At 40.8% G+C, this 288,358-nt stretch overlaps 1 protein-coding gene across 3 annotated transcripts; it reads left to right on the top strand.

Moving 5' to 3' along the window:
• The first annotated feature begins 81,768 nt into the window (after positions 1-81,768).
• On the top strand, positions 81,769-281,804 carry SLC44A1 (solute carrier family 44 member 1). 3 transcript variants are annotated; one of them, XM_066256608.1, is made up of 16 exons: positions 81,773-82,077; positions 138,361-138,450; positions 148,735-148,877; positions 177,366-177,502; positions 193,022-193,112; positions 200,479-200,648; positions 202,581-202,670; positions 208,018-208,157; positions 209,713-209,899; positions 211,259-211,424; positions 212,145-212,301; positions 213,153-213,236; positions 219,526-219,663; positions 227,326-227,562; positions 229,334-229,414; positions 280,669-281,804. In XM_066256608.1, the coding sequence occupies exons 1-16, from the start codon at positions 82,042-82,044 to the stop codon at positions 280,681-280,683; spliced, it is 1,962 nt and encodes a 653-aa protein (XP_066112705.1). In that variant the 5' UTR covers positions 81,773-82,041; the 3' UTR covers positions 280,684-281,804. The 3 variants fall into 3 exon arrangements, with proteins under 3 accessions (XP_066112703.1, XP_066112705.1, XP_066112704.1); XM_066256607.1 differs by lacking the exon at positions 280,669-281,804 and adding an exon at positions 232,328-240,940 and having other exon boundaries at positions 81,774-82,077; XM_066256606.1 differs by lacking the exon at positions 280,669-281,804 and having other exon boundaries at positions 81,769-82,077; positions 229,334-232,319.
• Positions 281,805-288,358: the final 6,554 nt, after the last annotated feature.

Here is a 288,358-nt window from a genome sequence, read left to right as displayed (position 1 = left end):
TACTAATTTTTTTATTGTTATATTAATATGGCTCTTCTCTCTTAGCAATATATTTTCCATTGGTTGCTTTGAGTGGTAAATTCCTCTATCATCTTTTAAATATCATATCATTTACAAAATAGTAAATTTACACGTACCTTTTTAAGAACTTTATTCCATAGCTCAGACCATCATTTTCCTTGATTTTTTCTACAAAACAGAGATACAAGAATATTGTACCCCAAATAAAGGGGTTCTGTTTAGAAGAGGCCACATCCTTATAAAAATTAAAGGTCCTTAGATATCTCACAATGAAAGGATCAAAGCTAAATGAATTTTCTCCAAGAAATAAATACCTTCTCAATGAAAATTTATCAATATAGGTGTAATTCTAATTGAAACTAATATATTCAGAAACAGAGAGTTTCAAACAGAATCCTGGTCAAACTATTGTACACCTAAGAAAATCAGCGACTGAAGCCCCAGTTTCAGGGACAGTGGGAACTGCGCCCATCACCAGATAAGGCCAGCAGAGGCCAGCAGTGGCCAGATGGCCACTCACAAAGACATAGAGACCAGAGTTCAAGCACCTGCTCGAATATGGATAAGAAACTGTTAAGATTCCATGAACTTTAATTGAGGGCATTAAGAACCCTGCTTTGTGGTCCAATCGCTCACTTGCCAGCCTCAAGCAAGCCATTTCCCCTCTCCCAAGCCTCAGTTTCTCTGTCCATGAAATAAAGCGTCTTTCAGATTTGGGGCCACAATCTCTGAACTCCCTCGGGGTCCCTTCCAGCGGAGACATGCTCACACCCTCCTGGTCTCTTGGCCTCCTAACTTCCACAGCATCTCTGAGGACCTCTAGCCTTCCTCTTTGTGGAGGAAGCAACCGTACAAACAAACAAAATCATCAAGAGTTTCTCTGGTGTGCACACAAAGCAGGAAAACACAGAAAGTGGGTGAAAGGTGAAGCTGTTTCTCTGAATTGGTGTCAGAGGTCAGAGCCCTCGTCCACAGGGGGGTGAGAGCTCCACCAGGGCTAACACTTGCTGTACACTCTGCTCACAGCCCCTCCATCCAGCAGCCCAGCCCCCCAGCCCCCAGCTGGTTTCTTCTGGAAGGCCTACAGGCAAGGAAACTCTTGCTTTGTTTGCCTTTTTTCTCTTCTTTCAGAAAAACAAATGGAAGTGTTTTTTATTTTTACTTATTTATTTAAACTGAGGGTCATCAGAAAAAGATCGTCTTTCCTCCTTGGAAATAAAAGCTTCAGCTGTTCCAATGCTGCCCCTGAACCCCACAAGGTCTGGCTTCTCTGAAGCCCAGCAGGGGTCTTGTTTCGTGCGCTCCTCAGAGCACAAGGACAGTAATTCCGTGCCCCTTTCTTCCCGGCGTTGAACAAAAACAAGGGGAAGCTGTAGGGGAGACTGTATCTGGAATACTTTGCAATTTGGAATAAGATGTCTTTGAGTGCTGGTCACTTCTCGAGGTGGCCTCCCACTCATCCTGTAAGCAAAATACCACAAAGACCAATAGAAGCTGAATCTAATTAAGTCTGAGCAAGGCACAGAGCTGATTTCCTGGCTGACGCTGAGGCCAGGCCCTCTGCTCTGAAACCCACAGGGCTCCTCTCCGGCTGCAGAACCACCACCCACCCACACCAGCACTTGAAGGAGGCAGACAGCTCAGCAGTCTAATACTTTTGGTGCAGTGCCTGAGGCCTGGTGTTTCCTTGGTCCTATTTCTGCCTCCATAGAGGATGTTACCTGAACCTACGGCAAGGTTAGCTGGTTCTGTGTCCGTAATATCCTTAGTCTACTTCAGAGGGGACCTATCACACTACTGCTACTTGTAGTGCCTAAGGCAGAGAATGAGTCTTCCCCAAAGCCTAAGGAACCGGTGGAAGGACTGTTCTTGTATCTGCTAGCTAGTACACTTTGGTAGCTTTAACAGAATTTTGTCTGTGACCTCATCTCACCTGCTGTGGAGGTTGTAAGGAAGGGGATATATAGCCCCTATCCAGCTGTCAGCATCAGAGGTGGGGACACCAGCTCAGCCTGGCATTTCCTGGTTTTAGCACTAAAAGTCCTGTGTCCTAGGAAACCCCAAAGTGCCAGGCAAACCAGGAAAACGGTCACCCTACATATCTACCAAAATAATTTACCAATTGCTGAGTACCAAATTGGCTTGAGTTGGTATAAAAGATCTTTTCCCTTAAAATAACTTCTCCAGGCTTAAGTTTCCAAAAGGACTAGAGGAAAAATGAGATCTAGAGTCTTACTACTCGAAGTGTGGTTCATAGATCAGCAGCATTTGTATCCCCCCAATAACGGGTTATAAATGCAGAGTCGCAGGCCCTACCTCAGACATACTAAACTAAAATCTGCAATTGAGTGAGGCCTCTGAGTGAGAACCTGCACAGGACTCCGTACACCTTCCAACCTGAGCTGCACTAGCCCAGAGGAACATCTCTCAGAGGGTGAGCTAACTCCGTGCACCTTCCAGCCTGAGCTGCACTAGCCCAGAGGAACATCTCTCAGAGGGTGAGCTAACTCCGTGCACCTTCCAGCCTGAGCTGCACTAGCCCAGAGGAACATCTCTCAGAGGGTGAGCTAACTCCACGCACCTTCCAGCCTGAGCTGCACTAGCCCAGAGGAACATCTCTCAGAGGGTGAGCTAACTCCGTGCACCTTCCAGCCTGAGTCGCACTAGCCCAGAGGAACATCTCTCAGAGGGTGAGCTAACTCCATGCACCTTCCAGCCTGAGCTGCACTAGCCCAGAGGAACATCTCTCAGAGGGTGAGCTAACTCCATGCACCTTACACCTGAGCTGCACTAGCCCAGAGGAACATCTCTCAGAGGGTGAGCTAACTCCGTGCACCTTCCAGCCTGAGCTGCACTAGCCTAGAGGAACATCTCTCAGAGGGTGAGCTAACTCCACGCACCTTCCAGCCTGAGCTGCACTAGCCCAGAGGAACATCTCTCAGAGGGTGAGCTAACTCTGTGCACCTTCCAGCCTGAGCTGCACTAGCCTAGAGGAACACCTCTCAGAGGGTGAGCTAACTCCGTGCACCTTCCAGCCTGAGCTGCACTAGCCTAGAGGAACATCTCTCAGAGGGTGAGCTAACTCCACACACCTTCCAGGCTGAGCTGCACTAGCCCAGAGGAACATCTCTCAGAGGGTGAGCTAACTCCATGCACCTTACACCTGAGCTGCACTAGCCCAGAGGAACATCTCTCAGAGGGTGAGCTAACTCCACACACCTTCCAGGCTGAGCTGCACTAGCCTAGAGGAACATCTCTCAGAGGGTGACCTAACTCCACGCACCTTCCAGCCCGAGTTGCACTAGCCTAGAGGAACATCTCTCAGAGGGTGAGCTAACTCCGTGCACCTTCCAGCCTGAGCTGCACTAGCCCAGAGGAACATCTCTCAGAGGGTGAGCTAACTCCATGCACCTTCCAGCCTGAGCTGCACTAGCCCAGAGGAACATCTCTCAGAGGGTGAGCTAACTCCATGCACCTTACACCTGAGCTGCACTAGCCTAGAGGAACATCTCTCAGAGGGTGAGCTAACTCCATGCACCTTACACCTGAGCTGCACTAGCCCAGAGGAACATCTCTCAGAGGGTGAGCTAACTCCACGCACCTTCCAGCCTGAGTCGCACTAGCCCAGAGGAACATCTCTCAGAGGGTGAGCTAACTCCATGCACCTTCCAGCCTGAGCTGCACTAGCCCAGAGGAACATCTCTCAGAGGGTGAGCTAACTCCATGCACCTTCCAGCCTGAGCTGCACTAGCCCAGAGGAACATCTCTCAGAGGGTGAGCTAACTCCATGCACCTTCCAGCCTGAGCTGCACTAGCCCAGAGGAACATCTCTCAGAGGGTGAGCTAACTCCATGCACCTTCCAGCCTGAGCTGCACTAGCCTAGAGGAACATCTCTCAGAGGGTGAGCTAACTCCGTGCACCTTCCAGCCTGAGCTGCACTAGCCTAGAGGAACATCTCTCAGAGGGTGAGCTAACTCCGTGCACCTTCCAGCCTGAGCTGCACTAGCCCAGAGGAACATCTCTCAGAGGGTGAGCTAACTCCATGCACCTTCCAGCCTGAGCTGCACTAGCCTAGAGGAACATCTCTCAGAGGGTGAGCTAACTCCGTGCACCTTCCAGCCTGAGCTGCACTAGCCCAGAGGAACATCTCTCAGAGGGTGAGCTAACTCCACGCACCTTCCAGCCCGAGTTGCACTAGCCTAGAGGAACATCTCTCAGAGGGTGAGCTAACTCCATGCACCTTACACCTGAGCTGCACTAGCCTAGAGGAACATCTCTCAGAGGGTGAGCTAACTCCGTGCACCTTCCAGCCTGAGCTGCACTAGCCCAGAGGAACATCTCTCAGAGGGTGAGCTAACTCCATGCACCTTACACCTGAGCTGCACTAGCCTAGAGGAACATCTCTCAGAGGGTGAGCTAACTCCGTGCACCTTCCAGCCTGAGTCGCACTAGCCCAGAGGAACATCTCTCAGAGGGTGACCTGTAGCTGGGTTTTCTAGTCATGACGAGTGAGTTGGCAGAGTGAGGGAGTGGAAGGCATCGAGGCATAGAAGGCGGCAATGTGTCCATTCACAGGAGTCTCGTTTCTGGGTGTGAGGGGTGAGGTAAAGCGTGGGCAGAGACATTGGGGAGTGACTGGAAGCCTTGAGCATCAGATGGCAATGCTAGCCCTGTGTCCTCCCTGTTCTCTCTCTTCTCAAGGTTCAGTCAGCTCCTAAACTGTTCTATTTTCTGTTCTATTTTCTGAAAGCTAGCTCCTCACCTTTCCCCTGGCTTAGTCTGGCAACAGCCAGACTCCCACGGTGCTAGCTGAGAGGGGGGCACAGGGCCCAGGAAATCCCTCCCCCGGGACCGCATTCAGGTTTCTAGCTCTTCTCCCCAGGGAACCCTGAAGGTTCAAAGCCCTGAGTCTCTGGCTTAGAGAACTCAGTCTTTGATGGGAAAGGCACACAAGACAGCCAGCAGTTAAAGGGATGCATATCAAGTATCTCTATTTCAAAACAAAAAGCTAGAAAAATGAAGGGAAACGAGAAGTCTGGACCAGTTATCTTTCATTCTGAGACATAACATGGAGTTCTGGTAACTTAACCAGGGCTTTGGTTTCCTAAACCACACCATAGGGATAACTCTTGGACCAACTTCATAGGTTGTAAGGGATCGGTGAACTAAGACATGCACAGCTCTCAGATCGATGCCTAGATCATACATACCAGGAGCTCCTAGAAGGTACTGCCTTGAATTGAACAATTGCCTTTGTCATAATACGGACGTTGGAGACATGACTTGCCAAGTGGGGAGCTGGGGTGTGGCAGCCAGTCTCCCAGTTGGCCCGAAGGGCTGTCTCAGAGATGTTGGCATTTGTAAGTCCATTATGCTTTGCTATTTAACATCATCATCACAGGTTGAACTGAGACTGTGTGCAGTGGTCAGGGGACAGGGAATCAGAGAATCATGGGGAGTGATAAAGAATAAAGGATTTACTATAGCAGTTAAACCGAAAGCTAAATTGGCATAGTACAAAGCCACCACACTGTATATTCCTCGAGTGGCTGGTCAATTTTGAGAACTTCATCAAAAAACTCTTATTCCATAGACTGAAGCCCAGGAGTCCTTTATGGGAGGCCTTTCCTTCAGCCCCTCCCTCCTGGGGCTGTAACACATGCTGCCTGCCCCTGGTACATATCTGTAATAGATCTCCTATAACTTGTGTTCCAACTGTCTGTGTGCATCTCCTCCCTGGACTCTGTAAGACCCTTCAGGCCAGATGCTATGTCTCATCGCTTTGCATCTCCATCCAGCTCCTGGCCATGGCTCCTATCATACGTTAAGTCAGATCATGTGAAACCACTATTTTAACATCATTGATCCACAAAATAAAAAAATAAAAAAGGTGTGAGTCCATAAATTCCAGAGTATTAGGAAGCATTGGTCAGATGTTTACAAAATAGATGAACATGGGACAACCACCCACAAATTCTGGTTAAGTGTCAAAGAAAGAAAGTACTTCAGGTTTTTGTGAGAACTCAGGTTCCTTATTACACACTTCAATGATCTTTGCACCCCCGGATGTGGAGGTGCCAAGGCGTGATCGTCAACAGGTCGCTCGCACAGTATTTGTACCGTTTTCATGTTTCTGGAGGCTAGCAGTGTCTCCACACAGAAGATGAGTGATTCTCCAAGGGGTCAGGTGACAGTTTTCTGCACCATTTTAGTGTTCTCGGAGGCTGGCAGTATCTCCAAATAGCTGATAAGTGGCCAACTGCGAAATGGGTGACATTAACTTTCTAGATGGCAAGTGTCCAAGCTAGCTCAGAAAGCAGCTGCCAGACTCCCCTGGACTTGCAGTCCCACCAGCACAGAATGGCAAGGAGCCTCGGAGGTCACGGGTCTCAACCATAGATCACTTGGAACTGAAAATTTAGCAGATGCAAAATAAGTTTTTGTTTTTTAAAATCAAGACAGGCGCTGTTGAAAGGGAATTTTAAAAAGTAAACGGAAAGCAAGCAAGGAAGCTGGTCCACTCTTTAGCACTAGGCAAGTGCACCCCAAACACAGCCTTGGCTTCACTTGATCCAGCTGTAAGAGGTCTGACCGTGGGAGGTTGTCAGGCTCTCCCATCCAAATAAGCTGCAGTGACCGCCATTTGGAGTTGCAGAGAGGCCTTCGTGGGTGGGTCAGGGAAAGGTTGTTCTGAACCTTCAGGAAGAACAAAGCTCCAGAGCAATGTTAGCCAGGCGGATGTGCTCCTGCCTGGGGCAGGCCCAGCGATTCCGTGGGTTTGGGCCCTCCTTTCCTTCTCCCTTCCTGCTACTTGGTCCTCAGCCCCTCCTGACCATCCCTGCCCTCTGACCTTATTACCTGATGACCCGACTCTGGACCTCCATCCTGGGTCCTGCCTCTCAGGCCTGCCCTGGTTACAGGGACAGAGGAAGTGAGCTAAGAGGAGCTAGTGCCGTATATAGGCTACGTCACATCCAATTCTCAACACAATGCTGGGAGGTAAGGGTTATTAGCCTTTTCTTAAAGACCAAGAGAAGTAATCTTCCTAAAGTCACAGAGCTGCTGAAGCATGAAAGAGAATCAAAACTCAGGTGTATCACACTCCAACGCAATGTCCTTTCCCATATGCTGCATTGCCTCTCTTCCGGGCTTCCATCCACCTTTCCCAGAGCCTCGTTTGCATGTTCCCCACCCCGATTTCATTCTAACTTCTTCTTCAACCTAAAAGTTATTTCTTTTCATTTTAATTAAATTTAACAGGGTGACATTGATCAACAAGAATACACAGATTTGGCCCTGGCCAGTTGGCTCAGTGGTAGAGCATCAGCCTGGCGTGCAGGAGTCCCGGGTTCGATTCCCAGCCAGGGCACACAGGAGAAGCACCCATCTGCTTCTCCACTCCTCCTCCTCTCCTTCCTCTCTGTCTCTCTCTTCCCCTCCCACAGCTGAGGCTCCACTGGAGCAAAGTTGGCCCAGGCACTGAGGATGGCTCCATGGCCTCTGCCTCAAGCGCTAGAATGGCTCTGGTTGCAACAGAGCAATGCCCCAGATGGGCAGAGCATCGCCCCCTGGTGGGCATGCCGGGTGGATCCCGGTCGGGCGCATGTGGGAGTCTGTCTGACTGCCTCCCTGTTTCCAACTTCAGAAAGAAAAAAAAAAGAATACACAGATTTGGGGTAAACATCTCCATATCATTTGGACAGTCGATTATGTTGTATACCTGTCCCCGAAAGTGAAATCATCCTCCATCACCTTATATTTGTTCCTTTTTTACCCTCTAACCCCCTCCCCACAACCCCCTTCCCCTTATTAACCACTCACTCTTATTTATGTCCATGAGTCTCAATTCAGTATGCCATCTATATGTGGAATCATAGTTTTTAGCTTTCTCTGATTTACTCATTTCACTCAGTATAATGTTATCAAGGTCCATCCATGTTGTTGTAAATGATACTACATGATTGTTTCTTTTGGCCAAGTTGTATCCCATTGTATATATATGTACTAAATCTTCTTTATCCAATCCTCTATTGAAGGGCATTTTAGCTGTTTCCATGTCTTGGCCACCGTGAACAATGCTGTGATGAACATGGTGGTGCATGTGTCTTTATGTACCAATGTTTTCAAGTTTGGGGGGTATATACCCAGTAGAGGGATTGCTAGATCACATGGTAGTTCTATTCTTAATTTTTTGAGGAACCACCATACTTTCCTCCATAGTGGTTGTACTAATTTACATCCCCACCAACAGTGAATGAGGGTTCCTTTTTCTCCACAGCCTCTCCAACACTTGTTATTACCTGTCTTGTTGATAATAGCTAATCTAACAGGAGTGAGATGATATCTCATTGTAATTTTTATTTGCATTTCTCTAACAGCTAGCAAAAATAAGCATTTTTTCATATATCTGTTGGCTATTTGTATTTCTTCTTGGGAGAAGTGTCTGTTCATGTCCTTTCCCCATTTTTTAATTGAATTGTTTGCTTATTTGTTGCTGGGTTTTGTGAGTCCTTTATGTATTTCTTCATCTCCAGCAACTTTCCCCACTCAAACTATGGCCAACTCATAATATTTTGTAATAGAATATATGCCCACCATTTGTTATCCACAAATAAAGTAAAAACATACCTTATCACACCTCACCTGCCTTCCATGAGTCCCCACTCCCCACTAGAAGGGTTCAAATATCTCATCATGGCATAAATGCAATTCACAATTTGGCCCCTACTGGTCTATCTGATCTTAACTCTCACCAGACCCTTCTGTCTTTTCCTTTTTTAACCAAATTTCAACTACACTAAACCTCTTCCTTAAACAAGCTTACTTTAAGACCAGATAACCGACAGTACTCGGTTGGCCCATAGTACTTATTGTAATAAGATGGAGAGCTTTTCATTATCTTGGCATCTGATACTAGAATTTCTCTTTGAGTAGAACCACCTTTACTGAAAGAAGTTCTTGGTAACCCTTATGGGTGCAGAAATTGAGGTCCTAGGGTTCTAAGTGTGGATAGTTTTCAGGTTGGGCTCTCAAGAAGTAGATGCTGAGAGCCCTAACTGGGTAAGTAGGTTAGTTCAGTGGTCAGCAAACTCATTAGTCAACAGAGCCAAATATCAACAGTACAATTGAAATTTCTTTTGAGAGCCAAATTTTTAAACTGAAACTATATAGGTAGATACATTCCTTATCGAGGTAGATATTTTGTGGAAGAGCCATGCTCAAGGGGCCAAAGAGCCACATGTGGCTCGCGAGCCACAGTTTGGTGACCAGAGGGTTAATTGGTTGGAGTGTCATCCAGATATGGCAAGGTTACAGGTTTGATCCCCGGTCAGGGCTCATACAAGCATCAACCAATGAATGCACAAATAAATTTGAACAACAAATTGATGTTTCTCTCTTTCTCTCTCCCTTCCTCTCTCTTTAAAATAATAATAATAATAATAATAATTTTTAAAAGATTTTAAAAAAAACAAGTAGATGCTGAGATGGAGTTTGGGGTACAAGATGTTTATCAGAACAATCCAAAGGCACATCAACTGATGACTGGATAAACAAGATATATCTATACACTATATTCTGGAATATGATTCATCCATAAAAGGGAATAAAGTACTGATACATGCTACAGCATGGCTAAAATTATACTATGAAACTATTATACTATGAAAAAGAAGCCAATCCCAAAAGGCCACATATTATATTATCAATTTATATGAGACTTCCAGAATAGTCAAGTCTGCAGAGATAGAAAGTACATGAATGATCCCAGAGGTTTGGGGAGGGATTAATGGGGGTCCCTCTTTTTTTTTTCTTTTGGGGGTCATGCAGATGTCCTAGAACTAGATAGTGGTGATGGTTGCACAACTTTCTGAATATACTAAAAACCACTGTGCTGCATATTTTAAAGGGGTGAATTTTATGGAATGTAAATTATATCTCAGTAAAGTTTTTTTGAAAGCATTTTTAAAGGGGTGTTTATTGGAGATTGATACCTGTGTAAAGAAAGAGGAGGAAGCAGGAGGAACCACTATACTTTCTTTCATAATGGTGGTACTAGTTTACAGAGGGACAGCTTCATGTGTGATGCAAGCCCAACAAAGCCTCAGCCAACCGTGCTGGGAGCTCACGAGCGAGCAGTGCCCATCACAGTGTGTCACAGGGGCTGAAATGGCCCAGCCTTCACACCTCCACCTCACTCAGTCACTGGGCGTGGGTCACCCCGGGAACCGTGTGACCTGGGGTGGGCGAGGTGGCAGCCTGCTGCTGAAGCAGGCTCTGGAAGGACTCTGTCTGCTAGCCCACTCCCTGGAGCTGCGCAACAAGCTCTCCTTCCAAGGGGGTCTGGGCGCAAACACCCTGCAGGCCAGTGGGGGAAGAATGTGCCAGTTGTTCCAGAAAGGAAAGCGAAGTTGGCAAAAGTAAAAAGAGCAAGTGAGCCAGTGACGTGGCAGGAAGCTGTGCAGTGTGCAAGGGGATCCCACTTTATAACTGCTCACGTCTTCATTAAGTTAAGACACAAAGTACAGCCCCTTCACGTTCTGCCAGATAAGACGTTGTATTCTGACACGACCATTTTTGCCCTCAGGCTCTCACTTCTCCCAGCGCCTCAGCTAGCTGAAGCATTCATTCAACTGCGTTTCTTTAAAAGGTTTTGTAGAAGATGAGAGTATCTCTCTTTCCTTCTCTTCACAGACTTGTTAAAATACATTAACATTCAGGTATAATTTATGGATTAGGGTCACTAAGCTTAAAAATCTATGAACAATGATGAACAAAAGGAATGGTCAAAGAAAAAAAACCAGAAGAAGTCAACCACCAAACCAAGTGGGACCTAGCATCAGGTGTTTGGTCTACTAGCTTTTCATAAAAAGCACATCTGGAAAAGCTGCATTTCATATATTGCTTCCAGTTTTGACATGAGCGATGAAAAAACGAGCAGGGACAAATGTAAACCCAGACATCTAATAATAAAAACATGGTTTTGCAAAGGTGCTTTCCACTCACTTTCTAACTTTTATCATCTCATTTAGCCCCCTCAAACACTCCCTAAAGTGGGGAGATCAGAAATATTGTTATAATCGTCATTTTATCGTTGAGTTAACTAATGTTCAGAGCTTAAGTGATTGGCTCAAGTTCACATAGCAACCAAGTGACATTACTAAGACTTGCACCCAGAGGTTGTGATCCCAAATGCAATAAATACTCTTTCCATGACCACACCATGCTTAGCACAACTGTCACCACGTCCCTATGCTCCATGGCCAGAGAGGTAACCATGAGTAATCAAAGAGAAACCTGCTCAGCAGTGCAAATTATTTCCCATGAGGTGACAGCCATTTGAGAATTAACTTCTTAGAGGAAGTTTTTCATTAATTAGCCTGGCTTTCAACCAACAAACACAATGAACACAACTACCTTATAATATACCCAAGAGATACAAGAACTCACTTGTGTATGTTCTTGAAAAAGTTAATCAGTAAAACTTCAGACAGGCAACCAGTGACCATTTTCAACTCCCACTGTGGCAGCAAGAGGGATTTTAGATAGCAAGATGGAGGAAGAAATGAATAAATAACAGGCTTCCACAGAACAGAGCAGCATTCAGCCCAGGAGATTCTCTTCCCGACAAAAGTCACTCTAACAACACTAAGAAATCAAAGGGACTCCTGGGCAGTGAGAACCGGGGCAAAATGACACCTCCAGCATTGGGATGGATTGCGTAATTAACAATGATAAACAGACAAGATTCCTTGGACAAAACATATGTTTAAGAAACTGCATCTCAACCAAGTTAAATGGATTTCTTTACTCCAAGACTTCTCAGGTGAAGAACTTATCAGCAATTTAAGAGATGGTAAATTTGAGCCATAAAATACAGTTGTATCATTTATTACAATTGCAGAGAGAAACTGATCTTTCTGGACAAGTAGTTCAGGTATGAAAAGTGCATGGCTTGTTTGCCTTCGTTTCTCACTCCCATCCCCATGGCAGGCATGGCACTCTCTGCCACCGATTCCAAATATGGCATCATACTCTCCAAAACAACACTCCAAGAAGCTGTCATTAATTCATTATCGGCTTCAGAATGAAAATTTGGGTATAAAGTAGCATGGCATGAAGAAATAGACCAGATAGTCCTCAGGTTGCCACAGGTGAAAAGTATCCAGACCAGGAAGACCTGCTTATGAATTTGCACAAGAGGAGTTAGGGCTGGGGACCAGATCCCATCTGTCATTACCTAACCTGACTCTGGATACGTTTGGTGAATTAACGAGTTAACACCAAAATGACACAGTAGTGGTGATTTTATCCCTAGTCCATATTTACTATACATATATGTATATTAGCTACTAGGAAAATATATATGTAATTGTTCCCTGCAATGGGTTCAGTTTCTTTCTGAGCTATTCTTTCTGCTGTAAGTACCCCAATAAATAACCTCAACCATATGATTTCAAGAAGCACCAGGAATCCTCAATGGATCTTGGTTTGAATTCCAAATCTATACTTATTTTCTATATAACTTTAAGAAAATCACTTGAACTTGCCAACATTTAATGTCTTGAGTAAAAAGAGAACAATGTTATGTACCATGTAAGGTTGTTCTAAGAATTAGGGACTTATTATGCAAAGCACCTAATATAGTTGCTGGTTCTTTTTAATTTACTCCTCTCCTTGTTTCCAAAAAGATTTAAAGTGACTTAAAAGGTGACCTACAATGAATAAATAAATCTAAAATCAAGAGGTAAAGAGCTAAAAGTTTCAGAACAAAGGGAAAACAAATATAATAAAAAAAAGAGTAAACAAGGAGTTAGAGGATCTTACACACAGTAGCATAAAATAAAATGGTGATGGTGCCACATGGTGTAATAGTTTATACTAATAACATTGGTTGTCATTGCTGCTGTCATCGTCTCTGCCTAGGAGTCCATTTGTCCTTCAAATCCCCATCTGGGGACTAGCCTCACCAGACAGAAAACGTAATGTAAAACCTCAAAAAATAAAAGTATGGTAATTGTACATGAATTAACAGACCACTGGAAACGAATAGACTGTCCATAAGAGATTTTAGTATATGATAAAGTTGCAAGATATGAATACCTCCGATACGATGTAGAAACTAAAGCAAGCAGAAGTTAAATTACTTTCCAAGCTCACACATTTAGCAAATTCTACTACTGGGATTTGAATGCAGGCATTCTGATTCAAGTCCATTTTTATTAACCACTAAATGATCATGTTGAGTTAAAAAAAAAAAGCAAAGTGCAGACCAATACGTGTAATATGCTACCTTTGGGGTAAAAAAAGGTGGTGTGGGGAGAAAAGGACTTATGTTTGCTCATGTATGTATATAGAAATTATGGAAGAACATACAAAAAACTAAAAGTAGTAGTTACCTTTGGAGAACATGAGGATGGACTGGGAGAGGTATATAGTATATTTATAAAATTATTTAAAGTATATGCATATACATTTGGACAATATGAATGTATAACCTGATCCAGAATTAAATACAAAAACAGACAGAGAATGCTCTCCCTGGGCAAGCCCTTTCTGACTCCCCTCCCAAGCACAGTAAGCCACCTCTTTTCTGTGTTCCCTTATCAAAGACCTGTGCCTATATTTTTTTCTGGTACATATTATGTTGCACTGCCCTCATTTATGCTCCACTCCCCTGCTCACCTCGCCCCCAGCCAAGCTGTGAGCCCTTCGAAGGCACGGTTCTGTTTCCGTCATCCTGTATCCCCAGCACGCAGTGCAGTCCCTGAGGTGTGGGGAACAGCTGTGGGGTACATAGGGAAGTGGAAGTGGGAAGTGGAGCAGATGAGCCACGTTTGTGATATTAGCACTGTGGAAAGGGGAGTCAGCTGGGGCCTTCATGTAACAATGGGATTTGTAGAAGTGAGGAGAGAGGAAAATCCAGCTATCCTTGCAGAAAATGTGTACCCGGCCCAGCGAAGGCCAAGGGTTACATAACAGGGGCACTGTGGGCCAGCGCTAATCAGGGGAAATGAGGAAGGACAACCCTAGCTGGAGAAGAGGGGAGAATTGAGACTGACGCTGGAAGGTCAGGAAATGGAACACAGCAAGACTGTACTACTCCAGAAGTGAGGACTCCCAGCCAACAGAGAGTCAGCTCTGAACTCTCTCCCTTCTGATAACTGAAAATAGGGCGGAGGACACATGAAAGATCGGCACTGGAGGAAACTCTCAACTTGTATGTGTCAACCACACCTTTGTTCTATTGCTTTCTGTTCATTTAGTCTCTGCATACACTCATCTGTGAGCTGAAGGGAGACCCACATTGGGGCAGGGATGTATTTTCCCCAGCATTATGAATCCCAGTTTCCACAGGTAGGGAAACAGGGCTAATCCAGCAAGATCACACATCACCACCACCTCCCTCCCCCTGCAAAGAACTGGGCTTCTGTGGATAACAGTGTATATCCTATTATGACCCACAGAAATTATTTTGTTATTTGATTGTGTTAATCATCAAGTCTGCACAAATTCAATAGTTCTTATTTTAGAGATATACATTGAAATAGGTATAAGTGAAGTGAACTTATATTTGGGATTTGTTTCAAAAGAATAACAAAATGATATATAAAAATAAGAAACCTGATTTGTCCAAATAGTAGCTCTTAAGAAGAAAATGTGATTTATGTTAAGGGTGGGTGCTTCCCCGTAAGAGGCAAGCCACTTAAAGGAAAGAAGTAAAATCACGGCTAAGTATAGGACGTATTAGCAGAAGGAAATATTATTTCACTGCTTCCACCCTAAGTGACATTAGCAAACATTGCAAAGTAATGAAAGAGGTCATTAGGAAGGAACTAGAAACACCTTCCAATAGTAAGGGGGGAAAATCTGACATCTTAATTATCTTCTGCCACCTAGTGACAAAAGAAATTTAACATACATGCCTAGCCAGGCTCCAAGAGCCCAGAGGGCTGCCCTCGGCCACCTGAACACTGCACTGTGGCCTGACCACTTGGGACCGACTTGGGGCACCGCGCCCTCTCTTTGCTTCCGTCCACAGCCTGAGGAAATACTACAAACGTGGTCATCAGTCACAAAAGCTGTTCTGTCCACCGCTGACAGGCTTCACCCGCAGCCAGAAGGTCCACCTCGGCCACTCAGCACAGCCCACTGGCCCCTTTCCCATCGCCGGCCCATTGCTGAGGGCTCCCAGGAGAAACAAACAGCAAGCGGACAAGGCATGCTGACCCTGGGCGCTGTAATCTTGGAGTCCCACGTGAGAAGGAACAGTAACAATTGCTCTCTCCTTCGGTGAGACAGGGTAACTTTTACTCACAAGCCTTTGAGATCACACAAGGTGATGGGCACAAAAATTTTTATGGAGTCCCAAGTACAAATTGAAGGAGTAGATGCTTTTAAAACTGATTTCAGGTCCAATCGCACACGGCCTCCCAGGCATTTCTTGCCTAGGGAGTGACTCTGACTGAAGGGTTGTCCCACAATGCACTGCGAGGCAGGTAGGTGGGGGTTGGGAGGCAGGAGCCAGGGCCAGAAGTAGGGCCGTGGCTTCTCTGGCACTCGGGATCCTCGAGTTTCTAGGTAAGGAGCTGAATTGCAGCGATTCCTCAGAGGTCTTCGGGTTCTCCTTGGCCATTCCACCAGCTGTCTCAGCTCATTTGTGGGAAACCGTTGGTGTTGCCACTGTGGCATTTCAATAAACTTGATTCTATGCAGAAACTCTTCATGGACGAGATTAGAGAATGTAAATTTAAGCAACTGCCATCTTGAGAGTCTTTTTATATTGGCCCAGAGGATCAGCAAGAGCTGGAAAAAGTTTTTAAACTTGAACAGATGTACATTAAGCCAGACAAAAATCAACTCCCTAACTTCAAATTTGAGGATCCCAAATTTGAAAGCATTAAAAACCCCAATCCAGAGAAATAACATAAAATCAATCTGGTTGTTTTGTCTAAATTAGTTGTATAACTAATTAGTACCAAACTAAACTTATATTTCACAATTGACCAAAAAAAGTGGATTCAAAGTTATTCCTCTCAGATTTACTTCTTTCTCCCCTCTCCCCCCTCCAATGAATGGATTAAAGGGACTTAGAATAAGAACATACATAATAAAATTTCAAATTAAAAGCAGAAACCAAAGCCATGAAAGAGAAGAACACATAATAGCTATAAGGAAAAACAACTGAGATACAGTGTAGTGATAAGAATCATCTTAGGAGAATTTGTTCCCAAAATATTGATAATCTAGGACCTTGCAGTTCAATATTTTGGTTCCAAGACTAACAGCATCAGCATCAGCTGAGAGCTTTTCAGAAATGCAGAATTTCAGGCCCTACCCTGGACCTACTAGATCAGAATCTGCCTTTTAACAAGATTCCCAGTTGACTTGAATGTACATAAAGTTTGAGAACATTCATTAGTCCCCCTCCCCCCCATCTTAGCCCAATAAAGACAGAGATTCAGGAGTTCTGGGGTGGAGCTCAGGAGCCCATAGTTTTTAAGCACCCACAGCTGATTCTTATTAGGCAAGTTAGGAAATACTACTGTAGGTGAATATCAATTATAGTTTTGTGCCTTCTAGTATTCAAAGTAAAATCAGAGAAAAGTAAGCACATTAGTTCCCCAGTGGGAAGGCAAGCATTTGAAGAAATTTTTCCTGTGGGGCCTTACAAATGAAGCATATAATGACCCCGTGGAAAATGTCCTGACTTTATTTTTGTACCAAATGTTGCAGCAAACATAATTTAGTAAATTTCTTATATCTTGAATAAAAGCTAAAAGTTTAACATAATGAAGTCTTGGAGAAGGCTATTATGAGATGGGGCTGAGCTAACAGTCTAAGTCAGGGGTCAGCAAATTACCACCCTGCTTTGTAAATAAAGTTTTACAGGAGAACAGCCATGCTCATTCATTTACATATCGTCTATGGATGCTTTTATACTACAATGGCAGACCATATGGTCTGCAAAGCCTAAAATATATCTGCCCTTCACAGAAAAAGTTTGCCAAACCATGCTCTGTATGAATTACCCAGGGGACAGCATGGCTTTCAGTTTTCCATGAACATCACTTCTTCTAGTGAGCTTCTGGAGGAATTAGAGATTTTACAGTGATGAAGGTATAAAAATTCATTTTTTGGGTTAGTGGTTTGGTAAACTGGCACTGAAAAAAATTTCCTCACTTGTAATGTTTGCCAAATTACATGGTATAAACAGGGTTTTTCATCCTCAGCTGGTGTGGGCTGGGTAATTCTTTGTTACGGGTCGCTGTCCTTTGCAGTATAGCATATTGAGCAGCATCTCTGGCTTCTACCCACTAGATGTCAGTAGCAAAACCCCAATTGTGACAAAGTATATCTCTAGAGATTGTCAAATGTCTCCTAGGGAGGCAAAATCATCCTCATTGAGAACTGCTGGGGCAAATACTCCTGCTATGACCAATTTCAAGCTACCAGCTTGGCATCACTGACCATGGATGTGGGAAGAGATATACACAGTCTCACAAGCCAGAGAAACTGTCACCAGCATATCACTGTGTTAGAACATAATTGCACAGGTATTAATATTGTTGCCTTATTTTAAAAACTTAAGTACCTAGCCAGGATCTCCACCTGAATCAAAAGTTACCCCTTCTCCAGAGATGAACCCACTGGGGATTTTTTTTTTTTTTTTTTGTCTTCAGGAAGCAGCTTGGATCCCTCCACACAAAGTTATGTCCCACAAAGCATGGTTGAAATTACTCTAAACTAAAAAATATCCAAAGCAGATGTTACCAGTCACCCAATGGTTATTATAAACTCTCAACAATATAGCAGTAAACCACATGACTTCCTAATGGATTTGGCAGGATGAATTAGCCTCAAGCAAGCTGAAAGGCTGGACTTGTTATATGGATTTTGGTTCTGTTTTATTGTGATTGGTGTTTTTGTTTTGCCTTGTTATTTATTTAAATCAATTGACTTTTGGGAAATGTCTGCCATTGATAGTGACATTAGCTTTGGAACTCTTTGCATCAAAAGCACTGATAGTGGTTAATTACTCAGACAATTATTGAGGTCACCCTTAGTGACATTAAAATCGTATCATCAGCACCCAAGAGGACTGTTACCCTCCAGTTCTAGGAGGGCAGGCATCCATTTTATCTACAGTTTCAGATCATTAGGAATGAGACGATTTCTGTCAATCCTGAATTCTTGAGGTGTATTAAATAAATGCAGATTTTGTAGAATCATCAATAATGTAGTGTCTATATTGAGCTCGTGATAGAGTGGCAAACCAATGAAAGGTCAATGAAGGGTGCCGCTACATTATTCTTGCCAGATTTCTGTACAAGTATCATTCTGCACAATGATCAATGTTACACTTCTGGGATTCCCTTTTCCCTTCCTGGCTGTGGCCTCCCCAGCCCCCCTAGATGATTAAAGAGACCAAAGGCAGTTTGGCTCACAGAATCATAAGAATTTTATCAACTTTGTGATAGCCCCTGGTATCATGTGATTGACAAGGTAGCTGAACAAACCCATCTCTAAATTCAAAATGCATGCATCTGCTCACATATGCACAAACCCACACATGTACACACACTCTGAACTATCTACAAATTTGAATTTGACATATTGTTAACACCTGATCACAAGCATGGTAAATGTATCTAGGCGGATCTAGGTGCTGCCAACATTTTGGAATCAAGGTATCACTTAAATATACTTGTCTTCTCCTCTAGCAAACAACAATAAATATATAGCAAAATCTATATATCAAATTTGGGAAAACTGAAGAATTTCAACTTGAATTAAATAGTATAACTGCCAAAGAGAGAGAGAGAGAGAGAGAAAGAGAGAATTCCTAATTATCATAAGGTGACCTTATACAGTGATTTTACATACACACCTAGAATATAAGAGCTATAAATGCACTGTAGATTAGGATAGATTGCAACCTCTGCCCCTTAAACTGGGTGAGTGCAACCTACCCCAGATCCATTAAAAACCACCTATATACAGCTTACCTCCAAGAAATAATGTAGTAAATATGCCTAAAACCCATTCACTCTACATATAAAATTCTGTCCTGGAAGCCAAAACAAGCAGTTTCTTAAGAATGGGACTGGTGCAAAGACTGAAGGAAAAGACAGCAAACCACCATAAATAAAATGTAATCTTAAAGGCTAAAAGCCTTCCTTTTGTAAAAACTGAGTGACTTCTGTTCTGAGTGTATTCAAATTGAATTGTACCTGAGAAACTAATAATTAAAAAAAAAGTTTAATAAAGATCAGAAATCACCAACAATAGCAGATTGAAAAAATATAGCAAAATAAAATCTTTAGGGCTTTAATATGGCTTTGAGAGAAGTAATTAGCAGACCCTCCCAAAAAAGTAACATAAGGTCTCAAAATCTGAGGGAGTTGCGAGAAATAATTCTTCTAGACATCAGTTGAAATCTTTACTTCCCTGTTTCCATAATTATTTTCATTATAGATACTCAAGTTCAAATTCAACGTCTCCTAGAATTTATAACACTCAATTTTTTTTTAATGGTTGTATCAATCTGAACAGAATAGGTTGTATGGTGGTAACAGCCTCAAAATTTCAGGGACTTAAGAAACATTTATTTCTCAGCCATATGACCAAAGTGGGTTGGCAGCGGGGCGGGGGGGAGGGGGCTGTTCAGCCATCATCATCATCACTCAGATGATGGAAGTTTCATTTCAACCTGTGCTTCTACCATCTCCAGAGTAACAGAAAGGGAACATGCAAATTACATACAATATATTGAAGATTCTTTCCAGAAGTGTCCTATGTCATTTCATTTGCATTTCACTTGTCAAAGCAAATCAAATGATCACATTCAATGTCAAGGAGAGTGATGTCAGAAAGGGGAACTGAAATAACGGTAAACGGTCCTAATAACTACCACAGTGACAGGGTGTATATTAAGACATAAACGTACTAACTCCACGAGTCACCTCCCACTACTTCCCCCTTGCAGCTATGTGGAATTCTTTGTATGTATAAAGCAGACCGAGAGACTTTAGATACCATAAATCCTCATAAACCTCTCCAGAAGAACAATTCAAATGTGCTGCCAACAGATAAAATTTGAGTCCAAGTTAAATGGTCTAAGGAATCCAGCACTGAAGGGGAATTTATTACTCAGGATTCTTTGGGCTCCAAAAGATAGAAATCCAACTCAAACTAGCATGGGCAAAAATGTTATAACTAAATTCAAAAGGATCTATGGCATACCAGGCCCCAACGTGAGACTGGGTTTAAGGGCTTCAGTACAGTGGTTAGCTCTCCTTCTCTGTTTTTCGTCTCCACTGCTCTCTGCTTTGTCAGCACCTTTTCTTAACCTGGCTTCTCCAAGCAGGGGAAGGGAGGGGATATCTGACCCCAGGGATCTCTAGGTTTATAACCAGAAAGGAACTGAGCTCTTTCTCACCAGCTCTACTTAGAAAGATCCTAGGAAATCCACTGAAGTTGCAGCACAACCAGGTTTGTGCTTTACAGAGATTGCTTGGGCTGCTGTTGGGAGAATAAATTGCATAGAAGCAAAAATGGAAGCACCACTTGACCCTGTTGGTCAGTTCCTTAATGAAATTCTCTCTTCCCTTGTTTTCTCTGACACAGAAACATTATGGGTCTCTCCGATAGTGGTTAAGAAGCCCTTTAGGTTCATTTCTGTTGTTACCACAAATCACCTCTTGGGTTCTTCATTAACTGCAAACACAGGGGACAATAACCCAGGGTATCACTCTTCTGATCCTGAGGCTGGAACTCAGAAAATGTTTGCCTCTGATCCTGGATATCTCTCCTTTCCATACTTTAATCAGCCTTATAGCTTCAACTTCTCTCCTGAGCCTGCTGCTACTACTCTGTCAACGACAACTACAGCTCCTTAGAATCGCTGATTTAAACACGAACTTCTCAGGTCCCCACAATAGTGTCTCACTATACTTCTCCAAGCAGTTTTTCCCATTTTTGTTATCCAAATATATAGTCTTTTTATAAAAGACTAAAAGTATTCAGAAATGTACAGAGAAGCATGCAGTAGTCCCTCTTCCCCAGAGTTGAGGACTCACACCATTTTGGCAGGTGTCCTTCTAGTCCCCTGTCAGTGCATGGATCATAGCTATGGATGACAATGTGGAAGCCTGTTTGTATAAATGCAACAGGAATCATATAACATGCATTGTTTGAGCAGTTGCCAAATACTATAACAGGTATGGTATTCTTACTTAACAATATGCCTTAGCTCTCCACTTCAATATGTAGAGTTCTGCCTCATCCTTTTCAAAGGCAAACTAGTATTCATAAGGCAAATGTATTATAGTACAAGTCTATAATTCTTTACATTCAATTCCAGACTCCAAAACATTCTGAAAACTCAAAGAGTTTGGAAAGTTTGCAGCAAATTCATTTGGTGGTAAAACTTGACCTGAACTTCCCAAGCTCATCAATCATATAAATTACCCCTCCTCTCTTAAGAAGAAGAAGAAGAAAAAAAAAAACAGAGAGAAATATTCCACCTTGGTGGTGGAGTAGAAATTTCTTCCCCACTATAGAAACATGGGGAGAGAACAATAAGTTGGTTCCATTTCCCAATTGGATCGTAAATTTCTTCAAGTCAAGGAACTGACATTATAAACTTACGCATCTATCACAGTTGAAAAGAGAGAGCTGGACATATAATGGGCAGTGAACAAACACACATTGACTTGACCATTCTGCATTTGATACGTGTGTGTGTGTTTTGAAAACTCAACATAATTTTAATATATTTTAATTTTATCCAATATTTGAATAGTGACCTATAGTTTATAACACATTCCCATATACATTATCTCATTCTGTCTTCACAGCAACCTGGATTTCAAATGAGGAAAATGAGTCTCAGAGGGGTGACATAACTTGCTCAAAGTCACACAGCTACTAAGAACCGGAGTTGAGATGCAAATCCCCGTGATCTCAGAGCCAGTTCTGTCTCTGTCCTCGTATCTGTCCTCATACCATGACACCTTCACTGTTGCTATGTATTTGTTAAGCATTTTGACCTCCTTAAAGAAGAGAAGGATGTTGCCCACGAAGTCTGAGGCAGCAGCTGTATCTCCGGCTGTCGGAAAGGCCTCCACCAGGTTTGGCAACAGCTGTCTCAGCTTGACATCTCACTGGGTTCCTGTCAGAGCCCCACCTTGGGGAATGACAAGTTAAGTGAAGAAAAATCCAACCTTCCACCTGAACTCCTAGCTTTGCAAATGCAACTGACATCTGACAGGCTTGGAGGCCCCTCGCTGCAGGAAAGGGGGTGACCCCAGCCTCTCAGCTCCAAGCTTCTACATTTGGCAGCCTTCTCTGCAGTTGGCTGGCAACATGTGCGCCCTCTCCAGATCTCACTTCCTGGTCCCAATGCTAATTTAGATGCAATTCCAACAAACGCTTTCTGAATGTTTCCTACATGCCAGGCACTGGGATTATATAAAAAGATGAGTAACACACCATTCCTGCCTTGGGGGCACTCAAAGTCCTACAGAAGAATCAGAAACTTTACCCCGCCAGTATTTCTATGGAGACAATACCCATTGCAATAGCAAATGGGTCCCTTTTGAAAAGAAGAACTCTAATGAGATGCCTCGAAAAATTAAATACCATGTTTATTTCCTTTGGCAAGCACAACCAATTTAAATGCCAGCAAGAATCTCAAAAGGGCAAAGGGGATTCCAGAGCTGTGGAAGGGGCACTTTGAAGTTGGGTGTCTGAGAACCAGAACCTCATTTTATTTCATCTTAAAAAAACAACAACAATAAAAACACTGATCAGTCTGAGCAAAGGCCACATGAAAGCATGTGGTGTCTTGGGGGGAAAACAAGCAGGGTCATATCTTTGGATTAGAAAGAAAGGCGGTGAAGAGGCTTCCATAATAGACCAATAATGTTTAGAGGATATTTCAAATGGAGCCATGGACGATTTACAAATTGGACTTGGGTTAGCATGATTAGGCATGTGATTCAGAAAATGATACTAGCACTTACAAGAGGAACAAGACTGGGAAGTAGTCAGAGGGAATATAGAATGTCCTGTGTGAGAGGTGATGAGGGCCTGAACCAAGGAGGTAGAGATGGAAACCGGAAGAATTGGAAAGACTGTTCAGAGGTGGAATAGTCAGGTCAGGCCAAAGAGCGGTGTAAGGTATTTTGTTATGTGACTGAGCACTGGGGAATGGTCTGAACTGAGATCAGGAGCCCAGAAGAGGAGGTGGAGAAGGTTCAAAGAGAAGTTGCCGAGTTTGGTGCAGGCCAGATGTGCTCCATGGGAATACATGCAACATCTCAGCGGGCAGACAGGAAGGACAGCCCAGAGATGAGGGGCAGGCTCACAGGTTAAGACTTGGGACTAGGTGAGACCATCCAGGAAGAGAGCAAAGAGGAAAGGAAAACAGGTGAAGGGCAAGGTCTCAGAAGCACTGACATTTAGGAGCCAGGTCAGGAATCAAAACCAGGGAACAAAAAACAGCAAACGTAAAAGGAGACCCAGGAGACAGCCAGGGCAAAGAGCAAAGGGTGAGCAATGTTAGCAGTGCTGCAGAGAGATCACAGAAGATGAGAGGCAAGGTAGGACCTCTGGGTCCCCTCTGGCATTGAAAGGTCATTAAGCTTAGAAGAGGAAAAAAGAAAAAAAAACAGAAAAGGAATCGATGAAATAAGGTTGACAAATGCTGATCATTGTTAAAGCTGAGCCACGGATACAACGTGTTTATTATAATATCTCTACTTGTGTTTATGTTTGAAAACCTTTTCCAAATAAAAAGTTGAAAAATTAATACCAAATTAACACACAAAAAAGAATAAAAATCAGATGTTATTATTGGCTTCTAAGATTAGAGTTGCAGTTGAGTATGGAGTAGCAAACAGGCAAGAAGAGGGGGCAGCTGGTATCAAATGTCATATTCTGAGTTTTGCTGGCAATGTGATGAAGTGGGGGAGGAAGTGGGCCCTGTCCTCTGTCATTCATTCAGTGTCACTACAGGAAATAGATGACACTTAAATGAGGATGATTCCCTAAGGGTTTAATAGAAGGTTTGATGGTGTAAGAGCAGGGTGTGGGGAGAGCACAGGAATACAGCAGGCCCTGGCCGGTTGGCTCAGCTGTGGAGCTTTGGCCAGGAATGTGGATGTCCCAGGTTCGATTCCCAGCCAGGGCACACAAGAGAAGCACCCATCTGCTTCTCCACCCTTCCCCCTCTCCTTCCTCTCTGTCTCTCTTCCCCTCCCGCAGCCAAGGCTCCATTGGAGCAAAGTTGGCCCGGGAGCTGAGGATGGCTCCATGGCCTCTGCCTCAGGTGCTGGAATGGCTCCGGCTGCTACAGAGCAATGCCCCAGATGGGCGAGCATCGCCCCCTGGTGGGCATGCCGGGTGGATCCCAGTGGGGCGCATGCAAGAGTCTGTCTGCCTCCCTGCTTCTAACTTCAGAAAAATACATTAAAAAAAAATAAATAATTTTAAAAAGGAATACAGCAGTGACCCCGGTGCACCACCCTTTATCTCAGTCCTGGGACGTAGCAGTGAGCATGTATTTCCCACAGGCATGTGAGTTGACTAGAGCTCTTCTGGCTCAGCTTCAAGCTGGTGTACAGCTGCGCTCAGCTCCTCTCTGCAGATCAAGCTCTGGTCTACTCCAGATGGGCTCCTCCTGGGGCCAGACTGAAGAGCGGGCAGTGCCCAGGGAAAGCTTTCCTCATGGAAGTGGCAGACACACAAAAAAGGCACATGGAAGCACCCGATGCTTCCAAAGGCCTGGCCTGGAAACTGACATACACAACTGGTTTCCCCTACATTCCACCAACCAAAGCCAGCCAGAGAGCCAAGCCCTGGGCAGGGGATATACACCCCTCCTCTTATGGGAGCAACTCTAAAAAGTCACATCCTGGCAAAGAGCACGGCTAGCAGGAGGGACAAAGAATGGAGGCCAATAGCCAATCAATTGCCCATTCAAGGGTCAAGGGGAGAAGCGCTTAGCAGCACTCAGAAAGGGCCTGAGAATAGGCTCCCCCCTTGAGAGCAGCTCTGACCTGCCCTCAGAGAACCTAAGTAGATCCCACAGGAAGGGCTCCAGGGGAATAACTGTCCCAGACATCTCACCTGCTAGACCCAGCTGGAAGCCAGAAAGCAAAGAAGCCCCTCTGATGGGGTCCAAACAGGTCCACCTCCCAGGGCAGGTAGGAGTGTGGGGAAGAGCGACAGTGAGTCGGGAAGACAAAAAGAGGATATGGGCACAGCACTGACCAACTAGGAGACGCTCGGCCCACAGACAAACCCTCGTCTTCCTCCAGGACAGCCCCGGAAAATGGGGAACCCGAGAGCTAAGAAGTTGTAGGAGATTCTCTAAGTGGCCTGCACTGCCGCCCTGGGCATTCGATCCAGGGATCCAGGGGGGTTAGGCAGGCTCCAAGGCTTAAAAGACAGGTTGATTTGTTTTGGGTTTTTTTTTTTCCACTCCGACAAGGAAGAGACACAGCTGGAGGTGGAAATGGGCAATTAAAACTGATTGTCTGACTCAGCAATAAAATTAGGCTGCAACAGCTAATGATCGTCAAGGGGAGGCGCGTTGCGGTTGGAGCCCAGAGCAGGCAATCAGTGCGGAGAAGGATGCTCGCGAGGACTAGAAAGGTTCCGAGTCCAACAGTGCAAGGGGGCCACCTCCCCAAAGGGCGCCTTTTACTCAAGGCCCCTGCCAGGCTAGAAAGGAGCTTTTGATGTTGGTGCTGGTTGTGTTTCTGGAGACAAATTAATGTAGAATGGAGCCAAAGTAATATTAACAACTGACAGTGCTTTCTAAGTACATGTGTTGTAAGCAAAGAACCCTTCCTGTTGGAAGGTGGGATCATATAAGCCCCTCAAACTAAGCTCTGGGTTTTGTGTGTCCGGAGTCCCAAATCAGGGCTTACTTGCTTCATTAGGCCACAAAATAATGGAAGTAGTGCCCCGAGCAGTCGTGACAATGGCAGATGTTAGATTACAGTTATCCAGAGCGGGGACTTCGGAGCAAACTGCCTGGATTCCCCAATCCCAGCTTGGTGGCTTGCTCAGACGGTGAACCCTGCCTGGCAAGTCAGTTACCCTGTGCCTGGGTCTCTGCATCTGTGCAATTGAGGTGACAGTAATCCAGCCTGCAGTCCTTGTGAATACAATGAGTGTGGATGTGAGCACTTTCTGCAGTAAGATCCAGACAGCATCCCCACCTTCTGCCACTTCGCCCTGTGTCACAGGTGGGAGACTGGGGACAGAGCAGTCCAGCCTCTCTCTGGAGCTTCGCTTTCTCCTTGACTCCAGCCCAGCACCGAGCCCTTCTGAGTCGGGACTGCTCTATCACCTAAGGCTGGAAGCCAAGGGAAATTTATTTTCTCGTTGAGTGCTCTGACCACCCTAGCCAGCGCTGACTCAAGGGTGATGAGAACAGTTAAAGGAGTGTGCGAGAGTCACTAGCAGCTAAAGCAACTCAGCGTTTTTATGAAAGCATAACAAACCTACCAGGTGTCTTTAGTCCAAGGAAAGGGTGGGGTCTGACAGTGGCAGTTAGCGCCCTGCGGCCCAGCACTTCCTCAGTTGTTGGGTCTCCCTGTGCTTTCACGGGGTGGGGGTCTCTCTCCTCTGTGTCTCCCCCTCTTCTTCTCACTGACTTCTTTCTTTCTCCTTCTTCACCTTTCCTCCACCCCTTCTGCCTCAGCTCCCATTCCCCCTCCTCTTTTTAAAAACTTGCTTCCCGGACCTGGCCGGTTGGCTCAGCAGTAGAGCATCAGCCTGGCATGTGGGGGACCCAGGTTCGATTCCCGGCCAGGGCACACAGGAGAAGCGCCCATTTGCTTCTCCACCCCTCCCCCTCTCCTTCCTCTCTGTCTCTCTCTTCCCCTCCCGCAGCCAAGGCTCCATTGGAGCAAAGATGGCCCCGGCGCTGGGGATGGCTCCTTGGCCTCTGCCCCAGGAGCTAGAGTAGCTCTGGCCGCTGCAGAGCATCGCCCCCTGGTGGGCACAGCGTCGCCCCTGGTGGGCGTGCTGGGTGGATCCCGGTCGGGCGCATGCGGGAGTCTGTCTGACTGACTGTCTCTCCCCGTTTCCAGCTTCAGAAAAATAAAAAAAATAAAAATAAAAATAAAAACTTGCTTCCCTAATCCAATGGGTCCTCCTAAGAGTAGGGCCCACCAAAGCCTATGTGCACAGGGGAACTGCCAGGGAGGAGGCGAGTCTGAAGGTCAGGAAGAAAGGTCTCGCCAGAAACCAACCCTGATCTTGGCCATCCAGCCTCCAGAGAACTGTGAGAAAATAAATATGTGTTGTTAACCCCAAAACAAAACAAAACCTGTGTTACCTTGGTTTTGACATGTGTGTTGGTCCTTGGTTGTCTGCGGAGCCATAGTTCTCAGTACGCGCACATTTTTTTTCCTTTCAATTACAACACCTGGGACCTATTTCGGCTGCGTCACTAACACATTGTGTGATGTTCAGCAATGATATTAATAGGAAACACGTATGCTTAGTGTGTGTCACTCTTCTGAATGTGTTGTGTATAAAATTAACTCATCTAGTTGTCAGGGCAACCTAGGCAGCGGGGACTTTTATTATCGTTATCTTTGTCTCTGGTAAACAAGCTTACTGTTCATCAAATATTTTGGTTTCCCTCCCTGCAGTGCTCCTGCCTGTAGCAGATTTAAACATCCCCACCCTGCTGGCCTGAGGGACCATATGATTTTCTTTAGCCTATAAAATAAGGGCGGATGTGTCACATGTCATTTCTGGGAAGAAACTTTAAAAGCCACTGCCTGTGCTGCTGTTCCCCTTTCACTGTGTGGTGATGGCTGGTGGTGTGCCCACTGGTGGCTGCTCACAGCCTGGGGCTGAGGACAAAGATGACAGGGAGCAGAGCCATAGCCGACACATGAAGGACATGCCGGCTGAACAAGAAAGAAACATTTGTCGTTGAGATTTTCGGAGTTGTTTGTTACTGCAGCGTAACAATCTCTCTTGACTGACAATACTCATTTTCAGGGAAGGAAAGTGAACCCACTTAGAGTGTGTCAGAGAGTCTGGCTCAGCTGGAGTGAGCCCTCAACCACTACATACTATCGCTTTTTCTTTTCTTTTTCTTCTTTTTCCAAGTGAGAGGAGGGGAGATAGAGACTCCCACATGTGCCCTGACCAGGATCCATTCAACAACTCCCATCTGGGGCCATGCTCCCAAACAAGCTATTTCTAGTGCCTAAGGCAGAGGTTCCATGGAGTCATGGAGTCATCCTCAGCACTGGGCCTATGCACTCGAACCAATTGAGCCACAGCTGTGGGAAGGAAAGGGAGAGAGAAAGAAGGAAAGAGGAGGGGGTAGAGAAGCAGATGGTCGCTTCTCCCGTGTGTTCTGACTGGGAATCAAACCTAGGACATCCACACATCAGGCTGACACTCTACCACTGAGCCAATTGGCCAGGGCCCATACTATCTCAGTAAGCCTCCATTCTCGGTTTATGAACTCGGGTCATCTGCACCCTACTTGTAGGCAGTAAATCCTGTTTCTTTCAGTCTCGTCCATCTGGTTTTCACTCATTCCATTGCCTGCTTTCTTTTCAGCTTTGAACATGTTAGGCATATTTATTTTACAGCTGATGCTGGTTAAACTCAAGGAGACTGAGGAGTTCACAGCTGCCTACGACGTTTCCTTCATGGCTACAACTAGAGGTCTTTATTATCCACGTTCCCAGCTCAGGACACCCTGAAGGAAAGAATTCCTAAACGTCCACTTCTCACCACCAAGCTTCCTACCCTTGGTGTTTGGGGAAGGATAATAATAATTGCTATTCTTTGTGAAGTATCTGTCCCATTCCAACAGCCATACAAATATGATTTTTAACTTTTAAAGTCACACTACAAATGGAATTACTCCCATTCTCCTTGACAAGGAAATTGAGGTCCACTGACACTAAATAAGGTGTCTAAGGTCACACATCGTATGTTTTAGGCTCCTGAGTCCCCTTCAGAGCCAGCTGACACGGAGGCCTATGCTGTGCTATTTCCACCAGGCTCAGTGTTGCAGCAAGCACCGCTCCAGCTAACATTCTCTTACCATCTGTGACCTTGAAGGTATCCGAGACTTTCAGTATAGTCTATGCTAAATAATATTGTAAATGCTTCTGGAGAAGAAAGTGAAGAGGCGGCGAGCTGAATCTAGGCGAAGTCCTAGGAAAGCCTTGATGGAACAAAAAGAGAGGCTTGAAAAACAAGTCAAACAGCCTAAGCAGTTTGAGGTTTGTATTTTGATAACAAGGCCGAGCACAGTGCCGAGGAGTCTTTGATTCAACCTTTCTGAGCTCTCCACTAAACCTTAATGAAGCAAACCTCCGAGGGAGGCATCCCAATTAGCCCTATTTTCCAGATGATCTGACCAGGACCCCAAAGTCCGATTTCCTGTCACCGGTGCTCATCTCGGAACAAAATTATCCCTATTGTGGAGCTATGCACAACATACCCCATGTACAAATTACTGCCTCCTTTTTACAACAGGCTAACGATGAACCATTGATCATTGCTGTGTTTCAATAAATATTTTTTTCCCTGATAATGAGCCAATTTATAAGCTAAAGTGAGACATTGTCAGGCCTGGGCTCTTTTTTTTAAAAAAAAAATATGTGTTAACTGTAATTATTATTTGGTGTTGCCATCTGGGTCACATTTTAACAAATAAAAGGCTTCCTTGTGCTTCTGAAAGCTACTTCTTCCAGAATAGTGTGTCCTCAAGACACCCCTTCCCAGCACAGCCTCACAAATAGCAAGCATTACTGTAGCCTTCTCAGCAACACTTTCCCCCGCCTGCTCCCATTTCTCAACACCAACCCCCCCGAATCATAACACCTCCTTCTTCACACAGCTGCCATTTATACAGAATGCCTACAATATGCCAGGCCTAAGGCCAGAAGCTATGAAGAATGCAAAGCTATGCAAGACACAGCCCTGCCCTCGCTACTCAGTCTAACTGGCATTAAATAAAAATCAGTACTATTATGTGACGTGAACAATTGGAAACCAGGCAGGGTCTTCTGCTTTCTAGAGAGAAATCGAGGTTTCACGCACTCTGGCGAGCCTCATTCTATCCCCACAGTCAAGGAAATGGTGCTGATATGAATTGATTGGGTTTAATATTTCTTGGACCACAGTGGCCAGGAAGTGGTGTCTTTAATGTGAGAAGGGAAGAAAGTCAAGGGCTAGGGCCCCCTAGGGCTCTTTCTGGCCTCTCTGCAACCTTCTCTCTCCCTCAACTTGAGGAGTAAGAGAGAACTGGGGATACACACCCCCCTGGAAGGACCTTCTGTTTCCTGGAGTGGAACCACAGTGGAGCCCAGGGGGAGGCCACTGGGTATCTTGGCTGGCAAAATTCTTTCCTGCAGTTCCACAGGGCATGGCATTAGGGCATGAGCTGTTAACAGAAATTATCCAAAACTTGATAAATTCCTGTCACTGTCACACTGTACCATCATTTAACTGGCCTATCAAAGAATTATTTGATTTCTCATGAGACAGTTCCATTCTGTGTCTATGTTCTTTACTGTTAAATAAGGCTCAGACTCAGTGACATTGCATGTTAACTTGTAGATTTATGACTAGTAGAGACACAAAAGATTTCTGACTAGTAGATAAGATAGCCTTAAAGGTTGTAGTTTTATTGCCCCATAGGGCATTAAACCAGTTTTGTTTCTAAACTAGTGATCTGATTCTGATGGTTTGTTGTTTTTTTAATTTCCTATAAGAATCCTGTTCCTCAAATATGCTTTGAACCAGCTTTACCATCTCTGATTCCCATGCTAATTAAAGAGTTAAGTAAAATCTTCAACCCGTGTTTATTCTATATATTTAAGAAAGTCACATTTTCAACTTTTGGAACTTATACTTTGACAGAAACCCAATATCCATCTAGAGACAGGGAGATGCCTGGCCTTGTCCTCTGGCATTTATGTCCTTTGGGACCCCAGAGGGGAGTGGCCGTGGCAGGAAAGGATCCAGTGTGTGGGATTTTAGGTTCTGGTCAGGTACCACCTCCACGTCATGGAACCAAGACCACAAGCAACATATTGTAAAAAGCAGAAGCTTAATCTCAAATTATGTACAACAAAATAAAGTAGTATTGGATAATGATCCAAAATATAAAATAAATATTCATGAGTTTAGACTGATATAAATAAATGATTGAATAAAAAAATGGGGGAGCAGAGAAAAATCTGTGCAGAAAAATTCCAAAACATTGATGTAGATTCTCTGTTCTTAAGGTGGAGGAAGTTATCCTCATTAAGTCTCTTAGTTGTGACAAATGTACCAAACTCATTTAGAATATTAATAATAGGAAAAACTGAATGTGGGCTCTATGGGGACTGTGCAGTAGGTTCATAATGTTTCTGTAAAACTAAAATTGAAAATTTAATTTAAATAAATTACAATATCACATAGAGATATTTTAAAAAAACCGATTGAAGCCCAAGTCCTCAATTTATTGCCTGTGACCTTAGCTAAGTCATTTAACCTTTCTAAGTCTCATCCATAAAATGATAATAATCATATCTACCTCGCAAGATTGTCATGAGGCTGACATGCAAAAGCACCTGGTTTCCTCCACCCTGACTTTAGGGCTATTAAAATGCACTTGAGCCCTGGTCAGATAGCTCAGTTGGTTACAGCATTGTCCTGAAGCATAGAGGCTGCCAGTTCGATCCCCGATCAGGGCACATACAGAAGCAGACCAATTTTCCTATCTCTCTCTCCCTCTCTCCCTTCCTCTCTCTCTCTCTAAAATCGATACAATAAACATTACTTTTTAGAATGCACTTGAATGAACCTGGAGGTGTGGGGTGGCAATGTACTCAAACTTGCCTGGAAACGTATTTCTTCGGCATCTTCTTGAAACACTCTTTAGCAGTGCCATGTGATGGGTCTACCCAGAACAAAGCTAATAAATGTAATCTCAGCAATTCTCAATATATAACTTTAGTGCCCTCGCTGTCTCTGAGGTCAGTCTACTAAGAAGGAAGGATGGTGTGCAAAACGTGGTTGAGCTTGCCTGGGTTTAAAAAGAACAAAGCCTGAGTGGGGTATGTATGGAAGGATGTGTATTCACTTAGAATACACCTGATGTTAGACACAAACGACAGTATGATGGTTACCAGTGAAAATGAGGTGACGCAGGGGAATTAAAGGGGTAACAAAAAGGGGCAACTATATGGTGACAGAAGAAGATTTGACTTGGGGTGGTGATCACTCAATGCAATCAATATACAGATGACAGAGCATAGAATTGTACGCGTGAAATCTATGCAATTTTATTAACCAGTGTCACCCCAATACATTTAATTTCTTTAAAAAGAGAAAGAATATGCCTGACAGGACTCAGAAGGTGATCAGAGCCTAGGAGCTTCTGTTTAGATGGGAGGAGTCAAACAGCACACGTGAGAACTGGGGTTTGTGGGGACAGGCTGCTGGGCAGAGCTGGGGTGCTCCCTGGCATGCCTCTCTGGATCATGAACTAGAACTGTGATGGCAAACCTATGACACGTGTGTCAGAAGTGACATGCGTAACCATTTTTTATGACACCCGGCCGCATGCAGCCGCATACCAGAGAAGTATGGGGCCGCATGCCAAGAAGGACGTTTCTTCCTTGGCTCCTGCACGGCCAGGTGCAGGACCCGAGGATAAAACATTTGCTGTAGTGTAGACACTCTGTGCTGGAGGTCTGTAGGCCAAAACAACAGAAGTCTGGCACAGAGCGTCTAGTTCTGGGACTTCCGGTTAGGCCGTTAGGGGATCTTTGACCTCACTTCCAGCTGGTGGAGCAGGGAGCAGCAGAATGCCGAGGAGGACGCATCTCTGGGGGCCCTGTGATCACCATTACCAGCAACCACATAACCAGAGCAACCATCATCCAATCTACTGTTCTGGGGTGTCGTGGATTTCTAATTGACCGTCATTACTGAGATAAGTGAGGGGGAGGCTGGAAGAGGCGAGGGCCTGTGCTATGGGTGCCGTTTCCCGCCATTAGAAATAGCGGCAGCCATCTTAATTTACATAAGATGCAACTTACAGGATTTCAAGACAGCATCTGGGCTCAGGTGTTTGTCAACTTGAAGTCAAAGCTTGAGAATCTGGAAAGGTGCCGCTTGGAGAATCAAGAGGAGTGCCACTACAAACAGGAAATTTGGAGTGCCTGGAACCGATTACCAGATACTTTTAGCACCCTGAAAAATATAGCAATGACTTTACTCACAATTTTTCCCTCTACGTACTTTTGTGAGACCTTAGGCTCAGCGTTAAATAATATCAAAACCAACAAAAGAAACAGATTGACAGATAAAGTTAGTAGCGCTTGCTTGGGCTTGAAGTGTACAAAATACCAACCTTCAACTGAAGATCTAGCCAATGAAATTCAACAACAAAAAAGTCACTAATTAAAAAAAAAAAGGCACTAATAGGCAGGTTAGTTAAAGAATTCCCCCTTCCCCTGACTTATCTTAGTTCATGGCATCCCACACAAGTTAAATAATATCAAGACCAACAAAAGAAATCAACTGACAGATGAACAAAGAAGTCACTAAGCAGGTAAGTTAAATAATTAGTTTTTGGTTTATTAAATACAGTTATATATTACAATTATACATTTTTGTTATTTAAACTATAAAATAGCGAAATTATAGTTTTTTTCTCAAAGTGACACACCACCCAAGTTATGCTCGATTTTTTGGCAAATTTTGACACACGAAGCTCAAAAGATTGCCCATCACTGATCTAGGACTTGGGAGGATGTGAGTCTTTGATTAGCTGCCCCTTCTAAGCTGTCCCTTTTTCCTGTCTTGTTATTGTTTTTCTTTTTCTTTTTTTTTTTCAGAAAAAACATCTCAAGGTTATTTTGACATTTGATTATGTTGCATACCCATCACCCAAAGTCAAATTGTCTTCCATCACCTTCTATCTGGTTGTCTTTGTGCCCCTCCCTCCCCCCATCTCCTCCTTCTCCTTCCCCCCTTCCCCCCCATAACCATCACACTCTTGTCCATGTCTTTGAGTCTCATTTTTATGTCCCATCTATGTATGGAATCATATAGTTCTTAGTTTTTTCTGATTTACTTATTTCACTCATTATAATGTTATCAAGGTCCATCCATGTTTTTGTAAATTATCCGATGTCATAATTTCTTATAGCTGAGTAGTATTCCATAGTATATATGTACCAAAGCTTTTTAATCCACTCATCCACTAATGGACACTTGGGCTGTTTTCAGATCTTCACTATTGTGAACAACACTGCCATAAACATGGGGTGCATTTCTCCTTTTGGAATGGTGCTATGGTGTTCTTAGGGTATATTCTTAAAAGTGGGGTAGCTGGGTCAGAAGGCAGTTCAATTTTTAATTTTTTTGAGGAATCTGCATACTGTTCTCCACAGTGGTTGCACCAGTCTGCATTTCCACCAGCAGTGCAGGAGGGTTCCCTTTTCTCCACATCCTCACCAGCACTTATTCTGTGTTGTTTTGTTGATGAACACCATTCTGATTGGTGTGAGGTGACATCTCATAGTGGTTTTAATTTGCATTTCTCTAATGATTAGTGATGTTGAACATTTTTTCAAATGTCTATTAGCCATCTGTATGTCCTCTTTGGAGAAGTATCTATTCATTTCTTTTGCCCATTTTTTTTTTTTAATAAATTTTTATTAATGGTAATGGGATGACATTAATAAATCAGGGTACATATATTCAAAGAAAACATGTCTAGGTTATTTTGTCATCAAATTATGTTGCAAAGCCCTCGCCCAAAGTCAGATTGTCCTCCGTCACCCTCCATCTAGTTCTCTGTGCCCCTCCCCCTCCCCCTAACTCTCTCCCTCCATCCCTCCCATGTCCTCCCTCCCCCCCCCCACCCTTGGTAACTTTTGCCCATTTTTTTATTGGATTGTTTGTCTTTCTGGTGTTGAGTTTTACAAGTTCTTTATAAATTTTGGTTATTAACCCCTTATCAGATGTATTATCGAATATATTCTCCCATTGTGTAGTTTGTCTTTTTATTCCATTCTTATTGTCTTTAGTTGTGCAAAAGCTTTTTAATTTGATATAGTCCCATTTGTTTATCCTGTCTTTTATTTCATTTGCCTGTAGAGATAAATCAACAAATATATTACTGCGAGAGATGTCGAAGAGCTTACTGCCTATGTTTTCTTCTAAGATGCTTATGGTTTCACGGCTTACATTTAAGTCTTTTATCCATTTTGAGTTTATTTTTGTGAATGATGTAAGTTGGTGGTCTAGTTTCATTTTTTTGCAGGTAGATGTCCAATTTTCCCAACACCATTTATTAAAGAGGCTGTCTTTACTCCATTGTATGCTCTTACCTCCTTTGTCAAATATCAGTTGTCCATAAAGCTGTGGGTTTATTTCTGGGTTCTCTGTTCTGTTCCATTGATCTGTATGCCTGTTCTTATGCCAGTACCAGGCTGTTTTGAGTACAATGGCCTTGTAGTATAACTTGATATCCGGGAGTGTGGTACCTCTCGCTTTATTCTTCCTTTTCAAGATTGCTGAGGCTATTTGTGGGGTTTTTTGGTTCCATAGAAATTTTTGGAATATGTGTTCTATATCTTTGAAGTATGTCATTGGTATTTTAATTGGTATTGCATTGAATTTATCAATTTCTTTGGGTAATATAGACATTTTTATGATGTTTATTATTCCTAACTATGAGCACAATATATGCTTCCACTTGTTTGTATCTTCCTTGATTTCTTTTATCAATGTTTTATAATTTTCCGAGTACAAGTCTTTAATCTCCCTGGTTAAATTTATTCCTAGGTGCTTTATTTTTTTGGTTGCAATAGTGAAGGGGATTGTTTCCTTAATTTCTCTTTCTGACAGTTCATTGTTGGTATATAAAAATGCCTCTGATTTCTGAGTATTAATTTTATATCCTGCCACCTTGCTGAATTCATTTATCAGGTCCAGTAGTTTTTTGACTGAGACTTTAGGGTTTTCTATATACAATATCATATCATCTGCAAATAATGATAGTTTTACTTCTTCTTTTCCAATTTGGATACCTTTTATTTCTTTTTCTTGTCTGATTGCTGTGGCTAGGACTTCCAGAACTATGTTGAATAAGAGTGGTGAAAGGTGGCAACCCTGCCTTGTTCCTGATCTTAAAGGGACTGCTTTTAATTTTTGCCCATTGAGTATGATGTTGGAGGTGGGTTTGTGATAGATGACCTTTATCATGTTGAGGTATGTTCCCTGTATTCCCACTTTGCTGAGAGTTTTGATCATGAATGGGTGCTGGATTTTATCAAATGCTTTTTCTGCATCTGTTGAAATTATCATGTAGTTTTTCTCTTGTTTTTTGTTTATGTAATGAATCACATTGATTGATTTGCGAATATTGTACCAGCCTTGCCTCCCCAGAATAAATCCCACTTGATCATGGTATATGATTTTTTTCATATATTGCTGGATCCAGTTGGCTAATATTTTGTTGAGGATTTTAGCATCTATATTTATCAGGGATATTGGCCTATGATTTTTGTTCTTTGTGTTGTCTTTGCCTGGTTTTGGAATCAGAATTATGCTCGCCTCATAAAAGGAACTTGGAAGTCTTCCTTCCTCTTGAATTTTTTGAAATAGCTTGAGAAGGATAGAAGTTAGTTCTTCTTTGAATATTTGGTAGAATTCACTTGTGAAGACATCAGGCCCAGGACTTTTCTTTGTTGGGAGGTTTTTGATAACTGTTTAGATCTCATTGTTGTAATCAGTCTATTTAGGTTTTCTGATTCTTCCTGATTGATTTTTGGAAGATTGTATGTTTTAAGGAATTTGTCCATTTCATCTAGGTTGTCTAGTTTTTTGGCATACGTTCTTCATAGTATTTTCTTACAATATTTTGTATTTCTGTTGTGTCAGTTGTTATTTCTCCACTCATTTCTAATTTTATTTATTTGAGTCCTCTTTTTTTCTTGGTGAGTCTAGTTAAAGGTTCATTGATCTTGTTTACCTTTTCAGAGAACCAGCTCCTGGTTTTATTGATCCTCTGTATTGTTTCTTTAGCCTCTATGTCATTTATTTCTGATTTGATCTTTATTATTTCCTTCCTTCTACTACGTCTGGGCTTTACTTGCTGTTCTTTTTTTTTTATTATTTTTATTTTATTTTATTTATTCATTTTAGAAAGGAGAGAGAGAGAGAGAAGACAGAGAGAGAGAAGGGGGAGGAGCAGGAAGCATCAACTCCCATATGTGCCTTGACCAGGCAAGCCCAGGGTTTCAAGCCGGCAACCTCAGCATTTCCAGGTCGACGCTTTATCTACTGCGCCACCACAGGTCAGGCACTTGCTGTTCTTTTTTCAGTTCTTTTAGATGCAGGGTTAAATTGTTTATTTGAGCTTTTTCTAGCTTCTTAAAGTATGCCTGTAGTGCTATGAACTTCCCTCTCAGTACTGTTTTTGCTGTGTCCCATAAATTGTGATTTGTTATATGCTCATTATCATTCGTTTCTAGGAATTTTTTTATTTCTTCATTGATCTCATTGTTAATCCATTCGATATTTAACAACCATGTGTTTGAGAATTTTTGAGTTTTTCTGTTGTGGTTGATTTTTAGCTTCATGCCATTGTGATCAGAGAAAATGCTTGATATGATTTCAATCTTCTTAAATTTGTTGAGACCTCTTTTGTGCCCTAACATGTGGTCTATCCTAGAGAATGTACCATGAGCACTTGAATAGAATGTATATTCTGCTGCTTTAGGATGAAAGGTTCTGAAGATATCTATTAAATCCAGTTGATCTAGTGTGTCCTTAAAGTCTGCTGTTTCTTTGTTAATTTTCTTTCTTGAGGATCTATCTAGTGATGTTAGTGGAGTATTGAAATCTCCTACTATTATAGTATTGCTGTTGATCTCACCCTTTATATCCATCAAAGTCTGCTTTATATATTTAGGTGCTCCTATATTAGGTGCATAGATATTTATAATGGTTATATCTTCCTATTGAATTGCTCCCTTTATCTCTTACTATTTATAACCTTTGGTTTAAAATCCATTTTGTCTGATAAAAGTATTGCTACCCTAGCTTTTTTTAATTTCCATTTGCATGAAATATATTTTTCCATCCTTTTACCTTCAGTCTATGTGCATCTTTTGTTTTAAGGTGTGTTTCTTGTAGACAGCATATGTACGGGTCCTGTTTTCTTATCCATGCAGCTACCCTGTCTTTTGATTGGATCATTTAATCCATTTATATTTAAGGTTATTATTGATATATAATTGTTTATTGCCATTTTATTCTTTAAAGCTGTATTCCTCTTTTGCTATTTTTTTTTCCCACTTTGATCGGTTTACAACAGGCCCCCTAACATTTCCCGCAGCATCGGTTTGGTTGTAATGAATTCCTTGAGTTGTTTTTTGTCTGGGAAGCTTTTTATTTCTCCTTCAATTTTAAATGATAGCCTTGCTGGATAAAGTAGTTTTGGTTGTAGGTTCTTGTTTTGCATTATTTGAATATTTCTTGCCATTCCCTTCTGGCCTCAAGTGTTTCTGTTGAGAAGTCAGATGTCATCCTTATGGGGGCTCCTTTGTAGGTGGTAGCCTTTTTTTCTCTAGCAGCTTTTAATATTTCTCTTTATCACTTAGCTTTGGTATTTGAATTATGGTGTGTCTTGGTGTAGATTTCTTTGGGTTTCTCTTTAATGGAGTTCTCTGTGCTTCTTGAAGTTGTGAGAGTTTTTCCTGCATTAATTTAGGGAAGTTTTCAGCTATGATATGATTGAACAAAGTCTCTATCCCTTATTCTTTCTCTTCTTCTTCAGGAACCCCTATGGTGTGGATGTTATTTCTCTTCATGTCACAGAGCTAAGAGTTTCCTCAGACTTTTTGAGTCTCTTTTCTTTTTTCTGCTCTGCTTCCATGCCTTAGTTCAACTTGTCCTCCAACTCACTGATTCGATTCTCAGCTTCATCCATTCTGTTTTTAATTCCTTCCATGTGGTCTTCATTTCTGATATTGTATTTGTCATCTCTGACTGATTCTTTTTTAATATTTCAATGTCCTTTTTTGTACTTGCTATTTCTTTATTTAGGTGTTCATAATGAGCATCCATTGTAGTTCTAAGATCCCTAAGCATCTAACAATTATTATTTTAAACTCTGCATCCAGAAGTTTGGTTATTTCCATATCACTCAATTCATTTCCTGGAGGTTTCTCTTGTGGTTTCATTTGGATTACACTTCTCTGTCTTCTCATTATGTCTGTGTGTTTGGGTGTGTTTTTTGTAGAGCTGGTTGAGTCGAGGCTTGGTGTTGTCTGCCTCCAGCTATCAGTTGTGTTATTTCTAGGTCTTCTTGGGTTGGCATCAGCTGTCATTTGTCTTGTAATTGTTAATGTGGTTTTAGTGTGTGCAATAGGTTTCTCACTGCACATTTTAGAGAACTTTGGATGTGGTGAAACTGTTCAGCTGGATCTGTTTTACTGTAAACAGAAGAGATTCCTGTGCTAGGTTGGCATCAATATTCCCACAGCTTTATGAATCAGAATTCAGACAACCAGATGCTTTCTCGGAAAGGGAGTTGTACTTGTACATATTTGTTTTACCAGTGTGCTACACCAGAGGGCAGTATGGGTGCTCTGTTCTGGGCACGCATTTTTTTCCTAGAGTGTGAGCTGAGTAATGGGTCTTCTTGTGGTATTTTACTGAGTAATTAAAGAGGAAGGCCAGTGTATTCATTTTCTATTGCTGTGTAACACATTACCATAAACCTAGTAGCTTAGAACAACACCCATTTGTTAGTGCTCAGCTTGGTAAGTCAGAAGTTGATTGCTTTCACAATCACAGATAGGAGGTGTAGGAGTAATCAAATCCTTTTTACATTCCAGCCATGAACTTGGCTAGTAAACTCTCCAATACTACCGCCACTTAATCAAGGGGAAAAAAGACAGGATTTAGAGTGTGTGCAAAGAGCGCCAGAGAGCAGCTACATAGGGATTTTGCTAGGTTTATAAACTTTCCTGGGTGGTTCCTGAAATTTGACTTCAGATCAAAGTTTTATCTCCTGTGACAGGAGAGGTAGGGTTGTGTTCAAGTCATCAAAACACTGAAATTTCTCTAAGTTTCAAAAAACAAAACAAATAAACAAAAACAACCTCCTGCCTCTAGAACTCTTCTCCTGTGGTTTAGACCCCCTTGAGACTGCTTTTTAACTGTTCTCTCTTCCAAGTTCCCTGGAAGAAAATGAACCTCTCAGGGCTTCAGAATGAAAAAATAGCCAATTATCAATAAAGCCACAAACAACAAGTGCTAACGAGGATGTGGAGAAAAGGAAATCCTCGTACACGTATTGTTGGTAGCAATGCAGACTGGTGCAGCCACTGTGGAAAACAGTATAGAGGTTCCTCAAAAATTAAAAACCAAACTGCCACATGACCAAGCGATTCCACCTCTAGGCATATAGTTGAAGAAACCCAAACACTAATTCAAAATAATATATGCATCCCACTGTTCAATGAGGCATTATTTATAACAGCTAAGATTTGGAAGCAACCCAAGTGCACATCAACAGATAAGTGGAGAGAAAAAAGTGGTGGAGATATATATATATCAGAATATTACTAGGCCATAAAACAGAATGAAATCTTACCATTTGCAACAGCAAGGATGGACCTAGAAGGTATTATGCTAAGTGAAATAAGTCAGTCAGAGAAAGACAAATACCATATGATTTCACTTATATGTGGAATGTAAAGAACAAAACAAATGAACAAACAAAATAAAACAGACTTATAGACACAGAGAAGAGACGGATGATTGCCCAAAAGGGAAGAGGTTTTGAGGCAGGCATGGCCAACAGTTTTTGCCCCCAGACCAGATCAGAAAGAAAACATTTTTCACAGACCAGAAGAAATATTAAAATTAAAAGATGTTAAATACAAAAATGATTCGTTTAAGTAAACAAAATTTCATTAGTAATTTGTTTATGAATAAATGTGAGTGAAAAAAATTTTAATATACAATATTATTTTAATAAAAATATACTTTAACAAAAATATAATTATATACCGTATAAATGTCCAAATTGTATCGCAATCAATCAAAACAATATTTAATTGATAGAATGAGCTTGAAGGGGTTATATTGCAAATAAAACAATTATTTCATTTTACAAACAGCCTAGACACGTTTTCAGTTATCAACTGCAGCTATTGTCTATGCTACAGTGCCCCTTGATTCAGCACACTTGACCACAAAAATAACGAATTGTTTGACCTTGGGTGCGCACTGGCAAACTCCGCCTAAAAGAATGTGGGTTTCACATCACCGCTAAACACCAAACAGTTCATATAGAGTACAGACGAATACAAAAGTTGTAAATCTTTATAATGGAATTTTTTTAAAAAAGAAAGAAGTATCGCGAATCCATTCGACCAATTATTGGCAGTTAACCCTAGTCACATGCAGAATTCTTCTGCGTATCACTGTCTTCTTAAATATCTCGAATTCCAATAATCAAAGACGCTTCCGCTTCTGAGTAGCTGAAATTTTTAAAGTAGCGGAGAATATTAAAAATTTAATCGTGGGCTGCATAACGGCCCGCGGGCCATTTGTTGGCCATGCCTGATTTGGGGGATTGGTGGAAAAGGTGAAAGGATTAAGAAGTACAAAGTGGTAGTTACAAAGTAGTCACAGGAATGTAAAGTATAAGGAATAGAGTTCATAATACAGGGGTAGGCAAAAGGAGGCTTACAGTTGTTCATATGGAAAAAGACTGCAGGTTATGATTATTATAATAGCTTTATTTAACTCTGTTTCATGTACTCACAACTATAAACCTACTTTTGCCCTTCCCTGTATTGTAATAACTAATGTGCATTGCCAGGTGGGCACTGGAAATATTAGGGGAATACTTTGTAAGTTATATAAATATCTAATCACTATGCTGTACATCTGAGACAAATATAATATTGTATGTCAACTGTAACTTAAAAACTTGAAAAAGGCCTGACCGGGCAGTGGTACAGTGGATAGAATGTCGGACTAGGGTGCAGAGGACACAGGTTCAGGACCCTGAGGTTGCCAGCTTGAGCACAGGCTCATCTAGTTTGAGCAAAGCTCACCAGCTTGGACCCAAGGTTGCTGGCTTGAGCAAGGGGTTACTTGGTCTGCTGTAGCCCCATGGTCAAGGCACATATGAGAAAGCAATCAATGAATAACTAAGGTGTCGCAACAAAAAACTAATGATTAATGCTTCTCATTTCTCTCCATTCCTGTCTCTCTGTCCCTATCTATCCTTCTCTCTGACTCTCTCGCCGTCTCTGTAAAAAAAAAAAATTTTTTTTGAAAAAAGAAAAATAAATGTTAAATAAAGAATAGAAAAAGCAACCAAATCCTCCTTCCACGTTTTATTGCTATAAATTAATTTTATTTAGGCTAAAGGAGAACACCCAAGCAGAACTGGGTTTATGTAGTTGTACTTCCCCAGCCTACAAGACAGAGAATGTGAAGCCTGACTTTCCTTACTTTCTCAGACATGCTGCATTTTCCATTTTAAAGAGTTGTGGCATCTGAAGGCAGGCTTGCGTTCTCTAGTAGATAGAGACATTATTTTACAAAATTGTGTTAACCAGTTAGGAAGCTTTACTTCTTTCTCTCTCTCTCTCTCTCTCTCTCTCTCTCTCTCTCTCTCTTTAACGTGTGGGGTTCTGCTGTTCGAATTTAGTAAAGACTCATGTGCATTTAAGTAGTAACTTTGGTGCCAAGGTATCAGGAGGGGCCGGATCCAAGTTACCAAGCAGTCACAAGAGAAAAAGCGTGTAAATGGGCTCTTCAAAGAGAAACAGAAAATACTCCTCTTTCTGCCTCTCTCAATTAGAGTCCCACTTATAGGACACGGTTGTTAATCTACCACAGGAACGGGATGCTAAATTTGGTGGAGAGTGGAGAAGATATTACAAGGAGGGAAAAGGAATTAACCTATAAAAACTTTGTGGGGAAAGGCTTATTACTTTGAGTTGGCTTTGAGACATTTCATTGCCTACTTCGACATTGCCAGCTGGCTTCACATGGACCATAAAGTCTCCAAAAATACTGCATGTGTAGGACTGTTGTTTGTCTTCATTAATTTACCCTGGTGACTTCAGGTGGGACATCACTCCGTAAGGAGAAACGAAGTCCCAGCACAGCCATTGAGCCTCATTGAATTACCAACGCCCACACTGTCACAAATACCCATTTACCCACTACTTCCTCTCTGGCAGCCTTCCCTATGCTTGAGGCTGCACACTACTTCCTTATCGAAGCTGATTCTGTACTTCTCACTTATATCAGTGCGTCTTCGTTCAGCAGCCAGGCTGTCCCGGACTGATGGTACTGTCTAGTCAATATGCCTGGCACATAGCCTGCACTTAAAATTCATGAACAGAATCCAACATTTCCTCCTTTACTTCCAAATTAACATCTTTCTCTCAGCTGGATAGGACTTGTTCCTTCTTTAATCGAGATGCGGTTTTCTCTGACTCTATACCAGGACTTGCCATCTGAGTCAGGAAGACCAACTGTCCCCACGTTTGAAGACAGTACCCCACCTAGGCGTCATCTAGATGTAAAGATCCCAGGCATTTGCTTTAGTAAAACCCATGCTGAGAACAGTAATACATGAAGCTGTTGCCCCTTGGTTCCCAATGGTGAATGGGCTTATTCATTAGGGCCTTTCTGACAAGTAAATTGTCACAACATATGACTGTTTCCTTGTTGATACCACAACCTGAAGGTTGACACCAGAGAAAACACGTTAAACCTCTAGACACATGAGAGCCCTGAGGAGGAGCATGAGGGAGGCAAAGAAAAGGCCAAAAGGGAAGTAGAGGATACTAGAAAAAAATGAGAGCATGCTGAGAAGTCATCCCAAAGCTGAACAACACCAGGTATAAAAACACATTCTTGGCATTCTTGCCTTTTAAAATTAGAATGACTTAAACGTCCAATATTAGAGTAATGACTAGGTAAATTATAATCTATTCAGGCAATGGACTCTTGTGCAGCCATTAAATGTTTATTTTGACAAATGTGTCACAGCAAAGGAAAAATGTTTATGTAATGAGAAAGTGAAAAAAAAAAACCCAGAAAATGATAGTGTGCCGAAATCTACTTATCAATTTGTGTGTCTGAGGAAAGTGTACAGAGGTCCCGTCAAGGGTGGAGCCCTGAGGAACGCTGCCATCTATGGAGTGTGTGGGAAGGGTGCCTTCAAAGAAACAGGAAAGAGAAAGCAAAGACACCAAGAGGAGGAGTGAGCCAAGAGAGCACGAGGTCACAGAAGCTGGGCAAAGATGGTGTGTTCAAGGCCTCAGGCACTTTATATACATTACTACATTTAGTCCTCACAGAAAATGGGAGATCCTATTATGGCCTTTTGCAATGAGTAAATTTTGAGCAGTTTCGAGTGGAAGTTAGAAAGTTGGACAACATCCCCAGGTAAGGGAGAGATGGGATTTGAGCTGTGGTCTGCTCTAAGCAAGGTCTACATGCTTGGCTTTATTTACCCTGGGCTACTACCCTGCCATGTTAGAAACACCTTCTTCTTTTTCATTTTTTTTTTTTCCAAGTGAAAGGAGGGGAGAAAGAGAGACAGATTCCCGCATGTGCTCCAACGGGAATCCACCCAGCAACCTCCATCTGGGGCTGATGCTGTGCCCATCTGGGGTCATGCTGACAACCGAACTATTTTTAGCACCTGAGGTGGAGGCTCCATGTAGCCATCCTCAGTGCCCTGGCCGATGCACTCAACCCAATCAAGCCATGGCTGCAGGAGGGGAAGAGAGAGAGAGCAGGGGCGGGAGGTGGGGATAAAGAAGCAGATGGTCACTTCTCCTGTGTGCCCTGACTGAGAACTGAACCCAGGACATCCCCAACAGGCCAACACTCTACTACTGAGCCAACCAACCAGGACCAGAAATGCCTTCTAAATGTGGATGGAGTCATGGGTTTTAAGAGGGATCAGTCAGCCATATTTTCAATTCAGTAAATCCACCTCTGATGCAAGAACAGAAGAGGGAGTGAAGGGTGAGGGAACAGACCCCAGAACGATGGATTAGCATAGGATTGCAAACTGCATTGCTTAAGGGGCGAGTACTGTAGAAGGGGAAGCAGTGTGGCACATTGGAGCGTGCACACAGTCTAAAGAGGGTAGGAAGGCAGAACTCTCACTCGCTGTTGTCAGATATTCTAATTTGTTTAGAGACACCAGAAATCTGGATGTGATAATTCTCTGTGCAATTTTCCATTTTTAAATATTGGGAACCAAATAAAAACATTTGACACACTATGCAGACAAAGCAATCCTGTGGAGAAGATCAGGCCCGGGTTTAGTCCACTGTCTTAGTGTCTCTCTGAAGGGAGTTCTGCACCTTCAGCTGAGCTGAGTCTATGCAAGGCCAGTCATCAAGCAAAGAGGAAATTCGCAGGTCTTGGGTGGCGGTGCTTCTTCCATCTTTCTTTCCCACCTTATCTCATTTGGCCCATCACTCAATTTTCTGTGATGAATGCTTTGTTGGGTTCTGTTCCATGGAGTTAAAGGAGCATGGAGTGTCTCTCATCACAGCCCTTCTTTGCTAGGAAAATAAATGGCTAGCTCCCTGGAGTTGGGGATTTTTTTTTATGCAATGACTTTCCTCTACGAGATTTATTGCAGCAGCTTTGTGAGAGATTTGTAGTAAGTAGTGTTCCGGCTGTAGGTCTTAAATCCTCAATGCCACCGCCATAACTCTCCAGGAAGGAAATGATAGAAGATCACAGTGGCTAATATTGCATGATGAGGAGACTGTCTCGGCTGAAATGATTGCCATCTTCCTGCTGCTGTCTTCACTTAGGAAATGGAGCTCTTCACCTGTGCCTGAGCTACCTGCAAGGTGGGGCCAAAGTCGCTTTACAGTTGTGAGTATGCGGAACACAGAATTTACTCTTGTATTATTGTTTATTAACTACTGTATAATTTTCCATACAAACAGCCGTAAATTGACCTCGGCCCCACCCTGTACCCCAGAGCTGCTCTGTGAGATCCAGGGGAACCTACAGGCCAGGCAAAGGGAGCAAACATTTATCGACTGTCTTCCACTCCTCTTTTCACTGAGGCTCAAAGACATTAAATAATGTTCCCAAGGTCTCCAGCGGCAAAGCCTTTCTGATTCCAAAGCAGATCTTGTCTACCATGACAAATGGAACATATTTTTATATATCAGTGAATGTCTAATGAATCAAAGTTGATAGGAGTGAATGGTGAAATATGTTTATCATTTTAGGCTTAACCCGAATCTATTTCACTTTTAGGCTGAATGGATAGCATATGGCAAACCCAGGAGATAAACAGTCTAAATGACACCATGAGGAAACAATCAGACAAACCCAGACGGTGGAATGAAGACCAGCATCCCGGTCACTGCAAAATGTCATTGTAAAGGTGGAAAATGTCAGGGTACGCTTCTGGATTAAAATAGATTGGAAAGACAAGTGAACAAATGCAATAAATAAACCTTGAATCCTGGTTCCAAATGACACTCATTATATGATATTTTGGGGGAGCAACAGAGAAAATGTGAATATGGACTAGATGTTAGATGATCTTAAAGATTATGATTAGCTGTCTTAGATTGTGATAATGGTTTTACAGGAAAACAGCCTTATTCTTAAGAAATATGTGCTGAAGTATTTAAGTAAAGTATTGTGATATCTGCCCTTTAATTTCAAATGACCAAGAAAAAATTAGGTATAAAAATATTATCAATTGCTGAATCTAGATAGTGAGCACTTAGCTATTCATTAGACTATTCTTTTAACTTTTCTGTGCATTTACATTTTTTCAGAGTGTAAAGTGAAAACATACAAATAAAAAACTTGATTGGATTAAGCTGTCTCAGAGTGATGGAGAGATGGCTATTATGAATGAGGTAAAAGTATTTTGAAATTTCTTTAGGAGATCAAAACCATGGACATACTTACATAGTTTAGAATATGTGTTTATCATAGTAAATATAAAAATAATTTTAAAGGATAGATGTACATTTCTATAGCCATGTTAAAATACTTTGTAGGTGGACAAAAACTAGAAATGTATCTATTAGGTTACTAGAATTAGACATGATTTTCCCCCCCAAATTACCCTTGTTGTATTATCTTTTTCATTAACATAATCTCAAAAAGTAAAGTCATAAACCAAGACAGAAATATGTCATAATTTATGCTCTGGTGTTGGGTTACAGTTGAATGTTTTTCTTTGAAGAGCCATCCTTGAAGCCTATTGAAAAAAATATTCTGTATTTTTATAATCAGTAAATTCATTGAATTGATTGTATTCCTAATGACAAATCACCATGGTAACTTCAGCTTCATAATTTTAGGATGAGTAAAAAGATTCTGGGAAAATAATAAGTGATACTGAATAATTAAAATTTTAAAACAGCACCAGAAAGTTAGAAGTTTAGTTCATGAATGGCCAAATAGTTTCATCTAAATTATAATGACAATTGTCAAAAACACAGGCTGGCCATGACCACCTATTTTTGTAAATAAAGTTTTATTGAAACACAGCCATGTTCATTCATTTATGTATTGTCTATGACTGCTTTCATGCTACAATACCTGAGATAAGTGGTTTCAGCAAAGACTGTGTGTCATGTGAATCCTAAATGATCACTCTCTGGTTCAAAAAGAATAGTTTACCCAGCCTTAGTCTAAAAATATACATGTATATGGAAAAGGATTAAATGAGAATATGAGGGAAAGTTGACTTATTATGGTGGAGGTATTGTGATATTTTATTCATATTTTTGAAATCTACATTATTTGTTACCGTGTAGTTTGTTCATTAACTAAGTATTTTTTAAGAAAAAAAGTAGTTGGATGAGACCTATTACTGTTTTTACAATACATAAAATTGTGATGGGGAAGCAAATAGCAAATACATGTTATAGTTACTAAAGTCTGCATGGAAATTCTAATCGTTAGAATTGAGCCAAAGAAAATAAATAGTAAAAATCACAGAGGGAAATTACCAAGGTAATTCTTATAGGATTGTTCATAATAACAAAATAGTGGAAATAACAGGGTAACTGTTAAATAAATGATGGTGTCTATGTGATGGAATATTACATAATCATAAAAATGATACTTTAAAACATTTATTACTTTTGTAATCAGTAAAAAATAATATTTTTAAAGGATGAGGGAGTCAGTGACAATGAAAAATGTTCATAACAGTGATATTTAAGTAAAATAAATTATAGAACACTTAAAATATCTACATTATCTACATGACTTATAAACATATAGAAAAATGTCTGAAAATATAAACTTTACCATCAACAGTGGTTTAGAAAGTGGTATTTAAGAAGGCTTTTCTTTCTCCTTAATCCCAGAGTGTTTAATTTTTAAATGAGTGTGTATAACAGGAGAAGTATATATATCCATATTTTAAAATAGCACTCATTAAAAAATTTTAATGACCTTGTTAAATGTCTATGAAAAGCTAAATACAAAACACAAAGAGAATATTATCTCAAGTTCAAGAATAAAATGTACATAAGAAAAGGACCAAAAAATGTCAAAATACTGTATTGCTTCTGGGTGACACCATTGTGGGTGATTTTTTTTTTTGCCTTATCTTTTTACACCTACCTCTACCTCCCTGACCTTTTCACAATGAATATATATTACTGGGATAATCAGGAAAAACTTTTAAAGTAATAACTTGTTAAAACTAACTTTTTAAAGGAAAGTATTATTGTAGCTACTACCAATCCATATTTCCATATTACCTGACTTCTGAATGCCTTTCTCTCTCTAGCTCGCCTCTTTTTTTATATACACACATGCATGCTCAGCAATTCCTGACAATAATGACTTTGACTTCTTTTTTTTTTTTTAGATTTTATTTATTTATTTTTTAAGAGAGAGAGAGTAGAGAGAAAGAGAGAGAAAGAAGAGAGGGAGAAGCAGGAAGCATCAACTCTCGTATGTGCCTTGACCAGGCAAGCCTAGGGTTTTGAACTGGCAACCTCAGCGTTCCAGGTCAATGCTTTATCCACTGCGCCACCGCAGGTCAGGTTGACTTCTGCTATTAAACTCTACCAGGTCCTCCACTCTGTCTCATACTTCCTGGTCTCCTTCCCCAACAACTTTCCAAAATCATAAATGTCATTTGAACTCTACACGTGAGAGAGAGAGAAAAAGAGAGAGAGAGAGAGAGAGAGAGAGAGAGAGAGAGGGAGAGGGAGGGAGAGAGGAAGAGAGGGAGAGAGAGGAAGAAGACAAAAGTGCTCGGGCACATATTTCCTGCAAGGCTCTTGATATTATGGAAAGAATAAAATATCCAAGTCCTTACAATGGCCAACAGGACACACATGATCTATATTCCCACACCCCTTTGCCCTGACACACACTGCTCTGACCTCAGCCCTCACCAATCCCTCCATCACGCCTACATTTCTTCAGGTCCCAATATAAACTGCATCTTCTTAGGGACCTAACTTTGGCTTTCACCGATCTGCCAACTTGGTTTTAAGGTATAATTAAAATATGCCTGCCTGATCAGGCAGTGGCGCAGTGGATAGAGCATTGGACTGGGATGCAGAGGACCCAGGTTTGAGACCCCGAGCTCGCCAGCTTGAGCACAGGCTCATCTGGTTTGAGCAAAAGCTTACCAGCTTGGACCCAAGGTCGCTGGCTTGAGCAAGCGGTTACTCGGTCTGCTGAAGGCCCACGGTCAAGGCACGTGTGAGAAAGCAATCAATGAACAACTAAGTTGTCACAACAAAAAACTGATGATTGATGCTTCTCATCTCTCTCTGTTCCTGTCTCTCTGTCCCTATCTATCCCTCTCTCTGACTCTCTCTCTCTCTCTCTGTCTCTGTAAGAAAAAAAAAATGCCTTATTAAACCTGAATTAAACCATCAAAAAAGTAAAAAATTACTGATAGTTCCGAACATGGTCTTCTGATATTTATACCCTTGATAGTCCCCTCCCACCCTGAATACAGCGGGCTTGCATAACCAATAGGTGGTTGCAGACTATAGTTACCAAGGTATATTATCAAAGATACTGAGATTTCTTCGTTCTCTTGGATCATCTGCTCTGGGGGAAGCTCACCACCATGCCATGTAGTCACTCAAGGACCCTACAGAGAGACCCGTGTGTGGGGCACGGGGGCCTCCTGCCATGCCAACAGCCAGCACCAGCTTGCCATTTGTGTGTGTAAGACAACTTGGAAGAAAATTCCAGCCCCAGTAAAGCCTTCGTATGACTGCAGTTCTGGCCAAAATCTTGACATTAATTTCATGAGTGAGCTTGAACCAGAACTACCCAGCTAAGCTACTCCCCAATTCCTGACCAACAGGTACCATGAAGGTTAAAAAAAAAACAAAAACCCTTATTGTTGTTTAATCCACTCAGTTTTGGGGTAACTTGCTACATAGCAATAGATAATTAATACACTCAATAACCTAACTCTTAAGTCCTTTTAATCAGCATATCTCTAATTCCTTTAAGTGACCAACTATCCACACAACTCCACACAAATTCAGGCAAAGAAGTAAATCATTGTCCCTGAGTGTCCAAAGTGCCATTCTATACTTCTGGTCCACTTGTTTTTGCTTTTCCTACTTTCCTATGTATCAAAGGCCCATCTGTCTCTGCAACTCAGTGAATGATACTCATGTCAGGCCTATTATGCTCTTATAACAGGTTTGGGGCAGATTGCAGCTGCCGCCCTCTCCCATGATTCTGTTAATATCTATCCAGAACTTTACCCTAAAGTCTCAGGGAGGAGACAGTTCTCATTTTCGGCCCATCCTCACCTCAGGATCCAGACGGTCTAGGCTGGTCATGCTCCCCTCCCTGCATGGGGAGCGGGGAATGAACAGTTTACACAGGAATAGGAAGTTTATCTGAACCAATCTCCCTCAACCTGTTGAGTAGGGCAGATTTTGCAACCCTAACTATTGCATTGGTAGACAGCAGCCCCGATTTCCACAAGGAAATATCAATTTCCAGGAAGAGAGGGTGAATTGTACTCACTTGCTTTAATTGTTTCATCTCCACTATTCTTTTGTTCTCTCTCAACACCTTTCTACCTCCATCAACTGGATCAAGTTCCATCAAGAAACATTCTCACAGCCTGGCTGGGTAGCTTAATTGGTTAGAGCATCATCCCAATCTGCCAAGGTTGTGGGTTTGATCCCTGGTCAGGACACATACAAGAATCAACCAATGAAAGCATAAATAAACTGGAACAACAAATCAATGTTTTTCTTTCTCTCCCTTCCTTTTGCCCTAAAATCATTAATAAAAAATATATTATTTTAATTAAAAATTTTAGCCCTGGCCGGTTAGCTCAGTTAAAGCATCGTCCAGAAATGACAAGGTTGTGGGTTTGATCCTCAGTCAGGGCACATATAGGAACATCTTGATGTTCCTGTCTCTCTGTCTCTCTCTCCCTTCCTTTCTCTAAAAAAGAGAGAGAGAATCAAAAAGTTAAAGAAAATAAGCATTCTCAGTATGTATAGTATGAGCCTCTACTTTTAGGAGACAGCATGTGTATATATCTGTGTGTATGGTGTAGTATCTGTACATCTCTGTGTGTATGTATTTGTGTATATGCATGCATGTATGCTTTGTGTGTTGTGTATATCTATATCTCTATGTATGTTTTGTGTATTGTACATGTTTTATGTTGTGTGTATGCATATATATGCATATATGTGTGTGTGTGCTTGTGCACACATCCAGCTTCACCAGCCTGGAATTTCTAAAATTTCCCTCCACAAGGACACCTAAAATACAACAGATTACTAATTTTGATGAGTGTATCATATTATGTAAGATGTTGGCATTAAAGCTGGATAAAGGGTGTACAGAGTATATAGTAACTCTTCTGTAAATTGTAAACATTTCAAAAACCTGTTTTGCAGAGCTATTACCCAGAGTAACAAGAAGTCCAACATTCCCCTCTTCTAAAATTTCCCAGAGGTACTTAACTTGGGCTCAAAGAAACCATCCTGGTTGTGATGTCCTCACCAGTGGATTCAGGGTCAGGTCTTATGCCTACACCACTACAGCCTGAATGGACAACTCTCTAACTTGCAGAACTGGCATTTCAGTTTGCTAACCCTACAGTGCAGTCACCAACTATCCAGCTCCCATTCCAGGCTTGTCTACTGAAACATTTTAAAGAGGAAAAAAATAAAAGAGAATTCTTAGAAAAAAAACAAAGAGATGAAGCACAAATTGAAGGGCCAGTAGCTATCTATGGGCAGAACTTCATTTTTAAGGAACCATTTTAAAGGAGGAGATGGGTCTTCCGCCTGACTTGGATTGTGTAGATCTAGGCTGGGCTAAGGGGTGGGCTCAGAGGAGGAGGAGCAGAAAGCTGTTTTCTCAGGGGGCTTGGGCCTTCAGTATTCAAATCCTGGGTTGCCATGCGCTTGACATTTTACAGATGGCTACCTTGGGTTTAAATATTCTCCCCTCTACCCCCACCCCACAAGTCAATTAAGACTTCTTTGGAGAAGAGTGAGTCTGCCCAGCCCTGCAGGCATGAAACAAAGGGCTCAGCTCCTTGAGGGACAGGTGGCCTGGCCTCTCTCTCAGCTCACTAAGCAACCTGTTGACAAGCTTATAATTACCAGAACTGTGTGCTCCACAATGAATGTTCTTGGGAATTTTAATGATCGAAGTGAATGAATATGCTTCAACATTTGGAAACGTGCTTGAGAAGAAGAATTGCTTTAAAGTGTTTCATAAATTGTTGCTAGGAGACCACATCAAGATGGGCCTTTTTACTTACAACTTGAAGTTCAACTGGCAGGAAACTCTTCCATTCAACATACAGATAAGCAAACAGAACAGTTCAGGAATCTACTGGCTGCTAGAGAAAACCTTTCACCTGTAAGAAAATGGAGAACAAGAGGCAAGACAATGTTGATGGCAGTTATGCCCTTGCGTCTCAGTTCTACTAGTTATATGACCTTAAGCAATTCTTTTACTGTCTTTTACTCTCAGTTTTATCATCTGAAAAATGAGGCTATCAACTCATAGGATCAGAGATAACATATGAATGTACTCAGCATTTAATATTTAATTTGTTTAATTATTTACACCCACTTGTTCTGACAGAAACTAAGAGAGAATTCTGTAAGCTCCCTCAAAACCTTTCCAGCTTTCTTGGTGGGCCAATCGCAGTGCTGTTTGGTTGCTCTGCTACTGCCCACCATGAAAGCTGAACCGCCCACTAGTGGGAGGTAGGGACTAGGTTGACCAGCACTGCAAAAGTGGGCGGTTTTTATAAAAAGTTTGACGACCCCTGAAAGCAGTCTGGTCATTTCTTGTAGAACAGGAAAAACCCCTCAGAAAGAGAAACAGAATTACCGGCATGTGAGGTAGGGACCTGCCAGGTTGCCCCCCAGACCTATCCTACACCAGCTGCAAGTGAACTCAGAGAGGCCATAGGGGTATGCATAAAGCATCGATAGATTCTGCTTTACTTAGGATCCAATGAGGTAAAATTAGTTGATAAAGAAACTGGAGTCAAATAAAAATAGGTACTCTATAAATGTTGCTGAATCTAACAAAAGGGTATTTTGTAGAAAGTCTGACTGTGATGACTGATAACATTTTCCCCCCTTTTTCTAAATTTCTAATCAACAAACTAGCCTAGAATTTGGGCAAGGGTTCCATATTCGTGTGGGCAATAAACGGTTGAATAAACCCTTTCTATATGGCAGTCCCTTGTTGACCATGGTCTAGGAGCAGGCGTCCCCAAACTACGGCCCGCGGGCTGCAATGCGGCCCCCTGAGGCCATTTATCCAGCCCCCACTGCACTTCTGGAAGGGGCACCTCTTTCACTGGTGGTCAGTGAGAGGACCACTGTATTTGGCAGCCCTCCAATGGTCTGAGGGACAGTGAACTGGCCCCCTGTGTAAAAAGTTTGGAGACCCCTGGTCTAGGGGATCTAAAACATTATTATGGAATTCAACTATAGATGAACTTCAGGCTTCAAGCTTTAAATTTGAACCTTGGGCACCAAAGTGTATTTGGAAGTTACATTCTGTTCTGCATGGACCAGGAAGAAAGAACTTTAGCTGTTTCCTGTCTAATGGTCCCTCCCCTACCTGACAGCTGTTTGTCACCTAAATCACTAAAAAACCAGACAGGGCTCAAACTTAGTGCTCCTCAGTATGGAAGAGCAAAAGCAGTTAAATGTTATCCTCCAAGGTTTTCTCTGCCTGTCTATTCCCCACCCATCTCTGAGAAGAGATTTAGCAGCCCTATGAGGTCCCTAAAGGAATAAAAAGCTATGTTGACAGCATAAACAGGAAGCAAGGGGATAAGGCAAGCCCAGAGGAGGCAGAAAGGCTGCAGTTCCTCACCCTATACCCCCAAACTCTGGCCCCCCTGCCAGGAAACAGAAAGGTGACATATGGACAGGAAAGAAGAAAGGACGTAAAGAGGGAAGGAAAAACAAGCAGGAGACAGACAACCATTTTACGCCTCCTGATGGAAGAAGACAATACCAGTTTGGAAGTAGTCTGGCTAAAGAACCGAACTCGAGTTTGATCAAGACTCTAGTTTTATCTACTCATGTGCAAGATATGCAGAAGGCAGAGTAAATGTCACCACAGGGATAAAGAAAAAATTCAGATTGTGGGAAATGCTACAGAATAAACAAGCAGATTTCTTCAACAAATAAAGAGAGCCCTATAGATTAAAAGAGTCCTAAAAGACATATTAACTAATTGCAATGTGTGGATCTTATTTAACTAATGAGGACAATTTCTATCTTTTCCCCCCAAAACTATAAAAGAAAGTTTATTTAGAAAGTCACAGGCACTGGCTGGTTGGCTCAGTAGTAGAGCATTGGCCCAGCATGTGGATATCTCAGGTTCGATTCCTGGTCAGGGCACACAGAAGAAGTGACCATCTGCTTCTCTTCTCTCTCTCTCTCTCTCTCTCTCTTTCTCTCTCTCTCTCTCTCTCTCTTTCCCTCCTGCAGCCATGGCTCCATTAATTCAAGTGCATTGGCTGGGCGCTGAGGATGGCTCCGTGGAACATCTGCCTCAGGTGCTGAAAACAGCTCGGTTGTAAGCATGACCCCAAATGGGCAAAAGCATCGGCCCCAGATGGAGATTGCCAGATGGATCCCGGTCAGGGACCATGCAGGAGCCTGTCTCTCTATCTCCTCTCCTCTCGCTTGAAAAAGAAGAAAAAAAAGTCACTGAGGTAGAAGTGAGCAATAGAAGAAATGGGTTCAGGAAACAAGTTACAGAGGCAAAAGAAGGGCCCTTGGTGCTTAGGAGAGAAAAAGGTGAAGGTAACTGCTTGGGGAGAAAGAGTAGGGGGCAGGAAAGGCCCAGGTGGGACCCTGAGGGAGGAGTGCACTCAATCTTGATTTACACAAATGATTTAAAACTTATGAGTTTATCAGAAAGAAAATTTGAATATTGACTGAATATTATAATGATATGAAGAATATCAGAATGAGATGGTTAATTATGTGGGTTATGTGATCATAGTAAAAAGAGCCTGTATCTTTTAAAGATGCATAATTAAATATTAGTGGTGAAATGATATAATTTCTGGAATATTCTTTAAAAACAACACAGGAGGTAGAGGTATACAGGCTTTGATCAGGACTTGGTGACAGCCACCCAGGACTCAAACTATTTTGTCTACTTTTGTGTATATTTGAGATTGTCCACAACAAAAAGGTAAAAATACAAAACAAAATAACAGTAAAACCCATTGGAGAAGGGCACTACCTTTAGGACATGACCATGAGGCATATGGAGCCTGTTTCAGCAGGAGATGTATTTTGGATCTGAGGACATGTTTTGTTTGTGAAAAAGCTTTATTTCCTAGCTCTAAAAAGAAGCAGGGAGAGGTCCAGAGTGGAGGGAGGATGCAACAAGATTGACCTTTGATATCAGGGATCCAGCTTCCTGCCCTATGGCCCATTACAATCTAGCTCATAATACCTACGCCTGATCCCAGAATCCACGCTTTTTACCCTTTTCACCAATAGGCTAAATTGCCTACCACTGAGGGGACATGGTCCTGAGTAAAATCACAGGTACACTTTACAACTTTGTAAGTTGTTGGTTTCCATTGTCTTATCATCCTCTGGCTTATGGCTGCCCAAGCCCCGGGCACCATGCCATTTCCCCAAGCCCACTGGTACCTTCAGCCTGTAATGTCACAGTGTGATGGAGTCATCCTCCTTTTCCCTGCCTCCACCCAGTGCTCCCTGTCTATCTCAGTGTGTGTGTGTGTGTGTGTGTGTGTGTGTGTGTGTGTGTGTGTGTGTGTGAGAGAGAGAGAGAGAGAGAGAGAAACTAGACTGCCTTAAGCCAAAAAAGGGAAGTAGTGTTCAACTTCAGTACAGATACCAAAGTCAACCTCTTCACCAAGCTCCACAAGGTAAACATGCAAACTAAGCATCCTATTCATTCAGTACCTTTACCAAAGATGTGTGTATCACTACAAAGGGTTACATCATGAAGCAGACATCCATTCGGTGTTGCATTGTGCTTGTCCTCTCTTCCCTCCACCTCCCTGCTCTCCCCTTTTCTTCCCTCTCTTAGGAGCAATACTATTCCTCTCCTTGTCTCATGCAAAGTAGTTTAGCAAACGTTTTTCTCGATGGAGAAGGCTCTTGGGACTTCACCTTCCACTCCAAATGTCATTTCAAAGTATTTCTTCTAATCAAATAGAGAGCTCTCCCTAAGAGAGTTCTGGTGGTCAACATTTTCTCCACTTCATCGCTTGTCGGTCCTCAATTCTGCCATTGGCTGTAAATAAAACTGCACCTTGAGCTCAAACCAGAAGAGTGAAGGTTAATAGAGCACAGGCCTAACGGGCCTGTAAATTCATCCCACTGAGTCACCACACTGCCCAGAACAGTGTCTGGCCCACATAATGGCTATCGTATACTGTCTGTTCAGTACAGAGTAGTTTGACTGATTAACCAGCATCTCTTAAGAGGCAGGGAAAAGATCATACACAGCATTTGGAGAGAGGCAGAGCCTAGGTGGGCCAAGGAGATCCAGACACCAAGCAAGGGGCAGTGAAGGGAGTCACTGACATTTCCTGTTTGGATGGAAGGTGTTTTCCTATCCATAGAAAATGTGTCCACATCTCTGCATTTAGTGCCTCCTAGAACTACATCTTTGCTTTATGCCCTTGTTTTTTATTATTATTATTTATACTAAAACTACATATATCCTTGTTTCTTATTTCATTTGTTTTGGAAATATAAGCTTGAGCTATTTAAAGAGAAACCAAGATGTTCTGAACTGACTCAAGCTAATTTGGTCACTCAACAACTGCCAGGCTCTTTGGGTAGATATCAGTCGCCTTTGGTGCTTACATGTGGGTGGTGGCATACACCCTCTATATTACATCCTCTACACCAGTGAGGTCTTAGACCTAATTCTGCCAAAGCTATAAATGTTTGCTAGCCCAGAAAGTACAAAAACAATCCTACAATTGGTTCTTGAGGCTTTGTGGACCCTTAGGCACTACAAGTAATGTAAGCATCATAGTTCTAGGGTGAACACAAGATGGTGACAGGACCAGCCAGCCTTTTTTGAGTCAAGTCACATCCTTCATGAAGGAGATATCCACAGGACTGAAGGAACAGTAGACCCCAATCACTGTACGAAAGTCTGACTACTGAAGCTGCTGGAGCTGTATACTCATCCATGGGAAAGTAATGAGGCTTCTAGCTTTCTACCCAACCATATGTCTTGGACCATCACTTATTTTTACCAATACAAAAATATCAGTAACTTTCCTTATATGAGTTAAAAACCTTCAAGTGAGATATTGATAAGACTATTTGAATTATGTGGCCATCTTTGAGGTGTTAATTCCTGATGAGGGAACTTTAAAACTAACCACTCTAATTATTAATATATATAAGATTCACTTATATACATATATACTATACCATGTGTAAGGTATTTTTCCCCACCGAGAAGGAAGGAATGGGGCTGGAGCCGCAAAGTGTGGAATAAGGAAACGGCTTTATTGAGTACAGAGCGCACACCCCGCCCGGCAAGGTTCCCTGGCCTCGAGGAAAGAAACATGGAGGCTAGGGAAGTTGCAAAGATTAAACCGCGTGGCAGATATTTAAAGGGTCCCTCTAGGGAAGTGGAGCTACTATGACGTGGTAAAATTTCACTGGCTGGCAGACGATCGCTTCTTTCCAAATGGTTCCTGGGAAGCCTCCTTTGGCGGGCTTGATTGTGGGCAGTCCTAGCCAAAGTGGGCGGGTCTGAGTTCCTACGTCACCATCCCTCCATCAACCGACCTTACACCATGTGTAATATATATTTGTAAACTAAATAACCATGCAGACAATATAACATTTTTAAATGTATCACCTGACCAGGTGGTGATGCAGTGAATAGAGTGTTGCCTGGGACGCTGAGGACCCAGGTTGGAAGACACGAGGCTCACCAGCTTGAGCACAGGGTTGCTGGCTTGAGCATGGGATTGTAGACATGACCCCATGGTTGCTGGCTCAAGCCCAAAGCTCACTGGCTTGAAGCCCAAGGTCACTGGCTCAGATGGAGACCCCCACCCCTGGTCAAGACACATATGAGAAAGAGATCAATGAATAACTAGTGTCAGAGCTATGAGTTGATGCTTCTCATCTCTATTCCTTCCTGTCTGTCTGTCCCTGTCTGTCTCTCCATCTCCAACTCTATTTCCCTCTCTCTCTCTCTCTTTCAAAAAAATAAAGTAAAATAAATAGTACCTATTCCATGATTGGACAGGAGTTGTAAATTTGTAAGGAGAAAGTAAAAGGCCCCTTTTAGTAAGGGTGGTAGGAGGAATCTAAGTGGGAAAGCCTCATGGAAAAGGGGAAGATGCCCAGATGGGGCTGCACCCTGCCCAAAGGTCAGCTGGCAAGCAGAACTTTCCTCTGCTTAAATTTTACATGACTTGTATTTGTTTTCCTGTTTGAGGCTGTTCCATCCTCTCTGGACCTGAAAGAACTAATTTCAGTTCTCCTATTATAACTCCCCTTTTCAGAAGGGGCGGTTTACTCCCCTGCTGTCAGCACAAATGTAAAAATTAGGAACACATCTGATTGCACCTGTAGTTACCCACTTGCAGCCACAATTAGCCATAAGCACTCTCCAAAAATGGCAAAAGCAGTTAAGCATGCCGCAATTAAGTAATTGTGGGCATCATTAGTTGCATCGTTAGTCACATGAGTAACTTTTATGGTCGCCATGGCTACCTTCTGATACCAAATTACCCATCCAAAGAGGAAGCACTGGGGCTGAAAACTGACCCCTCCTCCTCCAATGTTGTGAAAATTGTGTGTGTGTTTCTAATTATTTCACGTAAGTAAATGGGCAATGTTTGCAAATACAAACTACTTATGACAAACCAAAAAGAAATGGTCATCCTGGGTCCTGTGTATTATCCATTCATCATTATTTTTTTCATTTAACATACAGCAAATCAAAGCTAGCTTTTTATTTCTTTTTCTTTTTTCCTGAATAACTCACTGTGGTATCTAGGTGACAATGTATTCTTTCATTTGTATATTCTGCCCAATAAAGGTTTATTTTATACCATAGTTATCATTTCCCGATATGAACATCTGCTACAAATTTTCAATTGGAGAGCTTTATTTCCTGTTTGAATTTAAATGATTAGATCTTTTTAACCAGATAGTTTTAATCTGAAAGAGAAATGGGACCAGACCTAGCAAGATAGTTCCTGCTTAGAGAATGACGATCTGTGAAAATGTCATTAAGAAATATAATCTTAATGAATCACCAGCCTAAGAAGGAAACATCATATTCTTCAAAATCCCAAGAAATCTATATTTATATAGTAGAACAGAATAAAGTAGGGAGATGCATGTTTTAATCAACATTTATTTATATAATAATTTCAAGATGCTTGATATAACAACAGATTAATCATCCTTCACTAAGCAGCATGTTTCAGATTTATGCTTCCCAGAGATAAGTAGCTAGGACCTATCACTCACAAATAAGTGTTTAGAAAGTATGGAATAAATAATCAAATGGCTCATAGTCCACCTATTGGCCATCCATCTATTGACTTCATTTGTCATTTCAAGAGAGAAAAGATTCTATCAGGTTTTCTGGCCCTAATGACTTTGGACAAAGAAGAAAATCTATCTCTAGAGCAATGCTGTTCATCAGAAGTCCCTGTGATAATGAAAATGTTCTACATCTGCACTGTCCAAGATGGCAGTCACTACCCATGTGTGGCTAGTGTGTTCTTAGATTGGGACTAGAATGGCTGAAGACCTGATTTTAAATTTTATTTTATTTAAATTTAAGCAGCTACATGAGACTAGCAGCTAGTGTATTGTACAGTATACTTCTAAAGCACATGGCTACAGCAAGAAAAGAAGGTCAACAGTGGCTGCAAATATGATAAAAATAAAAAAGACAGTAAAGTATTTGAATCTAAAATCTCAGGCCATTGCTTTAACTTCAGCACGTCTTAGCTACATGACCCTGGATAAAGCAGTTGTTTCTTAGGCCAAGTTACATTTTAAAAGCATCATGCTGATGATGGTAGGGTGGAGATTGGAGAGAAATCAAGGAAGATCACAGTGAACTGGCTTATCTTCCTATTACCTGGATGTTTATTGTCTATACAGTAGAAAGCTGCTCAGGAGATAACACCAAAAGAGAAGTGAGATGGAAAATGTTCTTACACAAATTAGGACCCCCATGGCTACAAGTGGCAGAAAAACCCAACCTAAACCTGCCTTAAGCTAAAAAGGATAGTATGGGTTCGTACCTCAACCCTTAAACCTAGTTTTGGCTTCAGGCAAGTGGATTCAGCTTCAATGGAAGTTATCTGGATCTTGTTTCCTCCAATCTCTTGGCTCTCCCTTCTCTTATGCTGGTGTATGTGGTAGCAATATGGCGGCACTGTTGCATATGGTAGCGATATGCCAAGTCCTTATAAACTCTCAAGTCTACATTTGGGGTAGAGTGAGAATCTCTGTTGCATGTGTCTTACAAAGATCCTTCATTGTGGCTCATTTCTGGAACAACTAATTAGCCATGAGTGAAGTCCAGGTCTCTTCTGTTGGCTCAGCCTTGCCCAAGTCACAGAGGTGGAGAATGAAGGAGGGATTTTTCCAGAGGTAAAGCAGAGTACTACCAGAGGGTGGGTCAATGTTTGCACTACAACAGAAAACAATAGATGTCCTCTCGAGTCTTGCTTCCAGGATTTGGAAGAGTAAAGTTCTGACCCCTTGAGAAATCCCAGCAGCAATGAATCCAATTCAGGTATTAACTTTCAACAAACACACCCTAACACTACCTGGGAGCCCTTCTGTTTCTAAGTAGATACATTTAATAGGCATGAAAATAAACCATTATCTTATTTTGGAAATGTATCTGAACTTCCACCTTCATATATGATATTGCTTATACAATGGATCAGATTTAGTCTTTTCTGCCAGCTGGATTCCAGGATTTTGTATCTTTTAGGATTTAGGAATTGTGCTAAGAATGGACAGTAGTTCCTCAGAGATTCAGTTTCCATTTGAATGAATTAATTGAGTGGCAGAGATCCCAAAGGTCATTCATTCATGCTTATAATACTGCCTGAAAAACCCAGACCACATTCTGTTTCCTTTCTTTAGTTTCTACTAGTCTAGGGGGGAAAGGAAGAATTGGGCAGTGGAGTAGTTGTTATTTGTTTATTCATTCAACAACAGTTATGCCACTACTATGTGCCAGGAATGGTGGTTGGTGCTGGAAGAGCGACAAAGACAGCCAGATACTACATGAGAGTTATGGGTAGAAAAAGCACTGGGCTTCAAGTCAGAGACCTGAGTTAAAGTTCTGACTTTGACAGTAATTATCACTGTGCTTTGGAGACAAAGACCTTATTGGGAAGGTTTCAGGAAAAAAAAAAAAATCCCTTGAGCTGGTAAACTCTCTGACTCCATGAAAGGTTAGATCTCCATTAGCATGACTAAGGCTTGCTGCCTGACCTTTGAGAACTAAGAGAAAAAACACTCCCTCACCCTCAGAATTCAACACACAAACCTCTGGGATTCGAGTGGAGAGGATCAAATTAAAGTAGGAGACACAAAAGGAGCTTTTCATTAACTCTTAGAAATTGTTTTCTCCTTGGGGCCGGCTCATTACAAAAGAATCGCTAGGAGTAGAGACACACTTCTGTTGGAGGGGGTGTCTCAGAGAATGGAAGAGTCTTGCATAATTCACCAGCTGAATGGGCATGGGGAAGAACATTCCAGACCTTTGATGGGGGGGGGGAGGCAAAACTGGAGCTAGGAAGCTGACAGGCACAGTTGGATCATTTGATCCTCTGGAACTTCAGTCCTGGGAGTGAAGAAGGGGTGGTTTTCCAGAAGTATTGTAACTGTGCAGGACCTTATTTTCCTTTTTCTGGCCTTTTATTTATATTTTTTTCCTCTTTGATTCAAACTGGCCTCACCCAGCACCCTGACTCTCCCTCCTCCCTCTCTATCTTGCTTAATCATTAAACACTCAAAACAATGAGGTTCTGGTCAGCATACAGTAGCCTTAGGAGCAAAGTCCTGGGTCTACTGACTACAGAGACAGAGTTTTCAATCAAACCAAAGATAATATCATGGCCTCATTTGTGTTTTAGCTCCAGACCCAGGAAAGTGAAATGATCCCACCAAACAAATTCTTGAGACATCAGAAAGGACCCCATGGCTGATATCAAGACCAGATGCAATGATCAATTACCCCCTATCCTAGCACCAACCAATCAGTAAAGACCATGACTTTAACTTCTTTAGTCACCATGATTAATGATTTTCTTCCCCTATATAATCTATCCTCTAGAAGCCGTCTGGGAGTCTGGTCTTTGAGCATTAGCTCACCTATGACTCTGGGCATGGTGCCATCTCCTTAATTAATAAATCCTTTAATTTCTTGGCTGCCAACTCCTGTCCATGTGTCATTGGGCTTTGATGCACGCAGGCAAACAAAACCCTTCAGTCCACCAACAGCAACCACACTTTCCCCCAGGTTGGCTTTGCATATCTGCACCTCCAAGTTAAAGAGCTTGAGAGTCAGAATCCTGTATCCTATGCTTATCTAAAACCTCTGAAACCACCCAGTAAGCTAACTGGAGCAAGAGTTATCTGGTCCCTAAAGTTCTTTGCCTACCATGCCTTGGACAGCCTCCACCTATATGTGGAACGTGGGTAGAAGAAGGGAGTCCCTGACCTCTCAGCCACAGTCACCAGAACCGGAGGATGAGAAATGCTGGTGGCCTCTGTGTAGGTTTAGAATGAGCCACCCCAAAGTGTGCCTCAATGGTATGCAGATTATTCTAAGCTAAAGGCAAATCTAGCTTCAGGCTCAAGAGAAACTTCTGCCCTTCCATTTAGCTACCTAGAACTTGAATTAGGGGCCTTGCCCATTATCTCTGATAATCTCATCTATATGACTCACCTATATGGCAGAGCAAACTTCTCTTTACTAAACATCTGTTCTTCTTATCCTGCAATGACCCTTTGAAATCCCCAAGGTGCATTACCTCATCCCTAGCTCAAACTGTCTTATGTTCCTCAGCTCCCTTTCTCTCTCTGAAAATGCTTGTGCGGTCTTGTGTATGTGGGATTTCCATGCACATGAGATTAAATTTGATTTTCTCTTGTCAATCTTTTTCTTATTGATTTGTTTGGTCAACCAAATGAACCAGAGGAAGGAAAGGAGAATTTTTCCCCTTCCCTGGAACTATTTCTCCATATCCCTTGACTGGGAGCTAAGAAGAGACAGAGCTCCATTTTCTTGGCAATAACTTCTAAGATCAGAGTTTGTCATCAAGCTGAGATGGGACATAGCGAGAGAGTGGATTGTGCCACAGAGTCTTGCTGTTCTTATCAAAATCTAATAGATTTTCTTTAAAAAATCTTTCTTCATTTGTAATATGCCCCTAGGACTATTTCCAGAGATTTTAATGGTTGAAATTATTGCAAAAATTCCCAAACAGGTGCAGTGAAAGGAAAAACTTAATTCAGGTGAATAGTTTGCAAAATAGAAAACTGCAAAACCAAAAGAGTACTCCACTGAGACAAAGGGAATGCTACCTTTTATAGATAAAGTACCCACCCACATTGCCAACTGGTCCAATTTTATGCAAATGGAGTTTCCAAGTTCTTACAGTTCTAATTGGTCAGAATGCAGTTCTGATGATTATCATGCATTCTGATCGGGCATTATAGTGCAATTCTGGTTGGTTGGTATATATGCAAATGAGGATATATTGTACAGTTTTGATTGGTTGGGGTACATCTCAGTCCATTGGTTGAAAGAGAAACCAGGGCTTCCTGCAGTGGCTGACTCAGCATAAATATGCAGGGCATAGTGCAGCAAGCCAAAAGTTCAGTCTGAGTTTCTTACCAGTATACAGAGTACATGAGGAACACCTGTCAGCACATGGCTGCTAGACGCTTATGATTTATAAAATTTGGGTCCTTGGTCAACCATGGGAAGTCTTTCCCAGCAGATGAATTCCTTCTTGGAATTTCATATCAAATAAATCTTTCTTCACAGGGTCCTCTCTGAGGAATGGGTTCACAGAGCTCCTCATACTACTGTTCTGAAAGTGAAACTTCTGAGGACTTTAAAGAGGGATTTTAAACATGATCAAAAGATTCTTCAGGCTTTTGGGTAAAGAATGGATCAAAGGGAGATCAGAGTATAAGCAGGGGCTAAATGGAGTTGGAAGGTAGATGGAGCTGCCCAAATGGGACATGATGGTGACTAAAGTGATGGTGTGGAGATGGTGAAATGGACAGGGACCATATACGTCTTTTGTTCATTATTGTTTGTTCATTATTGCAATCTCAGCACCTAGCACATTAGAAGACAGTAAATATTTGCTGAATGAAAGAATAAATGACTGCCAACTTTCAGCTGAGGAATTAAATTTACACATTTTCAAACTTTCCATCATTGACTTCTCTCTGACTCAAATTCTGGAAAGACTTGCTTTTTGTAAAAAAAAAAAAGGATGAAAAGTTATAGTAGGAATTCTGGTATATCAAGAAGTCTTTGTGTATACTCATCTGAGGCAGGAAAGGATCACAGAAGAGAAGATATGTAATCAGGGCCTCGAAGACTAACGCTAGCAATGCTAGAGGAAAGGTGGAGTGGGGCATGTCAGAGTCTGCTGACTACTATTTATTTTAGGGTAAAGAAACATTTTAATTAGGAGAAAGCCTCTGAAATATTGGCTGCATTTATTATCCTAATAAATTTATCTTTGTCCTTTACTCAGTGTCCTTCAATGTAAATTAGGGCAGTGAGTGATATGATCTGTGCAGATCCAGCCAGCTTTAACATTCTAAGAGCCTGCCTACGCATGAATAGAAACCTGCAAGGAATAAATTATAAAAGGAACAGAATGCTCTTCCTACCAGATGCTAAACTTGAACTAGGACCAATGCATTTATTGGAAATATAAGTATTTTTTTTTCTCCCTTACCCTTGAACTTCATCCATGTGGAAGTACAGTTTAGAAGAAAACAGAAAGAAAGATATGATTTCATTGAGCGGAGAATCATTATTTTGGTCATTGGCAGACATTTTGAAAATTCAGCAACATCTAAATGAATAAATACCAGCAAAATTTACTGCCCTTTTCTTGTACTTGTTTGATTTCTAATCATTTCTATTTTTAATTGCATTTTAAAGATATTTTAGAAGTCACTGGATCCTTTGAAGATCTTATGAAATATATGGACACAACATAGTAAAATACACATATCCTCCAAGTAATGCATGCAACTCAAGTAAGTTCTATAAACCTTAAAGGGCCAGGGTTCCAAGGTAAGTTTATATTGTGATTTACAATTTAAAAGGGCATTTTAAATCTTGTATAGCACTTGTAATTCTGAGTGAAAGAATATCAGCTCCATCTTATATATGAAGAATTTGGACCTAGGTTATTACTCATCTCTTTCCAGGAAAGTAAGCTGCTTAACTCACCTCCCAGTGTTGTTGGTCTCACAAGGTAAGGAAAAGGTAAATCAAAGCCCAGTCCTGCCAAAGCTTGATTCCCTAAGAAGAATCCCCTTCATTTCAAGGAAGCGAGGCACCAAAAGGTTGTACCTCTCCGCCACTTCAGGGGCTTCAAGAAAACTGTTTTGTTGCTGAGCCCTAGGTCCAGGAGGAAAAGACTGAAAGTTACAAGAAGTTACACTCAAATTTGTAGTCATGGTTCACATCATTGAATTTGGTTGATCCAAAAAACTGACTCTTCTAAATTTATTTTAAAATGGTCTATAGTTGGCGATGCCTTTGAGTACCGGGCAGAATCAAATGTATGTCCTCTCTAGAGGAAAACATGTTTGTCCTAGACCATGAAGAATCCTATGTATAATTTCTCAAATGTATGAGCAGCATCCAGTAAAAAATAACCAAGCACAAAAGCAAGGTACCATTAGCAAGAACCTTTACAAATAGAACAGGGCCTGGTCCCCTGGTCGGTTGGCTCAGCAGTAGAGCGTCAGCTGGTGTGTGGAAGTCCCAGGTTCAATTCCCAATCAGGGCACACAGGAGAAGTGACCATCTGCTTCTCCAACCCTTTCCCTCCCCCTTCTCTCTCTTGCGCTCTCTCTTCCTATCCTGCAGCATGGCTAGAATGGTAGAGCAAGTTGGCTCTGGGTGCTGAGGATGGCTCCATGGCCTCACCTCAGGCACTATAATAGCTCAGTTGCCGAGCAACAGAGCAGTACCCCAAAAGTTCAGAGTATTGCCCAGTAGAAGGCTTGCCAGTTGGATCCTGGTTGGGGCACATGTAGGAATCTGTTTCTCTGTCTCCCTGCCTCTCACTTAAAAAAAAAAACAAAAACAAAAAACAAAAAAACTTCTGAAGAAAGTAACTTAACATATTTGAAAAAGATAAAAACAAGAATGTCTATACATAAAAATTATAATAACCAAAATTAATCATTCAGTAACAAATGAAATATAATTGCATACAGGACAGAATAAATTTCCCAGAATTTCACATGAGAGATAAATATATGAAATATATGAGCATTAAGATATATAAAGGATAGACTTAGAAGGTTTGATGTGTACTTTATTGAAGATCTAGGAGAAAGAGAGAGAATGGTTGTTTTGTGTCTTATATCTTTTTATTTTTTATTATAAAATTATTTGAACATACATAAAAGAAAAAAGTAGAGAGTATAGTACTATAAACCCCATATGCCTGTGACCCAAATTCCATGATTATCAAGATTTAGCTGCATTTTGAAATTTTCTCTTTCTTTTTATGTCTTTGTTGATGTATTTTGAAGCCATTCCCAGACTTTATATCATTTTGCCCATGGTCATATTTGAATATTTGAATTTTCCAAAACCAATGAAAGATACCATCCACATCAATTCAAAAATTTCAGCCATTCCTAAGCAGGATAAACAAAAAGAAATCCACATCTGGATACCTTGTTCAGAAACCATAGAATATCAAGACAATGAGAAAATCTGAAAAGCAACCAAGAGCTTACATAACGTGCTCAAGGCCATGTAACTAATAAATTACAATTGAGCCTTCTTTTGGGGTCATTTAGTTCTAAATTCAGCATCTTTCTTCAATACTACACTCTAAGCCCCTTGCTCAGGTACTTTTCAGAGAACTGATCTTTTTAGGTGCATCTTCCTTCACCATTGAGACTAGAAGAATGAATACCCAGTCCTTTACGGCAGTGGTCCCCAACCTTTTTTGGGCCACGGACCGGTTTAATGTCAGAAAATATTTTCCTGGACCGGCCTTTAGGATGGGACGGATAAATGTATCACGTGACAGAGACAAGCATCAAGAGTGAGTCTTAGACGGATGTAACAGAGGGAATCTGGTCATTTTTAAAAAATAAAACATCGTTCAGACTTAAATATAAATAAAACGGAAATAATGTAAGTTGTTTATTCTTTCTCTGCAGACTGGTACCAAATGTCCCAAGGACCGGTACCGGTCCGTGGCCCGGGGGTTGGGGACCACTGCTTTACGGTACTGTTTTTACCAGAGGGTATATTCTAGGCAAGGGCTTTAGAGCTCAATAACTTTGTGTCTTCATTTATAGATGAGAAAAGTGAGTCCCATGTAATGAGACCTGCTGAGGATCCCACAGCTAACATATCATTGCTCAGATATCCAGGAAGCTTATGCCTGTGATAAAAGCTGCTAACCATGTCCAACATTTCTGGGAAGAACTAGTTACAGGGGGGGGGGGGGATTTAAGATGAGAAAAAAAATATATTACTTCTGATTGGAGAAGTTGGGCTGTGTAAATATTCCTTTCTTTAACTTCCTAATGAGACAAAAGAATTGGATGTCCTTTACAAAAAGCAGTCAAAAAAGTTAATGAATGCCTTCTCACTGGAAAGTTGAGGAACAATCAGAGAATTGGTAAAATTAAAGCCACTAACCAGTTGCATGTTAAAGGAGACATGAAGAAAAGACAAATACAGTGACACTTAATTGCAGCCTAGTCCAGATATTGTTGGAAAATGTGAGCTATACAGAACATTTAAATCAAACTGTATATGAAAGATCAGGTTTCATTGATTGATGAGTTGACGAGTCACTAAAAATTTACCAACATTTAAAAAAATACATTAAAAGTTTTTAGAAGATTTCATATAGAAATTTCACATTCTTATCATAGAAATTTCAGGAAATATTGAAAAATATATATAATAAAATAAATCAATAATTCAGGAACTAAGAGTTAACCATTGGTAATGTCCTATTGTTTCCTTCTCATATTTCTTATATGTACATAAATATAGTTTTTACAACTATTTCTATAATAAATATCCTCATTTATAAATCTCTGAAAACAATTTGGTTTATTTCCTTTGAATATATTCCTAGAAGTAAGGTTATAAAGATATAAAATAGCGGAGCTGTTAAGGGGTTGGCTTTTAGTTAAACAGAATTTGCCTACCAGCTTGCCACTTATGAGCTCAGGCTTATAACCATGGGCTACTTACATAACTTTTCTAGGTCTCAGTTATCCTTTCTCTGAAAAAAAAAAAAAGGCAGTAAAATAAATGAACCTACTTCATAGGTTTATAATAAAAGTTAAAATAATAAAATGAACGTGCAGCTCCTAGGATACATACAGTAAGGGATCAATAAGTTCTTATCGTTGTCTTTGGATAACATGACTCCAGAGACTTTTATTGCTTTTTGTATACTTTTTAATAATACTGTATATTTTTTAAATTAAAAAGCATTTATTGCTATTATTACAGAAAAACATTACTGTTTTTAAAAGATTATGATGCTTTTTTATTAGGAAATTAAGTCATATTTCCAATGTCTCTGTTTCTTTTTTTTCTTCTTTGCAACACAAAAGACCCTAGGACTCTCTCTGGTTTTAAAAGACTTGTAGAGAAATATTAATAGTTTGATGCATGTCAGGTGCTTGCTGTATGCCAAGGGCAGGGCAGTAGGAGTGGCTGGCTCTGGTACAACAATAGAGGGTACACTGTCTATAAAGAATTTAAAAAAACTAGCCTAGTCTGTCTGCTTTTCATTATTACCATATGCCCACAATTTTAAATAATGTCAATGATAACATGCTCTTCACTATAACATCTTTGGTTGATCTACCTTCAAAATCATTGAGTTTTCATAATATTATATAGTACATATCTATATATAAACTTATAGATGTATAAGATTATTATATAATATGTATATATAATATTTATTATATAATATTTCCAAATAGAAAATATTTATTACTTAGCTCTTAATAAACATTGTGCTCTAAATGGAAGTTAATGCAGAGAACCCCTGGTTTCAGTCAACCCTGACACCTATGGACACAGCCTCAGAGGTTTGCTTCAGTAGTAAGCTGGTAATGTTTAGGAGCTGTTCAAGCTCACTGAGGCATTGTGTCACCAACCTATCCTTACATTTAAACAGTAAATATAAATAAACCAGGATAGTACAGTGGTTCTAAAGATGAAGAAACAAACCTGGATTAATTTAATTCAATCATTCTCTGTGACAATTTTTTTTAAAATTAAAGTTTAAAACCTACAACAGTAAAACGGCAAGGTGTAATTGTTGAGTATGTGTATAATTTGGTTCAAGCTTTGGAGAAGGAAAAGTAACGTTCCCTCTACCATTCTAGGTTCTCAGCTGAGACACATGGAACACAAAGACAGATTAACAAGAGAAAAACAAGTTTAATGACATGTATACCTCCTGTGAAGGTGGGAGATAACCAGGAAACGTGAGTAACTCTCTGTAATGGACGAAGCTACCACTTCAAATGCCATCTGCAGCTAGAGACAAAGAAAGAGGTGGTGGAGTGGGGGAACCACTTTTGGGGGATACTGGGAAAGCACAGTCAACACGGGTATGGTTTTCATGCAGATTTGCCTGTACCTCCTCCATTGATACGGGTTTAGAGAAACGTGGCCATCTCCTCTTCTTAGTACAGTGAGGGAGACACCCTTACAAATGAAGATTTCCCTTATACAAGAGTCTTGGCCCTGGCGGGTTGGCTCAGTGGTAGAGCATCTGCCTGGCGTGCAGTAGTCCCGGGTTCGATTCCCGGCCAGGGCACACAGGAGAGGTGCCCATCTGCTTCTCCACCCCTCCCCCTCTCCTTCCTCTCTGTCTCTCTCTTCCCCTCCCACAGCCGAGGCTCCATTGGAGCAAAGTTGGCCCGGGCGCTGAGGATGGCTCTGTGGCCTCTGCCTCAGGCGCTAGAACGGCTCTGGTTGCAACAGAGTGATGCCCCAGATGGGCAGAGCATCGCCCCCTGGTGGGCGTGCTGGGTGGATCCCAGTCGGGCGCATGCGGGAGTCTGTCTGACTGCCTCCCCGATTCCAACTTCAGAAAAATAAAAATAAAAAAAATTAAAAAAAGAGTCTTTTACACCAGAGTAGCATCTACGTGGTTTTCAGACTTGTCCTGTGCCTGCTGTTTCTTTAAAAATAATTAGACTAAAATGATCAATATGACAAAGAGGCATATTTTGGGGTAACAAATTCTGCTACCCTTCAGTTTAGATCTTAAAAATTAAATTTATTCTTTTAAACTATGAATTATTTTGAAACTAAAGGCTAAATTCAGAAAATGATTATTACTGAAAATAATTTTATTATCTAGAGGAGTGAGTTTAAAAATGATCTGTTCCAGGTGTCAAACATGTCAGATACACCATCTGTAACCTTGCCAAGTGCTATCCTTCATTTACTAATCACAATGCAATGTCACAGAGGAGGACACAGGTGCTCAGCGGCTGACATGACTTGCACCAAGTCCCACAGCTAGTCATTTGCTGAGCTGGTTATCAAACCCACATTTGTCTAATGCCAGTCCAAAACTGCAACCAATGTGTCAGTATGCTTGTGATGCTAACAAGAAAGGCAAAGTAAGAAATAAAAGTGGTGGCGCTTCAGGCTCCTCTTGATAAAGGAGCCCTGCTTCAGGGAAGCTCATTACTTTTGCCATGAACCTTGACTCCTAAGATTGTAAATGATCTCTACTGATACTCTCCGAAACAATTACCCGGGGGCCTTCTGAGTTTATGCACCTTCCCACAGGAATCCATTTGTTTTCCTTTCCCTGGCAAATAGCCCATTATTCTTCTAAGTAAGACTTTATCCCCCTATTACCTAGTAGCTTTAATAGATGTTTAATTTTTTTTCTAAATAACATTAAAACAATATAGAGCAGAGGTCCCCAAACTTTTTTGGGCCACGGACCGGTTTAATGTCAGAAAATATTTTCATGGACCGGCCTTTAGGGTGGGACGGATAAATGCACAAAATAAAATTATGCGACTGGTGTAAAAACTGTGGTATTTTAAAATATAATTGTCAAACTTACGAGACAAGCGTCAAGAGTGAGTCTTAGATGGATGTAACAGAGGGAATCTGGTCATTTTTAAAAAATAAAACATTGTTCAGACTTAAATATAAATAAAACGGAAATAACGTAAGTTATTTATTCTTTCTCTGTGGACCGGTACCAAATGGCCCACACACTGGTACTGGTCCGCGGCCCGGGGGTTGGGGACCACTGATATAGAGGACCTATTTTCAGCGTTTAGAAGAGGATACAATTATAAACCAAACATTCTTTCTCAATAAATTGATACAGGAAGGCATTGGCATTCACTCCATATTAATGTGCCTTGACATTTACTTTCTAGAGAGGTGCCAACACTTACAGTGTTTTTAAATGTAAAACTGCTCTTAAGACACAACTTTTAATTCCACTCTGACATTATCCTTTCCTTTTACCTGAAGTCATGAATGAGTTGTGCTTAGCAACATATGAAAAAAATTACTGATATCAGGAAAAGGACTGGTGACAGAATCAGAACTTTCTTTTCAATTTTTTTTTTTTTTACTTGAGAGAGAGAAACACGTTGATTTGTTGTTCCACTTATTTATGCACTCATTGGTTGATTTTTGTATGCGGCCTGACCAGGGACTGAACTCTCAACCTTGCCGTAGCTGAACGATGCTCTGACTGAGCTACCCAGGCCAGGGCCAGAGTCAGAACTTCAATGCTAGGAGTGTTGGGATCAGGTTACTGAAGTCTTTTCTCTGGCCAAATTTCAACAAGAACTCTGAGTGAAAGTTCGCACTATGTAAGTACTTACACCCTAGGAAGGCACTTGCATAGAAGAAAAAGGGGAAGGAAGAAGAAATAATCAGAATTCAGATTTAAACAGCTAAGGAGGTGTTATAAGTCATGATGGTTCTCATGTTCTCTTCTTTATAATGATCCAAATGAGTTTTATTCATCCCTACTTTATATATGGTAAAACTGTCCTTAGCAGAGAGGCTAAGGGCCTTAGCCAAGGTCTCACAACAAGTAAGTGGCAAAATGAATAAGCAAAGCCACCTGTCTCAAGTCCAGGGATGTTCCTTTTATACCACAGCTGCCTCCCACACCATGGCCACCTCTGTCCCCCAAATGGCATGATGAAGTTATGAAAAGTAAATGCAATGCTTAAGGGCCTGGGCTCTATTGTAAGACCACTTGGGTCTAGATGCCGATCTTGCCACTTAATAGCTATGTGATTGATGGTGGGCAAATTCTCATAGAGCAGTCATAGTAATGCTTACCATATATTCCATTTCTTCTACAGTTCTTCCCCCTTACTGCTATGTGAGGACACATGGCTAGCACTAATTAATGAAATGCAACTGAAAGAGTGTGTGTCATTTCTGGGATGAAACAGTGTAAAATCCATGGGTAATCGTCCATCTTTTTTTTAGATCTCAAGTTACACAGGACGCAGCTGAAATATCTTTGCGCTTCCATAAGCCTGGGTACCTGGATGACTACATGGAGCAGATACTACCATCCCACCTCTCCCCAACCAGGTCAACTGCTGTGTCATACATACTGTGAAGGAGAAATAAACTCTTGTTCTATTAGACAACTTAGAGTTGAGGGTAAATGTGTTGTAGCAGCATTATCCAGTCTATCAAGATGATTTTGTTATACCTCATTTCCCTAATCTTTAACATAGTGATAAATTTTTTTTTTACTTAATAGAATTATTGAGGATAAAGTGAGATTTTTTTTATAAGGCTACACCTGAGTATACTGTCAAACTAGCAAAACACAGAAGAAAGGAGTTGAATATATGGCAATCTTGGTGAATTGTTGTCCCTTTGTTTTTTCCAAAAGTAAAGAAAAATGGAGTACCATCTTCAAAGGCTCCTTGCCACCAACTGCAATGTTCTGTGACGTCTCACCTCTGAATTTCTCTTTGACCTCTAACTTTGGTTATTCAATTCGTTTGATCCAAACTTATTGGTGACTACTTCTGTGTCAAACACTGTATTCAGAACTGACCTCAAATAGGCATAAGAAGGCGAAATCTGGATTTCCTCTATATCCAAGCTGGAAATAGGGTATACATTTCCTGGGAATGCAGAGAAGATGGTCTGAAGAAACTTGGCATAGTGTCCTTCCTACTTTTGCAGAAGCCATAAGTGAAACTCTATAGGAGGGAGTCTAGGGAGGCTGGTGATAGCCATGAGATGGCCCTTAGGGAGGGAAACAGCATGTCATTTTTACTTTAGTACTCTTTTAAAATGTCTTTCTACATCCCTGCAACTAGCTGAGGGGGAGTAAGAGAGCAAAGCTGTCAGACCAGCAGCTTCTTAATTATGGAGATTAAAAATATTTTATGCAATTGACACAGCCTCTACTAAATTACATGGTATTAGGGAAAATGACTCTGTCTTGTGCCAATGAGAAAGGAGTTCTGAGAAAAAGAGCAGGTGGATTTTGACAGTTTGTCCAATAAAATAATAATAGCTGGGGGGGGGGGTGAACTTTAAAAACCGGGCTAAATGCTACCATTTTCATAGCCTGACACAAACCTCTTAACAGGACTTGAGGGAAGCTGGGAATGACTGCAGCTAAGCTTCAAATTGCTAGTCCAGGCGGCCCCCACAGCCTCCCCCCTTCTTTTCATTTTGCTCTGCAGCACTGCAGGCTACCAGAGTGCTTGGGAAGTGAGCGAGTTGGCGGTCAAGTCAGGTTTGATTCCCAGGTAACCTAGCCTTCGCTCAGTCGGAGAAATGTCAGTAACCCTGTAGAGGTACCTTGGTATTCTCAAAAATTTCAATTACCTCCCATGGTCCAGTAATTTCCTGCCAGGCATAGAAGCATCTGGTCCTATAAGGCTTGAGGCCCATTGAGAGCATCTTGAAGACTGAATGCTTTGGGCAGAACATGGGGGACTCTTGTCAATCCAACGTGGGCATCATTCTGAACTGAGCAGCGGAGTTGATAAGTGAGGGCTACAGCTTCAGCACCTACTGTTTTTATTATTTAATCTCTCCTTTCTCTAGGCTTCCCTATAAGATAGCATCGCAGTGATCTTCTTTTTTTTTAATTAATTTATTTATTTTATTTATTTTTAGATTTTTATTTATTCATTATAGAGAGGGGAGAGAGAGAGAGAGAGAGAAGGGGGGAGGAGCAGGAAGCATCAACTCCCATATGTGCCTTGACCAGGCAAGCCCAGGGTTTTGAACCAGCGACCTTAGTGTTTCCAGGTTGACACTTTATCCTCTGCGCCACCACAGGTCAGGCTCACAGTGATCTTTTCAAAGCAAAAAACTCCTTCTATTATCTATTTGCTCCAAATCCTCTGCTTTTCTCGTGTGTGGGAGGTGCAAACCCCAAGGCTGATGGATGCAGGGGTAATGCAGATGGGCAACGGTGGCTCCTGTGTGGAGAGACTTACTCCAAGGCTGATGGATGCAGGGGTAATGCAGATGGGCAACGGTGGCTCCTGTGTGGAGAGACTTCAGTGTGGAAACGGTGGCAAACCGGAGAGCTCATGGCAAGATCTCCCATCCTACATGTTCTTCTTACAATGTGACATTGGCATTTCTTCCATGGGGGTAGGGGGTGGCATCTATGGTCTCTTTTCTTGAAACTGAATGGGGCTGTGACTCTAGCCAACGTCATGCTGTCTGCTTTCTGAGGCTGGGTAATAAAGGGTAATGCAGTGTCAGCCTGGTCCTGTTGGAACCCAGCCACCATGTTGCCAGGAAGCCCAGGTCTCAATGGCAAGACTTCATGTAAGTATTCTGGCTGATAGCCAACAGCCAGCATCAACCAGCGGTCAGGGAAGTGAGAAAATTTTGAGATGACTCCTGCTCCATCCACTAACTTCAACCACATGAAACCCAACAAGAGAACTGCTGACATATCTGAGCCTACTCAGTCCCCAGAACTGGGAGAGATGACAATATATCACCACAGTTTTAAGTCATCAAGTTTTACTTTGATTTGTGACACAACAACAGATAATTGGAATATCCAAGAGATCTTATTTATTTCCAAGACTACACCTTTGCTGATGTCATTTTAAGCCTGAATGCCTCCCATCCCCCATCTTCACTTATTGACAAATCTGCCTGTTGTTCAAGGACTAGATCAATGTTGCTTCCTTTTCATGAAGCTTTTCAGAATCATTACATTTTATGGTAATCTGTTCTTTCTCTGTACTCGACACTGCATAAAATCTCCATGATTAATAAATCATTTAGGCCAGACTGGTGGTGGTGCAGTGGATAGAGTGTTGACCTGGGAGGGTGAGGTCCCTGGTTCAAAACCCCAAGGTTGCTGGCTTGAGCACAGCCTCAACAACTTGAGTGAGGTCGCTGGCTTGAGCCCGAGGTTGTTGGTTTGAGCAAGGGGTCACTGGTTTGGCTTGAGCACTCCCCCCAACCCTTGTCAAGGCATGGCATGTATGAGAAGCAATCAATTAACAACTAGAGTGATGCAACTATGAGTTGATGCTTCTCATCTCTCTTTCTTCCTGTCTCTGTCTCTCAAAAAAAATAAATAAATAAAGCCAGCCTTAAAAAAATGTAAGTATTGATAACTTGGGAGGACTCCCTTCCTCTTAAAGTCATTGTATAAAGCTATTTTAAGATAGTTTAAAAAAACAGTACATGCTTTTTTCAAAACCATGAATAATACAGAAGTCTATAATTCAGAAAGTTTCTCTCGTTTGTCTTGCTCTATCTCACCCCAATTTACTTTACCCCCACCTCCTCTCCAAAAGTAACTACTGTAATGAAGTGCTATATATTCCTCATAACCTTGTAACACACACACACACACACACTCACATAAACAGGATTCTATCACACACAATACTGTTATGTTAAGTGCTTTTTCCATTCAAGGATGTGTTGCAGTTACCTTTGTGTGTTGGTTAATACCAATAGATCTCACACTTGGTTTTTTGTTTTGTTTTGTTTTTTGTTTGTTTGTTTTTTTGTGACAGAGAGAAACAGAGAGAAAGACAGATAGGGACAGACAGACTGGAAGAGAGAGAGATGAGAAGCATCAATTCTTCATAGCGGCACCTTAGTTTCTCATTGATTGCTTTCTCATATGTGCCTTGACCGGAGGGCTAGAGAGACCAATTACCTCTTGCTCAAGCCAGCGACCTTAGGCTCAAGCTGGTGAGCCTTGCTGAAACCAGATGAGCCCGCACTCAAACTGGTGACCTCGGGGTTTCGAACCTGGGTCCTCCGCGTCCCAGACCAACGCTCTATCCACTGTACCACTGCCCGGTCAGGCAATTCATTTATTTCTTGAAGAAATGTTTATGACACATTCCTGGATAATTTCTAGGTTTTTTTACACAGTGAGACTTGTCTAGTAAAGGAAAAAAAAAAGTCACATAGCATTTTTATAAACAAATCAATCTCTGTACACCTCCTCTGCACCTATATAGTTTATGGACGCATTACATTGAATCTTTGCCCTGTATTTTAATTTATTAGTTAGTTAGTTACTTTAGAAAGAGGGAGAGGTAGAGAGAGACATTAATTTGTTGTTCCATTTATTTATCCATTCATTGTATTCATTGGTTGAATCTTGTATGTGCTGGCCTGGGGATTGAACCTACCAACTTTGGTGTACCAGAATTATGCTCTAAGTTATACACCCAGCTAGGGCTCTTTGCTCTAATTCTTTTTTTTTTTTTTTTTTTTAGAAGGGGGAGAGAGATAGGAAGGGAGATGAGATAAGAAGCAACAGTGCGTAGTTGTGTAGTTGTGGCACTTAAGTTGTTTATTGATTGCTTCTCACACGTGCCTTGACCAGAAGACTCCAGCCAAGCCAGTGACCCCTTGTTCATGCCAGCAACCTTGGGTTTCAAATCAATGACCTTTGGGCTCAAGCCAGTCACCCTGAGCTCAAGTTGGTGAGCCTGTGTGCAAGCCAGATAAGTCTGCACTCAAGCAGGCAACCTTGAGGTTTCAATTCTGTGTCCTCAGCTTACCAGGCCGATGCTCTATCCATTGCACTACCGCCTGGTCAGGCTCTTTGCTCTAAATCTTGATTTAAATATCTTACCACCTCACTAAAATGTGAATGACTTAAGGACAAGAAAGGTACCTCACTCATCTTTGAATTTCCCATATATAGGTAGGTATCTGACTTATTACAATGGCTCAAGAACTATATTGTGAAATAAATGAATTTCCCTACTTTATAAAAGGTCTCTTTCCTTCTCAAATGAATATAATCCTGTCTCCTTTTACCACCTTCCTTACCCAAAAAATAAAAATAAACACTAGTTTTATGTTGAAAACAGCTCAAATCCCCAAAGACTGTTCGCATATGTGATACTTTATCAAACACACTTAGGTCATAAGAGTCAATAAAAAAAATTGAATAACTACAGACAAAAAAGGTCATTCAGAAAAGTAATAGGGGTACGCTATACCTCTTTAACACAAGTTCACAGCAAGCATTTTTAGAGAACTTACGAGTTTTCTGATCTTTCAACAAAAATCCAAGTGAAACCATAAATAAAAGCCAGAGTTATTAATTAACACTGGAGGAATATCAACTTACAAGTGTGGGCAGAAACAAAGTTGCAGAGCTAAGGATTTATGATTCTCGCCAGAGTCTTGCTGGGAACACTGTTGTCTTGTTCTATTACATGCCTGAGTTCAGGGAAGCTCTTTTCAGGGGCTTTCTAACTTCAGGGCTTAGCTGGGAGGCTGAGATACAGTTCCATCTTCTGGAATAGAGACCTGTTCTTGCTTCTCGGGAAATGAATGAACAGTTACAGCCCTTGGTTACAATTAGTTTTCGCTTTTGGAGCATTTCCCAGGGGTGATATGTGAATGCTTCAAGGTGGAAGTTGTGAGACAGATCTGGAAGCTGGGGCTCTGCGGAGGCAAATGTGCTCTTTTGGGATGCAGCTGTGAGCACAGTATGTGCTAAAATGTAAATAACACAGCTGAAGCACCAAATGCCCCGCCCCCCCTTTTAAAATTAGAGCTCTATTCTGAGCAGTTATAGACATACATGTATATAGATGCATTTATATTTTTGTTATGCAAAAACCTGAAATCATGGGAACAATGAGTCAGGCTTTAAGACTATTGTGGAAAAGACCATTAGGGCAGTGTCCCCCCACCCCCACCCCACTGTGAGTGACCAATACCAAGCCCTCCGTCCGAAGCTAGAAATCCTGGAATTCACATGGCCAATTATGCAATATTAGACTATTGGGAAGCATTTCTGGCTGGCTCAGCTGGTGATCTGCTTTTACCGTGCAGCACCAAGATTGATAGACCTTATAATTTTATCCTGGTTAGTGCAGATGCTGTTCTTACATAAGTTTTTATTTTTAAAAAAGTCTCTTTTTCTCAAAAGAAAAACAAACCTAAGCCCTTCTTGGTGATGAGATCAGTACCCTGATCACTGGCTAGGGAAAAATAATCACTTTCGACATTTCTGAATTTGCCATAGTTTAATTTCAATAAATGCTGTGTGTGCTTGTTTATGAGAACGAATGAAAAGGACCAGTAATTTGGCCACCTCTAAATCACTCCTTTTATGAGGCTTCTTTGGGTGTGAGGGGGATGGGAAAGAGACTTGTTCTTAGAAGGTACAGAATATAAATTCAAGAGTGTTAGTTTCTCTCATGCTAATGATGAGGTAAATTTTAAAACATCACATTCACATGCATATATGGTGCATACATATGTAATTAGTATATTTACAAAGCACCTTGCAGAACCTTAGAACCTGGTAGTTCCATTAACCCTTAAATGGAAAGCTGGAGTTTAGATCAGTTAAGCACAAAGGAATGCCATCCCGTTCAACTACCTTCACCCAGCATCCATGTCTTGGAAAGAGGCTTTCAAAAAAGTGAAAATACATTTTTTTTCCCTTAAGAACTGCTACAGTTTGTCCCATATTTATCTACTTCTGCAGTTTTAATTACAAAATAAGTACTAGCTACTACAAGGAATAACTACACTAGCCAAAACGATTTTTATAATCTGAGAGAAATGCTCCCATATTGACTCTGCTTAGAGAAACAACTCCCCTTTCCTTGATTATAAAGAAGGAAGACAGATGGCTTCTTGTTTAAGACTGTAATTTTACTTTCAGCCTCCTCCTTCAGTTAAAAACAAGATGTACTTTGAGGCTTTGAGAGAAAATCTCCAGGGAAGGTTTTTTTCATTCCTGGCTACATTGAATAATTTAACAAACACATGAGACAGCTGGGGGAAAATGTTTTCCCTTGTTCTCAGGGAGTTTGCAATCTAATTGTGGAGAACTGGGACCAGAGCTATTCAAGTTTTATTTTTTCACTTCTATTTAATGACTGGTAACATAATTAAGACTCATCACCCCAGCAGTATGATGGACCTTCTGATCAAATTGAAAGAGTACAGAGGGAGAATGCAGAGGAAGAATTAATGGTCTCAAGCAGGACTTGTTGAGTGCCTGCTGATATTATTTAATCTTGATAGCCTTTTGAGGTCATCCCTATTATCTGTTTCACAGAGGAGAATGAAGTTTCGAAAGTGATTCATCGTCACACCTAGGAAATGATACTGGAACACACCAGCGAGGAATTCTATGGCCTTCTCTTCGGCTGTCTCCCGGTACCCATCTTTATTTGCTTAGATTCCCTTTCCAAAACACATTAAAGTCAACTTACTTCTGTGCTATCCCCCCCCCCCCTTAGAGTTTGGGTAATCCTAAAACTCACTTTTATTTGATCAGGCCTTCTAGAGTCTCACTCCCTTGAATCTTTGTAAATAAAAATATATATATATTTTTAAACTGATTCTGTCTTTGAGACATTATTTGATAGGATGAAACACAGTGCCTGATACTGTGGTTGTCTTAGTATTAACGATAATCTTTAGTTTTGTTTTTTTCCCCCCGTTCTGATCTCACACTATTTCCTAAGGACTCTTTTGGCACCGCAAATTTCTTGAAGGTACTGACCATGCCCACTCTAACTTGTTGCCACCGTACATTAACAACGGACTTGTAAGAGAGCAGAAACTTCTTTGTTCACTTCTTCATTCCCAGTGCTTTCAAGTCACGGTAATTTCGTATGTCTTCAGTAAATTTTAAAAATAAGAATGAATTAATACCCGATTATTGTGGATTAACCTCTGTATAAGAAAGGTTAGTTCAAGTCTAATATGGCTTTGAGTTGAGAGACCTTGAGAACTGTCTTTAGAACAATTTTGACCTTGGGTGCATTTCATTAGACTCTTGGTCATCTTCAAGTCTCAGTTTCCGTATCAGCAAAATGGGGTCAGTAGCAACAGATGCTTGTTTCTCCTTGTCTCCTAGCACCCCTTCTCCAGAGGTTTATTGTGCACGCTTTCCTCTGGATAAAAAGCAGCCGTCGGAATAGTAAGAAGCCACTGGGGACTTCGGATTGCACTTCCAGTGGGAACAGCGAGCAACTCCTACCTCGCCCACGTCTCCCGGGTCCGGAAGCAACCCGGCCACATTTATTCTGCGAGCCTGCCCAGCCCTCGGGTGTCTCAGCCCCGGGAGCCCTCTCGACCCGAGGCAGCGCTCTGCCTCGGTGCCACCGCTAAATGGGCTCGGCATCGCGCAGGCTCTGACGCGCGTCAAAGGGCCCGGCCTCGTTTTGGCCGCCGCCGCTCGGCCGCCCGCGCGGCGCTGCACTGGGGGCGGGGAGTCTGATGGGAGACGCGCGCGGCGCTGAGGAGGCGGCGGCCCGGGAGAGGGAGCGGGAGAGGACTGGGCGCGGGAGGCGGGAGGCGGGGGACAAGGGGAGGCGCCGCCGCCGCCGCCGCCCGCCCCTTTCCGCTGGGAAGCAGCTGCAGTAGCAGGAGCGGAGCAGGAGCCGCGCAGCCGCCGCCGCCGCCGTCGCCGTGGGATGTGGCCGATGCCCGCCCCGAGCCGCGCCGCCTCCTGAGTGTCCGCCGCCGTCCGAGCCGCCGCCGCCGCCACCGCCACCGAGCCGTGCGGGGCCAGGCCGCGCCCTCCCCGGGCGCCCGCCGGCTCGCATGCCGAGGGGCTCCGGGGCGTAGCTGCGCGCCCGGCGCCGCCTCCGGGCTCCTCCGGCCCCGCCATGGGCTGCTGCAGCTCCGCCTCCTCCGCCGCGCAGGTGAGGGGCTCCCGCCTCCCGGCCGCCCGCCCGGATGCCTCCCCCGCGCCGCACCGCACCGCGCCGCACCGCGGGCGCCCGCCTCCCGAAGCCTCTCGCTGTCCGCGTTCCTCTCTTCATCCCGCCCGCACTCCAGAGCCCCCCGCCCCCGCCTGTCCCGCAGGTGCCCCGCACTGTCTCCGCGGCTGCCGACCCGCGGGCGCCTCTGCGCGACCCCCAGTGCGCCCTCCGCTCATTGCCCTTCCTGCCCGACTTGGCCTCCACCTCCCTGTCACACCTGAGCGTCCCGCCCGCCTGCAGGTAGAGGCAGCACGGGCGCCTCCTCTCCGCCCCAGGTGGCACCCCCTTCCCTCGTCTTGCGGGCCTTGGCCGTCTCTTCCCAGCTTGGTGGAGTCCCCCGCTCCCTCTCCACCGACTATTTTCTGAGCTCCCAGCAGGAGTACACCCAGCGTGGGCTCTTCACCCCTTTCCCACCTCGTTCCAGTTTCTGCTCTATTAGATGCCCCTCTTCCCTTGCCCACCGCCCCCCGAACGGGTTCGGGTGTTTAAGCGGGCCCGGGAGCCCTTCCACGGCCCACTTCCCGGTTTCCACCCGCTCGCCTCACACCCCATCCCCCTGTTGTGCCTTGACCCCGAGCACCGCGGCCTCTTTTTACACCCAGGCCCCTGCGGGAGCGCCGGGACTGGGCTGGGAAGGAGATTGGGCACCTGGTGGGTGACGGGAGCGTTACGGAAACTCCCTCTTTGTTGCCAGTGTAACAGGAGGAAGAGGTGCCGAATTTAGTTTTTCGGTGGGCACTGGCTGAATGTTGTCGCCCAGGGCTGAGATGCAGAGATTTCATCTAGCTTCTACCCTGCCCCCATCCAAATTTCGCTAACCTCCCTCTCTCTTGCGGATCTGAGCCCTTAACCTAGATGGAAATGTTTAGACAACTGTATAAGGATCAAATGTAATAGGACTTGACTGCTGGCCACTAATAACTGAGAGGACCTGTTTGTAAATTACCTAATTTAGTGGATTAGTGAGTGTATTTACAAATACGATAAAAAGCAATCAGGAATACTGCATCAAAGTGTCTGGTGCTGGTGTATGAAAAATAGGCTCTGACAATGCCTGGGATGGAATCTCACAGTTTCATTAGCGCAGAATTTCACTGTGGTCTTTGATTTGTTTGTTTTGGGGCTCTTGTCTTTAAAAATAAAGGCTGTCTGGTTCTTGGTGAAGAAAAATTCTAGTTTTTTTGGGGGGGGGGAATTCCTCCAGATATCTAGCATGTGGGATAATGCCAGAAGTGTTTTTGCTGCTGCTAAATTACTATATATAACTCAGTTTTAAATAACCTGCATACTTGTTCTGAAAATCTGAGATCTGTTAGAAAATGTCTAGAATTGCAAATGAATGGAGGACATTCATGTTTTATCAAGTATCCTATTTGTCCTGCATTTTTTTTCCTGAGTGTTTGCTTACCTGTGGTTTATTATTATTTTTCCTACTAGGATCATAGGTTGATTGATTTAGTTAAACCTTCCTAATTAGCTAGAATAGCAAAGAAAAACTATTATGTGATGGTGTTATGACAAGGTCTATGGAACAAGGTTTTCATATTAACAACTAAAGGTAGATAATTACACAATACCTTTTAATTGGTTGGGGATTTTGGAGTGGAGGGGGAATCAAGTTGGATGTTATTTGTCTGCTATTTACTTAAATGTCATTTTCACCAAAAAAGGCATCTTTTCTATTGCCTTTATTTTAAGAACTGGGTAACTTTGCAGCCTCTTTTGATGGTGGAAAGAATACCTTTAAGACAGGAAAGTACTGATAGTTTATGAATGGCTTGTTCAGTGCCTGAACAATTAAATTTGGGAGGGACGGATTCTGCACCAAAACTCTGCTGTAATCTCAAGTAGTGAGTGAGCCTTGGCATTTGTCTAAGTCCCTATCATACTTTCCAGAATGCTATTACATACATTTTCGTTGCTTTTTCCTCTTCTTGGAGCCACTATTTCTTTTTGTGCCATGTTCTACAGACGAGATACATGTCATGCACCCCAAGGGGTGCGTTTTTTCCCTTCTGAATCCCGATAACCAATCAGCAGCTGTCACATGCCTTCAAGTTCAGCTTTAGGGACTTGTAGTGTTCAGTGGAGCATTGAGGAGCAGGTTTTGTGCCGAAGAACTCATCATATTTTTTTTCCTTATTTGAGATTTTGTCATCGTTACCAGTTTGCTAATATTTTCCAGCTTAAGAATAATAGTGTATCTATATGTGTTGTGTTGAAACAAAATGGGAATGCAAGATGAGATCTCCATTCAAGAACCTCTATACCACTTTGAACCTCACATAGAAGCCTCAATTATATTTTCAGGCAGAAAATGTTTATTCTCTTCTGTTGGATTGTAAGCATCTTGAGTACAGGAACTACTTTTGTTTTCCCCATCTTTGTATCCACTGCAGTGCCCTCTATATCTTGTAAGTAACAGTTGCTCAGCAGTAGTCACTTATACACAGATTTGAACATCTGGCTGCTGAGTAACATTGAATGGGAATCCAGCCCTGATCCGTGTTGCTTCACTTTCACGGGCTGGTTGACTGATTCCACCAAGCACCCTCTTCTACGCTCAAGGTTGAACTGTTTAAGTTCAAGTTCTCACATTCCTTCCTGTTTTGTCAGTGGTAGTGTCAGTCTGCAAAATTGAGCAGGTTTTCCCTTTTCTCCTGGGTCTTTTACTCAATGCTTGTATTTCAGTTGGAACAGTGGCTATAACATCTTAAAAGAGCTTGTCTGCAAACTCTCATGATAACCTGCAAGGCACATGAAAATACTGCTTTGGGGTAATCTGCATTTCACCTTAGCTTTTCTCAGTGGTATTGTCAGCAGTGTTAAAGCCCTGGCAGACTTTATCAATGTAAATACAGTCTGTGTTCTTTTTCTGTTAGAGATTCGATTTTGAAATACACTTTATTTTCCGCTCATAGCCTCTTGCTTTGTTGTAGACTCTCATGAGAGAGTGTATGGTCTTTCGAACTGTTTTATCTCTTATAGTCTCTCCTTCTATTGTTTTCATTTTTTTTGGAAGTACCTAGATATCATAATTTGCTACCAAAATAATTATCCTGTTTTAGGATTTAGATGAAAGTGTCACATTCTATATTAACTTGGATTTCCTTGCTAAAGGAGCAAATTATTGGCAAAATAATTTGCTGTATTGGGTATGTACATTTAAGAATCTTAAGCATGTCTAATGAGTCAGGGCTCTTATAGGACTCTTATGGTTCATGTTTTTTTTTCTTAGTGACCACTGTACGTTGTTTACTAATATTAGTACTTGCTCAAAACAAGCCAACACATGATAGCCTTTGACTAAAAATCTCTTTGAAGGGAACATTAAAATGAGATAGTTTCCTTGAGTTTTGGGGGTTTTTTTTGTTTTGTATTTTTCTGAAGTTGGAAATGGGAAGGCAGTCAGACAGACTTCCGCATGCCCCCGACCGGGATCCACCCGGCATGCCCAGCAGGGGGCGATGTTCTGCCCATCTGGGCGTCTCTCTGCTGTGACCAGAGCCATTCTAGCGCCTGAGGCAGAGGCCACGAAGCCATCCTCAGCGCCCGGGCCAACCTTGCTCCAATGGAGCCTCTGCTGTGGGAGGGGAAGAGAGAGACAGAGAGGAAGGAGAGGGGGAGGGGTGGAGAAGCAGATGGGCACCTCTCCTGTGTGCCCTGGCCAGGAATCGAACTCGGGACTCCTGCACGCCAGGCCGATGCTCTACCACTGAGCCAACCGGCCAGGGCCAGGTTTTTTTTTTTTTTTTTTTAGCACTAATCCTCCCTGAGACTCTTAAAATTTATTCCCAGCCCTTCGTAATTCTTTTGTTCTATTATAACCTGACATAATTTCTACTCTTATAATGTTAAACTTCAAAGTTCAATTGTAAATCTTCAGATTTATTAAATGTTCTTTCCCATTGACAAACCAGGTTGAGTGAAGGAGGCTTTTGAAAGATTACTTAGCAAATTGCCCAAGTCTTTGTCGTTAATGGCTAGATCATTATTTCTCACAGCAGTGCTTTGGAGACCAGAAGATTTTACTAGTGCTCTGAAGTTCTCTGTCCTTCGGTTCTAACCTTAGACACTGTGAGAGGAATGGAGGACAATCTTTCCGATTGAACAGACTGCCCCTGTCTGTCTGAGTTTAGGAGACGTTGTACTTGTCTGCTGTCTTGCCCCATGGTCTTCAAATGGCGAGCTACACATTTAACTTATTCTAGCTTTTATATCTTGTCTTGGGAATAATGAAAAAACAATCAAGTGATTCACAAATACTGGTTACCTTTTGAGTATGTTAACTGTTCCTTAACAGATTTTTTAAATAATACTGTAGTTTCTATCTGCTGTGGGAATTGAAAGTCAGATAATAAAAATGAAATTTGAACAGTGTATTGGGAATTACCAGCAGGGACTAAGTTCCATTAAACTATGTCCAGCCAAGTAGATTTGCTCTTAACTGGAACAACAGCATGAAGACATTTTTTCCCCCTTCTTCAGAACACTGTGGTGAGAGCAGAGATCAACTCCTCAAAATATGTAAATGAAAGTTAGTGTTAAAATTGCCTGGAAATAATATAAAAATGTGTTAATGTTTTTCGGAGCCATTTTCATGTTTTAATTTCTACTCTAACTCTGAAGTTGATTTTACTTCTATTTTACAAGCAAGGATATTGAGACTTGGAGATTGGGAAACTCAGCTCAAGTCACAGAGCTTCTCTATGTGATCCAGACTTTCAGGTGTTCCGAGTCGGAGCTCTGTGCTGCTCTTTCTGTGTTTGCACGTGTGCTTCCCAACCTTAAACTGCAGCTCACTTTATCTTTAGAAAAGGTCCACTCAGTGAAATTTTGAATGAAGGAGTTTCTAGTTAAATTCATGCCACCATTTTAACCTTCCTGCAGTTACTAGCTGGGGAGCAACATAGTATAATGTAGCAAAACTTGTCCAGTTAGAATGTTCCCAGGCTTAGCAAATATTATCATATACTCTGATAATGTGTTAAGTCTGTCACTAAGGATGTTATTGATTAGAATAGATAATTATTTATAAAAATTATTCCATATTCTACTACTGGTAATTGGTTAATAGCTGTTTTATTGCCCCCCATTAAGAAAAAAAAGAAAATATTTTAATTTTATACCTTTGGCTCACATTTTTGGGACCCTGGAGGATATAAGAGGAAAGCTAGTCCTACTGTCTCACTTTTCTGTCGAGTTAAACTAGAATTTAGAGATCTGAGGTAGTCTGAGACAGAGAGAGACACCTTATGTGGTAGCTGGGACTGGAAACTAGTGCAGTCTCTTACTCTTGCTCTTTCAGTAGGACTGTTCATGCCTGATGTCTTGAATCCTCTTATCTTTCAATATTGGCTGCACATTGGAAACACTTGAGAACTCTTAAAAACCCTCATGCTGGGGGTCCCACTCCCAGAGGTTCTGATTTCATTTGTCCAGGGGTACTGCCTGGGCATTGGAATTTTTCAGTTTCCCTGGTGATTCTCATGGGCTGCCAAGGTTGAAATCTGCTGTTTTATTATACCTTTTCTTTAGGTACTTTCATCTCCTCTTATGGGTTCCATTACAAGTCTATATACTGGAAATTCCCAAACTGAATTACTGAATTAGTAAATTGAAACACTATGCTAGCCTCTGATCCTTACATCCAACTAATTCCTTAGCACTATCACTGGAATATATGTACGCAGCTCAAACTGGGCATGTCTAAAACAACTCGGTTTATGTAACACACACACACACACACACACACACACACACACACACACACACACTTTTTCAGTATCTCTGGTTCACTGAATGATACCAGTGTCCTGGTGTGGAAACTGGTAAGGAATGTGCCTTTCATTAGTTCATAGCGAGTCATGATAACTTGCCCCTTTAACCTTCTAAACGCCACTGCCAGCACCTAGTCCAAGCCTCTGTCATGTCTGGCCATATCCTCGCATATAGATCTCCCTCTATTCCTTCATGCTACCTTCTAATTTTTCTCCGTCTTTTAGTGTTAGTGATCTTTAAAAAAATATGAAGCTCATTGTGTTCCTCTGCTAGTTGAAACCCTTTAGTGGTTTCTGATTGCTCTTAGGACAAAGACCAGAATTCCAGACCTGAGCCAGCAAGTCCCTGTGTGTGCTGTTCTCTGCGTCTCTCCAGCGTCATCTCATGCCCTGCTTCTTACTCTTTGTGCTCCAACCTCACAGGTTCTTCTGTCAATTGCATTTCTTCTTTTAGGACTCCCCCCCTCCCCCTTTTTTGTATTTTTCTGAAGCTGGAAACGGGAGGCAGTCAGACTCCCGCATGCGCCCAACTGGGATCCACCCGGCATGCCCACCAGGGGGCGATGCTCTGCCCATCCGGGACGTCTCTCTGCTGCAACCAGAGCCATTCTAGCGCCTGAGGCAGAGGCCACAGAGCCATCCCCAGCGGGCCAACTTTGCTCCAATGGAGCCTTGGCTGTGGGAGGGGAAGAGAGAGACAGAGAGGAAGGAGAGGGGGAGGAGTGGAGAAGCAGATGGACGCTTCTCCTGTGTGCCCTGGCTGGGAATCGAACCCAGGACTCCTGCATACCAGGCCGATTCTTTTAGGGGTTTTGCACATGCTGTTCACTTGTCTGGAAGGCTCTTTGCTTTTCCCCCTGCCGTTGGCTGGCTACTCCTCATCCTTTAAGTGTCAGCCTGAAAGTTACTTTTTCGGAAAGGCTTCCTTGATCATTCAAACCAGGCCATGTCTCCTCATTAAACTGTCCCAGCCTTGTTACATTCAGCCTTGTTACCCTTGAGTACTTAAAGCAAGAAACAAATTATTTCACAGTTAATATTAATGTCTGACCTAGGAGTTTGCAAAACTATAGTCCGCGGGCCAAATCTGGTCAGCTACCTGTTTTTATATGGCTTGCAAGCTAAAAATGCTAAAAATGGTATCTATTCTTTTAAATGGTTGAAAGAAATCAAAAGAACAATATTATTGCATGAAAAATTGATTTCATTAAAATTGTATGAAATTTGAATTTCATTGTCCACAAATAAAGTTTTATTGGGACTATAAATACCCTCATTTATTTACATATTATCTATAGCTGCTTTTATGCTACAAAGGCAGAGTTGAGTAGTTATTTGTGAAAGAGACCTTACGACTTACAAGCATAACTATTTACTTTACAGAAAATGTTTGCTGACCCCTGGTCTGGACTCAGCTGATAAAAAACACAGGGACTACATCTGCTTTGTTGATTGCTGTTAATCTCAGTGCTTAGCTGGTACCTGGTATATTATAAGTGCTCATGCAGTATTTGAACAAATTAACATCTCCTACCTTAGCAATTCTGATGTTTTAAAATACAATACGAATTTTTTTTTAGCCAGACCTGTGGTGGCACAGTGGATAGGTGTCAACCTGGAATGCTGAGGTAGCCAGTTTGAGACCCGGGCTTGCTGCGTCAAGGCACATAGGAGAAGCAACTGCGAGCTGATGTTTCCCATCCCTCCCTCCTCCCTGCTTTTCTAAAATCAGTAAATAAAATCTTATAAAAATGTTTTTAAAGGACAAATAAATCCTTCAGAAGATTCTGAACAGAACTTTTAGTAGCTGTCTTAAACAGCTTGTATGTTTGTATGTTGCAGGGATACCTTTCATGGATGAAGCAAATGTATCAATATTAATGGAGGTGGTAGTTACCAGGTCAAGGTGGGTGGGAAATGACCAGTCCACTCCAATAATGGGCCATTTGGATTTACAATGCTGTTCTTTTTTTTTTTTTTTGTATTTTTCTGAAGCTAGAAACCGGGAGAGACAGTCAGACAGACTCCTGCATGCGCCCAACCGGGATCCACCCGGCACGCCCACCAGGGGGCGATGCTCTGCCCCTCTGGGGCGTCGCTGTGCCGTGACCAGAGCCACTCTAGCGCCTGGGGCAGAGGCCAAGGAGCCATCCCCAGTGCCCGGGCCATCTTTGCTCCAGTGGAGCCTTGGCTGCAGGAGGGGAAGAGAGAGACAGAGAGGAAGGAGAGGGGGAGGAGTGGAGAAGCAAATGGGAGCTTCTCCTGTGTGCCCTGGCCGGGAATCGAACCCGGGACTTCCACACGCCAGGCTGACGCTCTACCACTGAGCCAACTGGCCAGGGCCAATGCTGCTGTTCTTATAGCAGGTGCTGATGGATGGGAGTTTATGTGTAGAGTTATAAAGAAAAAGTCTTTGAGCTGGGAAAGAGCTTCCTCATTAAAGAGGCATTGTTATCTCTACCGTAGGAATTCACTCTGTGAATGTGTTTAAAGTTTCTGGCACAGTGATATTTCTTCCCTTTTAGTACTTTCTGTTTTCTCATTTATTTGGAATATAGCATAGCATAATGTTCCAAGTTTGAATTGATGCATTGTTTCAAACTTAGTACTTTTTTTTAAGAGGTGGTATTTGAAAGAGATTTGCATTTTTCAGTAAGTTTTAATATACTCAATAGGGGGTGTTAGTTTTTCTTTTCCCCTTGGTGGACGTTGTGATTTCTTATCAGTTGTATAAAAAGATTTACTTAACAAATATTTGACTGATAAACTGCTGTAATTTTGTTTTGGTGAAAATAATGTGCCTGACCTGTGGTGGCGCAGTGGATGAAGTGTTGACCAGGAACGCTGAGGTGGCCAGTTCCAAACCCTGGCCTTGCCTGGTTAAGGCACACCCGAGAAGCAGTTACTGCAAGTGGATGCTTCTGCTCCCCTATGTCCCTTCTCTCTACTCTCTAAAATTAATAAATTAATAAAATAAACAGTAAAATAAAAAGAAAATAATATATTACTCTTTTTAGCTGCTCTTTACAACATCTCACAGTCAACTACTAGACATTTCTTTAGTAAGGAAACTCTTGAAAGTTATTTTTATTCTAATTTTTAAGTTTGCCAGACAGTTATTCTAACCGTTGTTAAACAAAAGTGTTTGATTTATGGATCATTTTTATAATGTAAAATAAGAACAATAGCAAAAAGATGGAAAAATTTTGAAAATCGGTGTTTACTTCAAGACATTTCAATAGCGATGAAGTTGTTAAAGCCTGCTCTTTTTTTTTTTTCTGAACACTTTTTATTTTTTATTTATTCATTTTTTTTTTTTTAGAGAGGAGAGAGGGAGAGAGACAGAGAGAGAGAAGGGGGGAGGAGCTAGAAGCATCAACTCCCATATGTGCCTTGACCAGGCAAGCCCAGGGTTTCGAACTGGCGACCTCAGCATTTCCAGGTCAACGCTTTATCCACTGCGCCACCACAGGTCAGGCACCTGCTCTTTTTTTGATAGAACTGTAATCTTAGAAGATTTTTATTTATCATGAACCACTTAGGATAAATTCAGCTATAAGAAAGAAAAGAGGGGGGAAAAAACTCCCTTACATCTCAATAGCTAAAACCTTAAGGAAAATGTATTACCTCGTGTGTGTTGAAAGGTAGGATGGGCCTGACCTGTGGTGGCGCAATGGATCAAGCATGGACCTAGAACGAAAGGTAGGATGGCTTCCAGGTTGGTGACTTCAGTGGCTTGGTGATGTCAGCAAGGCCCTGAGTTCTCTTTTTGTCACTCTCAGGAAGGTATTGCTTTTCCTCCCTTCGTGCCCCTCAGGGTCCCAAGATCCATGTGGTTCTTCCGACCTGTCTTGCTGAGCTGAAGGACCTCAGTAGTTTTCCATTAATTGGTGTTAAGGAGGTCTGCATACTCCTCCCTAAACAATCTCTAGCTAGGGGGAGGCAAAGGACCTCGTACTTGGCTTAGAGTAACCAGGATTTATTTCTCTTTGGGTCAAGTGGAGGGCAGGGCAACATGGGAACAAAAACAGGACCCTGTCAGCCAGGCAGCGGTGTGTGTGGGAGGGACGGACGGTGACTCCGTAGGCAGCCAGTATTATCCTGTGCGTGGTTTTGCCATTTTCTTCTGCCTGTAAATCACACTTCTAGAGTGTTTTCTAACATTTCTCTGGTAGCTCTATTATAGGACTTGTCACAGTTCATAGTTGAAAGTTGCACAATTATCTTTCTGTTCCCCCAGTGGTACTGCTCCAGCCACTGCTGAGCTCCTTCTGTTTTCCCCACCCCCACGGCCTCTTCCATTCTGAGGCAAGGATAGCTTCAGGATAAAGAGCATTTAAAGCTGGAATAATGGTTACATAGCTAATTAGTATTCCCATAATACAGTGGGCCCCAAGAGACTCTTGAGGAGGTAGGTCCCTATAACCTTTTCCCTCTAATTCCTTCAATTTCCTTTTTTTTTCCTTTTCTGACTTTTCACTTCTGTGTGTATTTATCTTTGTGTGATTGGTACTCAATTTTTTCTAATTTTTTTTTCCTTTTCTTCTTACCTCTATGCGATACATTTAAGAAGCCATAAATTACTGAGTGGAAGGTACTAGAATAGAGAAAGAAGAATGATTTCTTTCCCCTTCCTATTTAATTTTGTTTTCATGTAAGCAGTAATAAAACTGAAAATTCACGTCGTTACTTAGAATATCTATTACATAAAGAGCTCTCACAGTATAAAAACTGGATCTCTGCAACAAATAGCTAATTTACCAATGGGGAAATAGTAAACTAATATTTAAATATGTTGACTCTTGCTGATAATCAAATTAACCCAATTTAAAGCACAAAGACAGTCTTTTACATCTCTAACTTGGGTGGAAGTTAACAGAGTGATATTAATTGCTCATGTGGTTTTGACTCACTGTATACTTTATTGATTTCTGAATAAATTGGAATGACCCTGTTTGAACACTGTTTGACAACATGCATTGAAGTCCATAAAAAAAAAGCTGACACCCTTTAGTAATCCAAAAGTATGGTTATTCTATGTGCAAGAATCTTTCTCTGTGGATTCGTAATAGCAAAAGAGTTTAATTTTAAACATAACTGTCTCGGGTGTAAAATTTCTTTTCTTAAAATAAAATTCAATTGAATTTAGTCTATTATATGTGTCTCATTTCGCCATCATCCCCAACTAAATGATTCTCCCTTAATGGGCAGCTGACCTTCTGCTGTCCTTAGAAGTCCTTTCCCTACTGCTATTCTAACGGGCTCCTAGAATTCAGAGAATTGAACACCATCTTGTACTGGCAGGACTATGGGCTGTAGAACCAGACTGTAAAGTTTTTAATCTCAGCTCTGCCACCAGCTGGGTTATATATGTATAGGTGGAATCCTTTAACCTTTGGTGCCTCAGTTTCCTCAGCTATAAAATGGGAACAGTGATAAAACCTACCTCATAGGCTTGTACCAAAGTGTATAACCCTTGAAAATATATCAGGCATTACCATATCAATATAAACCTCTTGGAGATCCTCATCCAGTAATACCCCTCACAAAAGAAATCCTGTGTTTGGGATCTAGAAAAGAGACTTTAACTTCCAAAAATTTTAAATTGTGTCAGGAAGAGGAGTCCTATGGGTGAAATAGATAGCAATAATAAGGACAAGCTAAATCAGGGAATGGGGAGGCCAAGAAGTATGGACCAGTTGGAGAGTCAGCTTCTTGGAAATGACCCTTGATCTGGCCTTAGAGGATAAAGTTTAGAAAGTAAGAGGATGGAGAGGTTTTAGTAGGAAGCAGGCATAAGGGGAATGCTACCTGGGCAGTTCACTAAGTGGAACCAAATAGTGTAAATGGGAAACACAAGAGACATTATGGGGTTGAAATAGGACAGACTCCCCTGACTGAATCTGGACATGTGGAATGAAGGGGGCGGATAAAACTGGTTTAGAATGCCATATGCTCGGAGAAAGGTACTGTCATTGGTGGACATGGGAGTTGAGGTGGAGACTAGTATCTGGAGAAGAGAAGATGAATTCAGTTTTATATAGACTGAGTCTGAGTTGATACTGACATTAATACCTTCGTGCAGCAATGTCCCATAGGCAATTGACCCAATACTAGATTTTAGAAAACGCTCACGTGCATAGAGGAGATGCTTTTTTAAGGACAGGGTTTAGAAAGATTAGGAGGAAAGAGGGCGGAGGAAAGGGCATGAAATAGAGCAGGGAAATGAGTGCGAGGAATAGTGGTGACCAGCCTAGGGTTTTCCCTGCACTCATTTCCTTACTTGTCTGTCCTCATTTCATTTCATTTTGTTCTGGAGACCCAGTGGATATCAGTGTTAGCCCCATTTTGCAGATTAGGAGTCAGAGGCTCGGAAAGGTTGGATAGCTTGCCCAAAGTCCGGCATCGTGGAAAGCCAGAGTGGTGGAAAGCCCGGCGTTTCCTGCTGCAATGCAATTTCCTTCCCTTTGCCGTACTGAGAACTGCTACATTCAAGTAGCATATTAATGGGCCTTGGCTGTCACTTCTGGCACTTGAATTCAGAGACTGTGTGTACTATGTACTCTTACTTTAAAGAGTGTGCGTGTGTGTGTGGGGGGGTGCTGGTTTTAAATCACTGCACCTCAAACTAGAGGTCAAGGTGCGAAATTCTGGAGCAGAGTCTATGTAAATGGTGTTTATAAACTTCAGAGTCTGGGGACCCTTGACCACTGTGCATTTTCTCCTGGGCCTTTCTGCATTTTCTTCTAAGAACTTCAGTCTGAACAAGTCTATCATGACAGTGCGTTTACCCAGTATGACTATTGTTTGTCCTTTCCCCTTTAACCCAGATTCTTGAGAAGACAGTTTTGAATAAAGAATAAATATGTGTATATTTAATCAGTCTTTCAAAATCTATGGGCTCTGAAAGGATTAATATAATTGATGCTAACATTATTTAATAATAAGTACCAACAAGGCTCTGGAAATCTGTTAGGAAAGGAAAGGGTAAAGAAAATGGCCACAGAGAAGTTGACTGTAGCACAAATGGTTAGCATGCTGATTAGACTCGAATACGAAGGCAGAGATTTTTCACCACCAGGTCAAAAGCTGGATTTCTTTCTTTCTCTTTCTTTTTCTTTTTTAACTAAACTGCACTGGAAAAATTCGGCCTATTTATGAGAGTTTTATCCCTTGCTTGTTAGGCTTTGAAGTTTTTTCACATCTCTTTTGCATGTGATTTTGTATTTTCATGACAGTTCTAAAAATATCAAGTGCTATAAAAACAATTGTAAAAACATCAACTTTTAAGTCTAGCATATTAAATATATTTTGAAATTAGCCATACATTTACATCAAGGAAAACATTTTGGATTTCAGTTATGAAGATTTGGAAATAATACTTTTTAATAAGACACTTCATTTTAAAATTGAATGCAATTCTAGTTTTGATAATTAAGAAAAAAAGTTTATAGTTTGATCTGAGAAAGTAAGCCAAGACCAAGTGGAAACGGTTCTGTCGTAGGGACCTGCAGACAGCAGGCAGCCTCCTGGGGTAAGCAACATTGTTTGCAGTACCTGCTGCTTACCAGGCGCTATCCTCTGTGGGTGGTCTACAAGCCTTCCCATGTAAGGATACAGATGTTCTTATGTAGGATACCATAATCAGTGTTTCCCCAAGGAGGTGCTCCCCAAGCACCAGGATGCTCCTCCAAGGTGGTCCTTTAAGAAAGGTTCTGTCATCAAGAAAAATTTCAGAAGTTCATCCTCCTTCAATAAACTGTCCCAACACCTCCCACTCCCTTCCTCATCTCTCCCCTTTTGTCGAGTTACCGTGCATATTAGCATATTAAAGACTCTTTGCTCCTTATCTTAACCTCCAGGAAACCAATTTAACTTTGCTTAACTGGCCTTCCTTGAACTTAATTTGTCCTGAAAATTTTTTTTCATATATCTTGAACTATTCTGCTACAGAACACCTTTTGAGAAACAGTGCTTGAAATATTCCTTCTCAATTTCATTCTTTTAAGTGACAACAAAAGTAAGTGCAGTTGCAACAAGAATGTTGTTGGATCCGGTAACCTATCCGTAGGAAGCATCCGCGACCTGAGACAGAACTACCAACACGTTCTTTTAATTATCGGCAAAAAGGATGTAAATACATTTCAAGTCACCCAGGTATATTATGACAATTTAAAAGCTTCTCATGTGAATTGTTTCTCAGTCAGCTGTTTGAGATCTCAGAAACTTCAGAATCTGAACTGCTGTGAGGCCAGCTGGGTCAGCTTGTGCTGGGGTTTTCTTTCCTCCAGGTGGGGTCTGCGGCAGAGACACGAGGGACACTTGTATTATTGCTTAGCTCTCCAAATGGCCCTTCAGAGATGGGACCTGCTACTGATTGAATGCTGTCTTTTGTTGGAGAAAGAATTGAAGACAGAGATGATGTTATATGGGCTAAACAAATAACAGACTCTCCATAAATGTTTATTGAATAAAAGTGTCGGGGAGGAATGGGGTATTCAGAGATCACAATTTTAGTTTAGGGTGCTAAGGATGCTTGTCAAAATTACTATTTTTAAAACAAAACATGTCAGTGGAGAGAAACAGGAGTAAACCTGAAAATTAAAATTAGCCACTGTTTGAAATGTTTCAAGTTAATTATGCTGCTTTTGAACCTGACCTTGCTAGCATGCCTTCCGACATTACAGTGACATCTTGGTAAAGATGTTAATACTAGCCAGCCAGGAAAAAAAATAAAAATTAAAAGAGCACATCATAAGTTAGAGACATCTGGGCCTTGTCAACACCTAATATGCTAGGTAATCAGCACTGGTAGATTTATAAGAATGAGGGCTTCCCTTCCAGCAAATCCCCGCCCCTCCCTTGTATTTTATTGGCCCACCATGCAGAAGACCACCGTGAACGTTGTTTGGGCCTCAGTGCCTTTCTGGGAGCAGGGTATGTGGACCTACAGATTCTACTGTTTTCAAAGTCTGATCTGAATGGTGGAGAGCCCTTCTACAGAAATGACCCCGCTTGTGACCAGTGCAGGAGTGAGGAAGCTCTGAGAGAGGTGGGAAGGCACTGAAAAGAAAAAGAATGTTGATAGAATAAAGAGAAATGTCTTGGCCTGAGGAGGGAGGGGCAGGCCCCCTCTGCCCTGAGACAGAAGAAATGAAAGGAATACAAGGGAAAGGAGCCAGCAGGGGTAACTGAGTCAGCCAGTGATAAATTATCTATATCTCATAGTTACAATACAAAGCAAGAGTAGCAGGGTCTGTATGTAACTATGGCCAGTGATCTGGAAACTTCCCCCCTGCTGACCCCACGGAAAGTTTCCCTCCCCTCTCCTTGAGTCCTGGGAAACCTTAAATAAAGAAATCACATGCCCATTGCTTAGATACTGTAAAGGTATATAACCTGTAAGAAAGTCAACTTAGGGGAGCTCGTGTTTTGAAGCTACAAACCCCACGTGCTCTGCCGGCTTTAATAAATTCTCCTTCCTTCATTGATTAGTTATCTGAGTGTCTCTCCTCCATCGGGTCACTTCCTGCTACTGGCCCACCATCATATGTTTTGGTTCAGTTCAACATTTATGGACTAGTGTGCTGTTCAGGTGGCTAAGTACCAGATTCCACCAAGAATGAGACCTTCCCTCTAGATGTCTGCAGTCTGTGAAGGGAGACAGTTCAGAGGAGTGGAGGGGCTGCCACAGAGTGTCAGAGCACACCAGAATCTCCTTTGTAAGTAGTCAGAAGTTATACTGACTTGCAGTATATAAAACACTGGTAATCTCTTGGTAGCTGCTAAACTAATTTTTAAAATTAAGAGCTAAAAATACAAAAGCGCCCTAAAGGAACATAGACATTATTTTTGAGGTATGGTCTGTGTTTATATTTAATTGGTGAGGATAGAGTTCAGTAAACTTGAGGATGAATATATTGTATCTGTAGGCATGACAGTATTTTATTATACCGAGTGAAAGATCAAATACTGTCCTTGAATAAAAAAATAACAAAGCTGGCCCTGGCCGGTTGGCTCAGCGGTAGAGCATCGGCCTGGCGTGCGGGGGACCCGGGTTCGATTTCCGGCCAGGGCACATAGGAGAAGCGCCCATTTGCTTCTCCACCAGCCTCTCTGTCTCTCTCTTCCCCTCCTGCAGCCAAGGCTCCATTGGAGCAAAGATGGCCCGGGCGCTGGGGATGGCTCCTTGGCCTCTGCCCCAGGCGCTAGAGTCGCTCTGGTCGCAGCAGAGCGACGCTCCGGAGGGGCAGAGCATCGCCCCTGGTGGGCGTGCCGGGTGGATCCCGGTCGGGCGCATGCGGGAGTCTGTCTGACTGTCTCTCCCCGTTCTCAGCTTCAGAAAAATACAAAATACAAAAAAAAAATAATAATAATAACAAAGCTGCAGGAGCCTATAGACAAGTCATATTGACTCTTGAGGCAGTCCCTTAGAAAAAGTACCTTATAATATGTTTCATATTTTTATTTCTGTGTTGAAATGACCAACATTTAAGCTAAGGTGTAATTTTCGTTCTTTGATAATGCAAAATTCTAGAGACTTTATTTGAATTTGAACAACTCAAAAGTATTCTTTTGTCATTCACTAATCTCTGGTACCTCTCTCTCTCTTTTTAATTGAGTTTGTTGAGGTGACATTGGTTCACAAAACCATACAGGTTTCAAGTGTACAATTCAACAAAACATGGTCTGCACACTGCATCATGGGCCCATCACCCAGAGTGAAACCTTTCCTGTGTATCCCCTTTGCCCTCTCCACCTTCCCCACCCCTCTTTCTCTCTGGCCATCACCACGCGGCTGTGTCTATTTGTTTTCCCTTGCAATTCCTTCATCTTTTTTCTCACCCAGCTCCCCAAACCCTCTCCCCTCCGACGGCTGTCAGACTGTTCTTTGTATCTGTGCTTCTGCTTCTACTTTTTTCCCCTTTTATTGACTTTATTGGGGGTGACACTGCTTAACAAAATATAGGTTTCAGGTACACAATTTTACAACACAGTAACTGTACACTGTATTATGTGTTCACAACTTCTGTTTCTATTTTGTTTGTTAGTTTATGTTGTTCCTTAGATTTCACATATAAGTGACATCATATGGTATTTGTATTTTTTTGACTGGCTTATTTCACTTAGCGTAATACTATCCAGCTCCATCCATGCTGCTGCAAAAGGTAAGGGTTCCTTCCCTTTTTTTTTGCCACCTAGTAGTATTCCATTGTGTAAGTGTACCACAGCTTTTTTATCTACTCATCTACTAATGCACACTTGGGCTGTTTCCAACTCTTAGCTATTGTAAATAACGCTTCAGTGAACATAGCAGTGCATATATTCTTTCAAATTAGTGTTGCAGATTTCTCCAGCTGTATTGCCAGAAGTGGCATCAGTGGGCCAAAAGGCAGTTCCAGCTTTAATTTTTTGAGGAACTTCTGTACTGTGTTTCGCAGTGGCTGCACTAGCCTGCACTCCTACTAACAGTGCATGAGGGTTCCCTTTCTCCACATTCTTACCAGCACTTGTTGATTTAGATCAGTGGTAGTCAGCCTGGTCCCTACCGCCCACTAGTAGGTGTTCCAGCTTTCATGGTGGGCGGTAGGGAAGCCACCAAAGTATAAATTAAAAAATAGATTTAACTAAAAAAAGAAAAGATTTAACTATAGTAAGTTGTTTTATAAAGATTTATTCTGCCAAACTTAGCGAAAATCCGACATAAAGTACGTGGTAGGTAATTTATTATATGTTTTAACTTGCTGTAACTCTGCTTTATAAATTTTATAAAGTAAAGTTACTTCCCTACTTTACAAATCACCATTACTGTGGAACCGGTAGGCGGTTAGAAAATTTTACTACTAACAGAGATACAAAAGTGGGCGGTAGGTATAAAAAGGTTGACTACCCCTGATTTAGATGATAGCCTTTCTGACAGGTGATAGCTCATTGTAGTTTTAATTTGCATTTCTCTGATGATTAGTGATGTTGAGCATAGTTTATATGTCTATGCCATCTGAATGTCCTTTTTGAAGAAGTGTCTATTTAGATTCTTTGCCCATTTTTTAAACTTTGGATATGAACCCCTTATCAGAAACACTATTGACATGCATGTTCTCCCAGTCAGTGGGTAGTCTTTTCATTTTGTTGGTTTCTTTTGCTGTGCGAAAGCATTTTATTTTGGTGTAGTCCTATTTGTTTATTTTTTCCTTTGTTTCCCTTGCCCAAGGAGATATAGCAGCAAAAATATTGCTACAAGAAATGTCTGAGATTTTACTGCCTATGTTTTCTTGTAGGATTTTTATGGTTTTGTGACTTATGTTTAAGTCTTTAATCCATGTTGAGTTTATTCAGGTGTGTCTTGTTTCATTTTTTTTGCATAAATCTATCTAGTTTTCCCAACACAATTTATTGAATAAACTGTCTTAATCCCATTGTATATTCTGCCTCCTTTGTCAAATATTAATTGACGATAAAGTCATGGGTTTATTTCTGTGCTCTCTATTCTGTTCCAATTATCTGTATGCCTGTTTTTATTCTAGTACCATACTGTTTGATTATTATGGCCTTGTCATATAGTTTGATGCCAGGTAGTGTGGTATGTTTTGGTGTGATTCCCAGAATCTCATACCTGACTGGGTATTGTGACCTGTTTAATGTCCTATGGTCACTGAACCACAGGGTCCAGAGCGATTATTCAAAGCATCTCTCATTACTACATCAGACCATCTTCTTGTTTCTCTTTAAGCTTTCTCCCACTCACACATTCATTTTTCTCTTCTACTCTTTAAGTATTTACACCTCATTTACTTCCAAAAATATTTTAGGTGATGTATAATCAAATGTAAATATATTTAAAACTTTTGGAATGAAAAATCAAAAGCTAGAAGGAGATGGAGGTGGGTAGAAGGAAGAAGCACACATGTTCTAAAATGCCTCAGCTTGTTTACTGACAAGTATTTCCAGTCCTCCTTTAGAAAGTGCTAATTCACAGGAGATTATTACATGCAATCCTTTTACAGAATCCCAAACTGGCAAGGATTTAAGAAGTCTGCTGTTCGACCCACCAATAAGGTATCACGTCCACTAAGTGGATTTGTCTATGCTCTGCTTAAACACCTCCATCAGCAGAGAATTCACTGTTTGCTGAGACAGTTAATTCTATTTTCAGGCAGTTATTAGAATTTTTTTTTTCACGGCTGAGCACTGTGTCCATGTAACTTTATTGATGGTTCTTATTATTCTCTACCCATTAGCCAGATAGAAAAACTGAATGACTGAATATAGAACAACTGAAATCGGCCTTTAATGTGTGCCGAGTTGTGTGTGTGTGTGTGTGTGTGTGTTTTAAACTTAAAAACTCTTAGTTTATATAGCCACTTCTAAATGTCATGATTCCAGGTCCTGTACTATTCTGAACATCCCCCTTTTTTCTTCTTCTGCTTTGATTTTATTTATTTATTTAATTTTTAGTTTTATCAAAGCTATACATGCATATCTTTTAAATAGTACACCATTTCTATCAGGATTGCTATTCTCTTTTTAAAAAATGTCTCTCCCCCTTTTTTCACTGCCCCGAGGCCATGTCTTTTAAATCTTTGAACTGAACCTTTTGCTTTTCCCATCAATGCCTAAACATGCTGCCTCCTGATTCTTTAGTTTTCAGCATTAATTTTGGCCTCCACTGTGGAAGGTGAAGACTGAGCTCTCTTCTGACACTAGTCTTTGTCCCTGTCTCCTGTATATACCTTCAGTCCCCCTTATTCTTCTGCTGTGGATATGGCGTAATCTTACTTGGATCAGTGTTCAGTCTTTATGACTATGGAAATGTTCTTCACAGCTGAATCATGTAATAGATCATCATTCCTACATAATCTTTTGCTGCTGTAGAGATAATAGTCATCTCATTTTGTTGTTTACCTATTTTTTTGTATACTTGTGACTCACTGACCTCTAAATTCTTGCCTAGTTGTGTGAATTTCTTTGGGTCAGCTCAGATACCTTAAATACACTTTCAATTTCAATTGTGTATGTGTGTGTTGGTGCAACATCAATATTTTTTTTTTTTTTTTGGTGACAGAGACAGAGAGACAGACAGACAGGAAGGGAGATGAGAAGCATCAGTTCTTTGTTGTGGCACCTTAGTTGTTCACTGATTGCTTTCTCTATGTGCCTTGACTGGGGGGCTACAGCAAACCGAGTGACCCCTTGCTCAAGCCTGCAACCTTGGAGTTTTGAACATGGGTCCTCTGCCTCCCAGGCCAATGCTCTATCCACTGCGCCACCACCTGGTCAGGCCAATTTCAGTTTCTTGTTGAGATCTCTCCCATAGCTCCATTCTGGCCTGGCCCATTTCTGACCTGTTGCAAAGCTGTCAATTTGAGATCTCCCTTCACATCATATGGGGGATTCCCTTAGTCTTTCTCGTGTTGGATTCCTGATTATCTAGATCTCATGTACTTTATAAAAAACTATTTTAAAAAAATTTTAGTGGCTGTGTGGCTTCTTTATTTTACAAATCTGTATAAGGAAAACTAAGGAGGAAATGGAGGGAAGAAATGGTGAAGTAGAGTTAGAAGATGAAAACTTCTATTCTGCCTTCAAGCTAAGAGGTCTGATCATCTGTATTTTTGGAGTGAGACTAATGAGTCTGGTCAACAAGATGCATTGAACACCGGCACTTATCTCTGCTCCTTCCCCTAACTCCTTAGGGAAAGCATAAATACAGATGCAGATCACAGGAAACCAAGGCCCTGGGATTGCTGAGAGCACAGGTAAGAAGGAAAGCTGAGAGACATCAGAACTGGCGATAGTCTGTATCAGTAGGTAGAGCCTCAGATCATTTCCCCTACCAAGCAGCTTAGGTAACTTAACACCACCCTACAGTTTTTTCTTTTTATAATTTACACATAGGTCTATGGTCCATTTTGAATTCATTTTTGTATAAGGTTTGGGGTATAGGTTGGATTTTCTTGTTGTTTTTTTTTTGTTTGTTTGGCATATGGGTGTTTAATTATCCCTTGTTGAAAGGTTGTACTTTTTCCAAAGAATTGCCTTTGTACCGTTAAAAAATATCAACCATATGTGGATATTTAGATCTATTTATGAACTTCCTATTCTGTTTCATTGACCCGTTTGTCTTACCACTTATACCACATGGTACTTGATTGTGGTAGCTTTATCTATATTGAAATCAGGTCATGTGAGTTCTCTAACCTTTTTCTTCTTTTTGAAAAATGATTTTGGCTATTCCAGTTTCTTTGCCTTTCCTTATATATTATAGAATCAGCTTGCCAGTATCTACAGAAGTTCAGCTGGGGTGATTTGGCTTGTGCTGAAACTATAGATCAATTAGGGAGGGATTTTCAAAAACTATTGAGTCTTCCAGTCTGTGAATATGGTATAGTTCTTCATTATTTAAGCTTTTGATTTCTTTCATCAGTGTTTCTATCCTGGTGTTTTCTTTCTTGGTTTATTGCCTTGGTTTGGTAAAATTGCTTCTTTCATAGCCTCCTGAGAAAGGATACTTGAAGTAATTGTTTTGCTACCTTGAATGCTTTTATTCTTATCTCATACATATTTAATACATATTTGGCTGGATGTAGAATTCTGGGTTGGAAATTATTTTCCCTCAGAATTTAAAATGTGTTGTTCCTTTGTCTTCGTGCTTCTAGGGAGGCAGCTGCAATCTGATGCCTTTCTGGTTCTTGATTTTTTTTCTTTTTCTTTTTTTTCTTTCTTTTTTTTTTTTTTTGGTATTAAACTTGTTTTATTCTCTCAGGAACCTTTTAGGATCTTCCTTGTAACCCATGCGCTGATATAGTTTAGTGATGTGCCTTTTGTGAATCTGTTTTCATCCATTATGCTGGGCCTTGGGTTATTTTAGTCTGGAAATTTGTGTTGTGCAGTTGAAAAAAATTTCCTAAATTATTTATTTGATTCCTTCTCATCTGTTCCCCTTCTTCTTAATTTCCTATCTTTTTTTCCTCAACTTCTTATCTTTTACTCCATATTCTGACAGATTTCTTCCATTTTTTTCTTTGAATATTTCTTTTGCATTCTAGTTCTGCTATGAGTTCCTAATTTTCTAGGGTATTTTATTTTGTTCTTTTCCATTTTTTTTCATTTTTGCATCATGTGTTCTTATCTCTCTGCATGTGTATGTGCATTTTAAGTTCACTTCTCTATCTGCATTATCTGTTTCTTGCAATTTTCTTCTGTCACTGCACTCTTTTTTAAAATTTATTTCTTTCTGCATTTGTTGGAGTGGCATTGGTTAATAAAATTATATATGTTTCAGATATATAATTGTACAGTACATCATCTGTATATTGTATTATATAGTCTTTACCACCCCAAGTCAAGTCTCCTTCCCTCACCATTTATCCCTTCTTTACCCTCTTCTGTGCATTCTTGTTAATGGTTTCCTTAAATGTCTGGTGGTCCTTAGCTATCTGCTCATTATTTAAGTACAAGGCTCTAAAAGGTTTCTTCAAAAGGATTATATTCATTTCAAGAAGAGATTGTTGAAGGTGGGGTACACAGGCTGACCTGGCTGGCCTATTTCGTTGGGCAATGCCTAGTGTCGGTATCTCATGGTCTTTTCTCTAGGACTGGTCAGATTTTCATAACAATGTCTGTTCCGGTCTCCTGGAGGGCACTGGTCTGTCTGACTGCAGAGTTCTGGGATCCCAGCAAGGAAAGAGGTCGGAGTGGGAGCAGCTGTCAGTACTAACATGTAAATTTCCACTTCTGTTTTCCGTGGTGTAGCCCTGCCCACATCTCCCCTAGGTAGAAATGGGGCAGTTAGCTGCCCAGCTGCACAGAGGGTGCAACTGCTCTTAAGTAGCTTTTCACTAATCCTCCCATTTTTAGCCCCACCACTTCCAGTTCCAGGGATATCTTAGACCACTAATTTCTGAGGTATGGGAGAGTTCGCTTCCTGGCTTTTCCCACTGTTGACCCAGAATTTAGCTAGGTCATCTTTCTCCCAAATCTTTTAAATCCTTTTACTGTCATTTTAGTGGCATTTGGGAAGGGAGCAGAGTTAAATACATGCATTCAGGGAGCATTTACCGGAAATACTATCCAAGTCTCTTTCTTCTGTATGAGGTATAGTGTTAACGGTTTTTTTAAAGTGGGGTACACAGAAAGAAACTCACTGAACTAGATGTACGTAGTCAGTTCTTTCTTCTTCTTCTTTTTTTTATACAGACAGAGAGAGAGTCAGAGAGGGGACAGGGACAGACAGGAACGGAGAGATGAGAAGCATCAATCATTAGTTTTTCGTTGCACATTGCAACACCTTAGTTGTTCATTGATTGCTTTCTCATATGTGCCTTGACCGCGGGCCTTCAGCAGACCGAGTAACCCCTTGCTCGAGCCAGCGACCTTGGGTCCAAGCTGGTGAGCTCTGCTCAAACCAGATGACCCCACACTCAAGCTGGCGACCTCGGGGTCTCAAACCTGTATCTTCCACATCCAAGTCCGATGCTCTATCCACTGCGCCACCGCCTGGTCAGGCCAGTCTTTTCTTCTGATCGTAATGTTCTTTATGGTAGAATTAGTCTTTTCAACAACTTCACTTACGTTAGCTTGCAGTCCACCAAAAGCCCTCAATCATTTTTTTTTCTTTTTTGTCCTAATGTTCCTGTAATGTTGGACAGTGGTCCCCAACCCCCGTGCCGCAGACCGGTACCAGTCCGTGGGGCATTTGGTACCGATCCGCAGAGAAAGACTAAATAACTTGCATTATTTCCATTTTATTTATATTTAAGTCTGAACGATGTTTTATTTTTTAAAAATGACCAGATTCGCTCTGTTACATCGGTCTAAGACTCACTCTTGACTCTTGTCTCGGTCACGTGATACATTTATCTGTCCCACCCTAAAGGCCAGTCCATGAAAATATTTTCTGACATTAAACTGGTCCATGGCCCAAAAAAGGTTGGGGACCACTGATGTTGGATTTTTAGAAGTGTGAAACTTGAATTTCCCTGGAAAATTTAAAACTTGATTTTTAAAATTTTTTTGGTCTAGTTTTTTAGACTTTCATGAGCTTTTGGAATTTGGACATTGTTATCCAGTACATTTGCTCTTTCTTTCTCAAGTTCTTATTATCCAATAATATGATCAGAAAGCCAGTTATATACTCATTCATTTGGAGAAGAGCTCGTTGATTGTGGGATTCACTGTAGTGTGGTCTGTCTGGCCTGTTGCCTTTGCAAACCCCCCTTATTGTTATAGTTTGCCCTTGATATTATTTATCTTTTTACTTACTGTTAAAAGTATCTTTATTACTTTTAGGACCCTTCTTTTCTCAAGACCACTCGAACAATTCCAATATACTTGACCTTTATTTTAGTCTATTTCCCCCTGTCTTATCCCCAGAGATAGTTTTAGAGGTGGGAATCAATATGTTTTAATAAAATTCAGCTATATCATTCTACATTCTCCTGACTATCATACGATAATGTGACATTAACCAGGTATGGCTACATGTGCCGACTCTTACTGTTCGCTTCTTCCTTTCTAAGTGCCCACAAACCCTCCTGCAACAATCTGTTCTAAAATTTTACTCAGAGCGCAATATGCTCAAATGCAAAGTTTATGACATTCTCTTTCTTCCTCTTTCTAAAAATTGGGGTGTCAGTGTCTTTCCATGTTGCATTCCTCTCATTCTCTGCTGTTGCCCAAAGGTTACTGATGCCTGATCAGGCCACACAAGTCCTCTTGCGCTCAGACATAGAACTTGTTTGGACGCCCAGGGTGTGACTCTTCCTTGAGAAACAGGAGAGGCAGTGTCTTACCCATGTGTTTTCAGAATACCGACTGGACTGGTCTAACATGTAAAAGACACTCTGGAAGTGTCTGCACGAGCTTGTTGATTTGATACAGTGCAGGGTACTTTCTGAATCCCCTCACCTATTCACCCATTAGGGCTTCAGTGTTTACACAGTATTGAGTCTCATCGTAATAAATTTTGGTGATACCTGTAACTGCATGCTTTCTTACGTGTGTAGAAAGTGTCAAGATTTATTGAAGAAACATCTTTTAACAGTATGTGCTGGTGTTTGCAAGCATTATGCTGGGTTTTGGAGAAATAGCAACAAATAAGACAGCTCCTGGTCTCATGGAGCTCACCACCCACTGAGGAGGAGTGGATTAAAGAAGTGCTAACAGTGAAGTTTTGTGCATGAGCCATCGTGTGCACGTGTTCTAGTGACATTGAAGCTCCTCTATGAGATGCTTTCCTTTTCCCAAAAATATTTCCCTGGGACTGCCTCTCGTCTTTCTTTGTGTATCATTTGCGACACATGCCAATTTTACTGCCACCACCCTAGTTCAAGTCGCTATTGTCTGGTGTTTAGGTGTTTGCAGTCTTTTCTCCAACCAGCAGTCTGACTGACCAAAAAACTAACATGTGTCTTAACATGTATAAGACGCACCTTTATTCAAAAAATTTGGGGTCTAAAAACTGGGTGCGTCTTATACAGTGGTTGTAGATTGTTTTACTTGCATTTCCCGCTTTTTCGCACTTGTTTTTGCACTTATTGTTGAAGACAGTGATTCGTCATCAGACACAGATGAGGACAAGCTAATGAGTGGGAGTTTTGACAGTGATGAGGAGTTGTATGTATTTTATGATGAATAAAACTTAAGTTCAATAACTTTATGTAATACATTTTTTTTTCAAATTTCGGGCCCCAAAATTAAGTTGCATCTTATACGTGGGAGCGTCTTGTATGTGGGGAAATACAGTATATCCCATCTCCCCTGAGCTTAGAGCCAGTCAGTCACTTTCATCACACTTAAACATAATACCCAGAATTTCTCTCTGCCTTAATCCGTGTTTACCTCTTCACCTCCCCTCCTGCTACTGCCTTTACTCATTACATTCTGGCTGACTTCACTGTTTTCAAACTTGTGGAGATTCTTCCTCATCAGGCCCCTCCCCTATCTGCCTGGCTCTGCCCTCAGATCTGTCAGACTTGCTTTCCCCATTCTGAAACAGCCCTTCTGCTCCAGCCCTGTCAGTTTCTATTTCTTTACCTGGCTGTAGTTTTCTTTGAGCTGATCATCACCTGAAATTATTTATGTATTTTTATAGGCTTGCTTTCTTCATCAGCTCCATGAGCACACGGGTTTGTCTCTTGTTGATGGCTGTATCCTCACTGTTGGACCAGTGCCCGGCACCCTGGCACCCAGGAGATGCCCAGCTGATGTCTGTTGAATGAATGATGCATTAGAAAATCAGTTCACATAGTTTCTTCTGCCTCTCCCTTTTTAGTTCAGAGCCCTTCCGTTGAGAGGGGCCAGTTTCTCGGCAAAGACATTCTTCCAGACTTAATAAGGCACCCTCTGTAAAGTTAAGTGCTTAATCTTTGCAGTGCCTTAAACCAGTAAAAAACTAAATTCTGTGTTTTTATGCCATCTGTGTAACCAGTAAGCTTTCCACATGCTTCTTAGTCCTGTTGGAATAATAAATAAGAAAGACCTACTGTGGCTCTTAAGTCCTATGGTTTCATAATTTCTGAATGTGTATCTCAGATTTCTGCTGCCATTTTCTTTTTTGTCGTTTTGTTTTTTGTTATTCCACAATCTTGACAGGCTTTCTTTTGCCTCTTGGATTCTTCCTGTCGGACCTTGTTAGGCTTCTTAATTTTCTATGTAGCATGGCCTGATGGCTTTCTAGAAATTCCTGACAAATCCTTGGTCCCATATTTATCTTTTAGCTCCTCTGGTACAGATTTTCATCCCTTTATTTTTCTTCTGTATTTCCTGGTATCATGAAAAAAAATCTCTCTTTATTTTCAGCTGGGCATGGAAAAGGTTTTGTGAAGGAAAAGGAATGGAATTTGGTCTTGAATGATGAATAACTTCAGTGAGACTCGGTAAAGGAACTCCATCCTGCAGGAGCGGCAGGAGCAAAGGCATAGAGTGTAGAATGCATCATGCATTTGGCAGAGTGTTTTGGGATGACTAGAGTATGTTTTTCTCTGGCTGAAAAGGGAGATTGTGACCTTAAATGCTCACCTCAGGATTATGGAGGTTCTATTCTCAGAAGGTTTTTGTGTACTAGTGTAAGAGTCGTGCTGTTCTTTTTATACATTGGCTAGTTGAAGGTGAGGGACTTTTAATTTTTTCCCCATCTTTAACATCACCAATACAGTAGCTTGCACATAACAGGTGTTAAATGTGAGTTGAATAAGAGGATTTAATCTTCCCAAGGATATAGAAGGCCAGATTTCTTTTACTGTTGAATTAATCTCAAGATGGATGTTTATGTATGTTTGTGTACATGTGGACACATGCACAGACATACACAACAAACACACACACATAAATCGCTTACCTAATGAGTTTGCACTGTGGATATTCATCTTTTTGTCTTCTTTGTATCTCCCAAGCATCGCTTTTCCCACCTACAATGTGTAATCCCCACAGCAAGCAGCACTGGCATCAAGGAGAAGGGTCTAGGTGAGCTTCCTCAATAGCTCCAACCAGTCCTCATTCTTTGACGGGAAAGTTAACATTTACACAACCTTCAGTGCAGTGCTGTGCAGAGGCGTCTTCATGTACCTCCTTCCAATCAGAACTACCTCTGTGTCCCTCAAAGAAGAAAATCTAGGGCCACCATTCAGAACAACCTTATATGTTAGGTACATCTGTCCTTTTTACAGATGGGAAAACCAATTCATGCAGTTTAAGGATCTAAGATGATTTTGCTGGTAAGCAAATGAGCTAGAATTGGAACAAAGGTCTTAATGTTATTTCTTTCCTGTATTTTTTAGGTATCCCAAATTCCACTTAAGGTTAATGAATGGCTGACTGGCCAATTGGGGGGGGGGAGCAATTTGAGCAGCATCGGCTAGTGCATATGCATAGACATCCCCATCTGCTGAGGGATGGAGGCAAATTCAAAGCTTCCGGTCTTTCTTTATGACACATGCAGGAAAAAGATAATGAAAAGAGAAAGATATTTTATACCACATTAAATATTATGTTAAATAGATTCGCTCAACATGTTTAATTTTTAATTTTCTTGCCTGTATTTTCAACAATGATGTTATTCTAAAAAGGGCTTTCTCCATTTGGCATAGACTATTGCTATTGACTGATAATTTTAATTAGAATTAATCAAAATGTATTTTTGGGACATAGAGGTAGGGGGTTATTCCTTATTGTCAGCATGGTTAATATGAACTGTGGAGATGAGTAGACTACATTTGTTTTCATTAATACTTGCAGCTAGATTTTTCCTTTTTTGTTTTTCAAGTTCTGATTGAACAAGTACCCACTGATTTGAAAAATCTATATGTTAAACTCAGGATGCTGGGCTCTTATACCAAATCATGGTGGATGATTTGTGTAAAATTGCAACTGAATGAATTTCATTCCATCCACAGGAGTCTAGAGGATATGAGTCCATTGCTTACCAGTGTTATGTTTTGTGTATATTGTCTCGTTCTTTATCTGCAGTCACAGAAAAGTGATAGTGCATAATATTTGTGCCTATCAGTGCCATAATTCATTAACTAGTTTGGTCTTACTCTAAAATTTCCATTTTTGGTTTTTCCTCAACAGAATGTGCGTCTTTTTTTTTGTCCTTGGTAATATTAATAATAAGCTACTTTTCCTGTTCCTGATGGTCTTTAGAGACCAAACAGCATTTTTGAGTTGTAAGGAACCCTTAGCCCTGTTGTCTCCTACGTTTTATCCACACCCACAGTCACATGTGAATGAATATGATAGTTCTCTAAGATACTATTTCTTTATGCGTACAAATATGTTTCACAATGCTAAAAGACAGGGTTGCAGTAGGAATTCTGACATAGATGTTAGAGACAAAAACAATAAATAAAGCTCAGAAAAGATATTGAGCGTATCAGTAGGATTTTTCTTATGTTCATTATAGCCAACTCTTATTCATATATTAATTAAATAAACCACTAATTGTCATTTAACTGGATGTTTCCCCATAAGCAATACAGAGCTTCTCCTTTCCCACTTTTATTCTTTTTAGCAGTATAGCCTTTATACCAGCATTAGATTCAGAATTCCCTCTGGAGTCTACACTCAGTTTCTTCATCTGGCCTTTGCCCACTAGCGAGAATTATACTGCTGGCATACTTTTTGAATAAGCATCTCTACCCCTGCCTCACTGCTTTTTCTCATTCTCCTTGTTCGGGATTTTCTCCCTTCTGTCCAAATACTGTTCTGATGAGCCAGCTCACATCCTTTCCTTTTAAGAAGCCTTTCTCTTTAGTCCACACTGATCATTCCCTTCTCTGAACACTTAGCATTTAATTATACACTTGCCTGGGTATTGTTATCTGTTTCATGTTATCTACCTATGGAAACAATCCCCTTTTGAAAGCATAGAGATGATGCCCTGCTATTTTGGGCATGAAACCAGTCTTCATGGCCAGAATGTAATAACAGCAACACTTCACTTTTTATCAAGTGTCCAGTCTGCTAAATGTAGTGCTATGCATTTTACACTTATTATCATTAGTCTCACAACATTACAGATGAGGAATTAAGGGCACATTGGTTGAGTGAGTAGCCCCAAGATCAGATAGCTTCTTTGTAGCAGAGCCAGGATTTGTAAACAGGTTTGCCCAGCTTCAAAACCTGTGTTCTTTGTACCTCTAATTCAAACATTTGTGTTGGGTTCTGTGAGCAACTGAAAGAAATAAATAGAAGTCTTTGTTTCTCTGAACATGACCTTCTCTGACAGACACTGGGTACTGCCACCTCCATGGCACTATCATGGGTCCAGATTGTGAAGGATAATAATTTAGCTGTTTCTGTCTTCCAAGCTCTTGAATCTAATGGGTACTACAGACATGTACTTGTTGTTACTTACATACAGGGCAGGGTGAAATCAGATCTATAAAATGAAAATAAATAATTATGTGAGTCCTTGGAGGAGATGATCGTTTCTCACTGGAGGAATTAAGGATGTTACTAGAAGTTAGCGTTTGCTCTGGGTCCTGATGGAAGGATAGACATTGGAAATCAGATCATATTCAGAGTTTGAACTTTGGAACTTAGAGGTTGGCGTTTATGTTCTTACCCTATCACTTACTAGCCAGGTAACGTTGGGAAGATTAGCTGATAGCTCTGACTTTTTCTCATTTAGTAGCACTTACCCCTTGGGGTTGGTGAGAAGACTATAGGGGGAAAAATCATGTAAATCTCTTAGCATTGTACCTAGTGCATAATAAGCACTTAGCAAATGTTAGCCAAAGAAAGTAACTTTATTAATGAGGTTTGAAGGGAGGCTAAGTGGAAGCTCGATAATGGGTGTTGAGTTTGTAGACAGGTTTAGTCTCTTTGGGACCAAATACGACAGGACACAGTGAGAGCCTTGAAAGGTAGATTGGAAATTATGGCTTCAGTGAATCATTTCACCCTTTGAATATTATTTCCTCCTCCTTAGACAATAGGTAGAGCCATTAGAGTTTTTGTTTTGACAGAGAAGCGATGTGTTATAACATGAATTTTAGGGAAATAACTTAAAAGAATGGGAAAAGTAGTCTAAAGGTGAGTGGAGGGGTACAGGGAGACTGGCTGGCAATGTTGCCGACGAGAGGAGAATTGGTCAGTGCAGGTTGGTGGGCACAGAGGGGGAGCAAGAGTGTGAGAGCTCACAGGAGCAGAAATAACCTCTTCTTATTTTAGCTCAAGGTCACACGCACTCATACCAAAATGTATGCTTATTGGTCCAATTATAAACTCTTTATGTGCTCATTGTAAAATTTAAAGAATAAAATGATTATTTATAAATCCAGCATGTAGAAACAACCACTATATGCTCTAAGTTCTTTCCAAATTTAGAATGTCCTTCATACCCAGTATTCGTTGAAATAATGTGAATGTGATCATTGTTATTATCTTGAGGTGGTTTTCCTTTATTTGTATGTGGGTATTTGTGTTTTGTTGTGATAGATCAATGGAAAATTTTGTTTTTGGTTCAGGTTAACTATTTTTTATAATTTTCATATTGAGAAGAGCTAAATTTCCAGGTTTCTGTAACCTTTCTGTATTAATAACTAAATGAAACCAACTTTGTGGAACTGGCTTCTTTATAGATCATCATAAATGGCTAGAATTATTGTTGTGTTTCTAGAATTAGCCGTCTCTTTTTAATTTTTATTTTGAAATAATTGTGGATTTACAGAAGAGTTACAAAGAGTATAGAATGTTCCTGTGTTGCCTTAATTCAGCTTCATCTAATGTTAGCATCTTGCATGACCATGGTACATTTATCAAAACTAAGAAATTAACATTGGTAAATACCATTAGTTCGACTATATAGTGTCACAAGCTTCCCCAGTTTTTCCACTGCCATCCTTTTCTTCTCCTAGCATCTAGTCCAAGACCCCACATTGCATGTAGCTATCGTATCACCTTAGTTAATTCCTCCCATCTGTGGTAGTTTCTCAGGCATCCTTGTAGTTTATTATCTTGTCCCTTCAGTAGGGACGGGTGAGCATCTAGGCTTTTAAAGTCATGAATTATATAATTTGAAACCCATACATGTGTGGGCCAATGTGAAGTTTCAATTCTTCTTTTATTTTTTTTTAGAGACAGAGAGTCAGAGAGAGGGATAGATAGGGACAGACAGACAGGAACGGAGAGAGATGAGAAGCATCAATCATCCATTTTTCGTTGCGACACCTTAGTTGTTCATTGATTGCTTTCTCATATGTGCCTTGACCTTGGCCTTCAGCAGACCGAGCAACCCCTTGCTCGAGCCAGCAACTTTGGGTCCAAGCTGGTGAGCTTTGCTCAAACCAGATGAGCCCACGTTCAAGCTGGCGACCTCGGGGTCTCAAACCTGGGTCCTTGGCATCCCAGTCCGACGCTCTATCCACTGCGCCACCGCCTGGTCAGGCTTGAAGTTTCAATTCTTAACAATAATGGTAATAAACAGATCTATAATATTAAAATTTCAAAATTCAAAAATCTGTTTGAAAGTAATAAACTTGTTAACCCACATACAGAGTCGTTGGCCTGGAGCTGTCCATAAGCATTCCTGATGCAATGACAGGAAAGTGACATTTATGAAGCAACCATGCTCTACAGCAGGGGTCCCCAAACTACGGCCCCCACCGCACTTCCAGAAGGGGCACCTCTTTCATTGGTGGTCAGTGAGAGGAGCACTGTTGTGGCAGCGCTGCAAAGCACGACATCACTCACGTACAGTACTACTTCCGGTGACGCAGGACGCACGCATCACGGCTCCGGAAGTGCGTCATATCACTTGTTATGGCTAGCAGTGACAAATATGGAACCAGACATTGACCATCTCATTAGCCAAAAGCAGGCCCATAGTTCCCATTGAAATACTGGTCAGTTTGTTGATTTAAATTTATTTGTTCTTTATTTTAAATATATTTGTTCCTGTTTTGTTTTTTTACTTTAAAATATGTGCATTGTGCATAGAGATTTGTTCATAGTTTTTTTTTTTATAGCCCGGCCCTCCAACGGTCTGAGGGACAGTGAACTGGCCCCCTGTGTAAAAAGTTTGAGACCCCTGCTCTACAGCTATGGGTATATACTTAGGATATTGTAGTTCGCGGACTCTAGGCTTCCATCATACATGATGCCTCAAGTGTAGATTTCAGCCCTTTCATGTAAAAGAATGTTTTTACCGTGTCAGGGATAGTAAGCATGTTCAAGAGCTGAGCACATGTCAGAGTTTTAAGATGGCTTTAAGCTTTGTAAATTCATCTTCAGAATGTCATGAATATTGACTTCTTTGTTGGTCAAATTTTGGTTTTAGCTCTTATATTTTGTGGAAATATGATCCATGCCCATGGGTCTAATGCTTGATGATTCATTCAGGCCTGTAAGGACGGACTTCAGAGGCAACCACAAACACTGGCAGTGTCCTTCTTTCTTTCAAAAAAAAAAAAAAGTGTGACTTCCTTTTGGAATTGATTGATAAGATTCTCTCATTTTTAAGCTCAGTTATTCCATTGAGTGTGGGCGCTGGTCTGCTGTGGGAGGTGAGCGCAGTCTCCAGCTGCTTGGTTCACGGTCCAGTTTGAGTCGGAACACCTGTATTTCTGTGGTTAGATCAGCAGTGCCCCTTTCCCCCCTGTGGTTTCCGTGTAGTGTGTTCAGATGTCTTGTCACATCTTGGGAGAACAATCTCGTGAGTCGCCAGGGGGCCTGACAAGTCGAGCTACTCGAAGCCCTTTAATTCCAAGTGTCCTTGATCTGCGGAAGCTGCTCAGTAAATCTCTTGAATGAGTTTTCACAACTTCGCCGTATAACTGCATTAAAATGAGCTTGTGTGCGCTGCTTCTCCTTCTTCCAAGGGTCCCTGGAATTTGTGATGATGCAGGCTGTAACCTTCATAACAACAGAGTCATAGTTTGTTGTTCCTTCTTCACATCCCACAGTGAGTCTGATTCATTCGTTCAGTAAGTAGTTACTGGGCATTTCTCGTTGCCAGGAACTATTGTAGGTATTGTAGGTACTGAGTGAGCACCATCCTCTTCTAGTACTCAGCCAGGCACATAAATAAGTAAAATACACAGGTTAGCAGATTAAGGTGCATGCTGCTATGGGGAAAAGTATGCTTGGAAAAATGGCATGTGAGCCAGTGTGACTGCTTTATTGCACTGCATCATTCATCTATTTGCCAGTTGTGGGTGAGGTCATGTGTTTCAAAGGAGCATATTGTAGCAGAGCAGACTAAATTGCTGGCTTAGGACTCCTTAGAACAAACACGTACCCCAGGCCCAAACTTCGATCTGTCTCCTTGGATAGTCTAGAATTTTTTCTATTTAAAATAGAGGTTTCAGTGGAAAAACCCTACAGTTATCTCAATAGCATTTTCAAAAGATATTTGGGAAAAAAATTCAACATCTATTTCTTTAAAAAGCTATTTAAAAAGTAGGAACTAGCCTGACCAGTGGTGGTGCAGTGGATAAAGCATTGACCTGGGACGCTGAGGACCCAGTTTCAAACCCCAAGGTCACTGGCTTGAGTGCAGGCTCACCAGTTTGAGTGCGAGGTTGCTGGCTTGAGCCCAAAGGTCACTAACTTGTTCCCAAGTTTTCTGACTTGAGCAGGGGGTCCCTGGTTTGACTGGAGACCCTGGTCAATGCACATATGAGAAAGCAATCAATGAACAATTAAGGTGCCACAACAAAGAATTGGTGCTTCTCATCCCTCTCCCTTCCTGTATGTCTGTCTCACTCTTTCTCACTAAAATAATAGTAATAATAATAATAATAAAATAGGAACTAAAAACTGTATCTTTATAAGATCTACTGCCTTGAACCAATAGCTAATATCACATACTTGACTAGGACATGGTAAACAATTTTCTGTTTATTTAAGGAACATATAAGCAGGTCTTCTATCATCGTCAACATTATTGTAGAAGTTCTGAATACTGCAATAAACCATAAAACAAAAATAAGTATAATGATCAAAAAGGAGACAAAATACAAAGATCAAGAAAATCAACTAAAAATTATTAATAAGGGCTGTTATTAATTAGACCAAAGTATAAGTAAGAATTTACGTATTATATATTAAGGGGGCCATTACAAATCTACAGGCAACTAATTAGGGTGTTTTTTTTTATAATTCATATTATACATTAGCATAAATTCCATGAAATCATAAACAAGTAGAAGGAAAAACAATAAAGAAGTTAAAGAGTTTTTAAAAGCAATGAGAAAAAGTCCAAAGTCAAATTCATCTGATTGTACAAAAATTTATTTCTGTTTAGCCCTGCTGGATAGCCCATTTGGTTAGTGCGTCATCCAGATGTGCAGAGGTTGCCAGTTCGAACCCTGGTCAGGGCACATACAGAAACAGATTGATGTTCCTCTCTCTCTTTCCCTTTCTCTCTCTTTCTAAAATCAATACATAAAATATATATATATTTCTGTTTAAAGAAGGATTCACCAATTGGATGACAAACTGAGGCACAAGTAGTGGTATATTTGGTAAATGAACAATTAGCTCTGCGAGGAAAGAAAGAAATACCCAGATTTGCAGATTTCCATGGTATACCTACTTCAGGCTTCCAGGGTGAAGTGGTGAGCAGGAGTTGGGAAGAGAGCTGCGCTGTTGGTTCCCATGAGCTGGTGCCAGCAGGCTGGGCCCGCCGTTTGCATAGACATGGCAGAGCATGCTGAAAACTGCCTGGAGGGCCCAGGCCAGACCACATTCCTGCTTGAAGCTGTCTTCCCTGGGGAGCATAAAGTAGAGGTAGTTGAGAGGACACATCCACTGTGTTTTATCATGGAGGGTACCTTGAGCTGGAGCTGCACAAGGTTGCTGGACCTAGGAAGGGTCTCTGGGGTATAAAGAGCCCTCCTTGTAAGGTGATGGGGCCGGGTCCTGCCCTGGGAGCAGCTTCTTTGAGGCCAAATCATTCAATGACTGAGGACAAAGGAGAGCAGTGTTGCTAGGCAAACACTTAACAAACGACCAGCTAGACCAGAACAGAGGCTATTTCTCCTTTCGTTTCTTCTGAAGCCCCATGCCACTCTGGCAGTGGGGTTGTGTTTTGCTGTTTTCCTCTGTTTATGCATATTTATATGGTGGTACCTTGACACACAAGCACTTTAAATCACGAGCAATTTGAGAGGCGAGCAGTCACTCGCGGGACTTTTTGCTTTAAGTCACGAGCAGATATTTGAATCACGAGCTTCGGTCACCCTCCACTGGATAGCCTGCCGAACATTCAGCTTCACAGGTTACATTAGTAAATTGCTAAAATGTACATAGAGTATCATACGTAGTGTAAGGTCAGTTTTGCAATTAAATGTAGCATTAAGTGTGTAGAGCAGGCATCCCCAAACTACAGCCCGCGGGCCACATGCGGCCCCCTGAGGCCCTCTGAGGCCATTTATCCGGCCCCCCCTCCCTGCACTTCCAGAAGGGGCACCTCTTTCATTGGTGGTCAGTGAGAGGAGCACTGTATGTGGCGGCCCTCCAACGGTCTGAGGGACAGTGAACTGGCCCCCTGTGTAAAAAGTTCGGGGACCCCTGGAAAGAGTTATGTTATGTTAAGCAATAGCGCACAAAATGAAAACCTCCTTGGCCAGTCTCCTCCCCCTCCACCAGCATCTTTGTCTGACCTTGAAGGTAAATACACTTCATAAACCAGCTTATTTCTTTACATTCTCTCTTATTATATATATATATATGTATATGTGTGTATATATATATGTATATATATGTATATGTATTTCTTTATAAAGTAGATTTTCTTATTTAAAAGCATATAAAACAAAAAATTCGTGTGTTTTTGGGGGCCAGAATGGATTAATTGCATTCCCTTAATGTAAGTGGGGAAATTTGATTTGGCACACAAGCAAATTGAGTCACGAGCTCGGCCATGAAACGAATTAAATGTGTGTCAAAGACGACTGTATTCTCATCTCTATTTTTTAATTTTCCTTTTGGTACTGTTAAATGTACTATCTATAATCATTTTCATAAATATGGTCACCAGAAAGCTCTATCATGGGGGGATGATGTGCAAAAATATGAATGCTTGTGTCTAGACAATGATAAGGTGATCCAAGTGATATTTTGTAATAGCTCAGGAAGCCAGACCTGTGTCTCATCGTGCCCAGGAACGAGATGTTTCATGGTATTGGCAGGAAGGGGAGCTTCAGGGTATGTAGCCTTGGGGTCCTATGTCGTGTTTGTTGGACAAGGGGAATCCGCTAGGGGCATGCACTGTTATTCCACATGGACTACTAGCTGGTCGTCTGGTAAGCCACTCTTATACGTACCATCTTAGAATGGGTTGTGTTTTTTTGTGATCATATCTATAGTTCTAATAGAAGATTGGTTTATTATAAGGTCAACTTTGTACAAACTAAAGAGATATTTAATTGTATTGCAGAGAAGTGGAGACTTTCTGAATATTGGAGCAATATTGTTAGACGTTGTTCTGTTGTTTGAAGCCTGTGATTGGGAATCATTACTTTGGGCAGTACAGAAAGAACCAATTGATATGGGGTGGGGCAGGGATATAGTTACTTTTAAGGCATTAATGTTATATGAGAAAAGTAGTTTTCATGGATACATAGAGGACTGCTTGGTGGGAAAGATAGGTGGACAGGATTGGATACAGACCAGTCAAAATAAACAAGGTCTGCATGAGCTTGAGACTCGGCTTTGGAGATAGACAAAAATGGTCTTGTGAGTGAGACGGTTTAATGAGTCACTGGGCATGGAAATTTACAGATGCTCATGTTTTGAGAGCATTTATTCAAGGATGGTCCGTTAACAATCATTTTTCTTGGTTGAATTTTTTTTTTAAGAACAAATTTAGTATCTGTCATTTGCAGGGCTATTAATCTGATGATTCACTGTTCTTTCTCACTTATTTGGGTGTTTCTTTTCTCTTTGTGTGAGTTTTCTCCAATCATTTTAGAACTTTAGCTGGTTTCATTAATTTAGCTTCTCCTCAAAATTTTCAGTGATTGTGGGACTATTGTATCTCAGGGTTGGAAAGGACTGTAATGGTCTTCTAATCAAACTGTCAATTTGATGCTAGACTCCTATGTATTATTCTTTTCTATTTCAGACTTAAATACTTGATGTCTTGATTTTTAGTATTTGGATTTACCAAGAAAAAGCATTTGGGGGCTTTGTGATATGTAGCAGGCTCAGACCCCGCAGTCATTTGGAGATGACCAGTTGGTCATACTTTGGGGTGTCTCAGCTGTTAACAGATGCAGAAATTTTAACATCATACAGTGACCCCTACTGTGGGGTATCCCGATTTCTAACTTTAAACCTTGGGCTGGGGATGAGAGTATAATTGGACTTAGGACCCAGATTCTAGGGCCAGCTAAACCCAGGGCTCTCATGTTCCAAGGACTTCCTCAATGGTTCTGGCCTATCCATGGTCAGGGAGAGAGTGTTCGTGTGGTGATGGTGTAGCACCAACCTTTTTGCTTCTAAAGCTAGCTGGCTAAGGCCACTCTTTAGGTCCAGGAGCTGTCTGTTTGTAAATTTTGCCGAAATGCTGGGAGAAGTTCACTGGAAAGGTTCTAAATCATACCTCTTCATTATTTTCTGCTAATAAATTTAAATGCGGAATATTTGATATGGTTCAGGTTTTATCAAGGAAGCCTGGTTAATGGTTGCTTTACCAAGATCACATATCTTAGAAGTCACTGAGCACTAGGGCTTTGGAGACTCAGAAACTTAATTTTGCTAGTACATGTAGAGTGCATCCTTTTGTGTATAATAGATTCACGTAAACCAGTCATAAGATACATGTGTCAATGCAGGAGGCTGGTTTATTAAACTGACATACAGATCAGAATATTTTTGTCAGATGAAAGTATTAAAGTAAAACCAAATTATTATTTAAGATTTATCATATTTATTTCTAATAGAAAAGTAGTATGTTGGGTTGACTATTATCAACAAGACAGGTAATAACAAGTGTTGGAGAGGCTGTGGAGAAAAGGGAACCCTCATTCACTGCTGGTAGAAAGGTAAACTGGTACAGCCACTATGGAAGACTGTGGCAGTTCCTCAAGAAACTAAGAATAGAGCTACCATATGACTCAGCAATCCCTCTACTGGGTATCTGCCTGAAAAGTTCAGCAACATTGGTACAGAAAGACTCATGCACCCCCATGTTCATTGCAGCATTATTCATGGTGACTTAGACATAGAAACAACCAAAGTGTCCCTCAATAGAGAACTGGATAAAGAAGAGTCGTATTCCATAATACAATGGAATACTACTCAGCCATAAGAAATGATGACATATTGCCGTTTACGGCAACACAATGGAACTTTGAGAACATTTTACTTAGTGAAATAAGTAAATCAGAAAAAGCTAAGAAGTGTATGATTTCACACATAGATGGTATATAAAACCGAGAGTCATGGACATGGATAAAAGTGAAGTGGTTGCAAAGGAGAGGGAAGTAAAGAGGGCAAATATACAGTGACAGAAAATGATTTAACTTTGGGTGATGAGCACACAATGCAATCAACAGTTCAGATGCTATAGAGATGCTTACCTGAAACCTGTGTAACTCTTATTGATCAGTGCCACTCTATTAAATTTAATTTCTCAAAAGAGAAAGAAAAATAGTACAGTTAAATTAAAAAAAAAATCCAGTCCAGATATGGAAATGTTTAAGTAGGAAGCCCCTTCTGGTACCATTTCATGAGGTAACAGTTGTTGTCAACAGTTTAGTCTGTATATATGTGTCCAGACTCTGCACACACAAGAGCCTCTCTTGCTCTTTTGCTTTTCTTATGTGTAGCTCTTTAGTTGGCAGCTTGTGGGAGCCAGAGGAAAGTCAGGAGGCTGCCTGACGACATGGAGTCCAGTGAAGGGGCGTAGGCTGGATGAGTCCCGGGAGTGGCAGCATCCTGACTTGCCTATTCAGCAGTCTCGAGTCTGCTGCCCTGGCACCCCTTCTAAGACAGTTTGGAAGGGCGGTGTCAGCGTGTATGCTTCAGACTGTTATTGTGTAGTGTGACTGGCCACGTTCCGATCCTGGCATCTAATAGGTGCCAAATAAATAGTGGCTGTGCCCAGACTGCCCTGCCCAGTCCCTTTTTTCTGACAAGTACATTCTTTCTGTAGCTGTGTTTATACTACAGTCTAGTTTTGCCTTGACGTGTTCTGGTCTCTTTAAGGTGATTTTTTCTATCTCTACTTTGATTTATTTTGTCTTTATTTTAGTTCTCTGCAACTTTATTTCTCTTACCTTCTGTACTGCCTACAGAGGGATTGAACTACTGTGTGAAAATCAGCGCTTTACCTAGTAATTCTTGTAACTTCTAATTTCTCAGAAAAATGCTTTCTTCCATCAAGTTTCTTTATTAATCAACCCTTTACCTTAGCTAAAACGTTTTTTTCTGCTTTTATTTTGCTGTATACATAGTGTAGCCTTATTAAAAGGGTTTCATGGCCTGACCCGATGGTGGCACAGTGGATAGTGTCAACCTAGGAAGCTGAGGTCCCGGGTTCGAAACCCCGAGGTTGCTGGCTTGAGTGCAGGCTCACCAGCTTGAACGCAGGGTCACCGGTTTGAAGGTGAGATCAGAAACATGACCCCGAGGTTGCTGGCTTGAACAAGGTGTCACTAGCTCAGCCAGAGCCCCCGCAGTCAAGGCACAAATGAGAAAGTAATCAATGAACAAAGTGCCACAACTACGAGTTGATACTTCTCATCTCTCTCCCTTCCTGTCTCTCTGTCCCTCTCTCTTAAAAAAAAAATAGGTTTATGCAGAATCTATCATGAAATCAGTAAAATTCCACGTGTGGATGGAGTGCACAATGTGAAGCCCTTTTAAGTGATTTGTGTGATTTCTTTTATATGTCAACTTTATTGAGATATAATTTGCATGCCGTGCTGTTCATGCATCTAAAGTGTGTACTAGTCAATGGTTTTTGCTATATTTGTACAGTTGTGTAACCATCACCACAATCATTTTTGTCATACAAAGAAGAAATCTCATACCTATGAGAATTCATTCCTCATTTCCCCTAACCTCTCATCCAACCCTAGGCAAGCATTAATCTACTTTCTGTCTCTATGAATTTGTCTATTTTGGACATTTTATATGAGTGGAATTATATCTGGTCTTTTGTGTCTGGCTTCTTCAACTCACATATTTTCAAAGTTCCTCCAAGATGCAGTATATATTTTTACTTCATTCCTTTTTATTCCAAAATGTATATTCCATGATCAGACTATATACCACATATTGTGTTTATCCATTCATCAGTTGGTAGACATTTGTATGTGATTTCTTAATAGGAGAGTAGCACTTTCAGTATTATTACTCTTTTTGAAATTTAAACAAGTGTTATATAAAAAATAGATGTAAGTTAAAGAAGGCTAGAAGGAAATACCTGTTTCTACCTGTTAAGCATCGCTGCAAATATTCTTTTCAAATAGCAACAGTAATAGGTGGATATTTAGAAATTATCTTTCAAACCAGAATACAAAATATTGCTAACAATATGTTTTTCTTGGTTATGGCCTATAATTTCTCTGTAAAAAGAAATATTAACCATGTAAATAAACAATTCAGATAAATAAATCCACAGAGTGTACTGTATTGTTCCCACTGTAATTCGTATGCCTCTTATTGTCCCATTGTTCCTCCTCTCATCCACATACATCAGCCCCCAGTGCCCACACAGGATATTTTAACCACAGTAAACATGGCAGAACAGTGTGGTTGTGGGGTTTTGCCAATCATTTCACCAGCCTTCATGAGTGAACCCAAATAAATGATATGTTTATAAAAGGACAGAGAAGAGGTAGAGCATAGAGATGAGGAAGGTAAATTGGCAAGAGGAGAGCAATAGAAAGATGAAAGTAAAGTAACTGAATCTCTTCAGTTCCAACACAGTTTCTTTCATGTGGTAATTACTTAAGTGAATGGATTTTTGTTTTTATAGTTTGAATATGGGTTTTAGAATTGAACTTTCCTTCAATTCCCTTTAAAATTTTAAGTGTACTGCATTACACTGGGGAACAAAATTTTTGTTGCATCCACAAAAACACTTGTTCTTACCTAATCGAGTGTGCTGATCTAAATCTGACATTAGGTTTTCTCTGTAAGCTACAGTTTTTTTGCAATTCAAAATTTTAGGTTTTCTTTTTATTGTAAAATTTTCAACATTTAGTTGAACATAATGAAGTAGAATGTCTTCTTGGGCATCATCTTTGTGAAAATATAATAATTTATATAATGTAGTAAATACACTAATACACTAAAAATATGATTGCATCAGAATTTGTCTACAATTTCAAAAAAAACATATTAAAATACTTATTTTAATCATAAAATTTGTGCAAAACTTATTTAAATTCTATTTAGGCAAAAATTTGTGTTTGTAGCTCTTGCGTTTGTGTACTTGTTGAGGACAGTCTCGTTTGATGCTCCAGCAGTAGTCTGCTCATCACTAACAGCTTCAAGATTTTTGGAAAACTTATCAAGGTGACTGCTCAGGAAGTGAATCTTAACGCCCATGTTACATCCAATGTCACGGAAAGCCAACAGCATCCTTTGAACCAGAAGTTCATAGTTTTCTGCTTTTTTGTTACCAAGGAAGTTCTTTGTAACTACTACAAAAGACTGCCATGCTGCTTTCTCCTCCTTATTCATCTTCCTGGCAAATTATTATTATTTTTTTTTACAGAGACAGAGAGACTCAGAGAGAAGGATAGATAGGGACGGACAGACAGACTGGAATGGAGAGAGATGAAAAGCATCCATCAGTTTTTTGTTGCGATACCTAGTTGTTTATTGATTGCTTCCTCATATGTGCTTTGACCGTGGGCCTTCAGCAGACCTAGTAACCCCTTGCTCGAGCCAGCGACCTTGGGTCCAAGCTGGTGAGCTTTTGCTCAAACCAGATGAGTTCGCGCTAAGCTGGCGACCTCGGGGTCTCGAAACTGGGTCCTCCGCATCCCAGTCCGACACTCCATCCACTGCGCCACTGCCTGGTCAGGCCTTCCTGGCAAATTCTTCATCGCATATGAGGGTTCGAATTTGAGGTCCATCGAATACACCTGCTTTTATCTTCTCGAAAGACAAGACAGGAAAAGCAGAAAGAATATGTTGAAAGCATTCACTTTTCTCTATTCAAAGCCTGAACAAGTTGCTTCATTAAACCAAGTTTGATGTGAAGTGAGGGAAAAATGATCCTGTCTCGATTAACTACAGGTTCATTCACAATATTTTGCATCCCTACTTCCAGAGCTTCACGTTTTGGCCACTCCTTCTGTGTCCAGTGATTCCCCCGAGCTCGGCTGTCCCACAAACACAGCAAGGATACTTCGTGAAACCTCTCTGTTGTCCTAGCAGGAAATTTACCATTTTAAGATCCACACAAATGATCTAGTTATGCTTCTCATACTTCAGAAAGGCGAGGACAATTTTTATGTCATTCTTACTAAGTCATTCAATTCAGGTTGGCTAAACTGCTGAGGGGTTAATGACTTCTTGGCATCAGAAGAAGACCCTTCAGATTCTACAACCATTTCCTCATGCATCTTATCAAAATATACTTGATCACCATGTTCACTTTCTTCATCCTTAGAAGAAATAAAACCATTGAAAACTGGAACCGGAGTGTCTCAGAGTGTGGGATAGGTCATATTGCTGAAGGAATATTAGGATATGCGATCATATGCCGTTTTTTCTTGCCGATGCCCTTTGTATGGATCAGAAAGAAATAACAGTCACTGCTGTGGTCCTTAGGTTCACGCCAAACCACGGGAATACCAAAAGGCATTCTTTTGCGTTTTCCTTTTTTCCAGTCACGAAGCATTTCCTCACAATTATGACACAATATGAGGAGCCCAATTCTTGTCTTGATCACCAAGGGGAACTTGAAAATAGGCAATATATGCACGTATCACAAACGATGAAATATTGCGCCTTTGACGTTGAAGTGTGTAACAGCCACATATAAAACAGAAGGTGTCAGGACTATTCTTACATTTATGCCTACTCGAAGAAGCCATGATTCAATCTTAAAACAATATAAGAGGGTGTTTTTATCAGATAATAATTTTTTACATTTAAAAACAACTACAATTATGTAAAAGGGATATTTGTAAAACATTAATTGCTTTGTGGTTATGTTCAATCCAAGAGTTGTTGCCCTTTAACTCCAATTTAAAAATCAATGCATGCCATTAACTGTAACAAAAAGAAATTAAAATTGCATAAAAACTAGAGCATGCACCAAAAAACAGATTTCAGATTTGGAATTTGCGATGCAGAAATATATAGAAACAGTTCTAATACCTCATGCAACAGAAAATGAAAAAAAAAAATTGTTCCCCAGTGTTAGCAATTGAAAATTACTACTTGTTTCATATGTTTGCCATGTTAGTACACAGTTGTTATTTATTCAACTGTGTACTAGAATACACTCTTGGTTCTATTTCCTTAACAACTAATTTTTCAGGCACTTTCATTTTTTAAGAATGTATACAATATGAGAACAATTTTAAAGTGTTTGAGATGAATCTCTGTGAGAATTCACTATTTAAGGTGCTTCCGAGGGAGGATTTTCCCTATAGCCCATTGGGAAAGCGCACTAATAATGGTGGCTGTGTTAACTGACAGTGGTTTAGGGCCTGTTCCTAGAGAGGAGCTTTACTTACAATCATCTAATCCTGAAAACAACAGTGCACGGCACTGGGATGGTCTCTTGACCAGACAAGTGGGGAGGTCAGGACAGGTGATCTTATTTCTGTTCAGAAGAGGAGCGAGGATTCAGACCCAGATTCTGCTCCCCCCTCTCACTGCACCAGGACATTACCTCTCTCATGTTTATTAGAGCGTCCTCTGCTCTAATGTTGCCAGCTCTCCTGCATTCTTTTTTTTTTTTTTTTTTTTTTCAGAGAGAGAGAGGGACAGACAGGGACAGACAGGAACGGAGAGAGATGAGAAGCATCAATCATTAGTTTTTCATTGCGCGTTACAACACCTTAGTTGTTCATTGATTGCTTTCTCATATGTGCCTTGACCGCGGGCCTTCAGCAGACCGAGTAACCCCTTGCTGGAGCCAGCAACCTTGGGTTCAAGCTGGTGGTTTTTTTGCTCAAACCAGATGACCCCACATTCAAGCTCGCGACCTCGGGGTTTCGAACCTGAGTCCTCTGCATCCCAGTTCAACGCTCTATCCACTGCACCACCACCTGGTCAGGCTCTGCATTCTTCAGGGGAAGTCTTGCTCCTGCCTAGGTGATCCTCAGTATACAGCCCTCTGGGGAAGTCTGAAGTGTTCTGATCTCCTGTCAATAAGTGTCAGAGAGAATCACTTAAACATTTGCTGGTGGTTTTGAAACTCCATCTGTTTATAGCTGACAGTATACTGAGGAAGTAGAAAAAACATCTGAAAAAATGGGAGTCAGAATTTTTCTTTTTTTTTTATTTCTTCCATAATTAAATAGGATTATTGGCAATCAAAATGAGGCAAATTCATTATAAGTCAAACTATTTAAACACTGTGCTGTCCTTTTCCAGTGCTTGTACATTTGCTTATACTTTTTTACATAGTTGTATAAACAGAGCATGGATATAATTTCATAGCATGTTTTTAAACAACTTTTTATAATAGTCATTTTTATGTTACTATGCAAAGTCTGTAGAATTATTATTATGTTGCTTAACATTCCATTTTCATATTTAACTACTTTATATTATTGGATAGTTAATTTCTAATTTTTCTCCTAATAGCACTGTATTGTACATCTCAGACACAGCTGTGTGAATGTTTTAGATTATTTACTTGGGTGTTTGAAATGTATCATCAAATTACTTTCCTAAGTAAGGTGTCTAACTAATTTATATTGCTTTCAGTTTCAGCATAATCTTAACCAGTGTTGCCAGCCTTTCCTTCTGAAAGTGGGAACGTCATCATCCTAACCATGAACCCCCTATGATCTGGTTTCCAGAAATACACCGTGAGAGAAGTTGGCACTGTGTTCATGTCTCCCGCTGGGTGTAGGACCAAATAAGTTTTGGAGAGTCTCATAATAGGTCACAGAGAAGTCCTGCTTGAAAGACTAGACTTTGTTAATCAGCATTTCCAAAACATACTTCAATCTGGAATTTATTTTTCTTATAGAACCTGTTCACAAACATCTTTGGGAAATGCCATACTATGTAATATCTATGGGGAAAAAGATAGCCTTTGCTTCAATAGAATGCTTTTTAGGGAAATGACATCGCGTAGGAGAGGCAGTAAGGATGTTTGCTCCCATGGTAAGAGACCTAGCCTTGTTCATTCACTCATTAAAAGAAATTTACTGAGAGCCTGTTTCAGACACTGTTCATCTATTGGGGATATAGCAGTGAGTAAAATCCACAAGGCCCTACCCCCAAGTAAGGAGTAAGGTGGGAAGAATGGCCATTATATGTTTAACCACTTAGGGGAAGATTCTGTATACATTGTTTTGCATGGAATAGGCTTTCACTTGAAGAATTATTTTCAATGCCTACTGCAAATAGTGTTGATTCCTGATTTAAATGAAAAATAGACACATTATTGTTATTCTCAAGAAGTTCATAATCTACTGGGGAAACAAATAGTTATAATGCAAAATGATGGTGGTATATTCATAGTGCACTATAGGAACATAAAGGAAGAAACTCTAATCCATCTTTGATGGGGGGGGGTTCCTAAATTATTTTTTAACAATAATGGGGATGTAGTTACTTGTGAGTTCTTAGGTTTTGCCACAGAATCGAACATATATTAGTTTCTGTGCAAGACTGCTGTGGACTAAAACATCTTCATTAGCAAAGACAGTATCTGATTTTAATTTGAAAAACAAATTTACTGAATTCCTCACCCATTCATTAGCTGTGTTACGATCAGTGTAATCTTCATGTTCCTTCTTCATAAGTTAGTATAGTCTTCATAAATCAGTTTCTACCTGTTCCATCATGGAACGATTGGAATAGAATCCTACATTAAGTACCTATGAATTCCTGCTTTAAAGAAATGGTTACAGTATAACAGGAAAAGTCAGTAACTCCATGAGCTATCTTCAGATGGCTCTATTGTAGCAGCAGGAGGTGCAAAGTAGAGCTTTGGTCATATCAGTCTGTCCTTGGTATCATCAAGTACTGAAGAATTTCTGACAATTGTAGGATGTGATCGGGAAAAATGAAGCCCATAACAACGGTGTAATGTTAAAGAAAACTTTCAATAGTAATTTAAAATTAAAAATACTGCTCACCACTGATTCAGAAGATGAATTTAAAATATTGTTTGGGGATTGCAGACAAGCCTATATAATTTTGATCATGTTTCATTGATAATGGAGGTAAAAGATGCTATTAGCTTAGCACTGTTTTGCAAGAGGATGAACTTGGCCTCTACTCAGTAATTATCACGTGCTGATGTGCATGAATGACAACCACCGAGATGTCTGATGTAAGGATATCTTTCTAACAGGCCCACAATGATGATTTCTGAGGCAGTTAGAGGAAGAGAGTGAAGACACTGGCACCATATCTCCCCATGATCTTTCTACCACTGTATAAATATATAACTTATAAAGCAACTCTAGGTGTCACTTCCCCTTTCTCCTTAAACAGATGAATGTTTGATTTAGAATAAAGTTCATGAACTAAGAAAAGCAGTTGGACACAGATGCCTGTATCTTTCCACTCGATGTATCTTATTACCTTTAATTTCCTGCTAAAATCATGCTTTTATTTTTACCTTTCAAGTATGAATTGCCATCACTAGGCTTAGCAAGTGAAACGGATTACTTGTAGTAACTGTAAGTAGTTTTACACTGCAAATCCTTGACAGAGCTTTCCCAAAGGACAGGCAATGTCTTTCAAAATCCTATTACAAGATTTTATTAGCAGGTGCTTATGAACAGAAGGCTGAAAGCCTCCATGTTTTATTGCTACCCAACTTCATCAGGTCTTCTCACTCTATTGAAAATTGTGGCAAAAATGATACACATCAGCTCTTTTATTCTTTTGTTACTACTCTGCACAAATAAAAGCATGTTGGGGAATTTAATGAAGCAGTATGTCCTTGGTGGGAGCTTTGAGGATTTGGACTATATGACTATTTGTCTTTAATACTGGAGGTTTCTACGTAAAACAGATGGGCATGAGCAAAATAAAGTCATCAAAGATAGGCCAATATTTTCCATGTATGTACTTAAATCACACAAATGTCTCCGTAAGCAGTGACTGTGGAGATGCACTCAGTGACAACTTTAGAGGCATTCCGAGTGTGCCAAGCAGTAATTGGGACAATAAAAATGACAGCAGAGCTCCTAGAACTGTGAGACTGTTTTGGAGGAAGTCTGTTTACCCAGGAAGTAGAGACTGTGATGGTCAAGAAAAAATTAGAGGGGAGGGTGGTGGTTGGGTTTTGATGATTCAACAAATTAACACACACTTTCCAAGGATACTTTCTGGGAATCTGTGCTGGGTGAGAGGCCACATCTCAGCTTACTTTGGCCTCCACATGCAGAGCTGGGCTTTCCATTGGAGTCGGGGAAAGGCAGCATGGCCCTGGATGGCAGAGAGCTCGGCACACACACAAGGACCAGCGTGTGTATGCTTGTCATTCGATGTAGGCTTCATGTCATTGTAATTCCCAACCAAGCAGTTTAATTCTCCTTTATTCCTGACCCATAGGCCTGTAAGCATGGGTCGAAAATAATCTTGAGTCTACTCAAATTTCTAAGCATCTGTACTTATTAGTAATGAACACTTGCAAACTGACAAAAACACACAAGTGTGAGCAGTGCTATCATTGTGACTTTCTGGCTCAAATGCTCCTGGAATCGAGTCTGGTTTGTCCTCTTCTCTTTTTCTTTTAACACTGCCTGCACACATCAGTTAGCTTCCTTTGGACCAGCCTCCCAGGTTGCCATTTACTGTTGCCTTGAATGCAGGAGAAATGGGTTCTCTGGCTTACTCTGGAGAGATGACAAGGGGGCCCAGCCAGGTTGCAGCAAAGGTAGATGCATGTGGTCAGATGGTTTTAACTCAGTGTTTGTTGGAATCTCACCAATGACTTCAACATGAAAATACTATTCTTGTAGCTTCATAAATATAGCCCTGTGGCTAATTGTGTCAGAAAACAAAGGAAGCTATGGTTCCTGTTTTCCAAGACCGAAAGGTCCCTTTCTAACTGGAGCAGCCATAACATTCTTAGTATAAAGGAATCTCAATGGAAACAGCAAGAAAAATGGCTGATTTTTTTCTTTTAAAACAACCTAATGTTCTATTTGTTTACTACTAAGCATTTCTGAGTGGAATCATTCTTCCTTGGCAGTCAATATCACCTCATCATAGCTAGCAAGAATTTTTAGTAGGTTCTGGGCACAACACATTCTCTTTTTCAATGTTTGCTTCAAAGGTTTATGATATCATTTCAACAGATTTCACAAATGTTTGCTTAATGATTCCCCATCTCTATTCCTGCCATACTTTAACACATTGCTATTTTGGCATTATTCATAACATACAGTTTAGTTTGCCTTGCTAAATCGGAGTGCAACTGAGGGCAAGGACTTACCGTCCTGGTTTTGAATCTCAAATACTTTGGGTAGTGCTCGGTTTTTGAAAAACGATCAGGTCTTATTTGAACAGTATTGTCTGAAAATCGAGTAACTTCTTAGTTTAATTGACTGTAACCATTTTGTAGTACATTTTCCATTTTTAAACCATGGCTATAAAATCTGGTGTACAGAGGAAAGATTCATAGCCTTAGGTAATACTGTTATTAGATTACTATAAAGATCTTTTGGGAAGCTTTGTACCTCTATTTTAATTAGGGGAAAGTCATACAGACAATAAGTTCAGAGTACAAAAAGAGGACAGGGAACATTGTCTTTGCCTTTAGATACCACCTGGGTGTCTTCTGACTAGTTGGATTTTGGAACCTACTTCCATGTTGGAGACCTAGTTGACTCTTTTTGTCTTAAAGCTGGATTGTTGCTTTGCCTAATCATTACTTCCTGCGCTGCCTATTTCTGTGAAGTAGATTTACATCTGTGAGACCGTTTCCTATCTGATCGGTCCCCTGCCTTGGCCCACCCTGCCCTACCCTGTTATCTGATGCCCTCCAGTGACACCTGATTTGACCTAACTGGTTATAACATGTATATTAACTAAACATTTGACTTAATGGTGGCAAATTTCATTTTAGCTACTGTTTTAATGCTATCAGGTATTGATTACTATCCCCAAAACTTTACATACATTATGTATTCTACAGCTCTCTGATGTAGGAATCATCCCTATTTCACAGATATGGAACCTCAGGCTCAAAAGTTAAATAATCAGCTCAATGTTTAGTTAGTAAAGTTTTGGGGATAGTAATCAATACCTGATAGCATTAAAACAATAGCTAAAATGAAATTTGCCATTATTAAGTCAAATGTTTAGTTAATATCAGGGGAAAGGCAAGTTTTATATTCTATGTTCTTTTCATTCCTTGTAGTAGAAAGGTTCACCTAAGTAAAAGGACAGTTTAAAACTTGTCAAAACCTTTGTGTATTACTATTATCTACAACTACATCTACATAGCAGCTGTACCTACATTAGCAATGATATAAAAGTATAGAAAAAATTTTTTTACAGGTTGATTTCCTAAAAATAAATTCCCCTTGTAGAGCATATCAAATTCACTGGAAGACCTTGGGTTTAACTATTACGGTTCATATTGAATGTGGAGACTATGACATAGTTGCCTATACTATGTGTGCTTTGACTTCTATAAGAGATACTATGGAAGGCTTTTTGTTTTTTATCTATGATGTAAAAAATGTAGAAAGATGTTACATTTTTTTTTTTTCTTTTTTTTTCTGAAACTGGAAACAGGGAGAGACAGTCAGACAGACTCCCGCATGCGCCCGACCGGGATCCACCCGGCACGCCCACCAGGGGCGATGCTCTGCCCACCAGGGGGCGATGCTCTGCCCATCCTAGGTGTTGCCATGTTGCGACCAGAGCCACTCTAGCGCCTGAGGCAGAGGCCACAGAGCCATCCCCAGCGCCCGGGCCATCTTTGCTCCAATGGAGCCCTGGCTGCAGGAGGGGAAGGGAGAGACAGAGAGGAAAGCGCGGCGGAGGGGTGGAGAAGCAAATGAGCGCCTCTCCTGTGTGCCCTGGCCAGGAATCGAACCTGGGTCCTCCGCACGCTAGGCCGACACTCTACCACTGAGCCAACCGGCCAGGGCAAGATGTTACATTTTTTAAAATGTAGTGAAGCTGTTACACGTTCTTCTCCCCTAACTTTAAGGATATGAATATAAGACTGTTGGGCAGATAAAATATATTATGTTCACTTTGTTAAAGATGGCGCTGCCCACGTGGAAACCCATTGCCCAGGTGATATTAATGTGTGTTGGGGGCGGGCTGTGGGCAGGCAGGATCCCTGTAGCCTGGGGCTTGGTTTAGGACTAAGCCTTTCCCACTCTTTTCGATGTGGGGTGGTACAATCCCATCATGTCTCTGAGAAGTGACTTTGTGTTAGAGACTTCCCTATTTTGTATATTGGATTAAAGGTTTTGATTTCTGCACTATAAAGTGGGGCAGACCAGGACCTTGCTCTCTCTTGGTTCCCAAGATTAGCATTAGAGAGGAGAGAGCAGAGAGCAGAAAGCAGAGAAAGGCCACATGGAGGAGGCCAGGAGAAGCAGCCAAATGGCGGAGTGCTGAGTGAGATGCCAGTTTGTGCAGCTTGTGCAGGGAGAAGGAAGGAGATGGGGAACAGAGGTGAATAAGGCTGGTGAGCTAGAAACCTTTGATTCTAGGAAACTCAGATAAATCAGTAGCTTTGTGAGCACTGAATGAGTGGGTTTTGGAGCCCAGCGTGTGTTTTTACTTGCCCGCCGGATACAAGCTAGGATTAAAGTTGATGGCCCATCAGCTTTTGGCTCCGTTGTTTCTTTACCGACTGTCTGAATCCAATGCAAACCTGCATGGGCCAGGTGGCTGTGATGGTGGCCGTGGCTACTGGCTTTACAAAGACAAAATATGAGGTGGATGTCAGCTGTAGTCTGACCTAGAGTTTTAAAATGTTTTTTATAGTCTACTACTATATTAGAAATAGTAATTCTGCTTTCTACATTATTAACCTTGTATAAGTGCAAAAAGACTACAATGTATGGCCTCACCAGGCAGTGGAGCAGCGGATAGAGCATTGGCTTGGGACTCTGGGGACCCCGGTTTGAAGCCCCGAGGTCACCAGCTTGAGCGTGGTGTCTCTGGCTTGAGTGTGGGATCATAGACATGACCCCGTGGTCGCTGGCTTGAGCCCATATAATGTGTCTTTTCTCCCCTTTTGCTGCCATCAAGATGATTGTAAAGCCAGAAGCCAGGGCTACCATCACGGCTGCCTGGCTCATGCAGGTTCGCATTGGATTCGGACAGTTGGTAAAGAAACAATGGAGCCAAGAACTGGTGGGCCGTTAGCTTTAATTCTAGCTTGCACCCGGCGGGCAAGTAAAAACACACACTGGGCTCCAAACCCACTCACATTCAGTGCTCACAAAGCTACTGACTTATCCGAGTTTTCTAGAATCAAAGGTTTCTAGCTCACCAGACTTATTCACCTCTGTTCCCCATCTCCTTCCTTCTCTCTGCACAAACTCTGCACTAACTGGCTTCTCACTCAACACTCTGCCATCTTGGCTGCTTCTCCTGGCCTCTTCCACGTGGCCTTTCTCTGCTCTCTGCTCTCTAATACTAATCTCAGGAACCAAGAGCGCAAGCCCCTGTTCTGCCCCTATTTTATAGTGTAGAAATCCAAACCTTAATCCAATATACAAAATAGGGAAGTCTCTAATACAAAGTCACTTATCAGAGACATGATGGGATTGTACCACCCCACATCAAAAAGGGTGGGAAAGGCCCAATCCCAAAACCAAGCCCCAGGCTACAAGGATTCTGCCTGCCCACAGCCCACAGAGACACACATTAATATCACCTGGGCAACGGCCTCCACGTGAGCAGCACCATCTTTAACTAAGTGAGCATAATACATTTTATCCGCCTAACAATGATCTTTTTATCTTTGGTTTTCAACAGTTTGAATATAATATGTGGAGGGTGTGTTGTGTGTGTATGCACTCTTCCATGCATGGGTGTGTTAATCCTGTTTGAATTAGTCCTACTTGGGATTCTGTCTGAGATTTTTGGGCCTGTGCTTCGATTTCTCTTGTTATTTTGGAAAGTTCTCAATCATTATTTCATTTAATATTTCCTTTGTCCTATTCTGTCTTCTTCTGAGATTCCAATTGCACATATGTTAGATGATTTGGTATTGTCCTATAATTCTTGGATACTCTTTTAAATTTTCACTTTTTTGCTTTGTATTTTACTTTGGATAATTTCTATTGACTTATCCTTGAGTTTATTGATTCTTTCCTTAGCTGTGTTTAGTCTACTGATGAGCCTGACCATGCATTCTTCATCCCTGTTACCATGGTTTTTAAAAATTTTTTTTATTTTTTAGCATTTCCTTAACTCTTTCTTATACTTTCCATCTTTCTGCCAGAATTTGATGAGTCAGGTTTCAGGAGCAGATATCCACTCATTTTCACTGAACCTGGGTTTTCTCTTTTACAAAGTAAAAAATGGGGAGTATATAAAAATAACTAACAGAATTGTTTTGGGGATCTAACGAGGTTCCTTGGGTCAGTCCCTTCTTCCCTTCCCGGAGTCTCAGTGACTGCTACTGAAAGGCTTGGACTGTGTCATTGCTTTGGTCCTGTTTAGTTCCTAAATTGTATGATTCTGTGAAGCAAAAGGGACCTAACGCTTATTGACAGCCTGCATTACTGTCATATAGAATTTGAGGAAGGGGTAAAAATCACATTTAAAAAGTTCTTTTGCAAAACATTTATTTCTGCCAGGTCTGTGTGGATTTTAATAGGAAGAAATGGACAGCATTAAATCCAGTTGCCACTTGGTTAAATCTGTTAAAGCATCATTAAAAATTTTCATCTGTTGGGTTTCCCAATTCGTTTGAGACATTTTATAGTTCATAAAACACCTCACTTTTCCCTGTGTCTATAGGATTTTAAGCTATTGGATTGGCGGCCAGATTTTGCAATCTGAGGGGAAAAAAAACAACTAAGGGAGTTTCTTGCTCTTTACTGACTGGTTCAAATGAATGATATTCTCATCAGATTTGGCTTTGCAGTCACAGACGTGGGTTCAAATTCTGATTGCACAGCTGTGAAACCTTGAGCTGATTATTTAACTTTTGAGCCTGAGGTTCCGTATCTGTGAAATAGGGATGATTCTTACATCAGAGAGCTGTAGAATACATAACATGTAAAGTTTTGGGAATAGTAATCAATACCTGATAGCATTAAACAGTAGCTAAAATGAAATTTGCCACCATTAAGTCAAATGTTTAGTTAATATCAGGGGAAAGGCAAGTTTTATATTCTATATATTCTTTTCATTCCTTGTAGTAGAAAGGTTCACCTAAGTAAAAGGACAGTTTAACAATAGGGTGAGGGTTAACTGAAAAGTAAGTGGTGAAGAAAGAGTAAGACTAATAACCAAGAATTAGTGCTTACCCGTGACAGGTGCTCACATTCAGTCCTCAGAACAGCCTTGTGAAGTACGCTGCCTCTCCTGAGAAGCTTTTCTTTATCTGAGTGAAGGTGACCACCCCTCCTTTGTGTTCTTCCTCTCTCCTTTGCACTCTGTCACTGTCTTTTGTGTGTAACCCCCAACCCCTCTCCATCTCTCGTCCCTACTGAATGATTTTCTGTGTATTTGGCCCGGAAGTGGCCCACAGTATCTTGAATTGAATTGCTGAAATGTCAGATCTTTCTGGGTTGTTTTTTTTTCTGGTCAAGGCTGATCTCACTTGCTTTATGTTATAGATGAAAATTAAAGCGTTGAAAACCTCATGTTGGTCTGTGGCAAAAATACTAGAAAATAGTTGTGGATAAAGAAAGTGCTCAATCCATCTAAGGCCCTCCATCCAGCCCCTCCCTTCAATACATAATGTTTGTTAAGTTAAACAAATATGGTATATTAGTAGCTGTTGCTTTGGAAATTACCTTTGAGTAAATATAATGCATTTCAACGAGGTGTCCAAATTCTATTTCTAAGTAATTTTACAGTAATGGGTATTATTCAAGATTGAAATTATTTAATATAAAGAAACATTCTTAATTCATACTGTGAGCAACTGTCATCCAAAACACAGCCCCATAATACATTCTTATTTGAATAACACTGGGAATGATGTCAAATTATTTTTGCAGGTTTTTTTCTTGTCATAAAAATTTTCACAAAGCCGCATTCCCGATCATAGACTTTTATTTATTCATTTTAGAGAGGAGACAGAGAGGGAGAGAGAGAGACAGAGAGAGACAGAGAAAGAGAGGAGAGAGAGACAGGGCGGAGGAGCTGGAAGCATCAACTCCCATATGTGCCTTGACCAGGCAAGCCCAGGGTTTTGAACCGGTGACCTCAGCATTTCCAGGTCAATGCTTTATCCACTGTGCCACCACAAGTCAGGCCCGATCATAGACTTTTAGAGTTGGAAGGAACCTACGAGATCCAGTCTAATTTCTCCCTGCCCCCCAGAGGTATGAAGCAATTTATCTGAAGTCATGCAGCTAGCTAATGACAGACCCAGGGAGAGAGCAGAATCCTTCATCCTTTATCCACAGTGTTGTATTCCTCTGCAGAAAAGCTGCCTGCTCACTCTCGGTTTTTAGTGCCGGAGTCTTGGGGTAAGGGTTTTTTTCCATGACTAACTAGTGCTCCTTTGTTTCCTGTGTGGGCGTCTGGGAGCTAGCAAGGCCGGCGGGGTGTTGTTGTTGAACAGCTGAACTGTGTGAGGCACTAAACAAGGAAAAGGCATTTGTTTAGTGAGCACGTACGGGGTCAGGTCAACGTGGTTGGACCTCAGACTCTCTGCCCTCAGTGTTGACAGGCAAGTATTTTAAGGTTGAGTTTCTTAACCTGGAGTCTAAATTCCCTAAACACTTATGAAAATTATGCAAATATATGCTTACCTTCCAAGAAATGCAGCTTCAGTTTTCATCAAGTTATCAAATGAGAAGCTGTTGTTTTTGGAGGGAGGGAAAGCTGAGCAAACCTGTGTGAGGACTGGCGCCCCCCTCTCGCACTCCCAAGTCTAATGATTACTAGCAGGCCTCTTATCTCCAGCCCCCTTCCTCCTGACAAGCCTTCCCACAGGGCTCCGCTCCCTGGATCTTGTCATGGACGCCACTGGAGACCCCAGCCTTCTTTTTGCAGGAACTTTTCTCCCAGGTTTTCCAAGGCGACCTTCTCTCTGTCATCTCTGCAGAACTGTTTCCAGGAGCCGCTATGAGGCTCGGGGATTCGTGTTCATCACAAAGCTCAAGAGTGTTATTTCAATTACATTCTGGTTAAAAGGAATTTGTGAGCCGACTTGAGCACCTAAGACAGTTGCTCTAAGAAAAGAATGTAATCAGAATTCTAGTCTAATATAGTACTTTGCAAATTAACTTTTAGAACACCTCTGGTTCGTTAGTTAGGCAGACTCAGTGGTTGATATAGAAACTCTAGACATTTCCAGAAGCAGCATGGGAATTTATGAATGGTGATTTCAGAGTTGCCCAGATCTGTCTGTAAAATTGTCTTAATTTAGTTTTCCTCCCTGAATTTTATAAGACTTAGAAGAATCTACTTCTGAGTAGGAAATTATTTTAATGGGGCTTCCTTTCTAGGAGAGAACATATAGAAAGCACATTCTAAATAGTTAAGTTTGGCATCTGGACACAGTAAGAAAATGGTGACACATTGAAGTTGCATCTTCAAGGTTTTGTAGAAACTTGTTGGGCAAAGGAAGGGTGTGGGCATAAATGATAGATATGTGCTTTCCTAATTGTAACTAAATTTAACATTTGCCACTTTCTCATTTTATATTTTCCATTAGAGCTCCAAGCGAGAATGGAAGCCTCTGGAGGAGCGTAGCTGCACAGACATACCGTGGCTGCTGCTTTTCCTCCTCTTCTGCATTGGGATGGTAAGGAAACGCCCAGGTGCTCAGAACCTGAGCTCACAGTCCGAGGGAATGATGGGGAGTTGGTTTAAAAAGGGAGCTTGCTATTTACTTAGGTAGTTTTAATTCCTCTTGAATTGCTTATATACCTAGAAGGCGTAGGTGACCACTGAAGCAAGTTATTTTTCTGCCATACAATTTGCTGATACTACTTGATACTCTTTGATTTTTATTTTATTTTATTTCATGAATTCATGAAAACAGATCAAAGTTTAAGGAGTGATTGGAAGACTTATTTCTTCAACTAGCTCATTTCAGAAAGCCAGATCATTTGATATAAATTTCTGTGTATTCTGATCTTGATGGGATGGGTGAGCAGAGTACAGGCCATGAGTCAAGAGTCCTGAGTATGTAACCAACCCGGTTACACAGACCTGCTGGTTATTTTTGTGTCTGTCAGTTCTCTTCTCAGGGGCTTGGTGTTCCTTTGTATAAAATGAGAGGTTTCGATGGATAGTATCACCATGCTTCCAGTTCTGACATTTTGTAGTTCTTTCTAGATGGGAGGCTGGTTGCTCACTGCTTCTTCCTCCTCCTGCACACACTAGGCCCTGCTGCCTGCTGTGTCTACTGCAATGAGTGGCACCTCTCAGGGGACATCAAGGAACCTGGTGACTTTCCCCTGGGTGTACAAGTTGCAGGAGCAGAATCCCTGGTGCAGGGTTGATAGCATCCTTATCCTAATTACACACCCTCTCTGCCCTGCAGGGATTTCTGCTACAGGCTTCAGGGACTTTAGAGTCACTGTCTGTGGGCTGGGCTGGGGGAAAAAAGATACGAAACAGCTGTTTTAGAGCTAACTGATGTTTCTAGCTAGAAAAGACTCGGAAGTCCTCATCTGGTTCGTCACCCTTGTTTTGCAGATTAAAAACATCAGATGCAAAGATGGATATGACCAGCCCAAGGCCACAGTGCTAGCTAACGGCAGAGCTGGGACCAGAGCCCGTCTCATCACTTCTGGGCCACTGCTCTTTCTGCCACCTTGATCCCTCTTCCTCAAGGGCACTGTGCAAACAGTATTGCTCTCTCCCCTAATCTTCACTAGCAAATCACAATATGCGCCCTCAGACCGCCTTTTCTGCACTACGCGTAGTATTTTTAAACTCCCTTTTTCCATACGTTACACTGAGGTTCTTTAGGAAAATCTCATTCTGTGTCTCTCTGTAACTGCCCACCTGGCTAATGCCATTTGCGAATCGCAGAACAAACCTAATCGCGGCTCCTAGACCTAATTGTAGGTATCAGTTCAGCCCCTGCACCACGGAAAAGAAAGCGGCACATTTTAATAAGATAGAATAAATACAGCAAAATAAGGAGTATTCATTTTAAAGATAATAGACAGCTCAGTTTCAGCGCACCTAGTTTATTTAGAGAAGTCAAAATACCATTTCCTCATTTAGGACTTCCGAGATAGTGTTCCCAAGCCTGCTCAGTTGAATGGGGCAGCAGCTTAAACGCAGCGTGCTTGAATGTGCTCGGACTGTGCGGAGGAGAACCAGTCCGCAGCCTGGCCCCACCGTGAAGTTAACCGTGGCGCCAATAGCAGCTGACCTTTCAAAATTATGTTTATCAAAACGTGGACCTGCCACCCAAGGCGCTTTTGATTCTCTGTGCTAAAATAGCTCAGGAAAGTGCCGCCATTAATGTTAATAGGCTGACTTGGGAGTGACTTGAGAGTAAGGAGCTATTTGTTTACTGAAATGTTTTAGTGCAATGGTAATTAATATAATGTTGATTTTAGTGTGATGATAATTAAGACCCACTGTGTGTACTTTTAAATGCAGGCACAGGGTTATTCGTTTTGGAATTGATTCTCTTAATGGGTTTCCTTCCCTGAGTTGAGCTATCACCAAGTTTTGCTGTGTGGAGCTGGAGAGATCTCCAAGTTCTGTGGCCCGCCCTCCTGGCACAGCAGTAGTTCAGTTTGTCTTCCGAGTATTTATGTGCATTTTTATTTTAAGGTTTTCTTTTCCCCTTTCGTTCTCATTCTGTTAGTACTTTAGAGAGAAACACAGTCAAGAAACCTTGAGCATTAACTCATGCTTGAGGCTTTCATCTATGTATTTATCTAAGGTGACCAACTTTTTTTTACAATGAAAAGGAGGACAAAAATAAATTGAAGAAAACAATATCATAAATAAAAGAAACATTTTATTCACTGCAACAATAATACACTATAATATAAATGCATAATAAAAACATTTGTAATATTCTATATTGTAATTACGCTTATACGCCTATTAATTTTTAATAATAATTGTAAGAAAAAAGTACTCATTTAGATACAAATACGTCACATCACATGCAATGGATCAACTGCATCGATCGAATACGGACATTTACAGATTAGTCTTCCAATATCAAAAAGGAGGACACTTATTGAGGGAGAACGGAACTTACAAAAGAAGGACTGTCCTCCCTACAGGAGGACGATCGGTCACCTTAATATCACATTAAATTCTCCCAATTGTCCTGAGATAGGTATTTCCTCCAGTTTACAAACAGGGTACAGTGGAGGTAAATATTAGCGTATCTAAGAATATACCTGTGGCAAAGGTAGAGAAAAACTGGAACTTTCTGCCTTGATTCTTTTCACACTGTGGCCCGGCAGCTGCCGCTCTTCGAGTCTTCTTTCTCAGTCGCCTTGCTGCCTGCTTCTCACACTGCAGCTGGATTCACGGCCTCGGCTTGCAGATCTGTGCTCATGTCTGAAACAGTTTAAGATCTATGCATCTTTCGCTCATCCTCTCCATTAAATATGCTTATCCATGTTCATTCCCTTGTAAATATTTGTTCTTCTCTTTTATTTCTTCCGTGACTTTCAAGGTTTTTTTTCATGCTTGAATTGTCTAGAATTCAGAGTCCTTTTCAAAGTAAACTGCTGTTAGCCTTCTTGACAGTTATGTCCTTCAACGTGAACTTTCATCATCGATGTTTTGCAATTACTGAACATATGCTTACCCTGCTCTAGAAAATTACATATAATATGGTAGTCTTGATTTTTATTTTTCATTAAAGTAGGGGGGGAAAGATTCTCAACCCTAGCTGCACATTCTAATTCACTGGGAGCTTTTAAAGAAATACTTGTTCCTGGGCCCCACCTTAATGGTTCTGATTTCATCTCTGTGGCTCTCATGCTCAGTCAGGGTTGAGACCCACTGTTGTAGGCACTGATGGACCACTGAAGCGTTTTAAGAAAGAAATTATAAGAGTGTGTTAAGAAAGACAGCCCTGGTAGTCAGTGTTAAATGCTTGTAAAGCCATTGGAAAGGATGAAGAGATTTCAGGCAGAACCATGGGGGCTGATGCCATAGCCCAGGTCAGTCCAGATAAGAAGTGAAATAAGATGAGGAGAGAGATTTAAAAAATAGAATTTGGTGTCATCAATGTTGCAGGCAAGTGAGAGACAGATTAAGAGCGACTAAGAGGTTCTTGTGTTAGGAGTTCGGGGTAGGGCTTTTCAGTTCAAATCCTGTGTTACCTTCTTATAGGTTCTAAACTAGAGCTTTTGTATACACAGAGAGAACAAGAATGGGGTGGATAAACAAAGTATTCCTTTATTAGTAGCTGAGCAGACACCTGGTTATATCCAATAAAGTGCTGCATTGTAAAAATAACTTGTAGAATAAAGCTTAGGCTAAAGGTCTTTTCCATCTTGGATGGCCTAACTTCATTCTATGTCAGGGAGAAGACTGTGTGAGAAGGGAAATGAAGAAGAGAAAAAAGAGGTCCACCTTGACCAAATAGCCCAGATCAATTTGCTATCAAAAGAAGGGGAAGAGGGGAGGCATGCTAAATACACCTAGTTTTTAGCATGGAAAATGAAAGCTACACCCCCTGAAACTTATCCCTATTGTTGTTGCTTCCTATGTACTAGGTCCTGTTCTCTGCACTTGACACAGAAACATATTTCACTTTCAAAACTGCTCACTGAAGTAGACATTATCATCATCCTTCCCATCTTACAGATAAGGGACCAGAGGCATCCAGATATGTTAAATAACTTGTCTGGATTGCACAGTGGCAACCCTTGAATACAGGAGAGAAGAGTACTAAGGTGAGGCTTCAAGAGATAATCCTTTTTGGGTGCTTGGAACTGGGACCAAAAGAAAAAGCTTTTCAGAATGTGGGCCTGTAAGACATAACTCACCCGCCACTGATATGTGGTCTAATCAATATTTCAGACTCTGAGCAAACAGTGGAGCCTTCCCACTCCCTCTAGTATAGAGTTAGGAAGCGAGGGTGCTGGCCAGAAGTGTGGAGAGAGGAGAACTGAAACATCCTCTTCGTATCTTATATGTGCAGTCTAGTAAATAATGCTGCTCCAAAAGGAGATAGGGTATGTGCAGGAAAGGGGAATGGTTTGGCAAAGCCAGGGATGAGAAGAGGACTGTGACACACAAGTGTATGGGTGAGGATAAGCGACTGGAAATGCAGAGCTGGCATTTTGGAGAATGATCTGGACTAGAGCTGGATTTCTTTCAGAGACATCGTTGCACAGTTTGTCCCTTCCGACTGCTTTCAAGGACCTTTTTTATTTTATAGCATGAGTGCAGTTCCCAGAGCATAGTGTTTCTACCTCATTAACTGTTGTTGATAGCAGCCCAAAGTGAGACACTCAAAGACTCACTGCAGTATTTTGTCACCTGTGTGCTGTCTGTGCTTGGCCAGGATCATAAGGCAGGAAGAACAGCACACCAAAGACTCCCTTAAGGCTACCCGATGCAATGACTACCTACTTTCTGTTAAATTCTGGAGCCTTTAAAAAAAATTGAGGTAAAATAGACTTATCATAAAATTTACCATTTTAACTATTTTTAAGTGTCCAGTTTAGTTAAATCTATTTTGCTTTTAGTGTACTCATGTTTTTGTTTTTTTTCCCCCTCAGTCACTGTAGTGGACCAAATGGGTTTATACTTACTTCTCTCCACAAGTACACCCTGGAAAATTTTAATTTGTTCCTACATTCCCTTACATTCATAAAATTGTGGGAGCAGAAATCATAATGTGAGATTAATGTGGTCCAGTCTTTGTTACAAGTGAGGAAACTGAGGCTCAGAGAATTTTAAGTGACTTGCCCAGGATCATAAGGAGTATTTGCAGTAGAGCTGGGTTTGATTCCCAGTGTTCCTTGTGAAGTTTTCTTTTAATGTTTTTATTACTTAAGTTGCTTGTGAAACTGGGCCTACCTGATTTTGCTTCCTCACTCCCCATTCATTTCTTCTCTTTGGAGACATTTCAGTTCTTCTAAGGTAAACCTTATGTATTATAACCCTTCTATACCTTGCATGACATCGTGTGTTTGCATGTACTTAGCCACTGCTTATTGAGCAGGTACTTCCTAGACTTCCCCTCATCATTGTCTTCTACTCTCCTCTTTCGTAGAGTAATGCATCCTTTTTAACTTTAAAGAAATCCAGAAATCTAGCAGGTTGTCAAACATTTTAAATTAATATTTTTAGTTTAAACAGTAGCACTGCGCATTCTAATCCTCCTTTGTCTGATGGGTCTAATGGCCTTCCTTCTCCCAGGGTTCTCAGGAGGAACAAGCCAAATGTGACTCCCAGGTTTGACAAACTGGCTATTAGGAGATTGATGCTAAACACTGACCGAGATGAGGGTTATCTAGAGCTAAAGGAGAGGGTATTTGAGAAAGAAAATAAAGAATCTGGACTGCCTTTCACTAATTCCTGGGCAAGGGCTGTAAGCATGTCTTTCCCCCATCGTTTTACTTGGAAACAGTTTGCCATCTTACGCACCGTACTCTCCCTCCCTCTCCTCATCATGTTTTTGTTGACTTGTTTTAGAACTAAACTAAGGCTGCCACCTTGCTCGGTTGCACAGTCAAGGCTCTGGGTGTGAAATTCAACCTGCTTGTGAAATAAAATATGTCTTTTTTTCTTTTTTGGCTTAATAATAAATGAAGCTAAGCAAAAGTTCTTAAAGTGAACTAAACCTTGGGATATGAAGGGGAAGTGAGCACAGTTCATTATTGAGCCAGTTGTCCTTTCTTACATTTAGCAACAGGTACTTACCAGCTGCCAGATCTTGCCTGTGGCCCACCGTCCCCCTATGCCTAATCTGATTTGAGTCATCTCCTGTTTGTGATTCGATTTGCCTGACCCTCCTCTCTTAAAATAACACTTCTGAAAACACTTCGAGAACTCAGTCATTTTAAGATTTTAGCCATGGTTCTCTTCCTTACTAATAAGCTTACTTTCTCTCCAGTGATTGCTCCCTATTATAGTATTATAAAAGCGTTCCTCATCCCCCTTATCATTGGCTTTATTACTGTGGCTTCTTTCTGCTGAATGCTCCCCCCCACCACCCTCATCCTCCCCCTCTCACAGTCATTATTTTGTTGAGTGTATTCTGCAAAGTTTCTCACCCTGTTTTAATTTCATGTGCCACGGTTTTTTTTTTTTCTCATATGAAACTATATTGCTTCTCTCATTTGGATTTCAGAATATTTTTTAAAAAGAGATTGTATTTTTAATTAGATTTGGCCTAGTTCCCCATTATCGAACCTTGTACCATCTGGAAAGTCCCTGGAATAACAATCATGGTTTCTTTCTAGCTTATTATCTCACTATTCTCTTTCCTCTCTCCCCTGATGCTTCTCACCCCCTCTATTCTAATGCTTTTGGAAGCTACTAAGATGTTTCTTTTACATGGCCTATGTGAAAATATGTCAGTGTTCCATTTGACCGTATACCTGTGACATGTATCGTTTAAACTTGGTCTGCATCCCAGAGGGATGTGAGGTGGCTTATGATAAATAAGATAAATGAAACCCCACAAAACCACACGTCCAACAGTACAGTTAAAAATAATCAGAAAGGGAAATCAGAAAGCATTTATAGGAATCTGTAACATGAAGTACTGATCAAGCATAGGAAGAAAATTCCCGTGAAAAGTGAAAGAAGAACATAACCTTTTAATTACTATGTGAGGGCCTTGCTATTTTAGACAAGTAGTGACAGAAGATTGTAATTGTGGTCTGAACATTTCTGTGTAATCACAAAGTTACTGACACTATTTCTCACTTTTATCCCCCTAGAAATTTTTGTTGTAAAAGAGAGAAGTGAGGTGGTGTTTGGTTAGCCCCCAGGTACCATTGTCAACCTCTTTAGTGTGACTTACTCAAATTTACCACTAAGAGCTACCATATATCGATTACCTGCCACGTACCAGACCAGCTAGGGGCTAATGCATTACCACATTTAGTTTTTATCATTAGGCTGTGAAATAAATATTACAACCCTCCCCCTTATTCACCGGGGATACCTACCAGGATCCCCAGGGGGTGCCTAAAACCGTGGAGAGTACTGAACCCTATACACATACTATGTTTGTTTCCTATATGTACATATCTTTTCACTTAAAGAAAGTGCTTCATGGCTTCTCTTTGGCATATTTGAATCGCCAGCATCACTACCTTTGCGCTTTGAGGCCATTATTAAGCAAAATAAGGGTGACTTGAGCATAAGCACTATGACACCATGGCAGTAGATCTGATAATCAAGGAAGCTACTAACTGACTACGGGCAGGTAGCATGTACAGCATGGATACCCTGGACAGGGGGATGAGTCACGTCCTTGGTGGGATGGAGCGAGGAGTGAGGTACTAGCATGCTACTCAGAATGGCATGCCAGTTAAAACTTATAGATTGCTTACTTCTGGAATTTTCCATTTAATTTTTCCAAAGCACGGTTGACTACGGGTAACTGAAACCACGGATAAAAATCCTCAGTGCTCTGTGCGAGGGATGAGGAAGAAACAGTCTGAGTAGGTAATTGGATCAAAGTCGAAGTCACACAGGTAGTAAGTAGCAGAGTGAGGGTTTGCATCCAGGCCTTTCTGGGTTCCCTTTCTATTGCTCTAGGATGCTTCTTGTTAAAGAACCGTACTGGAAGGATTAGCCATTAAATCTCCTAATAGTCATCTCCACTTACATCTTTTGTTCAGTGGTCGAGTTTCCTGTTTTGAGGTTCAAGAATATGCTAAAAATGGCATGCTGATTTGTACATGGGTATGTATCTAGGGGATGAAATATTCTTTTTTTTTGTCTTAGTATTGGTGTGAAGTTCTGAGCTGGGGCTAACTGCCCTGCAGTCTCCTCAGAGAAGTGAGGAGAGGGGGGAGGGGCTACAGGGGGAAGATGAGTGAGAAAGTACTGACCAGGCTGTGCCTAATCCTAGTCCTCACAGTTAGCTATTGCTTTGAGACACAAGGGTACTCTCATTTATTGAGACAGATGCTTTACATGTTATTATCTCATATAATTCCCATAGCAGCCTTTGTGGTAAGTGGTTTTAGCCCCAACTTATAAATGGGTATACTGAGGCACAGAGGATTAAGCAAATTTGCCCCAAGTTCACATAAGGAGAAAATTGATTCATTCATGTTCCACTGATCAATGCAGGTTTATCTGACCCCAAAATGCCTGGTCTTTCCCTTCCAGCATGTTCTCATTTCTAACAGCAGTATAGCTAATATTTATTGAGCTCTTACTTTGTGCCAAGCAGGAATCTTACCTGCTTATCTTTTTTTTTTCTTTTTTTTTTTTTTAGAGAGAGAGAGAGAGGAACATTGATTTTGTTGTTCCACTTATATATGCATTCTTTATTTATTTATTCATTCATTTTTAGAGAGGAGAGAGAGAGACAGAGAGAGGAGAGAGAGACAGAGAGAGAGAAGGGGGGAGGAGCTGGAAGCATCAACTCCCATATGTGCCTTGACCAGGCAAGCCCAGGGTTTCGAACCGGCGACCTCAGCATTTCCAGGTCGACGCTTTATTCACTGCGCCACCACAGGTCAGGCCCTGCTTATTTTACTGTACGGGATTATTTCATTTAATCCTTAATAGCAGCTTTACGAGCTACCTTTATCTCCATTTTACAGGTCAATAAATTGAGGTACAGAAAGTTAAAGTAACTGGACAAGAATGAGAGAGCGAGAAAGTAGCAAATCAGGGACAGTCTCTGATTCCACTTTCTTACAGAGTGTAGTTTCAAGAAGTTTCTACTAGCTAGAGTTATACTCTCTATTCTCACCCCCACCCCCACTCCATTACTTTCCTTACCTGAGTGATGAAAATAAAGGGGTTATTTAGAAAAGAAAATAGTTTGTCTGTTTAGGAAAGTATGTTTAAGAGGGAAATACTTTTCTCTGTAGTATGACCTATGAGTGTAGTGCTTAACACTGCAGGCCTGAGATTTACCAGGGCTACTTAGTGCTGCTCATTTAATGGGTCAACGGGGACAATCTCTGCCTTTATTAGCCACTTTAACAAAGATAACAACAAAAAAAAACCCCTTAAGCTTGTAATGACCACATTGCAAGAATATTTCTTAACCCCCATCTTTTCTCCCAGTTCAATCAGTTTCTTGGTAGTGATTCACCCTACTTCCTGTTCTTGTGCCCCATAGCCTGCACTTGAGTATAGGCTTTAATTGCTTTGTTCTGGTCAGCATGTACGTACTTGACTTAGCAAGCATCATGTGGCTCTGAGGCATCTACCGCTTGCCTTTGGCACTGTGATGAAGCCTGTTCCCATGACAAGAGTGCCCTTTGTGGCACACACACCCAGTGCCTCCCTCTCCTTGACTCTCCCGGGCAGTGCTTTGTGTTGTAAGTCTTTGGCTTGTGTTACTGCTGGAAGCAAACACAAGTGTTGTGTGCACTGAAGTGATAAATCAAAACCTATGTACCTATAGTTCTTTGAAATATTTTCTTTCATCCATTGCTGTTGTTCATTTAATAGGACTCCTTTACAAGCAAATAAAACTTTTTTTAAAAAATGAAGAAAGCTGGGTTTCATCCTATGCTCTGATCTTTACTAGCGTTTGTGGCCTTGGAAAACTTATTGAACCTCTCTGGGTTTCAGTTTCCTCATCGTGAAGATTAGCTATAATGTATGATAAGCACCCAGTACAGAGCCTGGCATAGAGCAGATGTTCAATACAGAGGAGCTGCTGTTGTTATGATAAAATGTAAAGATGATCACATGATGTAAAAGCTTAGAGATTTGTTTTGTTATGGTAGTAAATAGTGTTTCCCAGGGGATTTCTTTGTGCTGCTTCTGTGAAATCCATGGAAAACAGTGGAATACTGTTTGCAACAAGGAAAGATAGCTCTTTGTTCCCTTCAACAGACAAAAGAAGCTCATTATCGTATCAAGTAGTGACTGTTGCTATTGAAATGGTTTATTTGTATGTTTTTTTTTCTGTTTTTTTTCCCCCTAGGGATTTATTTGTGGCTTTTCAGTAGCAACAGGTGCAGCAGCGAGACTAGTGTCAGGATACGACAGCTATGGAAATATCTGTGGGCAGAAAAATGCAAAGTTGGAAGCAATACCAAACAGTGGCATGGACCACACCCACCGGAAGTGAGTAGAATGTTGCTGAATGAACACAATGGAAACTTTGAAGTGGGGGGAGAAAGTTCTGCTTTTCTTGCTGTTATAAAGATATCTTACTGAATATTATTTTTATATGACTCCTGTTAATTTCTAAAACAAGAAAACTGTCCACTTGAATTATTACTGGCCTATAAATACAATTTCCAGGAAACAAAATTAGTTGCCGTGCTGAAATGGGGTACCTGGAGGTTTGAATGAGTAAAGGCTTGATTTGAGAGGGTTGATCTTGTACTTTGTTTTGCATTAGCTTAGGCTATACACTAAGTTTTAACCCAGAAAATAGCATGACAATTTTCTTCCTATGATTATACTTGATGGGGAGATAGAGGGATGATAATGGATTTTGAAACATTAAAGTTATAATGAAACATTTTAGAATGCATAATTTATAAGTACACATCAATCCAGCTTTATAGAGGACGCATTTGCTTTGTTAGATGTCGAAATTTGTTTGGGGTTCTCAAGGTTTATCTTTTGGATTTCGTGAAATTCCTGACTTAATTGCCTTTTTTTTTTTTCTTCTTCAAAGGAGCTATTATTTCATTTTTAATGTCTCTGGGGAAAGCAGACTTTATCAATCATTTTATGTATGAAATCGTATATTTGCTTAAATTATATATTTATGCCCCCATCAAGCTTTATTAGACAGGTCTAATAAAGACAGGGCTTCAGAATTAACCAAACTGATTTTAAGGTAACAGGTTAACCAATTCAATTAATGAACTTTATGGAAAAGGCTTTAATAGATAAAAACATTTTTTAGACTGTATTTCTATTATGAAACATTTTCCGGGATGTCATAACTGTTATTTATTATTAGAGAAATCTGTTGGTTAAATCTGGGTCCCTACTGGGAAGTTTAAAGTTTAATTTGGTAATTTCACAAACGTAAAAAAAAAAATACAAATAGTTAATCATGTTTCAGCAATAGCCCTCCATTTAATGAAGGAAAAATAAAGTTCAAATAAATAAAATGTGAAGTAATAGTACAGAATATTTGTGTAGCACACCGTAGTCAACAGCACTCTGTGAGGCGGAGTAGCGGAAGCTCAGCGATACTGACCTGGCTTTTCAGAGTCTCATGGGCCGTGGAATATCCAGCGCAGACCTTGAGCTCTTCTCTTGAGCGCACCTGCGTCCCTTGGCAGGAGAAGAGAAAATTGGACTCTGAGAGGGTAAAGAATTGTTTTTCATTTATCCTTTTCAGTTGCCTCGTGAAATTATCGCAAATCTTAGGCCTTGCATTATTTCTTATAGCAAGACGACCCATATGTTTTGCTTTTACTTTTTTTTTTATTTTGAGATAATTTTAGGCTCATCTAGAAGTTACAGAAAGGTGAAGAATTCCACATATCTTTTTGTGTGTGTAGCTCCTGTCCGTGCTGCCAAATGTTGTTTTACTCTTTCACGCTGCTGACAGGCACCAAACATCAACTGTTGCCATTTAGATAATTGAGGAGATAGGAGGAAAAGGGCCCTGCTCCCTCAGGTCTGCTGCTCGCAGGAGGTTCTAATTATTTTTATGGCTCCCTTTATAACTTGCTGGTGACTCCAGGCACATTCTCACCATGGGTTTGTGTAAATGTCACTCTTCACACTTAACCTAATAGGGGTTTATGTGGTCAATTTTTAATTTCAAATCCTCAGATTATTCTTTGTACATTTTGACCTCTTACAAAGAGAGTCAGCTATTATTCCGGAAAAGTGGTTAGTTTTTTCTGAGTGCTTAGCATAGTCAAGAGCCATTCATGGATAGTTGTAGAGGAAATAGTACAGAGATGCCCTGAATCATATATACATGTTTAAAATTTATTTTTAATTTCTACTTGCCTCATTTTAGTGCTGACACATCTAAGTATTTCTATCTATAAATGGCAATTAAAAAAAAAAGAATGGTACATTTTGAACATATGCTTCTCAGGTAAGTCTGTTTGGATTTGAAAAGAGGCAGAAAATCTTTGTTTATTATCTTAACCCTATCTTCTTTTTTTGCCTGGCTAAATGCATTGGTTTTCTCCTTTTTCACTCATTTCCTCATATATCATTTATTATAAGTACCAGTCTCTTCCATAGCTATCGAATTTTTTTACACTGTTTTTGTCTGCTATAACTTCAGCTTGACCTTGATCACTTTCTCTTATCCCTCATCCTCAGCCCCAGTACCTAGTACTTACTAGGATCTCCGTACATATTTTTTGAATAAGTTCATGAATGAATCCTCTAAAATCTTGAATATAGTAGCTCTTTCTTGCCTTCATGAATATTGTTTTCTCTATTAGAAAAAAATTTTCTCACATTCTTTCTATGGCTAAATTCTATTTATCCTTCAGTTTTCAGTGTAACTAATACTTCCAAAGAAGTCTTTTTTGATCTCACAATTTAAATACTCTCTCATTGTGTCCTGTAATATGTGTAATTATACATTTATTTTGTGATTATTTGCTGAATGTTTGTCTCTCTGAGTTCCACGAGAACAGAGCTGAGGTCTGTTTTGTTACTATCCCTTCAGTACCTAAAACAGGCATGGCCAACAGTTTTTGCCCCTGGACCAGATTAGAAAGAAAACTTTTTTCACAAGCCAGACGAAATATTAAAATTAAAAAAATGTTAAATACAAAAACAATTTGTTTGCCTGACCAGATGGTGGCGCAGTGGATAGAGCATTGGATTAGGATGCAGAGGACCCAGATTTGAGACCCCGAGGTCACCAGCTTGAGCGCGGGCTCATCTGGTTTGAGCAAAGCTCATCAGCTTGGACCCAAGGTCGCTGGCTCGAGCGAGGGGTTACTCGGTCTGCTGAAGGCCCGCGGTCAAGGCACATATGAGAAAGCAATCAATGAACAACTAAGGTGTCACAACAAAAAACTGATGATTGATGCTTCTCATCTCTCTCCGTTCCTGTCTGTCTGTCCCTATCTGACCCTCCCTCTGACTGTCTCTGTAAAAAAACAAAACAAAACAAAAAAACAATTTAAGTAAACAAAATTTTATTATGTAATTTTTTATGAATAAATGTGAGTGAAAAAAATTTTAATATACATTATTTTAATCAAAATATATTTTAATACAAATATAATTACATACCATATAAATATCCAAACTATCACAATCAATCGAAACAATATTTAATTAATAGAATGAGCTTGAAGGGGTTATATTGCAAATAAAACAATTATTTCGTTTTACAAACAGCCTAGACACGTTTTCAGTTATCAACTGCAGCTATTGTCTATGCTACAATGCCACTTGATTCAGCACACTTGACCACAAAAATAACGAATTATTTGACCTTGGGTGTGCACTGGCAAACTCCGCCTAAAAGAATGTGGGTTTCACATCGCCACTAAATGTCAAACAGTTCACATCGAGTACAGACGAGTACAAAAGTTGTAAATCTTTATAATGGAATATTTTTAAAAAATAAAGAAGTATCACGAATCCATTGGACCAATTATTGGAAGTTAACCCTAGATTAGTCACACATGGAATTATTTTCCACGTATCACTATCTTCTTAAATATCTTGATTTCCAATAATCAAAGACACCTCCGCTTCTGAGTAGCTGAGATTTTAAAGTAGTGGAGAATATTAAAAAGTTAATCGCGGGCCGCATAAACTCATTACGGGGGCTGGATTCTGCCTGCGGGCCGTATGTTGGCCATGCCTGACCTAGAACATAGCAAACACTCAATTAAATGTTTGTGGAATGGGTAAATAAATCTATTTCCTTTTTAGAATATGTACTAAAAAGTGAATTACCGAGTCTGAAGATATGAATATTTTAAGATTATTAATGCATTTTGTTGAATGGCTTTCCATAAAAGCTGTTCCATTTACATTCCCACCAACAGTGTCTGAGATTGCTTTATCTTTGCTCGTATTACTAGTCTTTTATTCTCTACTAATTTGACCAACCAAAAAATGGTGGTTTAGAGTTTTAATTTGTTTGTCTTTGATTATTCATGAGCGTGAGCTTTTCTCCCCTTGTGTTGGTTGGCCTCTCATGAAGACTGTTGTGCTAGCATATCTATTCTTGGTCTTACTTCTAATCCTCTCTCTCCTTTATACTGTGATAAGATTAAGTTCTTTAAATCCCTTTATTGTCGTTTCCCTGTTCAAGAGCCTTTCTTTTAGTATCATTGCCTGTACTATCAAAACCGAGCCCACTCAGCTCCTGCCGTTCCAGGCTTCCCCTGATTCAGACCCGTGCTATTTCTTCATCCTTCTCTCACTGGTCCTCAGTGTGGTGGTATTGATACTCAGTTGAGCCTACCTGTGTGTTGTGTCCTCTACCTCTCTGCCACTGAATTCTTGAAAGACGTAGGTAGGTCTCATAACTAGCCTCTTTATGAAATATTTCAAAATTAACTTTATCCCATAATGATCTTTCTTTTATTACCTGCACTTTCCTATTTCACACGTGTTTTTCTGTTGCCTCTACGTGGTTCTCTAATTATAGCCTATATTTCTACCTGTATTACTGTAATTATCATTACCATAAACTTAGTGGCTTAAAAATAAATGTAGCTGCATGGGCTCTCTCACAGTTTATGTGGGTCAGGGGTCTGGATATGGCTTAATGGGATCTCCTGCTTCAGAGCCTCCCCCACGCTGCGGTCCACGTGTTAGCCAGGGCTGGGCTGGACTGGGAAAGTGCCCCTTTCAAGCCCACAGCTGTTGGCAGCACAGTCCTTGCGGATTGTTGGGGCTGAGAGCCATAACTCTGGCCGGGCTGTCAGCGGGAGGGCACCCTCAGTGCATGCTGTGTGGGCCTTCCCAGACGGCATAGACCTCTTCATACGGTGGCTTGCTTCAAAGGCAGCCTGGGAGAGCATCTACAGAGAGGTTGCCAGCAAGAGGACAGTTACAGACTTCTATAATGTATTTATGAAAACGCTATCCTGTCGCCTTTGCCATTTCCTGTTGTTTAGAAGCAAGTCATAGGTCCCACCCAAAGTCAAGTTGAGTGAATACACAAGGGCATAAATTCTAGGACATAGGAAATTTTAGAGTCTGTCTGCCACACTGCCCCAGCTCTGTCTCCCTGGAACACCTTGTTTTATATAACTTCCAGGTTTGAGCACCCAAAAGTTACTACTTAAGGGCTTTTTGAATTGCAATAAAATAGGAAGGAGGAAAGTCAGGAGAGGCCTTTGACCTGTTCTAACCAGACAATTTAAGATACCAGAATGACTATTAAGAATCCTATTAGTAGTAAAAGCAGTATTTTGTTTTCTTATCATTTTAATTTTAATGTGCTCTTTTTCTCCAAATAATATTTTTGACCTGATAATTGATGTACTATAGTAATAAGGTTATGTAGGAAAATGGCAGATGGCATTTTGTGAGAAACAGGAAGTGCACATCTTCATAGATTATGTTCCCAAAATTGATGTTTAAGTCGGTTGCTTGAAATGTATAAAACTTTTCTGCATAGAAACAGTGCTTTAAATGAGACTGTAAGGCTGGTTGAACTTAGAAAAGCTCATTTATCTTAAAACCATAAAGTTCCAGAGATGAAAGGGACCTTTAAGATTACCTAACGTGTAGCCTCCTGAAAACATCCCATCAAGTATCTGAGTGCCAGCTGAGGCCCAGAGAAGAAAATGACTTGTTTTGTAGCTGAGCAGTGGTGATTGGTGGTGATGGGACTATAGGACATGAGTATGGCTTCCAGACAGTATTTTTGGTTCTGGGGAGTAGGGTGGTAATAATATATGTTGAACTCTGATTGACAGTTCCAAAAACATCTCTTCTGCCACATGCTAGATTGCCTACAATTTTCCAAACCATAAAGCTAGACTTAAAGTGTATGTGTCAATTTTTGGACAGTTGATGATGATGATTATAGTAATTGTTGCCAGAGAGGAAGACCCCTCTATCTTCTATATTGATTTGGATAAGGCAGAAGTGCTTGTAGTTCTACGATACCTGAATTAGGAGACATGGGACTATGCTGGGGCAAAGCATCTGGCTCTGTTGGTCCCTGGGGAGACGACGAGTGGAGGATACTCTAAAAAATTTTTCCCATTGTGTCTCACTTATCAATATTGATTTTTCTGTAGAGGTTCTAAAGATATCTCTTTTTTTGTACAGATCTAACTTTCTTCTATATTTTTTTGCCTTTCCACTGAGGAATCCAGTTAGAATTCCAATCACTGGTAAAGGCTCTATGATCCTAAATACCTCTCAGATTTCAGATAAACGGTGTTAACAGGAAGTTCTAGTCCAAAGAGGTTGATGGCATGCATGAGTATTATCTGTGGGGGATATTTTACTTGAGACATTTTCTGTTTCCTTCATAACCTTTAGCAGAGTATCTAGGGGAAATCAAAGTGTGAGTTTTACCTCGTTTCTTTAACCGTCTCATTTCCCAGAAATCCATAGCTTAGACTGTTTGTGCTGGAAGGGCCCTCGAGATCACCGAGCCCCTTCATCTTACACGTGAAGACAATGGGGTCCGGAGCACATGAGTGATGCCGTTTCAGGCCTGGTACTCTGCTCTCCAAGCCCAGTCTGGTGCTCTTCGCACTGCGGACCCAGGTCTCTGGGGAGCTACATGGTGAGGCGCTATCCCATTGTGGTCACTTTGGGGTCCTCTCCCTCCCAACATTTAAAGGTGAAGGAAACTTTTGGTAGAACATGCAAAGAAGAAGGGGCAGGTTATGTAAATTAATATATTAATCTGTGGAGGCTTTGAATAGTTTAAAGGCAATCTTTGTTTCTTTCTCTGTCAGATAAAGAATATGAATTTTAATGATGAAATGTATTATTCTCATTTTACATTTGGATATTTTTATTATATGTATTTAAATTTGAAAACACTTATTGGAAAACATGTAAGCTTAAACTGATACTGTCACTTTTTGAAAGATAATTGTTTAGTAGACAATAGTCTTATTTTAAAGAAACTCTTTAAGTTAATTTTTTAAAATATATTATTTTTCAGTTACAGTTTACATTCAGTATTATTTTGTATTAGGTTCAGATGTACAGCATAGTGGTTAGACAATCTTATACTTTACACAGCGTTCCCCCCCCCCACCCCCTAATATTTCCAGTGCCCACCTGGCACCATCTGTAGTGATTACAATATTATTGACTACATTCTCTATGCTCTACTTTACATCCCCGTGGTTATTTTGTTACTATCAATTTGTACTTCATCGTAATCCCTTCATCTTTTTCCCCAAGTTCCCCAAGCTACCTCCCTTCTGGTAACCATCAGCCTGTTTTCTGTGTCTTAAGAGTCTGTTTCAATTCTATTTGCTCGTTTTTGTTCCTTAGATTCCACATATAAGTGAAGCCACATGATATTTGTCTTTCTCTGACTGACTTATTTCACTAGCATAATACCCTCTAGGTCCATCCCTGCTGTCACAAGAGGTAAGATTTCATTCTTTTTTATGGCTGAGCAATATTCCACTGTATAGATGTACCACAGCTTTTTTACCCTCTCATCTATTGATAGGCACTTGGGTTGCTTTCATATTTTGGTTACTGTGAATAACACTGCAGTGAACATAGGGGTGCACATATTCTTTCAAATTACTGTTTTGGGAAACTATTTGAATAATTGCTACAAGAATATAGAGTAGGACATAGTGGCACTAATTACTTTCTCTAGAGCTCAGAGCTCTGTAGGTTTAGTGTCTGGTTCAGTTTACCCCATGATTGCTAATTAGTTTATGAACTTTTATAAAGGTTTATTTAGGGGGTTGATGTGATATACCAATATGGAGAATATGTTCACTATTTAAATTACTGATGAAAAAACTGTCAAACTTTCTGGGCCTATCCCATTCAATATAATCATCTGTTTTAGGAAGAACATTTTTCTTTCATTAATATGTAAAACACACCTCTTTTGAAGACATTTTAGAGAGTTTTCAAATCTTGTTGACCATGCATACCTGTCCCTGTTTGAAAAAGAACAAGAACTAGAAAGTATAGGTAAAATTTGCTAAAATATTTACTTTGAGGATCCTTTTAGTAAGTAATATGGTTTTTCGTGTTTATGTGACTAAGACTTATTTCTTTTCCTCCAGATGATAAATCAAAGTACTCTTTACTAAATGACTATCTTGACCCATTCCTGAAAATTCTGTTTATTACTATATTTTTATTCCTCAGCAGACATTTATTGAAAATCTGCTGTGTGCTAGAGACCTCTGTTCAGCATAATAAAATAGTAGATAATCTAAATGGCTGAAAAAAGAGGTTTGGTTAAAATCATTCATGAGCCTGACCTGTGGTGGCATGGTGGATGAAGCATTGACTTGGAATGCTGAGATCGCTGGTTCAAAACCCTGGGCTTGCCCGGTCAAGGCACATACAACAAGCAATCAATGAACGACTAAAGTGAAGCAACTAGGACTTGATGCTTCTTGTTCTCTCCCCTCCTCTCTCTGTAAAATCAATCAATAAAATTAAAAAAAAAAAAAAATCATTCATGAATTATATTTCTTGGCCATCTTCTTTGGGTTAGGCACTGGAGATTATGCAGTTGAGCAAAATAGGCATACTCTTTTATCTTATGGAAATTATAACCTATGGCAAAACAGAACTTAATAAAGTCACTAGCAATCACGATATTACAGCTGACAGAAGTGTTATGAAGGAAGAGGTATAAAGGCATGAGAGAGGTACTAAGAGGAGGACCTGGCCCAGTCTGAGGTACCATGGCACAGCAAAAATGGTGGTATGGAATTATGTCTACTGACATGGAATAGCCATATAACATTATTAATAGCAGATAGGCTAAGAAGCAGTATATTGTATGATTCTTATTTACATATCTATAAATGTACATGTGCATATAAAAGTATAGAATGACATAAAAACTTAACAATGTGGTTAACTATTGAATTATGGATTATAGATGGTTTTAGTTTTCTTTTATACTCATTTTTTTAAGTTTCCTACAATCAATATATCTTATTGAATAATGAAAAAAAAAAGAACAAAAGGCACTCAGAGTCAATGTCCTTGAAGTGATTGCAGTCAAGTAAGGAAGACAAAATATACAGATAAAACTGACAATGCAATGTGGGATGTCCTGTAAAAGTGTTGTTTCTTGAAAGCTGGTGTTTCTAATTTCCTGGCTTCCCAAAAGCAAGATGATGGGGAAAGGAAAATAAGGCAGATTGGTGGTAGCATTGGGACAACCATAGTATTAGTTTCTACTGCTGCTGTATGTAACAAATTGCCACAAACTAAGTGGCTTCAAACAGTGGTCCCCAACCTTTTTTGGGCCATGGACCGGTTTAATGTCAGAAAATATTTTCACAGACCCACCTTTAGGGTGGAATGGATAAATGTATCACGTGACCAAGACAAGTGTCAAGAGTGAGTCTTAGATGGATGTAACAGAGGGAATCTGGTCAGTTTTTGTCAGTTTTTAAAAATAAAACATCATTCAGACTTAAATATAAATAAAACGAAAATAATGCAAGTTATTTATTCTTTCTCTGCGGACCAGTACCAAATGGCCCATGGACCGATACCAGATCGTGGCCCGGGGGTTGGGGACCACTGCTTTAAACATCAGAGTACTGTAAGTCAGAGGTCGATGCACAGTGCAGCCCAGCTGATTCCCTCCTCCAGATTTCAGAGGGCTGAAATTGAAGTGTTGTTAGGGCTGACTTGCCTACTAGAGGCTCTGGGAAATAAATCTTCTTCCAAACTTATTTAGGCTGTTGGCAAAATTCAGTTCCCATGTGGCTGTAGGACTGAGGTCCCATTTTCTTGCCGACTATCAGTTAGGGATTGTTCTCAGCTTCTAGATGTGGCCTATATATTCTGTAGCCGTATTCTGTGTGTCATAGTTCTTTTTCTTTAATGGCAGTAGGTCAGATCCTTCTTATGTTTAATATCTCTGATCTCCTCTTCTTCATTGTAGCCTCTTTGTTCTAAATTGCCCATGTGGGTTGAAGAATCTCTCAGCCAAAGACTGGAGATTCAAGGACAGAGTCATTTTAAGTAGGGTTTTTTGTTTTTGTTTTTGTTTTTGTTTTTCCGAACCTGGAAACGGGGAGGCAGTCAGACAGACTACCGCATGCACCCGACCGGGATCCACCCGGCATGCCCACCAGGGGGCGATGCTCTGCCCATCTTGGGGCGTCGCTCTGCCGCAATCAGAGCCACTCTAGCGCTGAGGCAGAGGCCACAGAGCCATCCTCAGCGCCTGGGCAAACCTTGCTCCAGTGGAGCCTTGGCTGCGGGAGAAGAAAGAGACAGAGAGGAAGGAGAGGGGGAGGGATGGAGAAGCAGATTGGCACCTCTCCTGTGTGCCCTGACTGGGAATCGAACCCGGGACTCCTGCAAGCCAGGCCGACGCTCTACCACTGAGCCAACCGGCCAGGGCCAAGTAGGGTTTTAAAGAGTCCCAATTAGGTGGGGGTTCAGAGAAGAACTTGCATTCTAGCAGGGGACAATCAAATAAAGTATGTTTCTGGAAGGAGGGCGCACATGAACAGTCCTGTTGATTCTTGCGCAGTGGCTCCGAGAGTCCACTTCTAGTGGTAATGTGATTTGGATTAGAATGCCAAGCTTGATTCTTGTTGGCTGAAAAACAGCATGGGCTGAGTCTACAGGTTGGAATTCTGTAGGCCATGCTGAAGCTGAGTGAAAACAGGCACAAACAGGAAGGAGCTTTGGACTGTCTTGTGGAGTTGTAGAGACTTAGGAGAGTAGAGGTGGTACATTTCTCCACTGTGCTAATGCTTGAGTTTTACAGAGTGTTTGGGGTACCCTTCACAGCAGCAGCCCAGTAGATCACTTGCATATTCCCACACTCAAGGGTAAGTCTGAACAAATGGGGATTCTCTAAGCCTTTGATTAATTTGGCTCTGCTTTGAGGAAAAGCACTGTCCCCTCTGCCTCCTGTCAAATAACTGTGATTCCAACATGAACCTGCCTCTCCTACTTTGGCTCAACATGTGAACGACCAGCCTCGGTAGAGAGTCACTTGAACTTGCATTTGTGGACTCATTTTCCCACAAATTTATGAGTATTTGGAAACAGTAACATTTGTGATGTCTAAATGGAAATTTCTTGTGCACTTTTTCTTAAACTTTGATTTTTCTTTCATGGCAAATGTTAGAAGCTATAAAAATGACAGCTATATTTTTAGAAGGTGAATTTCTGGAAGGATATTTGGAAAACATTTTTTTCATTTTGTAACCACACCACTATTTAGCCTAAATTTTTTTAACGTCTTTACAAGGGTAACATCTGTGTCACAATTATAATTCTACCTCTAGAATACTACTTGCTAGGATAATACTGCTAGCCGTTTGAAACAAGGGATCCAACTGCATACCTTAGAAAATGCAGGAGTTCAAAGTCGAAATGATTTGCAGATTCTAAATAGGGGAATAAAAAGATACTTAACAATTAGATGACATTTATGTAATTTACCAAGACAAGGATGGAATGATTGGTTTTTCTTTGTGCCGAATCTAAGTGAAACAGCTGCTCACCTGTGCTCAATACAGAGTCTTACTACTTGATTTGGTTTGAGGTTAACCAGGCAGCTGTACAGATTCTAAAAAGGTTTTGTCACTGTAAATAAGCTCATAGATTTAGATAATTATTAACTATTTCAACTATGGATTATTATAGTCACCGGTTGGCCACCTATAGTATTTCTGTTTATCTAGATATGAGAGTTGAGGGCAACTGAGAAGTTAGAGCACGTGCAGTCCACATGCACACTCTCACTTCTGACACCAGCTGCAAGTTCAGGGGTCCACAAGACAACACATAGATTTGATAATTTGCCAGAAAGCCTCTCAGAACTAATGGAAATTATTATACTCGCAGTTAGGGCTTATTCCTGGGAAAGGCTACAGATTACAATCAGTCAATGGAAGAAGTACACAGGGCAGAGCTTCCGCTGTTTTTTTCCCCTGAGAGCCAGGGCATGTATCTTCCTGGCATTGATGTGTGACAATACACATGGTGTACTGCCAACTGGTAAGCTCACCGAAACCTCCGTTTTTTGAGGTTTTGTTGGGGCTCCATTACTCAGGGTTATACAGTATTGGCTTATTCAGTCTCTACTGGCTTATTCAGTCTCCAAGCTCCTCTTGTCAAGCTGATACCGATTGATTCAAAACTCCCAGTCTTCATGACATTGCTGATCTTTCTTATATTGGTCAACCTGTACCCTAAGTTCTATCTTGTGTGGCCTGCCCTTATCCTTAATCACATTGTAAGGTTCTTGGCCATGACCCAATGCCCCAGGCAAATAAAGACTCCTGGAAGGCTTAGAGATGAAACCCCTAGAAGCACAGACCTCTTTCTGAGTAAGTGAAACTCTTTACTACACATTGGGGCTCCTTAGATTAAGTTGGATTTTATAAAGTATGTGTTTTTTTTATTTTTTATTATTTTTAAGATTTTATTTATTGATTTTTGAGATAGGAGGATGGGAGAGCAGGAAACATCAACTCATAGTAGTAGCAGCTTCTCATATGCTCCTTGACCGGGCAAGCCCGGAGTTTCAAACCTGTGAGCTCAGCATTACAGGTCAACACTCTATCTGCTGTGCCAACACAGGTCAGGCTAAATTATATTTTTTAGATGAAACTTAAAGTATTTTATTTTAACAGTTTTCTTAAATTATAATTCACATATAATAATTTATCCATGTTAAGTGTACAGTTTGAGTTTTGGTAACTGTATACAATCATGTACTCTCTGTTGCCCTTAAAATATTATCTCTTGCCCCGGAGTAGTGAGTTTTTGCTCAGTTCTGTCCCCAAGCAACTACTGATCTGCTTTCTGTCAGAGTAGTTTTGCCTTTTCTAGAATTTCATTACATGGAGTCATATAGTGTATGGTGGTTTTACATCTGGGTGGTTTTTAAGCATAGCATAATCATTTTGTTGAGATTCATCCATGTTGTTCAATATGTCAGTAGTTTGTTCTTTTTTTAATACCTGAGTAGTATTCCATTGTGGGTGTTTCACATTTTGTTTATCTGTTCACCATTAGTTGGATTATTTCCACATTTAAAACAATTATTTTTTTTATTATGAATAACACAGCTTTGAAAAATTGTGTATATGGTGTTGAATGAATGTTTATTTCGTTACCTTTAGGTGAATACCTAGGATTGGGATTGCTGAGTCTTATGGTGAGAGTGTGTTTAACCATCTAAGAAATTGCCAAACTGTTTTCCAAAGTGGCGACACCATTTTGCACCACCTCTAGGAAAGTGGGAGAGTTCGAGTTGCTTCAACTCCCCACTAGCACTTGGTATTGTCAGTCTTTTTCATTTTAACTGCTCTAGTGTATGGATAGTGGTATATATCATTGTGGTTTTACATTGCGTGTTTCTAGTGACCAGTAATGTGGAACATCTTTTAAGTGCTTGACCATCCAGATATCTTCCTTTGGGAAGTATTTATTCAGATATTTTTTACTTTTTAAAAACAAATTAGCATTTGTTTTTAAAAAGTTATAGGAGTTTTCCTATATTCTGGATGCAAGACCTTGGACAGGTATATGTTTTCCAAATATTTGTCTAATCTATGTTTGTCTTTTCACTTTCTTTTCTTTTTTTTTTTTAAGCAAGAGAGAGAGAGAGACAGGCAGGGACAGACAGGCAGGAAGGGAGAGAGGTGAGAAGCATCAACTCTTTGTTGTGACACCTTAGTTGTTAATTGATTACTTTCTCCTATGTGCCTTGACTGAGGGGCTACAGCAGAGCCAGTGACCCCTTGCTCAAGCCAGTGTGACCTTGGACTCAAGCCAGCGACTTTGGGCTTCAAGCTAGTGACCTTTGGGCTCAAACCAGTGATCTTGGGATTTCAAAATGGGTCCTCAGCATCCCAGGCCAACACTATCCACTCTGCCATTGCCTGGTCAGACACCTTTTCATTTTCTTAATTGTATCTTTTGACATGGAAGTTTTTAAATTTCCCTTCCTCCCTTCCTTCCAAGTGAGAGGTGGAGAGGCAGAGACAGACTCCCACATGTGCCCCAACCGATATCTACTAGGCAAGCCCCCTATGGGGCAATGCTCTGCCCTTCTGAGACCATTGCTCTGTTGCTCAGCAACTGAGCCATTTTTTTTAGTGCCAAAGGAGAGGCCATGGTGCATCCTCAGCACCTGGGGACAATTTGCTCAAACTGTTTGAGCTGTGGCTTTAGGAGGGAATGAGGCAGAAAAAGAGTGAGAAAGAGAGAGAACAGGGTGGGGGAGGGGTGGAGAAGCAAATGGTCACTTCTCCTGGTGCCCTGACCAGGAATCGAACCCAGTACTTCCACATGCCGGCCAACACTCTACTGCTGAACCAACTAACCAGAGCCAAGTTTTTTAATTTCAATGAAATCTAATTTATCCATTAGATACATTTAAAACCATATGCACAAAAATGTGTCTTTTTAATGATTTATGCTTTTTGTGTTCTAGCTAAGAACTTACTGATCTATCCCAAAATCTCAAAGATATTTTTCTATTTTCTTCTAGAAATTTTTTATTTAGCTCTTTATGTTTATGTCTATGATCCATTTTGGTTTCAGGTCTGCATAGGGTGTGAAGAGGTCAAGGTTTATCTTTTTTCCGTACAAAAATCCAGTCTTCCATCATCTTCTATTGAAAAGATTATCTTCCCCATTGGATTGCCTTGACACTTGTGTCAAAAGAGATTCTAAGTCTGAGGGCATGAAAGAAAGCTGATGGAATTTCTAGTCATGGCAAAAACAGTCTATCCAAAATTAAACACAATAAGGATATTACATTTTTATAACATTGTTTTAAATAACTAGTTGCAACAAATCATATAAAAGAGATAAGTGGAATGTGTGTAGGTCAGGAGAGAGAAAAATAATTCTATTAACCAATTACAAAGGACTATAACCTGTGCGTTTGGGAGATTAAACAAAAACATTACCTTGAAATGAGATGCTTAAATGGGTGATAAAACATAAGACTAACTGAATTCAGTCATTTATTTTATCAGTAGGCAAAATATAATGAAAAAGATAATACCTGTTTTATTAAAAAATAAAATCTAACAAGATATGGGGTCAAATACAGAGAATGATAATATTTTAATAGAAAGGACAACAAATGTACAAGATACATAATCTACTCCTTGCTGAGTAGTCTTAATATAATAAAGATGACAATACTAACAAAGTTAATTTATGGCTTTAATACTATACCAGCTAGGATCACAATAGGATCCTAGGACCGAAACCTATTCCAAAGTATATTATTAACAGGGCTACCTGAATGTCGATTAACTACAATGATGGAAACAAAATAGAAGTATCAGAAATAAACTAATAGTGGTTTAATATACGAGTAATAAAGTAAAATAAAAACTGAAAGCAGTCGGTGTTTAATAAAAAATTTCTAGAAGAAAATAGAAAAATATCTTTGAGATTTTGGGATATATCAGTAAGTTCTTAGCTAGAACACAAAAAGCATAAATCATTAAATAGGATGTTAAATTGGACTTGATTGATAGTATAAATCACAGAGCAAAGGAGCAGACAAGAACTTCAGGAGGGAAACCTTTTAAAAAATTATTCTTGTTCACTGAATAATTTGAGAGGATTAGAATTAGGTGCAGTTGTTGTAAGACAGTTAAATGGGGATAAAAGATCAGGAGCCATGCCAGGAAGCAGAGAAGAGATTAGACCAGAAGTCTAGGCTAAGTGTAGGTACTGAAGTTGAACACCAAATTACCTGTGAACTTTCTGGCTTTGATGGTAGAAAGGGAAGCTGCAGGTTTCACCAGAGGTTGCAAATCCAAAGGCCACCAGGCAGACACTGTGAATCACACGGGCTGGAAATAGACAAATGTTGGGCACTTTGAGTTTTATATGTATGTGCCCCATCAAAGGAGATAGCTGCTTCTCAGTTCTAGCTGATTTTTGGCATGTCGGTTGGTGGGCCTGCTGATGCTAATTTTTCAAGAGAGGTTAGAAGAAAGCTATTGGCAGAAGGAGTAGGGGTACACATGACCCCCAAAAGTCTTAGGACTTTTGGGCGGCTGTTACAAAACATCACAGAGTTGGTGGTTTATAAACAACAGAAATGTATTTCTCTTAGTTCTGGAGGTGGAGAGTGCAAGAATAAGGCACCAGCCATGTTTACAGTCTCATGAGAGTCCTCTTTCTGGTTCAAGTTGGCACCTTCTCGCTGGTTCCTCACATGGTGGAAGGGGATAGGTATCTTACTAGAACTTCTCTTTTACTAGTCCCATTCACAAGGGCTCCGCAGTCATGGCCAAATCACCTCTCAAAGGCTTCTAATGTCACCATCTTTGGAAGTTATAATTCAACATATGAATTTGGAGGGGGGCATGATTCAGACCATAACACCTATTGATCTTCTGGTTTTTAAATAATTGTCAATTACTGTACTGGCCAAACAAAACATATAGGGATGAAGGGTTACTCATTGTCTGAGTAGGGTTATGTATCTATAGTTGTCATTGTCTAATTAATGGTTGTGTAGCCTAGAGGGGAACAAATGGAATTTTGCCATTTGAGACCGAAACCTATTCCAAAGTATATTATTAACAGGGCTACCTGAATGTCGATTAACTACAATGATGGAAACAAAATAGAAGTATCAGAAATAAACTAATAGTGGTTTAATATACGAGTAATAAAGTAAAATAAAAACTGAAAGCAGTCGGTGTTTAATAAAAAACATTGTTGAATGATAATATGAAGAAAACTCCATTCAGATCTATTTTAATCTCATACCATGCAAAATAAATTTCAGATGAGTTAAATATTGCAAAGCAAACATTATAACGTATTTAGCTTTATTGTGGAGAAGAGATCATTTGTACATTGTTGAAGCAATAAAGAGGAAAAAGTAGTACTAAGGTGGGTGTGTTTGGTCAAAAAGTTTGATTCTCTGATACAAAGACAAAAGCAATACAATGGGAATAGTATTTGTGGTTTTTCTATAATATGATGGTAAGCTTTTTCATGTATTTAAGGATATATCTATAAGGGTATATCCAGTAGATAACCAATGACCATTCACACTGGAGAAAACCACAATAACATATTTGGCCCATATAGATCTTCATTTGTGACATGAGAATAATAGTTGTGCCTACTTGCTGCAGCGTTTTGGAAGATTATTATGATAAGTGATACATATTCCTTAGCACATTGTCTGGAACCATCAATGTTAACTGCTATTTATTATAATCATCTTCATTATTGTCATCTTCCAAAATAAGTTTCAAAGTTACTTATCAAACTTCTTCCCTTTTTAACCCAAATGGGCAAACACAGCTATTTTAATCAGCTTAGCATTTATGTAGTTTGCAAAAGCACTTTCACATCTTCTGTCTCATTGATTTTTGATCTGGCCTTGGGAACTGTTTGAGTTTCTTCTCAGGGGGCTTCCAGGATTCACTCTTCCATGGTCACAGCCTAGTCTTTGTCATTGCCCTTATTTGCTCCACCTCTAAAATCAATTCAGACTAATCATTGAATTCCCCATTCTTACCATAGCCTTCTCTCTGTCCAGTTTGCATGTTCTTTACCCATTGGAGCCATTCTTTTTCCTCTAGTCCTTTGACTCTTATACTTCCTAAGTGCTCTTCTTTCTTTATTTTTATCCTTATTTTCTCTTGTAACATAATTTTTTCATAATGCTGTGATATTATCTAGTACCTGTCTTGCCTTATTCTGTCTTTCTCAAAGATTAAAAAGAAATTTATGATGGGCAGGGGTTCTCCAAAGAAAAGGTTCTCTCCAAAGAGGTGAATGACCAATAGGCACATAAAAAGATGCTCCACATCTTTAGTCATCAAGAAAATGCAGAGCAAAACCACAGCGAGTTACCAATTTACAACCACTAGTAGAGTTGTAATAAAAAGACCTATAGTTACAAATGTTGACAGGGATGTAGGGAAATCGGATTCCTCATACATTGTTGCTGGAAGCATAAAATTGGTGCATCTGGTCTGGAAAACAGTCTGGCCATTCCTTAAAATGTTAAACATATCATTACCATATGACCCAGCAGTCTTACTCGTTCATACCTACCTGAGAGAAATAAAAACATGTCCATACAAAGACTTGTATGAAAATGTTCCAAGCACCGTTATTCCTAATTGCCAGAAAGGGAGAACAATACAAAATGCGTACCAGCCGATGAATGGATAAACAAAATGTGGTACATCCATACAATGGGATGTCATTCCGTCATGAAAAGGAATGAAATACTGATAAGTGCTACCATATGGATGGACCTTGAAAACATTATGCTAAATAATGGAAGCTGCTCACAAAAGACCGCATATATGATTCCATTAACATGAACTGCCCAGAGGATGCAAATCTATAGAGACGAAGTAGACTAGTGGTCGCCCGGGGCTGAGAGTTAGGGAAAAGGAGTAACGGGGCAGGTGACTGCTAATGGGTAGGAGGTTTCTTTCTGGGGTAACTAAATGTTCTAAAATTAGATTATGGCAATGGATGAACAATTCAGTAAAATACACTTAAAAACATTGACTTGAGCCCTGGCCAGTTGGCTCAGTGGTAGAGCGTCGGCCTGGCGTGCAGAAGTCCCGGGTTCGATTCCCGGCCAGGGCACACAGGAGAAGCGCTCATCTGCTTCTCCACCCCTCCCCCTCTCCTTCCTCTCTGTCTCTCTCTTCCCTTCCTGCAGCCAAGGCTCCATTGGAGCAAAGATGGCCCGGGCGCTGGGGATGGCTCTGTGGCCTCTGCCTCAGGCGCTAGAGTGGCTCTGGTCGCAACATAGCGATGCCCCGGAGGGGCAGAGCATCGCCCCCTGGTGGGCAGAGTGTCGCCCCCTGGTGGGCGTGCCGGGTGGATCCCAGTCGGGCGCATGCGGGAGTCTGTCTGACTGTCTCTCCCGGTTTCCAGCTTCAGAAAAATACAAAAAAAACCCAAAAAACAAACAAACAAAAAAAAAACATTGACTTGAACTGTACAAAACACTGGATTGTACAATTTATAGATCAATTTTATGTTATGTAAATTATATATCAATAAAGTTGTTAAACTAAAAAGAAAAGTCAATCTCTGGCTATTGGCGTCTAGCAGATACTTCTCAGTGTAAATGCTGGAACAGGTGGTTTTGAGACTCCCCCTTTGGCTACGTAGTATTACTGACAGTGAACGTGGATTTAGGGGTGTTCTTTCAGTTCACTAGATTCAATAGAAAACTTTTCCTTTCTTGTAGCTCTTGTGAAATTTTTTTTTTTTTTTTTGCATTTTTCTGAAGCTGGAAATAGGGAGAGACAGTCAGACAGACTCCCGCATGCGCCCGACCGGGATCCACCCGGCACGCCCACCAGGGGCGATGCTCTGCCCACCAGGGGGCGATGCTCTGCCCATCCTGGGCGTCGCCATGTTGCGACCAGAGCCACTCTAGCGCCTGGGGCAGAGGCCACAGAGCCATCCCCAGCGCCCGGGCCATCTTAGCTCCAATGGAGCCTTGGCTGCGGGAGGGGAAGAGAGAGACAGAGAGGAAGGCGCGGCGGAGGGGTGGAGAAGCAAATGGACGCTTCTCCTGTGTGCCCTGGCCAGAAATCGAACCCGGGTCCTCCGCACGCTAGGCCGATGCTCCACCGCTGAGCCAACCGGCCAGGGCCGTGAAATATTTTTGATAGGTGTTTTAATTTGCTTTCTTCTCTCATTTTAGAATGAGGAACTCAATTTGATGTCTGACATTTGGTTACCACTCTGGTACCGTAATTATCTCTACCTTCCTTTCTAGTACATGTATAAGGAACAGAGTTGCTACAGCTAAATAGGAGAAGCATGTTTGCCCCATGCATTTCCAGTTTCATGCCTTTGTTTGGCAATGTTAGTATCTTTTTGATTCTTTGCTTGTCTTACTTTACTTTTAGTTTTCATCTCTTTAGGGCCCTTGATAATCTTTTTTAAAGCTATACAGGATGAAGTCTATCTAGAAAAATGCATGTGAATTTGCACATAAAATTTTACTTGCAGTTTCAGAAGGGTCACAGCTTTCACCCAGTATAAGAATCTCAGTTTATGTACTTGCTTTGATGATCTCATGCCTGCCTAGGGTGTGGTTAGACTTGGTTAATATTCCCAAATCTCTGCTGCACGCTAGAACACTACATCCAACTGTCTTGGTCCACTTGAGCGCTCCACAGACACCCCACACTCAAGTTGTCTTAAGTTGAGCATGGTCTTTATCCCTTGACACTCTACTCTTCCTCCTGATCCCCCATCTTACTAAAACAACAGTCGACACCGGAGTGCCTAGCCACCCTCATCTAAATCAGATGCTCAGTCTCATTCTTCCTTTATTCTTTTCCTTGCACATATAATTTAGTCATCAAATCTTTTTAAATTGTGCCTAAATGCTTTTGAAATCTCCTTTTTATTCCCATTCCACTCAAGTCCAAGTCATCATTTCTCGGTAGAAATTCAGTAGCCTCCTGAGCAATCTCCTTACTTTCTTGCTTGCCTTTAATTCAGCCTCCATGTTGCGACTGGTGAACTCTCAGTGGCTTCCCAGTGTCTTTAGAGTGAATTCCAGACTTTCTAACATCTTTCGTACCATTTACAAGGCCCCACATGACTGGGCTTCAGCTTGCCTGCCCACCCATCCATGTCTTTCATCACAGTCCATCTCAACCATCCTGACATTTTCCATTTCTCAGTTGTGCCACTCTCTCACTCTATAAGCTGTCACATGCTCTGTTCCCTCCCTACTCCCACCTCCATCCCTCCACACCTTGCTAAGTCGTACTCATTTTTAGGTCCCGGCTTTAGATTGAACTTCTTCTGGACTCCTATCCCGACTGTCCATTCATGGGGCCCTTTTGATGCATCCTCTGCTGTCCTCTTTTTCTCTGCTATTTCATTGACACACCGTTTTTTAATTGCCTCTCTACTCTCCAGACTGTAAATGCTGGGAAGGGAGACCTCTGTTTGTGTGAGTCTTATTTATCGTGGTATCTCTATTGCTTATTTAGCCCTGCACCTGGCAGAGATGGTGATAAATTTCTGTTGGATAGTGAACAAGAGTATTTCATTCTACCTAGTACATCTTCTTCCTCATTTTCCATCTGACTCTGCCTCATTTGGCAAAATCTTACACAGTTACCGTCTGTTTATTAACTCAACAAATAGGAAAGGGGCTTCTTCCTTATCCTAGGCACTATTTTAGGATCTGGGGATATAGTGATGAATTAGACAGTCAAATATCTCTGCCTTTGGGGAGCTGGTATTCTGCCTGTGGAGACAGATAATAGATAAATTAAGTGAATCATGCAGCGTGTTAGTGTACGTGCTGAGGAGAAACAAATAAAGCAGGAACGATGGATAAGGCACGTCAGAGGGGAGAGTTGGCATTTTAGATGGGTGGCTGTGGAGGACCTCACTGAGAAGGTGACTTTCGAGTGAAGACTTGAAGCAAGTGAGGGATTGCTGTAAGGATTGCTGTGCTGCTTCTCTGGAAAAGGGACATTCCAGGCAGATAGAAATGCAAGGTCCCCGAGGTGACAGTGTGCCAGAGTACTTGAACAGAAAGACCACTGGGAGGTGCGGTCAGAGGGCAAACGTTCTTTGAGTGGAGGTGCCTGAATCTCATCCCTGGGTTTCCTCCCCAGTTTTAAGTTGTGTTCAGCCCTCAGTGCTATGAATTTACCAGGAAAGCTCATGGAAGTTTGCCTTCTTGGCGGTTACCTGTCAATCCAGGTCTATGGAAATGCCCAGGTAGAAGGTAACTGTGGTGTTTGGGGTTCACTTACTTCTTCGGAGGTTGGGGAGGTGCCTGCTTAGGGCTTTCTTTAACAACTGCTGCCTCTTTCTCAGGATTCTTTTTGCATTTTCCTCATTAGGACTGGGGAGGCAGTGGGAAAGGGGGACCTCACAGCCCCCCACCTCCTGGGTCTGCTTTCCCACAGGTCCCCTCAGCCCTTTTCTTCTGTCCTCAGGACTGTCCTACAGTCTTGGGGCATTGTGAACGCGGTACACGTCTCTCAGCCACTGTCCAGAGTTACAATTTTAACGACAACTTGCTGCTCTCAACTTGTTCCTCTCTTCCCCCTCAACTCCGTTCCAGAAAGTGGAGGGCCTGCCCAGTTGTTGTTGGTTAGGTGTTGCAGTTAGCTGGGTTGGGTTAGTTCGGGTTTTAACGATGTGAGTGTGCCTGCCCCCAAGCTCTGTCTTTGTCCATAGCCCTTCGTGGGCAGTTGGGCGCCATCCCGAAAGGTGACTGGAACTGTCTAGCTGATGCCCACATGGGGTGGAAGAGGCCTTCTCTTGGCCAGATTCCACTGTGGGTGGCGTACAGATCCCAGCTCTCTGCAGTCTGTTGAGCAATAGCAGACGCCTCTGCTAGGCCGTCATGCTTTCCCTTTTGGTATAATTCACCGATGGTACCACACTCCATAGAAAGGGGCTATAAATTGTAAATTGATATAAGGTAATAATTGGAAAAGTGACCGGACTCCGTGTTTATTTCCCCTCTGGGGAAAGCACGCGTCAGGAATCACAAAAGCAGAAGGCGACGGAGGGATGTGCCCGCTAGCTTCCCTGCTTTCGTGCTGCCACCCTGATTAGAGGGGAGAGCAGCCAAATTCGGCAGGAGGTGTCCAGCAGACCTAGTATCTGCTTGCCACCTTTTGCTCCAGAAAGCCCTGCCGCAGAGAGTTGCCATGGCAGCAGGAGGCAATTCAGTAGCAAGGGCTGGTCTCCGGAGGAGCGCTGCTGGTGCCAGCCTTACCCTCTCTGGCCTTCCACCCAAGGGGCTGGCTCTGCCTGCCCATCACTGTGCCACGGCCATTGGAAAGCACATTGCCTAATGGGATAGAGCTGGTAAGATCCTCTAGATTCTAAGGACAGCCACCTCTTCTGTCCCCTGCTTCTCCTTGTCACATAGCTCTTTGATGTTCCATCCCGTAGTCTACTTTATCAAATTATTTGCAGTTTCTCAGTGAAACTCTTTCATGTTTCCATGCTGTTACACACGCAGTTTTCTCTGCCTAGAATGCTCCCTTTCCTGCCTGTCTCAAAAATTCCTACTCATTTTCAAACTGTGGCTTAGATCCTGCCTTCTGCTCCATTATGCTTCCTTTAACCCCCTAGCCTTTGAGCAGGACTGCACTGTGTCCTCTGCCCTCTCAGCCTGGCCACAGAGCACACGAGTTTGAAATGACTCTGTATTTTGTTTTTGTTTTTTGTGACAGAGACAGAGAGGGAGACAGATAGGGACAGACAGGAAGAGAGATGAGAAGCATCAGTTCTTTGTTGCAGCTCCTTAGTTGTTCATTAATTGCTTTTTCATATGTGCCTTGACCGGGGCTCCAGCAGAACGAGTGATCCCTTCCCCAAGCCAGTGACCTTGGGCTCAAACCTGGGTCCTCCGTGTCCCAGTCTGACACTCTATCCGCTGCACCACCGCCTGGTCAGGCAACTCTGTACTTTTGTCTCTTCTTCTCTGGACTGTGAGTTACCTACATTCAAGAACTGCATTCTTTATGAATTTTATATTCCCAGGTCCTTGCCCAGGAGTGGGCTCCTCGTAAACACTTTGTATTGTTTGTTGAATGAATGGTTTTCCTATCCATCCTATTTAGTCCTCATCCCACAGAGAGAACAGCCCTGTATGTCCAGGAAGGGCTTCACCTGCTCTGGAGTCCTAGAGGATTGACTCAATTTAATCAGCTGGCTTGATAGGTCTATAACTGACTTTCCACGGCATTTTATTCTCACTTTCCAGTTTGAACTGGCATGGCTTGTGGTGGAAAGGGAGTGAGTCTCCTCAGGGTTCAAGTCAGTTACCCAATTTGTAAGTCTTGGCTCCTTCTTGTTGAATTAGGCTGTTTTGGAAATCTTGCTTCTGGCATGTTGTCAGTTTGGGTCAAATAAACTTTAAAAAATAAAAATAAAAGATTAGGATGTATGAGGATAGTGGCTAAGATGCTTTTTGGCCCAGAGTAAATTCTTGGTAAATCTTGCTTTTCTTTACCTTGCTCTATATTCCATGAGGAAATTGAAAGCAACCTAGAAGTTCAAACTAGTTTCTAGTCTTGAACCTTCTCTAGTATCTTTATCTGCATCAGATTATTCAGTGTTATCTTCTTGCTCTGAGCACCGCTGTAAAGGTCACCCTTCCTGTGCCTCTTGTCCCGTGTCCTGAGCTTTTGTTGTCTCATTGCCCTGTTTTCATCTTTGGTGTATTTGTCCCTTGGAGTCCACTTCATAGATAAACATTTTATTTAGATATCTCTCCTTTCCTGCCTTTTTGGGAATAACTTGTTATTGCATTTCAGGAATTTCAATTTAAGATGAATTTACTTTTTTCTCCCCTTCAATAATTCCCAGAAACCACCTCAACTATAGTATGTTATTTCTTTGTTTTTTCCTTTTCTTGTTTGTTTTCTTATTTTATTTTATTTTTTTTGTCTTTTCTTTATTATTCTGACTGCAATATATATTCATGTACCTTAACTGCCATCCTGTATAACAGGGGTCAGGAACCTTTTTGGCTGAGAGAGCCATGAATGCCACATATTTTAAAATGTAATTCCATGAGAGCCATACAATGACCCATGTATGTTACACATTATCCAATAAAAATTTGGTGTTGTCCCGAAGGACAGCTGTGATTGGCTCCAACCATCCGCAACCATGAACATGAGTGGTAGGAAATGAGTGGATTGTAATACATGAGAATGTTTTATATTTTTAACATTATTTTTTTATTAAAGATTTGTCTGCGAGCCAGATGCAGCCAACAAAAGAGCCACATCTGACTCGCGAGCCATAGGTTCCCGGCCCCTGCTGTATAATGTTTGCTTGATAGTTTAGTCCAAGAATTTTCTTCATTCCCCTTAATGTTTTGAGATCAAAGCTTGCTTAGGCTGTTTTGTTTTGCAATTCTCTTTGCAGGTATGGTCTTCTCAATGTCATGTGATCATGCTGTGTGCAGGTTGTATATCCCAGTGCCTGCAGGCATCTAGGTGCTTAGTTTCTGGAGTGTTTCTTCTTGTTGCTTGTCTTCCTTAATTTTCACTTTTGGTATTTTATTCATTCCAACTCCTAAGGGATGTGAAACTTTAACAAAGTTGTTTTTTAAGTTATTAATGGGGTTAGTGAGATCTATTTATTTGATGAAGATAGCAATGAAAATGTACTTTTAACTTAGGTTTATGGGTTATCTATGACAGTGGGTCCCTACCCTGAAAAGAGGGGGTATTGGGGTCAAGGTGTATAAGAAGAGCAACCTGAGATGCATTTTCAGAATTCATATGCCCCATCCCTCTCCTGGCTGTTTGCCTGCTGGCAGAGTGAGGTAGGCTGGGAGTCTTAAGGGACATTTCTAGAATGTTTCATAGCCTCTCACCTGGTGACTGTCACCCTCTCAGTTGGGAAACACTCATCTGTAGATTTGTTAGTTATAATAATCTGGTCTGCCAATGTAATGCATATTTGAGAGTTGGGTATTGGTTTAATTCCAAAAAAATTAAATTCCCACATCATTTTGTTTGAAGTGAAAACTGAACGTAAGGATTTTCTTGCCTGAGTAAGGGCATTTCAGATCAGGGGTCCCCAAATTACGGCCCGCGGGCCGCATGCAGCCCCCTGAGGCCATTATCCGGCCCCTACCGCACTTCCGGAAGGGGCATCTTTTTCATTGGTGGTCAGTGAGAGGAGCATAGTTCCCATTGAAATACTGGTCGGTTTGTTGATTTAAATTTACTTGTTCTTTATTTTAAATATTGTATGTTCCCATTTTGTTTTTTTACTTTAAAATAAGATATGTGCAGTGTGCATAGGGATTTGTTCATAGTTTTTTTTATAGTCCAGCCCTCCAACGGTCTGAGGGACAGTGAACTGGCCCCCTGTGTAAAAAGTTTGGGGACCCCTGTTTCAGATCAAAACGCAAGAAAATGTGGTTTTAATGAATCATAACTTTGTTTGATACAAGCACTTTTCTTACTCTGAAATACTTAGCTAAATACTAATTAGTTAAAATATGACTACTTAAAAAGATGTTACCATGAATTGGATAAACTTTAGAATGCTGGAAACAATAGCAAAGTTAACACAGAACAGTTAAAGTTATTCATTGTGTTTGCAGGAAATATTTTGAGAATAGAGTAGATTGGATGCAGAATGGAACCCAGAATCCGAAAGACTTGATTTGAACTTGTGCTTTGGCACCTGTTAGCTTTAGGGGCTGGTGTACTTCCTCCCTCCGGGTCTCAGTTTTGTCTTCTACGGGATGGTGATGGCTTCTGTCTCGTCAAGTTATTGTGAGGATCAAATAAAGTAATGAGTGTGTCAGTTTCTGGCACCCAAACATCTAATCAGTGTTAATATAATCGGAATCTAATGCCTATAAATAATTTAAAACATTGTGTGTGTGTGCACACATGTGTTACATGAATGTGACTTTGAACATGTGAAATGTGTAAGGAGTTGACTGTGTTCTTAGACAGTGGAGATATGTGATGGTTTTGAGTGTAATGATTTATGTGTTTGAGTGTATTTCCTGAGGATATTGTTTAAAATTGTCTACCAATAAATTCAATTTAAAAATAAAAGCTTCAGGCAAAAAAAAGGGAGGGGTTAATATAGTGTCTGGTGCATAGTAAGTACTTGATAAATGTTGGCTACCTTTATTTTTATTTTTATTGTTGATTGTAGATTATTATTAGTCATGGTGGTAAATAATTCAAAGGTTTTATGACACCTTCCTCAAGGATCTGAGTGTTCTCTGGCCAGGGGCTGGCTTTGTGTGGTTCATTACACAAGGTCCCAGGCATGGGCATGCTGAATAAGATGTATGAGACAGATGCAGGGAGAGTTCGAAGGGCAATGATTGTGTCCTCACAAGGGCTGCCAAAAAGTTTTCTCTGTGCGCTGGTTTCTTGTCATCAGCCACAGGAGCAGTCCATGAATCCCACTTCCAAACCACATCTTTCTGCCTCACTTCTTTTCTTTCCTTTTATCTATGTAGAGCATTAATGGTATTGGAGTCACTAACAGGGGTACAAAAAAGTTATTTGCTTTTTAGTTTGGTGGTTTGTAGCTTATATCTGCATTTCATCCTGAGTTCCCAGACCCCTGCTTCACTGAAGGATGTGATGTTAAGTGATACTTACTACACCTGCCAAGGCCTCTCTGCCCCCCCCCACACACATACACACATGTCCTTTTCTTTAATTTAATTTTTTTCTAGTATCCCTTTATATTGTCTGTCCCCACACATGTATTGACTTTATATTTTTTATTTAAATTTATTGGGGGTAACATTGCTTAATAAAATTATATAGGTTTAAATTGACTCTATATTTTTGCTTTTTAGTTTTCTCACCTAATTCTTACATTTTGTTATATTTCCTAATTTGGGTCATAGTCTGTATAGCAACAGAGTTTTAACAGTATGAGAAAGACTATTGGCAGAAGCATGATTTTATGGAACTATCCATGGACCCAGCAGCATTGAGCCCAGGGTTGGGGGCTCTTTAGCTGTTGCCATGCATGAGAACACTGCTGCTTGTGCTTCCTCGCTTGAGCCAGTAGTATTAGACTTTGCCGATCTCAGTTAACAAAGTTTGGCTCTTACTTTCTTTTTGAGCAAATGGTAGTAACATCTGCAATATTTGTCACCTCTTTTACTTGATAACATTAAAAAAAACCTTTTAATGTAGTTTCTAACTGATCTTCCTTTTTCTAAAATATAAATATGCAGTATACAAAAGGGGTAATTTACAATTTGTGGATTATTTGGATTATATGAAACGGACCGTTTTAATAAATAATGTCTATTATAGTTATTAATTTAAAAGTAATTTTCATTCTTTCTAGGCAATGGAAAGTCTAAAAAGTAAAGAAAATTAAAATTACTTTATTCTAACACCCAGAGATGACTGTAGTTAAAAAATTGGTATATTTCCCTCTGGTCTTCAACTTTATAATTTAATTTTATAAGGCATTTTTATGTTCATGTATTCACTAGCTAAAGTTTTACATGTTATTTTATAATTAGACATTTTATACATGATTCTATATTCATTAACTAAAGATTACATACATATAAACTACAATTCATGTTCTATAGCAGTATTGGGATATTCCAGTAAGTTTTTAGTACAAGTTTGACAAAAAAATAAAAACTAAAATCAATTATTTTAAAAACTAAAATAGATTATTTCTAATTACAAAATACAAACATAACAAAAATTTAAATATTAGAAAAATTGATCATGAAAAATATGCCTCCCATAATTCCTTCATCCCTGATTTTATCAGTATATTTATAAGCAACTATTCTTTTAAAAATCTATCTGCAATTAAATTTGCAAAATGCTCAAGCATCTATGATTAAATTCGTGAAGGAAGATGGAATAGATGTTTTTTGCTTTTAGGCTGAGTTTGATATGCAGTGAACCAGAATATGTTTTGTGAAATAGTCTCTCAGTATTTTTCTCCATGCTTTAGGTATGTATTCTTTTTGGATCCATGCAATCTGGACTTGATTAACCGGAAGATCAAGTCGGAAGCACTGTGTGTAGCAGCATGTCCGACACAAGAACTGAAAACCCTGAGTGATGTTCAGAAGTTTGCAGAGATAAACGGTAAGTTGAGTTCATCTGAGTCTACACCCAGTCAGTTATTCTCACTGTTAAATATGTATGTTTGCATTCTAATGTAAATTTGCCCTGGTATTAAAAAAAGGATCAAAAGGGCCTTAAAAAGAAAAGAGAACTGAAAGTCCTTTTGGACTTGCATGATTAAAAAACATTGTTATAGTCACCTAGGGAGCTTGTTAAAACTCCAGATTGCTGGGCCCCACCCAGAAAAATTCTGACTGAGTAGGTCTTTGGACTCTGGAAATTTGTATTTTTAACAAATGTCTAAGGTGATTTTGATGTATCCTGTTTGAGTATTTGGGAATTACTAGACTACTCCAGGTAAAATTGGGTATGGAGGGGTGTTTCTTTCTAAGTATTAAATTAAAAGTATTTCGACTAGTACATTTATTTTTACCCCTGGATAACAATGTAATAAATGTCTATCTATTACATTGTTACCCCTGGATAACAATGTAATAAATGTCTATCTATTATAGTATTTTAATGAAGTAAAAACTAAAGTTCCACCATTTTTCAGTGATATGGTATATATAATTTTGTGTTTTGCCTTTTAAATTTTGTGTTATGTCTTAACCATTTTTCTAAGAAGGAATATTTGAGGTCTGTGGTTAAACATGGGAGTTAGCTGAGAAAACAAGCATAGTCAATTTCCTGAACTAGGCTTTGTTCTCTTGGGTTTCAGACCTCCAGGTGATGTTCTTAGCTGCATATGACTGCCCAAACATCCCATCAGAGAATATTTTAACCTCTTTTTTGCGGGAGGCCACATACTGATAGCCCCCAAAGCCTGTGCTTTTGAACTTCCATGAAGTTTCACATTTGTATTTTGTGTGTAGAAAACCTCAGAGCTGCCTCAGTCCTGCCCAAATGCACAGGTTAGTGTCTTAGCACAAGGGTTTGACTCAGATATAACTTCTAGCTGGGTGGAGAAGCAGCCTCAGGATATAACTATACATATCCTAGCATGGCTGTAGTCATTCGGGTGGGGCTGCTAGCTGTCTGAGGGTAGAAACACTATGGAATGGCAGTGTGCCTGCCACCGCTAAATGCCCTCAGCATTAGATAGTGGGAAGAGCATGGCATTCACTTGGCACTGGATTTTAATTCTGCTTCTGTTAACTGACTGGCTCTGTTATGAAGGACAGAAGATGTAGCCTCTCTGAGCCTAGATTTCTTCATCTGATAGACTGTAGATTTAAAATAATGCCCCTCTAATAGGTTGTTGTAGGGATTAAATGAGATGATGGGTGAGGAATACTGGACACTTGGTGGGCACTTAATGGAGAGATATCAACTGCTCTTTAAGATGTCATTTTCTTACTTTTCTCCCCTCCCTCCCTCCCTCCCTCCCTTCCTTCCTTCCTTCTTTTTTTCCTTCCTTCCTTCCTTCCTTCCTTCCTTCCTTCCTTCCTTCCTTCTTTTTTCTTTCTTTCCTTCCTTATTTCTTTCCTTCCTTCCTTCCTTCCTTCCTTCCTTCCTTCCTTCCTTCCTCTCTCCCTCCCTCCCTCCCTCCCTCCCTCCCTCCCTCCCTCCCTTCCTTCCTTCCTTCCGCAAAAGAAGAGATAGTGTGACAGACTCTCACATGTGCCCCGGCCAGGATCCACCCAGCAAACCCATCTGGGGCCAGTGCTCAAGTACCAAACTATTTTTAGTACCTGAGGCCTGTGCTCAGATCAGCCGAGCTATCCTGAGTGCCTGGGGCCACACATGAACCTATCGAGCCAGTGGCTGTGGGAGGGAAAGAGGGGAAGAAGGAGAAAAGGGAGAGAAGCAGATGGTTGTTTCTTCTGTGTGCCCTGACTGGGAATCGAGCCCAGGACATCCAAATGCTGGGCCAATGCTCTAGCTACTGAGCCACCAGCCAAGACCAAGATATCATTTTCTATTCCCACATAATATCCTCAGATGTGTTGAGGTGCTGAGTCTGATACCATAACTGTCAGCTTTGCCATTATCAGGTTTCTTAGGGACGGATACATTGTTCTTTGAGGGTTTTTCTAAAATCGCAGATAATGTGAGCATCTTTATTATATGCGGCTTAAGTGTCTGTCTGTCGCCGATAGCTTATTGGTTGCTTGTGTAACTGTACTAGCCAATGGGGTGAAGTTGCCATGGCTGAACGCAAATTGAGCGGGTCAGGGGGAAGGTGAACATTTGTTTGCATTGGCAAACATCTGCTTTTGAAACAATTTAAGGCTGAACGCAAATTGAGCGTGTCAGGGGGAAGGTGAACATTTGTTTGCATTGGCAATCATCTGTTTTACGTAAAAACTACGTCTTAACGTAATTTCTTTTAAGAATGCCTCCTAGAAAATACAGCACTGAAGAGGAGAGAAAAGGAGCTAAAGCTGCACAAAAACGGCTTTCTCGACAAAAAGAAACCACTGAGCAGAGAAAGACAAGGCTTGCTTCAGTCGCAGAGCAAATGCGTCTTTCTCGGCAAAATGAGACTGATGAGCATAGAGAAACAAGGCTTGCCTCAGATGCAAGACAAAAAAGCCTGTCTCGACAAAATGAGTCCCTTGAACAAAGGCAGGAGAGAAATGCAAAAAAACGACAGAGTAATGCTGACCGAAATGCAAAAAGGATTAAAACATATTTAAATCACCTTTATTTTTTGAGCTAGTGGTGGCTCTTAAGAAATGTACCGCCAGTGGTTTCCTTCATTGCACTCTACTTTAAGCAATTAAGCAAGTAGAAGGGGGAAACCCCGTGGGGCACTAAGCAAAGGGGCGTCCTCGCCGCCTGCCCTGGGTAATTCAGTTTGAATTAGCAGACACCTTTGCACAAATCATTTTAATTACAATTTATAATATCTAGAACAGCAGTCATTTCGTATGACCGCCGGGCTTTCTAGTATACAGTATACTCTGGGACATGGTGTCATTGAGTGGTTTAGGAGTATGAGCTCTCAAGCTTGATTATCTGGGTTCAGTATTGGTCCCTCCACTTAATAGCTGTGAGATCTTGGGCAAGTTACTTGATCTCACCATGCCTCAGTTTCCCCATCTGTGAAATAGGGATATTGCATGTACCTAAACCACCTCATAGTGCTGTTATGAGGAGTTAATACATGAAAAATAGTAAGAACAGTGCCTGGCAAGTAGTACGTTGCTAAAAAAAAAAAGGTGTTGGATACTACTATCGTAATATTATTTCACCATGGAATGTAATAGTCTTCCTTCCTCCAGTCTCTCTCTGCTTCTCGCCTTCTTACTGTTGCCGTATTAATATTCCTAGAGCTTCAGTCATGTTAATCCCTTGCTCAGAAATCAGTGATAAAAATAATACAATGAAAGTCTCTATGTCTTACCCTGGCATTTAAAGCTATGATATAGAGTTGGATGATCTTCTCACATGTTCTCTTGAACCCTGCTGGATATGTGTCATGGGCCCTTGAATCTGACATGTTGTCTGGAAGGTCGGAAGAGAGCTAGTTCCTTGTTGGCTGTGTTCCCTGCTGTTTTGGTCCATAGGGAAGAAACGCCCATGCCGCCCTGCTGGCCTGCTCTGTCTCCAGGCCAGTATCCTTCTAGTGATATGACACTGAGTATAGCCTATTAAGGCCCTTTTAAGAAGACACTTCTGGTGAGTTTTGCAGCCTTGTATTTCCCACAGTGCCTTGCACGAAGTAGGTGTTCAAGCATATTCATGAATAAACATTATTCAGAAAACAGATTTCTTAAATTGGTACCAAGCTACAGGCGTACGCAAAAGCTTTTGAGGCAGCTGTTTGCAAAATGAGTCAACAGATTAGGTATTTAAAAAGTCATGATAATGGCAATATCAAGAAGCCCAGCAATGGAAGATGGAGAAGATAATAATTTTAAAAAGCATATAGAAAAACTGTAAAATTATAATATAGAGGAAGCTTTTGGTATAGGGGCCTAAATACCTATTTAAAATTTTAATAACCCAAAGTTGAAGTTTCTGAATTTCTCAAAATAATCTACATTGCTCTTTGGGTTGGTAACATAAAATTGGACCTAGTAAGATTTAATTTCGGTATTACATTTGTTACTGAGAGAATTCTTCTGTGCTTTTTGCATCATTTTTTCCCCTTTTATTTTTCTATTATTTGAGGTGCAAATAGATTTGGAAAGAGCATGTAATTTTTATTGTTATCTGTGTCTACATATTGTTTCAGCTGTATTTCTATTAGAAGATATACAGGCTCTTTGACCTCAAATAAATAGATCTCAATCATTAATTTCAGAGGGAAATATCTTTAAGAGATAATTTAGGTTTGTATGGGAAATTTCCATATCTATAAGAGAGAATTGTTAAAAGTCCATGCAAGAGCCCAAATGCATGAGCTACTATAAAGCTCTTAGATAAAAACAGAGAGCAAAGCTTCATGACATTGGATTTGGCAATCATGTCTTATATGAAACAAAAGCACAGGCAGCAAAAGAAAAAACAGATCATTTGAACTAGATCAAAATTTAAAACTTCTGTGCACCTGCCTGACCTGTGGTGGTGCAGTGGATGGAATGTTGGCCTGGAATGCTGAGGTCGCTGGTTCGAAACCCCGGGTGTACCCCGTCAAGGCACATATGAGAAGTAACTATGAGTTGATGTTTCCCTCTCCTCTCCCCTGACTTTCTCTTTCTCTCTCCCTCTTTTCTCTAGAAGTCAATAAGTAAAACCTTTAAAAGAAAACCAAACCTCTGTGCATCAAATGATACAACAGAGTGGCAAGACAACCCATGGGAGAAAATATTTGCAAATCTTATAAAGGGTAATATCCAAATAAGTGGTTAATATCCAGAATATATAAAGAACCCCTACAAGTTAGCAACAACAACAAAAAACAACCTAATTTTAAAATGGGCAAGGACTTAGATGGACATTTCTCCAAAGAATATATACAAATGGTGAATAGTAAGGACCTGAAAAGATGCTGAACATCACTAATCACAAGGGAAATGCAAATCAAAACCACAGTGAGATGCCACCTCACACCCAATAGGGTGTCTCTTATCAGAAACAACAACAACAAAAACCCACAATACAGAAAATAACAAGTGTTCATGAGGATCTAAAGAAATTTGAATAGTATCAGTAGGAATACAAAATGGTGCATCAACTATGGAAAAACAGTATGGGGTTCCTCAAAAAATTAAAAATAGTGTTAACGCAGAGGATTTTTTGGTCAGTGAAAATACTCTAATGATGGATACATTGGGCCATGCCCATAAAATATACAACACCAAGAGTGAACCCTGAGGTAAACTATAAACTTTGGGTGGTTATGGTGTGTCAGTATTGGTTCACCGGTTGTATCAAATGTACCATTCTGGTGGGGGATGGTGACAGGAGGCAACGCAGGAGGTATATGGAAAAAAATCTCTGCATCTTCCTCTCAATTTTACTGTAAAACTAAAACTTCTCTGAAAAATAGAATTCTTAAAAAAAATTACTAAATGATCCAGAAATGTTGTTTTTGGTGTATATCCAAAAGAATTGACAAGAGGATTTTGAAGATATATTTGCAGGCTTCTTTCTATTGCAGCATTATTCTGTCAAGAGTTAGGAGCAGTCTAAATGTCCAGTGATGAATGAATAGATAAAGAAAATATGTATATACTTACACTGGAATACTAGTCAGCTTTAAAAAAATAAGGAAATCTTGTTACATGCTACAACATGGATGAACCTTAAGGACATAATGCTAGGTAATATATATATATAAACCAATCACAAAAATTGCATGACTCTACATATATGAGGTATTTAAAGTAGTCAATCTCTTGGAAAGGAGAATGGTGGTTGCCAGGGGCTGAAGAGATGGGGAGATGGGAAGATGATGTTCAGTTTCAGTTTTGCAAAATGGAAAAATTTTAGAGATCTGTTGCACAGTGTGCAGATAGTTAACACTACTATACTATACTATACGCTTAAAAGTGGTTAAGACAATCCATTTTGGTTTTTTTTAATTTTTATTAATTTTAATTTAATGTGTTAACATGGATTCAAGTGTTCCACTCAATATAACACCCTCACCCTGTGTCTCCCATTACACCCCCATGCCCCCCTCTACCTAACTCCCTCCCCTGCTTCCCTCTGAGATTTCCTGTCCTGTTATCAATATCTCAGTGTTATGTATATTTAATTTCACTAATCCCTTCACCTTCTCTATTCCCGTCCCCTCATCCCCCTTCCCTCTGACAGCTGTCCCTCTGCTCCCTGTGACCCTGCCTCTGCCTCTATTCTGTACCTCAGTTCACTTTGTTTATTAGATTCCACAGATAAGTGAAATCATATGATATTTGTCTTTCTCTGCCTGGCTTATTTCACTTAGCATAATAGTCTCCAGGTCCATCCATGCCATCACAAAAGGTAAGATTCCCTTTTTCACAGCTGCTTAGTATTCCATTGTGTATTTGTACCACAGCTTTTTAATCCACTTGTCCACTGATGGACACTTGGGCTGTTTCCAGATCTTGGCTATTGTAAACATGCTAAACATGGGGGTGCATTTCTTCTTATGAATCAGTGATTTAAGTGGGATAGCTGGGATTAAAGGCAGTTCCATTTTTAATTTTTTGAGGAAACGCAATACTGTTTTCCACAGAGGCTGCACCAGTCTGCATTCCCACCAGCAATGCAGGAGGGTTCTCTTTTCTCCACATCCTCGCCAGCACTTATTGTGTGTTGAATTGTTAGTGAGCACCATTCTGACTGATGTGAGGTGATATCTCATTGTGGTTTTAATTTGCATTTCTCTGATGATTAGTGTTGCATGTTTTTACCACGATTTTTTTGGGGGGGAAAGGATATTTTGACACATGTTACAATATGGATGAACTTTGAGGATATGATGTTAGTGGAAAAAGCCAGTTACAAAAGGACAAGTACTGTATGATTCCCCATACATGAGGTACTTATAACGGTTAAGTTTATAGAGACAGAAAGTAGAATGGTGGCAGCCAGGGCTATCGGGAGAGAGGAATGAGAAGTTGTTGTGTATGAATAAAGAGTTTAAATTTTGCAAGATATGAAGAATTTTGGAGATGGATGGTGGTGATGGTTTCACAGCAGTGTGAACGTACATAGTGCTACTGAACTGTACATTATAACATGGTTAAGATGGTAAATATTTGTCATGTGTATTTTACCACAATTAAAACATTCATGAAAAAGACTGATAGTAAGCTTTTCAATGATAATTTTAAATGCAAGGTAAAATAATGCTTTTCTTACCAGAATGAAAAATAAGTCCTAAGTTTCCATGACAATATTTAAAAGTACTTTTTAGTACTTAAAACCATCTATTCATGTGAACTATTACTTTACAAATTATTTAATATTTTTATAAAGGAAAACTATTGGTTCCTGTAGTAAGAAATGCACTCATGCCTGACCAGGCAGTGGTGCAGTGGATAGAGCATCGGACTGGGATGTGGATGACCCAAGTTTGAAACCCTGAGGTTTTGCAGGCTCATCCAGCTTGAGCGCGGGCTCACCAGCTTGAGTGCAGGGTTGCTGGCTTCATCATGGGATCATAGACATGACCCCATGGTCGCTGGCTTGAGCCCAAGATTGCTGGCTTGAGCAAGGGGTCACTTGCTCTGCTATAGCCCGCCAGTCAAGGCACATATGAGAAAGCAATCATTGAACAACTAAGAAGACTAAGGAGCTGCAACGAAGAATTGATGCTTCTCTTCTCTCTCCCTTCCTGCCTGTCTGTCCCTATTTATTCCTCTTTCTGTCTCTCTCTCTCAGTCACACACACACACACACACACACACACACACACACACGGAAATGCATTCATTAGACAAATAAAATATTTCCTCAACTCTTTGGGTTTTTTTGGACAAGAAGGAAGAGTTATTTTCTTTGACACTTAAATGTGTGGACCATTCTGTTAAGTAACTTAAGTGTGTGGACCACTCACTTAAGTGTGTGAACCATTCTATATAGTAGTCTGTTTAACTAGAATGGAAAGACTGGAAGAAATAGCTGCAAATTAGATTGGTTATGTCAGGATGCTTAGAAAGGCAAGCAGAGGAATTTAGATGAATATAAAAGTATAAGTTTTGTACACGAGTTGGGTGGTAGGTGTACAAACGTATATTTTGTCATGATTTATAATTGACATATGACACAAATACCATAACTATATGATGCTAGGGAATAAAACAATTTAAAAATTGCTTTTAAAAAATTAAAGTTGCCAAATAACCACAAGGATTCAGCATTAAACTTCTTTGTTTATCATTTTCCTGCAGTAGGGGGTAAGTTTCCTGTGGGCTAGATTAGACTCCACCCATCTCAGAATATTTCAGCCCTAATCTAGGGCTTCACATAGTAGCTAGTCTTAAATGTTTTTTTTTTTTTGAAGGAACGATGAACTGAATTTCGCTCTTCATCTCTGTTGCCACTTAATAATTTCTCACTCTCTCCATGAGCTGTATCCTTTGCTCAATATGTATCCATGTGAGTGGCCACCAGCAGGTAAATTGTTTTAGCTTCACTGTAACCAGAATGGCTGTGAGATCAGTTCTTTTTATTCAGCTCTTCAATAATTCATCTTATTTATTCATTCATCTCTGCTGCGCATACTCTCCAAGTGATTATTCAGACCGTTTTTTCTTTGAAGCCCTCTGGTCTCCCTTTTTCCTAACCTCATTCCCTGCGGAGAATCGGAAACTGGCTGCCACGAGCTCCCGTCCGAGTTCTTATTTTCAGCCCAGCGTGAATTCCATCAAATTTCCTTTCCTTCAATTTCCATTGAACAGGTTTCTGTCCTCTTTATTATCATTATTGTTGAAAACTCAAATAATATGTACATTGTCGGAGGGAAGAGAATCCTTACCCCTCCGCTGCTAACTCCAGCTTTACGTGAGATTTCCGTCTCCACCCAGCCAAGCCGACACAGGTGGAGTAGGGCCGGGAAGATAATGCCTGCTCAGGCCGGTCTCCCCCTCCTCTCTGCCTTCTCTGATTCTGGCCTGATCACCCCCTCTGGCCGGTAGGTCACCCTTCACTTGACTCCACTGCCCCATTGTTCAGTATGGGCATCTAAGTCTGAGTAGCTCAGTCAAACTTAAGCCCTGTGTTTTGTTTCCGCATACCATTTTTGGTACCTGCTCTGTGCATGCGCCGTGCCAGATGCTCTGCATGCCATTTTGTTCTTTCCACTTGTGATCTAAATTCTAAACAGCAGTTTAGAAATGAGAATAACTTGTGACAGGGGCTGACAGCATGTTCTCAGTGGGTGCTATTTTACATGGAGTTCCTTATTAACTTTTGCATTATTCCTGTCAAGCTATTTTATAATATATATTTTGTTTTCTGTAACATAGTAGTAAGTGGGCAGAAATTTAATTTTCTTTTTGCTTGTATTTTTCCACTTATAGCTTGTAAAAAAAAAGCACTCCCACTTAAGAGTGCTCTTTCTTTGTACTATAGTTTGTGTAAATTTAGAGAGCTTTGTGACCTGCCATTTGGCCCAAGTTCAGATTGAGTTAGAACCATGCATCTTGGTGTTTCCTCAGTGATCGTTATTTTGCCATTGAAAACCTTAATAGATTATGTGATCTGTTTGGATAAAATTTGAGAATATTAACAAGAGTTTTGATTATTATTAGCTAGTCAGTAATAACAACCACAGAGTTAGTATGGATTCTTTTTTGGTGCAGTGAATCAAAAGATTGGACTTGATATCATTTATAATGAATGAAATGATCAACCCTAGCAACCAATTGCCTCCAAGTCAGAGACTGGTAAGGAAAATTTGATTGTTAAAAGTGGGGAAAATTCTTCCCCAGGCAGTGGCGCAGTGGATAGAGAGTTGGACTGGGATGTGGAGGACCTAGGTTCAAAACCCAGAGGTTGCCAGCTTGAGCGCCAGATCATCTGGTTTGAGCAAAGCTCACCAGCTTGAGCCCAAGGTCACTGGCTTGAGCAAGGGGTCACTCGCTCTGCTGTAGCCTCCGGTCAAGGCACATATCAGAAAGCAATCAATGAACAACTAAGGAGCCACAACGAAGAATTGATGCTTCTCATCTCCCTTCCTGTCTGTCCCTATCTGTCCCTCTCTCTGTCTCTGTCACAAATAAAAAATGTGTGTATATATATATATATATATACACACACACACACACATTTATACACACACATATATATATACACATATATATGTGGGAAAAATTCTTACATTTGACAATACAGTTTGAACTAATTTCTCATTCTATAAATAATTAATTGGCACTCATTAAGTATGTGCCAAAGAGACAAAGTCAAGGTACCGTCCTCATATTTAAGGAACTTGCATTATAGTAGACAGCTGAATTTCTCTTTGTCCTCTACCATACCTAGTAGAAGTCTTGAACATAGATGTCCAAAATTAATTCACTCAGCAAATATTTATTTTGTGCCTAGTATGTGCCAATAGTGTCTGACATGATGTCACACCACCAGCTGGTTCATGAGTGCTTCTTGGGAGTTGCAAAGATGTCTATACTTTTCATTTGTTACTAGAATTAGAAATTTGAAATTGTCTTGCTTTCCTAGTTAGAGAAAGGAGTTAAATTGACTGAACTTCGCAATGGCAATTCAATTTATTTTTCATAATGAAAACTCCTGCATTGAGAGGTTTTGTTTTTTATTAACTATAATTTTCAAAATCATGGTTTTAAAGAAATCTTTTGCTCTTAATTTTAAGCAACCCTGCAAGTATTACTGTGATAGCACATCAAACAAAATTTTAAAGCAAGAAACATGAGCCTCTGACTTAAGCAACTTTTTGTTTTGTATTTTTGTTTACATAACTTGGTGTTTGATACCAGTGGTTTGCAAGTAAGTGTGATTTTGCATCCTCACCCTGGGACATTTGACAATGTTAGGACATATTTGGTTGTCACACTGGGTGAGGAATCACGGGGTGGCTACTGGCATCAAGTGGGCAGAGACCAGGGATGCTGCTAACATTCCTTTGGTGCACAGCACGTCTCCCTACAACAACGAATTGCCAAGGTTGAGAAATCTTGTTTTAGACAGTATATTTTGTAGTGAATCATGAAAAGCATATGGACATTTTACATAATATGAAACACCAAAATATCGGATTTAAAATAGATATTTTTTTCTTTTTTTAAAATCAGGATGCCTATTTTATTCCACATGTGGCTTTTGAGGACTATCTTTGTGCCACAAAATATGGGTTCTAGATTATGTTGAAGGTATAAGGTCCTGGTTCCCAAAGAGCTCCCATTCTAAAATAGAAATGATATATAAAACCAACCAGTTATGAAATAATATGCTGAGCTTATCATAGAGCTAAGCTGTATATAGCTTTGTTTGGATGAGTCAGAGGAGGTGAAGCTTGAGTAGTTTGTAGGAATACTTGTCAAACTTGAGCACACACTCACATACCAGGTAGGAAAGGACACAGCCCAAGCAGAGGGAACAGCATGTGTAAAAGCTTGGAAGCTCGCCCTGGCTGGTTGGCTCAGCGGTAGAGCGTCGGCCTAGCGTGCGGAGGACCCGGGTTCGATTCCCGGCCAGGGCACACAGGAGAAGCGCCCATTTGCTTCTCCACCCCTCCGCCACGCTTTCCTCTCTGTCTCTCTCTTCCCCTCCCGCAGCCAAGGCTCCATTGGAGCAAGGATGGCCCGGGCGCTGGGGATGGCTCTGTGGCCTCTGCCTCAGGCGCTAGAGTGGCTCTGGTCGCAACATGGCGACGCCCAGGATGGGCAGATTATCACCCCCTGGTGGGCAGAGCATCGCCCCATGGTGGGCGTGCCGGGTGGATCCCGGTCGGGCGCATGCGGGAGTCTGTCTGACTGTCTCTCCCCGTTTCCAGCTTCAGAAAAAAAAATAATAATTAATAAAAAAAAAGCAAAAAAAAAAGCTTGGAAGCTCATTAAATAGCAACAATTGACAGTGGTTAGTTAAGATGAGACTGGAGTTTTAGATAGAGGCACACTTATAAGGAGGGCCTTGAAGCCAAAGAGTTTGGAGTTTATCCCAAGCACAGGGTTTTACTACAACGAATTCCTATTTTAGGAAGACTGTTTTGAAGGTTGTGTACAGGATGGAGATGAGAAACCCTTTGGGAGAGTAGTTTATTGGACTCAGTAAGAGATCATGAAGGTCTGAGACAACCTCGTCAGGCCTGAGTGTCAGGACTTGGTATCTTGAATGTCTGAATGGTGTGGGAGGACAGTAGCTGAAGAAGAGAAAGGATGAGTTCCGTATTTCACCTGGGGGATTGTATGGATGGTGGAGCCATTAACCAGCATCGAAAATGCATGGGAGGAAGCAGAGCAGATTGGGAGAGTGGGTAATAGAAATGTTTGGGTTTTTGTTTTTGTTTTTAAACATGCTGTCTTGGAGATGCTATGGAACATACATCTTTTGTCCAGGAGCTTATTGAATACCTGTCTGATTGTAATTATTAGAAATAAATAACACAGAAGAAGCCCAGAAGTAAAGAATTTTATTTCTAAATTTGCCAGTGATTGCTCATAAGGCCTTAGAAGTATTACTTATATATTTTTTCATCTGTAATGTTTAGAGTGTAATGATGGAAACACAGCCTCTTAGGTGAGTTATAAGTGATATTGAGCTAAAGAATAAATAACTGAATATTATAGGCATTTGAAAAATTGTAGTAGTTAAACATTCTGGAGGCTATAACAATTGTTTACTGAGATAAATGTTTATATACCAAAGTTAGCTCATTCATTTTGATGGCATTTGAATAACATTGGCCGAGTTGCATGGATTGCCTCTAGTATGGTTTAGATAAGCTTTTTGTTTTTTGCTTTAGACTTTTCATTACTCAAGTACGGTTTCCTCCTGCTCTTTGCATTAGAAGAAAACTGTCTTCCTGCCTATGACCAAACCTCTTGCTAATATTGCTTATATTTCTACTATTTAAAAAACAAGCAGAGAGTTGCTACCTTAAAAATGTTCACTGAAAATGCATTAACTAATAAACATGAAAAGAAAAACAACTGTAGAATGTTTGCTGTTGCTGGGTTGTTTTAATGTTCTTCATTGAGGCTTCTCTGTCCATCAACCCTTGGAGCAGGAAGCAGTATAGGTTTCTTATGATTGTTATGACTAGCACATTGTAAAGACCTTTTTCCTTTAATCTATTTAGTACAGGATCTATTTAGTACTGGCCTGTGTCCCAGAATACCATCAGAGATAAGGCTATTATCCTTCCATTGAGCATTATCCTAGGAAAGTATTTATAAAATTGAACTCTGTTGCACCTGCTGACCTCCTTTTTAAAATGAAGAAAAGGGTGGGGATGGAGATTACGTTCACTGAATTCAGATGAAGCGGTGTGTTTGACAGCTCTGACACAGGAGCTTTAGTTAGGGCCTTTTATATTGTGCAAATCGATTCCATCTTGGACTCTGAAAGAAATAAATTGACAATTCAGATCAGGAAGTTGATCACATTGGGTGCTCTGCAGTTATTGGCACAGTTGCTATTTTTTTTTTTCTCATGTGCAGTTCTATAATAGGACTCCCAGCTATTGCAGGGATTAATCTGGAATGTTTGCTTGCCCACTGCCGCAAAATGGAATCAAGTGGCATTATCTTCACACATGAAAGATTAATTTCAAAAGGGTTAGATTTTTAATATTTTGCTAACTTAAAAAGTCATTGCAATGGAAAAGAATGCTCAAAAACAATTTCAAAACCTTAGTTTCCTATTGAGGGTGAAGAAACGTAAGAAGCTGAAGAAACGTGAAGAACAGCGCCAGCAACTTTCCAGCATCTCTTAACAAATATCTTACCTTGTTAATTACTTGAATCATCTTTATGTACAATAGATGCTACATGTATTTATGCAAGTTATGCTATTACATCCCACATAATTTAAACACTTGACAAGTTGGCTGCTGGTTTGGGGGCAGCATTACTGAAGTAAATACAGGTTTTGTGGTGTTCCAAAGATTTCTTTGATTGTTGTCAGACAAGATATAAATGAAATAGGATCATTTCCAACTGTGTTGTCCCAACACATCTTTTTTTCCATATTTTGTTCTAGTTTCTTCCATATCCTCACATGATGTTTCTATAATTATTTCAGTGTTAAAACATGCCATTTTCACTTTACATTATATTTTAAACTTTTTCTGTGCTGTTACATTATAAAAGTTTGTTATTTCTATAATACATATGGAAAGCTATCCTATTTGTATTTAATAAGAAAGTATTTGACCAAACCTAGTAATCTGGTAGAAATGTCAATTAGTGAAATATGTACAGTTTACACGATAATAAAGCTGCGAGTCCGCAGTGAAGCTGGACTGTAACCTAGATCTCCTTAGTTAACAATAGCGATTGTACAATGAGCTTTACAATATTTTAGTTGTTTATTGAAAAATTAACAGGCCAGTAAAATAAGATTTATCAACAATTTGGTGGATTCTATTCATCTGAATTTTGTTGTTTAGATATATATTAGTCATGTAGTCAGAGGAATAGATGGTTGCATAACCAATGTAGGGATTGAGTTTAAGCTGTTTTAAACTCCCTAAAAACTGAAGATTATTTTATCAATATATTAGTTTTATCAATTATTTCAGTTTATTTAGTCAGTGTTTCCTGCCTTTTAAATAAATAAAAAAAGTAATGTATCTGAATGCATGTGTGCTATACACAATAATTCTATATAGTTAGTAATGGAAAGCATAGAAAAGAGAATCAACGTATATAGTTGAGTATGGGTTTTGTGGTCAGAGAAACCTCAATTTTAACTTCCCCTCTACTGCTTAGTAGCTGTGTCATTTTGGGCAAGTTATTTGCCTTATCCCTTAGCCTCTATTTCCTTCTCTATAAAGGGGTTTTACTAATACCACTCTGCCTTATAGAATTGTAGTAAATGATATAATTAATATTTATGGGATGAGAGGAGAGGTTTACCCCACCAGTAACTTCTTAAGAGTTCTCAGCATACTAGGAGGAGAGAACAGGTCCCTCCCAACCCTCCTCTTGGGATGAGAAACTTAGATGGGGGACAGAACCAGCCTTGGGAATGGGCTGCTTGGCTTAATCCTAAAAGCACTAGGCTGGCAAAGACTCTTGGTTTCTTCAACTGCAGAATTTTATTATGTTTCTTTGGTTAAATTGTTTAGCAGACATTCCTGAATGCAAGTTTGGTCAGTTATAATGAAAGCTGATTCTTTAATAAATATATTTAAATAAAATATATATTAAATTATATAAACAGATAAAACATAAATGAGGCCTTTCAGATGGCAGACAGTCTCTCAGTAAAGGTAGTTCTAGTACTTGTTACTACCCTCCATATAAAATTTGTACATCAGTTACTGCAGAAGAAACCTGTTAAATGATGGACTGATACCATAGACCAAATGAGGGTCTTATTAATTCTGTCATGTTCTATAATGTTTGAAAGTTATATTTGTTGAGTGACTATTCACATACAAAATAAAATTAAAGTGCGTTAATAAGAGAATTTATTCAGACTCTGCTAGCTAACATACAGCTTTTCTTTCAACAGGCTCAGCACTGTGTCGCTACAACCTAAAGCCTTCTGAATATACATCTTTAAAAGCTTCTGCTCTCTGCCCCAAACTACCAGTTCCAGCGAGGTAAATGTTACTGTATTTTGTTAACTATGACTTTTGTTTTTGTAGGTAGATTTTAATCTTCATCTGTTATTCTGAGAAGAAAATCACTAGGTAATACCAGTTGCCCAGGTCCAATATTTTTACATCAAAAATTTAAAAGTTGTAGCAGAAATAATAACATGTAACTTATATCTTAAAAAAATATACAGGCAAACAATTTTTCTCATCAGTTATTTTAAATTTTTTTGGGGGGGACTCATTTTTTTAATGCTGTAATTTTTAAGTATACGAAACTGCTGCATCATTATAAAATCTATAGTAAACTTAGAAGCCAAGTCTCACAGCCTTCAAAGATTCTTTGAAATTAATCCTAGTAATACTAATGAGGATTATTTTATAACTTACTTTATAAATTTTAAAAATATGCCAGTGATTATTCTCTGTAGTTTGTTTCAGGCTTATACCCTTTAAGCATATTCTATGGAATAGGCTGTTTGCATATCTCACCCAAGGTCTTATTCACCAAACATCTTATTATTAAGTACCTACTATATGTAATGGATAAAAGGATGAGGGAAAATCTCACAGTAGTTATAAGTAAAGCAAATTTTAAAATTATGAATAGATTTTTTAAAGAAAGGAATAAATTTTTAAGCACTGTAGAATATATCCTCAGAATTAGGTGCATGGGATTTGGAACATGTCTGAGCTTGGGACTTTTAGCATGTATCACTAACCATGTATAATGTGAGTCAGCTTCTCCAGAAATACTGAATTGAACCACTTTTATTGTATCTCAGTCTATTATAGCAAGGTATTAGTTAAAATTTTGAGACTCACGTCTACTTTCCTTTGGAATGCTTATGGGTGTAACTTGTGCTTTATTAACTTGAATTGTAAACTTTCTGTTGAAAAGTAGACAAAGGATACATCAGTTAAACTGATTTCAGCTATTCGTTTTGTCAAGTTGCTGTTGGTATTAAAATAGCCTTTGGACATAAAAATAAAGGGACTATTTTTAAAAATACTAAATGAAATAGATCTATAAATTATGGGCTTAGAGTAAGGAGACTCCATTTGTGAAAATTGAGAATATTATGGAAGCTGTGACAGTAAAGAATAAAGTCACTGGAGAAAGCTTACAAATGTAAAATCAAGAAAAGCTATGTGATAGTGAACTGTAAATAAAGCCTGTTTTAAATGCATACTTTTGAGTACAGCATCACTATTGAAGGCATAAACATATTATAAAAGCATAACGTATTATAAAATGAGAATGAGGTTGCTCTGCTACTGTATTATATAAGGGGGGCAGGGATGGGCATACTGCAAATCGTCCTCTACCTCTGATCTCTGATTCTACCACATTGAGGACTCCCTGTTCTTGGTTATTTGGGGTGTTTTAGTCTTGGCTGCGCATACACACACACATCACATGCAGCATCCAGAAGACAAAGCGTAGTGTTAGGGGCTTGGATTTAAGAGATGGACAGACTTGGCTTCTAACAAAGTAGTGTTATTAATCCAAGATGCAATGATGGACCTATACCATCTGAAAACTGACCATATACTATGTTTATACTTTATTTAAAGATCCTTACAATCTAAGTGTCTTATCACTGAACTCAGCCTTTTATAGGAAAAATAAAGGAGAAGAAGTTGATAGTTGATAAATTAAGACTTTATAAATATCATCATTTGGCAAACAAAGTGAAAGGATCAGAAATTAGAATAAATTTGTTTTAGTAAAAAACTTGGGACATTATCTTGTTCCACACTAAAAAAAAAAAATACAGGCAAACAATTTGGTATTTGATACAAAATCTAAAAAATGGCTAAGATCTAGTCTCAGTCCTTAAGGAACCCTGTCCTTAAAAAGATTAAGGACTTTTTATATGTGAATTTTAAAAAATATATGTCCAAAAGACCAGCACTAAGCAAACTTGTGATGCAGGCAAATGGCCCTCAGCATCTGTCTTATCTCTCTTTACTGTCCTCCTACAAGCACCTTAGTGGGACAGAAAGAGCTGAACTTTGAGCCCACACAGACCTGGAAGTGAACTCTATGTCACCACTTTCTGTTTGGCAGCTTGAGCAAACCTCTTCATCTCTCTGTAAACCACGTTTCCTCATATATAAAATGGGAACTTAATATCTCTGTCATGGAATTGTTAGAATTAAATAAGATAATATGTGTTACACATACCTTACTGTGCTTGGCTTTTGGTGTGGGAGTATGATTTCTCTCAGCCTCTCGAGCCTCCCCCTCCCCTCGCCCCCAACCTTCCTGGGTGCCCAGGCACCTTCTGCAGCTGAAGGCAGTACTTGTTTCAGGGAAAAGCAATGGTAAACTAATTTTGAATAAAACATTAGTGCCATGGACATAATTGCCAAATGGTTACTATCCCTAAGGAACCAAAAGCTCTGAAGAGCTTTTGGATTTTAAAAACAAATGCCTAGGAAAGGGCAATGTTTTACCCAGATTCATAGCTGTCTATTAGTAATATGCTAAGCATGGTAGCAATAGGGAGACTAGCTACTTATCATGCTTAAAGGGCTAAGGATAGCTAGAGAGAATTGCAATACTAGAAACAGATGACATAAATGCAGTTTATTCATCAAATATTGATTTTGGTATCTCCATATGCCAGAAAGGATACCGGGTGTTGGGGAATGAATAACATAATATAGAAATGAGAAACTAACAACCAAGAAAAAATAATGTTATCTCTTTATATTTTTAAAGTGAAGCATATGAGATAAATTTACATTTACAAATTATCTGTGTGCCAGCTGCCATATTGAGCGTCTCATATGTATTACCTTATTTAGCCCTCACAAAAGCCTATAAGGATAGTGTCCCAATTTATAGATGAGGAAATAGAAGATAAGAGAGAATAAGTGAGTTATTCAGGGGCACACAACTAATTATTGGGAATCAGAATTTGTATCTAAGGTCTTGTAGAGTCTACACCATAGTTAGTTTAAATGAGAGAGACAGAAAGTACAGTACTGAAAGAGAAGAGAATAAATAAATTGAAATATATGAAACCATTGCATATTGCCATTAGATTCTTGACTGACTTTTTTCCTGTGTTTTCTGTGCTAGGGAGCTATTGCCAGAACCCTTTATTGTTCTTGCCTAAATAAAACTTTTAATTAGAAATCATATGTAATTGCTTATTTATAACCTGAAGTTTTTTTTTTTTAAACATTATAGTTCAACATCCATGCGTACTATGTCATGCTCGCCACCAGAAGTCTAGTTTCCATCTGTCAGCTTTGCTCATTTACCCCTCCCTCCACTCTCCTTCCCTTCTGGTAACCACTGATCTGTTGTCTGCCTCTATCAGTTATAGTGTTTGGTTTTTGTTTTATAACTTGAAGTTTTAAAATAATCGTGTGAGGTATAAGCTCCTGTCTTCTCTTATGAAGGCGTATGGACAAGAGACATTAGTCATTGTTTGTCACTATATTTTGAGGGAACTCATTAATTATGATAGTCTGGACTTAAATGCAAATGGACAGTATCATTGCCAAGGTAAGATACAATTTTCCTATGAGTGGCTAATTTTTGAAAAGTCTTTAAAAGACTCATTATAAATTCGTTTTGTTCTTATTGACCAATGTTTCAATAATGTGAAACAGCATCAGTTCCTAATGAAACAACATTGACTTCACAAAGATTCAATATTCTGTGGGCTTCGAAAAGTAGTAGAACTTACTATAAATAGAATTCATTATGCTTGTCCTCTTAAGAAGCGCAGAATGTGTCATGTAAGTTAGTCACTAAAATAGAAATGATCTCATATATTAGGTTCTCAGAATTATTTTCTGAGAAGTATATGAAATCAGCTAACTCATCTCATCTCAAATTCATTTTGTCACATGGGATTTAAGTGATAAAATATAATCATATTAATGCCATGATTCTTTAGATATTTTAATAAGAAGATAATTTAAGCCTTAACTAGGAATGGTTGAATTATTTCTGTTTGGGGAAGAGTTGAGAAAAAGAATGATATATAAGGGGATCTAGTGCTTTTACCTTTAAAGCTAAGTATTTAATTTTATTTCTTACGACTGTGTCCAAATATTATCTTCTCTTTTGCCTTCTATTTCTGTTACGCCATACCGGTAAGAGCAGATTTTGACCATTTTGACCATCAGCTAAAAAATGTAGTTAATCAGCTTTTGCTAATTTTATAACCTTCAAATTTAGAGCTGTCAGGGTTATTTTTAACTGACATAGATTGAATTATAAGGCAAGGGACTGTTGTTATTTTGCTTTATTTCTTTGAAGGATGCATGTAAAAGGACTCTTTTTCAGTTGGCCATGCTTATGTATAGTATAAAAATTACCTTGAAAGGGTAAGTTCAGAGGAGATACTATTCAGTATTTCCTCTTTTCAAAAAATGAAGGATTCGAGGCCCTGGCCAGTTGGCTCAGCGGTAGAGCATCAGCCTGGTGTACAGGGGACCCGGGTTCGATTCCCGGCCAGGGCACACAGGAGAAGCGCTCATTTGCTTCTCCATCCCCCACCCACACCTTCCTCTCTGTCTCTCTCTTCCCCTCCCGCAGCCAAGGCTCCATTGGAGCAAAGATGGCCCGGGCGCTGGGGATGGCTCCTTGGCCTCTGCCCCAGGCGCTAGAGTGGCTCTGGTTGCAGCAGAGCGACGCCCCGGAGGGGCAGAGCATCGCCCCTGGTGGGCGTGCCGGGTGGATCCCAGTCGGGCGCATGCGGGAGTCTGTCTGACTGTCTCTCCCCATTTCCAGCTTCAGGAAAAAAAAAATGAAAAAAAAAATGAAGGATTCAAATTTTAACAATAGAACCCTTCCCTTTTCTGATAATCTAGTCTCATTCTAAATCTGAAAAGCAGAAACAGACTAAAGGTACTGGGCTTGCTGCTCCTGCTGATTTAGACTCGTTGATTTCTGGGTGGGCATAATATTATGATTGTTATTAACATCAGGAAAGACAGAGGACTTCCTCCTTTCAGCTAACAGATGGGAAGACTGAGAAGGAGAGAGAGGGAGTGATGTGTAACTGTGTGATGTTAGCAGAATCACCCAGGGCTTTGGAACTCAGGTCCAGGTTTCTTTCCTTTATCACAGTCGTAACTCGTTTATAGAAATGATGTGTACTTCTTTAACTATAAAAATACATCCACATCCTGTTAGGATATGGGAGCTATAGGTGGGGCCATCTCTGGACAGAGGGCAAAGTTTCCTTGGTTATATGACAGGAAACAGGAAACAGGAAGCCGGACCGAGAACATTGGTGGATAATGAAAATAAGAAAAAGACGTCAGTATCCTTAAGGTGGATATGTTTTATGTGTAAGGCTGGAGGCAAGTCAGTTAAACAGAGGCTGCATCAGAGATGATAAGCTAATAAATAAAGCAAGTGAAGATGTACATAATTATGGACCAGAGAGGACTTTAGTTTCGAAGGCTAGAGAGCGAAGCCTTAGTTAAAAATACGTTTAGGTATCCTTACATGTGGACATTGACCTGGTAGGAACAGTATTTAGACAGCATGGGGGGGGGGGGCAGTTGTCGGTTCCCAACAAAGTTACTTGTTTAAAGGGTTCTTTCCCAAATCAGCCTCCAATGACTTAGGAATTTACAGTTAATCATATTTTTTTTCTTGTAATATTTCTAACTAAATTTATTTCCCTTAAAGGTAGTTTGTAATTTAATACCTTTTTATATCATTAGTGAAACAACTTTCAGTGAAACAAACAATGACTGGCATAGCTGTAATTCAAGCGTCATTCAGAATGCTCTGGCTTTCTGAGTTTCTGACAAAATAGCAAATCTTTGGCATCAACTTTCACTAAAACTATTTTGCTGACATCACTGTAGAGGTATATACAAGTACACCCACAGGTCACAAGAGGCAAATTAAAATAAACAAACACATGTTAAATTTTCACATCATTCTGGAGTACACTTTACCGCAGCATCACTAAGGTAAGGCTGGATATCTGAAATTCTATTATTTTACTGTTCCATGACGTCTAACCATATAGAAGACGTTGCTTAGTCTTACTCCCAGTGGTACTCATTTACCAACCTTTGAGGAAGGAAACTTAGTATGCACTTTGCTGTGGTCATGCGAAGTTTCTTTTCTCTGGTTAGAAGCCTTGGAATTTAATGCTCAACCGTATAATCTTATCTACTGATTTGACCAAAATACAGTGCCAACCAAGAATAAAAACACACATATCATTCCAGTCAAAATGTTGTGTTGGAGCTGTGACTAACAGCCCTACAAATAACTCTGAAGATGGGGGATTTACGTTAGCAACAGCTCTATTTTAGCTTCATGCACACATAAGTGGGTATTCGTGCATTGACACACATGCAGGTTCTCTTAGAATCCAAACAAATCACAACAGAGGGCATATTCATAGAGCTCTGTTTAAAATCTCTTACTGATCAGATGTATACAGTCCTCTTAGAAGCTAAAGTATTAGAACCGTGTTACTAACAAACCTGATTAATGTAGTGGTTCACACACAGTTCCTTCACAAGTAAAAATTGCAGTCCGTATAAACCTGATGTAACAGATTACCTCTTTTGGACACTAATAATCTCATAGTAACAGCGCATGAAAGGAAAGTAAATAGCCCCAAATCCCATGACCCAACCAAATGATGATTTTTCATTTGCTTATTTTTTTTTGTTCTCATTCTTATGTATGTCTTTTATACAGAGATGCAATCATCACATTAGATATAAATCTTTGTTTCTTTTTCCCTTATACTCTCACATCATACATATTTCCATACATTAGTATTCATGGTTATTGTTTAAATAGCTGCATATTATACTGTATTAAGTCATGCTTGTACCCAAATACATTTTAATCTAAGGTTCTGTATGCTGTTCTGATAAGGGGAAACGTTCTATTAATGGTGGCACATTTCAAGCAAAAGCACATGTGTGTTTTTATTTTTTACTAGCTTATGGCAAAAAGTCATTTTCAGTTCAATGAAGTATATGTTTGTAAGTTTCGTCATCTGCCCCTTGATTGACAGGTGTGTAGCCTGAGGCATTAAAGTGTTTGGTTTTGCTTTTGGTAGTTTTATATGTGTGTATGTGTGTGTATATGTGTGTGTGTTTCTTTTCAGAAGGGGAGGGTAATGTCTTCTGTTGGAATATGCACTCCACCCTCTTTGATAAGGCTTGTGGTAAGATCTGCATCACTGTCCATGGCGGCCATCTTCATAGCATTAAGCTCACAGCTCTTAGCTCCCATATGACGCGTGGAGGGTGGAGTGTATTGCAGTCATATTCACCTTTCATTTGTGTGTTTGATGTGGCATTTATATTAAGTAGGAGTAATTTTTTTTCTGATTTTTTTTTCTTGTGTCACCAGTGCACCTATTCCATTCTTCCATCGCTGTGCTCCTGTGAACATTTCCTGCTATGCCAAGTTTGCAGAGGCCCTGATCACCTTTGTCAGTGACAATAGTGTCTTACACAGGCTGATTAGTGGAGTAATGACCAGCAAAGAAATTATATTGGGACTTTGCTTATTATCACTAGGTAATTGTTTTTCTCATTATTAGCTATTGCATAGTACTACAGCAGAAGACTGTTTTGTCTTTTAACCAAAATATGAATACAACTGGGGATACTTGTATAATGTTTCACTTCCCATAGCCAAAATAATTGTTTCAGATTATATATAGTTATATGTGTGTGTGTATATATATATATATCTGAAACTCATTTCTTTTCTTCTTCTCTTACTGGAGAAAACTGGTGTTTTCCCAAACTTTGGTTGCTAAGTCTATAGTACCTTTAACATTATAGCAAGAGACTTCTTTTAATAAATCAACACCCCTTTGTTTTTAGTTATCAGTCTAATCTTTGGCTTGTTTGCTTATAAAAAGAGGCCACATATCTATATATATATTTCTATCAAAGAACATAGATTTCTTATTACTTTTAAAATATTTAATTTTCCCCCTTGCAGCAGTTCATAATATTACTGTATTGCTGGAAAAATCAGGAACTCTCCACTTGTTAGCCATTGTGTTTTCTCGTCAATAAATAGGTAATATAATCAAATAAAACTGTTATTTTCAAGATGTAAACTCCCTGTCTTATCCTAGAACTATATGTAGCCATATAAAAACTAATAGCCCATTTTAGCTGGAAGAAGTAAACTGGTAGGAACCAAACAACCATTTCATTATTTAAGTAAAATGCATATTTATGCCTGTTAACAATAAGTAGAGTCATTGAGAAGACTAGCTGTTATTTCTGTCTTACCATTAGAAAGTATTTTCTTTTTGCTTAGTACTTGACTCAATTGAAATAATGCTATCCACATGAAAAGCTATTTCTGATATTTGAAATGTTCCCATCTGTTGTTAGTTTCTGTACATTTATTGCAAAAGTGAGCACCTTAATAAGATTACCTAGTCACAGATCCCAGCCCTTTACCTGGTTTTGCAAATGGCCCAAAGAAGCTTGATTATTAGCCTAGTTTTACATAAAAAATCATTTGGTTTTTAAAATAGTTGAATACTCCCTCTCCCCCCCCAAATCTAGACCTTAAAAATAGTGATAAGAATGTTGTTAAGCCATTGGAATTCCATCTTTTTATTAGAGTGGTTCTCTTTTGAGGTTTAAGAATCTTTGTCCATTTGTTTGTGAAGTAGGCTTTTAGATAATTAAAGATGAACAAATTATGATTTCAGAAACAGATTTTCCCATAAAAGGATTAAATCCTCCCATTTTCTTTCTTTTTTTTTTTTTTAATTTTTCACTCAAAATTTTAAGCATGTTGGAATTTAGCTGGGGATGGGTCAAAGAGTTGGTTAAATAATTCAAACTAAGCTTTGCTCCTTTTTGGAGAGTTTCTCAATCAGGACCCTGACCTCAGCTAAGGAATAAGGTCAGAGGAATTTCAGCTTCAGTAGGCTCCAGGGTATCACTCCATAGGGTCAGACCATCTCTTGGAATTTCAGCAGAGAAACAACCAGAAAAAGATAAAATACCAGATAGTTGATTGACCAACCATCAGAGAAATTGGTCCCATAATGCATAGGTTACTCAAGGAAGTGTAGCACCTAATTTAACTGATCTCTGTCTACGTGTGATAATTTTTCTGGTCACCAACATGACATGTCATTCCCTGCACTGTGTGTTGGCATGTGTTTGCATGTGAGTTCTGATGCCTTCCTGTGGTGAATCCACAACAGTTTTTGAGTCATCATGTGCATTTGCATGTATTCTTTTCTGTGTTTATAAAACCCACAGTTAGGTGCCTTGGGTTTCATGTGGCCCAAGTACCAATGTCAAAGTGCAAAAGGAGCCAGTTTTCCTCTTTTACCTAAATTGGGGTCATGAACTTGTCAATAGCAACAAATTATTTCCCTAGAAGAAAACAATTGAAAGAGTTTCTCTTTATATTTTCCAGTGTTTTCAAATGATATTCTACATGTTCTCTATTTCTCTTCCCTGCAGTTCTATCCATGATTCTGATGGTGATAATCAGGTATATATCAAGAGTACTTGTGTGGATCGTAACAATTCTGGTCATACTGGGTTCACTTGGTAAGCCAATTATTTCTTTGTTTTTCGGTAATTAGAATTGAGAATGAAAGATTGCTTTTGATGCTCCCTCAATTTGGAACTACTTTGATTATTTAAAACCTTTTTTCTGCTTGTGAATTAAACTCTAAAAAATACTAGTGAGGGGATTACATTGAAGTTAGTCACTGTGAGATCACTACATCAAATAAAATGGTAAGGTCATTGGCAAATGGAGATTATTTTAAAATGGGCTAAAACATTATATATTGGTCAGTATTATTGATAGGGGAAGAACCCAAGAGAAAAGACAGCAATTGAGGCTGTTTTGCCACCAGCTCTTTAATTTTCAGTTGATCTTTCCAGTGTTCCCTGCCCAGCAAGGGAAGGAGTCCTTCCTTTTTATCTGGCACTTTTTAAAAGCCTGAATCAGCCATTCTAAGGTGTTGAAGTTCTTTCTGGTTGAAAAGTGCTCCTGCAGAATGGTGTGTGTGTGTTATTTAAATTTTTAATACTCATTTTTTTCTGTCTATTGTCATACTATTTTGTTTTCTGTTTTGTTTTACTGTTTGTAATGAAACTTTCTGTGCTGTGTTTATTGTCTATTTTTCCTTTTAAATAATTTTTCCTTCCCAGTTATAAATGTGATACCTACTCATGGTTTCTAACTCCAGCCATGGTAGAAAAATAGAAATATAAAAAAGGAAAGTAAAACTTTTATTTTCACATGCTGTGTCTTCTCTTTGAATAAGATTTTTTATTTTTGCCTTTTGAATTTGTATGGTTATTTTTAGCCCCTCCTCTCAGTCCACCGCCATCAGCACGTGAAATCCAGACCTTTTTCCTGCACATGCACATGTGTACGTGATCTAGTTAAAATAGTTTTCACTCAGTATGAAACGCTTTTAGTTGGGGAATCTGCCCCCATTACACTTATAATTGTAACTGCTCTGTTTTATCAAATCATCTGTTATACATCTTCTTTAAATTTATGCTTTCTTATTTTGTTTGCCTGTCTTTGCTGGATGAGCTGTTTTCTTTGGTCATTTTCACCCTTGCTTTGGATAGCACACATTTTATTTTTACATCTGCAGTTAATAACTTACCCATTTTCAGAAAATATTCTTTAGTCTCGAATTCTATGATTATTAAATGCTGCAATGAAATGGTATGGGTAGATTTCCCTACTGCCTTTAAATTTAGCATCAACCTTCCTCCCTTTCCCCCACTGTTCCCTTCTGCCCAGCCCCACGTTTTAGCCCTTGTTAGCTCTCTGACTTTTTATATTCAGGTTATTATTCAAGTTTAAATAGTATTTGACATCTCTTTTAAACGAATTTTGCTCGCCTTTGCCTTAGAAAGTTTTATAATTGTGTTTAAGTTTTCCTGTTCTCGTAGTGAGAGCTGCTGGTCCTAGTTTCATACAGTTCCATTCTTGAGGTCTTGTTTTCAGTTCGTCTTTGTTTTAACTGGAATCTGAATTCAAGTAACTTATTCATGAAGGACTTGAGGGTTGTGGATACTCTCAACTCTTGATAATCTATGATTGTCTTTGCCTTAGCATATGAATATTGTTGCATGTAAAATTCTTGAAGTATGGGATGTTCCCTGTGTCTGTATTTTGTTTTGGAAAACTTGGATGCCGATATAAATTTTGTTGCTTTGCCCAGATACCAATATAAATTTTGTTCCTTTGCTCACAACCTGTCTCACTTACCTAGATGTTTATATAATTTAAAATTTTTATTGATTGATTTTAGAGAAAGAAAGAGAGAGAGAGAAACATCGATTTGTTTTTCTACTTATCCTTATCTATGCATTCATTGGTTGATTCTTGTATGTACCCTGACCAGGGATCAAACCCACAACCATGGTATATGGGAGCTGAGGTACCCGGCCAGCTATGTTTATATAATTTTTAATTTATCCTTATAGTAATTTATAATTTTAGTCTCATTCTGAATGATAACTAAGTTTACCTATGATCTCTTTGGGGGTGGGGAATCTGTATCAACTCTGAAAATTTTTCTCTCCTTTCTCCCTCCCTCCCCTCCCCTCCCCTCCCCTCCCCTCCCCTCCCCTCCCTCCCTCCTTCTTTCCTTCCTTCCTTCCCTCCTTCCTTCCTTCCTTCCTTCCTTCCTTCCTTCCTTCCTTCCTTCCTTCCTTCCTTCCTTCCTTCCTTCCTTCTTTCCTTCCTTCCCTATTACACAAGAGGCAGGGAGGCAGAGAGACTCGTGCTAGTGCCTAGACCGAGATCCACCCGGCAAGCCCTCTACGGGGTGATTCTCTGCCCTTGTGGGGCTTGCTCTGTTGCTCGGCAATCTAGCTATTTTAGCACATGAGGCAAGGCCATGATGGAGCCATCCTCAGTGCCCAGGGCCAACTTGCTCGAACCATTTGAGTCATGGCTGAGGGAGGGGAAGAGAGAGAGAAAGAAAGAGAAATAAGAGAAGGCACAGTGGCGAAGCAGATGGTTGCTTCTTCTGTGTGCCCTAACGGGAAATCAAACCTGGGAAATCCACATGCTGGGCTGACCTTCTACCTCTGAGCCAACCAGCCAGGGCTCATTTTTATTTCTTTACTTGACTATTGTTTTTGTTCCAGTGGTTTTCTTCTTAAGGTCATTGTTCATCCTTCTGTTACCATCTTCTAAATTATTATTTCAATTCTTTTGTCATTTTCTTTACATTCAAGAAGAACTCTTCACATTTATTTTTCATATCACTGATTCCATTTTCGTCACTATCAGTTCTGCATTTGACTACCTAATTTTGTTATTTCAGTTTTATCTTTTTGTAGTTCTTCCTTCTCCTATCTTTCTTTTTTATTTCAGTTTATAGCCCTTAGGTTTAATTGTGTTTTTAGATGGTTTATTCGTCAGTTTGGGCTGCTGTAATAGCATGTCATAGACTCAGTGCCTTATAAACGACAAAAATTCATTCCCACAGTTTTGCAGGCTGGCAAGTCCAAGATCACGGCACCAGCAGAGTGGTGTCTGGTGTGGTCTTGCTGCCTCTTTCCGGTCATCTTAATTCAGTGTTGCCATGTGGTAGAAGAGATGAAGGAGTTCTCTGCAGTCTCTTTTCTAAGGGCACTAATCCTACTCATAAGGGCTTCACTCGTATGACCTAATCATTCCCCAAAGGCACCACCCCCAACTACCATCAGACAGGATTCGGTTTCAACATATGAATTGGGGGTGGGGGGCACAACACTGACTTCATAACAGATGTATAGTTTTTATAATAAATCTAGATTTTAATCCCAGGTTTGCCACTTATTAGGTATATGCCATTTGGCATGTTGCATAACTTTCCTAAATGTCAGTGTCATCATTTGTGAAGTGGAGCTAATACCCACTTAACGGTATTGTTGTGATTAAATTTGGTCGCGTCTTTTGCATCGTTCCTGGCACAAATTTAAATGTTATCTACCGTGGCTGCTGTGAACAACATCCTTTCATCGTTGTTCTCTCATTCTATATCTGCTCTCTGAACCGGACCCTTTCTCTTTTAACTTTTTATTCTTCTTTGTAGAAAATGTATTTTCTTTCTTTTTTGAGGCTATTAACGTTGTAAAAATAATTTTCTTATACCTTCAAGATTTCAAAATAGAAGTGTTTCTTTTGCTTTGAAATATTTTTCCTAGACTTGTGATTGTTTGGATTTGTCTACTTATCTTCAATAGAAGAAAAATTCATGTTCAGTGTCTGCCAAGAGATAAGGGTATGAATTTTCCCTTTGACCCCATTCACTCTGTACTTGAGTGAAGATAGAGGTCAGGTTGATTTGCATAAATCTCAGCTCAGTTTCCTATTTCCCAGGCATTTATCTTGTACACACACACACACACACACACACACATACACCCCACCCCCCTCAACTCTGAATCTTCCATTTCCTTACATGGCCTACAAGGCCTTACCGTGTGCACTGTTCCCCTACACACACACACACACACACACACACACCCTCAACTCTGAATCTTCCATTTCCTTACATGGCCTACAAGGCCTTACCATGTGCACTGTTCCCCAGCCACACACACACACACACACACACACACACCACTCTGAATCTTCCATTTCCTTACATGGCCTACAAGGCCTTACCGGGTGCTCTGTTCCCCGGCCACCTCGCATCCCCTATTTCTCACTCCCTTGCTCATTGCATAGCCTCCTCCTCTCTCTTTTGTCAGACATGGTCCTACCTCAGCATCTTAGAATTTGCCTCTTGCCTAGAACACTCTTTTCTTAGTTTCACAGGTTTCTCTCTCCCTGATTTTGCTTCTTTTGCTCAAATTCATCTCACCAGTGAGGCACTGCTTACCCATCTTACATAAAATTACAGTGCCTTCTGTCCCTTTCTTCTTAGACTTTACATGCCATGTTTTTACTAATTTCTCTATTTTCTTTTTTGTTTCCCCTTTACTGTGTAAGCTCCATGAGGGGTGAGGGTAGGGACTTGGTTTTGTTCACTGCTCTCTTCCCAACCCCTAGAACAGGAAATGCTCTTAGGCACTCAAAATATTTGCTGAATGAACTGAATCAAGGGTATACCTCTGTCTTCAATCTAGTTCTTGGGATCTCTGAACCAGCAATGAAGATAAAAATTTCTATCTCGAGCACCCCCTGCTATCAGAAATTTTCTGTCTTTGTTCCTACCTTTGGTGGGAAGCTCTTTTGATCTCCATTTATTCATTGTGCAAATATTTTATCAACTGCATGACTGTCGGCGCTCGGTGCTGGAGTGACTGTGATGAGTAGAGCAGCGGAGATCTTTACCTTCCTCTCTTCATTGCTCATTTGTATGGCCCTTACTTGCTCCCTGCCGGCTCCCCAGCTTAACTGATGCTGAGGCTCTCTTTGTGACCACTTTCTCTTGGTTGTATCTGTCTATGAAAGATCTCTCCCAGCTTCAGAGTCAATAATAAACGCAGATGCCTGACCTGTGGTGGCGCAGTGGATAGAGCATCGACTTGGAATGCTAAGGTCACCAGTTTGAAACCCCAGGCTTGCCCAGTCAAGGCATATATAAAAAGCAACTACAAATTGATACTTCCTACTCTTCCCCCCTGCCTTTCTCTCTCTAAAATCAATAAATAAAATCTTAAAAAAAATAAGTTAAATACAGTTGAAGGAAGTTTATTGGCTATACTGGAAGACTTGTGAGTGTCTAACGTGGAAGATGATAGTAGAGCAATGGGAGCTCCCCTTATGCTGGCAAAAAAGTGATGGCCACGCACCTCCCAGCCAAATGGACTGCTGTTGCATGAGTCCCAGGATAATGCGTAGGAAGGGTCCAGAAAACTGAGAATCTGTTGCACATTTTCATATGTTCATTATTGCAGAAACAATTGTTTTTGTCTCCAGGTGGCACAGGTGTCCTGTGGTGGCTGTACGCAAAGCAAAGAAAGTCTCCCAAAGAAACCATTATTCCTGAACAGCTTCAGATAGCTGAAGACAATCTTCGGGCCCTCCTCATCTATGCCATTTCAGCGACAGTATTCACAGTGAGTATACGGTCCAGCCTGTGCTTTTATTTACAGGACCTCCTTCTTGGAGCAGATTCTCACCTCTCGCTGTCACATGCCTAATGTTGATCTCCATTAGATAAAATCTCTGTCCCATGAAAGGCTTCTCTAATTGATGGGTGCTATTGATCCAACATTGCGTTCTGTACAGCCTGCTTTTGGAGAGTATTTTCACCTTGAATATTTACACTGTTATTTACTAGTTGAACCTATATCTTATTGTCGCTAAATAATGCAATTACTTTTTTTTAAGAGTTAGCTTTACTATAGTATGTTGAAAAATAAGTCACCTCATGTCATTTCACTTGTTTGTTTACTAATTATTCCCCATTCTTCCTTTTTTTAATTTATTTTAATTTATTTTTATTTTTTTTTTATTTTTTACAGAGACAGAGAGTGAATCAGAGAGAGGGATAGACAGGGACAGACAGACAGGAACGGAGAGATGAGAAGCATCAATCATTAGTTTTTCATTGCGCGTTGCAACACCTTAGTTGTTCATTGATTGCTTTCTCATATGTGCCTTGACCGTGGGCCTTCAGCAGACCGAGTAACCCCTTGCTGGAGTCAGCAACCTTGGGTTCAAGCTGGTGGGCTTTTGCTCAAACCAGATGAGCCCGCGCTCAAGCTGGCGACCTCGGGGTCTCGAACCTGGGTCCTCCGCATCCCAGTCTGATGCTCTATCCACTGCGCCACTGCCTGGTCAGGCTCCCCATTCTTCCTTTTAAACTTTTCTTTTAACAGTGTTACTTCAAAAATATAGGCAAACCTTACTGCCCAGCCACTATACAGTAAAATTACTAGTTAATGTTTGGTCAAATAATCTATACTCATCTCTTGGACTCACCTCCTTCTTCCCTCTGAAAATAAAAGGTAGAAAAAAATATCTCCTTCCATTTTAGGCATAATCCCAAGCTTTTTTATTGAGCATTAGACACGCACACACAAAAATAAAGCCGTCACAATACCATTGGTACCAAAAATATATTTGTTATTGTACAAATATTTGTTAGTTATCTTGTCAGCATAATTATCTATACCAGGTGCCAGGGTGGGAGGGCAGGGGGCTGGTGAACAAAGGGCGAATCCAGCTCGGACCCTGTGCTTGGCTCAGCCTGGGAGGTGAGGTACATATACCTCCAGGACTTTTGTTGACCACAGCATGTGGTCCTCTCCCTTATTTTTCAATGTGATAAAGCAGGAATCTATTCAAATAAAGTGTCTCATCCTATCTGACAAACAACACATTTTGATGCGTAATGAGCGGAGAAGGGAAAGTAGGAGAGTTCTAGGACTTAAGAATAAATTGATAACCCTTTTATTTAAGCTTTGAAAGGGCATTTTCCATATACAATTGAAAATGGTATGTGCTACAAGGGAGAGACAGACCAATGAAGTATTACTGGAATTTAGAGAATGAAACCTCCACCTGAGAGCGTGAGGTCTTACAGTCAAGATTTCCACCATTGTTCAGTTTCCGTTTTCACTGCTTCAAACCGTAACGAGAACCTCTTCCTCCATTCTCTCCACGCAGGTTATCCTGTTCCTGATAATGCTGTTTATGCGCAAACGTGTCGCGCTCACCATCGCCTTGTTCCACGTGGCTGGCAAGGTCTTCATCCACTTGCCACTACTAGTCTTCCAACCCTTCTGGACTTTTTTTGCCCTTGTCCTGTTTTGGGTGTACTGGATCATGACACTTCTTTTTCTTGGCACTACTGGTAAGAAGACATGCTGCTTCTCTGTCTTAGTGATGGATCTATTTACATTAAGGTATTTAAAACATCTCAGGACCCTGGCCGGTTGGCTCAGTGGTAGAGCGTCGGCCTGGCTGTGTAGAGGTCCCGGGTTCAATTACTGGCCAGGGCACACAGGAGAGGCGCCCATCTGCTTCTCTACCCCTCCCCTTCTCCTTCCTCTCTGTCTCTCTCTTCCCCTCCCGCAGCCGAGGCTCCATTGGAGCAAAAGATGGCCTGGGCGCTGGGGATGGCTCCTTGGCCTCTGCCCCAGGTGCTAGAGTGGCTCTGGTCGCGACAGAGCAACGCCCCGGATGGGCAGAGCATCGCCCCCTGGTGGGCGTGCTGGGTGGATCCTGGTCGGGCGCATGCGGGAGTCTGTCTGACTGCTTCCCCGTTTCCAGCTTCAGAAAAAAAAAAAGAAAGAAAGAAAGAAAAAAAATCTCAGAATTCTGAGATAGAATTCTTCAGACATTGATTGACCACAGTCCAGTAGCCACCAGAACTGGCAGTTACTGTGGCTCTTCAGTAGTGCATTTTCTAATCATGATTTTTTTAGATCATCTTAGCAAAGTGGGTGTATAAGCCAGGTAAGGCTTGAAATTACATCCGGGTTTGGAGATCATGGATTTGAAGTAACTTCCTCTACTCACTCAGGCATTTGGACCTGTTCTAAGATGAATTAATGAATGACGTGCTACTTTGAAGTTGCCTCAGAGGCCCGTTGTAGCTAAAGATCAACTTGCTTCCTTTGGATTTTCTAGTTTGGAAGTGACCTGAACCTAGTTAGACCCCTAGTGATGATCCGGTTCATAGACTCTCAGATTTGCTGTAGCCATACTTAATATCACAGGTCACACCTAAGTGGAATTAACTGTGAGGCGTAGTGTAAGGTTAGTAAACTTGTATGCAGTTTCTCTGACTAGTCAGCACACATTCACAAATGGAATAGAATACAAATTTCTATACTTTGCTAATAATTTAGGTCTGTAATTATTAGATAAGTAATAGCTCCGAAAAAAATTTGAAGCGTTTGCAAATTTATGCCCTTGCTAAATAACTGATAATGTAAGCACTGTATTCAAAGCACATTTTAAAAGCACTATATTATGGCTTTGGGGAGAACAGAATGCTGAATTGTATAATGTTTGGCTTCACAGCTTTTCAAGTGACAATTGTTCTTGTCCCTTAATAAAATAGCACCATGAGCATAAGTTTGTCTCTAGGGTGTAGGGACTTATTGTTGGAAAATAAATTAATTAAATTAATTCCTTAAATTTATTTCAGCCATGTTTTTGGTTTATACCTTTTGTGATTATTCTTCCCTTCCTTGCTTTTCCCTAGGCAGCCCTGTAAAGAATGACGAAGGCTTCGTGGAGTTCAGAGTTTCCGGGCCTCTGCAGTACATGTGGTGGTACCACGTGGTGGGCCTAATCTGGATCAGCGAGTTCATCCTCGCGTGTCAGCAGATGACCGTGGCGGGAGCGGTGGTGACATACTACTTTACTAGGTGAGAACTCGCGCGCGTGTCAGGAAACTTAAGATCCTCTAAGTGATTCTGCCCGAAGGGAGCAGAACCGAGACTTATAAGAGTGTCATTTCTTCAAGAAGTAATTGGAAGTGAATATGACAAAATGTTAAAGTTGATAAAACTTGCTCAAAAATTAATCAGAGTGGCAGACCATGATATAACGTAAATTATTTTTAGCAAGAACACTAAGTCTTGTAGTAATGCCTTCGGTACTTTTGCTCTGTCTAAAAGTCCATCAAAGGAAAATAAAGCTCTTTAATGTGTTTGGATCAGAACAGTTGGGTGACGCCCTTTCCTGAGTCCAGGGCTGAGTGGAAGCGGTGGGCCTCACTGTTTTCTACGGTCATGAGGTGCCAGGTTCAGACTGAACATCATTATCATTTTAAGGTCCATTTTCTGCTTGTACAATTCACTCCTTAACTGTTTGCTAATAAGAGCTTTCAAAGCACAGTTTTACTCACCTTAAAATGTTAGAGCACAAGAATCCCATGAAACTACTGTAGAGAGATGAAACATTAATTTTATATGGTGCACCGGTTAGCATTTATATTAGTTGTACTATATGACTTTGCCATTTTGTCATAAAGCTAGCATAAGAAAAATGAACCAGTTTTTCATTGCATGGGATGTTAAACCCATTCTTGTGTGTCCATCCTGGTCTAACCTTTGTTTTGTCTTTTTTGGTTATTTTAAAACTAGGGATAAAAGGAATTTGCCATTTACACCTATTCTGGCATCAGTGAATCGCCTTATTCGTTACCACCTTGGTACTGTGGCCAAAGGGTCTTTCATCATCACGTTAGTCAAAATTCCACGAATGATCCTTATGTACATTCACAGTCAGCTGAAAGGAAAGGTAAGGGGAAAACGCTTTTCTGGACTGCCCGTGGGCACAATCCCACACCTCACTTCTGCACATAGTCAAGCCCCCGGTGACGTCCTGTGTGTCCTCCTGAGTCCTGGCAAAGTGGAACCTAGTCCTTTCTCCCTGGCCCCATAACTTCTGCCTTCCACATGCTCTAGCAAAACCCATCTCATCCCTGGTTTCCTCGAGTGTCCTATGCTTCTCATCTACTGTGTCCACTCACACACCTTCCTTCTTAGAACCTCTTCCCATCCTGGGCTGTGGCACTAACATGCATTTTGGTAGACCATACTCCCGAACCATGTCTCTCTGTCCTCTGCTCTCACGGCACTGCTGTCTACGTCACACTCTGAGTTTGACCTTCTCATGTCCGCACTCTTCCCCTCCCCCTAGACTGTAAGTTCCTGGCTGGTCTTTTCTGCCTCCCTACATCTTATATGCAGTAGGTCCTAAATAAATGTTGAGCTGATTTAAAAGAACTCAGCCGTTATATTTTAAGGGGAAAAAAAGGGTGGGTGTGGATGCTTTGAAACATAGGTTGTGATTTTATTTTTTCAATTTTTATTTTTTTAGCATTTGGAGTATTTTTTAGGATGGTTTAATTCAGGCATCCCCAAACTACGGCCTCGCAGGCCACAGCAGCCCCCTGAGGCCATTTACCCAGCCCCCTGCCGCACTTCCGGAAGGGGCACCTCTTTCATTGGTGGTCAGTGAGAGGAACACTGTATGTGGCGGCCCTCCAACGGTCTGAGGGACAGTGAACTGGCCCCCTGTGTAAAAAGTTGGGGGACCCCTGGAATTCTTTGACTTTTAACAGTTATTTGAACTTTTCTCTTTCCCAGGAAAATGCCTGTGCTCGATGTGTGCTGAAATCTTGCATTTGTTGCCTTTGGTGTCTTGAAAAGTGCCTAAATTATTTAAATCAGGTAAATATTTAAAAAGTAAATCTAACCTTCATTTTCAAAGATAGGTTTTGTTGCTTCTTCTTCCAAGATAAAAGGATTGAGCTTAATGGAAAAGCGTTGTGTTTTTCTCATGGTGTTATATGTTATGCCTTGATCAAGTATCTCTATTCCAATCTTATTTGTATTTTTTTAAAATAAATTTATATTAATTTTAATGTGGTGACATTAATAAATCAGGGTACATATGTTCAAAGAATTACTCATATTTTTAAAAGTAACAAACATTCTTACCAAGTCTCGTTATTAATTAATTGTGATAACTGGCTAAAAATGCCATTCGGGTTCATCTCTCGTGAGAGACATTTCTCTCTCAGGCCTTTATTCCCACCTTTTCATCTCTGATTTTCACTGAGAATTTGTCTACTCTAGCTGTAGTTCTATAATTCTTAAAAAAGAAAAATCAAACTCTGAGTGAGCCAGAGCAAATAGATCTTTAGGCCACACAGTGTCCATCGTTCATGGGCCACTAGTTTGTTGGCTCAGCTTTAAAGAATGTAGAAGATAGCAGTCAAGAAGAGTGTTGATAGGAAGGGAGGGTAGGCCAGAGTCATTTGCGGCACATAGGAAATTCCCAATCCCAAACCGTGCTCCAGGGCCACACTGCATGGGAAATACAGCGGGCTTCCCAAAAGAGTTTTAGATTTTTTAAATGAGCCATTAGTTATTTACAACGTAATTGTTTGAGTTTTGCAAATAAGCAGAGTGAACTGTGAGCTGCTCTTTGTTTCTATGGGTGCTTATCTTAATGTGACATGAAGGTGATTATGTATCTAATCTAACAGGTAGCACTCGCTACAGGTAGAGAGATTGTTACAACCAGAATCTGTTGCACTTGGGCATTGCGTTACTCGGGCTTTGATTTACTTTGGCACAGTTTGAAGATAGTATGTTTAATACTGGTGGGGATCTGCTCTCTGGCTGATAAGCTTTTAAGATTATAAAGCTTTTCTCTATATAGTATGAGTGGGAGTTGTAGAAAATATGTTTTGAGCATCACTAGCAGATACTATAGTAAGCACTTTATAAAAGGCAGGCTCATTACCTCTGTCTTATAGATGAGAAAATTGAGACTAGCATTTCATGGCAGATCACATAACCTAGAGGTGGAAAAAGTTTTCAAATCTAAGTTTTCCTAGCTCTTGCCATGATAATTACAGTGCCTCTTGTAAAAAAGAAATAGAAAAAAGAAAAAATATCTATATACACATTTTGTGTAATAATATAGACCACAAAATTATAGTTTGTTATAGAGAATATGCAGACATCTCAAATTTTCATCTGTCATGCTGTAAACTAAGACAAGTGATGATTTTAAAGACAATCTAAATTAAGATCTGCAAGAGCAGTTTAATTCTGATGACCCCTAAAAGCGTAAAAACTTAACAACTGACCTGAATTGAACTCTGGCGTATGTTTGACATTGTGTCCCCTCCATCCTTCACTCAAAATAAGAAAGGGGTAATTTTTGTTTAAACAACTGGTAGTCAGTTTATTACAAAGGCTAACTTAAGTATCTGCAATGGTGACTTCAACCTCAACTCATTTTAATTGTCTTTTCCCCAGCTTAATTTATCACAACTCACGCGTAGAGTTGCATGGAGCCTATTTCCCTTTTCCTTCCCTTCCTGTCTAGCTTGCCCTTCTTCAGTGAGTTATTATGTAAGATTTTAAACTTTCAGAGAATTTCTAGCTCCTTATGTGGAGAAAGGAAAGGTGGGAACTGGAAGCTATGCTCTGGGACAGATGGCCAAGCAGGCCTGAGTGACCTGCATGGTGACCTCTGTTCGAACATATTTCTTCCACACGGTCACTACTTTTTTCACTATAATCCTGCCACACAGAAATGCTACCAGTGACCACTTGGGCTAAGTGGCATCACTTCAAAAAGATTCCTGGATGGCGATCAACTTTTATCTTGCTCTGGGCATTAATTACGTAGTTTCAAGCTTATGTCCTGCCTGAGCTGATGCCAGGCACGGGTGAAACGGTAATCAGTGATGCCTCCTCTGCGTGTGAGTAAGCTCAAAATTAGGCAGGTTGTCTGAAAAGAAGGTGGGTGGGCTCTAAAAAAATCTCAACAAAGTGGCCTGAAGAAAGCTCAGAGAGCAGTTCATGGGGAAGGCTACAGAGGACGCAGAGTTCCTGAGCACCTCAGCATGAAGCCTTTTAGACTAGGAGGCGCAGAAGCAGAGGAAGTTTTATTAACCTGCTGTGAGCTGTAGCACATTTTTCTTCCCAAAGAGGTCATCTTGACCTTTGTGTGTCACATGCAGCTCATCTAACTGCCCAGGCAGTGGGAGGGAGCTTATAAAATATCCACTTACTATTTTCAGTTAGGTTGACTACAGAGGCGTTGCACAGATCTGTAGGGATATTGCCAAGAAGACCAAATTTCTATGAGCCTGGCCTACCCTGGACCTAAGGAGTGGAGAAAAGAAACCATTCCTGCCTCCTCCCATGACTAGCAATACACGGGCTTTGGCTCTAAGACTAGATGGAATGGGCAAGGCAGGGGCAGGAAAGAAGAAAGAAGCAGCAGAGGAGGAATAATAATAGTTCTCCAATCAACTGATGCTTCTGAAATGAATGAGGGCAACAAAGAAGCTTTTATAGTTGATGTAGGTGATGTAGGAGGTGAAGGGTCCTGCTCCTGGAGTCAGCTGGTCTGTTGATTTCAGGAGAGAGGTTGGAGGTGTGTGGCTCCTCACTTCCTTCTGTCTTCTCTTTCAGGGAAAGTCATGTTCAAACTGCAAAGCGTTGAACAGCATAATTAATAAGAGAGTTGTCTTTCCTTATGGTGGAGGTGGGATTTAAGGCAGTATGTAGTTGATTATTTTTTTCTTTTAGTGAAAAGAGGAGAGGCAGAGAGACAGACTCCCACATGCGCCCTGACCGGGATCCACCCGGCAAGCCCTCTAGAGGGCGATGCTCTGCCCATCTGGAACCATTTTTTTAGTGCCTGAGGTGGAGCCCATGGGCTAACTCGCTCCAATCAGACCATGGCTGCAGGAGGGGAAGAGAGAGAGAGAGAGAGAAGCAAGAGGAGGAGGGGTAGAGAAGCAGATGGGTGCTTCTCCTGTGTGCCCTGGCCAGAATGGAACCTGGGACAGCCACACACCAGGCTGATGCTCTATCACTGAGCTGATTGGCCAGGGAATATGTAGTTGATTTCAATGAGTTGTTCAGTATCTTTGATTCTAGACATTATAATGCTTTTTATACTTCAGGAAACATCATATATATATATATATGATGCCCTGGTGGGTGTGCTGAGTGGATCCCGGTCGGGCGCATGCGGGAGTCTGTCTGACTGTCTCTCCCCATTTCCAGCTTCAGAAAAATACAAAAAAATAAAATAAAATATATATATATACATACACACACACACACACAGGAGGATGTGCATAGGTTGTATGCATTTACTGCGCCATTTTATGTAAGGGATGTTAACATGGTCAGATTTTGGTACCATGAGGCATCCTGGAATCAAACCCCTGCAGGCACCAAGGGACGACAGTAACTAGGTCATTAGTCTTTTGATCGTGTCTTAGAATGGGGGAAGAAAATACTTTTTTGGCTTTGTGAACCGTATATAGTCTCTCACAGTTGCTCAGTTCTGCCATTGTAGCATGGAAACAGCCATACACAGTATACAAACAAACGGGCATGGCTGTGCTGTAGTAAAACTTGATTTACAAAGCTGGCAGCAGGCAAGACTTGGCCTACAGGCAGTAGTTAGAGGACCCCTGTTTTAGCATAAATTGCTAAGTGGTTCTGGTTTTTTGTTTGTTTTGTTTTATTTTTTTAGTGAGTACATCGGAATCTGGTGGGAACTGGGAACTAGTTTGGGCTTTTTGAGATTAGTTCAGATAAGGGCAATTCTCCATCGTTTCTCAGCAGAGTTCATCTTGCACACGATCAAACATATGGTTTATTTTTATGTCAGTGAAGCATTTGGCAGAATGTTTCAAAGGAACTCTGTCAAAGATAAAGAAATGTGGGCCATTGCAGCTAGGTGGTTAACTCTTTAGTGTCTGCTGTCTTTCTCCTTCCTCCCTTCCTTCCTTCCTTCCTTCCTTCCTTCCTTCCTTCCTTCCTTCCTTCCTTCCTTCCTTCCTTCCTCCCTCCTTCCCTCCCTCCCTCCCTCCCTCCCTCCCTCCCTCCCTCCCTCCCTCCCTCCCTTTCCTCCTCCTCCTCCTCCTCCTCCTCCTTCTTCTTCTTCTTTCCTCTTCTTCTTCTTCTTCTTCTTTCTTCATGCAAGAGATAGACAGACAGGAAGGGAAGAGATGAGAAGTATCAACTCATTATGCCTGCTCCCTTTTTCAGTGATAAGAAATGCTGAGATGACAGAAAAGAGTAAATAGCAAATACATGCTAAGAAACACTAAATAGTATAATTTCTTTAAAATAACATGTATGTGAGCTTTAGAGATTAAAAAACCTGCAGACATAATACCATAATATATTCAGATAATAAGTTGCCTCAGTTGGTGTGATGGAATTTCGCATATTAAAATCACACTGAGTTTCTCGAAGGGAACTATCACTTCCTACTGCTCCGTTACTGGAAGAAGCTGATGAATTTTCCGTAGTGATCAACTCAGTACAGTACTCTCTCCTGGGCCCCGAAATGCTCTGCATCTTTAACCAATGAATTTAGCCCTATAATGGCAGGTTAAATTTTTGATGAGTGAAACCTCATCTCCGTACCAGGTTCCTAATAGCTAACAAGCACTCAGTTGGAACATTCATGAATTAAAGACCGTCTCTCCCTAGCTTAGCGCCTGCAGCTTATAGACAGGATGCTGTAAAAGGAAGCCCCTCGCCTCCAGCGTTCTCCAGCAACTTAAACATTTTGAACCAGCTGATAATTCCTTAGGTTAGCACTAAACCAGAAATTTCTCAGGAGGACCAAAAGTTTCAGTTACAAAATCCATATACTTTCCTAAGACTCAGACATAGTCGATGTGCTAGTCCTTATTCACATTCCCCAGAAAATGCCGATGCTAGTCTAAAATGTAATGTAAAAAGGAGGAGGACAAACAAATGAGTCTGTGAGGAGCCTGTCAAAGAGGACATGGGGCAGCAGAAGCAGGTATAATTGAATGCAAGTGTGTCATCTGGGACTCAGTACTTCAAGGGCAGAAAGCCAGCTCAATCTGACCTAAAAAAGAGAGAGAGAGAGAGAGAGAGAGACTGAGAAAGCGGGAGGAGGAAGAAGGAGAGAGGAGAGATTCCTAGCAATGTATTAGCTTCTGTAACTGAGAAGTCGAGATCTGGCTAGTTCCTCATGATGCAAAACATTGTCACCAAGTGCAAGTACCTGATTTCTCTCTGCTCTGATATCGATGGTGTTAGCCTCACCCTTGGTTTCACACTGTGACCTCCAGCAGCTCTGGGTTCTCCCATTACTTTAGCAAAACATCCGTGGCAGTCCGAACCCTTATAGCTCATTATCCACGGGAGTGAGTGAGCTGGTCTGCCTGGGGCACCTGTGGATGAGGCAGGAAACTCCTTTTTCCCAGAAGCCCCAGGGGGATATCTTTTACTTTCATGGGCTCTGACTAGTTAATATATATGCCAGTTTCTGAGCCTGTCTTTGCCCTCCGCCGCAGTTGAAGGGGGTGTCAGCTCCACTCAGACGCTAGGGGAATGGAGAAGGGCTGTCTTCTCAAAGGCGAGTTCAGGTCCTGCTTCCAGAGTGGAGGGGTATAAAGCATTGGGCAGCAAGCAGCTCTCCACTACAGGAGCTGTGAGAAGTGACGGCATGGAAAAACGCACCAGGGAGGAGATGGTCGGTGTTCCAGCTAAAACAGCACAGCAATCTGTGATAGCTTTACATACTTGTGTAGCTTTTAAAGCATCACTGAAATGGTAATAATGCGTCACTGATACTCCCCGGTGACGAACCCGAGACATCTCGGAAAGGTTAGATTATGTTTGATTGACTAAGACAAGGAAGAAGTTAATGGATGTTGGAAAAGTGAGTATGTGTTCTCATAAATAGTATTTTTAGAGGACTGATACTAAGCCAACTGAAAAGTTCTTTTTACCATATCAGGTTTTTTTTTTTTAATATCTCATACAATATTTTCTTATACTTCTTACTGTATGATAATCTCTACCTGACCAAAGCCATGGGCTTAATTGTGAAATATTTTTACAAGCTATGCTTAATTATGCTTGCTTTATATCCTAACAAAGTGGGATTACATTTATTGATGGAAATACCGTTTTTGCTTTTGTCCAGAATGCATACACAGCCACTGCTATCAACAGCACCAACTTCTGCACCTCAGCGAAGGATGCCTTCGTCATTCTCGTGGAGAATGCTTTGCGCGTGGCTGCCATCAACACAGTGGGGGATTTCATGCTATTCCTAGGCAAGGTAGGACCAAGCTTATTACTTGAGATATACGGTAAATATTATATTAGCCACTTTCCTGAATACTCTTTATGTATTGGGCTCATTTAATCTTCACCACAAATTTGTAAAGGAAGATCTATTGTTGTTATCTTCATTTTACAGATGGGGAAACTGAGGCACGGGGTGGTTAAGTGTAACTTGCCTATGTTTCTCCTACGTATTTTGAACTGTCAGGAATTAAGTAACAGTCTGTACAGGGGTTAGGGGTGCTGCATCTGGAGCTTGACTGCCTGGATTTACATCCTGACTTTTGTACCTGCTAGCTGTGTGACCTGAGGCAGGGTACATAACCACTCTGTGCCTCAGTTTGCTCATTTATAAAACTGGGATTAATAATAATGCCAGACCCTTAGGGTTGTAAGGATTAAACCGGTTAATACATGTAGAGTACCTGAGACATTGCTTGAAACATTGTAAGTTCTCAGTGAATGTTAGCTGTCATCATTACTATATAGAAACCCCTTTAAAAAAAGAGCTGCTGGGGAATGAGACTCAACTGTCCTTCAAAGTGTCTGAGGAGAGGTAATTTATTCTATACTACGCTTAAAATCTGAAAAATCATAACATTATAATTGGATTTTATTATATCTAAGGAAATTTCAGTTAAGAAAAAGGCATCACCACTATCCCCTAATAACTTACTGTTTTATGGATTCCCTCCTAGTGTTTTTTCACAGGCTTATATTTCTGTGGTATAACAATCAGAGCATGCTTACATATTTGTTCTGCCCTTTTCACCTCACATTAGATCATATATATTTGCCTATTGCTTTGATAATCTTCATAGTTACTCATGGTCATGATGGTCAATATTCCATCATATCCTATTCTTAAACATTCTCTCACTGTCGAACACTTAGGTTATTCCAGCCACTGTGCTTTGAAAATGTTTTGAAAGGAAAAATATTTGGTTTAAAGAGGAATTGATAGCACTGTGGGTTTTAAGTTCTTAAGCAATGGTCATCTAAAAAGAATTCTGAAGCAGTACAGATAGCTGTTTTGAAACTTTATAGCTAAACTTACATTATGACTATTGGATTTGTTTTGTCATGTTTTTATAATGGGATATTTTATGGTAGAGATTGAATGAGTTAATTCATGTTAAAAACTGAGTACAAGGCCCTGGCCGGTTGGCTCAGTGGTAGAGCGTCTCCCAGTGTGTGGATGTCCTAGGTTTGATTCCCAGTCAGGGCACACAGGAGAAGCGACCATCTGTTTCTCCACCCACCCCCTATCTCCCTCTTGCAGCCATGGCTCGAATGAGCAAGTTGGCCCTGGTTGCTGAGGATGGCTCCATGGCCTCACCTCGGGTTCTAAAATAGCTTGGTTACCGAGCAACATAGTAGCGGCCCCAGATAGGAGTTGCCAGGTGAATCCTGGTCAACTGCATGCAGGAGTCTGTCTCTTCACCTCCTTTCCTCTCACTTGATTTAAAAAAAAAAAAAAAGCTGAGTGCAGTGCTTGATGTCATTCATTAACTGTTAATGTTATTTATATGCTAATTTATATGCTATATGACTGATTCTGGAAGGCTTCAAATTTTTTTTACATATGTATAATTTATCCCTACTGCTAAGGAAGATATGAAGCAACTTAAAAATAAAAACACATATACACAGAGCAATTTAAATAAAGGAGAAATTAGAAGCCATATAGAAAAATAAATTATACTAAGGGAGAAAATTATACTAAGAAGCAACTTTTGATTATGATGGTGATTTTAATAAACTCTGATTGAGACACTTGGTGGGTGCAGGTATTGAGCACAGTGCTTTCTGGGAAGGGTTATATTTGGCCTCCCCTGTAAGTGAGCTGTTACTATTATCTTCATTTTAGAACAGAGGAAAGCAAAGTTTAGAGAGCTAAGTAGGTTGCCTACATTTAGAGAAGCAGGAGCCGTAGTTCAAAATCAGGACTGACTTCTATGTTTTTAATCACTATGTGCTATTATATGCTCTTCAGCTGACAGTACATTTACCCTTAACATTTAAAAAAAAATCTTTTGATTCAGTAATCCTAGTGATGGTAAAGTACTGCTAAAAATAATTTTAAATACTGCAAAATACAGCATTATTTATAATAGTAGCCAATTGTATAATTAATTGTAAAGAGAAATGGTTGGAAATATAGCCAACAGACTGTTTTTTGTTAAGAGTTTATGATATGAAATGCATATGCTACAATAAGAGAAAGCATTGAGTAAAACCGTTAGACTATTACAATACTGGTTTTAAATATGCATAATAAAACAATGAAAATTAAAATCTCACAATGTTAATAATGTTTGTCTTTAGATTAATGATTCCAAACTCCTCCCCCTATTTTACCACAATATGATAAAGTTCTATACAGTAAATATGCATTCATATTATAATGCAAAATTAAATAGATGATAAAATACAATGTTTTAATATGACTTTAAGTTTTTCAGCAACCTAGTAACCTAGCTGTCAAAAAAATTTTTTTTTGGTTTGTCATGATCATTTTTTATTCATTGAACAAATATTTATAGTGTGTTTTAGTAACATCCTAGGGACTATTCTGAGTGTTGTTCATATACTAGTCAATCAGGAGAACTTAAAATCCAGTAGAAAAGGCAGTTTATATCCCTCTTTTCATTCTGCATTGTTATGAACATTTCCTACTTTATGAAAAATGTTTTATATATGGTTATGCAATTTTCATATCATTTATTTAACTAAGCCCCTGGGTTTTTATTCACAGTTAAATTGTTTTGTTTTGTTTTGTTTTTTTACTAAAATAAAGTATGCTACAGCAAAACCTTTTGTATACAAATCCTTGTCCACACAAATACTCATTTCCTGAGGCCAGAACCCTAGAAGTGGAATTCCTGAGTCATAGTACTTCATAAGGTTCTTGGTATGCATTGTGAAACTGCTTTCCAGAAAGATAGAAATTTGAATAATGTTGTAAAAAAATGACTTTTAAAACCATGAAAGAGAAACATTTTTTTTAATCCAAAAAGGAGAACAATGAGAGAGAAAAATCTTCTGAGTTTCCAACATACTAAGATAAATTCTTTTAAAAATACAGTTCTGATCACAGAATTCAGTAAATCTTTTTGGAAATAGTTTCCTTTTACAGTTAAATGGCTGCTCATGTGCAGAAATAGTTTCTGATCAGGCAGTTCAATAGATAGATCAGAATAAAGGACAGTGTCAGGAACGAACAAATGATACACACAGTGACTTGGATGAATCTTTAAGTAAATGTGCTGAGTGAAAAATGCCAATCCCAGGCCCTGGCCGGTTGGCTCAGCGGTAGAGCGTCGGCCTGGCGTGCGGGGGACCTGGGTTCAATTCCCGGCCAGGGCACATAGGAGAAGCGCCCATTTGCTTTTCCACCCCCCCCCTTCCTCTCTTTCTCTCTCTTCCCCTCCCGCAGCCAAGGCTCCATTGGAGCAAAGATGGCCCGGGCGCTGGGGATGGCTCCTTGGCCTCTGCCCCAGGCGCTAGAGTGGCTCTGGTCGCGGCAGAGCGACGCCCCGGAGGGGCAGAGCATCGTCCCTGGTGGGCGTGCCGGGTGGATCCCGGTCGGGCGCATGTGGGAGTCTGTCTGACTGTCTCTCCCCGTTTCCAGCTTCAGAAAAATAAAAAAATTAAAAAAAGAAAAGAAAAGAAAAGAAAAATGCCAATCCCAGAAGATAAATACTGTGTGATTCTGTTTACATGACATTCCTGAAATGAAAACATTGTGGAAATGGAAAACAGACTTGTGATCACCCAGTTAGAGATGGGGGGGGGGGAGTAAGGGTAGCATGAGAAGTTAAGGTGAATCCTTGTGCTAATGGAGAAGTTCTGTATCTTGTCTGTATCAATGTCAATGCCCCAGTTGTAACATTGTACTATAGTTTTGCAAGATGTCCTCACAGGGAACTGGGTAAAGGGTACATGGAGACATTCTGTGTGCAAATTCACAATTATCTCAAATTTTTAAATTTAATTTTTAAAGCCCCAAATTTAAAAAGAATGTGAAAGATAATGTCATGGATTCCATTTCTGTGGAGTCTTAATGTTCGCATGGAATGGTAAAGTCGATTTAGAGGGGACCTCAGCTCCTCTAGTTTAGTGGCCTGTGACTTGTGATCACTGGCCTACAGAGTCTTCAAAGGTAAGATGAGAGATTTACAAGCTCTTCAGACACTCTTAAGTCTAATAGATATTTGATACTTGCCCCCAATAAAGCTGTACAAAAGCAACAAAATCTGAAGTTTCTTGCTTCTGTTGTGTGAAGTTGTTTTACCTCTATTTTATAATACTTTTTCTAAAACTAATTATATGTTCTAGTTGGCAATTTATTTGGCTTTGACTCAATACAAAAATAAGGGCCCTGGCCGGTTGGCTCAGTGGTAGACAGACTGGCATGGGGATGTCCCGGGTTCGATTCCTGGTCAGGGCACATAGGAGAAGTGCCCATCTGCTTCTCCACCCCTCCCCCTTTTGCATCTCTCCCTTTTCTTCTCTCTCTCTCTTCTCTTCCCTTCCTACAGCAATTATTCGATTAGAGCAAGTTGGCCCAGGGCACTGAGGATGGCTCCAAGGCCTCTGCCTCAGGTGCTAAAAAAAAATGGCTCCAGTTACAATGGAGCAAGGGCCCCAGATGGGCAGAGCATCACAGCCTAGTGGGCATGCCGGGTGGATCCCAGACCGGGCACATGCAAGAATCTCTCTCTGCCTCCCCTCCTCTCACTAAGATAAAAAAAAAGAGAGAGAGAGAATATGAATTATTACTGTTGATTCATATTAAATGCTATATCAATGGTAAACCAATCTTTCAAAACAGGGACTCCATGGGGAAAGGGCATCATAAATGCAAGATTTCTGGTGGCAAAAATAAAGTAAGAAACTAAGACTGCCAGCCACTATGGTAGTGCTTCCAGAGTGCCTATTTTAACAGCTAGGGGGTGTATGTACTATTATGTCTCTCTCAAAGGTGGGAGAAAAGGCTCAGAAAGGGTGAATTAACTAACTTCGAGTCACACAACTAAGAAGTACTAACTGATTCAAAGCTGTATCTTTCTGACTCCCACATGAGGATTTTTCTTCCTCCTTCTCACATCCTAGCTTGTATATGAATCTCTTCTACTGTATCACTGATTTATCCCCTAGAACAGCAATCTCTAACCGTTTTCATCCCATGGCATGCATAAACTAATTACTAAAATTCTGCAGCACGCCAAAAAATATATATTTTGCCAATCTAACAGAAGAGTAGGTATAATTTTGAGTCATTCACATCATTTGTCTGTTGTGTTGGCTGATGTCATTTTTTTTATTTGAATGACAGGGAAAAGAAGTCAGTGCCCCTGATTAAAAAGTCAGGCATTACATGCTTTAAAAATTCTTGCAGCACACTGATTGAAAACCTCTGCTCTAGAGCAAAGTGTCTGAACCTTTAAAATCATGCATCTTATTACAAAAAGAAGTTGTGCTCATTCCCCAATATACTTACATTGATTTATTAATATTTATAACCTTTACTAAAATATGCATTATAAAACAGTATTAAAGAAATTTTAAATACATGAGAAATACAAGTAGCAGTCCCAAGTGATTCTTTTGCACGCTCAGTTTGGGTACGTGTACTCCATAGAGATCCCTGATCTCGACCAGTACTTCTTGTAGTCTGCGGATTGCATCAGAGTCACCTGGGGCACTTTTTAAATGACCACTGCCAGGCTGAGATCCAACCAGTCAGACTCTGGGAGAGGGGTAAGGTTCAGGGACCTGCATTGTTCAGAAACTCCCCAAGTGATTTCTTGCCCCTCAAACACTTTGAGACCCACGTGTTCTCTGCTTGAATAAATGCATGTCACCCTTTCATTATATTCGGGAGTAATTCTTACATTGCTTTGACTTTTTTGCCTCAATAGAACCCATTCTTGAAGTTGTTTCTCACATGACCATATCCGCTTTCCACCTCAACAGTTTTTCTCTCAACATCTAGTTTGTCTGAGCCACACCTCCTACCTATATTTAACTTTAACATTCCAAATGTGGTTTACCTTCTAGCGGCATAGCGCAAGCATACAGAACCTCAGCCTCTCCTTCGGATGGGTGTAAAACACTTGAATAAGAGTATGAGAAATAACTCATTCTACGATTGAAACCAAAAGAGTAGAAAATGACTGATTAGTTATCTGTGGAAATCACCTCAGAAAAGCCACTAGCAGAGAAGAGGCATAAGAGTCGGCCACAAAAATGGCGTGTGTGTGTGTGTGTGTGTGTGTGTGTCGGAAGGCGTCTTCTAAATCCTGAGCAGACCCAGATTTGCTCCCCAGAATCATCTGAGAGAAGGATCAACTTACAGCTTTTACCCAGTGCATCACCTAATGCATTGTAGCTCCTGGTTAAGTTGACGGTGAACGAGAGATGCTTTGGCATTGATAAAGAGTAAAGAAGAGACAAAAGGAGACTTCTCTGTCACCTGTCCTCAGCGCTGGACAGGGACAGGCTGCTGCAGTTCTTCCCCTTTGTTCTTTCAAGCTTGACGCTGGGCCACAGAGAGGGCTGGGCAACGTGTGTCTGGGATTCAGGACAACCTGTTACTACTGCTTTGTGTCGATATCCAAGTATTGGCTGAGTGTTTACCTTCGAAAGGGCACTGATGTTGGCATCAGAAGGCCATTATTTGAGTGGTATCTGCTCTTCTACTCTGTGACCTCGGGCAGGTTGGCTAGCATGTTTCCAGACTGTACAGTGAGGACGATCATGTGTGCCGTAAACCATTCATGGGGTGGTTGAAAAGCTGAAATAAAACGTTTGGGAAGAACCGCAGGAAAATGTCAAGTGCTGCGCCTGAGATGGGGAAGCCTCGGAGCGGGCGGCTCCTGACGACAATCCAAGATAGTAATCCAACTGCTGAGCTCTTTTATTCTTACAGATGTTTTTAGCAACCCCTGTTCTCACAGAGGGCCCACATCTAAACTTCATGGCAAATTATATTAAATTTGCCCCATATTCTCTTCGAATAAAATATGAAATAAAGAGAAAGCTCTTAGAGATGTCTGTCGCAGCATTATTTATATCGGAAAACAATATAAGTCTCCAACTGTAGGAGCATGGTTAAATAAATTTTAAACCATCCATAAAATGAAATTATGTAGCTGCATAAGTATTTATGAAACATTTATAATGATGCTATAAATATTAATGAAGAGCTTTTAATGATTTGTTTATACAGTACTATTTCATAAATGTAAAAATGCTTAGAAAAAAACCCATAGCAATACTCTGAAATGTCAGTAATTTTTTTTCTGAGCACTAGGAATGTGCTTTTCTTCTAAAATGTGTGTATATTTATCTTAAAAATTGCCACAGGTGCCAAATAAGGGAAGCTTTAGAAAACAAGCATAACATTTGGAAAACTTGATTGTTTTTAATGTCAACAAGGATGACTTTTAAAATTGATATTATATGATATGCATGTATAACTCTGGATGTATATGGTATATATGGATGAGAAGTTCCAATTTGAGACAGAGTGGACTCATGTGACCATCATATATAAGGAGTAAAGAGAATTTTAAATCTGCAAAAGATGAAGAAGTAGTGGTTTTCGACAGCCGGTTATTAAAGGTGGTCTTTGTTCTCTCTGCCTCAGGTGCTGATAGTCTGCAGCACGGGTTTGGCTGGGATTATGCTGCTCAACTACCAGCAAGATTACACAGTATGGGTGCTGCCTCTGATCATCGTCTGCCTCTTTGCTTTCCTAGTCGCTCATTGCTTCCTGTCCATTTATGAAATGGTAGTGGATGTATTATTCTTGTGTTTTGCCATTGATACAAAATACAATGATGGGAGCCCTGGCAGAGAATTCTATATGGATAAAGTACTGATGGTAAGTACTTCAGATGCCCTCTACTGCTTTAGGGACAAAAATACTAATAAAACTAAACCTTTAACACTCATGTCTGACGTTAGTCTTAGAGGAATCAGGGAAGAAGCCCTCTTGTCATGGATGAGACCATTTCAAATCCACCTGCCTAACACAATGCCTTTTCATAAGCCTGAGTTCACAATACTCCGTGCTACAACCCCCTCTCTGCAATTAGATAGATCTGAATTGACTTTTTAAACCTGACTTTTAGCCCTTGAATTAGAACATTGGACCACTGATGTTCTAAGTGCACTTTCCTGAAGTGGGGCTTAAAAACAAAAAGTCTTTTATTTTCCAGGATGTAGTTCGTACCGATCTGTATTTCTCCATTCCAAGTATTATTGCTGTTAACCCCATTAACATTCATTATCCTAAATATGCCAGGCCAAATTAAAGGCATTTCGCAATGAATATAGATTAACAGACCAGTGACTATTAGAGTGTACAGTTTTATGTTATTCAAGATCTGAACCTTTTTCCAGGTATTATATTCAGATTCTCTATAGTTCTGTAACCTCTGAAGCTTCCCTATATTAAAATTTCAATTAAACCTTTTTTTTCAAATTTTTGAAACTATATTAAAATGCTTTAAATATTATCATCTATGTCAGCTGATACAAAATTAAAGATGCTTTTTAATAATAGTACCTGGCTATTAAGCTATGAAATATTCCTATCTTAAGAGTGGGTAATGTTGAAAACTAAACATTAGATATTGAAATAACAAGTCATCTTCCAGGAGCTCGGATTTAAATTCTCCCCCCCCCCACCCGCCCCCTTCATCCTGCACTCTAAATGTGTTGATAAATAAACTGGATTCTTTTCTTTTCTTTTTTTTTTTATTGCAAAAATACCAAATGAGTTAACTGACTTGTTTTGTACTGATTATCTCTCTTACTGATCAAATCATCAACTAAATTTTGGACATTTTCATAATGGAATTTGGCTCATGATAATTGCATCTCTTTTGTGGTTAAGGCATTTAGAAGAGTTTATTTTTGTTTTTAAGCCACTGATCAAAGGCAGAGTAAAAAATACAGTTTTTCTCCTTTTAGTTTCTTTCTGTAAGAATGATGAGGCTATTTAATGAAGGAAGTGCTCCATAAACTTTGACAGGACAGGAATGTTTCCTGAGCAGAATGACCCTGTCTTAACTACTCTGACCAGGGGCTCTAGTTGTTACTCCCTGTCTTCCTGCTTTATGGAGTAATTCCAGATCCAGACAGACTTTTTTTTTTTAAGTAGCTTAATTATGGTTTGGTAAAAACAGTATTCTGTGCTTAGTAGTAGCAATGCTTTCTCTTATCTTCTAGGGTTATTTTAAAGAGGAGGCTTATGGGGTAAAATGTTCTTGTTGTTCCATTTAACCATGATATGGAAAAAGTAAATCAGCAAATAAAACAATGTTCTAAGTATGGGAAAATAGTCCTTTTTTTTTTTTTTTAAGTTAGGTGTTTTCTTTTCAGGCTAGAACTAACCTGATTTCTTAACACAATCCTAAGTAAGAATGTCACGATGAATGGATGGGAAAAAAATTTCATATCAACCAATTGTAGTCCATTCCCACAAACTCAGCAGCTTTTATGTCTGGCACGACGAACTCCATTCTTGTGGTTTTAGGCCAGCCGCATACCCATCGGGAGTCAAACAGGTGCATGTGCTGTAGAATCTGTCTACCCACCAAAACATGAAATGACCTAAGAATGTATGCCGTTTGGTCCGTATTTTGCAGGAGTTTGTGGAAAACAGTAGGAAAGCAATGAAAGAAGCCGGTAAGGGAGGCGCTGTGGACGCCAGAGAGCTGAAACCAATGGTAGGTGGAGATGAGGTGGCCTCCCTCCAAGAATTTCACTTTCACTTCCTCTCTCTCTCTGTCTTCACCGACTGCACGTCCTCGGGAGAAGCCTTTGTTATCTGTATCACTCAGGACGTGCTACTCTTTCTGTTTGTGTGTTTACCCATCACTTGGATGGCAGAATTCTTGTCACAGCTGAGATCACCTTCTGTAAAAGTAAGCTGAAAGGAACACAGCATTGTCACAATCAAGAGTGCTTATGGCGGGGCTGGGGATATACTTGTCCCTAATGGGAAATTGCTGGGGTTTTTTTTTTCTTTTCTTTTTAACTATCGAGTTAGTTTTCATTAGACTGAACATTTGGCTGGTGCACTTGAACTGACAGTTTGATTTTTTATCATTTTAGAAGGTGATAATAGCAATTCCTTTCAACTTGCTAAAATCCATCCTCCCTCGCCCCACTTATTAATATTGGTTTGTTTATGTTGCTGTCTTCTCCCCTTTGCTGGACTTTTTCTTCTGTTGCCTGGATTGTACTTTCTTTGTTTCTTAAGCTATTTTTCAGTAGCAAACAAGTCTGTTTTCATCAACATCCACATTTCCCACTAAATAAGACAACCTGGTCTTCTCCAACTCCAGCCGAATTGTGAGAAGGATAAATTACCTCTGGTCAGTGATACATATATTCTACTTTCATTTGAAAAGAAAAGCAACTTAATCAGTGTAGGAGAATGCCGAGCTGTTTTTCCATAGATGTGCTCACTGCTACATAACAACAGAGGTCTCTAGCATATATTGGTTTAATTACTACTTATTTTACAAATGTATTGTTTTTAAATAGCATGTATATTTCAAAATATTATATAATTGCCTATATCCTTAAACAGTTAATTTTAAATAATGCGCCTTCTGAGTGCATATGATGTCCAAAAGTTGAGGTAAAGACTTTTTTTCTTTATACTTTAACAAATGGTTTGATTCAGTTTTCCAACTTAAGAAATATATAAAACAGGACCATTTCAACATGTAAGAGTAAAGGAAATGGGTTCCCTGAAGGGGCGTGGGGCATCTATACATGTATATGGAAAACAGTGGCATATTCAACTTAAATGAAAGTCTCAGCAGAATGTTTAGATATAAACTCTTCCCTTTGTAACCCCTTCCAGTACCTACCTGTTCTGGTGATGCTCTTAATTGCTTCGATGTTTATAAAGCAGAATTTCAGTGTTCAGAGTCCCAAAGCATAGACTCACTCTGGTCATAAGTGAAAGGATATAGATAATAGTTCCATAGCTGTTAGTTTCAAGTGTGAACAAGGGACGCCAATGAGCATTCCTCCAGTCAGGCATCTGGCCCCCCTGCTCCTCCTTCCCGTCCCCCTCTTACTCTGCGCAAGCCCGGGGGGCAGCAGTGAAGATTCTGCTGGCCCTACGGCGGCATGGAAAAAATGAGGAAGACTTCTTTCTTGCCACTGATGTTGTCCTAATTATTGGGGCAATAAGGTTAAAAGCCTAAGACTTAAAAAAGATACAGGAAAATCTTAAGATATAAACCATCCTTTCCCCCCTTTTTCTGTCTTCCCAGTGGTTGAAGCTTCCATGAAATTATTGTGCAGTAATAATAAGCATTCAAAGTAAGGGGGGATATTTGGAGGTGTAGGACTGGCTAGTTTGAGCATGAATTGGCATCTAGTTCTGTATTCTTCAGGAAAAGATAGATGGATTGTGGTAGACCAGAATGCAAATATACCTTCTCTTACCGAAACTCCTAATTCATAATTAGGGAGAATTGACCAAGATATGTGGCATTTACCAGGAGCCAAAAATTTAGGAGATATTTTCCCCTAATATTGCCTTCAGTTTTAAATGAATGTCCCTTAATTCAAACAATGCATTATAATTTTTATTCCATTTTTGCTTTTTGTTATTGTTGTTCATTAGTTCATTGCTTTGCAGATTAATGGCAGGTCCCCTAATACATATTTTATGTGCTTTGGTCTTCTGGTGCTTTGGACATTGTAGAATTTGGTCCCTAAGTGTGATGTTTTAAGTGGTTAAAGAGCTCCTCAGGAGAGAAGTGTGAAGTGTTGCTCACAGGATAAATTTTTAAGCACATCAGTACCTCTCATTCTTACCTCTTTGCTACAGTATGCACGGTAGGAGTTGAGCCCCTGTTACAACCATCATCTTGTATATGTCCCTGAAGAATTATCTGAGAAGTTCCCCCCTCGAGTTTGGGCATTGGTAGAATTCAGTATTGCTTCTTTGTATATGCTTGGTTTGATTCACATTGTTCCCTTAGATGAAAGTTCGTACAGTGTGTCATACCTAGTTTGCCATATTTGTAGGAATACTTGCTGTTTGAGTTCACTGTCTAGCTTCCTCCTTAATGGGATATTTCTATTTAGGGTTTATTTTTAAGCAATGAAATAATATTCAGGAAAAGGAAGCTTTACATTTTTTTAAAACAAGGATCATTGAACTAAATAGAAGTACTCTCAGTTTTCCTCTTGGACATTTTTCTTTTGAGAGGTCCTGCTAGTGAAGAAAACTTTAAAGGTTTGTAAAGTCTTTCTCTAAATCTTTGAAAATGAGTTTAGAAAAATGTACCCAATGTATTGATAGAGAAGGTTAAGAAAAAGACATCCGGCCATGTGTTTGTTCAGGAAAGAATCCACAGAGGAAAGGGTACTTAGCAGCACAGGCCAGAGAAGTGGTCTCTGCATATCTCAAAGATCGCCCGGAATAGCGTGCGATTTCCAACATTCATGAATTTCAGCCCCTGCAATATAGGTTCAGGGGAGAAGGATTCTCGGTTCATTTTGCTGTTTGCTGTGTGTGACCATCTGTGTACTATATTTGTAACATCATTCGCGATCTCCTTCTATTAGTAAGCGTCTAAGATGACACTCTGTATGACTTTGTTTTCTAGGCTTCGGGAGCAAGTTCTGCTTGAACCTAGCCGACCGATATGGAACCCATTGACATTCCAAAACAATATATACACATAACTATGTATTTGTGTGTGTGGGTGTGTGTATATATGTATATGTATGTGTGTATATATATGTATATGTATATACACACACACACATAATCAGCCAAAATCAGAGAAAAGGAACAGGGATTTAATACCTTTTTTACGCTTATTTTTGTCAAACATGTACTCCTTTCATACGGGTGGCTTTTACAAGGCAACTGCCGTCATTTAATGTCTTCAATTGTAATTGTCTTCATGGAAATGTTAAGATTCATATCTGATTAACATTTTTAATAACTTAGAGGAGGTTTTAGTTATTTAAATTAGGTAAAATTATTGTGCCGAATTCTCTGTCTAAAGTTTATTCGGGGGTGATTACCCTGAAATTTATGTGTGCATAAAATCAAGATCTTATTTTCCTGATGCACAAGTCCTAGTAGAACAAGACTAGGCTTCTGCTTTCAGAGAAATAAGGAATGACTCCAATCCATTTTCCCCAGTCAAAAAAGCCATGTCATTTTACTTTTAGAAACATACAAGTGGGCCCAATATGGGAAGTTTCATAATCATGCATTTGTCAGCCAACATTAAAAAGGAACCAACTCCTCAGGTATTTGTAGTTTACCCTAATGCTTCTATAAGAGAGTAGGTTAAAAAAGAAAAGGGTAGATAATCTTTCTTATGCAAACTTTTTTCTTCTGGTTGGTCTTTCATTTTTGACTTCAGTAGCATCTTCCACACATTTTGTGCCTGATTTGGAAAAAAGCCGGAGCACCGGATGAGTTTAGCCTTTAAGGCTCTGTGTCATGCACAGGCAGATGAAGTCAGCTGGGAAGCCTACAGAAGGGAGGGAAGCAGGGAAAGCAAAGCACTGAACATTTCAGTGCTGGGGTCCCTGCCTCAGAGGGACTTGAGTAGTTGAGGGCTAAATAGCCATTTCATTCAAATGCTTGCTGCAAACATACTAGCAGGTGCTCCTCTCACTGGCAATTCATGAAGTATCCAGAATTCTGCAATGTTTCACTGAAGAATTGGTTAATGTTCTGATCCTCAAGTGTTGAACTTGTTTTGTTTTTGTTTGTTTGGGGCTGGGTTATGGTTTTTTTAATTATTATTATTATTATTATTCCTAAAGCTTACCAGATATGAATGGCTAATATTCCATTGTTCTGCTTATTGTAATGGTGAATGCTTTAAGAAAAAAAAAGTGTAATTTGCTAAGAATAATTCATGATCTGTTTATGCGATAACTCCTTTTTGTTACAATTTTTTTAAAAAAAGCTATTTTTGTTAATGTAAAGTAAGTATTTCAGAGCAAATTTTTTAAACTTATTGCACTAAATACAGGCTCTGTATAAAAAATAAAAAAAAAAGCCTCAGCATTTTATCATTCCATGGAAGGAGAATCTTTTGAAAGAAAGCATTGCCTCCAACCAGAATTAGACAGTGAATTAGAGCCGTGTTATGGAAATGCGTACAATTAATGTCAGTAGGGCTTAATAAGCAGCTGTTTGCTAATGTGCTTCCTTTCAAAGGGTTGGACCTTTAAATTGCTGCAAAAGGTAAACTGTATTTTTTTTCCTAAGTATCCGTGTTCTTTAGCTAGGCTAAAATTTGCTAAATGCCTTGGGTTTTTTTTCAAAAGTCATGTAATATTTCTGATTTTTCAGAATATTTGCAATAAGAGTCTGAATGTTTTTTTTTTTTAAAGAAAACACAGTTAAGAGCTTATGTCCTGGCAAGATCTGAGAAGCCAATATGGCAAGAGTAGCTATTTTGAAACAGTAATTCTCCAGAAGTTAACATCTAACATTAACAAACTGTATCACTGTACTCTTTTATATCAGTTGGAAAGAATAAATATAATTATGTAACTAACAATTATCCAAATAGGTGAGAGAGCAGATCATCTGAGAAAATCTAGAATACTCCTGGTTTCATAACCACACAGATTTTGGACATTAAGAAACATGGGGAACTAAATTTAGGATTGGCAAACATCTGGAAGATTGAGTATCAGAACAGAAGACATCCAGGAGCGAGCTGTTTTAGGAGGTGTTCCTCCAGAGTGACCTGGTGGAAGTCTGGAGGTCGGAAATTGGGTTCCGCTCACTCGGACCTCCCTACGTCATGGACTCTCGCTGCTCCTCCCTGTCCCGTGGGCTCGCAATCTCAACTATTTGGAAGCCACCAGGAATGCTTTCTAATCATCATTTGCAACTAGAACTGTGATCAGAAAGAAATTTTGTATTTTTGTATAACTTGATTGTGTGCCATTTTATATAACAGGTCCTGTTTTACAAATAAATTTTGTTTTACTAACATTGTGTTTAGAAACTATGATCTATGTGTAACCATGTCATTTGAGTTCCAAATTAACTGCCAAGCTCTTTCCCCTGAGTAAATTTGTGTGCCATATAGGTAGATGATGTGCAGGTACGCATATGTGATACACAGGCACACCCAGAGAGATATTTGATACCTAGACTATCACTCTCATAGGAGCTTCATCCTTTGATTCATGTGTAGAGCCTCGGAGAGGCTTGTTTAGCAATACTTCAGTGTTTTTGAGGTGATGATTGGATGTGCTGCTGCCTCCTACATCCATTGCAAGTGATTCCTCAGCTAGCTATGGGCTGGCTGCCTTATTGCTCTCCACTCACTACCTCCATCTTCTGCCCAAGTGAGAAATATAGATAAAAAAAATTATCTGATATGGGGTTACCTGCATACTTTTAAAAACCACTGACTGAGTTTGTGGGGTGTTTTTATTTGGTTGGTTTTTGTTTGTTTGTTTGTTTGTTTTGGTCTTTTCCTATGGCGTATCTTCAAGATTGCATTCAGGACTCATATCTTAAGGTCCTCTGCTGTAAATTATGGTCATGGTGACCAGCATCTCATGGATTCCGCCATCAGAGAGTTAAGGCTCTGGTGCATGATTTGGAGTGTCTAGGCTCCTGCCTCAAGAGTAAATGTTGCTGTAATAGAATATGGAAGGGAAAAAGTTACGTTTCTGTGTAAATTTAAGGGGTCACTCTTCTGTGGGAAGCTTACCAGTGGCTTTCAGTAAACTAGGAATTTAGGGCATTGAGATTGAATAATCCTTGCATGGATGGGCAGAATCCAAAGCAGGGTGTTTTAACACCATTTAATGCCGTGTTTAATGTTTAAGATTAAAGCTTTTATCCTATCCTATAGCATAATTAAGCCCTAAGTTACTGCAATGTAAGTAGCTTAAGTATATGTCGGTCCCCAAATTTTTTCCATAATGGTTGAAGAGGAAGCATTCACTGAGTGTATTTAAAAATTAATGCTGGAAATAAGTTTTTCCTTTGTAGAGGTGCTCCGTCCTCTTACTTCTTTTTTTTTTTTCAGCGAAGGGTATTAAGCTGCCAATTCCCAATATTACTGACCTTGGTATCGGCCAAGGGCTCCCTTGACTGTTACAGGAATAGTGAGGAGATGGCCCTTTCTTTTATCCTGGTCCTGAGCTGCTTTAAACCAGAGTAATGCTTCTCCAACCCCCTTCCTCAAAACAGCTAAGGGAACTGCAGGCACCAAATATTTGTGAGGTGGTATCACTGCCCCGAGGCCTCAGCCTCTTCTAACATACACCACTACCGGCTAATGAAGGCCATACCAGGAGGGACGCCCCTTACCTCCCACCCCCGCTCCCATCTGCAAAGTAGGATTCTGGGATCAGTTCCAAAACCAGAGCTGCCAATTACGATTACTTGAACGTTATTTTATTTTTGGTCAGTATCCTCATTTGAATTTTGGGAGTTTCCAATAGCCTTAATATAGCCTCTGAGAAGTTACCTTCAGAAAGGTCTTTAAGCTTGCACCTTTCAGTAAGTAAGTTCTCTACTGCTTTTTTTTACTGCAACTTAAAAAGAAAATCTCAAGTCTGGAGGCTTATCAATGTACCTGCCATGGTTAATTTCTGTATTGTTTTTCATCTATTCCATCTGACAGGCAGGAGTGCACTATAATGGCTTGCCTAGAGTTAAGATGAGGTTTGTGAATACATATTGGAAAATCGTGGGTTCATAAGTAAATGCATAGAGCAGAGATTTGAGTATTATATATTCACAACATAGAATGCCTTTTGCTTTGAATGTGTAGTCATGTATCTTTGTATACTAAGGATGCATATTAGCCCTTTAAAAAAAATAGTCACTGTTCAGATACAGTGGCTGCTTTTGGAATTAGCTCATCTTTGTTTAATGACATTGAGCCCAGATTTTGAGAAAGCAGCCTTGAGTGTGCCAAGAGAAAAATCTAAATCTAACAAACTTAAAAACAAAACAAAAAGCGAAACATGTTGTATATGCTTACAAATTTATACTAGTATATTTTCCCCCATTCAAATTTTATAAATTTGAGCCAAATTCTTATTCTACAAGAGAAGAATTTTAACCCAAGATTTAAATCTTTGGAAATATCGTTCTTTTAAAAAACCTTTAATGAAAACTTTTTAAATTGGGAATTTCTGTAGAAAACTGCTCTTTTCTATAGAAATACTATAGAGTACCTTTCCTCCACGTTTTCTTGATTTGTTGTATGTGTGCAAAACAGACAAATGATGCACCTGTTTCAATGTTGCATGAACAATGATCACTTTTGTAAATTACATGGATAGGATTTAAGTTTGATATTTGACAGAGGAATTCATTAGCAAATTTGTGGAAAAGATATGAAATTGTTCGGGACCCAAATATTAGGCTATTTTATTCAGTTTTGATAGTCACTTACAACTTCAGTGATATCCTGAGAAATAACCACTCTGGCTAGGGAGTTCGAGATAGTAAAGCTTTCAGGTTACTCATAGTCTAGTCAAGACCTAGCTGAATGTGAAAGCATTGTAATTCCCAAATGTTTCAGAAAATTTTCACTTTTATTTGCTAAAAACTGCATTTAATATATGCTATTCATAAGCGGATTCTTAGTCTTTTTTAGGGGATATGGGCCCCTTAGAGAAGCTTATAAAAGCAATAGTGTCTCTCAAATGCACATAGCCCGTCCATGAGCATTTAAAATGCTACTAGGGATTTCAGAGGGCCCCATACTGCTAGCCTCCACCCTACGATCCCCCCGGGGCCTAATGAGCACCAAGCAGAATCTTCTCTAAAGTTGGTTCAATAGTGTTTTGAAATGAGACAGTGATTGAGCCTCTAGTAAAGGTATTTTTAAGATAGGACTTCTATCATCTGACCTGAAGACTGATTTAGTACTAGCTTTGAAAACAGAACCCACACTAACCTGAAATGGTCGACACTGACTCTTCAAGAAAGTCAGATCTCTTTCCTCGGAGGTGTGAGGGTGTATGTGTCTGGGGGGCAGGGGTGTGGACTTTGGTTCAGGTACCCATTTATTGGCAGTGGACAAGAAAATCCAAGAAGAAATGAATGGGAAATCCTTGTAATTTTCCACCTACCAAGACATTTGATATTTTTTTCATTGTAGCTCAGATATGAAATGTGGCATAGTGTCATCAGCTGATTGCTGTCTAAAAATACATCAGCCGGCATGATTGAGAATAGTTGAAGATGATGATAAATTAGCAAACTCAATGTAGTCTAACAATTGACAAAAATATAGTTTTCGTGGAAAGTAAAAGGAGCAGATGCTGGAGGTAGAAATTCAAAAGAAGCTGTTTTTCTCTGTGTAAGTCAAGGAGGTGGTTCCTGTTTTGCGTGATTTTCAGTCATCACTAGAGCAGCCTCGGACCGCTGTCAGCGGGACTGTGCCTCCACTCAACGTGTGCACCCCCTCTTTTTTCTTTAGGGAGCATGAGGAATTCTTCCTGTCTATATCTTACGATTAGGAAAGGGTGCTGCATCTACCGGGAAGACCTGCAGGGCCCCTGAAAAAGCTGGCAGACATCCTTAAAGGAGTTGGAAATTCTTTTAAGATTTGGGTCATAACTTACCATCAGATAGCAAACCAATACCTACATTTTTGAGATGAGCAAAGCAGAGGAAATCCCATAACTCTGGTGAAGAAAGGAGAAAAGGCAGCTCCCTATCCCCAGAAGAGCTTTTAATAAACCATCCGCAGCAGCCAGTCGGGTGACCACAGGTGGAAGTTCCTATATCGGGTGGAAATGGGCCTGAGTACAGTGTAAGTATCTATATTTGATATTTCCTTTTGTCATAGAAGTATATGATTTAAAACAGAACATCCTGACCTTCACATCTGGCTCTGATCCACCCATCCCATCAGTTAGGAAATTTGTTTGAGATAGTTATTTTTTGAGGACTATGTGTTAAACCATTCCATGTAAATTAAAATAAAATAAAATAAAAAACTTGAGAAGAGGAATAAATAGGCCCTGGCCTGGGTTGAAGCCACTGCCCACATCCCACAATCCATTCTACCTGCCACAGGAATGGGACAATAGTAGGACAGCTTTGAGAACTTGTGGGTTTTTTTTTTTTCTGGTTGTTTTTTTTTGTGTGTGTGTGTATGTATATTTCTGAAGTTGGAAACGGGGAGGCAGTCAGACTCCCGCATACGCCTGGCCGGGATCCACCCGGCATGCCCACCAGGGGGCGATGCTCTGCCCATCTGGGGCGTCACTCTGCCGCAACCAGAGCCATTCTAGCACCTGAGGCAGAGGCCACAGAGCCATCCTCAGCGCCTGGGCCAACTTTGCTCCAATGGAGCCTTGGTGCGGGAAGGGAAGAGAGAGACAGAGAGGAAGGAGATGGGGAGGGGTGGAGAAGCAGATGGGCGCTTCTCTTGTGTGCCCTGACCGGGAATCGAACCTGGGACTCCTGCACACCAGGCCGACGCTCTACCACTGAGCCATTCGGCTAGGGCTAGGACTTGTGTTTTGAGGCAGAGACAGACTAGAAAGTAAATTTTCCCCACCCTCTGGGCTCTAGTCTGTGCTCAGAGCTTCTTTTGGGCCCCCTTGTGTTTTTTTTGTTGTTGTTTTTTGGGTTTTTCTTTTTTATATTTTTCTGAAGCTTGAAACGGGGAGAGATAGACTCCCGCATGCACCCGACCGGGATCCACCCAGCACGCCCACCAGGGGGCGACACTCTGCCCACCAGGGGGCATCGCTCTGTCGCAACCAGAGCCACTCTAGCGCCTGGGGCAGAGGCCAAGGAGCCATCCCCAGTGCCCGGGCCATCTTTGGTCCAATGGAGCCTCGGCTGCGGGAGGGGAAGAGAGAGACAGGAAGGAGAGGGGGAGAGGTGGAGAAGCAAATGGGCGCTTCTCCTGTGTGCCCTGGCTGGGAATCGAACCCAGGATCTCTACATGCCAGGCCGACGTTCTACCACTGAGCCAACCAGCCAGGGCCAGGCCCCGCTTGTTTTTGCTAGTTCTGATTTCCAGAGACATCATGTGGGGAAAGTTGCCTTTCTTCTATTCTCTTGCCTTAGTTGAGGTGTTCTGACTTCTTCCCTCTTATAAAAGGGTACTGGGAACTCCACCATGAACAGAAGTTTCTATTTGACTTTCTCAAAATATTCTCGACCACGGACTGTCCTTTAAATATAGGTCCCGCCCCCCAGTGGGTTGTTAGCTGATTGGATTATAGGAGTAAAAAACTTAGCAACTAAGTAACTAACAAAAAGGTGGGATGAGAAGTGTGGAAGGCACCTTTAGAAAAACAACCAAAGACAACAGTGTATCTCCTGAAGACCAACGGTCCAACTTGAAGTATTTGCTGGCCCAGCCTACCTGAGCCCTGGGAGTTTAGAATCAAACTCCTTGAACAAGGCAGCCACGCTTTAAAGATCAGTCAATGCAATAGATCTCTCAGGCTCTGAGCCTTCACACTCGGTGTCAGGCCCAGCCCAGCACACGGGATGATGTGAATACAAAAAACACACATCAGGGTGTTTCCATGCCTCACTGCTGTGCAATCCAGCATGAGACGTATATTGTGGTGCCGCATATTTCTCAGTCTGATGCCTTTTTGGTCTTTTTCTCTTCCCCCCGTGTGCATTCTATTTCATAGCATCAAAATGAATCTTGTGTCACTTTCTGTATTTGTCCATTATGAACTATAGGATCCCGCTGCGCTTTGCATGAATTCTATAGTTTGGGATCTTTTCTTTTTAACCGAGCGTTATTTGGAGTTTTTCCTTATTGCAATGTCACTACACTGTATTCAGGTGGGGAGACAAACCTGGGGGTGCTTGCACCTGCCCCACAGACACGGTCGTAGCCCTAGTATGTGTGACATGTCATCATTGACGCTGTGCAGACTTTACAGAGAGCATCGTGCTCGCAGAGGACTTTAAAAAATATGTACATTGAGCAACTAACTTTCTGGAGTTATCAAATCTTGCTGGGAAATTAACTTCTAAGAGCCCAGAATTGGATGGCGTTTCATCTGGCTTCAGAGTACAATGAGCCTATATGACATGGAGCTTTGACCTGTTTTTCTTGTGCAGAAATATGAACTAGAAAAATAAAAAGTGCTGATCTAATGCTAAGCTTTCTCTGTGTACTGACTCAGTTGCCAGAATTATAATGAAAACTGTATTTTAGTCTAACAAATGTATAGAATTTTTTATGTAATGAATAAAATTTTGTAGGAAAGAATGTCCTTGTCGACTGTGTTGTAACCCTTTCCCACGCGCAGAGTGTTGATTAACAGCGTAGGGGGAGGGAAATAATTTTATGCCTACCCCTCGGAGTTCTTAGCCAAGATCTCTGTAATCGAAGACAGATTAATGAGAGAAAAACACAGTATTTTATTAACATGTACATCAGTTATACCTGGGAAATACCCAGGGGGAAAATGAGTAACTCCTGGAGGTGGCTTAGAATTCAAGTTTAAACACCATCTTAATAAGGAAAGGGGAGAGTCAATGATGCTTAGAAAAGATGAAAGGGCCCTTAGAAGAATAGATGGGAGGTATGATATTTTGTGAGAAAGTTTCTGGAGGTGGCTTAGAATTCAAGTTTAAACACCATCTTAGTAAGGAAGGGGGAAAGGAAATGATGTCTAGGAAAGATAAAAGGGTCCTTAGAAATATAGATGGGAGGTATGATAGTTTGAGAGAAAATTTGTCACGGTATGGTATCAGCTACTAGTCCCCTCTAAGAGTCGATCATCCCTGGTGGATGAAACTGCCAAAAAGGGGATTGATGACAATTGAATTCCTCTGGAGGGTCTGTGTTAGGCAGATAAGGAGAGTTCAGAGAGAGCCTCTCCCTGTGCTTGCTGTTTGTCAGGTGACCTACGGCTCAAAATCATCCTTTGCGAAAGCAGCATTTTTTGAGGTGGCATGTCTCGAACTTCTCCAGTCATATTTTGGGGTGGCATGTTCTGCTGCTCTTCAATAGGAATTTATCAGGAATGGCATCTTGGTTTCAAATTTGGTTAGTATGCTGCAAGGGCACCTGGGAATTTTCCCAGCTATTCCTTTCTAGCCCCTCTCAAGCATGGCTTAGGATTCCTGAAGTATGAACTATAAATACACTAAAAAGTAATTTCTGAAGTACGAAGCTCATCCCCTGGCCGGCCTGGCTTCCTAGCTGGAGTCTGAGTCACCCTGTGAAGGCGCAGCTTGCCCCGAATTAAGCCATGGGGCAGAGTAGAAAAGCCTGTTAGATGAAGTTTACCTTATCTAACACGTGTGCCTGGCGCCCTGCGCATTATTGGAAGCTTTGATCTGTGCCAAATTAGTGGGTTTGTGAAACTTCAGTAGGCCGTAAATTAGGCTGTAGCCGTCCCCTATTCAAGTTTAGGAGGGAAATATCAAACTTGTTTCATCTATTTTCAATGATATTGGGAACTATGGAAGGGGTGCTAAGAAATGAAAGACCTTTGGCAATACTGTTAAACCTCTCCTAAGTTCTATAATTTAGGGTTTTCCTTGAGAGGTTGCTGTGCAGAGTATTTTTTATTAGCAAATGTGAATAATAATACCCAGATCATAGTCCCAGATGTTTTATACCGGTCTTGCCAAAAGAAGTTTTGTGAGGTGAACATTTGTGAGGTGTCCTCAAAAGTAGAGGTTTTTGACATACTGAAGAATATTAACTAAGTGCGGACTGTTAATTTTGGGGGGAGGGTGATTCTTATGCAGATGTACACAATTTCTAGTTATAGAAACCATCAAGCGATGAAAGAGCTTGTTGAAAAGCCTCACATCTCCTGAAGGTACCCAGAGTTTTTTTCTTCTGCCTTCTTGGCTATGGAAAGTACTGTAGACTCTATTCAATCTCAAATTTTAGAAAAGAAAGAAAAAGCTAGAGGATTTCTTTTATGAAGCATACTATGTGTGCACTCTAGGTTTATATGGAATTAAGATAGAAATTTAAGCTTCTACAAATTGCTAAGCTCAAACCTCTTACAAGTCCTTAAAGGTTCAGAAAGAAGCAGATGCCCTGTGAGGCTGTTTGGCCTTATATCAGGGGTCCCCAAACTACGGCCCGCGGGCCACATGCAGCCCCCTGAGGCCATTTATCCGGTCCCCGCTGCACTTCCGGAAGGGGCACCTCTTTCACTGGTGGTCAGTGAGAGGAGCACATTGACCATCTCATTAGCCAAAAGCAGGTCCATAGTTCCCATTGAAATACTGGTCAGTTTGTTGATTTAAATTTACTTGTTCTTTATTTTAAATATTGTATTTGTTCCTGTTTTTTTTGTTTGTTTGTTTGTTTTGTTTTTTGGTTTTTGTTTTTTTTTACTTTAAAATAAGATATGTGCAGTATGCATAGGGATTTGTTCATAGTTTTTTTTATAGTCCGGCCCTCCAACGGTCTGAGGGACAGTGAACTGGCCCACCCTGTGTAAAAAGTTTGGGGACCCCTGCCTTATATCTTTGACCAAGTTTGCTGTGGGACTAGCAAGACCAGGCCTCTTCACATTATTTTTTTTTTTCAGTTGTGCCAAGTAGCAGTGAAAGTAAAAAAAGGCTTGGTGCCTTCAATTTGACACTGTGTATTTACTGTCCAGCTCCTGAGAAAAATAACTTACCAGGTGCACTTAGCTTAAATTTAAAACTCCAGAAATCGCAAAGCTAAGCTAATAGACCATTTCATGGGCTTATCAGCAATTTCAGTAGACGTCTTAAAGCTCTCTGGGTCCTTATAAGCTCCCCCGTGAGGTAAACAGACTAGAGAGGCAAAGGTAAGGTATTAACTTCAAGGCAGGACAGAAGGGCTCTCAGCCTTCCAAACTCACCCTGTAACCTAACACTTGGATACAGGATATTAGGGGTTTCTGTTTGGTCCACTCTGTCCATCGGCTGGAAAGGATCCTCACAGCGTACCACCAAGTCAAATTATTTTACACAAAAATAACAACTGAATTAAAAAAAAAAAAAAGGCAAGTGAAAATTGAGAGAAAGGGATGAGCTGTATAAGAAACCCTAAGCTGAGCATAAGACTGAACTCTGGCCTGACCAGGCGGTGGCGCAGTGGATAGAGCCTCGGACTGGGATGCAGAGGACCCAGGTTCGAGACTCCAAGGTCGCCAGCTTGAGCATGGGCTCATCTGGTTAGAGCAAAAGCTCACCAGCTTGGACCAAAGGTCACTGGCTCGAGCAAGGGGTTACTCGGTCTGCTGAAGGCCAATGGTCAAGGCACATATGAGAAAGCAATCAATGAACAACTAAGGTGTTGCAATGCACAACGAAAACTGATTAATGCTTCTCATCTCTTCGTTACTGTCTCTCTGTCCCTGTCTATCTCTCTCTCTGACTCTGTCTCTGTAAAAAAAAAAAAAAAAAAAAAAAAAAAAAAAAAGACTGAACTCTGCCTTTTCTGTCAGTCTTGCAAAGAGGAACTCAAGGAAGGTACACAGTTTTATGTCTGATAAAAAGACGCATTGAAAAGAACTTCAAACAGGAGGGATGAGGGGGTGGGCATTAAAAATGATGTAAGCAATATTTAATGACTTAGAATAATGCCTACAATATAGTCAGTGAAAAGGGGGATAAAGCAGTTTCTACAGCATGATCTCATTTATGTAAAATCAGTATTTGTGTACATTTTTAAATGACAAAAGGTATAATAGATGTTCTCAACAAATTTTGTAGGCACGGGTGGTTGATGAGTTAATTGAAAATTTGGGGTAAAGAAGAAAATCATTATAAATAAAATATCTCAAAAACTACAAGTAAATATTCATTGGCCAATCTTTGACATGGGTGTGGCTCTTATTTTATGATTCTGACTTTTCTGAAATCATCTATTGTCTTTTTGACATTAACCACACCAATAATGCAACCACCCAAAAAATGTATTAATGTGGAATATTGATTTATTTAAAATGGATCAAAAATTTAGATATGCTTATGAAACCAGCTGAGTATAGACTCCCAGATTTTATCATTTCTTTCCAATGTGTATAATCCTCATGTGTACATAGTTTGGGAGTAATATTTTTAGTATCTATAGTCTTTCCAAAGCATTCAACTTAGTTTTCATATAAATTACTCTCTTTATACTCATTTTTTTTTTTTTTTTGTATTTTTCTGAAGCTGGAAACGGGGAGAGACAGTCAGACAGACTCCCGCATGCGCCCGACCGGGATCCACCCGGCATGCCCACCAGGGGCGATGCTCTGCCCACCAGGGGGTGATGCTCTGCCACAACCAGAGCCACTCTAGCGCCTGGGGCAGAGGCCAAGGAGCCATCCCCAGCGCCCGGGCCATCCCTGCTCCAATGGAGCCCTGGCTGCGGGAGGGGAAGAGAGAGACAGAGAGGATGGAGGGGGGGGCGGGGGTGGAGAAGCAAATGGGCGCTTCTCCCATGTGCCCTGGCCGGGAATCGAACCCGGGTCCCCCGCACGCCAGGCCGACGCTCTACCGCTGAGCCAACCGGCCAGGGCCTACTCATTTTTTATTAATAATATAATATTTAGGTAGAATTTAACAACGTCTGGCATTATATGTCGGAATAAACACACCTGACTCTGCTAAGCACAGTCCACTGACGCTGAGAACAGTACTCAGGCCCCTGAGCACAGTCCCGCCCCGGAGCAGTCGGCCTGCAGCGGCCAGCGGCCAGTCTATTCTGCAGGGGGCTGGAGAATGTCAGTTAATCTGGGAAGATGCTTAAGTGCAAATCAGCTGAGAAAATCACCCTTTTACATCAAAATAAGAATTTCTCTGTGTTATGGGATTATGGATAGTTGGGGTTTGGGGTTTTTTTGTTTGTTTGTTTTGCTTCTCTGTATGTTTAAAATAGTCCTGTATAGTTTTTAATATGAAAAATAAAGTTGCATTAAAGAGAAAATAGCCAGGTAAGTATAATAAAACGACAGTAAGTAAACCCATGAGATAATAGGATAATGGAGTCAAAGGCAGTATTCCCAAAACAAATTCTATTATTTATAAGGATATAATAAAAGCTAAGGATACACCTCAGATGAATAAGGTAAGAATCCATTTAAGAAATGGTGTTTAGGACAATGAGCTTCCCATTTAAAAATAATCTAAGTCCAACCCAAATGGATTAAGGAATTTGTTTGTTTAATTAGACAAGGGAAAGGTTGGGGGAAGGAATGAGAAGGACTTAGTGCATTTGGAAGGATTAGGAAAAAAAAAATAACAGAAACAATAGCCCGGTGGGAGCTGGTGAGACCCCCATCTCACATTTCATGGAAAATGTGCTTGCTGAGAGAGGTCCATTTCAGATGCACCCACCACGCCTTCTATAGCACTGTGCTAATCATACCCACTTTCATTCAACAAACATTCCTGAGCCGCCTCTGGTCAGGCACATCTGTATTCTGGGAACTCGGGTAGATATTCACATCCTGATCTTAAGTAGCTCCCAGCCTAATGAGGAGACAGACGGCAGCGAGGGTTCTAAGTCCAGAGTGCTTTGGGAGCGCATGGGGAGGTGTTGGAGTCATTAGGAGAAGCTCTGAGCTGTCTGGAAGGATAAGCAGGTATTAGCCGGAGGATGAAAGGGGAGGTGGGGGAGGGGAGGAGATTTTCACCCAGAGGAACAGCGTGGGCGATCATAGCAACATGAGGAAACACCCGTGGTTTAGGATGTCCAGAGGCAAGAATATGTGGATGTGCAGCACAAGGTGAGGACCCTGGAGAGAATACAGAGGTGGCACGGGCGTTCAGACCTGAACTGAGCGGGGTTGGAGCCTGTGGTGGGGTTGGAGGGGACGCCTCTAAGAGGGAGACTTGGGAGAGAGGAGGACAGGGGGAGGGGAAAACTCAGTGGGAGATCGTCCAGGCCTGCTGACTAATTGGATCTGGGGGAGGGGAGAGCCATGGGGGCCTCCCCCAGCACGCTGTGTGGCACTCCTGCACTGGGCGGGGTGTGCAGATTCCTCCAGGCTGTCTCTCCTTCACCGAAGATTGGACCTTGACCTTTCTTCTCCCATGTTGTCTGAAGCAACACTCTGTAATAATAAGGAGCCAGCTAGAGAAGAGTTTGAGGGTCTGAAAATATATATTTCTCTATGCCAACAAAATTTATTTCCACTCCCTGATGTCCCTGATGAAGCAAACCTAATTTTTCATTTAAGAGACCTCAATCTCTCAATGGCCTGGACAGCTTAGGTAACCACAGACAAACTTTTTCTCAATGGCTCTAACTCTGCTTTCCTACATCGTCACCTTAACATTTGCGTGATTTGATGCTAACAATAAACGTGTGGTGTATTTTTAGTGTGTGTATATTTATGTTCCAATTTTTTTTTCCAAACAGGCTTACAATATATACAATAAGATTATTAAAGTAAAAATAGAAAAGCAAAGACATAAACAGGAAGAAACAAATGTGCTAGACTCTGGGGCTAATATGGTCACCATACAATGAGGCATTAAATAATTTCCGTGTCCTAGCAACCCGGAAAGAAAGGAAAACACCCAGGTTGATAGAATTTTATTGTTTGATGAGAGAAGGTATATGCATTCTTCAAGTTACTGTGAAAGCAAAAATTCATCTGCACGTGGCTCTTGGCTCGGGGTTTGTAGGTGCTGAGTTGATAGAGCTCAAGCATGTAACTTCCTGATTTCTTTTCTTCCTCCCTCCCTCCCTCCTTCCTTCCTTCCTTCCTCCCTCCCTCCCTCCCTCCTTTCCTTCCTTCCTTCCTTTTTTTTTTCTGATTTGATTCTTTAACTAAATTTGTTACCTCATCCTTATTCAGATCTGCTCTAAAAGTCTTGTAAGTAATTTTCTTAAGTATAAATAAAACAGAAAGGCAGTCTTCATTTATTCCAAGGACATTTACGAAGTCCTCTATTGTCTACAGATCCAGAAATGAGAGACCTCAGCATCCGTTTAGGAGGCGAAGGAATGAGCAGGTACAATGTAGAGTCCCAGCTGCCCTTGCAGCAGTGACTCCGGAGCAGCATGGAGACTACCTGAAGGCAGGGATGTGTAAGATCAAGGAGCCTTTGGGGGACAGCATGTGTGAAGATAGGATGTGTCTGACCCTGGACTGAAGGGGACATGAAATTCGATAAGTCCACAGGGATCCAATCTCAAGGGTCTTGTAGGCCATACTAAGGGACTTAATTTTATGCTGAAGAAAACAGGGACTCACTGAAGAATTTTAAGCAAGGGAGTGTTTGATGGTATTTGTGTTTTAGGAGAAAAAAAAATTACTGAGACAGCAGTGGGGGGAACTGACACAACCTGATAGAGGATGTTTATGAAACACCCACAGCTGACATCACACTCAGTGGAAGCTTCCCCCTGAGAGCAGTAACAAGGCAGGTGTGCCCATTTCTGTCATCCAGCTCCACATTATCCTGAAGGGTATAGCCAGGGCGACCGGGTCAGGAAAAGAAGTTGAAGACCCCCAAATCAGAAAGGAGAAAGTAAAAGTATCTCTCGGATGCGATGACATTATTTTGTAGGTAAAAAATAAAAATAAAAAAAATAATAAAGAATTCCTTTAAGTTGATTAGAGTTCAGCGTTGTTGTGGGATACAAGATCAACACACAAAAATCAGTTTGATTTCTCTGCGCTAGCTAGCAGCTATTCGTGATTCTTCTCTGAAACTTACTGTGGCTTTTACCTAACTGGTTTTCTATTACCATCATTCCTTCTACGGTTAGTAACTGGGGTTCTACTGTAAGGGCTTTCCCTTCTCTCCCACTTACAGATTTACTCATTGAGTAAAGAACAGTGAATTGTGGGCTCTTCCTGGTTTTGTTATCATTCTTTTTATGCCCAGCTTGTCTCTGATTTGGCCCACAAGAGCCTGTTCATGCTGGCTGCTGTGTACTGTTGACCTGTCTCCACCATTCCTTCAGTTCTTTCCTATTTACTGACACACCGCAGGGGCACCAGGGTCATCTTGGGCTTCTCTGTCTCAGCCACGTGATCGGTCATGTCTTCAAGGAGAGCTGGTTCCTTTTATGGAAGTTGGTATTTAGAAACCAAGATCCAGGCACTAGATGTATTCATTGTGGTAGCTATTATTGAAAATACAGAAAACTGGCTTTCTACCTATTGCCACTTTAGAATACTATTTTGGTTGTTTTACTGAAAAAAAAAAAAAACAGTATAAAAATACTCAAAAAAAAATCACACCTCCTGCCCACAACTTCGTGCCAAATCTTTTTATTTGAACATTCCTTCGGTTCTGCATAAGAATGAATCATGTATATATAGGTAACCATATGTCAGTTACTTAAGTCTTCCTTTTTTAACTTAGATTAAATCCTAAATATTTCTTTGTGCCTCTACAAAGGCTCAGTCCCTCTCCTCTTCAGTGGCCACCCGCAGTGCCACTGAGCAGCTGTGCCCAGCACGGCCAGTCTTCCTCCTTCCCCAGCGTGGGTGTGCCGTGGCGCTTAGGGTTTCGCTGTTGGGATAGCCCTGAAAATCTAGCATCAATGTTTTTGCTTCCGTTGAATATTTTTCCTTTGGATAAAATCCCAGGAGTCAGAGAAGATTTTTTTTTTTAAGTAAGAGTTCATTTTTCTCCCTTTTTTACCTTTAACCTTCCACAGGTCTTTCTCCTTCACGGACGCCCGAAGTGCTGACAGGGGGTCGGAGTTTCATTGGTCGCTAGCGCGAGGTGTGCCTGCCGGGGCGGCCTCTGTGCTCCGTGGTTCAGGATGTGCATGCCTGTGCGAGGCCCCTTACAAGGGAGGTCTTAGCTGAGAAAATGAGAGACCATGAGGTTAAGGAGTTTGCCTGGTGGCAAGTGGCAGATCCAGAATTTAACCTGGATTCTTTCTTGCCTCAAAGCCCTTGAACTTTCTCCACACTACAGCCCTGCACTGCCGTGATGTCTCTGGGCTGCCACACTTGATACCTCCCATGTAGGTCAGACCTCCCCTCTTTCTGCAGCGTAGCCCGGCTCTGGGATCCGATCCTGTTTATCCACATTACAAAGGGCGAGGCTCTTAGGAGCTAAGCAGACATGAGAAGAAATATGAGTGGAATAGTCATTAATTGAAGGACTAAGCTTAAGGCTTGCTAATTAATTTTATCCCTAGAGAGGATGCCAGTAGAAGTGGCAGACTCCAGATGTAACAAAAATATCCCAAAATAACAGTTGCCAAAAACAGAAGTCTGTATCTCTCACACATTGCCCAGAGGCAATGCATTATAGAATAGTGGCGATTTTCATCCAGTGTGCCGCAAGAACTTTTAAAACATGCCATACCGGCCCTGGCCGGTTGGCTCAGCGGTAGAGCGTCGGCCTGGCGTGTGGGGGACCCAGGTTCGATTCCCGGCCAGGGCACATAGGAGAAGCGCCCATTTGCTTCTCCACCCCCACCCCCTCCTTCCTCTCTGTCTCTCTCTTCCCCTCCTGCAGCCAAGGCTCCATTGGAGCAAAGATGGCCCGGGCACTGGGGATGGCTTCTTGGCCTCTGCCCCAGGCGCTAGAGTGGCTCTGGTCACGGCAGAGCGACACCCCGGAGGGGCAGAGCATCGCCCCCTGGTGGGCAGAGTGTAGCCCCTGGTGGGCGTGCCGGGTGGATCCCGGTCGGGCGCATGCGGGAGTCTGTCTGACTGTCTCTCCCCGTTTCCAGCTTCAGAAAAATATAAATAAATAAATGAATAAATAAAACATGCCATACCCTCAGTAGTAGAGCATTGGCCTGGCGTGCAGGAGTCCCGGGTTCGATTCCTGGCCAGGGCACACAGGAGAGGCACCCATCTGCTTCTCCACCCCTCCCCCTCTCCTTCCTCTCTGTCTCTCTCTTCTTCTCCCGCAGCCAAAGCTCCATTGGAGCAAAGTTGGCCCGGGCACTGTGGATGGCTCTATAGCCTCTGCCTCAGGCACTAGAATGGCTCTGGTTGCAGCAGAGCGACGCCCCAGATGGGCAGAGCATTGCCCCCTGGTGGGCATGCTGGGTGGATCCCGGTCGGGCGCATGCCGGAGTCTGTCTGACTGCCTCCCTGTTTCCAACTTCAGGGAAAAAAAATGCAAAAAAAAAAAAAAACAACCCAAGAAAAAAAAACCCAAGAAACATACCATACCTGAAGGGGCACTGGCCTCTTTTCCCTTAGATGTAAAACAATGATAACAGCCAACACAGCAATAGCCATTGGTGTGAATGAATGAAAATTATATCTATTTTTTTGTCAAATTGGTAAAATACTGCATTTTTCACATTGGAAAAAAAAGACAAATTTTCCCCCAAAAAGTAGAGGGGGAAATGCCCTTGCATCTTATGGAGCGAAAAATACAGTATTTTATTAAATACTTTAACACACCATTTTGTTCAGAATACTTTTTTTCTTATTTTCCTCCTTAAAACCCTGGGTGTGTCTTATGGTCAGGTACGTCTTATGGAGCAAAAAATATGGTATATATTTTGGGGTGTGCCACAGAATTTTAATAAGTAGTTTTTGTGTGCCATGAGATGAAGCAGGTTGAAGATTGCTGCATTATCGAGAGTGTTTAGGAGCACAAGCTCGAGCCTGACCTGTGGTGGTGCAGTGGATAAAGCGTCGACCTGGAAATGCTGAGGTCGCCGGTTCGAAGCCCTGGGCTTGCGTGGTCAAGGCACATATGGGAGTTGATGCTTCCAGCTCCTCCCCCCTTCTCTCTCTCTGTCTCTCCTCTCTCTCTCTCTCTCTGTCTCTCCCTCTCCTCTCTAAAATGAATAAATAAAAAAATTTAAAAAAAAGGAGCACAAGCTCTGACTCCAGCACCCTGTGCTCCCTGTGAGCTGTTTGACTGTGGGTTTCAGCCCCTCCAGGCCTGCTCCCCACACATGTAAGTGAGCCCAACTGAAGGGAGTTTTTGGTGATTAATTACATCGTTACATATAAAGTGCATAGGGCAGTGCCAAGCACATCATAAGTGCTCAGTAAATATTAATTCTTATTAGCATTGGTCTTTTGCATTAGTCTTGGACAGTTTAATATTTACCATTGATATGGATTTTAAAAGAGTGAAGATTGTGGCCAAGACTAGAGTTGTCTCTCAATATCCTTTCTCTTAGTCTTTGATGATCAGTCACCTGACTTTCAAGTGGACATTGAGCCATCTTGAACAAAGACTACATTCCTCAACCCCCTTGCGGCTGAGTGGTAACCAGGTGGCTCAGTCGCGACCAGCGAGATGTGAGTGGAAATGACATGTAACTACTAGAATATGTCTTTAAAGGGAAGGGCCATTGTCCCGCTCTTGATTTCCTATTCCCTGCCAGATGGGACTCAGACACGATGGGTAGAGGGCCAGTAGCCATCCTGGACACTGAGGTGACCTTGAGACTGGAAGACATGCACAATGGAGCAACCATGACAGGTGCCCGTATCCCAGATACTTGGGCACACTCTGTCAACTCTGGGCTGAGACCCCCCCAGACTTTTTGAATAAACTCTTCTTATGTTAGCAACTGTTTTCTTTCTTTCTTTCTTTTTTCCATCACAGCTAAACACATTTCTAACTGCTACCAAAGATATATCCTATTTTGAGGTGACTTAGAGCTAAAACGCTAGCTGTATATACAGTGTGTCCGTAAAGTCATGGTGCACTTTTGACCGGTCACAGGAAAGCAACAAAAGATGATAGAAATGTGAAATCTGCACCAAATAAAAGGAAAACCCTCCCAGTTTCCGTAGTATGATGTGGCAGCATGTGCGCATGCGCAGATGATGATGTAATATTGTGTATACAGAGGAGCAGCCCATGGTCATGCCAGTTGAGATGTGGACGGTACAGAGGAAAGTTCAGTGTGTTCTGTGGCTCACTAAATTCGAATCCGTGACCAAAGTGCAATATGAATATCGGCGCGTTTATAACGAAGCGCCACCACATAGGAATAACATGACTCGGTGGGATAAGCAGTTGAAGGAATCTGGCAGTTTGGTGGAGAAACCCCGTTCTGGTAGGCCATCAGTCAGTGACGAGTCTGTACAGGTTATATGGGATAGCTACCTAAGGAGCCTTAAAAAATCTGCGTGAGCCCACATCGAACTGCACTGAATAGGTATGAAACTGGGAGAGTTTTCCTTTTATTTGGTGCAAATTTCACATTTCTATCGTCTTTTGTTGCTCTCCTGTGATCGGTCAAAAGTGCACCATGACTTTACGGACACACTGTAGTTCATTGGGTAACAAAGAAAACTTGGGAGCGATGGACTAAATCTGACAGCCTGAAGGTTAGTAATGATGTGAGGTAAAGGGCTTTCCTGGGTCTATCAAACCAGCCATCAGTGTCCAAATGAGCTTCCTGGGTCCTAGGGGTCTTCTGACTGGAGGTCTTATAAAAGAGACGGCAGGGTGGCGGCTGTCACAGGGCAGTCATTCAGTGATGTGCATCCCCTTTGCCCCACCCCTCCCCCGCAAGCATCTGAGTGCAAAGAGTGCTCTGTTCAGATCAACAGTGGGATGTTTCAGTTCCTGGGACACTAGGTTCTATTGATAGCATGGTGTGCAGCAGAGGAAGGAGATGACTCTGCGTTACTTTTTATAGGTCAGTCAGACCCAGAATATAAACAGATAGGAGTGTTTTCTGAGACAAGCCAAGGAAAGACATCTACTTGGAAAAGAGACCTCTTGGAGGTAGAGGAAAGGAAAAGAAACGATCACTGTATTCAACTATCTGAAAGGATATTACAGGAAAGAAAAATGTTTCTAAAATTTTGTTCTAAGCCCCTAAAGAGTTCTAATGATTGGAAAGACAGATTTCATCATTTAACATGTTAATCACCTATTGCTATCAGGCTGAGGCGGTGACTGATAAATTGCCTTACCTGACATCTGTCCTGCCCTTGTTCCTCACAAATATAATCCAGATGTTGTTCTGGTCAACCAAGTACCCAGCTAATATTCCCACCTTCCCATGCTTCCTTGAAGGCCGAGGTGGCCATCTGCCGTAGTCCTGGCCAACAAGATGTAAGCTGATATACAATGGGGAATTCCAAAAACGTTTCGCTTTCTGGATAGAGGTGCTGTCCATCCCCTGGGTTTTACCCTTCTTCAGCCTGTCAGGAATACAGATGTGATGCCCGGATGGGCAGCAGTCATCTCGTAAGCAGGAACAAAAACCACGCGCAAAAGATCACAGGCCAGAAAGAGGAGAAGCCTGATTCCTGGAAGACCTCCTTACATAGCTGCTCTCACTCAATCTCACTGCCCTGGGGACTTCTTCTTACATAAGAAGAATTAATCCCTTTTTTGGGCGAGGCACTGTGACAGCATTCTCATCAGTGCAGCCGAGGTACCATCCTAACCCAGGCACTGTGCATGCTAAGCTCTGGACAGGATAAGGCTTTCTCACGGAGCTGCTGCCTTTTCCTGCTTAGCAGACAAGAGGTCAGGAAGAACGTGCTAAAAACTGGAGCAACCCCACGCTGAACTGAGCTCTGGAGGCAGAAGGGATCCCCTGACCCCAGAGGAATGCATGCAGAGGCCGTGGGGCACTTCTGCAGCTGGGATGTTGTAAAGCACTATTGAGTGTGGAGACAAAGGTCGGAGTCAACGACCTTTAAACTCTGTCCTAGAACAAAAACTTTACTCATGGTCAGACCGTTAAAAAAGAGAGAGAGAGACAGATGGACTAAGAGTGGTCACTGAACAGAAAGTGCTATTCAGCGATAGTCTGCAGCAGAATATTCAATTTCATTGCAGTTTCTAAGAAAGCTGTCTCCCTCAACCCCCTTGACAGTGTCATGGCGATTTTGCGTTTCTAGTGGAGTTTTAGTTTATGTAGTATTTGTAGTAATGTCATGTATCCCACTTTTTCTTTTTTTTTTTTTTACTACTCAGATTTTTATTTGTCTTGGATTTATAAAGTTAACACGGCAGTGAAATTTAACACTCAAATACTAATGGATTTATGTATGTTGTCTGTGTTTAAAAGCCATGGATTTATTCTTTTTTGTCTGTGAACCATTACAGATCAATTTATGGGCAGACTTTCTATAAACATGTCAATGTTCTTTCTGGGGCTCTCTTTCCCTCCTGGGCGGGAGACGGGCTCTCTGATGGGGTGCCCAGAAGAAAGGGTAGGTTGAGTGTTTACATCTATTCTGCTTCCAGGATGACGTTCTCACGCCAGGGACAGGAGGATGAACCCCACAACATTGCAAAGGTACCCAGTACCCTGGCAAGCTATAAGGGGCTCAATAGATGTTTGGTGACTGAATGAACAAGTGAGTCCCTTTCCAGCCTGACCGTCTCTGAGATGATATATTGTACCATCTGCACGGGGACAAATCAGTGTTTCTCAAAGTACATCAGAATGAGAGGGTAAGAAGGTGGTGCTTTAAATGGGAATGACTGGTGGGGGGCATCCGTACCCATGGAATCAGAATAGGTCAGGAATTTTCATTTTAACACCCCCGCCCTCCCGCCAAAAAGGTGATTCTCCTGTATAATAAACTTGAAGGACTACAGCGTGTATAACTGGTCGTTCCTGTCGAAGCTTGCATAGAGGGAGGGGACCTTTAGAGGCAGAGGCGGCCGAATTCCAGCCAGAGCTGGATTTGGGGAGATCATTCTGACAGGGCAGCCAGAGCAAACTTGCTGATCTCTGGCGACACCTACTGGTGGACAATAACAATTAGCAAACGCTCAACCCCTCAAACGACAAAGGTTTTTTTCTGATGGAGCCTGTGATACTGAGGGTGTTGCCTTTTGGTGCGTGAATTCTAACAGCGATGAATACTATACCCCAAACCCCAGGGGTGTGGGGGACACCTGCGTCTATGTCTGTGTTTGTTGTACGTAGAATCGATATACTCTTGAAGAATATTGTCCTTCAGTTATCACTTGATTCTTAAAATGTGTGTTCCTGTTTTACACTCATTTTGCAACATTACCAACTTTAAGATTTCCTCGGAAAGGATTTCTTGAACCCTTCAACTAGGGAATTCATTCTTTGTGGTTGTTTTAGGGCAGCTGTTTTCAGCCAGTGCGCTGTGGCACCCTGGTGTGCCGGAGAATTTTTAGGACATGCAATACCTGACTATTTAGTCTGGGACACTGACCTCTTTTCCCTTAGATTGTCAAATTAAAAAAACAAAACAGCAACAGGTAACGTAACAATAGCCGTCCGGTGTGAATGAATCAAAATTATAACTTTTTTTTTGTCAGATGGGGAAAAAAAATGCCTTTTGGTGTGCCGCCAAATGTCAGTAATTAGTTTATGTGAGCCATGAGATGAAAAAGGTTGAAAATCACTGTTACAGGGAAATAATGAGAAGCTAACTTTTGTCTCTCATTGAGGACTCCAGGGAAGATAAAGGAAAGTATTTCATATCTCAGAGCAACTGGTTCCTTTTCTTGAATCAGCGCCTCCTACAGGCCGGTCCTCCTCTTGGGTTCAGGGAGGGGGAGGGGCAGGCGTGTAGGATGTGCAGACGCAGTTGGGGAGAAGGGGCGGGTTTAGATTCTTCCAAATCCTACGCAGACATGTGCAGGTTAGAAGTTTGCAGAAGAGAGACTGGTGTGTGCTAAGATACAAAGGTACAAAATGGCGTGTGGGTTGTTTGAGCTTAGAAAAGGGGAAGCATCCAAATAATTTGCTCCTGTCAGGTGTGAGGGTGCAAGTGATAGATGGGCCGAGCAGTCAGGCCAGGCCTCCCCTGCCTGCCAAGGTTGAGTTTCATGCTATGGGTGGTGAGTAATGTCTGAAGAGTGTAAGTAAACTTAAAATTTGCTTTTTACCAGATTGTTTATGCTATTGGAATATTAATGCACAAAGTAGAGCACTTCCTTTTTTTTTTTAATCTGATGGGGCTCAAAACTGAGTCCAAATTCCTGCTTAAGATTATATCTAGTAGTTGGAAATTTCACGCAGATTCAATACTAAACGTCCCAGTTGATCTGGAAAGTCCATAGCATCCTGGTAATTAGATTTGGCCTGGGCGCTGTAACAGGAGTTTCTTCTCATGCAGCTGTTTGGATCTCTGTGCCTTTTATTCCTGAGATTTGGGGGGGGGGGGCAAGGGGGTTGAGATTGGCCAGTCACTGACGCCTTTAATTGGAAAGTTTGAATTGTCAAATATGTCTAAAGCGCACTCTTGGCAGCTAGTCAACAGCAGCATTTGTTTTGTTTATAAAACCTTAAGAAATATTCAGGCAAGAACTGAAAAAGTCACAATAAAAAATAAAGTATGATCAAGACATATTCTTTCTAACTCCCCTAAGACAAACAATTGCATGAATTCGTTTGTATAAACACTTGCATATATTAGCTTCTGCCCTGCCTCCACTTCTGCCCTCACAGGGCCCCTTGCACAGCACTGCCCATCACTCAGACCCCAGGAAAATCCCATAGGTGTCCTTATTAGCACCGAAAGCTGAGCACCGGTTCATATTCAGTGCCTGAGGCATAGAATAAATCAGTTCATTATTTTGTGCATAATTTTTCACCTTTTTAAATTTTTTTCCCTCTTTTCCAAGTGAGAGGAGGTGAGATAAAGAGACAGACTCCCAACTGGGATCAACCCCAGGAACCTCCATCTGGGGCCATGCTCACAACCGAAATATTTTTAGTGCCTGAGGTAGAAGCTCCATGGAGCCATCTTCAGTGCCCAGGGACAATGCCCTCAAATCAATTGAGCCATGGCTATGAGAGAGAAGGAGGGAGAGAGACAGAGAAGGGGGAGGAGTGAAGAAGCAGATGGTGGCTTCTCCTATGTGCCCTGACCAGCAATTGAATCCAGGACTTACACATGCCGGGTGGGGCTCTATCACTGAGCCAACTGGCCAGGGCTAAATTTTCACTTTTAAAAAATAAGAAGTGGTAATGGATATATTTCCATGTTGCTTTTCACAATGGGGAGAAAGGCTCCCCTTACGTGATGCTATACCCTCTGGACCTTCCCTCATGGCAGACGGATAAGCAGAATTTCTGTCTCCTCCCACTCTCTTCTGCTTGGCCTGCAGCCACACTATACAGTGTGTCCGTAAAGTCATGGTGCACTTTTGACCGGTCACAGAAAAACAACAAAAGATGATATAAATGTGAAATCTGTACCAAATAAAAAGAAAACTCTCCCAGTTTCATACCTATTCAATGCAGTTCGATGTGTGCTCACGCACAGATTTTTTAAGGCTCCTTAGGTAGCTATCCATATAGCCTCTACAGACTCATCAGTGACTGATGGCCTACCAGAATGGGGTTTCTCCACCAAACTGCCGGTTTCCTTCAACTGCTTATCCCACCGAGTCATGTTATTCCTATGTGGTAGCGCTTCGTTATAAATGCGCCGATATTCACGTTGCACTTTGGTCACAGATTCAAATTTAGCGAGCCACAGAACACACTGAATTTTCCTCTGTACCATCCACATCTCAACTGACATGGCCGTGGGCTGCTCCGCTGTATACACAGTGTGACGTCATCATCTGCGCATGCGCACATGCTGCCACATCATCCTATAGAAACTGGGAGGGTTTTCCTTTTATTTGGTGCAGATTTCACATTTCTATCATCTTTTGTTGCTTTCCTGTGACTGATCAAAAGTGCACCATGACTTTACGGACACACTGTACATATCTAAACACGCTTGGCGTGTCTAGTGGCAAGAGCATCGGATTTGGAGTCTGAGGGGTTTGTATTTGAATTTTATCTCCCACCTTCCCCCATTATGTTGGAAGTCACTTAACTTTTCCTCTTTCTTCACCTGGCAAAAGGGGCTAATATGCCGTCTCTTGAGGATTAAGTGAGGAAGATATGTTAAAGATGCCTGAGACCGGTGCCCAATACAGAGTACGTCCTTCATACGTGTTAGTGCCTTTCCCTTCTTTCCCTGTCCCTCCCTTGATACGAGAGAAAGTCATCAAAATTCTAGGAACCACACAGCCTTCAGACCGCAGCCGCTGTAAATGGCCATTGGTTCATGCTCTTCTAGGCGGTTTGCCTATTAAACAGGTTAATTCAGTAAGATATCTTTTCTTAGCTCACAGATTTTATGTTCCAATCGCTCTGTAAAGACTCTTTCAAAGTATGGAGTCTGATGGTCATTAACCAACCGCCCCTCCCTGCTTGCTGTTCTGAGAGGAATCCAGTTCTGTCAATATTTGCTCATCACTGGACATGGCCCGCAACCCCGATGTGATCCCCAAAGCCAGGTGCTCCTGAGCGGTGGGCGGGACTGGCCCATCTGCACAGATAAGCAGCTTGTGCCTGACTGGCAGGGCCCCAAGTCAGGAGAGGGTCTCTCAGCCACTGGAGCTGAGTGTGGACTTCCTTTCTGGCAGGTTTTACTGAAGAGACCACAGGGTCTTGCTCATCAGTCAACAGCCTAAAGGGCATTACTCTCAAAGATCTGGTTCAAAGTTAATCTTTGACTTAAAGGGATAACAGAATATGTGTGAAGGGACAGTCCCCATTGCAGATATCCTACACTGTTGCACTCGTCTACTCTCTATAACCTGGAAATGCTGAGATGTCGGCAAATTATGGCTGAACAAAGCGTGGCAGTGAACACGACAATAAAATAGAACCAAGTTACAGAAGATTGAAAAGCCACAAAAGAGGCCCTGCATTGCTACAACATCCTATTGAGCCAAGAACTGCAAGAGCCTATTCAGAAAGACACAGATATATAGCACAATTTTGATAAACAAAATGTGTTCAGCAAATGTTGAGTAAACTGGCAAATATTTAAAGTTTCAAAAGTTTAACCACATCATATATTTTTAATTATTGATTGATTGATTGATTTTAGAGAGACAGAGCAGGAGAGAGAGAAAGAAAACATCCATTTTGTTGTTCCACTTAGTTGTGCATTCACTGGTTGCTTCTTTTTTTTTTTTTTTTTTTTTTATTTACTACTATTTTTATTTTATTTTATTTATTTATTTATTTTTATATAATTTTATTTTTTTAATGGGGTGACATCAATAAATCAGGATACATATATTCAAAGATAACAAGTCCAGGTTATCTTGTCGTTCAATTATGTTGCATACCCACCACCCAAAGTCAGATTGTCCTCTGTCACCTTCTATCTTGTTGTCTTTGTGCCCCTCCCCACCCCCTATCCCTCTCCCATTCCCCCCTCCCCCCCGTAACCACCACACTCTTGTCAATGTCTCTTAGTTTCAGTATTATGTCCCACCTACGTATGGAATAATACAGTTCCTGGTTTTTTCTGATTTACTTATTTCGCTTCGTATCATGTTATCAAGATCCCACCATTTTGCTGTAAATGTTCCGATGTCATCATTTCTTATGGCTGAGTAGTATTCCATAGTGTATATGTGCCACATCTTCTTTATCCAGTCATCTATTGATGGGCTTTTTGGTTGTTTCCATGTCCTGGCCACTGTGAACAATGCTGCAATAAACATGGGGCTGCATGTGTCTTTACGTATCAATGTTTCTGAGTTTTGGGGATATATACCCAGTAGAGGGATTGCTGGGTCATAAGGTAGTTCTATTTGCAGTTTTTTGAGGAACCACCATACTTTCTTCCATAATGGTTGTACTACTTTACATTCCCACCAACAGTGGATGAGGGTTCCTTTTTCTCCACAGCCTCTCCAACATTTGCTATTACCTGACTTGCTAATAACAGCTAATCGAACAGGTGTGAGGTGGTATCTCATTGCCGTTTTGATTTGCATTTCTCTAATAGCTAAAGAAGATGAGCATCTTTTCATATATCTGTTGGCCATTTGTATTTCTTCCTGGGAGAAGTGTCTATTCATATCCTCTTCCCATTTTCTTATTGGATTGTTTGTTTGTTTGTTGTTGAGTTTTATGAGTTCTTTGTATATTTTGGATATTAGGCCCTTATCTGAGCTGTTGTTTGAAAATATCATTTCCCATTTAGTTGGCTTTCTGTTTATTTTGTTATCAATTTCTCTTGCTGAGCAAAAACTTCTTAGTCTGATGTAGTCCCATTCATTAATTTTTGCCTTCACTTCTCTTGCCATTGGAGTCAAATTCATAAAATGCTCTTTAAAACCCAGGTCCATGAGTTGAGTACCTATGTCTTCTTCTATGTACTTAATTGTTTCAGGTCTTATGTTTAGATCTTTGATCCATTTTGAGTTAATTTTTGTACAGGGAGAGAGACTGTAGTCCAGTTTCATTCTTTTGCATGTGGCTTTCCAGTTTTCCCAGCACCATTTATTGAAGAGGCTTTCTTTTCTCCATTGTGTGTTGTTGGCCCCTTTATCAAAAATTATTTGACTATATATATGTGGTTTTATTTCTGGACTTTCTATTCTGTTCCATTGGTCTGAGTGTCTATTTTTCTGCCAATACCATGCTGTTTTGATTGTCGTGGCCCTATAATAGAGTTTGAAGTCAGGTATTGTTATGCCCCCAGCTTCATTCTTTTTCTTTAGGATTGCTTTGGCTATTCGGGGTTTTTTATAGTTCCATATAAATCTGATGATTTTTTGCTCTATTTCTTTAAAAAACGTCATTGGAAGTTTGATGGGAATTGCATTAAATTTGTATATTGCTTTGGGTAATATAGCCATCTTGATTATATTTATTCTTCCTAGCCAAGAACAAGGTATATTCTTCCATCTCATTATATCTTTTTCGATTTCCCTTAACAATGGTTTATAGTTTTCATTATATAAGTCCTTTACATTCTTTGTTATGTTTATTCCTAAGTATTTTATTTTTTTTGTTGCAATCGTGAAGAGGATTATTCTTTTGAGTTCCTTCTCAGTTGTTTCATTGTTGGCATATAGAAAGGCTATTGACTTCTGTATGTTAATTTTGTATCCTGCGACCTTACTGTATTGGCTTATTGTTTCTAGTAGTCTTTTTGTGGATTCTTTGGGGTTTTCGATGTATAGGATCATATCATCTGCAAAAAGTGATACCTTTACTTCTTCTTTTCCGATATGGATGCCTTTTATTTCTTTGTCTTGTCTGATTGCTGTGGCGAGAACCTCTAGTACCACATTAAATAAGAGTGGAGAGATTGGACAACCCTGTCTTGTTCCTGATTTAAGGGGGAAAGCCTTCAGTTTAGTGCCATTTAATATGATGTTAGCTGATGGTTTATCATATATGGCCTTTATCATGTTGAGATATTTTCCTTCTATACCCATTTTGTTGAGAGTCTTAAACATAAAATTGTGTTGTATTTTATCGAAAGCCTTTTCTGCATCTATTGATAAGATCATGTGGTTTTTGTTCTTTGTTTTGTTGATATGGTATATTACATTAACCGTTTTACGTATGTTGAACCATCCTTGAGATTCTGGGATGAATCCCACTTGATCATGATGTATTATTTTTTTAATATGTTGTTGTATTCGATTTGCTAGTATTTTGTTTAGTATTTTAGCATCTGTATTCATTAGAGATATTGGTCTGTAGTTTTCTTTTTTTGTGCCATCCTTGCCTGGTTTTGGGATGAGGGTTATGTTGGCCTCATAAAATGTGTTTGGAAGTATTGCTTCTTCTTCAATTTTTTGGAAGACTTTGAGTAGAATAGGAACCAAGTCTTCTTTGAATGTTTGATAAAATTCGCTGGTATAGCCATCAGGGCCTGGACTTTTATTTTTGGGGAGGTTTTTAATGGTTTTTTCTATTTCTTCTCTACTGATAGGTCTGTTTAGGCTTTCTGCTTCTTCTTGACTCAGTCTAGGAAGGTTGTATTTTTCTAGGAATTTATCCATTACTTCTAGGTTGTTGAATTTAGTGGCATAAAGTTTTTCATAGTATTCTACAATAATTCTTTGTATATCTACAGTGTCCGTGGTGATTTCTCCTCTTTCATTTTGGATTTTGTTTATATGAGTTCTTTCTCTTTTTTCCTTGGTAAGTCTTGCCAAGGGTTTGTCAATTTTGTTGATCTTTTCAAAGAACCAGCTCCTTGTTCTATTAATTTTTTCTATAGTTTTTCTGTTCTCTAATTCATTTATTTCTGCTCTGATTTTTATTATTTCCTTTCTTCGGCTGGTTTTGGGTTGTCTTTGTTCTTCTTTTTCTAGTTCCTTAAGGTGGGAAGTTAAGTGGTTCACTTGGGCTCTCTCTTGTTTGTTCATATATGCCTGAAGCGATATGAACTTCCCTCTTATCACTGCTTTTGCTGCATCCCATAGATTCTGATATGTCGTATTGTCATTTTCATTAGTCTGTATATATCTTTTGATCTCTGCACTTATTTCTTCTTTGACCCATTCATTTTTTAAAAGTATGTTGTTTAGTTTCCACATTTTTGTGGGATTTTTTTCCTCTTTTTTGCAGTTGAATTCTAGTTTCAAGGCTTTATGATCAGAAAATATGCTTGGTACAACTTCAATTTTTCTGAATTTGCTGATGTTGTTTTTGTGGCCCAACATATGGTCAATTCTTGAGAATGATCCATGTACACTGGAGAAAAATGTATACTCAGTCACTTTGGGATGAAATGTCCTGTAGATGTCTATCATATCCAGGTGCTCTAGTGTTTTGTTTAAGGCCACTATGTCTTTGTTGATTCTCTGTTTGGATGACCGATCTAGAGCCGTCAGCGGTGTATTGAGGTCTCCAAGTATGATTGTATTTTTGTCAGTTTTTGTTTTAAGATCAATAAGTAGCTGTCTTATATATTTTGGTGCTCCTTGGTTTGGTGCATATATATTAAGAATTGTTATGTCTTCTTGATTCAGTGTCCCCTTAGCCATTATGAAATGGCCATTTTTGTCTCTGAGTACTTTTCCTGTCTTGTAGTCAGCATTATCCGATATGAGTATTGCTACACCTGCTTTTTTTTGGATGTTATTTGCTTGGAGTATTGTTTTCCAGCCTTTCACTTTGAATTTGTTTTTATCCTTGTTACTTAGATGAGTTTCCTGTAGGCAGCATACAGTTGGATTTTCTTTTTTAATCCATTCTGCTACTCTGTGCCTTTTTATTGGTGAGTTTAATCCGTTTACATTTAGTGTAATTATTGATACTTGTGAGTTCCCTATTGCCATTTTATATCTTGCTTTCTGTTAGTTTTGTGTCTTGTTTGATTCTTCTCTTTCGTTTTTCTATCTTTTGTTTTTATTTGGTTGTATTCCATACATCTTTCCTCTGTTGCTATCTTTTTTATCTCATGTGCTTCTGTGGTGGTTTTTTCAATGGTGGTTACCTTTGAGTAATGAAAAGGGTCCCTACCCTGTTCATTGTAGTGAACTATTTTGTGAGTACTTTTGCACTCCATCGTCCTTTGCTACTGTTAATCTCCATCTTCTCCCCCTCTTTCTTTTTGTTGTTGTCACAGTTTAAATTTGGTTTTATTGTGTTCTTCTTGGAGCTTTTACTTGTGGCTCTGTTTTTTTTTGTTCTTTGTATCTGATTGGAGAACCCCCTTTAGTAATTCCTGGAGTGGGGGTTTTCTGATGATAAATTCCCTCATCTTTTCTGTATCTGTGAATGTTTTTATTTCTCCTTCGTATTTGAAGGATAGCTTTGATGGGTATAGTATTCGTGGCTGAAAGTTCCTCTCTTTCAGGACTTTAAATATTGGGGTCCACTCTCTTCTAGCTTGTAGAGTTTCTGCTGAGAAATCTGATGATAATCTAATGGGCCTTCCTTTATATGTTGTATTCTTCTTTTCCCTGGCTGCCTTGAGAATTTTTTCTTTGCTGTTGGTTTGTGTCAATTTCATTATGATATGCCTTGGAGTAGGTTTGTTGGGGTTAAGAAAACTTGGAGTTCTGTTTGCTTCTTGAACTTGAGGCTTTAGTTCTTTCCACAGGCTTGGGAAGTTCTCATCTATTATTTGTTTGAGTATGTTCTCCATTCCATTTTCTCTCTCTTCTCCCTCTGATATACCTATTATTCTTATGTTATTCTTTTTGATGGAGTCAGATAATTCTTGTAGGGCTATCTCATTTTTTTTAATTTTTGAGTCTCTTTCTTCTTCTCTCTGTTGTGCCTCAAGTTGCTTGTCTTCTATTTCACTAATCCTCTCTTCTATCTGACCTGTTCTATTAGCTAAGCTTGTTACTTCGTTTTTCAGCTCGTGAATTGAGTTTTTCATCTCTGTTTGATTTGTTTTTATAGTTTCAATTTCCTTGGACATATATTCTTTGTGTTCATTGAGTTGTTTTCTGAGCTCCCTATATTGCCTTTCTGTGTTTTCTTGTATATCTCGGAGGATTTTTAGGATTTCTATCTTGAATTCTCTGTCATTTAGCTCCAAGGTTTCCAATATATTAAATTTATTCTCCATAGATTTTTCCTCATCTAGCTGTGTTACCTCTCTTTCTTTTGTATCCATGATATTCGATTTTCTCTTCCTTAATGGCATCTGAGGGTGGTTTTGTTGATAGTATTAATGAGATTTAATAAAGAATAAAAAGTTAAAAAAAAATCGAAAGAGTTGTTTTTTTTAAAAAAAAATTAATAATGAAATAAAGAAAAATAAAATAAAATAAAAATTTTTTAAAAAAAGGAAATTATTCCCCCCCTCCTTTTTTCCTCTCCTCTCCTCTCCCCTCTTTCTTGAGAAAATCTTGTGGTGGACTGTGAGTTATAACAAACAATGCCTGTGATGGAGGGCCTGAATTGGGGAAAAGTAATAAAGGGGCAAAAAAGAAAAAAAGAAAAAAAAAAAAGAAGAAAGAAAAAAGAAAAAAAAAAAGAGCGTATGGACCCACAAAAAGCAAATAAGGAAAAAATTTGGGTCAAGAATAAAATGATTTGCTTTTAGGTGTTGGTTGTCTAAGAGTTATGATGAGAGGAATAAGAGGAAAACGGAAAAATGGGGGGACAAATTAAAAACTTACTATTGTATTTAGTGGAACAAGAACTAGATAATATGGAGAGCCAGGGATGGGAGCACTGCTAGTGAGTTAAAAAGGTGAAGTAAAAACCCCCCAAAATGCCACAAACATAGGTTTGAGTCCCAGATAAGATAATTTGTTTGTTATTGAGGTTTGAATGAGAGGAGATGTAAAGGAGAAAGGAAGAAACTAATATAGAGGGAGAAAAGAAAGAGAGAGAAAAAAAAGAGGGAACCACTAAAAGAAGAAAAAAGAAAGGAGAGAGAGAGAGAGTAAGGGTTTTGGAGTGCAACCCTCATAGAGAGAAAGGAAGAGAAGAGAAAAGATAATGGGAGATGTAACACTTATGGGTAGTGTAGTTCAAGGAGAGGAGAGAGTAAGACCAGTAGAGAGTTAATCGGCCAAATTGGAGGAAGAAAAAAAAGTATCAAGAATGAAGATAAGAGAAACAAACGAACAAATATAATAAAATGTGATAGGTTATAAAGTCTGCAGATTATTCTTGATTTTGAGAGGTTATCTTCTTGCTTTTTCTTTTCTCTTCCTCTTCCTGGTCGGTGACTCTGTACCCCGGGTTCTGCCCCTTTGGCACGCTCAGGTAGAGGCTTGCAGTTGATAAGTCTCTATGGCAATGTCATGTATTGTGCTTTAGTCTCGTGGGAGTCGAGGCTCATTAGCATTTATAGGCTCCGACAGTGAGAGAGTCCGTGTTCCTGGAGCCTTTCTCCTAGTCTTTCCTTCCTCAATTAGTAGCCTGATAATCCAGCTATGGGGTTGCTGCTGCCTCTGCCTGGATAGTAAGAGGCTCAAAGAGCTGGCAACTCCCCACTCTATTTCCGCTCAGCACAGGGCTCTGGGTAAGGCTCAGTCAGTCAGAGCTGCTAGCATAATCAGGCGGGCTTTCCGCCCACTCAAAGACCACTGGCTCTGCCACTCTGTCCGGTAACATAAGCGGGTGCCCACTTCTGGGGGGCGCTTGGAGGAAACTCTCACTCACTGTCTGCGACCAGGATATCCAGCCAGCAGTCTCACGCTCTGAGTGAAACCCCCAACCGCAGGGAAAAGTTGCAGCGTTGGAATTAAGTCTCGCTCCGTCCCCGTGTGCGGCTTTTGCAAGGCGCTGGGGCGGCTCGAGATTCCGCTTTGGCCCACACAAAGGCCCCTGACTCTGCCCCTCTCTGCGATAACACGGGCGCGCACTGCAGAGGCACTCGGAGGAATCGCTCACTCCTTATCTGCGCGCGCACACCAGGATATGAGGCCGGCCGCGGTTCCCTCTGAGTGAAACCCTCACCAGCATGGAAAATCTCCACCGTTGGGATTAGTTCTCACTCCCTCCCGTGCGTGGCTTTCCCAGGGCACTGGGGCTGCCCAGAGACTCTGTCCTCGGCCCACAGAAAGGCCTCTGACCCTGCCTCTCCGTGGGGCAACACGGGCACCCACTCTCGGGGCCTAGGAAGAAATTCTCGCCCACTAACTGCGCACCGACCAGGAGACCGGGTAAAATGGCCGCTCCGCTTGTCTTTCTTTGTTTGGGTTTGGCGCGAGTGTTAGCTTGTATTGCCCGGGTTGCCACAGGAACAGATTTTCCTCGGCTTGGATCTGTGTGCCACAGCCTGGTTCGGCCGTTTGTGCCGCGGCGGCCTGGATCTATTCACCCCCTTTGCCCGCCTCAGTTTCTATATTCACAGTTACCAGAGAAAGCCGCCCTGTTTAGGTTAGTGAGGAAGGCGGAGCATTTCTTACTCCCTTTTTCCTTCGGGGTTTGGTTATATATTTAGCCAATTTTTCACTCAATCATACCTTTGGGTGTATTGCGAAGCATCTGGAAGCTCCAAGTATAGGTTTTTCTGTTTCTGGTTGAAGATCTTGTTGAGTTTTGGGGGAGATTTATCGGTATCGCTTCCTACCCCGCCATTACTCTCTTCACTGGTTGCTTCTTGTATGTGCCCTGACCAAGGTTCGAACCCACAACCTGATCGTCTAAGAATAATGCTCTAACCAACTGAGCTAATTGGCCAGGGCCCCATATCATATATTTTAAAAAGGCAGATGTTTAGCCTTTTAGAAATCATTTTACTTTAACTAATTTTTTACTCCAAAACAATACCTGGAAATGGTTCCTCTGGTTTCCAAGTAGGTGGTCTGATAAATAAAATGCATTAATATTTTATGAATCAGATGTGGGGAAATGGTATACATTGCTCCATTTACTGAGCACTTCCTAAGTGAAAGTTGCTGAACTATGGGCTTTATGCATGTATCTCTTTAACTTCTTATAAGAATCATGAGACATAGAATTGTTCCCATTTTAAAGATGAGAAGACAAAGACGAAGATACCTAAGAAAGCTATCAGGGGGCAGAGGACTGCTAGCAAGTTACTTAGGTAAGTGTTAGAATCATAGTCATTAACAGAACTCTGGAGTCCAGTGGTTCATATACTAACCGATGTTCAGAGAAGAGAGCAATGATACTCATAACCGATTCTTGCAATAGGATCACAAGACTCCAGGAATCTCCTTTATTTCCTTCCGCACGTAGGTACATTGTCACTGTTCTCCAGCCTTGTGTAGGGCCTCCGTCTTCCAACAACTAGCAGTAAATGGTGCTGTGCACGCCAAAGTCTTTCACTAAGTGTCAGCTGAAAGGAGAAAAGATGTTGTTGGGCTGGACTCTCCTATCCAAGTTACACCAATAAGTAAGCCCACCAGTGCCTGGTTTAACTCAAAGTCAGAGTCAAATCTAGCAACTTAGTCCCTGGCCAGATAGCTCAGTTGGTTAGAGTGTCATCCTGAAGCTTAGAGGTTGCCGGTTCGATTCCCAGTCAGGTCACAACCGGTAACAGATTGATGTTTCTTTCTCTCTCCCTCTCTCTCTCTTTCTTTCTTTCCTTCCTCTCTCAATAAAATCAATAAAGTAAATTTTTAAAATCTAGCAACTGCCTGACCAGGCGGTGGTGCAATGGATGGAGTGTTGGACTGGGATGCAGAGGACCCAGGTTCGAGACCCCAAGGTCACCAGCTTGAGCGCGGGCTCATCTGGTTTGAGCAAAGCTCACCAGCTTGGACCCAAGGTCGCTGGCTTGAGCAAGGGGTTACTCAGTCTGCTGAAGGCCTGCGGTCAAGGCTCATATGAGAAAGCAATCAATGAACAACTAAGGTGTTGCATCGTGCAATGAAAAACTAATGATTGATGCTTCTCATTTCTCTCCGTTCCTGTCTATCTGTCCCTGTCTATCCCTCTCTCTGACTCACTCTCTGTCTCTGTAAAAAATAAATAAATAAATAAATAAATAAATAAAATAATCTAGCAACTGAGGTGCTCAAGCCAAGTGGTATGACATCTACCCTCAAATCAAGAGGGTGGGGGCTGGCCCTAGTCTGTGCAAAGGGGCCTCATGCTGGGGAGCTCATACCCTGCCCTGGGTCTTCTACTCCATCCGTCTCTATCAGCTGCCATGAAACAGACCCCTGGCTAGAGTAGTTCTGCTTCATGACCCGGAGAGCTAACGTGACTGTTGTTCAACAGGGTAAAAGTGGCGTAAGATTTTAAAAGCTCATTGTAAAACCATACCCTCTAAATTACAGTTCCTTGGGGAAAAGCCTAGACTCAGTGTACTGTGTGTGATCTGTGCAAAGATAAATATTATTTTCTTCCAAATTCTAAGTGGCATCACCAACTAAATGAAAAAAGAATTTTAATGTCTTTGGCCTGATATAAAGAAAGAGTGTGTAGGTAGGATACCCGAGTCATCCAATTCAAAACTCTGGAGTCCTCCATAGCTCTTCTGCGCAGTCATCTCCCGGTCCCCAGCCAGGAAGGGCAGGACTGGGCTCAGGCACTGTGTAGGACACAGGAGACACTTAACAAAAGCTGAGTTACTGAATGGACAAAGGAAAAGTGGGAAGGAGGGAAGGAAAGAAAAAGAGGGAGGGAGATTTCAACATTCAGTATTCGAAATCTCCCCTGATGTTGTGAGGAAACAGCTCTTTTAAAAGTTCTTTGGCAATGTGTATTAAAACTCTCAAGAATGTGCACATCTGTTAAACCAGCCATTCTGTATTTGGATATCAAGGATGTATGAAAAGATTTTGCTGTAAATCAGAGTATTGTTCTAATTGTAAAATACTGCCATCAACATAAACATTCAACAATAGGGAATAAGGTCAATGACTTATATTAGTACCCATTCTTCCCCTGGCTTTTCCCATGCCACAGATCACACCACCGTTAGACTAGTTGCTCAAGCTGGAAACTTAGAATCCTTTAAAGATTTCCCTCCCTCTCTTTCAACCTGCCATCCCAAGTCCTATCACTTTCCAAAATATACAGAAAGTCATCTTATAGATGCATTAATTTAAGCAGGCAAAAGATGGCATCAAGCCAATGTGTAAAGAAGAAATAAATATTTTCAAAGGTTCACTCACCATGGATACACAGGGACTACATTGTTGAGCCAGGTAAGTGAGTGTTGATGACTCCACCAATGTCATGGGAGGTAAAATGAATTTAACTGAAAGCCATAGAGAAACATGGAAAAGGAAGGATTAGAAAACAATGGTATGGGTTATACACAGAAAACATATATACAGTACTAAATGGGTGATTTGGGATATTTCAGTTAATTTTGACTAGATGTAGTCAGTACCACCTTAATAACCTGAGCATCGGGGACCTCACTCCTGCCCTCCTTTCTCTGGATCTTTTCCAAAGGGCAAGGAGTCCTCAGGGCCGAGTGGCTGGGCCCAACCGAAGCCCACCTCCTCCCTCCAAGACCTCACTGGAGAAACCCAGGACTCTAGAACTCCCCTCTCAAACAAGGCCTGCCCGGGTCTCTTCTCCAGGCACTTCCTCCTAAGGGTGAATCCCAGCTGTGGCAGGTGGTGTGGATGGGGCTCAGTCTAGTGGGCGCAGGCGTCCACAAGGGAGTGTGAGAGAGAACCCTAGCTCATCACATGGCTCCTCTTGCTTCAGACCCACAAATGTTAGCAGCCATCCTGGGTGCAATGTTTACTGCCGACTATCAGAACTAACCAACTCCCCTACTCTACCCTGTCTCATGTCCAACTCTTAGTATGTCTACATTACTCCTATCACCTCCTGTTTGGATTGTTGCTGTACCCCTCTGACTGGTCTCCCATGCGACACTCTTGCCTCCCATTCCATTCCCCTAAACAGATGAGGCAGATGGAGCTTTCTGAAATATCAATCAGATCACGTTACCGCCACAGACTGAAAGCACAATCCATACTACTTGCCATGGCCTAAAGCCCTCCAACTTTCTCCGTCAGCCTCACTAAGTGGAGCCTCATTGAGCATCTCTCTATGTCCAGTGCTTGCTGAGACTTTTTCCACCACAGGGCCTTCCCACATGCTGCTCTGTCTTTCTAGCATGTTCCTCAGTGTTCACTTGCCAAATTCTGCATTCTTCAAGTCCAGACTTTCTCTAGTCTCTCAGACAGACCTTCTGCAACCAACTTGGGCCTGCTATTACTTTCTGTCTTTGTATTCTGTTCTTTACTTTTATGGCATTTCATTACAATTCAGGCTTCTGTACTTATTTTTCCTGTTCATTTGTTTAATGCTCCATCAAATTGTAAACACAATGTTTTCACTTTCACTTCATAGTACATGCATGCAATTAATATACTATATGACGAGATAACATCAATAAAACTAATGTTTTCTATAGGTATTACTAGCATAGAAAAATTGTACATGATATACTTTTATTATTTTTATTTTTTCTAAAGCAAGTTTTTTATTTTTTTAGATTTTATTTATTCATTTTTAGAGAGGAGCAAGAGAGAATGAGAGAGAGAGAGAAGGGGGGAGGAGCAGGAAGCATCAATTCCCATATGTGCCTTGCCCAGGCAAGCCCAGGGTTTCAAACAGCTGACCTCAGAGTTCCAGGTCAACACTTTATCCACTGTGCCACCACAGGTCAAGCAATATACTTTTATTTTTTTTTCTGAAGTTGGAAATGGGGAGGCAGTCAGACAAACTCCCACATGCGCCCAACTGGGATCCACCCGGCATGCCCACCAGGGGGCAATGCTCTGCCCATCTGGGGCATCACTCTGTTGCAACCAGAGCCATTTTAGCACCTGAGGCAGAGGCCACAGAGCCATCCTCAGCGCCCGGGCCAACCTTGCTCCAATGGAGCCTTGGCTGCGGGAGGGGAAGAGAAAGACATAGAGGAAGGAGAGAGGGAGGGGTGGAGAAGCAGATGGGAGTGCTTCTCCTGTGTGCCCTGGCCGGGACTCCTGCACACCAGGCTGACGTTCTACCACTGAGCCAAACGGCCAGGGCCTTCAAGCGATATACTTTTAAATGAAAAGAAAGGTTATATAGTAAATAGGATCCCATTTTTATTTTAAAAATGTGAATACATACTACGTATATGTCTACATATATATTACACATATATGTATGTGTTTTAAAAATTTGCTGAATGTTACAGTCGCTATCTTGGTTGGGAAATTCTGAGTGTAGTTTATTTTCTCAATTTTGCTTTTCTTTTCAAATACTAAGCTTGTCTTATCTGTAATAAGAACATTCTTTAATGTTTATAACTAAATAACTGCACTCCTATCCACCTGTACAAAAACTATCACAGAAAACGGACATTTTCCTGGGCAGCAGTCTCGATGTCCTGCATATGGGCATGTTGAGGGTCTGGCACAACCCTCCATAAAGTGTTAGGCAACCATTAAAAATCATTGCGAAGAATGCCCCTGCATGGAAAACGCTCACTATATCATATTAACTGAGAAATTAAAAGGGAATGGGATAAAATAATAAAAATAATTTTTAAATGATGATATTGCTTTGCAGTGATAAAATTATGGTGATTTTTTGTTTGTTTGCCAAACCTCCTATCAAATTACTTTCTACATTAAAACTTTTTTATTTTAAAATTAAATATGTGCTTGAACAATTTGGTCTTATTTGTTAAATGTTAATTTTTTTTGTAAGAGTATTTGTGTAATTTAGCTGGTCTATATAAATTATTTCTATTAATAAATAAAATCTCCAATTCCCTGGGATATGTAATGCACCACTAATTCCACAAGGTGGCAATATCATAGTTATTCAGCATCATCGGAACGTTTGCTGGGGTTCACGGCAATTTTCCTAACATTTTTTCTTAAGTATATTTTAATTTTAGTTATGTTTTGATCTTTGATTTACATTGACATTTACATTCCTTTTAAGTCCCAGGAATATAAAATATTTAATGGTTTTTCCTTATAAAATATAAGTTAAATAATTCCCCTGACTAGGAGAATGTGAAGGTCTCCACCCACACATTTTTAGTTTCCACTACCAGTACGTTTCTTGAATCTTCTCCATTTTTACATATAATAGTCAACTAATATAAATTGTTATTTCTTGAAAACATTTTAATGGTAGGTGACTCTGCTGACCTACATTATATATAATACATTACATCATTAATTTCTTGCAGTGTAGATGTTATTTTCATTTTATAGATGAGAAAACAGAGGCTAAAGGAAGATTGATAATTCACCCAAGATCACAGTTATTTTTTGCCAGAGTCTGAATTTAAGCCTCATCTCTGTAAAGAAATTGTTAAATGGCTAAATAAAAACTAAACAAATAAATAAAATACATAAATATGAGTATGTGTGTGTGTGTATGTGTGTCTATTCATCTATCTATATATTATTTATCTAACTCAGGTTATTTTAAATAAAAAAGGTTATTGTAAATAAGATACATTTTAATAATTTCTATCTTCCTTTTTTCTTAGCATACTATATGACAATTTCTCCCATGTTATTTAAAATTTCTTGGAAATAGCACTAATAGATTTATAATATTCTTTAATTTGAATGTATTATATTTTATTCAGTTTTTCTCCAATTTCAAATACAGCAATTCCCTCTCAAAATTAGGGGATTATTAATAATGCTAAAATGGTCATCTTTGAATAGAAATCTTTGTCTATCTCTGTCCATTATTAAGGATACATTACTGTAACTTAGCTGACTTATGAGACCAAAAAACTAAACTTTTAAAAAGCTCTGTGATAAGTTATATTTTTAACCTGATTGCTAAATTAACACATTTTATTTAAAAATATGTAGCAAATATTTCCAGAAAAAAGAGAAAAATTATACTGCATCTTTCTAACTGGAATAACTAATTTATGATTTTTTCCATATTTTCTGCTAGATTTACATATTTATATACCTATATTTATAATATGTATCCACATATATACCCATTTTCAGAATTGATAATAAAAAATAATCACAGAAATTTTCATACCTGTCCTTGTCAATTAACATTCTATAACATTACATAGAGTATATATGTAATAGGCATGTTTCATATCATTAGTCTTCAGAAACATGATTTTTAATAGTGGATTTATATTTGCTTAATTATGTCCTTAAGAAAGACTTCTGGAAATGGTATTACTAAAGTAAAAGGTAAAGATAGGAAGGCTGGGCCCTGGCCAGTTGGCTCGGCAGTAGAGCGTCAGCCTGGCGTGTGGCAGTCCCAGGTTTGATTCCCGGCCAGGGCACACAGAAGAAGTGCCCATCTGCTTCTCCACCCTTCCCCCTCTCCTTTCTTTCTATCTCTCTCTTCCCCTCCCGCAGCCAAGGCTCCACTGGAGCAAAGTTGGCCCGGATGCCGAAGACAGCTCCATGGCCTCTGCCTCAGGCGCTAGAATGGCTCCAGCCACAACGGAGCAATGCCCCAGGCGGGCAGAGTATCGCCCCTTGGTAAGCATGCCGGGTGGATCCCTGTCAGGTGCATGCGGGAGTCTTTCTGACTGCCTTTCCGCTTCTAACTTTGGAAAAATACAAAAAAAAGATATGAAGGCTGACACTTATTTCCAAATTGATCTCTAGAAATGTTCTTCCAGTTTACATTTGTACTGTCTACAAATATCCCCATTTCCCCACACCTGGCAGATACTCATGACATCATTCTCATTCACCTTTGACAGCCTTAAAGGCAAAAGATGACAGTCTCGTGTTTTCTTTTGCATTTCTTTATTGGTGAACTAAATGTTTTGCATTAATTTATCAGCACTTTGTATTTCCTCTTCTCTAAATTCTCTATTTGTGTGTCCTTTGCCAATTTTGCTTTGGAGATATAGCAAAATTTCTTACTGTTGGGAACAAAATTTTTGTAGATTAGGGATATTAAAACTGTGTCAAATACTTCTGTATAATTTATATTTTAATTTTATCTGTAAATGAATTAAATTTTTATGATAGACAAATTGATCATTTATTTTGTTTTATTTATTTACTTTTTTAGATTTTATTTATTCATTTTTATTAGAGAGAGAGGGGAGAGAGAGAGAGGGGGAGAGATAGAGAGAGAACAGGGGGAGGAGCAGGAAGCATCAACTCCCATATGTGCCTTGACCAGGCAAGCCCAGGGTTTCGAACCGGCGACCTCAGCATTCCAGGTCGACGCTTTATCCACTGCGCCACCACAGGTCAGGCCTGATCATTTATTTTGTATTATTTTTCCCATTTTTCTTTTTGTTCAAAAGTTTTTACGTAAATGGCACACAGAAGAAGCGCCCTTCTATTTGCTGAGAAAGAAAACTGTGGAATGATCCTTGACCCTTTTTCACTCACACCCACATTCATTCCATCAACAGTTTGGTCTCTTTTCAGGGGAAGGTTGCTTGTTCTTTGTTGTCAAAATGAAGAAACCGTTGTCTAATTCAAGATCATAAAGATTTAGCCCTGTGTTTTCTTCTGAGGGGTTTATAGTTTTATCTCAGACACTTAGGTCTTTGATCTATTTTTAGTTAATTTTGTACATGGTAGGAGGTAGGTGTTCAACCTTTGTCTTTTGCTTATGGAAATCCAGGTGTCCATTCACCCTTTGCTGAAAGATGATTCCTTCCCTATTAAACAGTCTTAGCACACTTGTCAAGGTCAAAATCAGTTGACTATGGGTGTATGGGTTTATCTCTGGACTTGCAAGTCTATTCCATTGCTCTCTATGTCTTAGCTGAGCTTTTGATAAACACAGGTGTGAAATGAGTACATTTTGTTCTCTGACAAGTACCTGGAGTAAGATTGAACACTGACCCATTCTTTTTTCCGGTAGGATATTGATATCCTGCTCTGAGACACGAGGATCATAAGAAGGAAGTGATTATTTTTATAGGTCAAAAACAGTTGACTGGTATCTCTGGTTTGTGATCTGTAGCCCTTCTATTTTTCAAACAATTAGTTACTAGGCCAACCATCTATTCAGGCCACACCCTGTTAAAGGTAATAAAACGTTATCATATGTGCTTGTCTTTCTGTTTCACTTTGTTGAAGCTGGGGAGAAGAATCTGCAAGATGGAGTAAAAGTGTATCCAAAATGGCCAAAATGATTTCAGATTATTAATAAGCAATGTATAAAGAAGTGAGTAGAGACAATGATTTTCTGGGCCTGGAAGCTTCATGGACCAAAGCTTCGTTGCAACAGATGTGCTCTACCAGAACAAACAAAGATGGACCTCACTCTTCCTCTCTACCGGTCCCAGAGGCCCTCTAGTAGCACACTAGAGCTTGTGTCTGGTAATGTTTAATCTTTTTTTTTTTTTTTTTTTTTTTTTTTTTTAAATACACACATTCTTTTTTTTTTTTTTTTTTTAATTTTTATTTATTTATTTATTCATTTTAGAGAGGAGAGAGAGAGAGACAGGGGGGAGGAGCTGGAAGCATCAACTCCCATATGTGCCTTGACCAGGCAAGCCCAGGGTTTTGAACCGGCGACCTCAGCATTTCCAGGTCGATGCTTTATCCACTGCGCCACCACAGGTCAGGCCAATGTTTAATCTTGACGACAGTTGGAACAAGAATCATAATCCCGAGCCTTAAAATAAAGGTAGTTTTCTGCTCAGCACAAGCTCTATCACAAGGCATTACTGCAAACTCAGAAAAATGTTTCAGACTTTTAAATAAAATTCTTCCTTTTCAAGTTACTTAAAATTGAGCCTTCCATTTGATATTATCAAAATAAAGAACTTCTATTCGTCAGAAGACACCATTAAATGAGAGAAACGGCAAGCTACAGACGGGGCAAATGGTATTTACAAAACACACTTGATAAAGGACTTATCCAGAATTTATAAAGAACTTCTGCAATCAATAAGAAAGACCAACAATCCAAATGGGTATAGTATTTGAGTAGGTACTTCACAAAAGGGGCTGGTCAAATGCCCAGTGAGCATACAAAATGATGTTTAACATGTTCAGTTAGCGGGAATGAAAACCATAGTAAAATACCACTACTTACCTATTTCCCCATGTATAAGACGCACCCTCGTCTGTCAATTGTGGGGTCTAAAAACTGGGTGCATCTTACACAGTGGTTGTAGATTTTTTTACTTGCATTTCCCACTTTTTCACACTTGTTTTTGCACTCATTGTTGAAGACAGTGATTCGTCATCACAAGCTAATGGATAAAAGTTTTGACAGCGATGAGGAGTTGTATGAATTTTATGATGAATAAAACTTGGGTTCAATAACTTTATGTAATACATTTTTTTTTTCAAAATTAGGGTCCCAAAACTAAGGTGCATCTTACACATGGGAGCATCTTATACATGGGAATATACGGTACTCATCAGAATGGCTAAGATCCCAGGTGTTGGCTAGGTTGTGAAGCAACTGGAACTTTCAAGCACTGCTTGTAGGGAAATAAATCAGTACAAGCACACTAGAAACCTCTAGGCTGTATTGATAAAGCTAAAAGTAAATACGTCCTAAGATGCAGCAAGTCTACTCCTGGGTATGTACTCAAAGAAATGGATGCATATGTGCACCAAAAGACATTCAATAATGTTTGTGGAAAGATTGTTCATAAGAGCCCCAAACTGGAAATTGCTCAAATGTCCACAACAGTTGAGTGAGTTAATAAATCATGGTATAGTCATATGATGGCATACTATACAGGACTGAAAAACAATGAACTACTTGAAATGGCATGCCCCGGCCAGGAGTTCAGTTGGTTAGAGTGTCATCCCCATACACCAACGTTGCACTGAGGTTCAAACCCCAGTCGGGGCACATACAAGAGTCAACCAATGAATGCATAAATAAGTGAAACAACAAATTGCTGTTTCTCTCTCTCTCTCTCTCTCTTCCTTCCTCTCTCTCTTAAATCAATTTAAACAATTTTTTTAAATGACCTGCATAAATTTCACAGACATAATGTTGAGCAAAAAGCTGGATACAAATGAGTACCATGATTCCATTTAAATCAAGTTTAAAAACAGACAAAATTCATCTATGATAAAAGAGACCAGAATAGTGGTTACTTTAGGGAGTGCTTTTTCTGGGAAGGGGGCATGAGGAAATCTTCTTGGGTGTTGGACATATTTTGTATGTCAATCTGGATGGTGTTACATGGATATGTGTAAAAATTCATTGACCATTTTTTAGCTAATGAAAATTTATTCATTAACCAATTTTATTTTTTTTATTGTTCAGTGAGAAGAGGGTAGGCAGAGAGACAGACTCTTGCATGTGCCCTCACTGGGATCCACCAAGCAAGCCCCCTAGGAGGGGGCACTCTGCCTATCTGGGGCATTGCTCTGTTGCTCAGCAACCAAGCCCTTTCCAGCGCCTGAGGCCAGAGGCTGTAGAGCCATCCTCAGTGCCCAGGGCCAACTCAATGGAATGGCTGCAGGAAGAGTGGGGGAGAAGCAAGAAGGGGAAGGGTGGAGAAACACTTGGGTGCCTCTCCTGTGCGCCCTGACCAGAAATTGAATCCAGGACATCCACACGTTGGGCCGACACTCTACCACTGAGCCTACTGGCCAGGGCCGCCAAAAATTTATTAGCTTAAGATTCATGCACTTTATTGTACTTAAGTATAATTTAAAATTTTAAATGTTTATTAAAAAATAAAGTTCTCCAGACACCACCATCTACTCCGAGAAGTCCCCAGTGGACAACTAAAGGGGTATTCTCTGAAGACGGGTGTTAAAAAGAAAACAAAATTCAACTGAGTACATTGGACATCTAATTGGCCATGAATCAGGCAGCATCCCATCCAGCTCTAAGGACTTGTATAAAATGAAAGGTTTTTATAGGCAAAAGGGCCAGGCGAGGGGGTGATTAACAAAAGAAAAAAAAAGATTATCTTGGGCCTAGATGTCTTTTTTTTTTTGGTAGGGGGATGGTTAAGAGAACAGGAAGGGTTTTTGTTATACAGATTGCTTCTTTCTATTTGAGGGGCAGAGAATGGAGACTATATACTTTATACGGCTTTTAAAATAATATTTTAAAATTTAGAAATAGGAGGAAAGCTAAATGTACTCTGGTCTCCTGGATGGAAGCCTGGAACAGAAAAGGACATTAGGGAAAATTAATGGAATCTGAATACAGTATGAAGTTTAGTGACTAATTATCTACTGGGTTCATTAGTTGTGACAACGTACTATAGTGATGAAAAAGGTTAAAAATAGGGGAAATTAGGTATGGGGTTGATGTGACCTCTCTATTATTTTTGCAACTTTTCTGTAAACCTAATACTATTCTAAAACTAAGAAGTTGTATTTAAATTAAAAAATTGGAGGAAAGAGCTTTATCTCAACCTCAGACAAATCAGAACTTTGGCACAAGCCTAGCTAGCGTTCAGGCCACGTGACCATAACTAAGCATCAACCTCTATCATATGTCAGTCTAATCATAGATTCTGTTATTATCAGTGGCAAGGAAATAAAAAAAAAAACATGAAAGTTGAAACTGCAAGCAAAGTATGTAAAATCACAAAACATGGAATGGATTAGACAGGAAATTTAGATAAACTATTGTGGAAAATAAAAAGACTTCATAATTTCTTGAGTGAGAAAATGATGTAGTGAAAACAACAATTTAGGAATCTATTCTATAAGCAGTTTGCAAAATGGATTGACGTTGGAGAGAAGCTGAGGCAAGGGGGAGTGTGGATCAGCAAAGAGGCAGTAACTGATATGGGAAACTAAAGTCTCAAGTCTAAAACCCTAAAATGAATCTTACAGCAAGGCTTTCCAGCAATGTTATTCTTAATGCCGCTTCTATAACCTGTTTTAGGCACCTGGGAACAAGCAAAGCCTATTGTGGAGATGAATGTGTCAAGCAATCTTAGCACAACTCCATGGGGTGTTTGAATCATAGAACTACTTTAGGTCTCCTTTCTCCAAGTCCGAACTCTCCTGGTGTCTTGTCGGGACTGTATGTTGTCACCTATGCTTATGCTGCAGCGGCTCCGTGCTTGTTTGACAATCAAACTTGAAAAAAAATGTTTCTTTCTTTTTTTTATATTTTAACCCATCCTAATGAGTTTTTTTTAAAACCTCTTATTTGGAAATGATTTCAAACTTACAAAAAACGTTGCAAGAATAAGAATACTACACAGAACATCAGAGACACTTGTTACACCTATTGTTAAACATTTTTCTCTCTCGTCCTTGTGAGGGTGTGTGTGACGGTATGTGTGTATATATGACTATATATGAACTCTGTACAACCTAGTATTTTTTAACTATTTGAAAATACTTTGCATATAGCATGGTCCTTTAGTACTAATGACTTCACTGTGTATTTCCTAAGAATTAGGACAACCTTTTATAAACCTTGGTACATCTACTCAGTCACTGTTTCTTGAATTGAACCGATCGATGAAAATATCTGTTATTCTGGTCTGACCTGTTCCACTGCTAAAAATCCAAAGTTTCATTTGGATTGCAGGCTTGGGTCTTTGAGAGTACCATAGAATCAGATATTTTGAAATTGATTCATTATGTTTTGTTTGACTCAGTTGTTCAGCTATTCCAAAAAAAGTCTTTGTCAAAGAATAATACTCATACCAATACAGTAATGGCAAACACTAATCTAGCATTTATACTATGTCAGGCACTCTTCTAAGCACTTTATATTTATTAATGCATTTAATCTTCACAACAACCTTAAAGGAACATACCATGATTACCCTCGTTTTATGCACGGAGAGATATGGGCACAGAAGTTAAATAGCTGGTAAGGCGGGTGAAATCCGGATTTGAACCTAGGCTCTCAGATAGCTTTCTCCTCTGTTAATGTGCATGTGTGTGTGTCTATTTAGCCTTCTTATATTTCACAGTGTCTTCTCTAAAGATGATCCCATGCTATTTTTTGTAGCAAGTGCTTCTGGATGTGCTGTGCTCCCCTCGGAGAGAAGCATTCATTTCCTTGATGTGTTTATTTTTCAGCTGAAGAAAAGGTGACTGGTCCCATGAGCCCGGAAGAATGAACTCGGAAGAGGCTGTTTATACAAGGTTCTCCCACTCACCAGCTGTTGAGAGTCTGTGGACAAGGGCAGGATCTTATTACTTCGGTGGAAGCCATAGAAGCCTGCGACCATGTTCCCAAACCACAAACAGCCAAGTGGATTTGGTACAGGGGGGCTGCCTAATAAATAATTAATCAGAAGCATTCGATGCAGATCTGTCGCGCAGCAGCCGTCTTTCAAGTCAGGGGTGCCTTCATATCTAGCCGTGGGTATGTTAAAGGGGCCCAGTGCTTCTCACTCCAGGGCCAGCGCTGGCCTGAAGGCTGGATACACAGTGCAGTTCTCTTCATTCAGTTGGTGTCTGTCCTGTGTGAATGCTATTTATAGAGCCAATGTGGGTTAATAACTATTTACTGAGTGCCTCCTCCATGTCAATTATTAGGCCGAGTGCTTTACAAATATCTAATCCTTATACACACTCTGTAAAGTTGCACCTGTTGTCCCCATTTTGCAACCCAAGCAAGTGGAGGCCCAGAGAGATAGTGTGTGATGTCTAATATCACAGTTGGCAGAGTCTGGGCTCAGATCTAGGTCCAAACTCAAAGGTCCTCCACTTTTGCATGCTGCTTTGCCTATCGCTGTTGCAGAGATAATTAGCCCATCACACTAGGACTTGCCTTCCTCTCATAAATGGAGGTGGGGATGGCGGTATATGGGAGGAGTCTGAGAGGGAGGACCAAGGCGACTCGTAGAGGCATCGAAGAATCACAGAATTATTTTCTAAGTAAAATAACACAATGCTTTTTTAGATCAGAGGATGATTTACTATGACCTTTGAGTCAAATCCAGCCCGAAACCTATTTCTGTAAATAAAGTTTTATGGGAATCCAGCCACACCCAGTTCTTGATGGATTGTCGCCTACAGCTGCTTTTTCTCTTTGAAGGCAGAGTTGCATAACTGTGACAGAACATATGGCCTGCACAGCCTAAAATATTGACTCTCTGGGCCTTCACGGAAGAAGCTTGCTTAGGAAGGAAGCCAACAGTTTTCATTAAGGTCAATTTATTATTTTTCCCATTTGACTGAAAAACTTTGTCAAGATTTATAATGCTAATATAATCACTGTATCCTAATGGTGGTGGTGGTGGTGGTGGTGGACGGTGGCTGGGGGTCCGGGCTGCAGGGAACCTAACCAGAGAAGGTTAAGGGACAGGACACAGAAGGGAGAGGTCTGGGCCTCTAGGTCCGCAGCCAATGCCTCACCCCAGGCTTACCCCACTCATTCTTCCCCTTCCTCCTGCCAAATCAAGCTTCCTAAAATAACTCTTTGCTCATCAACTTGTAAGTGGCTTCCCACTTACCACATACTCAAATCCCAAACCCAGCCTGGAATTTGGAAACCATAACAATCTGACCCCTACTAATCTCTCTCTCCACCTCCACTTTCTCCTTTTCTTTTCTTTTTTTAATTATAAGAAAGTCATGCCAAATTTGAGTTTATATTTCAAAGCCAATGTACTTGTCTTTGATTACTTTGTATGTAAGCAGAAAAGTGAACATGTAAAACACGTAGTATTTGTAGACGGTGTCTTTGACAATAGCAGGAAACCAGGCCAAGCTTTCATATATGACGCCATGTCACCTAAGGTAACAGTTATATGCAAAAAAAAGATTTATGAATGTATTGCTTACTTTTCTACCATAGAGATTACCCAATTGTATTTAGAAAAAAAATTATTTGGTTTATTTTAAAATTGTAATACCATAAGCTATCTTCCATATTGCTATGTGTGTTTCATAAAGATGATTTTTCATGCTGCAGAGGGTTCCATCTTTTCTATGTTCCAAAGTTTTCCTAATACTTCCCTGGTACGTGGGCATTGAAGGTTGCTAGTTCCATTCATTTCTTTTCCATTCCTGGGAGTTATTCTCATTGTTTCCCACCTTTGCTCAGGGTGCCATCTTCCCTTCTTGTCTTCTTGTCTTAAGTCCTGCCCTTCCTGCCTACGTCCTGTCACCGCCGTCCCTCTAGGGAAAAGTTCAGGTTGACCTTCAGAATGAGGGATGGATTTCAAGACACTTAACCCCCCAGGAAGTACTGACAAAGGACCATCTGAGCCCAACAGCAATCACCGCAGTGCGAAAGGGCTCTTAGACATCATTGTTTCCTGGTGCTGCACTCAAGGAGGTGATTTACTTTAGAAAATAATAGATAAAAATTATGTACTTTCTGTTAGGCATTATTCCAAGCATTTTACATGCATTGTCATTTATCTTCATGACAACCCTTTCAAGTGGGTACTGTTAATACTTTCATTTTTACAACTAAGAAAACTGAGGTACAGACAGGTTCGAGTGATACAACTGGTAAGTGGTAGAATGGTATTTGAATTGAGACCATCAGGGTGCTTAGCCAATAGAATAGAAGCGCAGTCAGTTCACTATGGTCCTTTACCTCCCTGGTCTCCATCACCCAGTCTCAGGCTGCCCCATACCATTTTCAGAGTGTATGCAGAGGGGGAGGGGCCGCAAGTAATGTTCTTACGAGGAACAGTGAGCCTCTTTCTTCGTGTTGGAGAGGGGTTGGAAGCCCCTCACAATGAGGAGGTCCATAGGCATTTGTCCTTGGTCATTCTCTGACCAAGAGGCATTTCCAGAGCCAAGGCAGGATGTGATCAAAACACCTGTGTCTTCCAGACCTGGCTCATCTCCATGTCTCCAGCGCCTAGCATGAAGCAGGCCGTCAAGCATGGAGAAAGTGTTCTGACATTGTAACAGCACAAAGGGTCCAGGTTTTAGTTAATTACTCCTCTCCTGCCCTCTCCCGGGAAGGAGTGAGGCCTCTTGCAAGGGATCATATGTGAGTGGGGCTGGGGAGAAGAGGTTCAGAGTACATCTCAGAGGTGAGCACAATTGCAAAGCTGAGTCGGAAAGGGTAGGGATAGTTATTGGCCTCCAGTTTGCAGAATGATAGAAACTCAGGGTTCAAAAGGATGTTGAAGATTGCCATTGCAAGCTACCCTCCAGTGCCTAATTCCACTAGGACAGCTTTGCCAAGCAAATGCCCAGCCCCTGCTTGGATACCTCCACTGATGGGGACCTCACTACCAAACAAAGTCCAGTTCTGTATGGCTCTGTTACAAAATTGGACTTTTGTTGAGGGGTAATCTATCTTTCTGTAGCTTCCATGAATGGTGTCTAATTCTATCCGTGGGATGCTATAGAACAAGTCAGTTCTCCCTTCCACAAAACAGCCCTGGAGAAATTTGGAGTAAATGATCATGTCCTTCCTGAGTTTTCCCCCTCCAGGCAAGATACTCATTGAGGCTTGAAGTGTTTCTACTCTTATATGGTTTCAAAAACCCTTTGTTAAGTTTGTGTACACTGACTGCTTCCTATGTTGCTTCAAGTTTTCAAAGCACAGAGCTAGACCACCCCACAGGGTGCCAGCTCACATCAGAGCAGAACAATTCTTTCCCTGGAACTGAAATGTCTATAACAAGTTCCTAGGATCAGAAACCAGTCCTCTGAGTTCCAAGGAGTTTCAAGGCTTTTCCGTGAGTGTGTTTTTAGTCAGAAGGGGACAAGAAAAAAAATTAGTTAGGTTTCTATGGTTGGGAAGAGAAAGCTGTATCTTTTTGAATGCTTTTTACATGCCAGATACTGTGCTACACATGTAATATAGATTATCTCATTTAATCCACTTAACATCCCTTGTATGAGGTACTGTTATGACGCCTATTTCACAACTGAAAAAACTGAGGCGTAGAGAAGCTCAGGGTTTTCCCAGGCTAGAGGTATATGCTGACTCAGGCCAGACATTAACAGGGTGCAATAGGTAAAGATTTTGGGCTTCAACAAAGAGCAGCATCAGGGCAGTGATGGTAAAGCCAGGTATGACAGTGCAAAAGGGAGTTAAGGGTGAGAGTAGGACTTCTAAGACCCCGAAGATGGAGAGGGAGAAAGCCATGCAAGAACACACAGAAGGCCTGACCTGCAGTGGCGCAGTGGGTAAAAGCATCGACCTGGAACACTGAGGTCGCTGGTTCGAAGCCCTGGGCTTTCCTGGTCAAGGCACATATGGGAGTTGAGGCTTTCTGCTCCTCCCTCCCTTCTCTCTCTGTCTCCTCTCTCTAAAATGAATAAATTAAAAAAAAAGAAAGAACACACAGGCCTTGGCTGGTTGGCTCAGCGGTAGAGCGTCGGCCTGGCGTGCGGGGGACCCAGCATCGATTCCCAGCCAGGGCACATAGGAGAAGCGCCCATTTGCTACTCCACCCCCACCCCCTCCTTCCTCTCTGTCTCTCTCTTCCCCTCCCGCAGCCAAGGCTCCATTGGAGCAAAGATGGCCTGGGCGCTGCCCCAGGCGCTAGAGTGGCTCTGGTCGCTCGTGGCAGAGCGATGCCCCGGAGGGGCAGAGCATCGCCCCCTGGTGGGCAGAGCGTCACCCCTAGTGGGCGTGCCGGGTGGATCCCGGTCGGGCGCATGCGGGAGTCTGTCTGACTGTCTCTCCCCGTTTCCAGCTTCAGGAAAAAAAAAGTTAATAAATAAATAAAAAGAAAGAACACACAAAAGCCTGACCAGACGGTGGCACAGTGGATAGGGTGTTGGACTGGGATGTGGAGGACCCAGGTTCGAGACCCCAAGGTCACCAGCTTGAGCGCGTGCTGATCTGGTTTGAGCAAGGCTCACCAGCTTGGACCCAAGGTCGCTGGCTTGAGCAAGGGATCACTCGCTCTGCTGTAGTCCCCTGGTCAAGGCACATATGAGAAAGCAATCAATGAACAACTGAAGTGCTGCACTGAAAAATTGATGCTTCTAATCTCTCTCCCTTCCTGTCTGTCCCTATCTATCCCTCTGTCAAAAATAAATAAGAACTCACAGAGGATAGGGGAGTAATAATAGTAACAGCTACCATTTGTTAAATGCATACTAAGTCAGACAGTTTGTGTACATATCTCCTTTAATCCTCACAACAACCCTTAGTGGGAACCACTATTATGATTTGTATGTTACAGATGAGGAAATTGAGGCTTATCGAGATTAAATTGACTACACAGCTAATAAGCAGCAGGGTCAAGACTGAAGTTCAGACTGCTGACTCCAGGTCCATGGCTCTATACTGAGTCTCCAAGGGAAGACGTTGACAACATTTGAGAGAAGGCACTTTCTCAAGACATGGGGGAATCCCAGAATTTACAAGGGAGCTCGGGACTGCAGGCAATGTTTGGCAAGAGAGGACAGGGAACCTGGTTCTGCCTGAGCCGATTTTGCCAGACTCTCTACACCTACAGTGCCAACCCTGAGGCTACCCTAACTTAGTTCAGAATCAGAAACCTGAGAAGGAAAATAGCATGTTTTTATGCCTCGCAGTTCCTTTCTAAAAAAATTAAACAATGTGCTTTGTCTTCAATGGTCCTTAAACTGGAGGATTAGTCCTAACAGGATGATAGGGCCCCACTCCCAGAGTCTCTGATTTAGTAGGTCTGGGGCTGAAGCCTGACAATTTGAACTTCTAACAAGTTACCAGGTGCTACTGATGCAGCTGGTTCTAGGATTACATTTGAGAATGGCTTTAGTTAATTAGTAAAAATACTTGTGAAATTTTTCTAAGCTGACTTGGCTGTGAAAAGGTAAGTACAGAACAGGCAAAGGACTTGCCCATAAGCCAGAAGCAGTGCGAGTGGGTTGTGGGCGCAGACCTAGTGACCAGCTACATGAGCAAGAGTCTGCATGGGCTGGGGAACAGAAGTCCCAGCCAGAGGGCTAGCTATTCCTGGATGGAAACGAGGAGAAGCAGAAGGCCCGGGTGAGCTGGGCAGGGGAGCCAGACTGGCTACAGAGACAGAGATCTGGCAAGGGCAGAAGTCATACGGGGTAGAGGACTTGTTAAAAGCTGCAGGCTCCTGGCTGGGCAGTGGGGAGGGAGGACGCAAGCAGCCAGGAGTGAGCTCCTGGGATTGCGGCCTGTGACAGAATCTGGTGATCACATTTCAACTGTGACTCACTGTCTCCAAAGCCTCTCTCCGCCTCTTTCTGCCCATCAGTAATAAAGTGCCCAGGAGTTGCCTTCTGACAGGAGTGAAGCAAAGTTCTTGCAGAAGAGAACTAAATGCTGTTTCTTACCCTTAGTGGTGGCCAGACAGCAGCAGACATGGCCAAAGCTGGGGGACTCACAGTCAGGCGGTTTGACCTCCGATGTTCTCCAATCCCTAATCTGCATTTCTCCCTTATGGGAAACTGACTCAGCTGCAGTGTTTGCGCAGTGTGGACAGAGGTCTTGGTGGCTGCAGCAGTCTTGGTGGCTGCAGCAGAGGGCTAGTCGCCCAGTGCCTGGCTGCTCTCACACTCCTGGAATTGGGACGGCTTGGACCAGAGGCTTCTTCCCCTCGGTACCAAGAGAGGGAGCAGCTCTCTGCAATAATGCATGCCATTATTCCTTGCAGTTATAGGAATAAAATTGTGTTCATGGGCCCTTCCTGGATCCTGGTCTTCAAGCTCTACCCACTAGCCTGAACCAAGGTCCTATTTTCCCTTATGTGCCTTTTATCCCATGTCCTGTACATGTCTGTTCAGCTAAAAAAGGATTTATTAAGTGCATACTAGATGTCAGGCCTGGAGCTGGGGATACAGGCCCGAGTAAAAACAATCTCGACCATTAAGGAAATCACAGTATAGAGACCCATTTGTAGAGATAATTACAGCTCTGTAGGATGAGTGCTGTTTCTTAAACATAAAGCTCAAGCCCTCTTAGGGCTTTTGTGTTTGCTTTTCCTTCAGTCTAGATCAGGGGTTCCCAAACTACGGCTCTGCTCCCGGGCCGCATGTGGCCCCCTGAGGCCATTTATCCGGCCCCCACCGCACTTCCGGAAGGGGCGCCTCTTTCATTGGTGGTCAGTGAGAGGAGCATAGTTCCCATTGAAATACTAGTCAGTTTGTTGATTTAAATTTACTTGTTCTTTATTTTAAATATTGTATTTGTTCCCGTTTTGTTTTCTTACTTTAAAATAAGATATGTGCAGTGGGCATAGGGATTTGTTCATAGTTCATAGTTTTTTATAGTCTGGCCCTCCAACGGTTTGAGGGACAGTGAACTGGCCCCCTGTGTAAAAAGTTTGGGGACCCCTGGTCTAGATGTTCTTCTCCAGATCTCTGCATGGCTCATTCTTTCACTTCACCCAGATCACTCCTGAGAGTGGCCTTCCTGACTTTTCCATGGAAAATGGAGCCCTCCCAATTCTGTGAGTCCATTTTACTCCATATCATTTTTTCTGTAGCACCTACAACCACCTTAAATTATTTAAATCGGGGTGAGGGAATAGATTTTAAGCTCTATAAGAAGGAGCAGGGCCTTGTCACTGCTGAATTCTCAGCTCACAGAACTGGTACCTAATCGGTACTCATCGATATATATATATATATATATATATATATATATATATATATATATATATATATATATATATATATATTTCTTTTGTTCATTCATCGTGATTGCCCACTTGAACTTTCTGAGCCTTCAGAGTCATGGAAATGGAAGATGAGGCCTATCTTCTTGGGGAAGAACATTTTCAAGCCTCCTTTCCCAAGCTTTCTACACTCTGCACTGTGCCCTCAGTCCCGACTGAGAAGCTTCTAGCTTTCCACCAATAACTATAATTTACCGAGC

This window comes from Saccopteryx bilineata, chromosome 2, assembly GCF_036850765.1.
Source record: "Saccopteryx bilineata isolate mSacBil1 chromosome 2, mSacBil1_pri_phased_curated, whole genome shotgun sequence".
NCBI lineage: Eukaryota > Metazoa > Chordata > Mammalia > Chiroptera > Emballonuridae > Saccopteryx > Saccopteryx bilineata.
This window is presented reverse-complemented; position numbering and strand designations above follow the sequence as displayed.

What these genes read in the sequence shown, in the direction of transcription:
- SLC44A1 (XM_066256606.1), top strand. Translation starts at nt 82,042, where the DNA reads ATGGGCTGCTGCAGCTCCGCCTCCTCCGCCGCGCAG. An exon ending in ACTTTGCTTATTATCACTAG is followed by an intron (nt 200,649 to 202,580) that starts GTAATTGTTTTT and finishes TCTTCCCTGCAG; the next exon opens with TTCTATCCATGATTCTGATG. An exon ending in ACAGTCAGCTGAAAGGAAAG is followed by an intron (nt 212,302 to 213,152) that starts GTAAGGGGAAAA and finishes TCTCTTTCCCAG; the next exon opens with GAAAATGCCTGTGCTCGATG.